The 288358-nt window shown below is 41.3% G+C and overlaps 1 protein-coding gene across 1 annotated transcript; it reads right to left on the reverse strand.

Moving 5' to 3' along the window:
- Positions 1–6071: 6071 nt before the first annotated feature.
- On the reverse strand, positions 6072–232206 carry LOC124612622 (transcription initiation factor TFIID subunit 1). Its single transcript, XM_047140920.1, has 28 exons — positions 231794–232206; positions 207908–208254; positions 198289–198507; positions 194105–194287; positions 154719–154838; positions 153696–153880; positions 145492–145884; positions 142418–142658; positions 127640–127774; positions 127274–127497; positions 120856–120976; positions 120614–120755; positions 94188–94318; positions 93890–94111; positions 85503–85628; positions 72005–72138; positions 58506–58674; positions 51411–51555; positions 50753–51324; positions 44556–44738; positions 44160–44411; positions 28722–28866; positions 22147–22440; positions 17117–17259; positions 16899–17033; positions 16655–16787; positions 10989–11144; positions 6072–8711 (listed from the first exon to the last, which is right to left on the reverse strand). The coding sequence occupies exons 1-28, from the start codon at positions 232092–232094 to the stop codon at positions 8368–8370; spliced, it is 5895 nt and encodes a 1964-aa protein (XP_046996876.1). The 5' UTR covers positions 232095–232206; the 3' UTR covers positions 6072–8367.
- Between the last annotated feature and the right edge of the window lie 56152 nt (positions 232207–288358).

The raw sequence follows: 288358 nt of genomic DNA on the forward strand, positions 1-288358 counted from the left end.
ATTGTGTCTTCCTTGAAATATATTTGTTCAACTTGAAGTTATAACTAATGGCAACGAGGTAGTGATTTTTCTTTTCCATCGTTGACCCACGTGTTTCCATGGCTACTTTAGAGCAACTATTGCGAGGTCTCATAGAACAGCAACACTTCTCACAAATGCGATTCGTGATTTTGGCACGGCATCAAATGCGGGGCATCTCTCGTCATCGTCTCTACCTACTTCTCCTCTTTACGACGAGACGGCGGAAGACTGGTCTGATTATGAAAAATGTCTTCGACAGCACATCTTGGCATTTCATGTCGCGGACGAACAAACATGTAAGTCTCTGTTCCTTTCATGGATTTCACCTCAAATGTATCGGTTGTTGTCGCAATTGGCTCCTTTGAAAGATCCTGCATCTTTGTCCTTTGCTGAAATGTGCTCACTTCTGTCTGTCTATTTTCAAAAGCAAACTCATGTGGTAGCCTCTCGTGTTGCCTTTTATCGTTGTCAAAAACAACCGAATCAATCCTATCGCGCTTGGGCTGCTGAACTTCACAGCCTCAGTAGAAAGTGTCAATTTGTTACTGAAGTTCACAAAGAATCCTATGCCGATTCCATGGTACGGGATGCTATTATCAGTTCGGCGCCCGACAAAGAAGTTACGCAACATGCCCTTCAGTTGGCAAATCCGACTCTGGATGAAATTCTATCCATCGCTCAGTCTTTTGAAATTTCTCGCACTGCTGGAGCACAAATAGAGGCATGGGGCGACGTCGGGGAAATACAACCTCTGTGCGATGTTGACGAAGTGAGTGGCGTGTCCCCGCCGGCCGACGTGGCTGCAGTACGCTCCCAAGCGCAGCCTCAGCCTAACTGTAAACAAACCTCTAAGAAACTGCAGCAAAACCCACGGCAACTTCATTCATGTCCGTGGTGTTTTACGAAACATTCACGAGAAGATTGTCCACAACTTTGGGCCGTGTGTCACAAATGCAAAAAAAAAAAGGGTCATATGTCATCCGTTTGCAAATCCAACCGCATACATGATGTTCATGAACATGACGCTGATTCTGATTCTGTGTTGTCTGTCAATTATACTTCTTCCCTTTCAGGGAAGTTATTCTTCACTGTCCAAATATTTGGTCAAGATGTTTGCATGCAGGCAGATACTGGTTCTGCTGCCACTATCATCAATTCTCAACATATCTTCAGTTGGGTTCTCCAATCCGGTCACCTGTCTCTAGGCAATTACAGACTTACAATAAACAGATTTCTCTCTTGGGACGATTTGATTCTGAGGTATCTTACGAATGTGTCATTTGCACTGTTCCCATTTTTGTGGTCGACCATAGTAACGTGGAGAATCTTTTGGTTTTGATGCCTTTCGCGTTTTTGGGTTCTCCATAGATGACTCTGTCAATATCGTCTCTGATGCTATTCCTTATGCTCAATTGGATTCCTTGTCTACGACATTTTCGTCCCTTTTTTCTCCTGGGTTAGGCTGTCCAAACGATTTTGAAGCTCATATCACGCTCAAACCCACTGCTCGGCCTAAGTTTTTTCGGACTCGGCCCATTCCTATGGCCCTTCATGATCAGGTCAAACGGGAGCTGGATCGTCTCACTGCTTCAGGGGTCTTGCTTCCTGTCACTTCCAGTGAGCGGTCCTCTCCTGTCGTTGTTGTTGCTAAGCCAAGTAGTGACATTCATCTCTGTGGCGATTTCAAAGCCACTGCAAATGCTCAATGCCTTATCAACACTTACTCTATCCCTCAAACTGAAGAATTGTTCACTAAACTTGCTGGAGGCCAGTATTTTTCTAAACTTGGCCAGTCAGAAGCTTATCATCAACTTCCTCTCGACGCTGTTTCCCGGGAGTTTCTGGTCCGTAACACGCCTTTCGGCATCTATCAATACCAATGATTGCCATTCGGGGTTGCCAGCGCCCCTGCTCTCTTTCAGCGATTCTTGTAACAATTATTGCTCACTGTCCCTGGGTGCATAATTTACCAGGACGACATTGTTGTCACTGGCTCCACCACTGACGAACATCTTCAAAATCTCCACACACTTTTTCATGTCTTACAGACTGCCGGTCTTAAGTGTAATCTTCAGAAATCAAAATTTTTTCACGCATCTATCATGTACTTGGGGTTTTAACTCTCTCGGGATGGTATTCGTCCGCTTCGGCAAACTGTCGCTGCGATCGATGCCCTTCCTCGCCCTACATCTGTTAAGGAATTGCAGGCCTTCTTGGGGAAAATAGCATACTATCACAAGTTTTTACCGTCTCCTGCTTCCGTGGCTCAGCCATTGCATCGCCTGTTGCATAAAAACGTGCCTTTTCACTGGTCCGCATCATGCGATGCGGCTTTCCAAAAATTGAAGACTACGCTGAAACAGACCCCGTGCCTGGTTACTTATCGACCTGGCCAACATCTTGTTCTTGCCACGGACGCCTCTCAATACGGGGTCGGTGCAGTTCTTACGCACCGTTTTTCTGACGGTTCTGAACAACCCATTGCTTATGCCTCCAAAACGCTCACGGATGCCCAACAAATGTATTGTCACATTGAATAAGAAGCTTGGGCCATTATTTATGCTCTTCATAAGTTCGGTGTTCTTCTCTATGGATCCAAATTTCATCTTGTTACGGATCACAAGCCACTTGTTTCCTTGTTTCATCCGTCAACGTCACTTTCCGGCAAGACTGCACACTGCCTCCAGCATTGGGCTCTTTAACTTGTCTCGTTTCAATTATGAAATTTCCGGCCGACGGCTCAACATGCGAATGCTGATGCACTGTCTTGCCTTCCCATGGGTCCTGATCTGGCATTCGATAGGGACGAACTTTTGTGTTTCCACCTGGATGTTGACGAGCAGTGGGTTGTGCATGGGTTCCCCATCACCAGGGACCAGCTGGCGGCTGCTACGGGTTCTGACCCTACCCTCTCCCGGTTTTTACGCTGTATTCAGAAGGGTTGTCCAGATCGTCCATCCGCTAAGACTTCTGATCCGTTGCGGAACTACTATGCTTTGCGTACCGCCTCACGGCTAGGGATGGTGTTATCCTCCTTTCCACCAAAAATGCTTCGCCGCATGTTGTGGTGCTTGCGTCTTTGCGTGCTTTGCTCTTGTGCCTCCTTCACCAAGGGCACTGGTGTGTGTCTCGCATAAAATCTCTGGCGCGCCATCATGTGTACTGGTCCGGCATCGACTCTGAAATCACACACATGGTCGCTGCCTGCGGCCCTTGTGCGTCACAGACCGCCGCCCCGAAGTCATCTTTGTCACTGTGGCCTTCACCTGAGAAGCCTTGGGAGCGTATTCATGCTGACTTCGCGGGACCTTTTTTAGGTGCTTATTGGCTTCTCATTACTGAGGCCTACTCTAACTTTCCTTTCATTGTCTGTTGCACGTCGCCTACCACCGCGGCAACCACCAATGCTCTAGCTCGCATTTTCTCTTTGGAAGGCCTTCCCTCTACTCTTGTTACTGATAATGGTCTGCAATTGCCTCTTCTGATTTTGTGGATTTTTGTGCCCGTCACGGCGTCATGCATGTCACGGCCCCTCTGTTCCATCCACAGTCAAACGGTGAGGCTGAACGACTCGTCCGCACATTTAAGGCTCAGATGAGGAAACTCCTGACTTCTTCTTCTGCTGATGATGTGCTTCTCCAATTTCTGACTTCTTACCGTTTCACCCCCATGGGCGACCACAGCCCGGCTGAGCTCTTACATGGCCGACAGCCCCGCAAGCTACTTCATCTTCTGCGGCCTTCCACCTCACAGCCGCGGGTGCCTTCACTTGGCCGGTTCACCGCCGACGACCTTGTGTGGGTATGGGGATATGGCAGGCGCCCAAAATGGAGTCCTGGCCGCATCTTACGGCACCGTGGCCAACGCCTGTATGAAATCCAGACGGATACGGGTGTTGCAGTGCGTCATTCGGACCAGCTTTGGCCTAGTGTGCCGGCAACGCCTGTTCCGGTTGCCGCTACACCACCTTCGGCTCTACCTGATGATCGGGATACTGGAATCTCTCATTACTCACAATGCAGTCCTCTCATCATCATATCGGTGCCAGCACAAGAACTGGTGCTATCAGGAGACGTGCCGATGCAGGAACCAGATGACCATCATCTGTCAGAGCAACTCTATTCGCCTCCTTCTCCTATGGACACATCGCCCATGTCTCCTGTTAAACAATCGGACTTGTCGCAACAGGCAGATTGGTGCATGGGGCCCCAGCAGATTCAACCCCCATGTCTCCTGTCATCTCGACCCGTTATCATCGGGGACTCTTCCGTCCGTACAGGAAGCCTCCTCCTCGAGACTTTACGGCCAGTCAAACAACACCTATGGACTTTAGCAATCTACAAGCCACCTCCATCAAGACCTGTGCAAAAAATTCAAAGGGGGAGGAAAAGTGTTGTGAGTCGCGGATCTTTCAAAGTGCCGCCGCGCAGTTACGCGCGTCCTCTACATGTGGCGCTGTCTGCCAGCCATGCAGCAGCAGAGCCACCTAAGCAGCCAGCCAGCCAGCGGCCACCTGACTTGGACTCAGTTATGATTTGACTGTTAAAGTGTACACACGTCTTACTCTGTTTACTTGATCTGTGACTTTCATGTACTGTGTCTTCCTTGAAATATATTTGTTCAACTTGTAGTTATAACAAAATGAAATACAAATTTTGTGATTTTTCAGTGACACTGTAATTCCAGCAGAGACAGCAAAAAACTTGGAGGTGCATTTGAACAGAATGGATAGTGTTTTGAAAAGAGGTTAGAAGATTAACATCAACAAAAATAAAACAAAGCTAATGGAATGTAGTCAAATTAAATCAGGCAATGCTGAGGGAATTAGTTATGCAAATAATATATTTAAAGTATTTGACAAGTTTTGCTGTTTCGGCAGTAAAATAACTGACAATCTACTGCAATCACGGGACAGCTTTCTATGACAGTACGACTACAAGCCAGCTGTCGGATAAGATGAATGGTCACCGGCAAACTGGGGCTAAGAGTAAAACTGTCGACCCACTTGCAGAAAGTGTAGCTGAACACAACATGCTCTTTTCTGATTTACACAAATGCAATTTATCCTTGCAACACACCCTTCACACCCCATCAATCTCCATTAACCCACTAACGCCACGCCTGCCAACCAGCAATTTCATCTTCCTATGTTCTGTCACCTCCTCTCAACCCATGCCTCCATGTGACCTTCATCATGCACCACACCCCACTGGCTCCAGTACATGTCCATCATGTGCCCGGTCCATGCACCTGCCATCCCTCCTCCTGCATTCTTGGCCAGCAAACCTACTACCTCTCTCTGAGCTGCTAGCTACCCACCCTCGAACACCTCTTCCTGCTTCTCTCCCCCCCCCCCCCCCCTTACCTACCCCACCCCAGTCCACCTACTAAAAGCAATCCTGTCCCTCTAGCACAAAAAAGATGTATTCCAATTATTTTTCTTTCTCTTTTGTGTGTGCCTGTTGATGACTCAATGATTTTGCTATTCAGTAAGTGGTCTCCTTTACTCCTAAATATTTATATTCCACCAGAACTATATTCATATATTATTAACCACTGTTTTAACAAATTAACCAATTCCTTATAAGCAAGGATTGTAAATTCCCTGACAAATAGCAATCCTTTTGTAGGACTGCTTCTATTCTTGCTGAAAACTATAACTTTGTAGATATTATTGTCATTCGGGATTTGTGAACTGTCAAGTATATATCCATGTATGTGAGCAAAGGCATCAACTGGAGTTGTATACAACATGTTCAGCAACTGTGTTGTCAGATCTGACGTTACCCACAGTTTGATGGTGCCTATTTGTGCAGATAAATAAATGGTTATTTCTCAAATCTTCACGTAATATCATGTGCAAATCAGCTAATAAATGTGTGAGTGGCTGCTCAATTTCATATTGCACTTGTTTCCGTTCTGGAATATTCATTATCATAATCTTTTATTATTACAGTTATTCATGGATTCTTAGTTTATTTTATACTAATTAACTTAATTTTGATTTATATTATAGAAATATTGTCCATCAAACACAGAACTCCCACAGATGGTATAACTTTTATTGGAAAGTATATACATTTTATTTTGTACAGAATTTACACTTAATTTAAAAAATGTACACATTTGCAGTATTTTATAATTTACAGCTGCATGAGGCCATACTGTGATACAGAGTAAAAATCTCACTTTATGCTTTAACAACATTACAAAAAGGATAGATTAATACTTACCTCATAGAGGAAGTGTTAGCAGGCATAACGAGAAAGACTGCAAGGTGTTATTCAACTATTGGACAAAGTTCTTGATCTGATGTAGACCAAATAAAACGTACATGTTCACACAAGCTCAACTCTCACCTGCATGAGCAATGTCATCTCCAAGTGTTACAGCCCAACCATGTCCTGAAAATTTCATGAATAATTTGCTTAGGCAAGCAACAGAAACTCTGATTGTACACTGTCTTGAAGGTCCTGTAAGACTTGTCAGTGTACATCCCTGGTCTGTAGGAACTGATACGTCAGTTTAAAGATTTATTGTATCTCACTATTCTCAGTTAATTATCCAGTTGCACGATGAAACAGAGGCAGGACTCCTGCAACTGGAAGCCACTCTTTTCTCCAATGAGCAACTGAAAAAATCAGATGAGGAGGCTGCAGGTTCTGGACAATCATTTATCAATAAGCCATGCAAGAATATGCCTCTAGAGACAGACAGAAACTCAGACCCTTCAAATGAAAATCATGAAGCAGAATCACAGAATGCCTCCAGGACAGAGAGAGTTAATGATGAAGATATAGCAGCCACACACTCCTGTGCCATTTGACACAAATGTGCTAAAGCCGATATTCTTCAAACGTAAATGCAGTGGCAGTGGCAGACGTGGAAAAATGCTCTCCTGCTCTTCAAACTGAACAAGAAACAGCAGCAGAAAGAAAGTCCTTTTAGTGATTTTGAAAACAGAATGTGTTTGTCTGGAACATTCAACTTCAGAGGCAGTGAAACATCTGTTCATTCAGCAGCAGAATAAAGTAGGTGATCTCACTGTTCATCATGACCAAGCGGGAGACACTCCTCTGAAGAAGACAGTTCTTGGTTCTATGAAGTCTTCACCAGTGGAAACCCATGGCAGGAATTTCATAATTTTATGAAACCAGTGACAAACTTCAATGGAGTTTAATGGGTCCATTTTCTGTCCTTGAAAGTAGTTCTTCACCCTTCGCACCAGGCACTAATGTGAACTGAATCCACATGTTAGAGCAGACAAGCTTGGAGTCTGAGTATAGCTCAATCCATGCTCACACATCACTTGCATACTGTGATGACCAGACTGATCTGCAACAAATTCTTAGTGTTGCCCTTTTTTAAAATTTGGGCTTAGTGTCTGGAAACAACAGTGGCCATATGTGTACATGCTGTGGTTCTGTGAATGTGTGAGAGTTTTATTTTGTTTATGTCCGAGAAGGACTTAGTTCAATAGCTGAATAACATCTAGCAGTATTTGTCACTGTGCCTGTATGCCACCCAACTCTATCCTTTTCGTACTGTTAGTCCATTCTGGATTTTACATTGTTCTACTTTCTGCTCTGCCCACACACACACACACACACACACACACACACACACACACACACAGAGAGAGAGAGAGAGAGAGAGAGAGAGAGAGAGAGAGAGAGAGAGTGTTCCATCCAATGACCATATATGCAATTTAATGAAGATAAATAAATCTCCAGTTTTAACAGCAAAATCCTTAAGTTATGCACTTCTAATACACTTAATGATAAGGTATACATATCAATTCTTGAGTAAAGGTAACAACTTACCATATACTTGATGTCAATGTTGTTTATGAGTCTGTCCAACTGATCACTGCATCAAGTATACAATGAGTGATTACCTCAACTCTCTTCACTATCTGTCTTCTTTCCATGACATTCCAGTATTGTATCAGATTTCTTACTGAGGATGATTTGAACTTTACAAAACACATACAGTGAAACCAAATTACAAAAAAATGATGATAAATACAGAAAACAAATTCTGTGTATATTACAAAAATAGGCACAAAACTAAGTCGTATAAAAAGACACCACTTAGTTTATGGTTCACACATTTGTACAACACATATTTCCTTGGTTTTGCTATTTGTACAACTGAAAAATGCAGTCATTCTTTGGAAATGACCATGCTAAAGCACACCAAAACATACAGATCTTAGAGGGTCACTGCATTTGTTTTTATGACATTCAATGTCGATAAAACTGCAACTTTTGTAGACAAATACAATTTGTCTACATTAAACAATACAAGCAACACTGGTATATAAAAGCCCAATACAAATCCATTTCAGAACCAAAGATCACCCCCATCATCATCATCATCTTCCTTTTTGTTTTGTTCTACCTGCTGCAGTTCAGAATCCATTTGCAGTGGCAGCTGTGGAGTGTCTTCATGCACTGATTCTGGCTCTTGCATTGACAAAGGTGCAGGAACATGTGCTGGTGTGGATACCAAATGTGATGCAGCACTCTGAGGTTCATCCTCATCTGACTCACTAACCTCTAAATCGTCATGTATTTTGTCACGCACTTGGCTTTGTGATTCTTGACGCTCTGAGTCTCTGTGTTGTGGAAGTCCTTGCAGGAGGAAGTCTGATGGATCATAATTTGGATCTACATCCATACTCTCTTCTGAAAATGATAAAAATTAAACTCTACAATTATATCTAGCAGTTATGTGAAACAAATTATATCTAAAACACTGATAATGACCACAATGAAACATCTAAATGGCATATTGATATACTTAATCTGCATTTCTGGTTTCATATAGCCCAGATGATTACCAAAGCATGTTTATTATATTCATAACAGAAAAGTGCATAAGGTTTCCAAGTTATAATGGGCACACAATTTTACCAGAGACGAATCACTTTATCTTTCGGTACAGGTGTAGAAGTCTGATCAATTGGAAGATGAGAACAAATCTGTGGAATGTTTATGAATATATATATGTACTGTAGCTACAGAAGTTCTCTCTCTTTAGTATTACAGAAATATATTTATGCATGAAGGTTATAAATAATGAACCTCTCCCTCAGGAGATTTTCCAAGACTGTAATAAAGCCCACATCAAAAAAAGTTTTGCATCACCCTGGCTCCCAGAACTCCTGAAAATAGATGTTGACTGTGGACACTGTATCACAGACACAGTCCCTTTGACTGTTCAGAGATGTCACTAAACCCACCCAAAGATGTAAACAACCATGCATGAGCAGCAGCTATTAGACGGAGGGGATCCAACAGCCGATCAGTTATAGTCATTCCACCAGGAAGGAGGTACATGGCTCGTGTTGTATGTAGTTCAACCATGCCTAGACGGTCAATACCATGGTTCAATCGTGTCCGCACTGTTACTTTGCGCCAGGGAGGGCTCTCAACAAGGGAAGTGTGCAGGCACCTCGGAGTGAACCAAAGCGATGTTGTTTGGACATGCAGGAGATACAGAGAGACAGAACTGTCGATGACATGCCTCACTCAGGCCGCCCAACGGTCACTACTGCAGTGGATGACCACTACCCACAGATTATGGCGTGGAGGAATGCTGCTAGCAATGCCACCATGTTGAATAATGCTTTTCATGCAGCCACAGGACATAGTGTTACAACTCAAACTGTGCGCAATAGGCTGCATGATGCACAACTTCACCCCCAACATCCATGGTGAAGTCCATCTTTGCAACCACGACACCATGCAGTGCGTTACAGATGGGCCCAACAACGTGCCGAATGGACAACTCAGGATTGGCACCACGTTCTCTTCACTGATGAGTGTTGCATATGCCTTCAACCAATCATCGGAGACATGTTTGGAGGTAACCCGGTCAGGCCGAATGCCTCAGACACACTGTCCAGCGAGTGAAGCACAGTGGAAGTTCGCTACTGTTTTGGGGTGGTGTTATCTGGGGCTGACATATGCTACTGGTGGTCATGGAGGGCACCATAATGGGTGTACAATACGTAAACGCCAGCCTCCAACCTATAGTGCAACCATATCGGCAGCATAATGGCGAGGCATTCGTCTTCACGGACGACAATTCGCACCCCCATCTTGCACATCTTGTGAATGACTTCCATCAGGATGATGACATCACTCAACTAGAGTGGCCAGCATGTTCTCCAGACATGAATCCTATCGACATGCCTGGGATAGATTGAAAATGGCTGTTTATGACGATGTGACCCACCAACCACTCTGAGGGATCTACTCCAAATCTCCATTGAGGAGTGGGACAATCTGGACCAACAGTGCCTTGATGAGCTTGTGGATAGTATGCCACGATGAATACAGGTATACATCAATGCAAGAGGACGCGCTACTGGGTATTAGAGGTACCGGTGTGTACAGCAATCTGGACCACCACCTCTGAAGGTCCCGCTGTATGGTAGTACAACAGGCAATATGTGGTTTTCATCAGCAATAAAAAGAGTAAAAAAGATGTTTATGTTGATCTCTATTCCAGTTTATTCCAGTTTTCTGTACAGGTTCTGGAACTTTCAGAACCGAGGTGATGCAAAACTTTTTTTGATGTGTGTATCTACTGCTCAGTATTTATTGACAAATCTTTTGTAAATTGTGTTTCTTTAATTCACTAGCTCCTCACACAAATGCTTATTTTACACCAGATTCTCAAGAATTAGCTTTCCCCTTATCAACAAGCTCTAACGGCATCTAATAATCTATCACTTATATTTAAAATGCGTACATAAACAATAAATGTCTAATGCAACTACCATTAATCAGAAAAACTTTGTGGCAATCAATGAGAAATATATAAATAAATAAATTACCAAACTACTACTTGTATACAGATTTCAAGTCTTGGTCTGGCTAAGCAAATCACATTACAATCAGGTAAAACATATAAAGTTTTAGTGTCCACCAGTAGAGATAATGGGAAAAACAGACCTTGTTCCTGTTGGATTTGCTGAACTGGAGGATAATAACCCATATTACCAAGCTGCACCATTGCCTCAGCTGCTTGTTGACTGTCATCATCTGGAACTGGTTCTCCCTCTGATAAAGGTATGTCGTCCAAGTCTTCTTCACTTGAAAACTGCAAATCTGAAACAATACACACAAAGATGCAGACTGTATAAATCATTGCAACCATAGAAAAAAACCAGTTAAGGTGCCAAAGCAGTAATCCAATCTTATGAGCTTAAAATCTATTCACTTTGGCATATTTTGTGACCCTTAAGACAATTTCTAACCACTTGGAAAACTTGGTGAGCATTACAGTGATCTTTGTTTTACAAAATAACAATTTTTGTTGACAAGCACCTGCAGTCATTTGGGCCTAGTGTAGGTCACTAATGATAGGCTATTAGCAACAACTCAATCACTGCCAATCAGAAACACTAAAATGAGACATTCACAGAGACAAAATTGCATCACATTTTCCAACAAAATAGGCAGACTGAAACTGAATAGGAAATGGACTAACACAACTTCTGCAGCTGGCTGATTGCTCACAGGAGATGGATGTATCAGTCACAAAAATTATCCCATCAACAAATGGACAGGTTTAAATGTCACAATACAGAGGAAAAACAAAATTAACTTGGGACAACCAACAGAGAGCCACTGTCATTTATGTATGAGAGGACTACTTCTCTTACGCAGTTGCATCCACTGCCCTTCCTGCTGCTTATCACAAGCACCTCCTAATGTCTCCCATGGTATCTGTACAACCTTTTCCACATATGCTGAGAGACTGGACTGGATTGTGACTTTAAAGGGACCAAACAGCTTGATCATCACTCCCTCTATTGTACAACAGTATCTAGAAATAGTAAGATATCAATCTTTTCCTATTACAATTGTCTCATGGTCATGATAAAAAAGGAAATTTTCTAAATATGTATTGAATAAAAGCTTTGTGAGAAGTGGTGTCATATTCTGCACTTATAATAAAAGCTCTATCTTGATTACAATTCTTTTTTATCCTTACACACTTTAGCATTAAACCATTTCCTAATGATCTAAATGAAAAAGATGTAGCATACATTGAGAAACACATTCGTTGAAGAATTGTGGTCACAATGGAAGTTCTATCATCAGGAAATTTTTTAAGTTAAAACACGTGTTGTTATTTACCCTCCCCCCCCCCTCCCCCCCCCCCCCTCAACACAAAAAATCAATTGCAGCTGCCCCTTCTCCCTATCTCCACTGTCAGCAGGATGGAGCATAGAGTAATAAGTAATAACAAAATTCGCCTTTTGTTTGATTAAATAGTCTAAGCCATGAGGTACTTAATCTTGGAGTGGAGGGGATTGCTTATAAGGATCATAAATTATGTTGTATATTGGATAAGGACAGCTGAAGGGTTTTGGAGCCATATTGAAGAGAAACGTGCCCCATTCAAGTTTGTTCTGTGGCCAGCATAAGAATATTAAAGCTGCTAAATTTTATCATAAAAACAAACACACAAATGGTATGATCTGACATAATGTTCACAATACTTTTCACCTAGCTTCAGCTAAAGTGATACACTCAATAAAAATGTGGATGACCATTGGGGGAAGAAAAAGATGTGCAGAGGAGGGAGGGGGCAGAGACAGCTTCAATCACATCATGTTGAGTCCTCTCAAAGTAGGATGAAGCCTTGGGTGGGTCTTGTGTGGTCAATGTGCAATTGAAATAGTACGGGCTGAGGTGTGAATGGGAATTTGGATTGAGCAAGTAGGCATGCTAGGGTAGCCATGCAGTTGCGCAAAGCCACTGTGTCAGGGTGGCACACTGGTTAGCACACTGCTTAGAGAATGAGAGACCCAGGTTCAAATCCTGGCCTTGGTACAAATTTTCTGTTGCTGCTTCAGTCTGCATACGTACATAGATATTTGAGACCTGGAAACATTTCTGAAACTATACATTTCCATTTGATGAAATCGTATGGTTGATTTTCAAGAAATGCAGAATACAGACAGCCTTGCAGCCTTGTAGCAGCATGGGGCAATTATTTTAACTCTAAATAGTCAAGAACTCCTTGTGAATGGTAATGGCTAGCCATTCCTTTATTGTGAATGACAATGAGGAACAAAGTCACACATTGCACTCTATAGCAAACACATATTTCTGTAGGGTTTGCTCTTAAACTTTACAGAGTTAATCCACAACAGAATTCCATTAAAATGTAAAAAGCAAATTCGCAAGAAGACCAAAGTTGTAGAAACTGATTTATTTTACCAAACTAAAAATTGACTTTCAGCAAGTTATACAGTGAACTGAAATGAAATATGCATAAAGTAATGATATGAATTTTTAAGATATTACAATCTAGAAGCTACATTACTTCACATTTAGTTTATTGTAGCAGTGTGGGACAACTGTTTTAACTCTAAATAGTCAAGGACTACTTTTCAAATACAATAAATTTAATCAGCCTATGGTGTTTTCTTTCTTCAATGCCAAAAACAATACACAGCCACACAATTCAAGGAAAGAAAGAAAGAAACCAAAAGATGGGATTTTGTTCACAGAACATCTACAAATGAGCTGCACATTGAGACTGAAAATATTTGCTTCAGTAGTGACTTTGTTTTATTATAGACATCACAGGTTTCAGGGAGACGAAAATTTAATAACCATGGGTGACTGGAATTCAACAGTAAGAAAAGGAAGAGAAGGAAACGTAGTAGGTGAATATGGATTAGGGCTAAGAAATGAAAGAGGAAGCCGCCTGGTAGAATTTTGCACAGAGCATAACTTAATCATAGCTAACACTTGGATCAAGAATCATGAAAGAAGGTTGTATACATGGAAGAACCCTGGAGATACTAGAAGGTTTCAGATCAATTATATAATGATAAGACAGAGATTTAGGAACCAGGTTTTAAATTGTAAGACATTTCCAGGGGCAGATGTGGACTCTGACCACAATCTATTGGTTATGAACTGTAGATTAAAACGAAAGAAACTGCAAAAGGGTGGAAATTTAAGGAGATGGGACCTGGATAAACTGAAAGAACCAGAGGTTGTACAGAATTTCAGGGAGAGCGTAAAGGAACAACTGACAGGAATGGGGGAAAGAAATACAGTAGAAGAAGAATGGGTAGCTCTGAGGGATGAAATAGTGAAGGCAGCAGAGGATCAAGTAGGTAAAAAGACGAGGGCTAGTAGAAATCCTTGGGTAACAGAAGAGATACTGAATTTAATTGATGAAAGGAGAAAATACAAAAATGCAGTAAATGAAGCAGGCAAAAAGGAATACAAACGTCTCAAAAATGAGATTGACAGGAAGTGAAAAATGGCTAAGCAGGGATGGCTAGAGGACAAATGTAAGGATGTAGAGGCTTATCTCACTAGGGGTAAAATAGGTACGGCCTACAGGAAAATTAAAGAGACCTTTGGAGAAAAGAGAACCACTTGCATGAATATCAAGAGCTCAGATGGAAACCCAGTTCTAAGAAAAGTAAGGAAAGCAGAAAGGTGGAAGGAGTATATAGAGGGTCTATACAGGGACGATGTTCTGGAGGACAATATTATGGAAATGGAAGCGGATGTAGATGAAGATGAAATGGGAGATATGATAATGCGAGAAGAGTTTGACAGAGCACTGAAAGACCTGAGTTGAAACAAAGCCCCAGGAATAGACAACATTCCATTAGAACTACTGACAGCCTTGGGAGAGCCAGTCCTGATGAAACTCTACCATCTGGTGAGCAAGATGTATGAGACAGGCGAAATTCCCTCAGACTTCAAGAAAAATATAATAATTCCAATCCCAAAGAAAGCAGGTGTTGACAGATGTGAAAGTTACCAAACTATCAGTTTAATAAGTCACAGCTGCAAAATACTAACGCGAATTCTTTACAGACGAATGGAAAAACTGGTAGAAGCCGACCTCGGGGAATATCAGTTTGGATTACAAAGAAATGTTGGAACACGTGAGGCAATACTGACCCTATGACTTATCTTAGAAGAAAGATTAAGGGAAGGCAAACCTATGTTTCTAGCATTTGTAGACTTAGAGAAAGCTTTTGACAATGTTGACTGGAATACTCTTTTTCAAATTCTGAAGGTGGCAGGGGTAAAATACAGAGAGCGAAAGGCTATTTACAATTTGTACAGGAAGCAGATGGCAGTTATAAGAGTCGAGGGACATGAAAGGGAAGCAGTGGTTGGGAAGGGAGTGAGACAGGGTTGTAGCCTCTCCCCGATGCTATTCAAGCTGTATGTTGAGCAAGCAGTAAAGGAAACGAAAGAAAAGTTCGGAGTAGGTATTAAAATCCATGGAGAAGAAATAAAAACTTTGAGTTTCGCCGATGACATTGTAATTCTGTCAGAGACAGCAAAGGACTTGGAAGAGCAGTTGAATGGAATGGACAGTGTCTTGAAAGGAGGGTATAAGATGAACATCAACAAAAGCAAAACAAGGATAACGGAATGTAGTCGAATTAAGTCGGGTGATGCTGCGGGAATTAGATTACGAAATGAGACACTTAAAGTAGTAAAGGAGTTTTGTTATTTGGGGAGCAAAATAACATGATGGTCGAAGTAGAGAGGATATAAAATGTAGACTGGCAATGGCAAGGAAAGCGTTTCTGAAGAAGAGAAATTTGTTAGCATCGAGTATTGATTTAAGTGTCAGGATGTCGTTTCGGAAAGTATTTGTATGGAGTGTAGCCATGTATTGAAGTGAAACATGGACGATAAATAGTTTAGACAAGAAGAGAATGGAAGCTTTCGAAACATGGTGCTAAAGAAGAATGCTGAAGATTAGATGGGTAGATCACATAACTAATGAGGAGGTATTGAATAGAATTGGGGAGAAGAGGAGTTTGTGGCACAACTTGACTAGAAGAAGGAATCGGTTGGTAGGACATGTTCTGAGGCATCAAGGGATCACCAATTTAGTACTGGAGGGCAGCGTGGAGGATAAAAATCATAGGAGGAGACCAAGAGAGATGAATACACTAAGCAGATTCAGAAGGATGTAGGCTGCAGTAGGTACTGGGAGATGAAGAGGCTTGCACAGGATAGAGTAGCATGGAGAGCTGCATCAAACCAGTCTCAGTACTGAAGACCACAACAACAACAACAAGTTTCAGGAAAATTATGTTCTCATATTCAGGTTTGCAAATTTACTAGTCAGCTGCGAAATGGTTGCGCACTGTGAATGCTATACTGCATTGTAGAACAGGCGGGCGTGCTGCTCTGTACCACACTGCCTCATCTGCCTGTTCTACAATGCAGTGTGGCATCCATGGCGTGCGACCATCTTGAGCTGGCTACTACATTTATACATCTGAATATGGGAACATAATTTTCCCAAAACCTGTCATATTTATAATAAAACAAACTCACAACTGAAGCAAAACCAAAAGAATCAATAATGCATTGCACATCATTTATTTCAGAGGTCTATCATTTCACATTGTTGTGACTTCCTGTACTGCATACCAGCAAGTTCTATTACATACATGGTCACTTAAACGTTGGAAAAAATGTGTTACAACATTATGCATATATAAAGAGGGGGAAAATCTTAAGTCAGTCGGCAGGAACTTGCTACATTTTAAAACCGCATTTGTACACATACATTCAAACTCCTGTATTTCATTAGGGCTTACCTTCTTCTAGGACATCTTTCTTTCTTGATCTTCCTGCTGCCCTTCCATCTGTCTCATCTCCTTCCACATCAACAAAGTCATAATCATCCATGTTTGATTTGCCAAAACCATGATCTGGAGAACTGTTCTGACTCTACGGAAAATGGAGTTTTATTTTTTACTACAGGATTTAGCAGTAATATAATGTATATTATATGACTTAGGTTAATAAAAATGTATAGAAATTAAATATCTGGTTACTAACTGCATGTTCAGGTTCAGTGATGGCATAATTTTCTTCTTCAGTTCCCAACCATGTTGGATCCATTTCTGCTTGCTCGAGAGCCCTTTCTTGTGCCAAACTTATGTTGCTTTCAAGTTGTGTTAAATGATCTCCATACTGTAAAAAGTAACTACAGTGACACATGTATTTTAAAATATACTCCAAGGTACTACCAAATTATTGCTAAGGAAAGTACTCACCTCATCCAAAGTGGCTCGGCATACTTTTACCAAAGTTTCTGCCTTCTGGCTGTAAGTTGAATCTTTACCATTGTAAATAATACAATTTTGCAAGATTCTTTCTATATCAGCCAAAAATTCATATCGATTATGATATTTATGGCCTGAAAAAGAGCAAGGTGTGACATACCATTATAATTATTTAGTTTTGTTCAAACACCAGTATTTAACTGGAAACTTACATTCTGTTTGTTTGTGAACTGCCTATACAGCAAAAGAAACAAAAGCTTTGTTGAAATTGGGGCAAACATGTAATAATAAGCTTACTGACTGACAAAGCTCACACACTCATCACCTCAGAACATGTAATCACAGCAAAGGTGTTTCATTTTACACCTTCAAAGCTGCAATTCACACCTTATCTTGTACATAGGCAAATCTACTAACAAGCCATAAAGCCCCCCAAGCATAGTGTGACATCCTTTAGCTTTCATTTTAAATATTTATTTCTCAAAAAAATTTGTATTATACAAGTGAAATACTTGTTGGTCCTTGCACCTTCCTTGTTAGACCCCAAACAACTGCAACAAATTATCTTTTTTCTTTTTTTAAATGTTTCAGTTTATTTTATTCTCTTTCTGTTTGAAATACATGGGTCACAAATCTACCAATGCATGTAACTATACAGGGTGTTACAAAAAGATACGGCCAAACTTTCAGGAAACATTCCTCACACACAAAGAAAGAAAATATGTTGTGTGGACATGTGTCCGGAAACGCTAACTTTCCATGGTAGAGCTCATTTTATTACTTCTCTTCAAATCACATTAATCATGGAATGAAAACACACAGCAACAGAATGTACCAGCGTGACTTCAAACACTTTGTTACAGGAAATGTTCAAAATGTCCTCCGTTAGTGAGGATACATGCATCCACCCTCCGTCGCATGGAATCCCTGATGCACTGATACAGCCCTGGAGAATGGCATATTATATCACAGCCGTCCACAACACGAGCACAAAGAGTCTCTACATTTGGTACCGGGGTTGCGTAGACAAGAGCTTTCAAATACCCCCATAAATGAAAGTAAAGAGGGTTGAGGCCAGGAGAGCGTGGAGGCCATGGAATTGGTCCGCCTCTACCAATCCATCGGTCACCGAATCTGTTGTTGAGAAGCGTAGGAACACTTCGACTGAAATGTGCAGGAACTCCATTGTGCATGAACCACATGTTGTGTCGTACTTGTAAAGGCACATGTTCTAGCAGCACAGGTAGAGTATCCCGTATGAAATCATGATAACGTGCTCCACTGAGCGTAGGTGGAAGAACATGGGGACCAATCAAGACATCACTAACAATGCCTGCCCAAATGTTCACAGAAAATCTGTGTTGATGACGTGATTGCACAATTGCGTGCGGATTCTCGTCAGCCCACACACGTTGATTGTGAAAATTTACAATTTGATCACATTGGAATGAAGCCTCATCCATAAAGAGAACATTTGCACAGAAATGAGGATTGACACATTGTTGGATGAACAATTCGCAGAAGTGTACCCGTGGAGGCCAATCAGCTCCTGATAGTGCCTGCACACGCTGTACATGGTACGGAAACAACTGGTTCTCCCGTAGCACTCTCCATACAGTGACGTGATCAACGTTACCTTGTACAGCAGCAACTTCTCTGACGCTGACATTAGGGATATCGTCAACTGCACAAAGAATTGCCTCATCCATTGCAGGTGTCCTCGTCGTTCTAGGCCTTCCCCAATCGCAAGTCATAGGCTGGAATGTTCCGTGCTCCCTAAGACACCGATCAATTGCTTCATCCGTCTTCCTGTCGGGACACCTTCGTTCTGGAAATCTGTCTCGAAACAAACGTACCGCACCACGGCTATTGCCCCGTGCTAATCCATACATCAAATGAGCATCTGCCAACTCCGCATTTGTAAACATTGCACTGACTGCAAAACCACATTCGTGATGAACACTAACCTGTTGATGCTACATACTGATGTGCTTGATGCTAGTACTGTAGAGCAATGAGTCGCATGTCAACACAAGCACCGAAGTCAACATTACCTTCCTTCAATTGCGCCAACTGGCGGTGAATCGAGGAAGTACAGTACATACTGACGAAACTAAAATGAGCTCTAACATGGAAATTAAGCGTTTCCAGACACATGTCCACATAACATCTTTTCTTTATTTGTGTGTGAGGAATGTTTCCTGAAAGTTTGGCCGTACCTTTTTGTAACACCCTGTATAAGTTCTGCAAATTGGAAAGTTCTCAACATAGTCTTATTCCCAGATGGTTTACTCTTCTTCAGTAATAGTTTCTTGTTGCTTCCTTCTGTGTGACTAACTATTTTTATCCCTTAAATACTTCAAGATTTTACCTCATTTCCAACACACACACACACACACACACACACACACACACACACACACACACACACACACTTGTATAGACGGCTTGGAAAAAATATGGAGCCACCAAAAATACAATAATTACCACACCTACTACAGTTTAGGAACCCAGTTAATATTCCACAGTCACCCCCCACCCCCCACCCCACGCGCGCGCACACACACACACACACACACACACACACACACACACACGCACACACACACACACACACACTGAAAGGTTGCAAAAAATATGGAGCCAGCAAAAACATGCTTACCATACCTAATATGGTTTACAAAACCTGTTAATACTCCAGATAGCTGCCAGACATCTTGGAATGGATAAATACAGCTCCTGTACGGTTCTTACCGTATACTGTAATGTGTACCATTATTCCAGCAAAATAGTGGCAAGTTCAGGTAATGACAATGGAGATGGATAGTGGTCACGCACCCTTCTTTCCAAAGTAGATCACAAAGGCTCAATACTAATATAAATGTGACTTTGCAGAGAGTAACCATGTGGCACACAAAATACTACGATATGGCTGCCTGGATCATCTCTGAACTCTGGTCATGTTTCACTCTTGGGAGATAAATTCAGACGAAAGTTGTTAACAATGTGAAACAAGACTCATCTGGCCAAATGACTTTCTTCTATTGCTAGATAGCAGGGGTTTTATGGCTTCACCACCACATTTTCCTGTTACAGGCGTTTGCACCACTGATGAATGGTTTTGCAATTCCAGTTCGCCCTGCAGTTCCCTGCTTCTGAAGCTACATTTGTGTTGTTTTGGTGCTGACATGGTACGAAAGTGTGACATTCAGTTCTGCAATGACCTATTCAGCTGTCATCCTCTTATTTTTCATCACAATCCTCTTCAATGAGCATTTGTCATAATCACTCAACATGCACCTTCACCTGCGATTTGACTTAGCAGATGATGTTTTTCCACTTTCCCTGTATGCAGTATAAATCTTCATTTCAGTTACTCTTAAACACTAAACATTTCATCTCCATTGATCACGGAATCACCGGCCATACGAGGATCAACGATGCGCCCATATTTGTAGTCATAATGCACTCACAACTACCACAGAGCACTGTTCTGACCATGACTGACACTTGCAACATATTGAGGATACTGAACAGTTGCAGTTTGTGGTCAAATACAACAGTGCAACCCGTAGGCTTGGCTAGCATTAGCAGTCATGTTCAAACATGCATTTCTTGTGGTGTTTCCATATTTTTGTGCAAACCCTTCCTTTATATTCCATCAAAAGAAGTATCCTGACCTGAAAGAGAATGACGTGTTGGTAGTGTAAGTAAACAACTTCATTATTTTTAACCTGTCATCTGTCTCCTCAATAAATGTATACTCCATCCGTTTCCTCTGAATTTTTCATCTCGTGTGCTTGATGAAAGTTTGTTTGGTTTCAAATGCTTACGTCCCTATTTCTACCTATGCACTGGAGCATCATAATTATACACTTTTGCTTTTTATTTTAATTTTATGATAGTTTCATACCAGAAATAATTTTTGTTAGATCTCTAACAAGAATTTTATGGATGATCACTATTATGTCATGAATATTGCAAATATGAACTGTAACATATCTACAATTATTTATTTCCCCCTTGTCTGTGCAGTTTCAAACTTCACATCAAACAGTGGAAAGCCTAGGTTCGAATATCAACATTATTATGAAAAGGGTAGGTTGCAAAAGATGACACACTGAATTGCAGGCAGACACAACAAAAAGACTGTTGCACATTGATCTTTTGGTGAAAGCCATCTTCAGAAAGGAAACACACATACACACAAGGAAGCACATCTCACGCACACATGACAGCTATCTCCTTTTCATAGTACTGTTGATATTCAAGCTTTATATGATGTACATGATGAAGTGAAGTGCAGGTAGACAAATTATTATGTATGTTTTTTATGTTATTCTGCACAAAAACTGTTTTATAATTAGAATTTTGAGAAATTGTGGAACCTTTTTTTAAATACTAAAAATTCTTTCTTCATTGCATTTACATATGTAAAGTGCTTATGCATGTCAAGTATAGTGTATTGGTACTGTTTTTTTTTTTTAAATTCACATTGAAGTATGCATTCTTACACGACACAGTGAAATGGTGACATACACGTTCGCTGTTACACAACTGCCTTGTATTTGAATAGCTTAGATCATACAACAAGATCTACACAAAACGTTCACTACTTTCATAAAATGTTTTTTGTAACTACATCTATTTAAAAATGTGTGACACCCCAGTTTCTGTCAAACTCCTTCTACAAAATCTCAAGGTGTCTTGTGCATGTAACAGAATACACTAATCATCAATCTGTATGGATAAATTTGTACTGCGTATGTTAACTTACTTGTGGTTTAAAAACATTACTCTGTAAATTCTTAAGTCAAAACAAAACTACATTTTGCGTATAAGATCTTCTGCACAATTATGTATTAAAAAAATATACATACATTCAGAAATATATAAATAGAAGTCTCACTCTGTTATAGGAAAAAGATGAAAGCTCCCCACAAAGGAGAGAGGGGGAGGGGGAGGGGGGAGGGAGGGAGAGGGCGAGGAGGAGTGTCAGTAAGAAAATCTGTGCAACTTACTTTGAACTTTTTTGGCAACTGTTTCTAGATCCATCGGATTCTTGATAACAGTATAGTAGTCCTTCACAAGTTTCTTATTCACAGGTTTGAGGAATGGCCATGATTCAGACATGGCCTTCAGTTTGTTGTTCACGACATTATCCAAGATGTATGACAGTGCAACCTGGTCATTATCATCCAGTAACGGATTAATAGCCTTCTCAAGCCTCATAAGCCTATCCTCTTTTTCAGCCAACCTGTCTACACACAGACCCAACATGCGGCGAGCTGCTACTGTCAGTGAACTTTTTGTACCTGTAAAAAAAGTACAACATTTCTGATATTACAGCAAAACAGTCTTCATTACGTTTAGGGATGATTCAAACACAAGCAAGTATTTTGTGATAAAATTCTTATTCATTAAATTTACATTGTTCTTAATTTTCTACATAATGGGTCATCTTAGTCAGGATGCCCATCGGAACAGTGTGACAAGTGGTTTACTGTTTGTCACGGCATGCAACCAACTTGCAACTTCAGATGGAAATCACATAGCATAATGGAGCAGCACCTATCAGACTGACGTGATGTAACTGAGTCTTATGGCATGCCACGCCACTGCCAGATGAATGTGGTGTGCTCTACTTCAATTTTTGCCATGTGTCACACTTGTCTAGTGACACTTTATGAACATTTCTGCTTTGGTTGTTTGCATGTCTCTCTACTCAGAAAAATGAGGAACATTGCTGAGTTCAGTATTCATTTTGAGAACAAAAAATCATGTTTATGATCACAGCAGTGCTGAATACTGCAATGAGAACTCCCAAGATAAAGCGTGGGAAAGGACTGAAAGTGAAAAATCGTAGACAGATACAATAATTGAAATTCATCTAATTTATTTATGCATAAGAATGAAGATACAGAATTAAACATAATTATGTATGATGGTTTTCTACAACCATGTTTCCAAATCTTTTACTGACTTGCGGGATCTAATGTAATTTGAATCCTTTCAGTATGAAGCTACATACATACGTAATCTGTTCTGAAAAGATAATGCTTCATTTGGGCTAAGAAAGAAACCACAGTGTGGATTACTCGACCCAATAGCATTGTTAGTGGGCCACTGTTGGTTTCCTGGCTTTTGATGTCAATTCTCAATGGTATGGCCTAGACTGTGTTGCATAATGAATGCGTACAAAGTTATGAACCAACAAATGGCTTGAACTATCACACTGGTTCATTTCACAATTTACTGAAGTATTAAAAAGCAGATCTTTGACACTAACAAACAAAAAGAATATTCTATAGAATTTCTTCCCTTGGATTATAGACAATTAAATATAAACCTTTCATTACTTGTCTAAAAGACTATGGTCTAACTGTGTGTTTTATGAGAGGGAAAGCTTCATCTACGGCAAAACAATAATGAAGTTTGCTCTCTTCTTCTGGCAAAGATTTAGGTTCTAAAAGCAGGAGCATACCTCCAAACAATGCTTTACGGAAACAACTTTCCCTTAATTCTCTGCCATCACTCTTGTGGACACATTCCCTGTCAGCTGATAAAAATTCAATTCGACTCATTAGTCACTTTGAGGTTGAATTCACATGAGCAAAATGTTTGTGGAGTGTTAGCTGCATGGTAATGCATTGAGAAAATTCTACATTTAAAGTTTTGACAAACTCTTACCTACCTCTTGTTGTTGACATGTTGCATTGTTCTTCTTCCGACACAATCTAGCATAGACAAATTCAATTGCAATCATGACGATACCCAATAACTCTTTTTTCTAATTTTTTATACTGATTAGACACATAAATTAAAATGTTGTCATGATACATGATTGAAGACAAACAAAGCCTTAGTTCTTTGAAACTGGCTGTTAAAAGAAAGTGCCGATTGGGAACTTTTTGACTGAAATGTTTGCTTTTGCAAAAACTTGAACACCTTTTTCTTCCAAAATCGCCTTTTCTTCATTGCTTTGTTGAAAAGCAGAAGCATTTTCCCGCCAGTGAACTGAATGTGTCTCTGACTTAAGCTGTTTCTGGACATAATCTGTCTTTGCCCACCCAATTCAATGATTACAAAATTGGCGGACCATTAATTTCCATGTATCGTGGGCATTCATAGCTGTGCAATCCATGCTTGACAATGCCACAGATAGTACTAGTAGAACCAAACATACGGTAACTCTATTTTAACATTGGGGAAGAATTTTGGTGCAGTCAAAATACATTGCAGATTTTGTTTTCTAATCGATATAACGCAGAGTGTAGGCACTATAGGCTATAGTGTCAGATGGCCGCAATTGTAAAAAAATTAGAATTTTGATTTTCAGAGGGGAGAGGAGCAGTCTACAACAGGGCTACCAAACAATTGCTTGCCGAGGTGAGTATTGTTTAATGACGTAGTTCAGGCTCAACCTCTAGTGATGTTTGACGCAACCACAGTTCAAAACATCTGCCACTATTTTGCCATGTTAAAAGTATTAACATTATACAATCGTTTGAATTTTAGGCATTTCTTTGTTACAACATGCCAGGTCTCATGGCTGAGTACTACACTGCATTACATGGCTTGCATCTTAAATAGACTATACAACCACCAAAAATGGCATGGCACCAGATCATTGAGCACACTGATATGTTGTCGTGTTTGTACACTTTTTATTTGCAAACAGATTCTTATGTACACTATCTTTCCAAAGCGGGCTTCGTCAGATGATGTACGATACCTGTAACTGGAAGTATGTTACATTTTTGACATTTATAAGCAGAAAATAAAGGTATTTCAAACTATCTCTGATCAAATACTGCATCTGGATACAATTCATTATGAAATAGTGTCTATTAAGTAATTTTGGATTTTTGTATTTTGAGACAGAATTCACATCAATTCCACATTTATCGCAAAATGCAAATTTTTCCGGTCCCTGGCACACATCTAGCTCTGATGCTGAATCTGTGATTGTCTATCTCTAGTTTTAAAATGAACATAACTGTAGTTTATGCTGTGACTGACTGACTTCATAAACCACATATGAAAGAGAAACATGAGCAACAACACTGTCTAATGTGTGGCCACAGCATCTGAATGTGGCAGCTTGTATCCCCATGCAGCCAAACACAAAATGTATCACTTATTTACTTGAGATTGGAAATAGGTATGGCTATCCTTCCAGCATTAAAATCAATTCTAATATACTAGCTACATTATTTATGCAGCAATGTATCACGTAAGCTGCACCAAACATATACCGTCCAGCAAGCATATTTTTCTTTGTAAACTTTCTAATGTGTGTGCAGTACTTTACTTACTTTCAAAGTATGTAATAACTATAAGCAATAATGAAAAGACAGCCAGTTCACAATCAAGCTGTGATGTGAGACAATACAGAGAGGAAGAATCAAACTGTTTTATTGAATAGTTTCCTCAAAATCGAATGAGAAAAACTGTGTATGTAATACATGCATAAACCCAAAACCATAGTTTTTAATTTTTTATGCAAGAATTAAAAGTTTAAATGAGAAATTAACAACAGAGATGAATGTAGCTTTGCTCTATTTACATAAAACATTAATTAAGTTGAAGAAAGCCATAACATGTTCATTGTCCGCAGATCTTGTGCCCTGTTACTTTTGTCAGCATCAAGTCACATGTATGCCATGTATCTGTCATTCCATGTGTCATATAATTTGGCACACCACGTCAGGGGGCGCTCTGCCTTATGTTTATATTTTTACCATTGGTCCATTACTTTTTAATGCCATTTATTTTAAGTTCAAGCCAATTAAGCATGAAGCATTGTACGACTCCACTGTCTGTGAAGTTCTGCAGCAAGAGATCACTTGTGTGACAACTGATCTAAATTGTAGGATGGATCTTTAAGAGCAGTCCAGTAGATGCATCCCAAAGTTTGATGACTTATTGTTCAGGAGTGTGGTCTTGTCACAGAGAAGTAAAACAGTTGTGAACAGCAAGCTGTCCCTTTTTGAGTTAAGTTCCTGAAGGAAAGTTACCAGGAGAATGCCTTTGCTATTCCAGAACTCTGAGGCCATGATCTCCTCAGCAGACAACTGTTTCTTGGTTTTGAAGATTGTCCTCTCAATGTTTCCTACCACTATACAATGGCTCCTTTGAATTAAAAGTGTAAGGACAGATTTAGTTTTATGATACACACACTATTTTTTCCAGAAATAAAAGCATCACTTTCTTCTTAATATTTTATAAGAAGTATGCAAGAAATTTCAACTTGTAGAGCTTTCCTCTCTTCATTCAATATTCTTAGAACTCTAGGAATAGAGTCTCACCTCCTTCCAAATGGTTGTGTGTATTCTTCCTTAGCTGATTTGAGGTTTAATAGAGATTATGCCACAGTCAGATGTCAACTTCCTACAGCAGAATCACTGACAATAGCTTTGATGTTTTGTGCTTTGGAGTTTGTGCAGGGACAGCAGGAGTGTGCATGTTTTCAACACTGTCTCAGCCCTTCTTTAACTCATTACAACACTGTTTCACCCCAGGCCATAAAAAATTTACATCCACATCTACACCTACACGACTGCTCTGCAATTCACACGTAAGTACTTTTCAGATGGTTTACAGAATCACTTTTAGACTGTTTCTCAATTGCTCCATTCTTGAATGGCACATGGGAAAAAAATCTAAGTATTTCTGTTCAAGATCTGATTTCTCTTATTTTATTGTGATGGACATTTGTTCCTATGTAGGTGGAAGTCAACAAAATATTTCACATTTGGTGTAGTAAGTTGGTGATTGAAATTTCACAAAAAGATCTCACTGCAATTAAAAAGCCTGATTTAATTACTGTCACCACAACTCTTGTTCCTTTCTGTGACACTCTTCACCCTATTTCATAATAATACAAAATGAACTGCCCTTCTTTGAACTTTGCTTATGATCTATATCAATCCTGTCTGATAAGGAGCCCATACCATACAGCAATACTCCGGAAGATGACGGATAAGTCACGTGTGAGCAAACTCATTAGTAGATATGTTGTATCTTCCAAGTGTTCTGCCAATAAAATGGAATCTTCCATTCACCATCTCCAACACTTCTTTATTCTGAAATGTGAGAATTAATAGTGACCCATTTGCAGCATCACCATTCTCCTGCACGAGAAACCTTGTGTGCAACTGCAGGGTACAAGCCTCTGGCTCACTGCAGCAGCTACTGGATGCAACATAGCAGTTTCTCACTTGTAAGTATGATTGAATGAATTCTGAATATTAATTATTTTCGGCCATAATGGCTATGTTTGTGAACCGTGACTGTGTGGGATAATTATTTATTTCTAATTTCTGATACCAGTCACTTTATTTAATATTTTATGTTTAATCTAACATAATACAATGTGTTTCGAACATGTTCTGTTCATCTTCAGGCGTTTATACATACATACATACATACATAGAAATGTTACTTAAAAAGAAACAGTCTTAAACTAGATTAATCTATAACTCTTTGTCCGTTGTTTGTTACTGTAGCAGCTGGTGTGGCATTGGGGAGGGGGGGCAGTGTATGGCTAGAAATTGAAATCAGTGATGTCTTCTGCTGGTTTTGTTTCTTGTGGTTGACTATGTATATGTATGATGTCACAGTCTGTATAGAATGCAGATAGATTTGCATCAGTTATGTGTTACGAAAATAGTGTGAAAGGCTTTTATATGATGGTTGATCACTTACGATTTCATCATCTTGCTACTTCACTTGCATCACTGGTGTAATGGCGGAGCTTTTGATTGACATTACACTACTGCATATCATGTTTTGTCACTGATTACCAATGGAATTCACTGCACAAATTGCTTCGATGTTATGCACACAACACAAGATGGCGGACTGTAGCATGTGAGTCTGTATCGATTATCAAGGTTTTGTATCAATATTCTTGGTACTGACTGATTTGTAGTCAATTATTTACACTGACATATCTAGAATCTACTGAGTTAGAAATGGCTTAAAACTGTTGAAGAACAGAAACAAACAATGGACAAAGAGTTCTAGAGTAATCTAGTTTAAGACTGTTTCTTTTTAAGTAACATTTCTCTGTATGTATGTATGTATAAACGCCTGAAGATGAACAGAACATGTTCGAAACACATTGTATTATGTTAGATTAAACAAGAAATATTAAAAAAAGTGACTGGTAGCAGAAATTAGAAATAAATAATTCTGAATATATTAATTCAATAAGTAATTTTCATACTGTGCTGGTTACATTTGAAGGAAGTTTAATACAATGAAATCATTGAGTCACAAACCAGTTAAGAAATTGGAGTATGTTAAGAGCAAATGCAAAGCAGAGACATAGAATTTCAAATTTACTTATAGTCGAGATGGAAGAGGATCCCTTACAGCTCACAGTAGTGTTGCCAACTTTCAGCTGTGAAGCACCAACGGCTGTAGGCAGAAACAATAGTCGTCTACAGAGCTGTGACAAAACTGAGACGTCGCCACAGAGATCTTTACAAAATTGTATTACGTTACTGGCTGCCATGCCCAGCCCACTACAACTGTCAGGGATCAACTTACACTGCCTCAATTACAAATATGTTTTCTGGATTATTACCATTGTAAAGTGTTGAATTTTCAACAATCTGATTAACATCAGCTAGAAACTCCTCTCTGCTCTGATACTTCTTCATTCTCAGATTTTCACGTATTGTCTGCAGATCCATTGGGCGATTCACAATTTTATAATAGTCCGGTACAACCTAGAAAACAGTACATGTTGAAGAAACACACCCTCTCTTTTTCTCTTAGTGACAGATCATAAATGTCTGGCATCAATACAAAATAAACAACAATGTTGTTATTATACATAAATCACTGACACAAAAGCATGCAGTGTATATGATTAATTAATCAAAACCACATAGTACCAACAAAACCACACTTACAAACAATTTAAAACAATATTAAATTTCTTATAACTTTCGTAGTATATTCGAAGGGAGCAGCTGCCAAAGCAAGAACAGCCACCAAGTTTACACACAGTGTTTAGTTTGGTCTTTTTCTTACATGTATTTGTGAAGAAGTGAACATTATCTGCATATTTATCTATACTAAGCAGTATTTATTAATTGTTTTTCTAAGTGTTTGCGTATTCTTTGAGCATCAGTGTTGCTTGTGCTGACCTTTTGTGATAGCCAGGAGCAGCACAGCAGAAGTGCTATTGTTGCGTGGGTTAGTATTATAGTTATTACTGTAAAACTGACACACTAAAAGGCAGATAGGGACTATGTCAGCTGTGTAGTTGAAAACTGTCGACAGACTACTGCCAAGCAATACAGTGGCATAACGAGGTACCTGTGGCAAAAGCTGTGGTCTCTCTGCCACATTTAGCACTGCTTGATATCCTTGATGTCACACTGCCTTCTGGTATGCTTGACTTGGCTAGTTTACACTCACCTAAAGATGAATTGTGAACACTGACACGGCCACAAATCTCTAGGCAGACAATGAAAGTGGGTACCGATTACATGGCTGCCCCTTACGCCTTAAAACACATGAGGTCTTACTCACTGCTGACAGTACAGCACTGGGAACTTCAAGATTGGGCAGATAATGGAACCCCTTAAGAAAACAGAAGACAGATATGCTTGCCAGCAGGTCTCATTCGAGGCATGGAGCAGACCCCGTCAGCTGCTACTAAGCATGTTGGTCGCAGCCAGATGTAAGCGTTGACTGATGTTGGCACAAATGACATCTGCTGTCTGGGTTCAGTGGCCATCTTTGAGTCCCGTAGGTGGCTGGCTGAACTGTGAAAGCAGCTAGTCTCGTCCGTGATGTGACTTACCAAATGAAAGTGCTGGCAGGTCGACAGACACACAAACAAACACAAACATACACACAAAATTCAAGCTTTCGCAGCAAACTGTTGCCTCATCAGGAAAGAGGGAAGGAGAGGGAAAGACGAAAGGATGTGGGTTTTAAGGGAGAGGGTAAGGAGTCATTCCAATCCCTGGAGCGGAAAGGCTTACCTTAGGGGGAAAAAAGGACGGGGAGGAGAGAATATAAATCCCACCAATTACAGAGAGTAACATTTGTCGTAGAAGACTGAAGAAGGAAAATGATAATGTAATGTTATTTAATAGCAGGACCATCCATGGAAAGGCTCCCTCACTTAAAAATGGTAATAATGCCCATATAATGCTAGGAACAGAAAGCTGGCTGAAACCAAAAGTTAGTGGCAATGAAATTTTAAATTCTGACTGGAATGTGTATCACAAAGACAGGTTGGTCACCAGCGGTGGAGGTAGGTTTTGTACTTAAAAATAATATGATAATATCTAATGACGTGAGTGAGGATTCAAAATGTGAAATAATTTAGTTTAATTAATTTAAGGTGGATCAAACATGGTAATCAGGTGCTTTTGTAGATCCCATGTCTCAGCAACTGTACTAGTAGTACATTTCCTACAAAACTTGAGGAAGGTTGCATACTGATGTTCTGGTTATGTTGTAGCAGGGGGAGTTTTCTACATACCAGGTATAGACTGAAAGTTTCAAGTGAGTATGACAAGTGGTAGGGCCAGGGATTATCGTGATGATGCTCTAAATGTCTAGTCAGAAAATTACCTTGAGCATTTAATCTGAGAACTGATTCATGAGGATCATATTCAATATTATTGACACAATAATACTGGGACAACATATGGCACTAATGTGCAAGGCCAAGAATGACACAATAATATTGCACAATACTTATGTTTTGGATACGTAAGTTAGAACACTGTCATCATAGTGAACATGTCAGTGCTCAATAATGTGTATCTGCATTGCAGATGAGTTGCTTGCTTTGCAAAACACAAGCAGAAATGATGAAGAACGGTCCAAGTATGTCCAAGGACCTTTCTGTAAACATTTCAATGGAATAGGTACTTTTTCATTGGCAGCACCAATTCATAAACCAAAACAACTAATTATGAATTAAGGAACCAAAATGTATGATTTATTGTGTACTGTCTGTTTCCCATGTAACAACTATCGGAAATGAAAAAACACAATTATTGTAATTGATAGCTTACACGATCTTACGTCTGTGCTGTGACAACTTTTGCAAGAAAAATAAACATGTTCGCTCACTGGACAGCTGCTCTGACTATTTGCCAATTCTGAGAACTGCTGCAAGTAAAATAAACATATCTGAGAACTGCTGCAAGTAAAATAAACATATCTGTTTACTGTCATGATATCATGATCTTCAGTTTCCTCTGCTACTGTGGATGACAAGGTATCTCATTAAATAAAAATATTTAATGTAAAAAAACTGTTAATGCCTACACTGCAATTTTCATTATACATTTAAAGCATCATGACTAGTTTTGGTTGCTTTCTACAATCATCTTCAGAACTGTAGACATGTAGAGGAAAAATACAATTAGAAAATTTTGTACAATAGAGTTGGATATAAATCAATGAGTATCACCTGAATAAAATAATAAGGAGAGCCAACACTACTAGTAAAAGTGAACATGTAACAACCCAGTATTATGTTACTGCTTTTAAGATGACCTTCCATTCAAATCACAAAACAAGAGTAGAATACACATGTCATGCATTCATATTATGGGTCAACATGACTACCGCTGTACGTAGTCAAGAACTTCAATGCAAGTGAGCCAGGCTGTACCTCCCAAAAAGATTTATGACCAAAAATCTCAAAAAGCTTACATGTAAATCCAAGTAACTTTAAAATTATAAAAGTAACAATGGAATGCAGTCAGGAACTCTGACCCATAGTTAAGTGGCATATGCCGTTTGTGAAAGGTGAGTCTTATGTAACTGTCAATAAGACAAAAATCTTAGAAAGTTTGTACTTAAGTCCAAATAATTTTAAAATTACAAAAATAACTAGGGAATGAAGTTAAAACTAAGCGGTTATATAGTTCAATGGCAACATGCCATATGTAAATGACAAAATCGGATGTAACTGCCAAATGATAAAAAAACCATCTAATTACAGTTTAGCACTAAAAATATGAACATACCATAATGTCACAAGATGCAGGTAATAAAGATGGAAAATGTCCATCAATATTTTTAAAATTCTGCTGTTTTCTTGAGTATCTTGTCCAAACTGTCAATACTGGTCTTAGGTGGTCAATAATATTGTGCAATAAATATTGAGTGTGTGAGGGACTTATTCCATATCAAGTTACGTAGTTTTGGAGATGACCTCCACTCAAATATGTCAGATTATGTTCAGATTGTGTACAGGTTTGCTAAATGACTAAAAATGATAAACAAAATTTTAGTTCACTGACAAAATGAGTAGCTAAATTTCAAAAATTTTTGACAGTGCCGTATTCTGGTGAATAATTGTGGTAAAGCTGCAAAAGTTGGAAAGATCATTGAATAGATCGCACTGTGCACATTTTGTAAGTTTTATTCACTCAATTCCTGTATTTTGCTCCAAACAACACTCAAAGTCATCAACAATTTTGTCATGACAAAATTTCTCTGATGTTTAAGTATAAGTACACTGGTTTGTCAGCATTTCTGCTTTATGAAGCTCTCCTCTTACTCTGAAATCTTCTGTTTGTAAGACCTTTCATTTTGTTTTTAACTTCTGACATCTCACATGAATAATCTTTACTATATTTAGATAGATACTCCACAAGTCACCAAAGTCACCATATGATGCATGGGTACCTTTCCTGTTCCACTCACAAATGGAGTGAAGGAAAAATAACATTCTATATGCCTCCATAGAAGCCCTAATTTCTCTCATGTTGTCTTTGCGGTCCTTATGTGAAATATGTGTCAGTGGCAGTAGAATCATTGTGCAGTCAGCCACAAATGCCAATTCTCTAAATTTTTTCAATAGCAGTTTGCAAAAATAGCACTGTCTTCCCTCCAGGGATTCCCATCTCATTTCATAAAGTGTCTCTATAATACTCGCTTGTTGATCGAACCTTCAGGTAACAAATCAAGCAGAAACCTCTGAACGGTTTTAGTGTCTACCTTTAATCCAACCTGGTGGGGATCCCAAACACACTAGCTGTACTCAATAATGGACTGCACTAGAATTCTGTATGCGGTCTCCTTCAAGATGAGCAACACTTTCCTTAAATTAGTTGATCATTTGCCTTTGCTAATACTGCTTTTCTGTGCTCATTCCATTTTATGTCGCTTTGCAATGGGTAATGGAACCGGTCAGTGGACCTCCTCTTGTGACACAATGCAGTATACAACCAAACAATGGGAAATCCAGGATGGAATGTGACAATATTATGAAAAGGATAGTTGCTACTCACCATATAAGAAAGATGCTGAGTCACAGATGGGCACAACAAAAAGACTGTCACAAATAAATCTGTCGGCTACCAAGGCCTTTGTCGAGAATGGAGCGCACACACACACACACACACACACACACACACACACACAACAGGCAACTGAAGCCACACTGCAGTGTGTGTGTGTGTGTGTGTGTGTGTGTGTGTGGTCCATTCTTGACAAAGGCCTTAGTAGCCAACAGCTTTATTTGTGACAGTCTTTTTGTTGTGCCCATCTGTGACTCAGCATCTTTCTTATATGGTGAGTAGCAACTATCCTTTTCATAATATTGTCACATGCCATCCTGGATTTCCCATTGTTTGATTGTATACTGCACTGAGTCACAAGCATTGTGTCACAACCGTCCATTTGAACTACGGATGATCACAGAAGAGAAGTGACAGACATCATTGTTGCTGACAGGAGCCACAACTTGAAGCTGAATGCACCCTCCCTGATAGCCGCAGGAACGGTCTCTTCCACAGATGAAGCCTCACAGCAGACATACTGTGTGCAAATTGGACTTCTTTTCAGCCATGGACATTATTTCGCTAAGAGGCCTCATAATGCAACATACACTATGTGATCAAAAGCATCCAGACACCCCCAAAAACATATGTTTTTCATATGAGGTGGATTGTGATGTCACCTACTGCCAGGTACTCCATACCAGCAACTTCAGTAGTCATTAGACATCATGAGAGAACAGAAAGGGGCGCACCACGGAGCTCACAGACTTCGAGTGTGGTCAGATGATTGGGTCTCACTTGTGTCATACATCTGTACGTGAGATTTCCACACTCCTAAACATCCCTAGGTCCACTGTTTCCCATGTGATAGTGAAGTGGAAATGCGAAGGGACAGTATAGCACAAAAGCGTACAGGCTGACCTCGTCTGTTGATTGACAGAGACCACCGACAGTTGAAGAGGGTCATAATATGTAATAGGCCGACATCTATCCGGACCATCACACAGTAATACTAAACTGCATCAGGTTCCATTTCAAGTACTGTGACAGTTAGCGGGAGGTGAGAAAACTGTATTTCATGGTCGAGCAGCTGCTCATAAGGCACACAACATGCTGGTAAATGCCAAACGATGCCTCGCTTGCTGCAAGGAGCATAAACATTGGAGGACTGAGCAGTGGAAAATCGTTGTGTGGAGTGATGAATTATGGTACACAATATGGTGATCTGATGGCAGTGTGTGGGTATGGCAAATGCCCGGTGAATGTCATCTGTCAGCGTGTGTAGTGCCAACAGTAAAATTCGGAGGCAGTGGTGTTATGGTTTGGCCATGTTTTTCATGGAGGGGGCTTGCACCCCTTGTTATTTTGCATGGCACATCACAGCACAGGCCTACATTGATGTTTTAAGCACCTTCTTGCTTTTCACTGTTAAAGAGCAATTCAGGGATGGCGACTGCATATTTCAACACAATCGGGCACCTGTTCATAATGCACGGCCTGTGACTGAGTGGTTATATGACAATAACATCCCTGTAATGGACTGGCCTGCACAGGGTCCACACCTGAATGCAATAGAACACCTTTGGGATGTTTTGGAATGCTGACTTCGTGCCAGGCCTGACATCCGAGATCGATACCTCTCCTCAGTGGAGCACTCTGTGAAGAATGGGCTGCCATTCCCCAAGAAACCTTCCAGCACCTGATTGAATGTATGCCTGCGAGAGTGGAATCTGTCATCAAGGCTAAGGGTGGGTCAACACCATATTGAATTCCAGCATTACTGATGGAGGGTGCCACGAACTTGTAAGCCATTTTCAGCCAGGTGTCCAGATACTTTTGATCACATTGTGTACATTAGAGATCCAGATAACTATCAAACCTTTTACCCTGTGTGGGTGCTCAGACTCTGCTGGAAGAGCAGCCACTTGTCCATTCACCATTCACAGGGTAAATGAGTGGGCCCAGAGGGCCAGTCCCCACACAGTCTCACTGCTTCAAACAAATGACGTTGATTCTCCCAAGCGATGAGCCAGTTTCTCTGCCACCACTCAGCCCTGGGCAGCAGCCCACAAAAGGCTAGCCTTGGCCAACACCCTCAGCTATTCGAAAACTGCGGCCAGCTCCTGCTGCATCCGTACACAGCATGCACATATCGTAAAATTCAAACAAAAATATCAGGGTGACGCTTGACACTAGTTCAATGCTCACTGTCAAAAACAAACAATCTGTTCTTCTGATAGTTCACGAGAGGAAGCTGACACCTGACTGAGCTGTTTAAAACAGTCGCTGGCTGTTCAAAACAAATGACAGCAGCATTACAAATGGTGTAAATCTACTCTATACAGTTAATAAAACATGGGACTATGCCTATTAACTATGCAATTATGCAAGGAATTTAAGAATTAAACTGTAAATGTGCACAAAAAAGCAAAATAAGTAACTTGCTTCAAATTAGAATATAATAAACAATCTGTTATCCTTTTGTTTTCCAAGCAAAATCTGGCTCCTTATTTCTGCCTTTATTTACCTCCTTTGTATATATTACCTACCAACTGATACAAGTGAAAAGGCTCTGTTATTATGGTAAAGGAAATTCCACAGTGAAAAGCAAAAATTGAGCATAATCAATCACTCATGTGCAGGTAAATGATGTTTGGGACTTCACAGACAGAAATATCCCACCAACTGATTCATAAACAAATATCGCATGCCATTTTTTACCACAACCAGAAAAAAACCATCACCACTGTGAATCAATTACTAACCAGTCCTGTCATTAGCTTGCAATATCATCCAGTTCTTGAATCATAAAACCTTTTGCCAAGGCTTCATTTACCTCTCACTGAATGCTGAAATGAAGGCTATTCCACTTACATTTACAACTACATCATAATCTACAAGTGGATTCATGGTGTGTTGCAGATGGTACTTTTGGTACCACTTATTGATCCCGCTACCATTTTCCACACATGAATAGGGCTTGGGAAGAATAAGTGTCAGTAAGCCTACGTACTGGCTCTAATTTCTTGAATTTTCTCATTGTAGTCATTGCTCGAAATGTATGTGGGAGGAAGTAATATGTTGTCTGAATTGGTCAAACAAGTACCTTATAAGCCACTTCCTTTGTGGATGAGTTACATTTCCTTAAGATTTTTCCTAAAAATCTCAGTCTGGTATCTGCTTATCTTACTGTTTGTTTTATATGGTCATTCCACTTAAGGCTGCTCTGCCGTTTCCACCAGTTTTTTTTTTTTTTTTACTGACAGTGTAGTTGCACAGTAGTGGCTTTCTTTTCCTTCATATGTGCAATATGTTATACTTATTTATGTTCAGGGTCAACTGCCAGACCCTGTACCATTTATCAATCCTCTGCAAGTCATTCTGCAAATAAATACTGTCTTCTGGTATTGCTACTCTGTAACAGACATCTGTGAACAGTCTTAAAGAGTGCCCAACACTTTCTACTAGATCATTTATATACATAGTAAACAATAACAATCTTATCACTCTACCTTCGGGTAATCCAGAAATTATCTTTAAATCTGTTGATAATTTTCCGTTAAGAGCAACATGCTATGTAATATCTGCAAGGAAATATTGAATATAGTTGCAAATAGGGTCTGATACTCGATAAACTCATTTTTTGGACTAAATGGCAATGCGGGATGTGTCAAATGCCTTTCTGGAGTAAAGGAACACCATTTTCATCAGTGCTTTGAATCTTATGGAGGAATAGAGCGAATTGAGGTTCACAAGATCTCTGCTCACGGAATTCACAGTGATTTTTATAGAGGAGATTTTCATTCTCCAAAAACGTCATAATTCTTGAGCATAGAACATGTTCCATAATTCTACAACAGACTGACATCAACGATATAGGTCTGTAATTGTGTGCATCTGTCCTATGGCCCTTCTTGAAAAGGGGAATGACCCGCACTTTTTTCCTATCGCTCCAGCGATCTACGTTAAACTGCTGTTACAAGAGCATCAAGTTCTTTCACATAATCTTTGTAGAATCGTATAGGTATCTTATCTGGTCCTGATGCCTTTTCACTACTAAGTGATTGTAGTTGCCTTTCTATTACGTGATCCGTTAACTCAATATCAGCCATTTCAATGTTCATACGATAATCGAAATGGACCAAATTCAGTATTTCAGCCTTCTCTCTGATATCTTCCATTCCGGTGGTAGTATCAACTCCTGAGTGAATAAATAAATGATGTCAAACCACTTGCTGATTTTAAATAAGACCAAAACCTCTTAGGACTTTTACTCAAGATCGGCTGATCAAATTTTACTTTCAATGTCACTGAACACTTCTCTCATTGCTCTCCTTACGCTCATCTTCACTTCATTCAGCTTTTGTTTGTCAACTAGGTTTTGACTTTTTTTGAATTTGAGATGAAGCTCTCTTTGTTTACAGAGCAGTTTTCTAACACAGCTATTAAACCACAGTGGGTCTTTCCCAATCCTTAAGACCTTGCTCAGAACATACTTGCCTTAGGCATACTGAAAATGCTGCTTTTGAATTTTTCCATTGGTGCTCCACATCTCACCTAGGCAGTCTATAAAAGCATCCGACTACCATCTCTGACCAACCTTTGGTGCTCAGTTTCACCCACACTGACTCACAGTTAGGATCCATGACCACCTTGCTAGATATTATCGAGTTCTTTACTGCAATAAATATACCACCACTGTTGGTGACTAACCTATCCTTATGATAAATATTCCAATCTGAACTCAGGATTTTGTTGTTATTCACTGCTCCTCCAAAGTGGCACTTCATCATGCAAGTTACAAATTATTGTATTTTACCCCGTGCCTCTTTGGCTCTCAGTTCTGTCCCCTGTGAGACCACCACATACAATCTCCTAAAACACATACACCACATACAATCTCCTAAAACATTAAAATCAAGGGCATTTCTTAACTGATCAATAGTAGGATCATGTGTAAAAGCAGCCACATCATTTCCCAACAGTGCTGTTCTATGTTGATATGAAAATTAATCAACTCTCTACTTATGCAAAGGGCTGTCAAACTGTGTAGCCAAAACAGTAACCAAAAATGAAACCATCACAACAAACACACACACGCGCAGCCCCCCCCCCCCCCCCCCCACACACACACACAAACCATTCGCTCATTCTTCTTATACCAGAATTAATAAACATCCTGCCACCTTATATAGCTGTGTCTGGCCATCCTGATTTAGGTTTTCCGTGATTTCCCTAAAATCAATTCAGGCAAATGTCGGGATGGTGCCTTTGAAAGGGCATGGCCCACATCCTTCCCCATCCCTCCCTAAACTGATGGGACTGATCACCTCGCTGTTTGGTCCTCTTCCCCCAAATCACCACCTTATATAATCTTAATCCTTCTTGTCCTACACACCTTACCAACTTACCTGCTGTCCCAGTACCTTGCATTTCACCCATCCATTTGCCCAGGTGGACTTAAAAAGTCAGTGCTGCCAGTTGCTCCCCCCCCCCACCCCCCACCCCCCACCCTCTCCCCCACCCCCCTTTCCCTCCCGCCCCTCCCAACTCAGGCACACATGACTGCCATCTCCAGCCACTGTATCTACAGTTTTTGAGAATCAGATCCAAACAAACCACAAACCACTCGTCACGCCCCCTGCCTCTCATTGGCAGGTGCTAGGCTAGCCACAAGAATTGGTGGCAGCACTGACTGCAAGCTGAGCGCAGTGGTAGGAAGGAGAGAAGTAGGAATGAGGGAGAAGGAAGTGGCGCACATACTCAGCTGCACCAAGCCAGCGATGATGCACGACACCTCAGCAAACGAACCATTTCATCTACTGAGAAAAAAATGAAATTTTCCTGGTGGTTTTTTTTCCAAATTTTCCTGATGTGTTAGAAATTTCCTGATTTCCAGAACCTGTGGTAACCCTGCATTCTCAAGTTGAAATGCCACACAATGTCTGTCCTGCCTAAATGACATAAACAATTATTTTAATATTTAATATCCATTCAGAGAATTGTCTAACAATTACTTCACCAAACACACACTTTTCAGATCTTACCAAGAGTGTAATGATAGCACTAGAAAACATGACATAAGGATGAAGTGCAACCATTAAACAGTGATTAATTATTAAAATAAATTTATAACAATCTTCAAAAAATTTACAGAAACAAATAATAAGCTAAGCAATTTGCTGTTAGCCAATAAACACAAGTTACCATGACTAAGAGAATACAAAAAAAAAGCTTGGTTTTTAGTTATTAGGGTATAACAATGAAGTTTCTGGTTGACGCAGCACATAGTTTTTCTCCTGGTGGAGGTGAAATAAACAAGAATACAACAGTTCAAACAAATTTTGGGCTTGCAGCAGATCGTCGTCCAATACCTCACACGATATTTCAACTGGGCACCTGCCAGTCATCTTCAGGTGAGCTGTCGCGGACTGGCAAAAATGTCCTCCGTTCTGCAATATATAGCATGCAGTAACTATTCTGCGCATGTGTCGAAAGCTTGATAGATGGACCACACTGCCCACTGGCAGCGCCTGTGCTGGTGGAATAGCGGAGCTCAGTCACCCTCTGCGTTGCTGTTTGTCGCGGCCATCAGCGCACTCTGTCGTCTTTGATTTCAGCAAATAGTGGAGATGATGGGAGTCCATGCACTGTCCAGCTGGTAGCCACTGTCACAGTTCAACAAATTTTCCGCCAGGCATATTTCTACGGATTCTTTAATAATGGAGTCCCAGAAAGATGTTGCTGTGGACAAAATCATTGTTTTCTCATACTCCACTGAATGTCCAGTGGAAATATAATGTTCAGCAATAGCAGACTTGCTTGGCTGCAAAAGGCAGGTGTAACATTGATGTTCAGTGCAGCGTTCTGTCACGGTGCGAGTGGTTTGACCTATGTAAGCCATACCACATTGGCATGGTATCTTGTAAATTCCAGCCTTTTGTAGTAACAGATTATCCTTTACTGATTCCACTAGGTCCACAATCTTCAATGGTGGGCAGAAAACCACTTTTTCCTGAAATTTTTGAAGGATTCTTGCTATTTTAAACGAAGTGTTGCCAACGAAAGGAAGAAAAGCTAAAGATTGTTCCGGCATGTTCTCCTCTTTATCCACTTCCTGCTTTTTAGTTTTAACTGTTAGTGCCCTGTTAATCTGCCGGATAGAATACCCATTTTCATTGAATACTATCTTTATATGGGTGAGTTCTTGAGGTAAGCTATCTAGATCTGAGACAGTATGAGCTCTATGAACAAGTGTTTTAAGCACACTCAGGGTTTGCGACAGGTGATGGCAACTCGATGCTTGCAGGAACAAATCAGTATGAGTGAGCTACCAATAAACTGGATGCCCTATAGAACCATTATTCTTCTTTTGAACTAGGACATCCAAGAAAGACAAACAACCATCTTTCTCTATTTCCACAGTGAACTGGATGTTGCTATGAATGGAGTTGAGGTGATGTAGAACCTCCATTAATTTGTCTTCTCCATGAGGCCACACTATGAAAGTATCATCCACATACTTCCAAAAAACTGTTGGTTTCAGGGAAGCTAATTCAAGTGCTCTCTCCTCAAAATCCTCCATAAAAAGGTTGGCCACCAAGGGAGACAGGGGGCTACCCATGGCGACACCATCAGTCTGTTCAAAATATTCTTGATTAAACATAAAATAAGTTGAGGAAAGAGCGTGCCTAAACAAAGCAGTTATATCAACAGGAAACATGTTACCAATCAGTGTCAAAGAATCTGCAAGAGGAGCTTTTGTAAAACATGAGACAAAATCAGCTGAGTTTCATATGTGATGAGAGCACTTGCCCATGAAAGGTCTCAGCAAAGAAGTGAAGAAGTTTTGCTAAATTATATGTAAGAACTCCAATGTTGCTCACAATTGGACGCAGACGAAGACCCTCTTTACGAACCCTTCGAAGCCCATACAGTCTTTGTGGTACACAACCATGTGGTCTTAACCTCTGGATGGTCTCTTGCGGTAAGGAGGAGGAAGTGCTGAAGTTTTCTGTTGCACACGTCCTGTAGGATCGTAATCAATCCTCCTATAGCTAGAGTCACTTAGTAGACCGCACATCTTATCTTTACCGTATTTACTCAAATCGAAGCCACACTCGAATCTAAGCTGCACCTGAAATGAGACTCAAAATCAAGGAAAAAAAATTTCCCAAATCTAAGCCGCACCTGAAATTCGAGACTCAAAATTCAAGGGGAATAAAAGTTTTAAACTCCACCTCCAAATCAAAACAAAGCTGGTCCATTGTAAGATGAGACACAATTTAGGTCAAATGGACTACAGTAGTTTGGTTCGAGTCATAAGCTTAACAGTTAAGCTTTACCAAGTAGCCATTGCTATGTGAAAGGTGCTCCATCCATATTTATATGGGTTCCCTTTCTTTTTCATGTGCTTCGTCTGGTTTGAATCGATTGCTTATTTTGCTTTGATCTGATAAGTGCCGTTCTCTTTGTTATAGGTGTTTACGTCACTCTAAACTGAAAATGCATTATTGTACTGTGTCATGCATTGTTTGTCGCATTCTGATAATGATTGTTTATGACCTCTCACCGCTCGTGGCATAGCTTGGTTTTGTGTGTGCTACTGCGGCTTAAAATAAAAAAAAAAATATGAGAGGAATTGTCTCATAAGCGAAACAATGGCAAGAGACTGCTATTTGTTGTTACTTACACTGCTGCTTTCTTTGATAATGATCAACAAGAACCAAATAATAGACTGCGTATGATAGATGATGTTCTGAACGAGAGTTTAGCGAAAATTTTTCTTAGTTTCAAAATCTTTGCAGACGTCTCTTTAGTACATTATATTCTGCACAGCAATTAGAGTCATCTTAGATTTAAAAATCTAGTCAGTTGCCATGTTTCATTTCTGACTGTATCACTATTCAGCATAAGAATAATACAAATATAAACATGACACGCTATGTATATTCTTCCATGTTTGCTGTTGTCTCACTCTAGTTTCGTAGTTTATTAGGCAGACAGGATTTAAATGAGATAGCAGGAAAAGTGAAAGAATACATGGCATAATGTTTACATTCTTCTACCTTTTCTTTTAATTTATTTACTGATGCAGAGGTTCTGGCGCCAGTATTTATCTCGATGAAGGTTTCTCAGGTATCCAGCCGTGTGGTAGCGTTGGTATCTCGCAACATTTCGGGTAGTGTCATACTACCCATCTTCTGGCGAAGAGTAGTATTTATCTTTGTGCGTGCAAAGCATGCCTGTGTAGTGCAACATATATTCGACGGCAGAAGTTAGTTGTGGCGGCACCTACCAAGATTTTTCAGAATTTCCGCTTACTTTGCACTCAATTCTAAGCTGCAGGCGATTTTTTGGATTGCAAAAGCCAGAAAAAAAAGTGTGGCTCAGATTTGTGTAATAACGGTATACACACCACCGCAGGGGGCGACTGAGTTCCACTATTACACCAGCAAGGGCGCTGCCGGCGGGCAGTGTGGTCCACCTATCAAGTTTTCGATGCATATGCAGAATAGTTACAGCGCGCTTTATATTGCAGAACAGAGGACGTCTTCGCCAGTCTGCGACGGCTCAGCTGAAGATGCAGGTGCCCTGTTGAAATAACGTGCGAGGTATTGAACGATGACCAGCTGCAAGCCGGAAATTTGTTTGAACAGTCAATTTGCCGCGAAAATTTTAAAATTCACACAAGAATACAACAATTTTATTTGGGCTGAATGAATTTTTTTTTTTCTCTGAAGCTTGGACCATAGCATGAAACTTATTCCAGACATAACTCCCCTCTAATGGAACCCAGTTGTAACTGTGTACAGTGTATCAATTAATTTTCATCTTACACCCTCAACAGTCCTTTGTTAAAGGCCTTCCGATACCGACAATCGGTCATTTCACCTTGTCAATGCTACTTCACAGAAGCATGATTGTGTACTCATCTTTTGTACTAACAATAAATTATGGCTAGCCTTACACTCCAGTCTGCTTCAGTAAAAGCAAACTCATTGATGGGTATGACGTGACCTCAGTGCCACAGTTTCCAGACTCGTCATACTTGTGGAACTACAGCGGGAATGAAGGAAGCCCATTAGCACTGATTGAACAGCAGCATCTTGATTTGCAAGGAATGCAACCCATAACATTAGGTTTTTACTGATCTGTTTCTGATCTCTACCCCTTCGCCCTCATTCCATACTCTTTAGAGCTTTGCAATTTCACCAGTATAGCTGTGCCCAACCCACAGGTTAAAATCTATACATCAACATCTTTTTTCTTCTTTACAATAAATTCAGAATATGAAACAATTTAAATCATTACCATTGACCATGAGGTGGGGATACTTACAGAGCATCATCAGTGAATGAATACTTTATGTAGCTCCATATATGACCCTTATTAGTTCAGTTGTGACTTTTGCACAGCAATAAGAATTATCATTCGAACTGATACCAAGACTCATCTCAGATACATACAATTAGAAAAAGATATTGCTTGTATGACAACTGCGGGTGTGAATGCCTGAAAGGCATATTCCACATCAGTATTTTGAGATGGCAATAGTCTACAAAAGAAAGGCTTCAGTACTTAACACAAGAGCTAGGTGGACTACTCCTTGTTTGACACACACTCACAAACATCAAAACACCTAGAGAAAGCAACAGTGAAATTAAGATAGATATTTTAAATTATCCTAGATATGTCACCTGTAAACACCATTTGTCAATTTGCATAATTATTCATAATTGTATTCTACCAACCTTTGCATTGACTGGAAACAGGAATGGCTGCACATCTGGCAGGTCCCTCATTTCATTCAATATGGTTTCCAAAATGGTAGAAAGTACTACAACCGGATCCGTGCGACGGCGATTGGCTGGCTTCTGCTGACGTTTCAGATAATCACAATGCATTTCATTCACTGCGCGTCTGCGTTTGCGAGAACTGACAGCATCTTTTGGAACTTTTAGTAGTAATGTTCTCCTCTTCATTTCTTCAGCATGCTGCAACACCTTATAATTTTTTAAAGTGAACAATGTTATTTACTAATCATATCTGACAGCAATTTCCATCTTCACCACACTAATTGTGGTATCGATACTACATAGTGAGAATTATATAACATTAATTACTCAGTGATAACTGATGTAACGTACCTTAAGTAACTTGCTAGATAGTTTCACCTTAGTTCCATCAACATTAACCAAGTCTTCATCATCTGCATTCAGTTGCTTTTCAATCTCTTCCTCCTGTTCCTCTGTCATTGCTACATTAACTGGAGGAGCCGGTGCTGATGGTTGGTACAGTGGGCACGCTTTATTTGTACGCATGTGACCGACCTGTCAAAAATATTTAATATTGTGTAGTCACTGCCGTAACACAGAAAGTACGGCGATATATACACTAAACTATTCTGAGTTAGTTCATTAGTAACATGTTCTGTAGATCATTTTTGTTGAAATAATACAGAAATAGTCTGTTTACTGGCTACCTATAGATGTTTTTTGGAGAGTATGGTTACATTCTGATCTTTTACATTGTAGCACACTGACTTAAATTTAGTAAGAATGGACCCATTAAGCTTTAATATTACTCATGTAACTAGTGACACACTAAAATTTAAAGGATTCTTTTTAAGCAAAACATCCTAATAGTCTTTAATGAAAATTCGTCAGTGAAATAGGAGTTGCATGAAAGAAATGATTTTAGGCTAGATTTAAAATTTACTTTGCTGCCTGTCACACATTCTGTGTTGCTGGGAAAGTGATTAAAGATTTTTGTGGCTGCATATCTGACCTGCTGACACCCCTAGATGAAAAAAATGATTTTTGTTATTTATTACTAGCACTGTAATTGGGGACATTACCATTCTTCTCAAGTTGTGGATTATTCATGATGAACTTCATTAGTGGATGCACACACTGTGAAGAGGTTTAAAACACCTAACTCCTTGAAGATATGTCAAACATTCTGTGGATGAGCACCACAAATTATTCTCACAGATCAATTTTGTTCAATCAATCCTTTCTAAGTGATGTGCTAACCCACAAAATCAAGCCATAACACATTAATGAGTAGAAATACGTGAAATACGTTAAGATGTTGGTTTATGAATGTTTGGGGCACTGCACAACAATCAAGTGTACCACATATTAACATGTAAATCATAAAACAGCAACAAAGTAAATACATTATAAAGAGTTCATCTTACATAGACTGAAGAATAAACGAAGCTACATTGGCTGGCACGAAAACGCAATGCCAATTGTAAACAAATGAAGCCAGAGATGTAGAAGTAACACAAACAAATTCACAGTTCAAGTAAATTGAGCCCATGAAGGTACTGGATCTTTGTTTTGGTTTTCTACACTTCACAGGCCCCTCTTTGCATCCTCAAGGGTGTGTGTTACCTCTCCTGTACCAAACATCGCAATCCAACATTTCAGGCATTCTCCTGATAAAGTTTGCAATTATCTCTTTAGGAAACATCTCACATTCTTTCAGGAAGGCCTCCTGTAGGTCTTGAATGGTTTTGAATAGTGCCAATGGGCCCATTTCCTCAGGTGGTCCCATACATGCTCAATACAATCCAAATCAGGGTTTTGAGCAGGATAAGCCACAGCACGAATCTCTGCTTCAGCCAAGAACCCGTGCGCAGTTCCCACAACATGTGAACATGCGTTATCATGAACTAGTGTAAAACAATTACCAATAAATGGAACAAAAGGCACAACATGCTCCAACAGGATTCCTTCCACATACTGATGTCCTGTAAGGCTTTCATGCACCACAAAGACCAAATCCATCCCTGCAGTTCTACCGAGTGAAGTGGCACCATGGTTAGCACACTGGACTTGCATTAGGGAGGACAATGGTTCAATCCTGCGTCCGGCCATCCTGATTTAGGTTTTCCATGATTTCACTAAATCGTTCCAGGCAAATGCCGGGATGGTTCCTTTAAAAGGGCACGGCCGACTTCCTTCCCTAATCCGATGAGACCGATGACCTCGCCGTTTGGTCTCTTCCCCCAAATAACCCAACAACTCCATCCTTGCAGTCACACTGATTTATGCCCACACAATCAGAAAACTGTCCTGAAAAGGCATCCAGGATGAGAACATGCAACAGGTGTGCATTGCCTCAGGCCTTCTCGAAACTCTCTCTCTACCGTCAGATCACTGCAGATGAGATTGCGACTCACTGGTGAATAACCCTTGTTCCTATTACTGCACTCTCCAGCCATGATATTCCCTTGGGAAATGCAGTCAAGCGGTGCAATGCTCTCTGGTGAGTTTTGGGCCTGTATCAGGTCTTCTGGATTGAAGAGTGGTTTCTTCCAGTCTTCTTTGGATGGTTCTCTCACTAACACTGATGCCTCAAACTTGGGGGAGTCAATTTTGTGTTCGACAATGATGGTGTGATGGTTGCGGAGAACTTGAAGATGTAAGAAGTGCTCATCTCTTGCCAATGTTGCTCTTCTTGGGCCTGATCCTGGTTTCCTTGTGCAGCCTCCAGTTTCCCTGTACCTTCTTACGGTTTCTGGAAATCGTGGAAGGTATAGTTCCCAATACTTCTATAACACGATGCATGCTGCAGTCATCTTTCACCAAGCAACCTAGCGATGTGTTTTTAAGGTTGCGTGAGAGAAACAATTAAGGCAAGTGCAATAAAAAATTGACACTTAATTGTTTACTCACAAAGCAACACCAACAACATATCCCATCTAAAAATATGGGATAAAGTGCTACACTTTGATTAATTACATAATTACACATTGTTTATTACATGCTGCATTTTTCGTGCCAGTCAGTGTATATGGTTCAAGTAGATGATGAAGCTGTTGCCCTCTTAGATAATTCTAAAGCACTGCATTATTTACACACTTGTAATCAACAATCCATTTACAGTAATTATTATAAAAGTTAATTATGTGGAACATAATCTTGGAATGAAAATAATTTTGCACCTCAAAGCGTGTTTCACGTAGAGCTGGATGGGCTTTGAGTTATTACACTCTCTAATAGTACTAGCAAAGGGAATGCCAAAGCTATCAAAAACAACTAGTCATATAAAAGATGAACACTCGAAGTTTAATGTATTATGAGAAAGAGGGTTGCTACCCACCATATAGGGGGGATGCTGCATCGCAGATAGGAATGACAAAAAGACTTTCAAAATTAAAGCTTTTGACCATTGGCCTTTATCAACAACAGACACACATATGCGCATACGTGCACCCACCCACCCACACACACACACACACACACACACACACACACACACTCTCTCTCTCTCTCTCTCTCTCTCTCTCTCTCTCTCTCTCTCTCTCTCATGCAAATGCAACTCACACGCACAACTGCAGTCTCAGGCAACTGAAACCAACTGCGAGCAGCAGCACCAGTGCTTGATGGGAGTGGCAAGTGGGTGGGGGTAAGGAGGAGGCCGAGGCGGGGAGGAGGTGGATAGTATGGTGGGGATGTGGACAGTGATGTGCTGCAGGTTATGGAGGGAAGAGGAGACATGGGGAGGGGAGGAGGAGAGAGGAGTGGAAAGGAGAGAAAAAAAAGACTGGGTGTGGTGATGGAATGATGCCTGCGTAATGCTAGAATGGGAACAGGGAAGAGGTTGGATGGGTGATGACAGTGGTTAATAAAGGCTAAGGCCAGAAGGGTTACAGGAATGTAGGACGTATGGCAGGGAAAATTCCCACCTGTGCAGTTCAGAAAAGCTGGTGTTGATGTGAAGGATCCATATGTCACAGGCTGTGAAACAGTCATTGAAGAGAAGGATATCATGTTTGGCAGCGTGTTCAGCAACATGGTGGTCCACTTGTTTCTTGGCCACAATATGTTCAGACAGCTTGTTGATTGTCATGCCTATGTAGAATGCAGCACAGTAGTTGCAGATTAGCTTGTAGACCACATGACTGGTTTCACAGGTAGCCCTGCCTTTGATGGGATAGGTGATGTTAGTGACCAGACTGGAGTAGGTGGTGGTGGAAGGATTTATGGGACAGGTCTTGCATCTAGATCCATTACAGGGGTATGAGCCATGAGGTAAGGGATTTGGAGCAGGGGTTGTATAAGGATGGGTGAGTATACTGTGCAGGTTCGGTGGACGGCGGAATACCACTGTTAGCTATAGTGCTGCACTAGTGTAATGGCTAGCATTCCTGCCTACTAAGCAAGGCGACCCAGGTTCAAGTCCCGGCCGTGGCACAAATTTTAATTCATTTCTTCAGCTTCCATCATTATCGTGTCATTCTGTTGGCAGAGCAGCAAATTCAGAAACTGCTGCAGGGCATAACACAGCTCCCTCAGGTTTCGTCTGTGACAGCCAAGTCCCGGAACACCGCTCTCATTTCTGCACCAAAGTTTCGGGTGCTTAGGGCCAGGAGGAGGATTGGGCCATGTACCGTCAACAATTGGAGTTGCACTTCATAGCCTATGGCAAACCAAATTTTCTGTGCAGTTCTCACTTTCTGGCAAGTGTAGGTGCATAAATCTTTCATTTGTGCTGTCAATTTTACCCGGACTCTCATTCAGAGGACATAGGCTACCACTTATTGGCGGAACAGTTAGTTTCACATTTTAGTTACAGTGACAGTCGTTTCCAGCCGCAGCAAAATGCTCACTTTGTTATGGGCTCCTGGACAACAGTCTTCTGCAAAGTGTTCGAATGAGCATGTTCATGCACAGTGTCCAAACGCGGTGTCTAGAAGTCTTGTGTGAAGCATGTTGAGCCACCTCCACCCAAGTTGTGTGCAATGTTGTTGTACCATGTGGCACTCAGTTTTATGTTCACAGAATTCCACAGCAGCAATCCTGTTGCTCTCGCCCCAGGTCTTGCCTGTGATGTCACTGGTGTCAGTTCAGCATATTATGACCGGCTTTGCTCTCAGCGTCACGTCCTTCGGTGGCAGCCCTGTTATGGCCAGCCCTACAGACATCATCACGAGTGTCGATGTCGGTCTTGTTGTTCATTTGTCCATCGCCAGCCCTGTGCCAGCAGCCCTCGGCTGCCGTATCGACACCACTGTCAGCCATCTCGTTTGTTCTGCCGTCACCAGCCTGTCCCAGCCAGCCTTCCTGTCGTTGCCACATCTGTCTGTGATGACATTGAACCGGTCGTCAGTCCTTCCGTCGGTGGCCTTGTCCTCACCAGCCATCAAGTTGTTACAAGGTCTGTCTGCAGCATCATCGGACTATCTGTCAGTCTTCGTGCTGCCGGAACTGTTATGGCCAGCCCTCCCGACGGTGCCAGCCCCATCAACACCAAATGCCAGCTGCCTTGTTAGTGTGTTCAACGCTGGTCCTGCCACAGCTGGTTTTCTTCCTGCTACCACCCCTGTAGTTAGTGTTGCTGCGTCTGCTCCAACTGATGTTGCCAGATCAGCCACCAGTCTCACAATTCGCTCTTGCACCATCGATCATATCACATGTTCTGCCAGGCCCTCGGTTTTTGGAAGTTTTACGCAAACTCCACCAATGCCTGGCCCTTCCCCACCACCAGATGTGACAGGCCCATCACTGTTCTCCTACATGGACACAGCATGTTTGTTTTGATTAGATCATTTTCTCATAATTAACAGTTCAATTCTGTATTTTTATGCAAATAGTACCGAGTTTCTTGAAGTTGTTACACAATGTTTATTTACTTTATTTATTCTTAGGCATCAGATGCCATGGGTTTTACACTCCATGATATGTACTCAGAGGTTTATGTCAATTCAAGGATTCTTGTTATGTTTATTGTTTTTGGTTCTGTTCAATGCTGTGGACTCGAATACCAGTTGTTAGTTTGTTATTCCATGGTGTTTTTGGAGGTTGTTGTTGGTGGTGAAACAATATCGAGGGAGACGGTTTGTCACTGGTGTCCAAGTGCGTAGTGAAACAATGTCTAGGGAGACAGTTCACCACTGGTAGCTGCTGTTGCTTGCCCATGTGACAGAGCTGGCCTAGTGCCTCCTCGTCAGGCTCCAGCACCTCTTCAGGCAGAATGTACATTAGATGCAGTGTATGAAAGTACCACGCATTGTGCCATACTCTAAATAAGTAACTAGATACAATGTATGAACATGAACCTGCAGACTGGAAAGATGAATTTGAGTATCACAGAATATGGAGAGGGTGAGATAATAGAGCATATTTCTGCATGACAGCAACACAGTTACATAGCTACAGGAAAGACTGTGATATAAACCTGCTCCACTCTGTATTCAATAAGAGAGCAGCAAATATCAATTTTCCTCTGATAGGTTTCCTGTATAATGTGCACCATTTTACTTTACTTCTAAACATTTTGTGAATGCCACATAAGATAATGAGCATGAATGTTGAGAGATTTTACTTACATTTCCACAGGCACCACACTTCAACTTCAGATCTGGCTTCAGTTTAGCTCTCTTCCTCTTAGGCGTAGAGTTGACATTGGGACTAGGGATCTGTGTGGGGATGGGTGGGGTGTGTGCTGTGGTGGGTATAACTGGCGGGGGCACCGAGGGTGGTCCAGAGGGGGTTCCCGCACTTGCTGTCGAGCTGCTGCCCGGCGTGTCGCCGCCTCCACCCATTCCACTGGCAGCGCTCGGACCGGGACTGCTCGTGCCATTCAGTGTCATTCCTAATGTACTTCCTCCTCCGCTGAGGTTACCAAGAGGAGTTGAACCATGACGGAATCCTAGAAGTCTTTCACGTTCCTGATTGCGTTTTATTCGCCTCAACTGTTCCTGGATGCGACGTTTTTCCCGTTTCATTTCTTCCTTTTGATGCTCGTCCAGAGTTGCAAACTGTCTGATGAATGCTTCATCTTTTGTTGTTCTTATCTTTAGATATGTGTCAATAACAGCTGGCTTTCGCACTATTTCTACCCGTGTGTATTCCTTCCCTTCAGCATTTCTGAATGTACGGTAGATTTTCAACACGCGACCTAAACAAAGAACATGTCTTTTAAAGTACAGCAGAAATGTACACAGCCTCTAGAAGCTGCCCTATGTTTACATATTGAATGTTTACCTGTCTGGGAACCATATCCACTAAGTGACTGATTGTCTTCATCATCTTTTTTCTTGTCTTTTCCTTTACGCTGTTCTGGATCTCCGTCACCCATAATCATCTTCCTCAGCTCTTGTCGCTCCTGTTCCTCTTTTTCCAAGGAAAGCTGAAAAGATGAAATGCCATTAATGTGTGCTGTAGAACATAAAAGACCACATAATCTGTTATTGTTTGACTAGTTGATGAATTTTTGTGGGAGGCGAGCACAAACTAAATAAAATCTTTAGTGAAAGTTTCCTCAAGGCCATCAAATGTAGAACCTGAGATGAGGACAATCCCCATCAATCCTATTTACTAACTGCTTGCTATGAAATTTGTGTAAGAAATATCAAAAGATTGGAGATCTTTTGGAAGACATCTCAGAGTTTCACTTGCACCCAGAGAGAGAATATTACAAAAATTGTAAGATGAGATCCTGAATTTAACAGTCCTCTAGCAGAAGCGATAGAACACATGTGGAGACCAGAAGGGGAACAAATGTGCAGAACACAGAATTATGTAAAAATTTACTGGTAAAAGATACAGCAGAAAATTGTTCGGTATTGTATACAGAGCGAAACAGAACTCCATCGACAAAATTGCAGATGCTGTCTACTGATATTTTGTGAGTATTTCGGTATAAGGGACCCGTGCTCCAGTGATTCATTACAGAATAATAGTGTAATTGTGATTTATTCAGTTTGTTATCACAATAACATTTTTTCTGCGAAAATACTATCACAACAGTGAAGAAGCTTGTACTATGCAATCATCAAAATGTAAAAATGTAAAACAGAGCACTGCAACAACCCTCAGTACAGTTCTTCGATGTGGTTGCCAATGCAGTCACTGCGGAAACAGCTCAGGACAGCATCATTGTGCAGCTCTTATGCAGCATCCAGTGAATCCATGCACAAGGTACATTCAGACAACTCTTCCACTAGTATACCTATTCATACAGTTTGGTATCACTGTTAACTTACAACTAACACTGCTGGGAAACAAACCACAGGCGGAAACGAGCAGTAATGAATGTAAGCTTGAAGGCAAAGAGTAAAGTGGGCATTAGTGTTAACAGCAAGTATGAGTTAATGGCACATGTTTGTTTCCAAACAAGACACAAAATGTGTACCATCAACATTTGCACTGTTGTGCAGACATTTTCAGTGCAATACAGACATAAAGTTAAGTGGGTGTAACAACCCAAATGAAATTCAATTACTCTGTATGAGCCACCCAGAGACCATTGATCCATTATATCAAAATACTTAGAAAATAGCCCTGAACAACTTCTGAAATTTTGTTGGTGGAGTTCTGGTTCACCCTGTGGACAACGTTGCTCAGAAAATTGCAAATTTCAATGATATTGACCTATATTCTACTTATCTCATACTCTGATATATGCAACTGGTGAAGTATACCTAACTGTTTTTAAAAACAGAAAAAAATATTGTAGTATTTTTTTAGCTGCATGCTCTTACGAGAATGATGCACCTAAAAGCAAAGGATAACTGAATTTTACCACGTTTTGCATGAAGTTGGGCAAGTGGCATGGAATCTGATATGCGAGCCAGTCTCCACTTCGCATATACACTGATCATTTAGATTAAAGGCTGATTAATATGTACTATTTGGTCCACGTATAGTGACACCTTAATAGGGGGCTTTCACTTATGGCTGTTGGTTTATGTATTTTAAACCATGATAGGATAATACAAAGTAGGTTAAGTTCTAAGTTCTTTCATATTCTAACAAAAATTAGTGCAAAATACAAAACTTTGCATTCATATGTCATGTGCTCCTCTGGCTCAAAAAACATACACAGTTCCCTACCACATTCTGCTTGCCAACATTATTACTGTCTTTTCTGACTACTTCAGTTCTCCTCTTTGCAAAGTGACTTTATGAGAATGGATGGTAGATTCGTGGCATGATGTACAGTAAGTATGTAAGAATCTTGTAAATAGTACCATATTTTCTGCTTATGGTAGCTTCAAGGGAGTGCCCTTGTCTATGCTTTTCCAGTGACTGTGATCTCAGACATAGTTCTTCAAAATCCATTATTGTACTCTCTGATTCGCTGTCAGTTTCACTGATTCTTCTTATTTCAAAAGCAACCTCTGCTTGCTGAGTATGACTTTCACTGTGTTCTTAATGTATCGTTTCTTGGGTACACTGTCTTTTCCATCATCTGATGTGGGTTGTGGGGGTAAGGAGGAGGCATGGGGTGGGTGGGGAGGATAGCTGGGTAGGGATGGAGGAAGGTATAGTGCTGCTTGTGAGAGCATGCAGGGACATGGTGGGGAAAGGGTAGACCTGCTGACTGCACTCAGGAGAGTTGGGGACAAGGGGAAAACAGAGTAGTTGGTGTATTGGTAAATAGAAGGTTGAGTAGTGCTGGTGTGGGAGCAGGCAAGGGCATAGTTAGGTGGAGGACAGGAACTACAAAGGTTTAGGCCAGTCGGCTTATGGGAACATAGAATATACTGCAGGGAGTTCCTACTTGCACAATTTGAAAAGCTGGTGTTAGTAGGAAGGATCCAGATTTCCAGGCTGTGAAGCAGTTATTGAAGTGAAGTAGATTTTGTTGAGCAGCATTTTCAGTAACAGGAGCACAGTAATTGCAAGTTAGTTAGTAGATCACATGACTGCTTTCACAGGTAACCCTGCCTTTGATGGGATAGGAGATACCTATGATCGGACTGGAGTAGGTGACAGTGGGAGGATGTGTGGGACAGTTCTTGCATCTAGGTCTTTTGCACGGATGTGAGTCATGAGGCAAGGGGTTGGAAGCAGGGGTGTAGAAGGGGTGGACAAGGATATTGCATAGGTTTGGTGGGCAGCAGACCCTGTCGCCTACTGCCCCCTCTATCCTGTTATCCCTCCCACTACCCACCCCAGGCCGCCTCCTTTCTTCCAGCACCCACTCCAGAGTGCTGGGCATGTCCGACACAGGTGCAGTTCGCAGTCTGGCCACAGTGGCCAGAGACAGTGGTCATGGGTGTGCAAATTGTACTTGTGTGAATGCGTATGTGTATTCTACTCTGGAAGAAGGCTTTTTGGCCGAAACCTAACATGTATAACAGTCTTTTCTTTGTGCCTGTCTGTGATTCAGTGTCTCCTCTATATGTTAAGTAGCAATCTATTCTTTTTAATAATATGGTTGCAGAGTAATGATGTAGATGCAAGGCCTATTGCACAGACGTAGTCTCATACTGTTCAACAAATGAAGCTCACTGGTACAATGAGGTTAACAGCCTCTTCTTCTTTTTCTTCTTCTTCTTCTTCGTAACCAACACACAAAAATGAAGTGCAGCCAAACCATTTATACTCAAGTAAAAATGTAATACTGGAAACTAGGACAACTTGAGCTCTGCGGTGATCTTGAGCCCAACAGGGAAAAGAGTTTCACTCCGTTATCAGAGCCAACAGCTAGTCATGAGAGTGGTAGGACTATGATTTTCCACTATGCAGAAACAGTGTTGCTGGTGTGGACAGATTTGTTGGTTCATATACTGGCCACCAGATGCTCTGTTCTGCCTTCGAAAGTGTACAGCCCATTGATTGTCCTGTGGGATTTGAGTTTCAGCAACTCTGGATCATTTCCTAACCTTCAAATATGATTTTTACATGCATTCACTTGTAATATAACATTGCATTTTGTAAAATGTAGTTTATGAAATGGTTCCTGCTGATAAAGAGTGTTTGTGTGACTGATCTACGTGAGCCTGAAAATAATATCAGTTCTTCTGACTCTAAGGCATCAAGGTTTAAAAGTAAGCAGAACTAAGCTTTCAGGAGTGAAAAAACAAGATTGAAAGAAAAAGACAGAAACCAATGTTGAATAAAACTAGCTCAGATGATGGCGGCGACACCTTTAGCCTGCACTTAGCTAAAAATAGTGACATCACCTTGCGCAGCGGTGATGAAGAATATATAGGACATGTCATTAAGTTCTGTAGAACCATTGTTTCTCACTGAAAACACAACAAAGATAAAAATGTGTAAAAATAAAAGCAAGCCACCTTGACTAAAAAGAAGACCATTTAGACCAGGGTCGACCATGGGGTGCAAATCTGCGTGCATGCACAATGTGCTGTATGTTGTGTGTGGTTCGAGGCATGACCTGTCTCTGAACTACTTGCTTTTTCTTGGCTTTGCCTGGTCCTTCCCAGAACTGCTCGGTGCAACGCGACATTTCATTTCTTCCAGCATTTGCTGTAGCATTTTTCTATTGTCACAACTTTCTTCAATTCAGCAGAATTGTGGTGTCTGTGCCGTATATCCTTTGCTATTTGTTCATTGTATAAATGAAATTCATAGGTCCAGTGACTGTTTGTGCAAAACGAGGGAGTCTAGCAATTTATCATCACCAGCTTTTAAAAAATAATGCAGGGATTAAGGGAGGGAAAACAATTCTCAAACTCTATTATACATTTGCATAATCAACAAGTACCACAAATTTGCTATGGAATGACATTACAACACCTTTCAGAAAGAAATTAAGTATTTACATGACCACAAGGGAATAAAAAATAAAAAGATTGAAAGAAGATCTGTATGGGATTCATTGTTTTGTACATCAAGAAGCACTTTGTGGTATATAAACACATAGAACACGTGATGAAAATTAGTGGTACAAATGCTAACTTTTCTGAAGTTGCACGCATTACTACACCATCAGTTGCAAGAATTTTTGATGAACTGAATGAAGAGTAATAGATGTTAATATTATTGTGAAGTACGTTTTTAAGCCACAGGGCATGCCTGCAAGGAACCGGTCAAACTGCAATGTAATTCCCATTTAAAAGACAAATTATTTTATTTTAGAACTGTCCACAAGATCTAAGTTGCTTTTTCTAAGGAAGAGTTTCCACATGTCTCCATAATGAGGTTGCAAATGTGATACAATATTTCAATCAACATACCTATGTGAGAGACTGTTTTGTTAGTGAAACTAATAAGTCACGGTTACGTAGCAACTTTAGTGACAAAAATCTACAAAATTGTCTGTGTCTGTCCATATGCTGACAGTCTGTACCAGATATAAATTTTTATTCTGGCTTCAGCATGAAAAATAATTAAATAATTATGAAAATGTGTTTTATTTGTGATCAGTGTTCTAGAGAAACAATATGAAACCAAGCCACATGCAAGCCATTCAAGTTCCTTGCGAGAGTACGCGGTGTCCTCCTCCTTGCTCCCCCATCCTCCTTCACCACTCCTTTCTCATCTTCACACTCAGACAGCGTGGCATGGTAGAGGAGTAAGTGCAACAGTGATCCGCACATATACGAGAGCTCTGCAAGCAAGCAGAAGTCCTGGCCAACGCTGATATAGACAAATCAAGTCTGGATGTAGGAAACTTTGTTTGTGTGAAACAGAATGACAAATTTACCCAAGAATGGTCCTTCAAACAAAAGAGGAAGTTTCTCTGATCGGACACACGGAGCCCACCAACAAAGCCATGAAATGGCCAACTTAAAAGGATATTCTGTTCTACAAATGGGAAGACATTGCTAGAAAAATAAAATCAACAAAACCTGAAGAGACGTCTTTTACAGTCATTTTGAAGCACAATATATAAATGCTTGCAATTATTCCCAGTTCTTGGAAACTTGTTCAATGTTGTTATGACAATATTCCTTGTTTCAAATAAAAGCATGTGCTAGCAATGCCTTGTAGATTTTTGCTCACACATTTCCCAAAAATACATGCATTATTCACTTTGTTGTTTTTACCCCGCTTAACACATTTTTTAAAGCTAACTACATTTGCATTTTTTTTATTTTGTAACTCTAAGATATTCTTCTGACACCAAATTTCAGTCCTCCTCATTCAACACAGTACAAATTGTTACTGAATCACTAGGAAAAAGGGCTAGGTTCAATTTACCCAACTGTAAGTGCAACATGGACCCAAAGTAAATTGACTTCAAAGCAAATTACTACTTGAAAAACATGTACTTAACAAGTTGTTTCCTTACAAATACTCTGTAGTTTTGAAAAACTTATCTGATGTGAAAAGAACTTATTATTTCTGCCAAACATTTTTTAAAAAACCAGGAAAAAATAAAATTTTGTACTGAAGTAGCTCTAGTTTACAGTATGTACGTTTGTGGACAAAGGTACCACCACCTCCAACACAGGAGTTCTAGACAACATAGGGACATCATGCACAAACATTGGGAGATCAAGTTCACATGGTAAGAACTGGAGTAACATTAACATGGTATATTAAAATAACCAAAATAATTTTGATTAGGATGCAAGAATTAACAAATACTCATAGAAATTTCTTGTTATGAAACTTATATCACATCATGAAACCAAAATGGTGGTCTAAATGACAGCAACATCATGCCATCAAGATAAGTCACAGGAAGTAAAGGAATTCTGAAACAAGAACCTATTATTCACATTAACAATTTCACAATTTCAGAATGAGATTTTCACTCTGCAGCAGAGTGTGCGCTGATATGAAACTTCCTGGCAGATTAAAACTGTGTGCCGGACCGAGACTCGAACTCGGGACCTTTGCCTTTCGCGAGCAAGTGCTCTACCGACTGAGCTACCCAAGCACAATTCACGCCCCAACCTCACAGCTTTGGAAGGTAGGAGACAAGGTACTGGCAGAATTAAAGCTGTGAGGACGCGGCGTGAGTTGTGCTTGGGTAGCTCAGTTGGTAGAGCACTTGCCCGCAAAAGGTAAAGGTCCCGAGTTCGAGTCTCAGTCCGGCACACAGTTTTAATCTGCCAGGAAGTTTCAATTTCACAATTGACTCTGAATGAGACAAGATGGAAAAAAGATACATAGACAATTGGAAAATATCACATCACAGTATATACCAAAGATGAATTAACAATTAGTTCAGTTAAGACATCTCTCTTGATACTTTTTTTTGGAAAGTGAAATCAATTAATTGAAAGGTAGGAGAAGACTGTAATGTTACAGAATCTACAAGTCACACAAGTTACGCTTCAGAAGCTTCCATATGTTTTTCTGACTGTCAAAATTTGCCTCACCTTCAGTTTGAAATACAAGTATTGCCACTATTACATTCCCTTATATACTTACTTGTGTACTTGTCTTTTTATTGGACAGCATGTTTTCAATATTTTTGCCCATTTCTTCAATATCTGAACTATCTTCATCAGAGCTTTCACCTTCATCTGTCGAAAGGACTTCATTTGATGATAATACTCTATTCTGCAACTCAAATATTCGCTGACACTCTTCCTTGTACCTGTGAAAATACATATACCAGGAACTTAATGTAGAGTCAATTAAGAGAAAAATAAATAGAACCAAAGTGTTAAGACATTTTTTCCACAATTCTCTTTCTCTTCTGGGTAAAATAGTCCCTCTTTCTGATCTGTGGACAGTGACTATTCAGGAGGATATTGTAATTTGGAAAAACAAAAGTGGCATTCTATGGCTCGAGCATGGAATATGAGATCACTTAATCGGATGGGTAAGCTAGAGAATTAAGAAGTTGGTAGGTTGAAGCTAGATACAGTGGGAATTAGTGAGGCGCAGTGGCAAGAATAGCAGGAATTCTGGTCAGATGAGTACAGGATTATATACATAAACTCAAATAGGTGTATTGCATAAGTAGGCCTAACAATGAGTGAGAAAATAAGAATGTGGATAAAGTACTATGAAAAGCATAGAGAACATAGAATGGCCACATGAAGCGAAGACCCATCACAGTGGTGGAACTGTATATGCCACCTAACTCCACAGATGATGAAGAGATTGTGAGACATATGATGAGGTACAAGAAGTCTTCAGATAGTTAAAGGAGTTGAAAATTTGTGATTGGAGACTGGAATTCGACAGTAGGAAAAGGAAGAGAAGGAAAAATAGCTAGAGAACATTGACATCTACATCTACAACTACGTGATTACTCTGCTATTCACAATAAAATGCCTGGCAGAGGGTTCAATGAACCACCTTCAAGCTGTCTCTCTACCATTCCACTCTCCAATAGCGCACGGGAAAAAAGAGCACTTAAATTTTTTTGTGCGAGCCCTGATTTGACTTATTTTATCGTGATGATCATTTTTCCCTAAGTAGATGGGTGCCAACAGAATGTTTTTGCAATCAGAGGAGAAAACTGGTGATTGAAATTTCATGAGAATATCTCACAGCAACAAAAAACGCCTTTGTTTTAATGATTGCCACTCCAATTCACGTATCATGTCTGTGGCGCTATCTCCAATATATACAAAACGAGGTGCCCTTTTTTGTACTTTTTTGATGTCAACAGTCAGTCTCACCTGATGCGGATCCCACACCACACAGCAATACTCCAGAATAGGGCGGACAAATGTGGTGTAAGCAGTCGCTTTGTAGAGCTGTTGCACCTTTTAAGTGTTCTGCCAATGAATCACAGTCTTTGGTTTGCTCTGCCCACAGCATTATCTATGTGATCGTTCCAATTTAGATTATTTGTAATTGTAATTCCTAAGTATTTAGTTGAATTTACAGCCTTCAGATTTGTGTGACTAATCACGTAATCAAAATTTAGCACTCGTGTGAATAACTTCACACTTTTCTTTATTCTGGGCCAATTGCCACTTTTCGCACCATACAGATATCTAAATCATTCTGCAATTTGTTTTGGTCATCTGATGACTTTACAAGATGCTAAATGAGAGCATCATCTGCAAACAATCTAAGAAGGCTACTAAGATTGTCTCCTATGTCGTTAATATAGATCAGAAACAATAGAGGGCTTACAACATTACCTTGGGGAACACTGGATATTACTCCTGTTTTACTCAATGGCTTTCTGTCTATTACTATGAACTGTGACCTTTTTGACAGGAAATCACAAATCCAGTCACACAACTGAGGCGATATTCCATAGGCATGCAGTTTGGTTAGAAGATGCTTGTGAGGAACGGCATCGAGAGCCTTCTGGAAATCTAAAAATATGGAATGAATTTGACATCCCCTGTCAATAGCACTCATTACTTCATGAGTAAAAAGAGCTAGTTGTGTTTCGCAAGAACGATATTTTCTGAAATCGTGCTGACTGTGTCAATAAATCGTTTTCTTCAGATACTTCATAACTGATGGAAGGACAAAAATAAAATGGAAATGAAGTATGCAAAAGAAAATAAAGCCTACTAAAACTAGCAGAAAATGCAAAGTGTTGAAGTAGGAATGGCTAGAGGAGAAGTGCGAGGCTGTAGTAGAAGGCGGCATGGTTAAGGGAAAGATAGATGATGCCTTCAGAAAAAGTAGAGATATCTGTGGAGAGCAGAGAAAATCCTGGATGAAATCAAAAAGTCAAATGGTAAGCCATTACTAAGTACAGAAGGGAAGGCTGAAATGTGGAACAAATATATAGAGAGCCTTTAAAACAGAAACAAATTTGAAGATAAATTTATGGAAAGAGAAAAGAAAGTAGATGAAAATGAGGTGAGAGATTTGATATTGCAAGAAGAATTTGAAAGAGCACTGAAAGACTGAAGTGGAAACAAGGCTCCTGGAGTAGGCAACATTCCTTCAGAATTACTGAGTTTGTTGGAAGGACACGCCATTACAAAACTATTCCATCTGGTATGCAAGATATGCATGACAAGTGAAATAAATTCAGAGTCCAAGAAGAATGTAATAACTCCAAGGAATTAAAGGTGTGGAAGTAACTGAACTATTAGTCTAATAAGACATGGTGGCAAAATATTAACACAAATTGTACTCAGGAGAATGGAAGGACTGGTAGATGGCGATCTCTTGAAGTATCAGTTTGTGTTCCTGCATTTGTCCAGGACCATACTAACCCAACAACTTATCTTAGAAGATTGAGTGAAGAAATAAAAACCTCTGTTTATCACGACACAAAACAATGGCAACTCCAGGTTCGAATATCAATAATATTAGAAAAAGGATAAATTGCTACTCACTGCAAACATGACACATTGAGTTACAGGCAGGCACAATGAAAAAACTGTGCATTCCAATCAAAATTGCCAAAAGATTTCTGACTCTACAGTTGGATGTTATAGACAGGCACAACAAAAAGACTGTTACAGAGGCGTCTACAGATAAGACAAGAAAACACACACACACACACACACACACACACACACACACACACACACACTAACAAAAGCAAGAGATGATGGTCCTGTGTGTGTGTGTGTGTGTGTGTGTGTGTGTGTGTGTGTGTGTGTGTTTTCTTGACTTATCTGTAGACGCCTCTGTAACAGTCTTTTTGTTGTGTCTGTTTATAACATCCATGTGTAGAGTCAGAGAAATCTTTTGGCAATTTTGACTGGAATGCACTCTTTGAAATTCTGAAGATAGCAGGCATACAATATAGGGAGTGAAAGGTTATCTAAAACTTGTACAGAAACCATTTTGCAGTTATAAAAGTCTGAGGACCTGAATACGTGGCTGTAGTTGATAAGGGAATGAGACAAAGTAGTACTATCTTGCCACAGTACGATGACCGTTCGCATGGTGGCTGCCAGGAATGACAGGTGGCTCATCCTGTCCAAGTATTGGACTGCCGAGAGGAGAGGAGCAGTGAGGAGAAGGCAAAGCTGACTCCTTCTCACAGTTCTGGTACCATTATCTGTCGTTTTATGGTTATACGAAAGCTGAGTTGACAGGTGCAGTTATATTGGCAGAACTCTTGAGACAAATGTACATTTTCCAGCTACTGCCAATTTTTCCCACTACTGGCAGCACCAGTAGAAAAGAGTTGTCTTATTGCGGACAAATAGTAGACTATTCCCATGTTAAGCGATATGGACATTGTTGTAACTGCGAACGGAACAGTCGCGGGGTTAAAGTGACGGAAAGCGTGGCGGGTTCCGCGGAGCAGCCCACAAACAACAACACAACAGGAGAGGATGGACACGACCAACCAAGGACAGAACGAACAACAACAAGATTGAAACAACAGAGTCACAAGGAAACCTAACAACCACGTCCACTCGTACACAGAACAAGAAAGTTAGTAAGCTGTCTAACACGAGGCGATGTGTCCAGAGACGTACGCAAGATTAGACACGCTGGCTGAGCGAGAGGCACGCGCTTAAATACTCTATCGGGGACGCCGTTATTGGCCACTGGAACCATGTGTTCCACTGTGGTGCCCTCACACTAAATGCAGGCTAGGAGGCGTGCGCCGGCACAGCTTACGGCACGATGGTTCAAAGACCTCTAAGGGTCTTTGACGTCCATGACATCTGGCAGGAGGGATTCAAATTCCGTGGCTCGTAGTACCAGATCCCTCCCCCCTGAAACTTGCGCGTAGGGGCGGAAACGCCCCGGACGGTGCCGAGGTGGGCGTAAGTGGTAAGAGGAGCCGAGCTCATCAACCGCTATTGGCTGGGAGGAATGGACGTCCGAGGTATCCATGACAGCCGATCCAGAATCCCGGGCGGGGGAGCGAGCCACCAATCCACCTGAGGGTGAAGAGGGCCGGCAGCAGGCCCGCAGGGAGACGGCAATCGGGGGCAGGGACGGTAACTCGAGGACCATGTCTGCACCCAAAGGAGGTAGGGGAACTGGCTGCGGCTCAAGCCTGCGGCAGCACGTGGGCGGAGCTGATTATGATGGCAGCACTCCAAACCTTTCGACGCCTGTGCTGATGTCACACGCCGCCCACAGGCCGCGACGACCGTGGTGGGTGTCCAACCCACATTGCACCCGTACTCGTGGGCCCACAAGGCCGTGCTAGGAGCATACTGCTGCAAGGGCTGGGAGTGGGGGCAGGAGGAGGGTGGCATCAGAAAATGGAGCAGGGTATGTGGCTGTCGCCCATGAAGGAGCTCTGCTGGACTGTGTCCATCAATTGGCGTAGTGCGATAGGTGCTCAAAAGCAGGATGACGGCTGACGTGGTTGGAGATGTGTCGACCGCCTTAGTCAATTGGTGTTTAAAAGTGCGAACAAGCCTCTCCGTCGCGCCATTGGACAAAGGATGGAAAGGGGGGCTACGGATATGTTTGATACCATTGGCCTGACAGAAGCCGTGGAAGGAGAACGCCGTGAATTGGGGACCATTATCAGAGACCAATGTGTGTGGCAGGCCCTCAATGGCGAGAACCTGGGCCAGGACTGTGAGCGTAGCCTCTGTAGTGGTGGATGCCATGCAGACAACATATGGGTCTTTTGAGTGGGCATCAACGATGAGTAACCACATGGACCCTAAAAACGGGCCAGTAAAATTGATATGGATGCGGTCCCAGGGATGGCGAGGCACAGGCCAGGGTGCAAACGACTGAGGGGGGGGGGGGGGGGGGGGGGCCTTGCCTGATGACGTGCACAGACAGCACCCGAAGCCGCAAGTCCGGAGGGATGACCACCCAATGGGCATCTGACTCCGTGGTCAACAGAAGTACATCCTCAATCAAGGAGAGCCAGTGGGACAGGTGGTGCCAGGGACTGAAATTGGACTGCATCCGACAAGTAACATAGGAGGGCCACCTGTGGACCATGTAGTGGAGAGCCCGCCGCAAGACAGGGTCGCAGCGGGTAACTGCAGCAATGTGAGCAGCCATGAGAGGCAGTCTGTCTAGTGCATCCCGGTGGGCGGAATCAATGTGAAAGCAGAGGACCTCCTGTTGGTCAAAGGCAGGATCAGGGCCGGCTGGGAGACGTGACAAAGTGTCCGCGTTAGCATGGTGGGCGGTGGGCTTATACCGGATGGTGTAAGTGTAATTACGTAAAAACAATGCCCAGCACTGGAGAAGTTGAGCTGTTCACTCTGGAAGGTGAGAGTTGGGTCCGAAAAGTGTAACCAAGGGTTTATGGTCCATCAGGAGGGAGAACTTCACCCTAAAGAGATAGGTGTGAAATTTTTGGACGGTGAACACGATCGCCAGGGCCTCCTTTTCAATCTGGGAGTAGTTCCGTTGTGCTGGGGTCAACATCTTACAGGCATAGGCGATGGGCTGTTCGGAGCCCTCGGCATCCTGGTGCGCAAGGACATGCTGTATGCTGACGCATCAGCTGCCACAACCAAGGGGCAGTCCGGAGAGAAAGGAGTAAGGCAAGGGGCGGACTTCAGCATCGTCTTTAAATGGAGAAAAGCCTGGTCACAGGCAGGAGTCCAAACAAAAGGTACCCCTTTGTGACACAAGTGATTGAGGGGTTGAGCAACAGAGGAAACCTGGGGCAAGAACTTTAAGTAATAAGTAACCTTGCCCAAAAACACCTGCAGTTCAGATAAGTCCTTGGGACAAGGAAGGGCCTCAATGGCCGCGACATTACAACCCGAAGGGCGAATGCCATCTTTGCTAAGCCAGTGGCCTAAGTATTCCACTTCCGGTTGAAAAAAACAACACTTGTCCAGCCGACAGCGTAAACCAGCAGATTGTAGAGCATGGAATAGGGTTCTGAGATTTTGCAAATGTTCCTGGTGGGAACACCCGGTGACCAAGATGTCATGCAGATAATTCACACAGGCGGGAATACGCTGTGCAAGCTGCTCCAGGAATCGCTGGAAAATGGCCGGCGCTGAAGAGAACCAAAGGGAAGGCGCTTGCACTTATACAATCCAAAAGACATGTTGATAACCATGATGTTCTGAAATTCGGCATCCAAAGGCAACTGGTGGTATGCTTCAGCCAGTTCGATATCTGAAAAATACTCTCCCCCGGAAAGCTTGGTGAGAAGGTCTTCCTGTCAGAGAATGGGGTAAGAGTCAACAAGGGACTGAGCATTGACTGTAACGCCGAAGTCCCCACACAGCCGAAGGGACTCATTAGGTTTCCGTATGACCACCAATGACATCGCCCAGGTGCTGTAAGTTACAGGCTCCAGAATGCCAGCGGCCTGCAGCCGATCAAGTTCCTGCTTGACTGCCGGCTGTAAGGCCACCGAAAGGGGCCAGGCCCAGAAAAAGCAAGGCTGTGCATCCGGCCGTAAGGTGAGGTGCACCTGAAAACCGGAAGCACATCCGAGATCCGTTGCAAAGAACGACGCAAAAGCGGGGCATAGATCGTCCAAGTCTTGAAAAGGAACAGCCATGGACACAACCTTAACTTCGTTGGAAATGGAAAAGCCAAACAGTTGAAACGCATCCAGGCCAAAAATATTCGAAGCCGATGGATGGTCGACGACAAAGAGGGCAAGGAGCCGGGAACATGCTTGTACGTCTCCTGGATGACAAACTGCTCACAAAGGGGAATGAAACCGTCTCCGTAGGCGACCTAACGGTAAGAGGGAGGTGAAAACTCAGGAGAGCCCAGCTGGGTATATGTCGCCATATTAATCAGGGAGGATGATGGCCCCAGTGTCGACCTGAAAACGGTCATCCTCAGTGAAAAGGCAGAGTGTGAGAAAAAGCTTCCGCACTGATAGGTCATCCTGTGGGACGACCGATTGCAGAGCATGGACTGTAACTTGAGGCCCAGGAGGGGCAGGACTGGAGCGAGGAGAGCGACTACAACAAACCGATCAGATGTGGTCCTCCTTGTTATAGAGGGTGGGGACAATCAGCCTGCGAATGTGCAGTAAAGCACTGTGGGCATGATGAAAGTGGGCGGAGGGACCGGCAACTGGAGGTGCCGATGCCACAGAGACATCTGACAACGAGGAGTCCCGACGGCGCTGGCCATGGTCGGCCGGGCCATGTCGACGCCACAAGGGCGGAACCCGCCGTGACGCTGCGATCGCCACCACCTGTGGTAGCACCACAAGACGCTCGTTAGCTGCCTGAGCAATTTCAAAGGAGTGGGCAATGCGGAGAATCTCTTCCAAGGAGGGGTTGTTGAGTTTCAACACCACAGTACGGACCTCACGATCGGGAGCCAGCTGAACCACCACATCCCGGATCAGGGAGTCTGCACGCAAAGCCTTACACTGCTGATTGGTGCACATAAAATCGCATTGATGGCTGAGACACTATAAGTCTGTGACCCAGGAACGATCCGATTGACCAGGCTGTTTATGGTACTGGTGAACTCCAGCTGAGAGGCGACCACATGGTAGCATTGGGAATAATAGTTTGTCAGCAAAAGGCATATCTCCTGGAAAGAGATAGGATCGGACAAGGGTGCCAACTTGCGGAGAAGAAATAACTTGTCTGGGGAGGCCCAAGACAAAAACAATGACTGCTGCAAGGAGTCGTTCGTGACTTGAAAGCGGTGAAATGTTGTTTCAGCTGATGTAAGTAGGTTTCCCAGTCCTCTTTAGTGTCATTAAAGGGTTGAAATGACGGCGGACACAGGAAAGCATCAGACACCTGAGGACTCGGAAGCTGTTGCGGTAATACGTCCCAGGCATCGACTTTGTCCATTAGCAATCGCAGCAACTGCTGTAAGATGTCTAACTGGAGCTGCTGCTGCTGCTGCATGAGCTGCTGCTGTTGCTCCAGCAGACAGACCAACTTCGCCTCCATACCAACAATGACCACTGTTTACCTCATCGCCAAAATGTTGTAACTGCAACCGGAATGGTCGCGGGGTTGCAGTGACGGAAAGTGCGGCAGGACCTGCGCAGCGGCCTGCGAATAACAACACAATGGGAGAGGACGGACACGACCAACCAAGGACAGAACGAACTACAACAAGATCGAAACAACGGAGTCACAAGAAAACCTAACAACCATGTCCACTTGTACACAGAACAAGAAAGTAATTAAGCTGTCTAACGCGAGGCAATGTGTCCAGAGACGTACGCAACATTAGACTCGCTGGCTGAGCGAGAGGCAGGCGCTTAAATACTCTATCAGGGGTGCTGCTGTTGGTCACTGCAACAATGTGTTCCACTGTGTCGCCCTCACACTAAATGCAGGCCAGGAGACGCACACCGCCACAGCTTACAGCGCGATGGTGCAGAGACCTATAGGGGTCTTTGACGTCCATGACATCTGGCGGGAATTCAAATTCTGCAGCACGGGGTATCAGAGACATATGCCACATAGTAAAGGAAACCTAAGCAAAACTTAGAAAAGGAATTGATTGTTCAGGGAGAATTAATAAAAACTTTTGAGGTTTGCCGGTGAAATTATAACTTTGTTGGAGACGGTAAAGCACATGGAAATAGAATGGACCTGAAAGATTAGTCAAACAGAATGGATAGTGCCTTGAAAAAGAGTTTATAAGATGAACATCACCAATGCCAAAATACAGGTAACGGAATGTAGTGAAATTAAATCAGGCAATTCTGAGGAATTAGATTAAGAAATGAGGCAGTTAAAGAATTGATGAGTTTTGCTATTTGGACAGCAGAATAAATGATTATAGTCAACATAGGGATGATGAAAAATGTAGACTGAAAATAGCTAGAGATGTCCGTCTGAAAGAAAAGACAAATAGTTTAGCACTTAATATAAAACTATGTGCCAGGAAAATTAATCCAAAAGTATTTGTCTGGAGTGAATCCTTGTACAGAAATGAAACACAGATAATGAACAAAACAGACAACAGGAGAACAAAAGGTTTTGAAATGTAGCCTTACAGAAGACTGCTGATGTTTAGATAGTTCGATTAGATAATTAATGAAGAGGTACTGAATCAAACTGAAGGAAAACTAACTTTGACTTAAAGAAGACATCGTTAATAGGACACATCATGAGGCATCAAGGAATAGTGCGTTTGGAAATGGAGAGCAACGTGGGAGGAGGGGTGAGAGGGGAGGGGGAGGACAGAAATTGTAGAGGGAGACCAAGGCCTGAATACAGTAAGCATGTTCATATGGATGTAGAATGCTGCAGTTATGCAGAAGTGAAGAGGTTTTTACAGGATAGTCTAGTATGGAGACCTGCGTCAAACCAGTCTGCTGACTGAAGATGACAATGACGACGCCAAAGACAACAACAGCAACAATAACAGTAATTTCCTATTAACCTGCGACACCAATTCACTAAAAGTGTACCTAACAAGGGAAACTCCCCATTACACCCCCCTCAGATTTACTGATAAAATGGCCCACTGGATAGCCCATCAAAACCTGAACACAGATCAAGCATGAAAACAGGAAGGAAGGGTACAGAACTGTGAAAAAAGAAGCAAAATAGAAACAGTGAATGGTCCAAGCTCAAGATGTGCAACATCAAATGAGTTGCAAGCACCAAAGTGTCATGGTTGTGTGGTCATGGTGTTGGACTGCAAAGAGATCTGTGTTCAAATCTCCCTCATGCCCCACACACACAAGTGCGCACACACAAAATTATGAACTTTCCATCCAGTCATTGACATGTTTGTTCTCCTTCTGTAGTTTTGCCAATTGTCATACTATATCCTGGCTATAATATATGAGTCATGTGGTAAGAATGTATTACTGGTGAGAGTAAATGTGACAAATGGTGCGAGCAGGTGAGGTACACATAGACCTCTCACATATATGGAAACAACAAATAAATGGATGTGAACTATGTTACAACAAAGGAATTCAAGAAGCAAACCTGTACATTCCTTACACTTCGCTATTGGAAACAGATATTACAACAAATTTGAATCCAGCAAACAGAAATGTCAATGACCAGATGGACAGTTCATAATTTTGTGGAGGAAAAAAAAAGAGGGGAGGGGTGGGGGGACCATGGGGGAGATCTGAACATGGATTGCTCCTTTGTCACAGTTCAGTATATGTTCTTTCTGTTCTCATGCTTCATCTGTTTTCAGTTTCTGATGGGCTATCCACAGGGCAATCTTACCACAGAATCTGAGGAGGGTGCAATGGGAACCTTCAGATATGGAGAAGTTCATTAAACAGAAAAATGGGGGAGAATATGGGGAGGATGAAAACAAACGTGAGAAAGAGAAACAGCCATCAGATTCTCTGTTGATGCCAATTGTTTACATGCACAGCCATAATTCTGAGACATTTGTTTCCACTAAAATATATATAGCAATGTAAGTTTTATTTGATTAATGGAAGGAGTGAAGTTACCCACTCACTATATATTGACTGCACACTTTTAATTGGCCCCTGAGTGAAGGATGCTGGGAGTGTAAGCTTGTGATCACAATGTAGCACACACTGGCTGCTGAGATAAGCACTGCCTCTTTTTCCCAGAACAGAGAGCTTACAGCTCTTAAACAAAATGAACACTAATCCATTAATGCACTGCAGAAGTGACACAAAAGTTGATTGAAGAGTAGCTAGGTGGACCAAGTATAGCCTCTTTGCTTATTTATGTAAATGATATTAAAATCACTATGCAAAACAATGCACATGGACGAACACTATATTCACAATGACTAGTCACTTTTATGGTGCACAATACTAAAGGGTGGCAACAATTGTGAACATTCCAGGGCTGCACAAAGTCAATCCATCAATCACAGAGGGGTCAAGGAAAAGTGTGTGATCACTAGTTAAGGCCTTGTGCTGTCAACAGACATATAAAGAAGATAGCAAATGTTGTACAGCTTTCGGTCAATATCCTCCTTCAGAGCTAAGAGACATTTATATTTCTAGTATCAAATCTTACTTGACATACAGGGTGCTCAAAAAAAGTATCAGAAATTCCTACAGGGAATTATATTGGTCAAAACTAAAATTATATATCCAGAAACCTATACCTGTTGGGATATAGAGCAATCTGTCCTCTCATTCCCATCTGTCTGTTACGTAGGAGTAGACGCTATAGACAGTGTTGCAAGTGGTTACCTCACATCATAAACGTCCCTCAGCCCCTCTTCACAGCGAATCACAAACTCAAACACCTGGCTCCATTTGGATTGTGTCACATGCACTGGTCAAATGTTCCTACAATGTCTGCACATAGCTAACAGGTTGGGCATACACCAATGCTTTTAAATGTCTCTGTAGCCATAAATCAAACAGTCTGGAAAATGCGAGTCCACGCTGTAGGACCTCCTCGACCAATCCATCACTCATCGATCATTGCATTGAAGTACAGTCCCATGATAAATAGAAAATGGGGGTTGTGTCTTGTTGTGCATAAACCACAGTCGTCATCTTTCTGCAAGTTCAACATCACCCAATGGCACCGGTAATTTATCACGCAGAAATCAGTGATACAAACAGCACCTGTTAATCTATTTGATAAAGTGTATGGCTCTAAGAGATTTCCACTGATGATTGCTGCCCGTAAATTGATACCAAAGCAATCCTGATGCCTCATCTCCATGGTTGCTCAAGGATTTGCATCTGCCCACATGTGCATACTATGGTAGTTTACTATGGCATCTCTTGTGAATCCAGCCTCATCTGTAAATAAAATGCAGGCTGTCAATATTAAAAATTACTTGTCACAAGTAAAATATCCGCCCCATACCTCAGAAGGTATTGGTGTCCGAACATAAAAGTACAGGAATTCCTGTAGGAATATCTGAAACCTATATTTAAAAAAACCTGTGTATGTGCTGCTGAATGAAATATTTTGCTAAGCTAAGGTACTATGTCACAAAATCTTACACAGAACTGATTTTTAAGGTAAAAGTTGTTCCATGGCACATACTGGTTTGCACAATTCTAATGAGCACTGAAGATCGGATCTGAATGTTCAAGCAAACTTCAAAAAGACACTGATAAAAAACTTGAAATTATTACTGAATACAAAATCAGAGAGGAAGGATTTAACAGATCAATTTTGCATGCAGGCCTGAAAATAAATTACTATTAGACTGAAATCTTTTATAGCCAGCAAATAAATAAATAAAAAACCACACAAATGAACAATTATATCAGAAAACCACGCTGTGAATTATTGGATTTAGGACAGTTTAAGATGACAGCTGGATGAACAGTAAGCACATGGAGGTAAGGAATGGTTCTGAAACAGAATGTTTACGAGGGATTTAGGGCAGCTGAAGATAACAGCTTTATGAAAAGAATGCACGAGGCGGTGAGGCGTCACCCCAAACAGAATGGTTACAATCAGAGCAGTTTTCCATTTCTGACTTATAACAGTGAGACACTGATTTTATCTGAGGTTATCATTGAAATACTGAAGGTGACAACATCTAGAGAAGCATGGTGGGTACTACTGGGAGAGTGAGGAAAACAAATAAATGGGTCTGGAAACAAACTTGAAATGAAGACATAATTATGACTAGAATTAAAACGAATAGCCAGGCAAAAACATTATCACTAGACTATGGAAGTGATCTGTTGAATTCTAACAGATAAGAAAAGACCAAAAAAACTATTTAACAGATTTTTTAAATTATATATCTCAGTTTCAGGCCATCAATAGTCTCGGATATTTTACTCAGCCATCATACGATTTGAATAGGTTACATAGTAACTGGCTGCTTATGTAACGTATTCATAGCATCTGATATCAATTTCGTAATGAGTCAAAACCAGCAATGACATCAATTGTGTGACCTGACACTGAAACATATAATTAAAAAAATACAAAATGATCACCGTGTTTACGTAAGGCAGTACGCCTGGGCTGTGTTACATAATGATAAGTTGGAGGCATTCTGGAACAATATGCATACAACTGAAAAATATAATGTCTCGAAAAGTCTGAAAGATGTTTTTGTCTTGCAGTATATATCAAATGTCCAACCATAATGTCAATGATGATGATAATGATGATTACATAGAAAATAATTAAAATTTTCTCATAGGATGGTTCTATATCCCTCTGGATATTTGCAAGGTTTGTACACTTATTATTCACCTCTCTTGATGTTCAGCAATAGAGAATCTATTTCCACGAGAAAACTTTGTCATTCCTTCTTCTCCTGCCTTTGCTTTTTCAGTTGAAAGTGTTCGGACAACATCAATAACTTCCCATCGAGACAGCTTCTTTATCTGCATAAAGAAACAAGCAAAGCATGTTAATCTATCATTCAATGCTTCCGAGAAAAAATTATTTATTGTTTATTAATATATATGCAGTTCACAGTTATAAAAAAAAATAATTCTAAAGAGCACATGGATTCTATACAGTGATCTGTATGCCACTCTACTAACAGCCATCACTCTTATGAAATAGAGATCTTTTAGTGAATGGTGTAGCTATTAGAATCAATCAATGGAAAATCTAGCATGGTATTTAACAATTTCATGAAAAAGATAGTTGCTACTCACCATATAGCAGAGATGCTCAGTCGCAGATAGGCACAAAAAAAAAAAAAGACTTTCATAAAATGAGCTTTCTGCCTACAAGACCTTTGTCAGATAAGGACAAACAAACAAACAAACAAACACACACACACACACACACACACACACACACACACACACACACACAACCACCTCCTCTCCCCTGCCCTCTCTCCACATCATCCATGCACACTCCCAGCACCACTTTATCAACCCTTACGCCCATCCTGTTATCCCTCCCCCACCCCGCCCCAGCCACCCCCTTACCCCCACCTGGTTGCCTCTGCTGTCATTTGCTGCTGCTCGTAGTCTGGCTTCAGCTGCACAAACGCCCCAGCCACCTCCTTACCCCCACATGGTTGCCTCTGCCATCACTCACTGCTGCTCGTAGTCTGGCTTCAGCTGCCAGAGACAGTGGTCACATGTGTGTGAGTTGTGTGTGTGTGGTCTGTTTTCGACAAAGGCCTTTGTGGCCAAAAGCTCATTTTGTGACCGTCTTTTAGCTGTTATAATAGAATGTTAATCAATGAGATTATTCAATTTTTAATGGGCAGTAATTAAGCTTCAAATATCTGAATCTAATGAACAAATTTTTGAAATACAATAAAGCTGATAGATGATCTTTTGTTTCATTGACAATAAAAAAACTTCACACCAAATAATGGTATGAGAACAGAACATAATTCACCATACGAAACAAATGGTAGCCAACCACCTCCCACCCCTCGTCCCTTCTCCCTACAACAAATAAAAGGAGAGATTTTGAAAGAATAACAAATGAGGTGGGACTGAGCATTTTCATTCTCACCATTCTTCTGTTAACTTTTGCAGCCTCAAGGCAAGGGTTGCAGAGAGGCAATGACAGGGGAGAGTGGTAATTCTCATACTCTCCTCTATATGACCCGTCCTTCAGTTTTGAGGTCTGCCCCTCCATCTTTTTCAGTTGCTCCCCACTCCAATACCCCTTTTTTCACTGTTCACTCTTATAAAATGTCCAAGTCATGCTATTCTCTTGCTCTTTACCAACCACATGTAATTAGCAAACACTGGAGGGTTACAACGTGAAGAAACTGAAAGTGCACAAGCTTCACATGATGATTTTCACTTACATAAAAAGCTAAAGAAACTACTGTGATGCTTACAAGAAAAAATGCCTCCTCAACTGTCACTAGAGATAAAATACTTCTTGGTGTTACAGAAAAGAAAGAGACATTCGATACATTATCTCAGGGCTCTCTTTTCAGATGATAGACCAAATGTTAAGATTTCTAGGAACAATAATATAATGGGACCTCCAATTATGAAAGAAGAAATCAAGAAAGTCGAACAAAAACTCAAAAACCAATGAAGCGGCTTCCGAAATTCCAGTGGAACTAATTAAACTTCTTGATGAAGAAGATATCTATGTCTTACACAAACTTTTTAACAATTTTTATGATACAGGTCATTAACCTGACAAATGGCGATTGTCAACTTCCATTTCCTTACCAAAAATGAAGAACGCGCAAAAATGTAAAGATCAAAGATTAATGAGTCTTATGAGCCATTCCTTTTAAATATTTCTAAAGTCATTCATCAAAGGTTAAATGCAAAATATGAAGACATTCATTGGGGAGAGAAAGTTTGGGCTTAGATACAAGAGAAGCAATAGTTGCACTCCAAGTTCAAGTACAAATATGCTATGATCAGGATAAAATTGTGAGACTATTTTATTGATAACAAAAAAGCTATTGATAGAGTATAACATCACAAATTTATGGAAATTCTCAAAAGAATGGATACAGATCAGAAATACATGCAGTGTATAAAGAATTTCTGTTGGAATCAGACACCACATAGTAAGTTTGATAATGAGGTCAACAGCTTGTTTAGTACCTGTAGGGAAGCCCAATGAGGATGTGTTATCTTACATCTGTTATTCAATTTGTACTCTGAGGGTATCTTTAAGGAAACACTTGGTGATACAGAAATAGCATAAAGGTTAATCATCAACAACATCTGCTATGCTGATGATACGCTATTGACTGCTAATAATTTAGATTATCTTCAATAACTTATCAACATAGCAGGAGATTACAGCAGTAATCTAGCTCTCAACATCAACACCAAAAAGATACATTTTATGATTGTCACACAATAACCTGAATTCTTTATTAACGATGGCTTCTTAATACAAAGAGTAGTCAAGTTTGCATAAGCATCATGCAGTTTTGCTTTGTGAAGACTGGAGATAAAATGTCACACAGAGATTGCCCATAATGATTTCATAAAATTCAAGCAAATTCTCACAAGTGCAGTTGTAGACCTAAACCTTAAGAGTTCGATTTGTAAGATGTTACATCTGATCTGTACTTCTGTTTTGTTTTGAAGGATGGGTGCTAAATATGCCACCAGCAAAGAAGATTGAGGGCTTTGTAATGCGGAATGTTTACAATGCTGGGACAGCAAGAATAACTACCACAGAAAAAATATTGTGATAAACAAATGGAGAGAAACCTTAACAACATTTAAAAGAAGAAAACTGCATATCTAGGGCATAACCAAAAGGAACACCTAATAAATACTTCAACAGCAGTTAACTGATTGAGGGTGAAAGAAGAATAGAGAGAATAAGAGTGTGGACAGGATTATCAAGTGCAGATCAACTACATACTGTGGTTTATAGAATAAAGGCACATTATCAATTCCATGAATAGATAATAATAATAAGAAGAAGAAGAAGAAGAAGAGGTAGTAGTAATAAGTTTCTTTTATCAGATGGTAAGAGTTCAACTTTTGTTTCATTTATCTTTGTGCTGTCTCTCTGCGTGGCCCCATGGAGTTTTTAGCAGGATTCACCTTTCAAATATTCTAAAATCTAAGCAGTTGCTCATCAGCACTGGTTAGTAACTGTTATGGGTTGGCAGGAGAGCCAACACCGGGATACAAGAGGAAGCCAAAAGGCACGCGTTTTAGCTCACGCAGGCTGGCGTGAGGTCTGGAACAGGTCAAGGAAATTCGAATTTAGAAAAAACGGACGTAGCTGGTGGAATACTTAACTTTAATCCATAAATGGTGAAAGTCGCTCTTGACGATACATTAATCACAAGATCAATAGCAGCTGATAATGGCACCTTGCTTGGTCGTAGCAAATGACGTAGCTGAAGGCTATGCTAACTATCGTCTCGGCAAATGAGAGCGTATTTTGTCAGTTAACCATCGCTAGCAAAGTCGGTTGTACAACTGGGGCGAGTGCTAGGAAGTCTCTCTAGACGTGCCGTGTGGCGGCGCTCGGTCTGCAATCACTGATAGTGGCGACACGCGGGTCCGACGTATACTAACGGACCACGGCCGATTTAAAGGCTACCACCTAGCAAGTGTGGTGTCTGGCAGTGACACCACAGTAACCATACCCTACATCCCCATGCAGCAACAGGCTTAAATGTAGCTTCATATATTGTCAGACACTAATTTCCCCAAAAATTATGATCTTTCATATATGGACTTCATTTCACTGAATTCAGATTCTGTCTTACTGATATGGGGACTTTGTATTCAAAATTATCTATGGTCCATAAAGCTCAAATTCACCATTAGACATTTGATCGACAGGAAGTGCAAAACGGCTATTTGGGAACAGCTAGAGGACAAATGTAAGGCTGTAGAAGCATATAACACTAGGGGTAAGATAGATGCCACCTACAGAAAAATTTAAGAGACCTCTGGAGGAAAGAATGAATATCAAGAGTTCAGATACTAAACCAGTCCTAAGGAAAGAAGTTGGTTGGTTGGTTGTTTGGGGAAGGAGACCAGACAGCGTGGTCATCGGTCTCATCGGATTAGGGAAGGGTGGGGAAGGAAGTCGGCCGTGCCCTTTCAGAGGAACCATCCCGGCATTTGCCTGGAGTGATTTTAGGGAAATCACGGAAAACCTAAATCAGGATGGCCGGACGCGGGATTGAACCGTCGTCCTCCCGAATGCGAGTCCAGTGTCTAACCACTGCGCCACCTCGCTCGGTAAGGAAAGAAGTGAAAGCTGAAATGTGGAAGGAGTATATAGAGGGTCTATATGAGGGTGATGTACTTGAGGGCAATACTATGGAAATGGAGAAGTATGTAGATGAAAATGAGATGAGATATATGATACTGCGTACAGAATTTAACAGAGAACTGAAAGGCCGAAGTAGAAAAAAGGCCCTAGGAGTAGGCAACATTCTGTTAGAACTACTGATAGCCTTGGGAGAGCCAGTGATGAGCAAACTCTTCCATCTGGTGAGCAAGATGCACGAGACAGGTGAAATACCCTCATACTTCATGAACAATAGAAAAATTCCAATTCCAAAGAAAGCAGATGCTGACAGGTATGAAAATTACTGAACTATCAATTTAATAAGTCACAATTGCAAAATAGTAACATGAATTCTTTACAGACGAATGGAAAAACTGGTAGAAGGGACCTCGAGGAAGATCAGTTTGGATTCTGTAGGAATGTAGGAACATGTGACGCAATACTGACCCTATGACTTATTTTAGAAGCTACGTTAAAGAAAGGTAAGCCTACATTTATAGCATTTGTAGACTTAGAGAAAGCATTTGACAATGTTGACTGGAATACTCTCATTCAAATTCTGAAAGGTGGCAAGGGTAAAATACAGGGAGCAAAAGGCTATTTACAATTTGTACAGAAACCAGAAGGCAGTTATAAGACTCGAGAGGCACGAAAGGGAAGCAGTGGTTGAGAAGGGAGTGAGACAGGGTTGTAGCCTATCCCTGATGTTATTCAATCTGTATATTGAACAAGCAGTAATGGAAACAAAAGAAAATTTGGAATAGGAATTAAAATCCAGGGAGAAGAAATAAAAACCTTGAGGTTTGCTGGTGGCATTGTATTTCTGTCAGAGACAGCAAAGGACATGGAAGGACAGTAGAATGGAATGGACAGTGTCTTGAAAGTAGGATTTAAGATAAACATCAACAAAAGCAAAACAAGGATAATGGAATGTAGTCGAATTAAATCAGGAGATGCTGAACGAATTAGATCAGAAAAGTAAAGGAGTTTCATTATTCGGGCAGCAAAATAACTGATGATGGTTGAAGTAGAAAGGATATCAAATGCAGTTGATGATGGCAAGGAAAGCGTTTCTGAAAAAGAGAAATTTGTTAATATCGAGTATAAATTTAAGTGTCAGGAAATCTTTTCTGAAAGTACTTGTATGGAATGTAGCCATGAATGAAAGTGAAACATGGACGATAAACAGTTTAGACAAAAAGAGAACAGAAGCTTTTGAAATGTGGTGCTACACAAGAATGCTGAAGATTAGATGGGTAGACCACATAACTAATGAGGAGGTACTGAATAGCATTGGGGAGACGAGGAATTTGTGGCACAACTTGACTGGAAGAAGGGATCGGTTGGTAGGACACATTCTGAGGCATCTAGGGATCACCAGTTTATTACTGGATGGAAGTGTGGGGGGGTAAAAATCATAGAGGGAGGACAAAAGATGAATACACTAAGCAGATTGAGAAGAATGTAGGTTGCTGTAGTTACCCAGATGAAGAAGCTTACAAAGGGTAGAGTAGCACGGAGAGCCGCATCAAACCAGTCTTTGGACTGAAGATAAAGATAACAACAACAACAACATGAATATAATACCAACTTCACCTTATGAAATTAAGAAAATTATACAATCTCTCAAAAATAAAAGCTCATCTGATTCTGGTGGTGTTTCCAATAGATTACTAAAGATTTGCTCCCATATAATAAGTCTGGTCGTACCTGAAGCAAGTAATGCATCACTAACTCACAGCATTTTTCCAGAGAGTCTGAAATATGCGGTTGTCAAATTCCTATTTGTAGAAAGGTTATAGGAGACATGTCAACAAATACTGTGATGTTTCACTGCTGATGCCATTTTGCAGAATTTTTGAGAAAGTGATGTATTCTAGAATATCATCTCATCTTAGTAACAATATTATCCTCAACAAACCTAAAATAGTGTCAGTTGATATTTTCTGTGATCTATCTAAGGCATTTGACTGTGTGAATCAGTGTATTCTGCTAGATAAATGGAAGTTTTATGGGATTAATGGTATGGCCAATCAATGGATAATGTCATATCTACCAAAGAAATGCAGAAAGTTGTACTTATTAATGCAACCAATATAGTTCAGGGCTGTAACTGTGATTGGGAAGAAATCACATATGGGATTCACCAAGGCTCAATTTTTGGCTCACTATTATTCCTCATATATGTAAATGATCTTCCTTCTAACACACAACAAGAAGAATGAGTTCTTTTTGCAGATGACACCAGTATTTTAATCAATTCAAGTATACATACAGAAACAGAAGAACTGGGGATCAAGGTTCTTAAAAGTACCGTTGACTGGTTTTCTGTGAATAGTTTCACCCTCAATTTGAAAAAATACAGAATATTCAGTTCTGCACATCAAGGGGTACTGCATCAGTGTAACACATGGTGGGGAAATAATAAATAGGGTGAAAACTTCAAAATATTTAGGTGTCCATACTGATGAGGATTTAAACTGGAAAAACATGTTTCGGAACTCCTAAAACATCTTAGATCAGCCACATTTGCACTTAAGATTCATTGTAAATCATGGGGAGAGACAAATCAGTAAGGTGACATACTTTCATTCAATAATGTCAATGAAATAATGTTAAAGGATAAATCACCTTTACAAAAGAAATTCTTCATTGCTCAAAAACGTGCTGTAATATATGTGCGCAAATACCATGCTGGCTTTTGTCTCGGGTTCTTCAGTCGACGTTTGTTTGCTGATTTTTCTGACATTTCGCCACCACAAGTGGCTGACATCGTCAAAACTTCATCTTCCACTGCTGGTGACGGACTGGAGTCAAGCTCTGAGCATACCAATGTCCAAAAGCTTTTCTGCAGTCATTACCGCTGTGGTTCTTCCCTTGCTGCCTGTAACAGTCATTCGCTGCAGGACAGGAATCCAGAATCCATTCACCTTGAGACTTTTCTCTTTCTTGTTGAAGCTATTGTCATGTTCATGTATTTCTATAGCTTCCCAGTCCATGTGTGACCGATACCTGCATAAACTACCATATCACCATCTGGACCAGAAAAGAGGCATGAGTAACATGCTCGTAATATGAGCAAGATGAATATATGAGCTGCAGCACATCAGATGCGAGGTGCAACACCTGGAAAGCGTTCTCAGGAGCAATTGGTAGTCAAACAGTTGCATAATAAGTGTCACAGAATCAAACACTTCGTAAAGTGACATTTCGGAAAAGGATATGTTGGGTACGGCCCATCTGCCATGAATTCCCAGAGAGATGAACAGAACCGGCCATGTATTGTGCAAATATGGCATGAAGACTATTTATAAACTGACAAAGAAGATCAAAGCATGTCTCAGGTCGGCAAAGGAGAAAGAGGACCCACTTGCAATGTCAGTACATGTGGAAAAGTTGGGGTGACTGGATGATCAATAAATATCAGGATCACTGAACATAAGCGGTGTAGCAGGTGAGGCAGGCTTAGAAATAGGCTGTGGCAGAGTACACACTATGTGACACTGACCACATAGTAAAATTTGAGAAGAGTCTCGCATCCGCTTATTCATGGAACCTATAGAAGTATGCAAACACCACAATAGCTTCACCAAGGAGGAGGAAAGCTTCAAGGTGAATTGATTCAGTATTCGGACCTGCAGTGAATGACCATTGCAGGGAGCAAGAGGAGAACTGCAGCGGTAACAACCATGGAAAAGCCCTTGGACATTGGTGTACCAGGTACATATAATCTGTAGCCACTGACTCGTCTCCAGTCCACAACCAGCAACGGATGGTGAAGCTTTGACAAAAGTGAATCATCAGAAAAATCATCAAACAAATGTTGGCCAAAGAACCTGAGACAGACACCAACAGGCAATTTGTCAAAAAGTGGCCTCGACAGCCTTAACAATTTTGTACAATGTGTGGAGCTCAACAACGATCATCTTGTAGACATTCTGACCACTGATTCATAGTATATTTACTCCTTCATGAAGTATGTTGTGAATAATCCACTACAATTCAAAAGGAACACTGATGTACATAATTACTACACCAAAATAAAAAATTACAATTCATTACTCCAAATTAAGGTTGCGTTTAGCACAAGAAAAGGGCCACAATGCTGCAACTAAAATTTTTGATCACTTACCCAGTGATATAAACTGTCTCACAGACAGCAAAGTAAAATTTGAAAAAAATGGAAAATGTTTCTCCTTGACAATTCCTGTTCTGTAGAAGAATTTCTATTATTGTAATGTGTAAAAGGTTTGCACAGGAATTACTAATTCACATCCATTATACTATAAAATAAAAACATCACATAAATATCAGCTTGTAGCCACATTTACAAATTAATTTGCAATGTGAATGTAAAATGACTAGTTCCACATCATTACGATTTGTTGTGCAAAATGATCCATCACACATGAAATTAACTTGTTCATCAACATTGTTATCTGCCCTTCTTGTGAGCTGCATGTATTTGCTTTCAGATTTATTAATTGTAAGTCACCTTTACTGTGCTACTTCATCTAGCTTAGTCATTGCTCTCTATAATGAAACTCTTCTTATGCTGCCAATAGCACCATCATCAGCATACACACACACACATCTCTGTTGACTTGACATCAGTATTATCAGATATCTGTAGATTACGACTGGCTACTTCTAATATCAGATTAAAAAGCATTATGGTTGAGGCAGAACCCACTGCTGGTGTTAAATGATGTGTTTACTGCACCTTTCATTCTTATAAATGCCACAAAGGTTGCTTTAATCAGTGTACCGTATTTGGCTGGTGTGCTCAATCACGATATATCATTCAACATTTGCCCTCTATTAAGACTCTCAAAAGATGTCTTGAAGTCCACAAAGAGACTGTGGAGGTCAATATTACATTCATATACATTTTCATATATCTACCTCTGCACAAATATGTGATCTATTTTGAGTGTAGAACTAAGTCTCATATAAAATTCCAGACATGATTTTTAAATGTTACAATCGACGGAATAATACTTCAGTAAAGGGATAGTATATGTTATCCCCTCCTTACATTTAGGCCAGATACCTCCCCATGCTTCTAGAACTAGGGCAGAAACCTCCAGTGACCCATGCTTCTCGAATTTTTTCCTTGCTCTCACATTAAACCCACACGAGAGTGTATTCTTTTGTGAAGTGTAACTCCTCCCTTCCGCATGAGCTCAGATGTAATACCATAGCTTGCGTAGCAGTGGATAACCTTTTTTTCTTCTTGAAGTGTGGGTTGAATCATCTGTAATTCTGCTGTATAATACGGCAGTAATACATCTTGGGGGATTTCCTGGAAGTATAACCACAGGCTGTCCATTATATTGTGCTTCATGGTTGCCAGATTTCATTTCATTTTCTTACAGTCTGTATTCTCAGGTTTCTTCTTTTCACCCTTACAGAATTTTCTACTTTCATTCCTTCTATGAGATAAATGTACAGTCAGTTTAGTTGGTTCTGTTTGTGCCTGTGATTTTTCACGTTCCTTGGAAAATAGGTGCTTACAGCCTTTTCCAGCCATAAACTCTGATGTTCTCAGAGCATTTTTGCATGTCTTTATATGGAAGCTGTCTTTATATTTACTGTCCCTACAATTTGAGCCTGTCCACCTCACTACGCTTCTGTGGTGAACCAACTTCACAGCATAATTAGCATAATTTATATCCCATTGCACTTGTTCCACTACAAATAAAACAAACACTGTTAATATTCTACATCCTTACTCTTCCTGTCTCTACATTTATTTCTCAAAATTGTCATCCTGGTGACAAACACATTTCTCCCAACAAGAGACCAGTTTCTTGACTCCATCACTGTAGAATGTTTGACTTTGTCCACAAACCCACAGCCTCAACTCTGCTTGCACCATTTCTTCACTATCAAAGTGAAGTTCCTGAAGGTGTTCTTTACATTTTGCAAACAGATGAAAATCGGATGGAGCCAAGTTGGGACTGTATAGAGGATGATCAATGACAGTGAACCCAAGGTGTTGAATTGCTGCAGATGTCACAGCACTCGAGTGTGTTCATTACATTACATGCCACCATATTATATGCTACAATTTGGAGCCCTCCAGTGGCAGATGGCAGAAAATATGTAGACATGAACAATAAATATGCAGAAAGTTAATAACATTTGTTTTATTTAAAACACTTTGAGAGTTTTCACATAGCAAATTTCGAGGCATTACTTTCCAGCACGTCCTCATAAATTCTAGATAAAAATATGAAGTTACCTGATAAATGCTATTATGCAGTGAACTCTTTCCAAATAAAGTACTTTATTAGTTATAATTTCAAACAGATTTATCTTCTGCCCTTAAATAACAATAATGTAAGCAGTTTTCAGTTACTGATACTATTCAATATTTGATGGAACCTATCTTCGAAAGTAAACATGTAAAGAATGTGTGAGAGAACTATGGTTGCCAGATGTATGATTTTAGCCAGAACAATATGGAATTTTCCCATTTTGTTCCAGGTATAGTGCATACTTTTAACCATACACTAAATGTTCTGATTTTGAACATGAGGCATAAAGACACATTTTTTATGTAAAGAGATAGACTTTTTATATAACCAGTAACTGTACCAATCATCGCATCATGGAATGGAATAAGTTATATTTTTTAATCATCCAGCATAAAATTTCACAATTCAGATTATGTTTTTCACACTAGGACGTGCATGTGTAGAAAGAAAGAGAGAGAGAGAGAGATAGCCTTAGTTTCAAGATATTTTAAAATTAGCTGAATCACTTTGTATTGTCGATTTCCTTATTGTAGATAATGTGTATTCAGAGATCACTATGCTTTCTGATTTGTTTTGTGGGAAAGGGAGTGAACATTTGAAACCAAAATTAGCTACTACGGCAATACTACAAAGCTGGACCTATATTATAGAACTGATTGGCACATCAAAAATGTGCAGTGTTAAATTTGTTTTGAGTGTATTTCCTTCCAATTCATCCATGGAGAGAGTTTTCTCCATTATGAACATTAAATGGAGGAATGAGTGAAACAGATGTTCAGCTGATCTAATAAAATATGAATTGTACATTTATTTCTATTATGATGAAAGTTGCAATTATTTTTATAAGAGTGCTGCCTAATGAAAAACAATTGAGAAGCCAAGCTCAACTGATACATATTCCTCTTGATTATGTTGAGAGCATTTTGAAGAAAATATGCAGTAAATACAATTTTTTAAAAAGTCAGTGTTGATTCATGTGAGTCCGTATTTCCACACTGAAATCTGGCAACCCTACTGAGAACAGACAATATATTTATGAACAAATGCAGCCATCTATCAGTATAACAACAATAATAATAATAATAATAATAATAATAATAATAATAACAAAATGACATTAAAATTAAGTTCATACATCCATTTATTCAAAAGATGCTACTTAGGCCAAAACTTTAAAATAATTTTGAAAAAGAAGAAGAAAAGGCCGCTTTTGTGAAATATAGGTCCTTTATTTTTCAAATCTTTGTTCATACACTCCTGGAAATGGAAAAAAGAACACACTGACACCGGTGTGTCAGACCCACCATACTTGCTCCGGACACTGCGAGAGGGCTGTACAAGCAATGATCACACGCACGGCACAGCGGACACACCAGGAACCGCGGTGTTGGCCGTCGAATGGCGCTAGCTGCGCAGCATTTGTGCACCGCCGCCGTCAGTGTCAGCCAGTTTGCCGTGGCATACAGAGCTCCATCGCAGTCTTTAACACTGGTAGCATGCCGCGACAGCGTGGACGTGAACCGTATGTGCAGTTGACGGACTTTGAGCGAGGGCGTATAGTGGGCATGCAGGAGGCCGGGTGGACGTACCGCCGAATTGCTCAACACGTGGGGCGTGAGGTTTCCACAGTACATCGATGTTGTCGCCAGTGATCGGCGGAAGGTGCACGTGCCCGTTGACCTGGGACCGGACCGCAGCGACGCACGGATGCACGCCAAGACCGTAGCATCCTACGCAGTGCCGTAGGGGACCGCACCGCCACTTCCCAGCAAATTAGGGACACTGTTGCTCCTGGGGTATCGGCGAGGACCATTCGCAACCGTCTCCATCAAGCTGGGCTACGGTCCCGCACACCGTTAGGCCGTCTTCCGCTCACGCCCCAACATCGTGCAGCCCGCCTCCAGTGGTGTCGTGACAGGCGTGAATGGAGGGACGAATGGAGACGTGTCGTCTTCAGCGATGAGAGTCGCTTCTGCCTTGGTGCCAATGATGGTGGTATGCGTGTTTGGCGCCGTGCAGGTGAGCGCCACAATCAGGACTGCATACGACCGAGGCACACAGGGCCAACACCCGGCATCATGGTGTGGGGAGCGATCTCCTACACTGGCCGTACACCACTGGTGATCGTCGAGGGGACACTGAATAGTGCATGGTACATCCAAACCGTCATCGAACCCATCGTTCTACCATTCCTAGACTGGCAAGGGAACTTGCTGTTCCAACAGGACAATGCACGTCCGCATGTATCCCGTGCCACCCAACGTGCTCTAGAAGGTGTAAGTCAACTACCCTGGCCAGCAAGATCTCCGGATCTGTCCCCCATTGAGCATGTTTGGGACTGGATGAAGCGTCGTCTCACGCGGTCTGCACGTCCAGCACAAACGCTGGTCCAACTGAGGCGCCAGGTGGAAATGGCATGGCAAGCCGTTCCACAGGACTACATCCAGCATCTCTACAATCGTCTCCATGGGAGAATAGCAGCCTGCATTGCTGCGAAAGGTGGATATACACTGTACTAGTGCTGACATTGTGCATGCTCTGTTGCCTGTGTCTATGTGCCTGTGGTTCTGTCAGTGTGATCATGTGATGTATCTGACCCCAGGAATGTGTCAATAAAGTTTCCCCTTCCTGGGACAATGAATTCACGGTGTTCTTATTTCAATTTCCAGGAGTGTATTTTGAAATATGCACTGTGAAATATTAAGGGATACGCAGAATTTTAACTGGTACATGAGGTAAAAATTACTGGAAAAATATACCTCTTCTTCTGGTACACCAAATTTTCGAAGAAGTGCTTTAGCATTGTTGAGAGAAAGTCTTCTTAGATCAGCATCAGTTCCAGTCACAGTACGTTTTGGCTGAGCTTCTTGTTCTTCTTTTGTTTGCTGAAACAGATGTATGCACATAGATCACTCCCATGTTGTATTTTTTCTATCCTTGTTGCAGAGAGCTAATCTCAGTAAAAGGGTAACAGTACGTAAATGATTCAGTAAGAACATACAACATTACTTCAGCATGATACTATCCTAATTGTAGAAACAAGTAAGGATACAGTTCGTCGTTCTCTGCCTACTACAGTTCAAAAATTCACATGATCCATGTCCTATATTAACATTTCCTTCTAGATAATGTGCCTGTGCAACTTGGACAATTTCATATTGTAATAAAATGTGGATACAACGTCCTCAGATTGTGCCATCCATTCACAGAATTGTTCTCACATCATCTAATGTCACTCTCTATTTCCCACCCAATTCTGCAAATATTTACTGAATCTTATGACATTTCCAAATGACTTTCCCTTCACCATGGTCCTGACTACACTACAAAATATGTCTGGCAATGACCATTATAAAATTTGTCACGCCATTAAACATACAAAGACAAGTACATATTGTATCATATCATCATTACTCCATTGTTTCCCTATTCTTCATATGTCACTACACATCTGGTTGGTTGGCTGGGTGGTTGTGTGGGGGTTTAGGGAACAAATTACAAGATCATTAGTCCCACATTTGTGGAGCAAGTTGATACATAATGGTGCCATTAACCAGAAGTAAAACCTGCCTAACTGTGTTAGCATAGTGCACGAAAAGCAACAGGGCACAAATGTCCAGGTAGCAAAGGCAAAATCAGGCTGCTGTGCTGAGCACAGACAGATTGGGGGCTCCCCTCTGGACTCACCTGCAGCATGAAGCACGTCCCAACCCCCCCCCCCCCCCCCCCCCAACCCCCAAACCTCAGTTGATGTGAGATATGTGCAAAACGATGACATAATAAACAACACCCTTCTAAACACACACAGGGAAGATCACCGAGATTAAAAGGGGGTGAAAACTAGAGTGTAGCAAACATCAGATAAAGATGTGAAACATAATAAAAGAAAGAGAAAAGCTAGAGAGGCAGGTACAATTGAGGGGCCTCCACTTCAGCTTACGTTGGGAGGCACCCCTCCAACAATGGCCTCAACTTCAATTTAAGTATAACCAAAACATTATGCTTGGAATAAAAGCCACCATCTCCAAGAAATTTTTTGTATCTTATCTTTGTGGTCCTTACACGAAACATACATTGGTGAAATCAGAGCCATTCTGCAGTCAGCTTCAAACACTGTGTCTCTAAACTTTCTCTGTAGTGTTCCATGAAGAGAAAGTCGCCGTCCTTCATGGGTGTCCCATTTGAGTTCCAGAAGCTTCTATGTAACACCTGTGTATTTTTCAAACCTGCCAGTAACAAATCTAGCAGCCTCTGAATTGTTTCTATATCCCCCTTCAATCTGACCTGGTTGTTGTTGTTGTTGTTGTTGTTGTTGTCTTCAGTCCCGAAACTGGTTTGATGCAGCTCTCCATGCTACTCTATCCTGTGCAAGCTTCTTCATCTCCCAGTACTTACTGCAACCTACATCCATCTGAATCTGCTTAGTGTATTCATCTCTTGGTCTCCCTCTACAATTTTTACCCTCCACGCTGCCCTCCAATGCTAAATTTGTGATCCCTTGATGCCTCAAAACATGTCCTACCAACCGGTCCCTTCTTCTTGTCAAGTTGTGCCACAAACTCCTCTTCTCCCCAATTCTATTCAATACCTCCTCATTAGTTATGTGATCTACCCATCTAATCTTCGGCATTCTTCTATAGCACCACATTTCAAAAGCTTATATTCTCTTCTTGTCCAAACTATTTATCCTCCATGTTTCACTTCCATACATGGCTACAGTCCATACAAATACTTTCAGAAACAACTTCCTGACACTTAAATCTATACTCGATGTTAACAAATTTCTCTTCTTCAGAAACGCTTTCCTTGCCATTGCCAGTCTACACTTTATATCCTCTCTACTTCGACCATCATCAGTTATTTTGCTCAGCCACTCACATATCTGAGAACCTATTCTGTACACTCATGCTTTTGTTATCAGTCTGCAGTGGGGCGGTCTCTGGAAATCGGGGAATATGGAACCAGCATGTTGCCCTTCATCCAAAGTTTGCAATATATTGAGGGAGAAAGGGAAAGCTGAGTTCTGTTTGAATGATGCTTTCTAAAATCATTCTGATTCATTGACATAAGCTTCTCTGTCCCAAGGAAATTTATTATATTCAAAATATGAATATGGTCCATAATTTTGTGGGCCCATTCTTCTATCTTTCTTATATACTGGAGTCACCTGCATACTATTAGTCTCTTGGGACTTTGCGCTGGGTGAGCGATGTGCCATAAATGAAAGCTAAGTAAGGGGTCAATGCCATAGAGCACTCCTTGTAAAACCATATTGGGATTCCAACTGGATATCACAACTTATTTGTTTTCGACTCTTTCAGCTGTTTCTCTCTGTCAGGGATGCTTTTTACTATGGTGTCCATACAGGAGTCTGTACGGTTATCAAAAGACAGTATGTTTCTATGATTCTCCTCTGTAAATAACTGCATAAATGCAAAATTTAAAACTTCAGCTTTTGTTTTGCTGTCTTCAACTGCCACACCAGACTGGTCAACGAGTGACTGGACAGATGCCTTAGACCTGCTTAGTGATTTTACATAGGACCAGGATTTTCTCGGTTTTTCAGCCAGATCTTTCAATAAGGTATGATGGTGGCAGTTGTCGCATGCTTCATGTGTAGATCTGTTCATAGATGCACAAATCTCTACTAAAGTTTGCCTGTCGTCTTTTGCGAGTACTCTTTAGTAAAAAGAGCAGAACAGCATTTGTTTTCTCAGCATTTCACGAATATTGTTGTTAAACCATGGTGTTTTTTTCCAATCCTTAATACACTTCTCCAGAGCATGATATAAAATTAGTTTAAACTTTGGTCATAATTCCTCTATGGCCATCATCCCAGAAGTAAACTAAGTCAATTTTCTGTCAGCGAAAGTAACTGAACAAAGGATCTGAAACTGAATTTGTTCCTCTACAAGTTGTAGCAAATAACACTGAAGCTATAAATAGGTTTTGTTGTAAGTAATATTCACATAATAAACTCTGCAGCAAAAGAAATGTCTGGAACTTTTGTTACAATCCAATTTAATAAAAGCACAAAGGTAACGAATGAGATCATAGATTCGGATACTAACATAGTTGTGAGTTTCATTTGTACCAACATAGCTTGTGTGTCTTGCACATGGATCATGAATTGGTGTAAGATGATATCTGTTATATCATGCAGAGAAATAAGAGAATTGGTGCTCTTAAGTGACAGTCATAAACTGTCACTTAGAATCAGTGTTACTTAAGAATTATCACCAATATATGTCAAAATCTACAGTGAGGGAAACACAGTTGTAGATTCCATGTTATTTGCAAGCTAAGATAATTGGTATGCACGTGACAGCATGCGTGCCTAACATCTTCCAAAACACCGCAACAGAAATGAGAGTTTCTGGTGCTCGTACCTCAGGCTCTATTGGTGATAAGACAGGTAGGGTCTTGTGTTTTGGACAGCCCTAGGGCTAGGGGCCAGTTCTATAACGAACAGAGGGATTGTTTCAGTGTCACTAGCCTACAGCACAGGGTCAAAGTATGAATATTACGCATTTCCTTCTGTTAAGGCAAATAGAGAAAATTGGTTGGTTTTATTTTTGCAAGTCATGTGGTCTACAGTGGGCTTCATGGAACTAATGGAGGCCCCATTACTACATGGGCAGTTCCTCAGGTACCCGCACAAAAAAAAGTGCAAAAATTCTCCTATCATCATCATCACCACCATCACCATTTAAGACTGATTATGCCTTTCAGCATTCAGTCTGGAGCATAGCCCCCTTATAAAATTCCTCCACAATCCCCTATTCAGTGCTAACATTGGTGCCTCTTCTGATGTTAAACCTATTACTTCAAAATCATTCTTAACCAAATCCAGGTACCTTCTCCTTGGTCTGCCCCGACTCCTCCTACCCTCTACTGCTGAACCCGTGAGACTCTTGGGTAACCTTGCTTCCCCCATGCGTGTAACATGATCCCGCCATCTACGCCTGTTCGCCCTGACTGCTACATCTATAGAGTTCATTCCCAGTTTTTCTTTGATTTCCTCATTGTGGACACCCTCCTGCCATTGTTCCCATCTACTAGTACCTGCAATCATCCTAGCTACTTTCATATCTGTAACCTCAACCTTGTTGATAAGGTAACCTGAATCCACCCAGCTTTCGCTCCCATACAACATAGTTGGTCGAAAGATTGAATGGTGCACAGATAACTTAGTCTTGGTACTGACTTCCTTCTTGCAGAAGAGAGTAGATCGTAGCTGAGCGCTCACTGCATTAGCTTTGCTACACCTTACTTCCAGTTCTTTCACTATGTTGCCATCCTGTGAGAATATGCATCCTAAGTACTTGAAACCGTCCACCTGTTCTAACTTTGTTCCTCCCATTTGGCACTCAATCCGTTTATATTTCTTTCCCACTGACATTACTTTCGTTTTGGAGATGCTAATCTTCACACCATAGTCCTTACATTTCTGATCTAGCTCTGAAATATTACTTTGCAAACTTTCAATCGAATCTGCCATCACAACTAAGTCATCCGCATATGCAAGACTGCTTATTTTGTGTTCGCATATCTTAATCTCACCCAGCCAGTCTATTGTTTTCAACATATGATCCATAAATAATATGAACAACAGTGGAGACATGTTGCAACCTTGTCTTACCCCTTAAACTACTCTGAACCATGAACTCAATTTACCGTCAACTCTAACTGCTGCCTGACTATCCATGTAAAGACCTTTAATTGCTTGCAAAAGTTTGCCTCCTATTCCACAATCTCATAGAACAGACAATAACTTCCTCCTAGGAACCCGGTCATATGCCTTTTCTAGATCTATAAAGCATAGATACAATTCCCTGTTCCACTCATAAGACTTCTCCATTATTTGCCGTAAGCTAAAGATCTGGTCCTGACAACCTCTAAGAGGCCTAAACCCACACTGATTTTCATCCAGTTGGTCCTCAACTAATACCCGCACTTTCCTTTCAACAATACCTGAGAGATTTTACCCACAACGCTCATTAAAGAGATACCTCTGCAGTTGTTACAATCTTTTCTGTTTCCATGTTTAAAGATTGGTTTGATTACTGCTTTTGTCCAGTCTGATGGAACCTGTCCCGACTCCCAGGCCATTTAAATTATCCTGTGTAACCATTTAAGACCTGACATTCCACTGTATTTGATGAGTTCCGACTTAATTTCATCCACCCCAGCTGCTTTATTGCACTGCAATCTATTGACCATTTTCTCCACTTCCTCAAATGTGATCCATCATCATTCTATCCCATTCTACCTCGAAATCTGAAACATTACTGATCGTGTTTTCACCTCCATCTGCCCAAGGCATCTACAGGATTCACCAGCAGTTTTCCTGACCTGTCCAAAATACTTGTCATTTCCTTCTTACCTCCCTTTCGAAGACTGCTAATTACACTCCAGAATGGTTTTCCAGCAGCTTGACCCATAGTCTCCAACCTGTTTCCAAAGTCTTCCCAAGATTTCTTCTTGGATGCTGCAATTATCTGTTTGGCTTTGTTTCTTTCTTCAACATAACTTTCTCTGTCTACCTGAGTTCTAGTATGTAGCCATTTTTGATACGCCTTCTTTTTCCTTTTACAGGCTGCCTTGACTGTGTCATTCCACCAAGCTGTTTGCTTCATCCTACCTTTACACACTACTGTTCCAATACATTCTTTAGCCACTTCTAGTACTGTGTCCCTGTACCTTGTCCATTCCTTTTCCAATGACTGTAATTGACTACATTCAACTAACTAACTGGTACCTTTCTGAGATCGCTGTTATGTACTTGTGCCTGATTTCCTTATCCTGAAGTTTCTCCACTCTTATCCTCCTACATACGGACCTAACCACCTGCACTTTCGGCCTCACAATCCCAATTTCACTGCAGATTAAATAATGATCAGTGTCATCAAAGAGTCCCCTGAATACACGTGTGAACCTCACAGCCTTCCTGAATTCTTGATCTGTTATTATATAGTCAATGACAGATCTGGTTCCCCTGCCTTCCCAAGTATACCGGTGAATGTTCTTATGTTTAAAAAAGGAGTTTGTGATTACTAAGCCCATACTGGCACAGAAATCCAAGAGTTGTTTCCCGTTCCTGTTGGCCTCCATATCCTCTCTAAATTTACCCCTAACCTTCTCGCACCCTTCTGTTCGATTTCCAATCCTTGTCCTTTATTCTAACAACTACATCACTGAGTGCCTCATACAAACTATCCATCTTATCTTGATCTGTCCCTTCACAATGCGAATATACTGACACAATCCTAATTTTCTTGCTAGACACTGTCAAATCTATCCATATCAGTCGTTCGTTTACATACCTTATTGCAACTACGCTAGGTTCCATTTCTTTCCTGATGTAAAGCCCTACACCCCATTGTGCTATTCCTGCTTTGACTCCTGACAGGTAGACCTTGTGTTCTCCCACTTCCTCTTCTTTCTCACTCCTTACCCGAATGTCACTAACAGCTAAAATGTCCAGCCCCATCTTACTTGCAGCCTCTGCCAGCACTACCTTCTTCCCAGAGTAGCCCCCATTGATATTAATAGCTCCCCATCTCATTACCATTTGTTTGCCAAGTCGTATCTTAGGAGTCCCTGGTTTGTCAGTTAGGGGTGGGACTCTGTCACCTCTGAAGGTCCGAGGCATTTTGCTCTGATTATTGCCAGCATGATATTTAATGTACCAGGGAAGCAGGCTGCTAGCCTTACTTGCCCCGAATCCCATTGGGTTTTACCCCTAACGGTTGAGGGACTAACGGGTGGATTTGGTAGTCTTTGCCGTATGAGCACAAAGGTGACCACGACTCAGAATACGTCCGAGATGCCCAGCCTTATTCCAAAGTAACTGGTATCTCGACTGTCGGGACCACTTACTTGGCCACTCATATGTTGCCTGTGGTTCATGAACTAGGACATGACTACAGGAACCCACACCATCAGAACACAAAAAATGTGAATATGTTTCTGTTTATTTAAAAGAATCTGACTGGAAAATGGTGTACCAGTGGCCCGGTTCTACCTTCCTCAGCACCCTTAAAAATTTTGGAATGTGAACATATTCGTACCTTTTTATGCTGAGAGAAAAGAAGGCAGTGGCAGTGGCAAAGAGAAGAAAAAGTAATAAATACTGGAAGATAGTAGACAGTGTTGTGGTGAGAGAAAGACAGGGACACAGTGGCAATGGAACATAACTGACAGTGACAGAACAGTGCTACGAAATGAATGAAGAAGACAGTGCTGTGGGGGTGGGGGCAATAAAGAGAAAGAGAAACTGGAAGTGGGTGTGAGCCAACGATAATGAGAGAGAGAGCAAGAGGGAGACAGTGACAGATAAAGGAGACTGTAGTACTATGACAGAACAAAGGAGATTGTGGCTGTGACACAGGAGACAGAGAGACAGAAGGAGATAAAGTTTGGTTGAATGATTGAGGAATGACAATTAGGAGTGGATGGATACAAGCAACTTACAGTGGTGGACTAGAGGGTGTGAGAGAGTTACAGTTAGGAGGGCTTGTGAGAGTTTGAAGTGAGTTGCATATTAAAAAAGTGCGAATATATCTGCATGCCAAAATTTTGGGTCAAATTTTTAAAGATGCTGAGGAAGGTAGAATGAGACATCTGGTACCTCGCTTTTCAGTCAGAGTCTTTGAAACAAAATGGATAATATTTGCATTTTTTCCACCCATTTTATTACAGCTATAATCAAATGAAGCATTGAGTATTTCACATTCGTTAAGAGAATAAAAGAATACCATAGGACATTATTAGAGTATTTTGTATGGAAACAGTGAGAAATGAAAAATAAGCTACTGATTTATACTGTTGAAAACAATGTATGTTATGCATCAAGCATGAAGAACCAGCAGTATCATAAGTTGGAAACACACTGGGAAAGAAAGCTTCTGAATTCGTAAATAATTAGGTTTAGTAATTTTCTATGAAGTCTGATTTTGTTCCCATATGAATGAATGCTGCAAGTTGCATCACTATTGCAAAAACTTGATGCCTCCTACCCATTTGTCTCAGTTTCTTCCGAAAACTTTCTATTTTTTCTTTTCCATATTTTAACATTATTCACTATTTAGCACTGACCACAGAACAGTGCTAGAAAGCACACAGCTATTCTGAAACTACTCACCGTTGGCTTATTTGGCACCCTGATGTAGGAGAAACCTTCGCCACATCCAGTAGGGTCTGCTGGCCCTGTCAGCTGTAGCAGGCATTTACCCTTTATTGCTTGTATGTATGCTCTCGTGGTGTTCCACGGAGCCACCTTAACTTCATCATCCATCTTCAGCTGCATTTCCTCATCATCATCCTCTTGGGTTGTAAATATTGATTTCTCTCCATAGCCTGCATCCTAACGAAATTCACACAATTAACAAAATGTCCATTTAAATGACAAATGTTGTGAAGCTGTTAAAACATTCACATGCCTTGAGCCTCTGTTCAGCAGCAATCATACTGAAGTATGCACAGCACTGCTCAGGGGAAACCATAGCACGTATTTCCTCTTCTGTAGGAAGTCTGAAGTCTGGCTTTATGACCCACCAGTTGGAGTCCATACCTGACAAAATTAATTAAGGTAAACATGATAATTAAGCAAACAGGATACTTTTAATATTTTTATTACTTAATTTGGTTTAGGTAACAAAATATGTTCAGGGAGAAGAAACAAAGAGATTGAGCTTTGCCAGTGATGCTATATAATGCTGTCTGAGACAGCATATGTCTTGGAAGAGCAGCTGAAAAGAAAGGATAGAGTCTTGAACGAGATTACAAGATAAACATCTACAAAAGTAAAAGAAGATATATTCTTCTTATATTATTGTCAGACCCTATGTTCCTTCTACACTCATCTGCCTAACCTATGGTACCTATCCCTATGACCATCCCCGCTGTAAGACTTGCCCTATGCCCTCTACAACCACCACCTATAACAGCCCTGTAACTGGAAAGCATATACTATCAAAGGGAGAGCCACCTTGTGCCCCAAACACCAGTTTCTCAGAACTCCGCAGGTGAGAACTAGCACTACAACATGTCCTTGGTTCTCACCACCCACCTGCCCTTAATTTACGTCAATTTCTTCCATCTCGCCATTTCTTCACTGTAACTACTCTTTGCTTCACTCCACTTTAGTTTTCTACAACATTCATTGCCTCTCCCGTCTACTTTTCACTGCCCTCCTCCCACCTCTGTTACGTACAATGCACTCAGCTTTTCACTCTTATTAACTCATGCATAATGTTTAAGCAGTAATCTCTGTCTATGTATTACCCTGCCTTCAGCCTTTAAGCTCTCAGGTTTTCAAATCTCATCCGAAGCTGTCTCCAATAATCAGTCTTTCCTTTTCATCCCGTATGGTAAGTCTCCCCTGACCCACAGTTCAGGGTGACTTTCCCGAAATCTATTCCTTTTCCTAGACCTCTCCAGTCCCTTTCCTTCACCCCTTTTCCTTCCCCTTAACCCTTCTGCCTGAAGAGGGAGCCACTGGCTCTGAAAGCTTGCCAATTACAACCATCTTTTATGTGTGTGTTCTGCCGCCACTTAGTGATAGATTTTTTATCTATCCAGTTAAATAAAGTAAAAGAAGAGTAACGATACAAGAGAAGGAAAGTTGCTACTCACTATATAGCGGAGATGCTGAGTCGCGATAGGTACAATAAATAGATTCACACAGTCATAGCTTTCGGCCGTTAAGGCCTTTGTCAGCAGTAGACACACACACACACACACACACACACACACACACACACTCACACGCAAGTGCAACTTGCACACACATCTGCAGTCTCAGAGAGCTGAAACTACACTGCGAGCAGCAGCACCAGCGCATGATGGGAGTGGCGACTAGGTGGGGGTAAGGAGGAGGCTGGGGTGGGGAGGGGGAGGGATAGTATGGTGGGAGTGGCGGACAGTGAAGTGTTGCAGTTTAGACGGAGGGTAGGAGAGAAGGTGTGGAGGGGGGAGGGGCTAAGTAGCGGAAAGGAGAGAAATAAAAATAAAATAAATTAAAAGACTGGGTGTGGCAGTGAAATGACGGCTGTGTAGTGCTGGAATGGGAACAGAGGGAGCTGGATGGGTGAGGACAGTGACTAACGAAGGTTGAGGCCAGGAGGGTTAAGGGAACGTAGGATGTATTGCTGGGAAAGTTCCCACCTGCGCAATTCAGAAAAGCTCTCTGTTGTGCTTGTGTGTGTGTGTGTGTGTGTGTGTGTGTGTGTGTGTGTGTGTGTGTGTGTCTACTGCTGACAAAGGCCTTAATGGCCGAAAGCTATGATTGTGTGAACCTTTTTATTGTGCCTATTGTGGCAGAGCATCTCCGCTATATGGTGAGTAGTAACTTTCCTTCTCTCGTATTGTAAAAGAAGAGTAATGAGATACAGACAAGTTAAATCAGGGGATATTGAGGGAATTAGATTAAATAATGAGACATTAAAAGTAGTAGATGCATTTTTCTATTTCGGAGACTGGCAACAGCAAGATATATTTCCTGAAAAAGAGGAATTTGCTAACATCAAATATACATTTTAGTTTTAGGAAGTCTTTCTGAAGGTATTTTGTCTGGAATGTGGTCTTGTATGGAAGAGAAATGTGGGTGTCTGGCAATTCAGACAAGAAGAAGAAGACAGAAGCTTTTGAAATGCAGAGTGACAGAAGAATGCTGAAGATTATATGGGTAGACATACATGAGTGGAGAAAAGGAAAGAGTGGTAAATATCAGGCTAACCAATAAAAACATCAGTTTGACAGCTGATTGCCTACCTTTTGCAGGCAACTCATTTTTTCTGATTGCTGTACACATTTGCAAAACAACTCAATGAGTTGAAGAGACTAACAGCAAAGATTGGACTCCAGATCTCTTTTGAGAAAACAGAATTTATAATGTACACCAAGTCAGCAAGAGCACTACAGGTAAAAGAAAGGGAAACCAAATGAATGGAGAAACTTAAATACCTAGAAGAGTGGATGGATTCCAACACCTCCAAGAAAGAGGTGTCTGCATCATGGAGTGATAAAATAAACACTGCGTATTAAATAACCAAAAATGTCTAAAAGATACCAATATCCATTCACACCCAGATACTCCATTACTGCACAGTAATATGCTTGGAGGGCATATCTGTCATTGAATGCCTTGCTATGAATAGAAATAGTCTGATCAAGAATCAGAAATAACAAAATGACATATCTTTAGAAAAATCCTACATGCCTTGGAGCAATTAAAGAAAATAGTTAATTCAGAAGATGGCACAATGGTGAACTCTACACCCATGTAGAAAAGATTACATACATTCATGGGAGGAGGATCATTTTCTATGGTCACATTGCTGATACAAGTTCTACAAGTTTGAGCAACTAAATCTTCTGGTACTTTCTCAGCAAGGATGACATCCAGAAACGCATTCCAAACAAGAAGAAACTCCAAGAGCATCTTGGTTTGAAGCAAAGATAAACTAAAAACTGTCAAAATGTGACTGATGTATGGACGAAACAGCATAGGAAATGTATGTCATAGAACTGGCGTCAAATTGAAGCCCATGCACGCAGAAAAAGAAAAGCACAGTTGAAACAGTCTCATCTATAGCAGGCAGGCTGAAATGACAACAAGAAGACAAGAATTATTGAGGGTTATAGCTATAATTTGGATGTTATTTCATTGGCACATACAGTATTTGAATTTTTAAAATTCAAAATTGCAAAGAAAGGAATAAATTACAGAGAAAATATTTAAAATTAGTACGAGCCATCACAGCTAATTATGTTACACTGTTTCGTTGAACAAACACCATCCCGTGACATTGCCAACAGTGTTCATAACAAAATCTCATAGAACTGTACTGATATTGCGAAGTGTAATCTTCTTACATAATGTTGAATGACACAGAAAATTAAATTTTTGAATGTTATTTCCAGATGGTTTTTGTGAGTACCATTTATAAAGAGTACATAGTCAAGATTTTCTTCTCTTATGCTGTAATGTTTCCTAACCTAAGCTAATTCATTTTTTTCTCCAGCAGTACTACAAGCCCAGCTAAGTACACTGCAGATTTATCAATCATCATGCTATTGCACCACTTCTAATTTGTCTGTTCCCAACGTATGACTGCTGGTGATCCCAATAGGAACCTCTGTATTCTGATATTGGTTCAAAAAAATGGCTCTGAGCACTATGGGACTTAACTTCTGAGGTCATCAGTCCCCTAGAACTTAGAACTACTTAAACCCAATTAACCTAAGGACATCACACACATCTGTGCCCAAGGCAGGATTCGAACCTGCAACCGTAGCAGTCATGCGGTTCCAGACTGTAGCGCCTAGAACCGCTCGGCCACCCCAGCCAGCTCTGATATTGGTCAAACTAGCATTAGATAAGCTAATTCTTTTGCGTCTTTGCAGCTACTTTTCAATATTCACATCACTACTATTTTTCTAACCTAGTCAGTCTAAGTTATGTTTCTCACTTTGTAATATCCAGGTACTATACAATTTGACAAAGTGAATATTTTCTTCCCTCTACCTAGTACTACCCCTTCATTAGATATCTTACCATCGTCAGCTACATGAATTTGCTTTTTCTTCCAATAGTTTTTATTATTTTTATTATATTGTCTATCAATCATCTCTACAGACGTCTGGGATTTACTAGGGTGACGCACACATCATAAACACAAATAATTTCTAGATAAATAGGAAAGTCATTAGCAAGCAGCCTCACACAGTAGTCGAACTGTCTGATTATTCTGTCTCCAAGCATTGCTACTATGATACTTCCCCAGAAGTCTAGTATAAACTGCAATTCTTACTCAAATCTTCAGCCCCATCGCAAGAGCTCTTCCCCAAATGCATCTGCCTCCTCCCCCCAACTACACGGAGCACACACACCTTCCAAATGGTTTCCAAAATCATTATATCTAACCATCCAGGACACGCAACTGTACAAAGTTACAAAGCTTCCACAAATATAATTTTGGTTCTTCTTGACTAACACCTCCAATCCATTGCTCACAACCTACCTTTCCATACCAAACACACAAATTCAACCATCCCCACCCTATTACCACGTGGACCCCTACTCACTGTTGATGCCACCTCCCTAACACCAACATCACCCATGATGATGGCCTCGGCATTTTCAAACACTACCAATCTCAATATCCTACTAACTTAAACTGCCCACGCCATTCCTTAGACACCTAAAAGAACTGCATCTTTGCCCATAACTTCTCATTTGCTGGATAAATATACAAACAAATCTGCAGCACAGTCATAGGCACCTACAAGGTATCCTCTTATGCCAACTTTGCTAGACACCCAAAATCCCAAACCCCTCATCTGGTATAGGTTCACTAATGATATCTTAATGAGCTGGACCCAGTGCAAGACATTCCATCCTCGTTTCTCCACAGCCTCAAAACCCACTCTCCCATCCACTTCACCTGGTCCCCAGCCCCGCATGCCACATTCCGAACAGTGACCATTTCTTTGATGGCTTCCAATTTTTCTGTTTACTAAAATTTATAATTTTCCTAGAATATCATGTTAGTCGATGAAATACTTCAATTAGAAAATTTGAGTTTCTAGGAAAATCTTGACGAGCTTTTTAAATCCCAATGCACAACGAAATTTCCAACCCATTATACAGAACCATCATTTGTACCCTCTTAAGGACACTGAACTAACTGATAATCAAAAATACTTTAACTACCTAATGTGTTTATGTATTCTATATTATTCCTATCTTTTATGTTAACATCTGAAAGTTAAATCAATAATGGAAAATCCTGAATGGAAAAGTACATGAAACAATGGAACAGCTCTTGCTTTTTTTTTTTCTAGTAAGGGTACTCACTTTCACACACACAACCACACAGACACCCAAACATACATTCTCACAGTAGTAACAAGACTAATTATTGAATATTGAAAGCATTTACTGGGTAAATACAGGTGGGGAATGGGTAAGGAACGATACAAGGAAAGGAAGGGTTACCAGGGTAGCATGAAGAAGGCCTTTTGCCAGATAACTCAGCAGTTGCACGCTATGAAGGGAGTTTAAAGGGTAGAGCATATAAGGGACAGAGAGAAAATGAAGGGGAGGGGAGGACAGGAGAAAGTAATGAAGAGAGACATAGGGAGGGTGCTGTAGCCACCAGAAAGATCGTGGGAGGCGCACATTGGCAAGGCGCGTCATGGACGGTAGTGGCTGCAAGTAGAGTCCCGTCCACCAGAGGGCACGCAAGAATTCGGACGCGACCTCTGCCGGCATAACAACAACAACAACTCCGGCAGCACAGGCCGGGCCAGTCAGTTCACATCGGGCAGGTCTAGCAGACAGTTCCCGGTCTACACTAGGTGAAGTGCGACGGAAACGTGAATCGTGTTATTACAGAGGGGATAGAATAAGGGGGAGGGGGAGGGGAGGGAAAGAGGGAGGAGGAGAGGGACCCCACGGAAGGAGAGGGAGCGGCATGAAGAGTAGGGAGAGAAGACAGTACACAATCAGGATGGGGGAGGAGTGGTGAACTGAAGAGAGAAGGGAAATGGTAAGTTAAGGTGAGGCAATCAGAAACAAATGAGTGGAGGTTTAGGCCAATGGGTTTGCAATGTGCTGGAATGACAATCCCCACATGCACAGTTCAGAGAAACTAGTGCCAGAAGGGATTATCAGAATGGCCTGTGTAGCAGAGCAGCTGTTGAAGTCATTAATATTGTGGTGCACAGTGTGTTTGGCAGCTGGATGGACAAATCTGCAGTTGCCACAGTTTGGTAGTGGCCATTCACGTGAATGGATGGTTGGTTACTTGTGTGCCACAAAGAATGCTGTACAGTAATTGCATGGCTGCTTTCATATGATACCCTGCCTTTAATTGGGCAGGCGATGGCTGTGATGGACTGTGACATGAGGTGGTGGGTGGATATATGGAACAGGTCTTGCAGCTGGGCCGACTTCAAGAGAATGACCCATGGGGTGCAGGATTGGACTAGGGACAATCAACGATCTTCTGTAGGTTTGGTGGGTGGCAGAACACTACTTTGAGTGATGTGGGTAGAATATCCATCATTTCAGGGTATGAAGAGAGGTAGTCACAGTCCTGATGAAGAATGTGGTTGAGCTTTTTAAATGCCAGGATCATCCTGGGTGATTAGAGGAGTGCTGACTGGTGGCTGATTAACGGGACTAGTGGTGTCAAGGTAGGTGATGGCATGGGAGGTCTGTTTATGGATGAGCTGCATTGGATATTATCTGTCAACAAAGGCTACGATATGGAAAGGTTATTGGTATATTTTGATGATGCCTGCATACCACTGTAGATACAGTGTCCACCATTGTTGGTGGTGCTGCTTGGAAGAGACTTTTTCACATGGCAATGATGGCAGCTGTCAAAGTGGAAGCACTGTTGGTGGTTCATGAGCCTGACATTAATGGTCATATCTGTGGAGCTATTTGAGAAAAGGAGTGTCAGAAGTCTCAGTACTTTAAACTTTAGACCAAAACCTAAATTCAGCCATGCTGGACTCGTAAAGGACCTTCTTTTCTTCACCCATTCTCTGCAGTAGAAACACGACTGCCATGCATTCCACTGACAACAGACAACCAACACCCCACAAAGAACTTTGTTTAAAACAGTTCCCACTTCCCTCCAACTGTGATTATCCTCCCCTTCCGTCCAGTCATCCTCTGGTTATCTTTAATGAATTCCTCACTTCTAACCTAGCCTCACATTCAATTCCTAGATCCCTCCCCAGTGGGGAACACACAGCTATACATGACCTGAAAATCCTGAACTTTCCTCACAAAGGCTCCTGCACAGTGGTCATGAAGTAGAGCGAGTATATGGATGTGGGCCTGTGCTACCTTTCCAACACCTCTGCATACAAACCTTATGACCATGATCCCATTCCACATGTCCAACAGGACCTTCTGCAGCTCCACAAGGGTCATCACACTGTGGCTGGATACAATGCCTCCACTGAATGAACCTCTGCCTTTGTTGACCAGCACCTCCAAACCATTGTCCGTAACCTCCCATTCTATATTCAAGACACTGCTTGCTTTCTTCACTGCCTTTCCATTGTTTCCGCTGTTATGATCAGACTTCTTGTTGGTCACTGTGCATACAATGTCTTTATACACAAAAATCCTCAATGCCATGGGACACTACCTTTCTCAACGTCGTCCTCATACCAACCCACCACCTATTTCCTAATCCTCCTAGTCAACCACATTCTGACCCACAATTATTTCACTTTCGAAGGCCAAATCTATAAACAGATCTGTGGTACTGTCAAGGGTACTCACATGGCACAGTCCTACAGCAATTTATTTATGGATTATTTGGAAGAATCCTTCCTATCCAGTCAAAACGTAAAACCCTTGGGTGGTTCAGATTCATTGATGACATTTCCATGATCTGGACTCATAGCAGGCACAACTTTGCTCCTTCCTCACAATCTTAATACCTACTCCCAAATCAACTTCACTTGGTCCTTCTCTCAACTCAACGAGCCACCTTCCCAAATGTTGATCTCCATATCTCAGGTGGCTCCAGAAACATTTATGTCCACATCAAATGCGTCAACCTCCAAGAGTACCTCCACTTGCACAGCTGTGACGCATTCCATGTGAAAAGGTCTCTTCCATACAGCATCACCAACCATGGATGCGCATCTACAGTGGTACGCAGGTGTCCTCAAAATTTACCAATAACCTTTCCATATCAGAACTTTTATTGACAGACAATATCCAATCCAGTTCATCCACAAACAGATCTCCCATGCCATCACCTCCCTTGACACCAGTAAACACATCTTTCACCAGGGCTTTCACTACCTCTTTCCATGCCCTGAGGTGAGGAATATCCTACCTACCATCCTACTCACACCACCCAAAGTGGTGCTCTGCCCTACTCCAATCCTGCTCCTAATCCTGCATCGCACAGGTCATTCCCCTGTAGTTGACCCAGCTGCAAGGCCTGTACCCTACATCCACTAATAATCTCCTACCACAGTTCCTCACAGGCATCTCCTACCCAATTAAAGGCAGGGTCCTGTGTGAAAGCAGCCATGTTATATATCAGCTATGCTGCAATTACTGTTCAGAATTCTGCTTGGGCATGACAAGCAACCAACTGTCCAGTCACATGAGTAGCCACTGCCAAACTGCGGCAAACCACAAATTTGTCCATCCAGTTGCCAAACATGCTGCACGCAACAACACTAATGACTTCAACAGCTGCTTCACTACACAGGCCATTTGGGTACCCCATTTTGGTACAAGTTTCTCTGAATCAGCAGGTGGTAATTTGCCTCTCCAGCATATTCTGTGCTCTTGCTACCCCCTGGCCTGAACCCCCACTAACTTGTTTCCTATTGCTTCACCTTACCTTTTCCCTTCTCTCTCTGTCCACACTAGTGCTCCCACATCCAGATCATGTACTGCTTTCTCCCATTACTCTTCCTTCCCTCTTCTGCCTATGTGGCAACCCCCCCCCCCCCTCCCCCCACCTCCATTTTTCCACACCTCTCTCCACCCCATTTTTACACCCCTCTCCCTTACTCTTTCCACTTTCTGTCTCCTTTTCATCACCCTCTCCTTTCCTTCCTCCACACCCCCACACCCTCTATCTGCTCCTTACATGCTCTACCCTGTAAAACCTCTTTCATCGTGTTGTGCAGCCACTGAGTCATTTGGTGAAAGACCTGCCTCACACTACCCTGCTACCCCCTCCTTCTACACAGGCAAGTGCTTTTGATAGTCAATATCCAATAATAAGTCTTACCACTACCGCCAGATTGTACACATGGGTGTCTGTGTGTATGTGTGAATTTTTGCATTCTTACTAGAAAAAGAGCAAGAGTTTGAAAGCTAGTATTAACAGTTCCCTATTATGTGTTTGTGCACACTTCACACCAGTCCTCTATAGGTAAGTGGTTGCCTTTACCTTATTTTATTTATTTAAAACAAAATATATTTATAGTTTAACATTTTGTACTATTTATCCTATGTGTGTTTTTATATAGTTGATGTGCACAATATTTAAAGTCAGTCTCTTTTTTCCTCTAGTTTCTCCTTCGTCAATCAATGATATGATAATGTTTAAAGAGAAAAATATTTTATTTATACAAACTGGAAGCCATCCACTTAAAAACAATATTGATTCCATTAACAGAAGTACAATTTACAATGTCGATACTTACGTAAAGTGTACATGGTGAATACACATGGACTGAAAAATAGTAAAATGCAAACTTCATTTGTCGTCTTCCTTTTATACCATCTCTTGTTCATAGAGCTCAAGCTGAGCAGACGTGTGTTACCGAGTATCGAGAATGGCGCAAGAAGTATAAACCACTGCAGAGATATTGCACAGCAACGCGGTACCATTATACGATAATGAGATGGTAGGAAGAAGCCTTGCCTCCAATCGTTTCAAGATGCCACCACTGTGCCTCTGAAATAGCATTGCCAGAGGCCAGGAGGGCAGTGCTGTTTGAGGTTGGATCCTACCTGCTTCCAGGAAGTTCATGTCAAAGTAATGTAATTGTGCTGCATATTCACTGTGACACAGCCCATGTCAAACATCGGGGAGTGAAGAGACTTCCACTTCCTGTGAATAATACCTACACGCCAGTGCTATCAGAACTGTGTCAACAAGCGTGTACAAAATTATGTTTCTTGGTGACTGTAGTGAAGTCATAGTACAGCCATTCTGAACTTGTATCAATTTGCCACTCATTAATCATGGCTCTTTAGTGTGTTCCAAACATCAAGCCAAATGTGCAGTTTGTTCTAATTAACTGTATTATTACTAATCACCTCAGCGTCCCAGAGGTCAGTGTGTGTGTGTGTGTGTGTGTGTGTGTGTGTAAAATCACACGAGGCTGATCAGTTTCTGTTTCTGAACAATGACACCCGTCAACCTGCTCACTGGCCTAATACAACAGAAAATGACTATGGGCTCGACATTGAATTTCATCATTTGCAGAACATTAAACTAAAGTCACACCTTTGAGAAACATATTCTACGATCATCTTATTGTTCAGACAGGAGTGCAAAGGTTCATCTGGCACTCAATGCGGGGCCCGTTTGTATGAAAATTTCCATTACTGTATATAATTACATCTTGTGTCTCTTTGTTTCATGTACAATATTCAGTGCTGGAGAAATAAACCATCTTAGCGTAAGGAAAAACACTAAAAGGATGTATTATATTGAGAAAATAAAATAGCAATATTCAACGAAGGAACGGTATTCTACGGTAAAAGGAGGAAGCAACACATCACACAAGAACTAAAGGTAAGGGATACACTTGTTTGCATTTCATGCTTCATAATTTTTCATTTTTCACCAACGCCTCATTGAGCAATTCACAGCGTGAATTAAATGATTAAAAGTTTTTCTGTGGAAAAAACTAAAATTTTTAAATTCCATTGTATTAAAGATCATGATTAAGCCTTTAGCCAGCACACGAGCCCGATGGACTCTAGATGCTTTTCTTCTGTTTTAAAATGTAATGTTCATCTTGTTTGGCTGAACACGGAATAATTTGCTGTGCACAGTTTTTGCATTTATTATCTGTAATATATGCCAAATCAGTTTTAAATAACTTTGATCATTGTGTGGTATGATGAATTGGAAAAACAGTACCAATTGAACACATGCATGACATGAATATTGAGTCTGATGTTGAAGGCAGCGGCAATGTTGATCAGCCAACAGAGGAACAAATCTTGTTATTCTGAATGAGAATTAAATTAAATATGCAGCCATGTCAGGAAGCTCCCGAAACTACTGACAGTGGGGATCCTTTTAAATATTTACTTATAAACATAGCAGCAATGACAAATACACATTATCAGGAATGAGCCACATAAATTTCTGCTCAGATAAACTCTACTCTTGCAGATCGCAATAAAGAGTTTGCTTATACAAATACATGATACCCTGACAGTGTGTGACAAGGGACTAGCCACGTAAATTTCTAATCAAATACATGATATCCTGCTGATAATGACAAACAATTTGCCATGCAAATAAATTTCATGCTCACCGAGTGGAATAAAGAATTAGGAAAGTGGATAAACCCTGGTTTATTTAGTATCACCACTGAAATTTCTGAGTTAAAGAAAACTTGTGAGGGTTTACCTAAAGTGATAAAGAACTTAGCCAGTGATGCACAGGAATTTCAGACACCTCAAGCTACAATAGAAAATACTTCACAGCAGCTGCCTCCAATGGTAGAAACAATAGTCCTTGAATCCAAAGAAGTGCTATGAGAGTACCTAAATGCACAAGGTCAGAGTGTTTGCAATGACTTTTCCAAATGGTTACAATGAAAGGTAAACAGGTTAACAAAAGATTAAATACATGGTGGGAAGATACTATACACTGAAATAGAGTTAAAACATCACGTATCTAGGATTACAAGTAAAACAATATGGAACGAGCTGGAAGACATAATGCGTGTGCTACATCAAAACATTCCTGAGTGGTGCAACAGCATGTCCGCTCAAGTTGCACCCCCAGGTCACAGCACAAAAGGCACCGCCATATGACGATGGACTCACTGCAGACCTACTGGGACAATCTTGTTGCATCTAAAGATCACTGCATATCTTAAAGACTAAAGTGCTGATTATCTGCAAGAAACTAATCACAATGTCAGCCAATAACCTGGAGTACTTCCTCTCAATCCTGGATCTGAACGTTCTGATCCATGAAGATTTTAAATGTGCTAACAGCACTGGCAGCATGCAACCTATAAGTGCTGCCGCACATGCCAACTATCACGGGTGTGGCAACGGACATTCTGGCAATCTAGAGACGCCCAAATAATGGGAATTCACTACAGCCTTGAAATTCTAACCCTGATAACAGACGGATGACCAATGTAGGACCTCAACTGAACTGGCCCCCAACTCACAATGCTAATTCTGGCAACTAGCAAGTCACCAATATGGAACCTCCATCAAACTCCACCTGAAAATCAAGTTGTTCACATTGTTGAGATGACAGGTGAACCTCCCACAACAATGAATGAAGCATCAAACTGAATACAACTTCAATGTACTCCCTGATGACAGTTGTGGAACAGATAAGGGATATCACTTCCACTGAGTAGCTCTGTATATTAAGATATAATGATGATATGGATACTAAACAAGAGCTCCATGATGACTCATTGTGTAGGGAACCTGCCAAAAGAACTTCTCCAGAGCATGGTTAATGGCACTGTGGATGGAATTCTGTCCGCCATTATACTTGACACAAGTGTTAGTATGAACGTTATTGCAGGTAATTTCCTTAAAAGGATTAACACCACTATGAAAGTGTGCACCGTACCAATGCAAAATTGTTTAGTCTCTGGTGTTACTGGTGCCAGAAGACAGAGGGTGGAAAAGCAAGTGCAGATTAATGTAGAATTTGACAACAGAGCCATTAGTTGTACATTTCTCATGGTGAAGGGGCTTTGTGTCAGTTACTTATTGGGAACACAATTCCTGTGCAGAAGGAGCACAAAAATCGGCTTTCCATGTAGCCCGTGACATTTGAAAGTTCACGGTAAAGAGGTTGGTTGGTTGGTTGGTTTGGGGAAGGAGACCAGACAGCGTGGTCATCGGTCTCATCCGATTAGGGAAGGATTGGGAAGGAAGTCGGCCGTGCCCTTTCAGAGGAACCATCCCGGCATTTGCCTGGAGTGATTTAGGGAAATCACGGAAAACCTAAATCACGATGGCCGGACGCGGGATTGAACCGTCGTCCTCCCGAATGCGAGTCCAGTGTCTAACCACTGCGCCACCCCGCTCGGTCCATAAAGAGGTTGTTTAAAATTTAGGTGCAACTAGTGCATGTCATGATAGATCCTGTTAGGGAGCTAAAGTAAAAATTATACGATCTTGGATGATGTGCATCCATGATCACTCTGAATATATAATACCATACCTATTTTGTTAAATGATGATAATGCAATGTACAATCCTGTCCACATATACAAGGAAGTTGAAGATCTGAATGTTTGTCACAGCAAAAGAGACTTGAGTTAGCAAACTTACTCGCATTTGTGTGGGACCCATACCAAATAGGACCTGCAGGGGATATTGAACATAAACAGAGAAGGGCAGTGTGAATACTCATAGATCTGTTTGATCTGCAAGAGTGTGTCACTAAGATGTTGATAGAACTGAACTGGCAGACTCTTGAACATAAACAGAAATTATCCTGAGAAAGTTTATTAACGGAGTTTCAAGAACAATCTTTAAATGAGGACTCTAGCAATATACCACAACTCCCTACATATCACTGCCATAGGGACAATGAGGATAAGATTACGTTAATTACAGCACACACAGAGAAATATAAACAATCATTTTTTCCGTGATCCAAATGCAAATGTAACAGGAAAAAACCCTGATAACCACTACGTAACAGACTGTCTCACAAGACTGATAGGGCATGCTTTCATCTGCGGAACTGGAAGAAATCCTATACACCTGAAGATGTGATCTGAAAACACAAAACCAGCTGGATTCCTGTAAAAGTTCATATACAGCTGAAAGCAGTTTATTTCAGAAACGTATCCAATAATCAGTACGGTGGGGCATACCCTCTGCCATACACTTCACAGTGGCTTGAATAGTATAGATGTATACGTAGATGTGTTATGCCAAAGTTTTCTTCAGTAAACTTGGCGTTATTAAGAAGTATCAATACGAAATGGAAATGGTTCCCCACAAAACATGTTCCTATGCAATATAGTCCTTTCCATGGAGTGGAAGAGGAGATGGAATCAGAGAGATCTACAGAAATAAATATGATAGAGGTTCTGTACATAGTACATTACGTCTTATTTGTAAATACTTGTCTTTTGTCCTATTATTTTCTTTGTATATATCATTATCTGTGTATATTTTGTACAAGTTTGCTGTTTGCTTTGACATTTAAAAAACTGAACATTGTTCACTGCAAGTTAACAAGCACTGGGTTTCCATAAGGTTCCTCTCTACTGTACATAATAGAGAGTATTAATAGAAGAGTAAAAACAATGCTAATGTAAATAGTTCACAATTGGCTAGACAGAATCCTGATTTACTTGGTACATTCAGAATTTGGACATCTGACCTAAGGATGGACAATTTATTTAACATGAACAGAGGGCTTGTAAGTATTTTGTTTACATGCTAAATGGGAAGAGAGATTTTTTCTAAGCTTCTGTGGAAACTAGTTTTCTTATATGAGCAATGCTAGTGGCAAACCCGAAAGTCAATTTTGTGTATTGCACTGATGTGACCAGTAGTGAATATGTCGAGATAAAAATCACTGCCTTAGTGACACACCATGAGGTCATGTATATGAACATATAATATTGGTTATATGCCTAATGTATATTGATTTGACTGTGGGACTACGATAAACAGAATCCTCCTTGTCAGTACAGTATGTAACACAGAAAGAATAAGGAAGCATTAGTTTTAAGCTTAGCAGAAACTTGAAAGAAATATTTGTAACACATTATTACAAAGGAAATACGTCTTGTAGTCTCTAAAGAAAGTTTTATGGTCTGTCGGACTACCAAAGAAAAAGACTGAAATAGTTCCTATGTGAAGTTATTAAAGTCGAACACATGTGGGTACGTAGTGTTCTTTCGGTTGAGTTTGATGGAAGCGGAATATCAACAATATAAGGACTGCTATTTAATGTTAAGATGACATATTAAGTTGTAGACAGACACAACAAAAAGACACATACACAGTACTTTCAGACAAAGCCTTCATCAGAACACACGCACACTCACACACACACACACACACACACACACACACACACACACACACACACACACAGAGAGAGAGAGAGAGAGAGAGAGAGAGAGAGAGAGAGAGAGAGAAGCAAGTACAACTCACACACACATGACCACCCCCTCCGGCAGGTCAGACCTGAGAGAGTGGTCATGTGTGCACGGGGTGTGCTTGTTTGTGTAGATGAATGTATGTATGTATGTTTTCTTTCCTGACAAAGGTTTTTTGTTATGCCTGTCAACAACTTAATGCATCATTTTTAAAGTAACAATCTCTCTTTTCCTTATATTTTCCAACCAGGAGTTTCCATTGTTTGAAAGTAGTATGTGAAACACTCATGCAAGCAAAGGTGCTATGTGATGCACACAAACAGACATTTGATAGATATCTGAAAGTGCACAGTGCCTGTGTACTCACCTCTGACGAACTGGCAGAGACATGAAACTGAGTGCTGAATCCAAGGACATTCTTTCATCTTCTGTGTATCCAGCAGTTGGCAATAAAACACTTGCACTCACACGGACACGTGCTACTGGCACTTGCCGCAGTTTGAGACTGAGCTTCTGGCACTTGCCGCAGTTTGAGACTGAGCTTTTGCTTAAACGGTGTGTATTAATAATGCCGCCGCACAAGACTACTCCCGCCAGGTATCTTGCACTCCAAGCTGTGTGTAAATGCATCATCTACAGATTACACGCAGTTGGACTACAGTGACATCTGTTGCTTGCCAACACTCAAAGACTCATGGAGTACTCGGCACTAATATGACTCACACTTTAATAAAATGACAAGGACAGATAAGTTCATAAATATGTGATGTGTTTATGCAGTAAACGTGCTTACTAAATTATGGCTAGTAAAAAGCAAGAGTGCCCAGTAGATCAGGATCATGTTGAAGTATGTATATGTGAATTAAAATTTCTTTGCCAAATAAATGTACCTAATCAATTTTATGACAGGGAAGCATAGCATGTTTAGCCTTAACATAGCTCTGATACTGCCCATTAAATTGTTTCATGCTTTCCTTGTTGAGATGACCAAAGAATGATACTCCATCTTATGGTATCACTTATGAATACCACCTCATGGGCGACTCAAAGTTGGCAACGGTAAAATTCAAGTTTCCGTCAGTTGCCGACAGCTGTCCTGTGGAATCGGGTGGACCCCACGGTGCAAACTCGCCATTCCACGCCTTCAGCAGGTCTGAACTTTGAACACCCTCTGCTGTCGCAATATAGGATGGCTGGTGGTAGCCACACAGCCCACTCACACTTGGGAGCCTCTTCGCTACTTAATGCTACACAGATGCCACCTAGTTGTAGGTCTGACACCATCGTACACATTTTAGTTCAGAGAAACTCATCCTTGTTGACACTGAGAGCTGGGCTCTATTTATTGCTGCATTATTTGTAATGAGTCTTTGTGCACTTGGAGAAATACAAATTAAGTATATCTTCTGTTTACTCTGATAATTTGCTTGTTAATAATTTCTGCTCCAGTCCAGCTTTCCTACAATGACAGTTGCCGCACTACTCTGCAGCCCACCTCTTCTTACAAAGTCGTACACAACACATTCAACCTGAGGAGCTCGTCATCTGTCCTTCGTGAGGATGGGGGTTCCTAACTTTGCACCCACATTTCAACTGTCAATGAAGACATCAGCCTAATGTTGCCTGGCAACCTCAGATGCCAACTTCAGTCACATGCTGCCACACGATACTGCAGCCTCCGTTCAAACCACAACTCTGTCAATTCATTATTCTACGTAAAACTTTTTCTCAACTGCAAGACTTTAAAACAAAAATTGTATAGTATACAAACAAAAAGAAATGTAGTGACTTTACCAATCGAGTTTGCAATAAAAGAACAATTTTGCGCACTTTATGTATAGAGAAATCATTTATGTAAATGATAGAATATACTGAAAAATCTGTAAACTAGATGAGAACTTTAGACATCATTGTATCTCTTAAACATGTTATTGAATGTCTAAATCTGAAAGAACGCAATAACCACACAAAATGAATGGTAATATCCCTTGCTCAGACACTTTTTTTTTTTTTCGTGGCTTGTTTTTCCATGAGTTGTGAGGAGGGAGAGGACTTAAAGTAAATGAGCCATGAAAACAGAACAGTTGTTAAGTTTTTGTCAAACATTGTACCAAGTGTACTGGTACAAATTGAGCATTAAGATACAAATGTGTCGATAGGGGACATTAGTTGTGAACGAGCCTTAATTTTTTTTTTTGTTTGGTTGGTATGACATCTGTCAAAGATATTTAGTATACATCAAGTCATGGAACAATCAACATCATATGTTTTCATCGTGTTAACAATGTCAAATTTTATACCAGAAAGTGATGATTTGCAGAAAGCATTAATTTTTTGTTTTCATTTGAAAAAAAAGTGCTGAAGAGTCACACCGAATGCTTGTCGAGGCATATGGTGATCATGCTCTATCAGAAGCAACACGCAAAAGATGGTTTCAACGGTTCAGAAATAATGATTTTGATGTAAGAAAAGAGGAACGCGGAAGACCACCAAAACAGTTCGATGACGCCGAATTGCAAGCAATATTGGATGAAGATGATACTTTGAGTCAGAAGCAAATGCCAGCAATGCTAAATGTTGCATAAAAAACAATTTATGACCGTTTGAAAGCTATGGGAAAGGTCCAAAAGTGTGGAAAATGGGTGCCACATGAATTGAATGAAAGACAGATGGAAAACCGAAAAACCATTTGTCAAATTTTGCTTCAAAGACATGAAAGAAAATCAATTTTGGATTGAATTGTTATTGGTGATGCAAATTGGATTTATTTTAAGAATCCTAAAAGGGAAAAATCATGGGTTAATCCAGAACAACCATCAACATCGACTGCAAAACCAGATCGATTTGGCAAGAAGACAATGCTCTGTGTTTGGTGGGATCAGAAAGGAGTAGTGTATCATGAGCTTCTAAAACCCGGTGAAACTGTGAATACTAATCGCTACAGACAACAAATGATGAATTTGAACTATGCATTGATCAAAAAAAGACCAGAATGGGCCAGAAGACATGGCAAAATAATTTTTTTACATGACAATGCACCTGCACTCAAAGCGAAACTGGTTCAGGATACAATCAAAACACTTGGCTGGGAGCTGCTACCACACCTGCTGCATTCACCAGACGTGGTCCCTTCCGACTACCATTTGTTTTCATCAATGGGACACGCATTGGCTGAGGAACACTTCGATTCCTACGAAGAAGTCGAAAATTGGGTGTCTGATTGGTTTGCTTCAAAAGATGAACATTTCTATTGGTGAGGTGTCCACAAATTGCCAGAAAGGTGGTCAAAATGTAGAGAAAGCAATGGTCAGTACTTTGAATAAAATGTTTTTACTTTTCAATTCAAAATCAGTGTTTCACTTTCACACAAAAAAAATGCTCATTTCATACCGGTACACCTGGTACAGTAAAACTGGTTTTGTTAGCGCTAACTTACTTCTCACCTGAGTGCTTTTTCTTTCTGTGTAATTGTTCACTAGAAATTAATCTCAATATGTTGTATTGAAAGACAACTACCCCCTATTGCAGTGGAACGCTTGCAGTGAATACTGTCAACACAATAGCTCCTAGTATTTAAGGAGGTGGTGAAATCTTGCCTATTATCTTTTTTTTTCTCTACTTTCTCCTCTGTTAATTATTGATATGACAATGTTTAGTAAAGCAAAATATTTTTATTTACTAGTAAAGGAAGCTATCCAGCAAAAGGAAATATTAATTCCTTTACAGAAGTGCTACCTAAAATGTTCATATTTTCAAAAAATGTAAGTCGTGAATGTAAAACCACTGAAAACTCTGGAAGTGTGAACTTCACTTGTCTTCCTCCTGTTATATCACCATCTGTTTTTAGGAGGTCAAACTGAGCAGCTGCAAGTTTGGTAATTGTCATATATTTGGTCAATAAATGTTATTTACATCTATCTACTGTATTATTTTCATCACTCATTCAGGCCATTACCTTGTCTCCTAATCATTTATTACATTGATGTCGTGATTTTTATGTTTCAGCAAAAAACAGGCAAGGTTGGTGGGGGTCATTCAGACATGAACAATCAAACACTGTTGGTGTTTTTTCATTAATTGCTTTCCTATTAAGGACCAGAATCCCCTGAGATATTTAAATCAATCGTTTTTAAGCATTATGGAATACTGTACAGCAAAAATCACTCGATCTGATCAGTTTCTGTTTCTGAACAATGATGCCCATCAAGCTATGCAATGGCCTGATATAACAGAAAATGGTTGAATAAATACAAGGATGGGCTCCACTAGGACTCTGAATAGCAAATATTGTGGAAACTTCAACATGATGTACTGCAACATGCAGTTTATGAACACAGTTACTGCACTCAATGTGGAATGCCCTCATGTACCCTGACTGTTATGTTATGGGACTAAATTTCATTGTTTACAGAACACTAAATGAAAGTCATACTTTTGAGAAAGATATTCTATAATCATCTCATTGATGAGATGGTAGTGCAGTGCCACAAGTGCCACATAATTATTGATTATTGCCAGTTGTATGTAAGTTTACTAACCTGTTAAATGAAACAATATCAGTACTAATCCATGGCTGATCATCGTTACAAGTGATAATGTTAATCTTTATACAAAAATATTCAGCCTGTGTATATTCCTGCAAAATACTAACGCGAATTCTTTACAGACGAATGGAAAAACTGATAGAAGCTGACCTCGGGGAAGATCAGTTTGGATTCCGTGGAAATGTTGGAACACGTGAGGCAATACTGACCCTACGACTTATCTTAGAAGAAAGATTAAGGAAAGGCAAACCTATGTTTCTAGCATTTGTAGACTTAGAGAAATCTTTTGAGAATGTTGATTGGAATACTCTCTATCAAATTCTGAAGGTGGCAGGGGTAAAATACAGAGAGCGAAAGGCTATTTACAATTTTTACAGAAAGCAGATGGCAGTTATAAGAGTCGAGGGGTATGAAAGGGAAGCAGAGGTTGGGAAGGGAGTGAGACAGGGTTGTAGCCTATCCCCGATGTTATTCCATATTTATATTGAGCAAGCAATAAAGGAAACAAAAGAAAAGTTCGGAGTAGGTATTAAAATCCATGGAGAAGAAATAAAAACTTTGAGGTTCGCCGATGACATTGTAATTCTGTCAGAGACAGCAAAGGACTTGAAAGAGCAGTTGAACGGAATGGACAGTGTCTTGAAAGGAGGGTATAAGATGAACATCAACAAAAGCAAAACGAGGATAATGGAATGTAGTTGAATTAAGTCGGGTGATGCTGAGGGAATTAGGTTAGCAAATGAGACACTTAAAGTAGTAAAGGAGTTTTGCTATTTGGGGAGCAAAATAACTGATGATGGTCGAAGTAGAGAGGATATAAAATGTAGACTGGCAATGTCAAGGAAAGCGTTTCTGAAGAAGAAAAATTTGTTAACATCGAGTATAGATTTAAATGTCAGGAAGTCATTTCTGAAGGTATTTGTATGGAGTGTAGCCATGTATGGAAGTTAAATGTGGACAATAAATAGTGTAGACAAAAAGAGAATAGAAGGTTTCGAAATGTGGTGCTACAAAAGGATGCTGAAGATTAGATGGGTAAATCATATAACTAATGAGGAAGTTTTGAATAGAATTGGGGAGAAGAGAAATTTGTGGCACAACTTGACTAGTAGAAGGGATCTGTTGGTAGGACATACTCTGAGACATCGAGGGATCACCAATTTAGTATTGGATGGCAGCATGGAGGGTAAAAATCGTAGAGGGAGACCAAGAGATGAATACACTATGCAGATTCAGAAGGCTGTAGGCTGCAGTAGGTACTGGGAGATGAAGAAGCTTGCAAAGGATAGAAAAGCACGGAGAGCTGCATCAAACCAGTCTCAGGACTGAAGACCACAACAGCAACATATTCGTGCTCACAACACACTAAAAGTGGAATGAGATTTTCACTCTGCAGCGAAGTGTGTGCTGATATGAAACTTCCTGGCAGATTAAAACTGTGTGCTGGACAGAGACTCGAACTCGGGACCTTTGCCTTTCGCGGCAGAAGTAAAGCTGTGAGGGCGGGGCATGAGTCGTGCTTGGGTAGCTCAGGTGGTAGAGCACTTGCCCGCGAAAGGCAAAGGTCCAGAGTTCGAGTCTCGGTCCGGCAAACAGTTTTAATCTGCCAAGCGGTTTCATATCAGTGCACACTCTGCTGCAGAATGAAAATCTCATTCTGGAAACATCCCCCAGCCTGTGGCTAAGCCACGTCTCCGCAATATCCTTTCTTTCAGGAGTGCTAGTTCTGCAAGGTTCGCAGGAGAGCTTCTATAAAGTTTGGAAGGTAGGAGACGAGGTACTGGCAGAAGTAAAGCTTTGAGGATGGGGCGTGAGTCGTGTTTGGGTAGCTCAGGTGGTAGAGCACTTGCCCGCAAAAGGCAAAGGTCCCGAGTTCGAGTCTCGGTCTGGCACACAGTTTTAATCTGCCAGGACGTTTCACTCTAAAAGTGGTTGGTCAATTCATGTGAAAATTTGACACAACACTGAATGCAAATACTGGAGTGATTTTATACACATTTTCTCTAAATATATACAATACATAAATAAATATTTCAAACAATGGAAAATCCAGGGTGGAATGTAACAATATTATGAAAACAAAGTTGCTACTCACCATATAGCAGTGATGCTAAGTCAGAGATAGGCAGAACAAAAAGACTGTCACAAAATAAGCTTTCGGCTGACAAGGCCTCTCTCAAAAATGGACAACAAACAAACTCATGGAAACACAACTCATATACACATGACCACGGTCTCTGACAGCTGAAGCCAGACTAAAGTAGGAGGATGGGGTGGGGTGGGGAGGGGGAGGGATAGCAGGATAGGAATGGGATATGGTAAAGTGCCACTGCTGGATAGCATGCGAGAACGAGGTGGAGAGACAGTAGGGAGCTTGGTGTAGTCGGAAGGTTAGACAGAGGGTGGGGGGACAGAAGGAGTGGGATAACGCAAAAGGAGAGAAGTAAAAAGACTGGGTGTGTTGGTGGAATAGAGGGCTGTGTAGTGCTGGAGTTGGAAGAGGCTAGATAGGTGAGGACAATGACTAATGAAGATTGAGGCCAGGAGGGTCATATATTGCAGGGAGAACTGCGCATGTGGGAACTTCCCCTGCAGTACATCCTACATTTCAGTAACCCTCGTGGCCTCAACCTTCATCAGTCATTGTCCTCACACATCTAACCCCTTCCCTGTTCCCATTCTAGCACTACACAGCCCTCTCTATTCCACCAATGCACACAGTCTTTTTCTTCTCTCATTTTCCCCTACCCTCCCCTCCTCTCTGCCCCCGCCCTCCTTCTAACCTTCAGACTGCACTTAGCAGCCCTATCCTCTTTCCACCTTGTTTCTGCACACTGTCTAGCAGCACTTTACCATGCCCCACCCCTATCCTGCTATCCCTTCCCCTCCCTGCCCCAGCCACCTCCTTACTCCCCCCTGGTTGTCCCTCCCATAATGCACTGCTGCTGCTGCTCGTAGGCTGGCTTCAGCTGTCAGAGACCGTGGTCATGTGTGTGTAAGTTGTGTTGCATGAGAGTGTCTGTTGTCCATTTTTGACAGAGGCCTTGTTAGCTGAAAGCTTATTTTGTGACAGTCTTTTTGTTGTGCCAATCTGCGACTTAGCATCTCAGCTATAGGGTGAGTAGCAACTTTGCTTTTCATAATACTGATAAATATATATGTAATACATAAAGGAGAAACACTGTTACTGAAAATCTCAAAGTTCTTTACTGATTTAATTCTAATTTTTTACAGCACACTCTAATGAATATTCAGACTGTCATAGGCTATTTTATAATATATATAATATATATGTGATACATAAAGGGGTAACATTGTAACCAAAAATCATGAAACATTCTTGACAGATTTGCTCAAAATTTTACATGACACTCTAATGATCATACAAATAGACGGTATGCTAGACACACACACACACACACACACACACACACACACACAGTTTTAGCTGCAATATTGGGGATTTAAACCATAAGACAAATTGTTTCTCCCATATATATTATTTCTCATTTTACATGTATACACAAAATGTGTTGTATTGTTTTCATCCTCACAGACAAATTTCACAGAAAAAAAATGAAAGTTGTATTTCTGGCTTATTGGTTTGTGATTACGATCCTACTACAGAATCCGAATTTACATTAACAGTAACCAAGACTTAAGATCAGAGAGGGGGAGGGGAGGAGAGAGGAGATGCAAAATGAGATGGGAGGAGGTGATCAAAAGATAGAGCGGGAAGTATGAGGAACTGATCTAAGAGACAGGAGGAAAGAGAGGGACAGAGACAGGGGGAGAAGCAGATTAGGACGTATGTCCAATTCCCATACATTTTAGAAATGTGCACTTCCTCTTTTCTTTCTTTCCCATTTAATCAGACCGAACCACAGAAATGCATGGCCAGGTACAGTTAGTAAACATTTATAAATGTGAAAATCTAACATCATGAGGTTGTATGTACTCAATTTAAATGTCAAAATCTTTATCAACAGGTCAATGGATGATGAAATCAGCCATATCATATACTAGCTCTGCTGTAACTTCCATGCACCATTTTAAGGAGGAATTACCACCAACCAGCAATAATCAAAATGAAAGGCCATCGCCACACTGTGACCGAGAACAGTGTTGAAAACACAATAGTGGAACACACTGCTGTGAACAACATGTTCAATTTCAATGGCTACTTCACAATCTGTGCCATCTGGATCCTCCCTCCAACACCAGCTCTTCTGAATTCTGTATGTGGGAACTGCCTTTGCAACGCATCCTTCAATTCCATAATCCTCATGGCCTGAATCTCCGCTATCCCATACTCATTAACATCCCTGCCCTTATGAACACCATTTCACTCACCCTCTGCACAGTCTACCTGTTTCTCTTTCACATTCCGAATGTCCATTTCACTGTGCACTACACACTAGTCCCTCTGCTTGTGCCACGAGATCCGTCATCCTGTGTACCCACTGCCTGTCCCCATGCCTCAACCCTACCTCCCCCTCCATAACTTTTTTGCACATGAACCATTCCACGTGCCGGCACAATATAGAAATGCAGGTGTATGTGTATTATGTTAGTTCTGAAAAAGAATTTATATGAAAGCTCATAGCCCATTCAGTCTTATGTTGCAAATGAGAACTCAACAGCTTAACTGAATAGTGAGATGTTCCCTTTATTCTTTCCATTATTTATGTTCCATCAAGGGCTTGACATTGGAATAAAAAAGTTCAAACCAAAGGATGGTTTGAACACCACAATCCTCTTATCGCAAATGTTCCTTCCCTGTAGAATTAGTTTACCCTTACCTTCCTTTGCCAGTTGCAACTCAACTCACATCGGCATTTTCATATTCCACCAACCTACTGCAATCTAATACACTCAATTCTGATTTTTCGTAAAGTTTCTTTTGGAAATATCCTGAACATCCTGCAGTTTAATAACAGTGAATTTGTTTTTCTCCATCACAGAAAGAGCACATACAAGCAAATGTCTCACTAAGCCAGAGGTATCTGAAGCATTAATTTGTCTGATTTCAAAGGCAACTTGCTCACTACTAAAACAAAGAGGATGACTTCCCTGTGAAAAAAGTAGCTGAAATCTGTTCTTCAACAGTCTATTTTAAAACCACATTCTTAAGGTTTCTCTAATTGTTTCCTTTCTGTCTTTCTCATTGTCCATATCTCAAATCCATACAGAACAGTGCTACAAACACAGCTTTTCAGTAATCTTCTTCTGGTCTCAAGGGTTATCGATTTGGGTGTTAGCAATTCTTCTTTCCACTAGAAAATCCTTTTCTCTTATGCAGGCCTTTCTATTTTGCATATACATATTAAATTTATTCTATTTTAGAGAGATAAAAATTGTTATATTGTCAAATCTCTTGTGTAAGTTTACATTTAACCACCCAAAATGACCCCCTGTTGGGTAATCAATCACATTAGTTATCTTTTTGTTCAAACAGATATAACAGCACTCAACTAGCACACATTACATTTTGTTAAGCACCTAATTCAACTGCTGGTCTTTTTTGGCTAACGTTGCTATGTCATCATTGAACTATTTCATGTTGATTTTCTCTCTCTGACAAATAACTCCTACACTGAGCTACCTATTTCCTTCTCACACCACCTCTTCAGTGCAAAAATTAAGAATCAATGATGACAATGAGAAACCCTTTCATAATTATTGCCTCTTTTTATCATTCCATCAGTGCTCAATTACTTAAGAGATACCGAAATTATCATGAGAGGAGAGGTGTTGTCTGTAATATGAAATGCTTTCACTTTTTTGAAGACAATGGGTAAAAAAATACAAATTATGTCGAAAACCTTAACAAAACACACCATAATGAGATATTAAACAGACATAAGCAATTCCGGATTTTTGTACTTACGGATGTTCACTGGAAAAACTGTCAAATAAAAATGATGTACAGTTACGCAAAAAATACCAGAAAATAAATCAGTATGGTAAACAAAAGCTAAATCTACACAAGAAATGCAAGAAAACAAATTAATATAAACTGCATTAATGGCACATGCCTGAACACATACAGGAGTAAAAAACAATGTTAAGAATTCCCACTCCCTACACACACACACACACACACACACACACACAGTGAGAGAGGGGGAGGGAGAGAGGGGGGGGGGGGGGGGGAGTGAGAGTGAGAGTGAGAATGTGTGTGTGTGTGTGTGTGTGTGTGTGTGTGTGTGTGTGTGTGTGTGTGTGTGAGTGAGAGAGAGAGAGAGAGAGAGAGAGAGAGAGAACCTAAATCAGGATGGCTGGAGACGGGATTGAACCGTCGTCCTCCCGAATGCGAGCCCAGTGTGCTAACCACTGCGCCACCTCGCTCGGTAGAGAGAGAGAGAGAGAGAGAGAGAGAGAGAGAGAGAGAGAGAGAGAGAGAGAGAGAGAATTATTTACAGGTACATATGCATATGCATTTCTTTAAGTAAAGTACAGACCTGTTCGTTTGAAATCAGCACAGAGTTTCAAGCGTTTCCTTATGCTGCTTTCTGAATGTGATGGAAAAGCCTTTTTTATGTCATCCATTTTAATCCTACGAGGAACATGTTCACTCTTCCAGAATAGTCTATAAATGAAAACCTGCACAGAACAGAAATAATTTGACGAAGTGATGCAATATTTTAGTAAAATCAAAAAGTTTTGATTTCAGCAGCAGTTTTTTAAGATTACTGACACTGACCTGTAAAAAGTCACGAACAAAATTGTTTGCTCTCTTTGAATTTGGTCCAGGTACTTCATAAAGTGGGCATTCTTGGCCAGCCACAAACACTGCATCAATTTCTCGTATATAATACTGTTGCCTGAAAATGAATAAGAGGGTGGGTGAACATTTTCAAGTTATCATAATCCTTTAATTTAATTACACAAAACAGTCCAAGTACATTTCATAGATAAGTGCACAATCAGAATTAACAGTGTGTACAATACATTTGCCTTGCTTAGACTAAACAAATGTATATTTCTTACAATGAAAGGATGGTCAAATACTTCAAAATCACTGCAGATTGTACAAACTGCAGAAATAGATGATTTAGGGAAACAATAAAAGCAGAGCTGCCATAAACTTAAAGGTTAGTTTTAACACCACAGTGCTTTACTAGGTATGGTTTTACTAGAAGTGGCATTGTGTTGCCTTCCTGCAACATTTGAACCAACTTACCCAGCCAATTATGGGAGGGAGGAGATATAGTTTAGTATGGCTTCTGAGCCACAGTGCTACTCAGCATTTTTCACATTACCAGTTCTTTGCTGGAGGTGGAAGTAATAATTATAAGTGACAGTTGGAAATCCTGGAACTGACAGGGAATTTAACGTGAGAAAAAAAAACCTTAAACTTGGTGCCCAAGTAGGAACCTAAATCTACTCCTTCCATAAACATGAGTACAATGTCTTAACCACTGCACTGTCTCTCTTGGTGGAGTCATTAATGCATTGCACTTATATTCGAGCAATGCATGGGAGGAATGGGTTGTAAGATGTAACACAGAAAACACATTGGTACAAATGTGAACGAGTAACAACAATTTCTTGACGATGAGCTCAGGCTTACACATTAGAAGCAGAAATCTGGCTGAATCACATGTGCACTGAGGAACTGTTTCAAGTGTCAAATCTGTTGCACAAAGATGTGCTGAATAAACTTTAGTGTGCAATGCTGAATACAGGACTGCTGTCTACAGAGCACTTCTCTCACCGTGTGGAGTATAGCATTTCATCAATGTTGGTGGGCTGCTTTTCCACCTTTCCTTTCCTTGAATGTCAAGTTTTTTAACTCACTTTACTTCCCGATATGGTCTCCTTTGAGGGATATACAATTGGTTCAGCTATTCTCCAGCTTTTTTATTCCACTAGAAAAACAGGTTCTGTAAAACTCTGCAAAATACTCATTGACTGCAACTACAGCTTCCCCATTTGATGAAAATTTCTCCCAGGAACGCAAAGTTTTAATAGGGTGGATGAGGAAACAATTCATGCACTTTCGTCACTGTTGTTGCTGATGTGTACGATGGGGCATTATGCTGGTGAACGAGCACCTATTTGTGTGCAAACCTTGGTTGTTTTTCAGCAAATGCAAGTTTCAAACAATCCAACAATGAAGCATAAGAGGGGTCCAGTTATAAGTCTGCCTTTTTCCAGAAATCTATGAGGAGTATTATTTGGGAATCCCGTGACCATCACCTTACCAGTTGACAAAGTGGTCTTTGTCTTGTTCGGTGCACTTTCACTAGCCTTGCCCATTGCTTTGAGATCTGTTTTGACTCTTGTGTGTAACAATGGACCTAGGATTCATCAAAAGTCACAAAACCGGGAAAACGGCTTGCGGACTGTACATCGCCAGACACTGTGTGAAATGTTGTGTCAGATGTGCTTTTGGTCTACTGCAAGCAATCGCTGCACCCACATCGCACACAGCTTCTTCAAATCAAATTCTCTGTGCAAGATATTCTGCATTCGTTCAGTTGAGATGCCTACTGTATCAGTAATTTCACCAATTTTTATTTGGCAGTCTTGCATTATCATCTCATGGATTTTGTCAATAGTTTCCTTTGTGGTGACCTTGAATGGACGTCCAGAGCGCACTTTGTCTTTGGTGCTTGTCTGACCACGTTTTAATTCATTAATCCAAGAGTAAATGGTCTTCAATGATGGTGCAGTGTCTGTGTGAACTTCATCCAATTCTGTTTTGATTAGCGTGGCTGTCCAACCCTTCAAATGAAAATGTTCAATAACAGCACGAAACTCGGTTTTCTCCATTTTCAATTGCAGTCGACACAATGTCAATAATGAACTGTATGCTACACATTTTTGAAATTCTTTATGTGATCCTTATCAACCATGAAGTTGCAACAAAAATGTTCCATTCTTCCATGGAAATTTACCAGACTTATGAAACCACCCTCATAAGAGTCATGAGATATTTTACCACTTCTATCTACCTACCTACAGGCAGGCACACACACACACACTTGCTTTTCTCACTTGGTGTTGTTGGACTCACACACACACACACACACACACACACACACACACACACTTGCTTTTCTCACTTGGTGTTGTTGGACTATACGTATTTCAGTGTGAGAGCTGCTACAGGAATAAGTACTACTGTCTTTGTAGAATATACAGGGTGTTACAAAAAGGTACGGCCAAATTTTCAGGAAACATTCCTCACACACAAATAAAGAAAAGATGTTATGTGGACACGTGTCCGGAAACACTTAATTTCCATGTTAGAGCTCATTTTAGTTTCCTCAGTATGTTCTTCCACCTACGCTCAATGGAGCACGTTATCATGATTTCATACGGGATACTCTACCTGTGCTGCTAGAACATGTGCCTTTACAAGTACGACACAACATGTGGTTCATGCACAATGGAGCTCCTGCACATTTCAGTCGAAGTGTTCGTACGCTTCTCAACAACAGATTCGGTGACCGATGGATTGGTAGAGGCGGACCAATTCCATGGCCTCCACGCTCTCCTGACCTCAGCCCTCTTGACTTTCATTTATAGGGGCATTTGAAAGCTCTTGTCTACGCAACCCCGGTACCAAATGTAGAGACTCTTCATACTCGTATTGTGGACGGCTGTGATACAATACGCCATTCTCCAGGGCTGCATCAGCGCATCAGGGATTCCATGCGACGGAGGGTGGATGCATGCATCCTCACTAACGGAGGACATTTTGAACATTTCCTATAACAAAGTGTTTGAAGTCACGCTGGTACGTTCTGTTGCTGTGTGTCTCCATTCCATGATTAATGTGATTTGAAGAGAAGTAATAAAATGAGCTCTAACATGGAAAGTAAGCATTTCCGGACACATGTCCACATAAAATATTTTCTTTCTTTGTGTGTGAGGAATGTTTCCTGAAAGTTTGGCCGTACCTTTTTGTAACACCCTGTAGTACCATAGCAATCAAAGTACATCACTCAGCTTTTAAAAAAGTAAAATAAATCTGCATTTAGTCAATACAGCCACATTAATGCCCATTCTGGTAAGCCCAGTTACAACAATAACTCCTGTTTGGACAACGTTTCTATCCATTTAATCCCGAAACTACCTTCAGCTTTATACCACCTCTGCTAACCACGAGAAATCACACAAGTGTAAGAAACTGGAGATGTTTGTTAAATAGAACTCATCCTTCTGCTCCCCACATTGTTATTTTGACATCATTCCCCACTGTATATACGAAATATGAGACAAACAATCTGAACAGTGTACTGTAACAAAGTACCACAGCCTCAAAACCATTATTGTGGTGTTTCTTCACTCTTTCCAGCACAGTACAGTAAAAAACAGCAGCTGTCTCTGGAATTTGTACTGATAGCCACACAGAAAGAAATAGAACAGCATCAACAGAGCTTGCAGATACAATTACCAATATCCACAATGACAGCACTTTCTTCAAGCAAAAAGTTCACATGATATATTATCACTGAAGTCTGTCCTCTGGGACTGAAGTTTAGCTGGCAGAACAGCTTGTAACATGAAGCACCACCTGGTCCACCTTTTCCATCGTCTTTTTACCGTTATATGTTTGGATTCCCTTGGGATAGGGTGCTCTTAATGGTGGCAACAATTTTGGCTGTGCTGTATGGACTTTTGGTTAAATTCATTGGTACAGTTATGCACTTTTGACTTTGGTGCAACACAGACTTTGTTAATCTTGGTAGTGGCTGACTATACTGTTACTTACTGTTTGGGGTAGTACGGTAATAGGCATATGTGGGTATTCTTTAAATACTAGTTATACTCTTGTTTTAAAAAAAAAAATACCTTGAAGTACTAGAGAAAGGATGTTCGTATTCACAAGACACGTCCATTAGTAAGTTCTGCAAAAATGATTAGAATTTCAGTCACCTTGGTTCAGCAGGTCTCCTGTTGCCAAGTAGGCACAGGGTCAACCATGGGCCCTGACAATTTGTTCCATGCGCAATGGCATCAACATGTAAAAGGCCCAAATGGCGTCCTGTGGTCTAGCCATCCATGCTGCAGTCACCTGCTTCCAAAGTTCATCTGAGTGGTTCACACAGGGATACAGCACTGCACCCATTGTTTCACCATGCCCCACGCATTTTCGATTGGCAACAAATCAGGTGGTCTGGATGGCCAGAGCAAAAGGCTGGAATCCTGTGACATCTTGGAGACACGTGTTTTGTAGCAACATGTGGTTGTGTATTGTCTTGCTGAAAAATGGCATCTGAGGTGCTGTGCAGGAAGGGTATGGTTACAGGTAGCAGGTTGTCATTCACATGTCACACTGGTGACAGTGCCCTGGACATGCTCCATCTGTGATTTGTGGTTGTTCCCAATAGCACCCCACATCATAAGGCAATGAGTTGGCACTTGTGTCTTGTGCAAATGCAGTCACCGCGTAGCCACTCGCCCTGTCCGCGGCAAACCTAAATGCGGCCATTATTTTCAAACAAACAGAACCTCAATTCATCCAAAAACACTATTTGATGCCATTCCTGTCCCCAGTGACATCGTTCCATACACCTTTGCCATCTAGCATGTTTCTGCACGTTTGACAAAGGTAGGTGGAGAAGTGGACAATACGCACCTAACCTACACTGTAACAAACGGCGACAGTCTGTCACCCCTAATAGTGTATGGTGTGTCACACTGTTCCACTGTTGCACCAGAGCTGAGGAAGATGTAGATCTGCCCAATGTCACTCAGATCAGAAGTCAATCTTCTCAGGCTGTGGTCTGGGTAGTGTGACCTGACCCATCTCATCATGTTTTATGACCTTCTGTAAACCATTCTGCACACATTCATTGCACTGCTAAACACTTTGTCCCACAATTACTCATAAAGGAAGATTGAAGTTTACATTGTGTCAATGATAAGTCATCAGAGATGGAGCATAGGCTTCAATGAGCAAGGATGAAAAAGGAAATCAGATAGAGCCACTCCGAAGGAATCATTCGAGTATTAGCTGTAATACATTTAGTGAAAATACAAAAAACATAAATTAGGATGGCTGGAAGGGGCTGGGATTCGATTTCTCCCACAAGCAAGTCAGAGTATTGACAGTACTTTCATGCATGGTGATTGAGGCACCTTGATGAGAATTTTAGGCAAAGTTCTTCAGCTATAGTTTCAGCTATGCTGCAGGACATGTTAGAGAATATGAAGGCATTAAATTACCCACCATAAACTGCTTCAAAATGAATATTACGGAAATTTTATTGTTAGCAATAGCAACACTGTTTATTCACATGAGTGCAAGCAGCACTAGTGGCATCACAATGTCGTTCAAAAACTGTGAGAGACCATCACATTGCAATGAAATGGGTATTGGACATTATTCATTGAATGAATTACTAATTTTTTTTCTAATTTGAATTTTTGTTGACATTTAGATTTCAAACACAGTCTGATAAAGAAAAAGTGTGTTAAAAATTACAAAGAAACAAAAAGCATTTTCTATTATCTTCGAAAAAATATACGAAAGAAATTTTAAATCATGACAACAAGATTATTAGTTTGTAATGATACTGTTCATTTAAGCTCTGCTCTTATCTCAATAATTTGGGGGAATGACGTGCTACTTTCGCCATGTCCTTAGTCACACACATAAGATTGTGACCACAGAAAATGTCAACTTATCCATCACACTAGAGTAACAGACAACAAAAAAATAAGATATTATATTACTGATAAAACACACAAACATAATCATTCTATCTCTGTAAACTTATAGTACACAAGGGTAGTTGTCATCCTGGTCAGCATTTATGTTTACATTTTCTTATAAGTTATGAAACATGGGTAAAGAAGACAGCAAGAGGTACAGACATAATGTTTCTTCTCTTATGAAACTGGCGTCTCTCTCTCTCTCTCTCTCTCTCTCTCTCTCTCTCTCTCTCTCTCTCTCTCTCTCTCTCTCCCCCCCCCCCCTCCTCTGCTGTGCGTGTGCGTGCGAGTGTGCATGTGTGTGTGTGTGTGTGTGTGTGTGTGTGTGTGTGTGTGTGTGTGTTCACCTATTTCAAGAGAAGAAGCGACTGCAAAATAGGATGGAGGGAAAGGGTAGACCAGTAAGGAAATCTTCTGCAATCATAAAACGTTGCATCACATGTTCATACCTGGTTCGTATCACTAAGAAATCAGTCTCAGGCACTTTATGTTCATAAATTGGAGCTCGATACATGTTGTTTTCAACAGCCTGCAAGGACTGTCCAGGTGGTAACTGTCCTAAAAATGGTGATGTGTGGGCATATGCAATTTCACCATACCGATATTCTTGGGGCCCTTGATCTTTCCCAGCCTTTCGCTTGTAGTAGTTCTTCACTTTTGAGCACATTCCCACCTATTTGTCAACAAATAAAATGAATTGTAAGCCTATTGTAAAGGGGAACAAACATACATCTTATTTCTACTGTAATTACAGTTGGGCCATTACACATACTAAAAAAAATTAATCAGTACTAACAGCAACAAATTAGACATACCTGATTGATGAGTGGAGGATGTTCTTCACAAAACTCTATAAGAACAAGATCACCATCACGACCAGTGAGATCCTCGGGAGTTCTCATGAAAAACACATCACCCCCACCAGAAGCAGCCCTTTCTTGTTCTCTTTGCTGAAATAAAGAAATATCACCATAAAATTACAGTTCACATTTCACGAAAGACACTAAAAAGTGTGTGTGTGGGGGGGGGGGAGGGGGGGGGGGGGGGAGAACGCACCTGCAGGGTGGTGGCATTCTGTGTTACTTCTAATTACCTCACTTCAGACAAATATGGCTGACAACTGCATCTTGCATAACTAAGCAATTCAGGTTTTGCCATTTCAAACATGAATGAAACATGAGTGAAAGCCTTAAGAATTTATGATGCGGTTTTTGGGAACCTTCTCTTCCCCATCCTACAGTTTTTCATTGGCTTTTTGGAATTTTAAAGAGAGAGAACTTCATTCAAAGATGAAGAAAGGCAGTAACGCAGGAAAACAGTCCCAGAAAGCCAATGACAGTCTTTCAAGGACATCAGAGTGACAATATACAAATATGGTCTGGAGAGCTCTGCCAGAATTGAAATAATTTCAGTGTAAAGAAAACAACTCGCCAAACAGTGGAAGCATCAAGTCCTTAACAAGTGTACACAAAAGAATGAAACTTTCCTAGCTTCTGGACAAATCCTTTTTCGAGACAGAATACACACAAGTTGGCAGGAAGACAGGGTAAGGAGGTGTGTCGTGTGGTTGATCTGGGGAGAAGAGCTTGAAGTGAGGCAGCAGTGGGCAAGACAGGAATACAAGATGAAGATGCAGCACATGCATGGGGACTGGGGACCTGGTGCATGTTGACAACGAAGTGTGGGAGTGTACTGAGATGAGGTGGCATAACAGAGGAAGGGGAGACTGTTCTTAAGAGGGTATGGGGGCAAGGAATCAGCAGAGGTGAAGTAGCAGTAAGGGCTCGAAAAAGTATTCATCCTTAAGCTAGAAAGTTTTGTTCTTTTATGTATGCTTGCCAAGGACTCAATTCTTCCACTATTCAGTAAGCTGTTTCCTTTCCTCCTAGATTATTTTCAAAGTGTCAACATAGACTGCTTTGCTGGCTTTGCACAAAACACTGCATGGTTACCTTCGAGTTGGGAACTTTCATCTTCATGGGTGGTACATCACTCTCTGACATAGGAGTAAAAGAGTGCTTGCATAAAGTTGGCTCAAAATTACTTCAGAACTGACAGTTCAGCAGGAGCACCTGGAAGACCAGAGCACAGGTGCCTTGCCCCATACAGTATGCAGATATAATTTTCCATTTCATTCAACTCGCCCAGACAAACATGGCATTAATGTGTTCCAGGACAGATGCATTACACTTTCACTTCAGTTTTGTTTACAGCAACAAATTATTAAGAAATTATACAGATAATTTACAAAAGTGCATTTTCTTATGATGTTACCAAATTTTCAACTTGTGGGAAACATTTTTGTTTTTAATTTAGGTGAACACATTATGCACACAAAATATTTAAAAAACATTACATTTTCATCTATTCCAAACCAGAACTCTCTCAGGGTTTCCTATCATGAGATAATTTCAGTCAAGTCTGACACACTATGGTCCAATTGCGCATCAATACTAAGTGGTCACCCACACCATTTTGTTATGACAGAAATATCTCTAGGTTTATAATGAACATGTTATTAAGTTTTGTTACCTGCATTCTTATTTCTAACATAACAAAAAATAAGATTTACACATGCCTATTGAGGTGAGAAAACATATCTTATATAGGCCAACTGGTATTGGGAGAAAGAATAAAAGTGCCACTAAAAATAATGTCCAAGTACTGCAGTAAAGTCAATGTAAACAGTAACATTTATTTTATGTGATGCAGACTGAACACCCGAGATGAACTAGGTTTGGAGATTGTTGCTGACAAAGCTTTCTTATTAAAATGTTAAAACTTAAGAAAATATTCTGTTATGTAGCCCAGCTACATACCACTACAGACTTTGCACTTCAAACACCCAAGTGTACCCTCTCGTCCATATGATTGGTGATGGAAATATCACTATTTAGTGAAGCAACTGTCTTCTCCACTGAATATTTCAAAACAGCTTGATACTGTCATGCTCTTTCTATGATGTTCTGTGATCGTTTGACACCTTTTTTTGGTCTTCTGTGTTGATGTTCCTAACAGTTTCTTTTGCAAGGGCTTCAACTGCAAAAATAGTAAATTCCACACAATGCAACTTTTAAATTGGGCCCCTATTAACTTTCCTGGGGTGAAATGGCAATGGTAAGATGGTAGCCTAATGACTGTATGTCCATATGTTTTTTGAGAACTCATCAATTTCGTACATGGGAAACTGTGGCGCTTGCCTACCTGTTAACTTGTCAATTTTGGCGAATTTCATTTCTTATTGGGCCACTGACTCTTTTCCACTCAGTCTTTGTACTTTTGATGTTTTATTTGTCTGTAGTGTTTCCTTTTCTTTGATTTTGTTTAGCTTGTACAGTTGCTGTTTTAGTTTTCTTGTGTTGTTTGGTAGCTGATGCATGTGGTTTGTATGAGAGAGATTACAAGCTCCACCTTTTTAAGATTATAATTTATATCAAGGTTACGGCACTGAAGTCAAGTTCCCCTTTCACTTTGCCATAGTAGGGGCCTTGTCAAAAACAACTGAATGGCAAGGAGCATTGTCTACGATCGTTGACAAGTTTCCCAAATTTAGGAATAATGATTCTACAAGCCCCTTTCTAAATGTAACATGCCTCATTTCTTCATAATAATCTTCTTTGATTTGAAAAGCAGAAGACAATTTTGGAGGAAACCTTGTGAGGTGCCTGCATAAAGAAGAACAAGTCTGCTCTCCTTGCCAGAAGCCACTGCTATTGATCCTTTAGTTGTGTTGTCTGCCCAGTCATGCTTCACAACATAACCATAACACACCCAAATTTTCACACTGCTGTGGAGCCACGGTCACATAAAACTTTTTGAAAGATATAACTGCCATTTGATTGTACAATAGGTTTTATTCCACACACTACATTTCAGCCTTAGCCCCCCCCCCCCCCCCACCCCCCCCCCCAACCCTATGCTCCACTTTTTTCCCCATTTTGTATCATTAGACACTTGGTCCTTTATAACAATCATTGACACTTTTATGTAAAGAGTTTTAAATTGCAATGATGTTTGTGACCATTTATTTTATATAACTGAACAATTTTTAAACATGATTGTAATCATAACAATGTATACCTACTTATTTTATAGTTGTCAATGTATCAAACATTTTACTATATTGCAAATTGTACTTCTCTATATCTTTAATTATGATGGTGTAAGTCACATTTTGACATGCACACTGGGAAGTTGTCTCTTCACGCAATATAATGCAAACACTGTCATCTTCTGCCCACTTCAAAGACAATGTAACCACCTTGTATAATAAAGAGTCACACTACCTGTTCCCATGACATACCATAGATCACTTGGTGCAAACTGGGATGCCTATATGGTGGTCTTTGACAATCGTTTCACTTATGTTTATATCAGTAGCTACTTAGACACCATGTAGCAATGTTGGAAACATCTGATATGGTCATCTATTTCACGCCACAACCACATCAAGTGAAGAAGTCATGCTATTTGCCAGTAAATTAGCCTGTTACAAAAATGTTCGCACATTTACTTTTGACAAAATTGGTTAATATAACCAAAGATACATATGTTGACAATGACTTGAGTTCTACTCAAGTCTAATGATTTTTTATATGTAAGTGATAGAACAAATAATACAGCCCATACATTAATTTAACTGCTTGCCTTGCTATTTTTCAGATACTTATGCTTTTATTGTGCTTAAATCTACTGCAGTTGTAACACTTGATAATGGCCTATGGATGAAATCTAGAGTATGAAGTACAGCTTACTGTAGAATCAAATGACATTTATACCTTTCAAAAAAACACCAAAGTTTATTCAAGTAACACCACTTCACTGATACTCATGCCACAGATTTGCTTTTAAAATCAGCATCATCCTGCAGTTATAGGCTCCCTCTCCATCAAAGGCTTGTTGCCACAGAACAGTCCATAGTGAAATCCTAGGTTGTGAAAAACTGTGAAAAATGGTGTGCACTTGCCTTGAAAAAGACCCGATTTCTCATGGGTGGCCAGTAACTTTTTGAGTCCAGAATGAGATTTTCACTCTGCAGCGGAGTGTGCGCTGATATGAAACTTCCTGGCAGATTAAAACTGTGTGCCAGACCGAGACTCAAACTCGAGACCTTTGCCTTTCACGGGCAAGTGCTCTACCAACTGAGCTACCCAAGCACGACTCACGTCCCGTTCTCACAGCTTTACTTCTGCCAGTACCTCAAATTCTACATCAAGGCTGAGCAAATACCATTTCGCAAGCACAGGCGCTTGCAGATGCCCACAAGGCCTGCCCGCAGCTCTCCCCGCCCTGCCAGCCAGCAGTACCCCCACCATCTACTCACCTAGCAATGCAGGTCACTGCACGGCGTGGAGTCCTCAGTCTATTTACTTCCAGTCATTTCTATTGTCTGTGTAGACATCGCATTGGGTGTCTGTGATAAAATAGAACTTGTGGGTGGAAAATGGCTGAAGAGGAGTTAAAATCATTGAAACAAAATTCCTTTGAACCCTTAAAAAACGAATCTCAGTGTTTCATTTGCTATGCAACATTGTCTTCACGGAAGAATACAATTTGAAGCGACATCATCAGCTGCTTCACAATAAGGATATAGTCGGTTTGAATAATGAAGAAAGAAAATCAAAACTTATTGAACTGAAGCAGAAAAAGGAGAAAGATGTACATGGAACTGAAGCAGAAAAAGGAGAAAGACGTACGTACACATGTATATAATTATGACATTGATTCTATTATTACTGTTATTAATAATATGCTATGTGCATTTTCTGTCACTTTCACCTTCACCTGTATGTATTTACAGGATGAAAACCTCATCATCCACAATGCTGCAGTGATGACAGTAAGCTATTGTGCAGCTCTTAAAATAGCGGAAACAGCACAGCCCTTCGGCGACAGAGAATTTGTGAAAGACTGTTTTGTTGCTGCCGCAACAATTTTGTATCCATCAAGTCTTCCTGTTTTTGAAATAATTCCTCTTTCATAGAGAACAGTTTGCAGGTGCATTGAAGAAACGGCACATGATGGGATAGTTCAATTGAGAAACAGGATCAAAGATTTGGTTTTCTTTTCATTAGTCTTGGACAAAAGCACTGATGTATGTGATGTTGCTCAACTAGCAGTCTTTTTGCGGGTAGTTGATGCTCAGTTTAATGTGATTGACGAACTCCTCAATTTAGTGCCAATGCATTACACAACAACGGCTGACGACATGTTTTCATGCGTAGAACATATAACAGAGAAATACGAGCTATGTTGGGTAATATTATAGCAGTGAAGTGTTGCAGTTTAGATGGAGGGCAGGAGAGAAGGTGCGCACCTTCTCTCCTGCCCTCCATCTAAACTGCAACACTTCACTGTCTGCCACTCCCACCATACTATCCCTCCCCCTCCCTGCCCCGGCCTCCTCCTTACCCCCACCCAGTCGCTACTCCCATCATGCACTGGTGCTGCTGCTTTCAGTGGGGTTTCAGCTCTCTGAGACTCCAGATGTGTATGCAAGTTGTGTTTGCAGTGTGTGTGTGCGTGTGTGTGTGTGTGTGTGTGTGTGTGTGTGTGTGTGTACTGCTGACAAAGGCCTTAATGGCCGAAAGCTATAATTGTGTGAATCTTTTTGTTGTGCCTATCGCGACTCAGCATCTTCGCTATATGGTGAGTAGCAACTTACCTTCTCTGGTATTGTTACATTCCATTCTGGATTTTCCATTGTTTAATACTGGGAAATGAGAAAGATCTGGTTGGAAAGAAGGCTGTACAGGGTCATTGAGTGTGTACAGGGACAATAGTAGTCATTATTGTTGTTTCACTAAATATGTCAGTAAATGTCTACCGAAGGTGGAGATGTTATTCAGTTCTCTGATATAATGTGAGAGGTTATTCCACAGTGGGGTTCCTGCAACTGAAAATAACTTCAAGAAAGTGGCTGAACGATGGAGTGACACTGAAAGAATTTTGTTCTGATGAGGAGAGGTGTTTCTGCCTTGTTGTTCACACACGAGCGTTAAGGCTGAGAACGGATGAAGGGGGCAGTGTACATTGATAAGAGATTCGAAAAGACAGAGAGTATGGAAATCTCTGTGTTCATCTGCACACAGCCAGGAGAGCTGTGCATATGATGGTGAAATATGATCAAAGAGTCAAACACCACAGATATATCAAATACAGGTATTCATAACTATTTCCAAGCACTGTGAGTTTACCTGAGAAAGACTTTGCAGGATAACATTGCTGTAAATCATTATTTGGAAGTATAGGTGTTCGTACATGTGTCTTTCCAGGTCCAGAGGTAAGAGCTTTTTATTTTTGTACGGCATGGAGAGATTCTGATGCCTTCTTGTGCATCGCAGTTATGCGCTCAGCCCAATTTAGATTTTCATCTATTATTACTCATAGACTCTTTTCTGAGGGAGAGAAGTTGATATCTGTCCCATTTAGGATTAAAGATGGTAGCATTCCCATTTCAGGCTAATGAACCTAGAATTTTATATCTGGCAATAATGCCGAAGCAAGATAGTTTCCAACATAATGAGTAAAATGTTATGCTACAACTGTTGTCAAGATGGCAACTGTATATTCTCATACCTACACCCATACCCTGTATGCCACTGTGAATTGCATGGCAGAGGGTACTTCCCACTATACTTTCTATTAAGGCTTCTTCCCATTCCATTTGCACATGGTACATGGAAAGAATGATTATTTATATGCCTCTGTACACCACGTACTTTGTTTAATCCTGTCTTTGTGTCCCTATGCGCAATACAAAGGGACTGCAGTGTGTTTGTAAATTTGTCATTCAACGCTGGTTCTTAACCTTTATTCATTAATGAGACTTTGCTCATAACCTAATGGTTACTGTAACCATTTCATTTGTTAGTTGTCGTATACAAAGGTAAGAGTGAGGCAGCACCACTAGTACCCCTACAGTCCCGATAACATTTTATCTCTCAGGACGAGTAGTGCTTCAAAATCTCAAATATTTCTTGATATTTGTCAGTCCACTCATATTTTTCCTTAGGATGCAACCTACTGCAACAAACTACATTTACACCGTATGTACTGATCTTGCAGTAAAGACAGATTTTCTCTAGCACCTGAGTTAGATGATAAGGCTATGTATGTGCTGATGTACACGTTATACAGGTGACCGAATGTGACACTAATGCATCAAGCACTGGTCTCAATAAGTCTTCTGGAGAGTTCATTGTACTGATTTGAGTCTTTATTCTTCAATGATGTAATAACTGATTCATTTTCCTCTTTGTTTGTTTCCTGTGTCTGCATATGGCATTAAATACTTTCGTAACTAAGGTGAATGAGAAAGTGCTTCATTATCCACAGAAGAAATGTATCATACACCATTTGCCCCTGACAAAACTTTTACAACTTACCACACATTTTCAATTTTTTCGAGCATTATAAGTGGCGTGCACATAAGAAGGCAGTCACATGACGCATTCCGCGCAGAGAGAGATGGATAGTACTATGCAACATTATGAGTGTGTCCTATGTCTTTGACTCTTGCCTCACATTCCAGCCACTGTCTATGCTGGCAACGGGGCACGCTGGGGTAAGCATTAAATCAGACCACTATTTCTACTTCTAACTCTCCCTAGTGAAATTTATATGCTTGAAAAACTACCTCTGTTACTTCTTAACATTATATTTGTCATGTTTGCCTTATGCCACCCATAATTAACACTACAGTGGTGAAGTAACCTCATCACACACCTAAACTAATGTTAAAGTAATGCTTATTGTCCTACACACAATTGTAGCTTTTGGCCATTAAGGCCTTTGTCAGCAGTAGACGCACATACACACACGCACGCGCACACACACACACACACACACACACACACACACAGTGAATGCTACAGGCTGAAGTGGCAGAATGAGCTACTGGTTGGAGTATCATGTGGTACACTACTACTTGACACTGTGTATCAACCACCATCTGCCATCTTATGCACATACTACTGTAATATGCTACGTTAGGCTGGCTGATGAAATTTTTTAACACTTTCCAGTGCTATCTGTAATGAAATTCTGTAACTAGTCTATCACCGTCCATTCTTTCATACAGCTCCTATTCCCACCTAAACGATGTTCTAATGCCATCAGTTAACTCAAATTGGTCGCTTTTTGGCACTGCAATTACAATAGCTATTTTCAGTTAAAAAATTGCAATCAACAAACTGATAAACTTTTATATTATATTTGTCATTCATGTACCATATACAGTGCGTAAACAGTGGTGTAATAGCCTAGCCAATGAAGACCACACAAGGTCAAATAATGGAAATAATTCATGTAGTTGCAAACTTTTGTACAATGGTAGGAGGGAGTGCCATGAACAACACACTAAAAATCCTGAACAATAGAGTGTCAGTGTGGGAGTGGAGGTGCATTCAAAAGTCATTTTTGTACATTTTTCCTGAAAAAAATCTAGTGATAATGTAACCCAGCGCAAAATTAAACTACACTGAATTCCTAATAAAGATCCTATTCACTCTTTTCTCTAGGACCATTACTTTGCACGTAGAGAGCAAGAGAATACTGAAATTTCATGCAACACGCTTGAGCTGCAGCTTAGATGATTTTTGAAGATCAATTTGTGGTACTTTCTTGTCTTTATGGAACACAAGTGTCCTCTGCCAAACTGTTTGGCTCAACTTCCTCCACACTATCGTTGTATGTTGTAAATACACTCCTGGAAATGGAAAAAAGAACACATTGACACCGGTGTGTCAGACCCACCATACTTGCTCCGGACACTGCGAGAGGGCTGTACAAGCAATGATCACACGCACGGCACAGCGGACACACCAGGAACCGCGGTGTTGGCCGTCGAATGGCGCTAGCTGCGCAGCATTTGTGCACCGCCGCCGTCAGTGTCAGCCAGTTTGCCGTGGCATACGGAGCTCCATCGCAGTCTTTAACACTGGTAGCATGCCGCGACAGCGTGGACGTGAACCGTATGTGCAGTTGACGGACTTTGAGCGAGGGCGTATAGTGGGCATGCGGGAGGCCGGGTGGACGTACCGCCGAATTGCTCAACACGTGGGGCGTGAGGTCTCCACAGTACATCGATGTTGTCGCCAGTGGTCGGCGGAAGGTGCACGTGCCCGTCGACCTGGGACCGGACCGCAGCGACGCACGGATGCACGCCAAGACCGTAGGATCCTACGCAGTGCCGTAGGGGACCGCACCGCCACTTCCCAGCAAATTAGGGACACTGTTGCTCCTGGGGTATCGGCGAGGACCATTCGAAACCGTCTCCATGAAGCTGGGCTACGGTCCCGCACACCGTTAGGCCGTCTTCCGCTCACGCCCCAACATCGTGCAGCCCGCCTCCAGTGGTGTCGCGACAGGCGTGAATGGAGGGACGAATGGAGACGTGTCGTCTTCAGCGATGAGAGTCGCTTCTGCCTTGGTGCCAATGATGATCGTATGCGTGTTTGGCGCCGTGCAGGTGAGCGCCACAATCAGGACTGCATACGACCGAGGCACACAGGGCCAACACCCGGCATCATGGTGTGGGAAGCGATCTCCTACACTGGCCGTACACCACTGGTGATCGTAGAGGGGACACTGAATAGTGCACGGTACATCCAAACCGTCATCGAACCCATCGTTCTACCATTCCTAGACCGGCAAGGGAACTTGCTGTTCCAACAGGACAATGCACGTCCGCATGTATCCCGTGCCACCCAACGTGCTCTAGAAGGTGTAAGTCAACTACCCTGGCCAGCAAGATCTCCGGATCTGTCCCCCATTGAGCATGTTTGGGACTGGATGAAGCGTCGTCTCACGCGGTCTGCACGTCCAGCACGAACGCTGGTCCAACTGAGGCGCCAGGTGGAAATGGCATGGCAAGCCGTTCCATAGGACTACATCCAGCATCTCTACGATCGTCTCCATGGGAGAATAGGAGCCTGCATTGCTGCGAAAGGTGGATATACACTGTACTAGTGCCGACATTGTGCATGCTCTGTTGCCTGTGTCTATGTGCCTGTGGTTCTGTCAGTGTGATCATGTGATGTATCTGACCCCAGGAATGTGTCAATAAAGTTTCCCCTTCCTGGGACAATGAATACACGGTGTTCTTATTTCAATTTCCAGGAGTGTAATTATCATTTATACCCTGTATGTGGACTTTTTGTACAGTGTGTCCTGGGGATCACAAGCAGATACATACATCTACCTTGGAATATTTCACAGGATTAACTTATATTGGGGTTTTAATGGCATAGCCCATAGTCCAACTTTTATGGCTTTGGTACCATGTTTTCTTGTTACAGGAATTTGTATCACTGATGAGCGGTTTTGGAATTCTAGTTTGCCAGCACAGCCCTCTTCAATGCCTGCCGGCATTTCTTCCATCCTGTAACCCAGTGCTGTTTTCCTTTGTTATTATTTTCTAATGCATTACTATATTCATGTCCGTCCTCCTTTCTCTTCCTTCCTGTGTTTCTCTTGTCGCTTTACAAACCATTGTGCATGCTCTACTTACGAGCACACAACACATGTTTCAGCCACGCACACCACACGGCTACATGGCCATGCTGATTGTTGGTGCAGCATCTCATGTCCCACATTACTTCCACCGATATAATTAATCCTGTACCTTCAAATCAATCACTCTTCCAGTATCACTCTCGAGTATTTTCGTGTGTTATTTCCCGTACCTTTCCTGTGCCACATGAACTTGTATCTCATCCTACCAACCCCTCCCCACCCCGAATCATCCTCCTCTCTCTTCCAGGTTGCACTAATTAACTTCACCTAATCTAGTAACATCTGCTGTCCCCCTTCTTCATACACATCCGCCTGAGGACTTGCAACCCAAGTTACAACCATTTTATACATTCTTCTTTTGTTCTCATTGTGTCTTCAGCCCAATTTCATTTGGTTTTCACCTTTCACTATCAGCCTATTCCCTCAAATTTCATCTTATTTCCCCTTACTTCATCCATTTCATCCTTTTCATGATTTTTTTAAATGTATTTTTGCAAATTTTTTCAGATGTAATTCTACACCATTGACATATTTTTATGCATTTCCATCTACCACCACGGTTCCTAGTTTCTTCTATCTGTGTCAATACAGAAAAGTTTCCTTATCCCTAGCCAGAATGCAGTCCCACATACTTTCCTGCATTGTTGCTTGGCTCATGGTATCCTCCCAAATGGCCTTACCATCAAATTACCCATCACTGGCTGCTACCCTTCCTTCCACAATGACTTCCATCTGTTCGGATTCTGTCAATTCTTAACCCTCGCCAATATAGTCCTGCAAAACCCATATTAATCTGGACCAAATGTCTTTGCAACATTTTCTCTCCAGCTGCAAAATTCTCCTGCTATGCAATTCCAAATTCCTGGATCCCATAACACACATAACACATACTGAAACTCTTGTCCTCCAGGAACTAGACAATCATGCACAATGTCACCTCAAAAAACTCTCCAACCTGTTCACTTCCTGCTCATACCTTGGACTACCACTATCCACCACCTCTACAACAGCCTCCAAACTGCCCCACCGTAGCTGACAAACCCTGTCTTGCAGACCTACTACATTTACCCCACCCTCAAAAACTCCCTCCCACCACCATTCAGAATCCACAACCTTAACAGACCTGAAACACAGTCATGAAGCTTTCCTCCAAAAGCCTTAGCCCCGCAGAAGTATCAGTCTTTTCCAAAAGCCTTACTTTTTGCCCCACTCCCAAATTCAATCATGCAGGACTTGGTGAAGACCTCTTCTTCTCACGGTCCCTACAGTGGAAACACTTTTTTGACCCCAACCCTACCAATCACACTCAACCGTAACCCAATGTTGAACCTCGCCTTACTCAGTTCGCTCCTCCAGCAAACCATGATCCACCTACCTCCACTGCCCCCAAATCACGCCAATTAACTTTCCACAATTTTTAACCTTGAACCTTGTCTCACCATCATTCCCCAAATCCCTCAACATGCAAACTAACCTTACATCCACAGAAAGAACCACAATCCACCACTTAAAATCTGATCTTGACCTTATAATCCTACCTGTTGATAACAGCTCCACCACTGCTGTATCAAACTACAATGATTTTCTGGCTGAAGGACTTCACGAGCTGTCAGATTCATCCACCCATAAACCCTGCCACAGTGACCCCATCCCCGAAATCCAGCAGGATCACCTGTCTTTCCTCAAATCCTTAGGTCCATCCTAGAACCTCTTCCCAAAGTTCATCTCTCTCCTCACCCCTACCACTCCCTGCACTCCTACCCCCAACATGCTTCGTAAAAAACCTAATCACCCATGATGCCCCATTGTGGCCAGTTACTGTGCCCCATTAAGAGAATCTCTGCTCTCACAGACCAACACCTTCAGCCTATTACCAGTAACCTATCCTCCTATATGAAAGATACCAACCATTTCCTCCACCGACTCTCCACAGTTCCTGTTCCTTTACCACATGGTGTCCCACTCATTACTATTGATGCCAACTCCCTTTACACTAACATCCCTAATGCCCATGGCCTTACCACTATTGAACACTACACTTCCCAACATTTGACAGATTCCAAACCAACAACCTCCTTCCCAGTCACCATGAGCAACTACATCCTCACCCACAATTACTTCTCCTTTGAAGGCATACCTACAAACAAATCTGGTGTACAGCTGTGGGCACCCGCATGGCACCATCCTATGCCAACCTATTCATGGGCTATCTAAAAGAATCCTTCCTAAACCCCTCACCTGGTTCAGATTTATTGATGACATCTTCGTGATCTGGATCGAGGGTAAAGGCACCCTTTCCACATTCCTCCAGAACCTCAACACCTTCTCCCCCATTCACTTCACCTGGTCCTACTCAATCTAACAAGCCATCTTCCTTAATGTTGACCTCCACGTTAAAGATTTCTACATCAGTGCCTCTGTCCATATCAAACCTACGAATCACTAGCAATACCTCCACTTCGAAAGCTTCTGCCCATTCCATACCAAGAAGTCCCTTCTATACAGCCTAACCACCCATGCCCAACATATCTCCCATGCCTTACCTTTCCAGTCACCCACCAACTCCCGAAGTCCTGCCGTCCAGCCACTGAGGAGGACTCCCCTCGTGACTCAGTACCACCCAGGCTCCCCTTGTGAGCTACCTTTCGTCATGTCCTAAAATGAGAAATGCCCTACCCATTATCCTCTCCCCCCCCCCCCCTCCCACCCCGCACTGGTATTCCGCCATCCAATATCCTCATCCATCCCCACACAACCCCTGCTTCCAAACCCTTCCCTCATGGCTCATATCCCTGTAATAGACCTAGATCCAAGACCCGTCCCCTTCTTCCCACCACCATCTACTCCAGTCTGGTCGCAAACATCATCTACCCCATCAAAGGCTTTGATCTACAAGCTAAGCTGCAACCACAGTGCTGCATTCTACGTGGGCTTTACAACCAATTAGCTGTCTGTCCACACGAATGACCACAGACAAACTATAGCCAAGAAACAACTGGACCACCCCATTGCTTAGCATGCCGCCCAACACAACATTCCTCATTTCAGTGACTGCTTTAGAATCTGCGCCATCAGGATCCTTACCAACAACACCAGCTTTCCTGAATTGCACAGGTGGGGACTCTCTCTATGATACATTCTACATTCCTGTAAGCCTCCTGGCCTCAACCTTCATTAGTTATTGTCCTTACCCATCTAGCCTCTTCCCTGTATTCATTCTAGCAATACACATCCCTCTATTCCACCAACACACCCTTTGTCTTTTTAATTATCTCCTTTTCCGCTACTCCCCTCCTCCCTCTCACACTCTCCCTCTAACCTCCTGACTGCACCTAGCTGCACTACCCTCTCCCCATCTTGTTTACTGTCCCCTGCCCCTACACTGCTATTCCTCCCCCTTCTCCTCTCAGTCTCCTACCCACCCCCATCACCTGGTTGCCCCTCCTACCATGCTGCTACACGCAGTCTGGCTTCAGCTGCCAGAGACTTTGGTCATGTGTGGGAGTTGCACTTGCATGAGTGTGTGCGTGTATGTTGTCTAATTTCAACAAATGCCTTGCTGGCCAAAAGTTCACTTTCCAACATTCTTTGTTGTGCCCATCTCCGACTCAGCATCTCGGCTATGTGGCAAGTAGCAACTATTCTTTCATAATATTGTAATACAATGAATTATTCTTCGCATGCTATGCCTATCAACATAGCAGAAATAAATCTTAATAAAATGTATAATAAAATTTACTAACTATCACAAGTGATGTAAGGATCTGCAGAGTACAGATTCAAGATTCAAAATGTATGACATCTCTAGACAGTGTGCAATGATAGCACTTGTCAAGTTACACACAAGGTACTATTTGCAAAATTGTCTAGTGGATAGGACTAAAATGTTCCACTTGATTTGATGTCGTAAGTTTCATCAATTTCTGTGCTATGTTGTTAGTTTGTCCTGGAATAATGTTCCTAGAAAGGAGTTAGTTACATTACATTAGGTACATTAAAATAAACCAACATTCTAAGCATATAATTCAGACCTCTAAACATCTAGTATGCAATGTGCATTAGTCAAAACCTCTTACTTTAGCCTTTTTCCGAATATGTTTTAATAGAGGAAGAACATGGTGTGGGCCAGGGTGAGCCAGTGCACCATGAGAAAATCGTTTGAGAGGTGGTCTGTGAAAGTTCCGGAGACGCATTGGACCCATGTGTGTTTGCACGAATGGAACACGCAGCTCCACAACTGGTGTTGAATGCTGAATCAAGTTTCCACCACTGACTTTAAGACGCAGAGATGATTCTGAAGACCGAGGCATATAGTATCTGAAAAAAAAAGGCAACTCCATAAACAGGAACACTAATATGTTTTTGGTTACATTATACGTCTAAACTTAAAGCTAGTAAAAAAGCATGTGGTGGGTAGTTTCATAATGCATGTGCAATATATGGAATTTGTTTCTCAGTACTGTAAGAAATGCTATCAGTTACTCCTATCAAACTCAAAATCCTAGAAACAAGTGTGCAAAAGCATTTTTTCCAGAATCTGATGTCATATTTGTCTGGAAGTAATCACTCAAAAATATACCACAGGTAATTACAGCCTAATGTCTTTACTTTTGGACAAAATAATAGAAATACAATCATAAACATTATATTTTAAGTTTTGTCATGTGGAACGCAGCATCTATATTTTATAAACTTAACAATGAGAAAACATTTTTTTTTTAAAAAAAAGTGTTGAAATAGCAATAATACAAAAAAACTTAATGAAGATCATTTTATTTATGGTTACCATAAGAAATCAAGCTCTAACAGACAAACATTTACAGAATGGAGAGGATGATTTGTAACTTGCTTACACCTATCTTAGCCTTCTCCTGTCCTCCTCACACATCTTCTAATCACACTACAATAGCAAGAATAGGTGCAGATTAGCTACTGTCATATCTATCCCCCAAATAGGTGAGTGAATGATTCACAACAAACAGATTAAATCTTTCATAACAAAATTTTCATGGCACCAGACAGTGAATATAATGCAGTGATTGTTCAACAATTACAAAGTTCAATTTGAAAAAGGATATGGTAGATTCATTGAACCAAGTTAGACACAGTTCATGTCACATTCACAATATAAAGCCTTACATGCTTTTGAAATAAAGAGTGCAGAAATATCAAATTTACTGACTCAGTATCCATGAAAATTACAACACAAATTACTCTACAATTCATGCTGCACATACCACTGTGTCATTCAACATTAGTATGTAGGAACAGGCTGTTAGTAGAATGCTCTCCCATCTGTTTGAAACCGGACTTTACTATCACGGTGATGCTTCTGTCAGTCCTGATGGTCAATTAAAATTGGTTGTTGATCAAAAACACATTGATGTTATGTGCAACATGACTTAAGAGAGTCATCATGTGACTTATCATGAGATAAAGGTCTTCTTGGGCACACCAACGACTGCAGCACATTAGATTTTTGCACGAATACTTAGCTGCGAAAAACATTCATACTTGACGAATTCACACAGCATGACTGTGACTCAAAACAGGCTTGTGTCAACTGGTGTGTCTAAATCACACAAAAATCTGACCAAACTAAATTGAAAACCAGGATACAACACAGTAACAGGAGAAGAAACTTAGGCAAACATTGCTGACAACTAAAATAGCAAGCCTCAGAGGGTAGCATGCAACAAAACAACAAACAGCATGAAGTGTACTACATTTTTGGGTAAAAAAAAATGGGTTATCATTTCAGCCCAATTACACAAAATGTGTAAGTAATGTCATCTACATACTGTATATAAAGAATGATTACACTGCGTGTTTTTCATTCACAAATTAATCACATTTGAATGCTATCTGTATGTGAGCTAGGGAGCTCGGAACTATTTTTTTTTAAAAGGGGATTCAGTTCACGGTGAATGGTATACAACAATCAATTTGCCTGACATCATCAGGAAAATCAGGAATAAGAATTGAAAACACTGCACCACTCTTTATCACGACAACGTCACCTGACGCAAAGCACATATCTGATTATTTACAATGGAGGAAAAGACAGACTGCTACTTACCGTAAAGAAGACATGTCAAGGTGCAGACAGGCACAATTAAAAGACACTCACACACAGGTTTCATCCACAGCCAACAGCCTCCATGAGTAAAACCAAACAAACAAACACACACACACACACACACACACACACACACACACACACACAAAAAGCAAGCCCCATCGTGCACACAAATCCACCAACTCCAGCATCTCGGGCATTCTGGCCCAAGATGCTGGAGTTGGTGGTTTTTTTTGTGTGTGTGTGTGTGTGTGTGTGTGTGTGTGTGTGTGTGTGTGTGTGTGCGCGCACGTGAATGGTGCGGGTGTGCCTCTCTTTTACTGATGAAGGTTGTGGCTGAAAGCACTATGTGAGTGTCTTATAACTGAGCCCGTCTGCAACTTGACGTATCTTCTTCATGATAAGTTAGCAATCTGTCTTTTCCTACATTGTTGATATTCCTACCCGGAGTTTCCATTGTTCGGTATCTAATTATCTGACAGAGAAAAACATCAAATTAATGTCTCACTGCATGTGTTCACCTGATTTTATCACCTAATGAATTCTATTTGTTCCCGTCTGTCAACCAAAAAATGCATGGCCACCTCAAGAAGCTGTGTTGAATTCTCTCAAAACCATGCTCCTGAGGTATCAACATCAAAGTAGAAAAAATGAATTGGACTCTTACTTTCTCTCACCTTGGAGATGGAGCAAAAGCTCAGATTGTATAAACATGGCGAAGTGAAATGGCCATGTGCATGTTAAAGAAACCACAGAAACCCTAAATCTGAATTTCAGTTCTCCCAAATGTCAGATCAGGGTCTTAATCATTGTGCTACCTCACTTGGTGAAAACAATGAAATATACATAACAGTACTCAGAATGGGGGCACTATGACTTCTTGATTAATATAATGAAATATTCAGGAAGAAGTAGAGGATTTCAATGCCTTCTGTGTAGTTTTAATTATGGGGAGACAGCACTGAATATTTGCTTAAATCTAAAACATTGTTACCAATTTTAACAACATTTGATATTGCTTTTCTTATGTGGTTTCAAACACAAGTATAAAATCTATTTCCTGCTACATACCTGTCATTGGAAACATTAAAAGGATCCCTGTCTGGTGACTTTGGTGGTGGAGGTGGTGCATCTTCTTCCATGACGTTGATTACACCGGCCTTCCCAAGAAGGATCTTTGATTTCTTTACGTGAGGATGAGGAATTTTTACTTTTGCTGGAGTCACTGAATCAAGTCTCTGTTTTGCTGGATCTATGTCATCAGGTATTCCCAATATGATGTTTTCATCATTTGGATCAAGTGTCAGAATCTTTGGCTTAGGTATGTGAGACATATTTTCAGAATCCCAAATAACTTCATCTTCCCAAGCTCCATACACAAGCTCCTCATTTTCGACTGGAAAAATGGAATACCAAGTATCATCTGTATTATCGTCACCTCTCTGCTGATGTTTACTCACCAACCTGAAAAATGAGTAAAATCATAAACATAGAAACAAGTAAAACAAAATGGGCACTTTTTTGGAGAATAAATGTAGTACAGAAGCCAGTCTACAGGACATACCTAACAAATTTTAAAGGCATTGTGCCACAGTTCCAGAACATACATTACATTTTTTACTAATTCCTATTTTGTACATCCAGAATTGTGGCTATAATACTGTCAAAGGCCACCTTCATTAAAACAAATGAACTTTATTCTAACAAAAAAAAACTCCCTTTGAATACACTGTACTGCTATTTTCCACAATATTTTTTATCACAAAACTGTGTCTGGCGCATACTACTCTCTTCACATTTTGTTCAGCTCAACATAACATTCCTAGCGGAGGCTCAGAAAGTTTATTCACAGAAAATAGTCAGTGTATGAGTGGCATGGGACCAGTAACATTACATTACACCAAAATCTTGTTCACAGTGTACATATATTTGATATTGGTATAGTGTATGAGGTACTAGTATTCTTTTTATGCATTATTTTTTAACTGTGAGTTTATCCTTTACCTTTTTTCCTGATCATGATTTGAAAGTCACACACTAACTACAATTTTAGTTTACAAATGAAACAATCCCATAACAACACTAAAATATATATCTGAGTGTGTCTTACATACATGCAGTGTAGATAATGGATGGACGGACTGACTGACTGACTGACTGACTGACTGACGCCACTGAATGGAATGGGCTTGAATGGGCCATGAAAACACACTGCACAAGCACCAAGGAACATGACAATGGTACACATTTGCACATGATTTCTTGAAAGGGGAAAGAAGGATCAGATATCAGTACACCAATACCAATACCCATAAGTGACTTCCTAGAATACATATGTTTGGATACAGAAGAGTTAGGGTGGAAGAGTGGAAGATAGACATCACAAAATGAAAAAAGGTCAAAATGAGATTGAAAACAAGAAAGCTCAACTGCAAGATGGGGGAAAACTAGGAGGCAGCAATAAATAAACAGAATCAGATGACCAAGAATTTAAAATAAAGCAGAAAGACAGGCTTACAGAAACGACAGGAATCTGAGGGGAAACAACACTAAAGCTTAAAGAACAAAGAACCAGTTGTAAGAAAGGATACCATGGCTATGAGAATAAAATTTCAAGTTATTAAAAGAAAATCAGGAAGGGCAAGCTAAAATCAGTGACATCATGTAGGGTGATAAAAAAAGAAGGCATGTCACATTGAAAATACGGTCACCAAAATAAAAAGGAAGTTGATTGAGTAAGACATACATGGAAAGGTAGAAACTGCAGTAGACAAAATCTGTAAGACTAGCATGTATGGATGGAAACCGTATACACACACACACACACACACACACACACACACACACACACACACACTGTAAATATTCAGGGATACAACAGGAATGATCATTTGAAGCAAATAAGTCTAGTAAATATGGGCTGTAAAACATGTACATTAGGAGCTATGAGCAATTGTTCATCTTGCTGCTGTGAAACACATCTCTTCTACTGAACAAGGGCTCATAGCTCTTAAAGTATACATTTTGGAGCCCAAGTTTACTAGACAATTTCTTCTTGTTTTGGTCCATACTACCTCCAGTTAAATATGGAAAGCAATGAGCTTGCAGTAGGAGATATCTGTTTCACAATATTGAAGGTCAAGAGGTGCTCATAATTCTTAAGAAATGCATTTAAAGTCCATGGTTGCTAGATTTTTTGATTTGGATTACTGTTTCAGTCACATCCCTCAATACTGACTATGCCTCCTGGGACACCCTGTACATATATTCTTTAAATAATGGTGTCAAATTTGAGAATCTTGTTGAATCATGTTCATTAACAAGTGGAACAAAAGGTCTGCCACATAAATAATGTAGTATATTTAAGGGACATAACAACCTACAGACTGAAACCACAAAGACCTATAAAATTTAATAAATGTCATCTAGAAGAAATCTTATACTCACTAGGTGTCTTATGCACTTTTTAAGAACACTCTAGTATAGATAAGGGCAGACAACAAATGGATTTCTGTTTAATTATTTGAATGGCAAGTTAGAAGATTGGAAGATTTTTCCACAGAAAAACATAAAAACTAACCTAAATTTGAAATTACATTCCTAGTGGAGTACTTGTCATTGTACAGACAGAGTGAAATCCAAAAGATGTGGCCAAGTGGCACCATCTATAGAAGAGATATACTGGGGTGCTAATGAAAGTTCCAGAAAAAGAATGGCAGGAAAACCAATATTTGCACCAGCATCTAAAGGGAGATATGTTAATGGTAATTCTAATAAGAGTCTCTGAGTCACTGGAAACTGAACACAAAATCATGAAGCAGATGGATTAACTAGACTGAGACAGAGTCCCATCAAAACTAAAATACAATATGGAGGAGGGCAACGACGTCATTTAGACACAGAGTGTAAGCTCAGACTGAGAAAGAAAGTGATTTCCCTAAACCATGAATACATAAATGTAGATGGCCAAATGGGGACATGAAATACCATCCTCCCACATACATGTCCACTGTGCCAATCATTGCAGGCACCTCACTCATTTACAATACTGAAACAGAGTAATTATCATCATCTGTTGTTCACAAAAGAGACAGTAGTTGTGTGTGTGTGTGTGTGTGTGTGTGTGTGTGTGTGTGTGTGTGTTTTGTCTAATTGGGAAGAAGGCCTTCTGGCAGAAGCTTACATATTTGATAGTCTTTTTGTTGAGCCTATCTGCGACTCAACATCTCTGCTACATTGTAGTAGCAATCCATCCTTTTCGCAATATTGTCATACAGCTGAGATTAGTATTGGATGTATGATAGCAAACCAGATATTCCAATCAGAGAGGCAGGTTGTAAAAAGATGAACTGTAACAGGAATTTAAAGGATGCAACATGGGTACCAACATCTTCAGGTAAATGAGGAATCTAAAAATAGCATTCGTCTAAGTTGGCCAATGTTATCTTAAAAGATGTTACTATCTGGCCTAAAATTTTTATATTACCTTTTAAATATACCCTTGAATGGTTGCTAAGTATAGATAAATTGAATAAAATCACGATACATATGATAGCTACAAAGGGAATGAACGTTCTCAGATAATGGAATGGATATTAGAACATTGTGAAAAAGTCAACACAAGAAAAGTCAAATTTTGGTAAAAAGATACCAGATTTTTTGGGACATATCATAATGTTTAGAGGCATCATCAAACTGAATATAAAATAATGATTTTCCAACATGAGGAGCAGCTACAACAGTTCTTGGGATTATGTGGCTTATACTAACTCATTGTAAGCACACAAATTCAATTTGCATGTTGTCTTAAGGAAGAACAACATTCGGAAGCAGACAAAAAGCTGAAATTTGGACTCCAACAGGTCAAACGCAGCATAAAATATGCTGAGATGTTGTCATATACAGACTTGTGAAAGGATTTTTACCTAGGCTGTTACAGTTCAGAATATGGCCTGATGTTTCAGTTACATTAGCTGCATAAAAATGGACAGGAAACACAAGTAAAAAAAAATCACATTTAGCAAACAGAACAGTATCAAAGTAGGTAAGAAAGTACTCAGCTACTGAAAAGAAAATTCTGGCCATGCTTCTGGAGGCCAGGAAGACAAGTGCTGTAACTGACCAATGTGCTTTGTTGTTTCTGATTAATAACAAACTGTCACAGCAGGCTGGCATGACTGCTGTAAGTGCTGTAGTGTTTTATTTTGAAGTAGTGAACATCCCCAAGGAACAAAATGTCCTCCACAACAAGCCATCACACATGCCTGGGAGTCTAGGCAGTGAGGGAATATTGTAACCCAGTGGAAAGGGGTATAATACTATTGTGCTGAGAGGAATCAAACATGAAACTTATTAAAGAAAAAGGTACAGAATGCTACGAGAAAAAGGAATGGGGATGACTGTTTTCAAATAGTTTTTTAATTATTTATCAGGTTATGCACGACCATGTAAGTCAATGCTACTCGGTTACGGAATGAGCCAGTCCATAGTTTAATGAATGCTATTTAGAAAATTTATAAATAAAAGAATTACTGAAACATGAAAGAAACTGAGAGGATATACAAATAAATAACACATTACAGAGGAAAGTTCTCAACTACTGCATGGGATTCCTGTACAGAACAGAAGCAGTGGGTCCCAAGGAAACCTTTCAACTTAGTTTCGACAATCTGGTATTTAGTATTCAGTTTTTTCAGTTTTTCTGGAAGCCTTCTGAAAAGGAAACCTTTCTGTTGAATGCTAAAGGAGATATTATGCAAGTGCAAATTGTTTTTCTGACTAGTTCTCATGTTGTAGTATAATGGAGTACATGTACATTGATGGCAGAGTTATAATCCAGAGACACCTGAACAGCAGCCAACACAAAGCCTGCCAACTGACATTGCACATCTGCCAGGCCATCCTTTTCTGGATGCAGAATACTCTTGCTGAGTGCACGGATTTCTCCTGGAATGTGATACCACAAGAGATAACAAAAGTGAAAGCAGGCAAAGTAAGCCTCCTTTCCTTCTTCTTTTGTTCCGGAAATAATTGAGCGATATTTCTTGCTACTATTGCCACCTTAAAATTGAATTTCTTTAGCTTCTGGAGAATAAGTGGCAATAGTCTCCTGACAATGGCATATGGTCTGATGCCATTTTTGTGTGTTTGTTTAGCCTATAAATTGGTGAGTTTGAATTATTCAAGAACGTGTTTTGTTTCAGAATCATTACTTTCCTAAATTGCTGTATCAGTATGAGACGTGAAAAACTTCTAGAGTAAGTCCGCTACAGTACCTCCTAATTTACTCAACATGGCCTGTCATGCAAAAACATGAAGCTACAGGCCTGAGGGGGCTTAGCAGTACAGAATATTTTACAGGAAAACGTTCTACAAATCTTCAATATTTTGTTATTAGCATAAATAGATCTGCCATGAAACAGAGCAAAAATATGAAGACCAGATTATCACAGTAAACAGTCAAAATCAAGCACAGAATAAACCACATCCAACTACACACAACTGAACAGCGTGAGGACTGAAAATGCTGAGATTCAAATAACTGCTCTAGAGCACTTGATAAAACATTCATAAAAATTCCGCTATATGTTAACAATGTACCACACTAAGAATAAACGGCAGTCGTTTCCTGTTAGGCTCGTAATGGAAGAGAATATTTTATGTTCTTTGTGTCATCTGCAAAGAGAACAATTTTTGTTTCATGTGTCATGTTTATTGGCTGATCATTGATATACACCAAGAAAAGCAACAGACCCAGAACAGGACCCTGTGCTACCCCATTTTACATTCATACCTCTTCCCTGTTTGTTGACACTGGAGAACAACCTTTTGCTTCCTACTTTTCAGACATGAAGTAAATCATTGTTGAGCTTCTTCCCTAATTCCATACAAACCATAAAGAGGCACAGAAGCTATAGATCAAGGTCAGTGCAAGAATTTCATTCTTCTCCTCCTAGGTAGTAATTTATCAACACTCATAACATCAACTGACATAACCAAATTGCAAATCCGTAAACAAATAAGAAAGAAATTTCAAAATATTACTACATATAATACACCTATAAGGGGAAAAAGTGGGTTTTGCCACTAGTAATACTGTGGGGTATGTAACTGAAAAGGTTATCACTTTTGCTAATGATGTATGAGGTAATTGAGCCACTTCCCAACACACTACTGCCATAGATTGTACCTTAAAACACACAGTTTTGAGAGTTCTTTCAAATATACCTTAAATCACACAGTTGTGAGGGTTCTTTTATGTTTACCTGGAAAATAGCAAAAATTTATAGTCTATATGGGGAAATATACACAAAACTTTGAAATACGGTGAAAACTACCGGATTACAACACCTCGGATATTTGTTTTCCACATGCAGCCAATAACTGTATAGCAGGGTGACATCACACTGTTGCAGTGACTTCTACCATACAGAATGATAAACAGCAAGCTTACTTGGCGGCTTGTTCCAAAGTGCAGCTGATGTGATCAGCTTATAGCAAATGGAGTGACCGTGGCTTCCACTTAAGTATAATTTATACAGTTATACCTCGTACACCCTTCACTACCAAGCATTAATTTTACTTACAGTAGCTCTGCTCGGAGCCTGTCAACAGAATCCAAAACATATGCCTCTACTGACGGCAGCCAACATAGGCTACTTCATTTGCTATGGGCGACACCACAGTTAACAGGACATGTTCATCAAACAGTTGTGTAATGGCTTGATGGTCTTTGTTGCAGTTGTCAATGCTGATTAATTCCTTGTGAAGGCAGGCAGAGTGTTATAAATGTAACGGATTGCTGGGATAAGAAGAACTGATATCGCAGCACACTCAACTTTATTTCATATTCATTTGTATAAATAAGTATCGCACGTGAGGGAAATTTTCTGTGTATATACACGCTTTCACAACACTTCCTGTGTTTACGCTGCAGCAAGTGACAACTTTGAAGAGCAAACGGCACACATTTACAATACGACAATACTGCAGAACGCTCCATTTTGACAACTCAGCACAATGAACAATGAAAAGTTTACAAGCAGCACACTAGAGGTCACTGCGCTCACATCATCAGAGTACACTGCAGTACCTCAGTCTACAGAAGCAAAACACACACACACACACACACACACACACACACACACACACACATTAGATTTCAGACACCTTTCACTGTACTTCACAGTTTTTGATTCAATTCCCCATGCTCATCAATTTTTGCTTTTTTCTGGGTGAGCACATAGGAAAGATCTCAAATACATGTGTTTTGATGTATAACTTGTGGCCATAGCATGTTGGAAAACAACTCATGATAAGGGGAAACATTGGCGCCTCATAAACGCCCATAAAGAACTAAGTGGAAGGACTGAACCTTGCTTGAGGGGGGGGGGGGGGGGGGGGGCTGATTTACGTTAATGCAAAGTGCCGACTCGAATGGACTTTTCATCATGATAGTATTTGCTGCCAAGGTTTCCTCTCATGCCCACTACCAACCACACACTGTTACTAACTGCCCCTCACTCCACACATTTGCTCGGTCCATCACCTCTCCCCGTGTGAGCCATCCTGGAACCGCATCACGAGCACCAAAAGGGTACGATCTCTGGAGGAGACCTGATAGGACAAAAGCCGGCATGGCTCAGCTCGATTACGTCATACCTCTATACCAATTTCAACTTTTGATGAGTTTTTAATTGCTGTTACACATCTGCAATTTTTTAAGAACTGGTGAAATTCATTACCACAAATTATCATACAAAACTTTGTACTGCACATTTAATATCCTTCACTTGTACAGATTTTATATGATGTATTGGAGAGGATTACAATTTTTAATCAGATATGCCAATTACATTTGTTTTTTCTCTTATTTTGGAGTTTTAATGTTTTACTCAATTCAGCATTTTCCTCAATTTTGCATTTTTTATGTCTGGACCACACAAAAATGTAAAACACGGCTTTCACTGTACACTGTACTATAAAAGTGACCTTTAGCACATGCCTGACAATGGTTTGCAGAATTTAGGTCTAGTTGTAGAGCGAATATGATATATGTGCACACACAAAAGACTGCATGCCTACACACACACACACACACACACACACACACACACACACACACCACAACACTAATTTTAAAACCTGAACAAATTTTGAGCATGCTTAGTAAAGTTATTTCCTTTCTATATTAATCAAAATTATCTATTTTACAACTTGAAACTTTGCAATGTATTAAATGGAGTAGGGAACAACACATTTTCAAAAGGACATACATGTTCTTGTTCTGCTTGTTGACGGAGCTGGACAGACCAGGCATCTGGCCAGCACCCAGCCTGACAGAGCCTCCAACTATGTGGGGCACTCCCTTGCCTGGCTGGCTGAAAGCCTGGGCAGTCCTGTTGCCACTACTAGGAACCCACCCAGCAGCATTTGTCTTGCTGTTGAGCTTCTGCATCACCTAAAATATAGTGCAATATACCAGTTTACTAGAGCATACTATTTACTTAATAGCAGGCAGATTCAATACTATGTGCCATGATGGCAACCTACTGCCTGAAAAAGACCTTTGCTTCTAATAATAGGTGTAACAATATTGAGTATACACAGATAGCAACTAGATGTTGCAGCAAGAGCATAGAAACAGAAAGATTTCCTTCTTACCACACAATGGCACCAATTTTGCAACAACCCCAGCCTTTGATTATGAAAGGTATCGATCACACTTCTTCACAACCTGCAAAAATTAGAAACCTTTTGCATAGCTCTGAAAGCTAACCAGGGATCACTTTTCTCATGAATATGGAAAATCACATACTGGTCAGATGCAGCACTGTCTCTCCCAACATTGCACTTTGAGCACCTGTGCGTGCACACGCCCCCCCCCCCCCCTCCTCCCTTCCCCATGCACACACACACACACACACACACACACTCTCTCCACAAGACTCTGGCAGGGAGGTAAAACTGCAAGTGCGCACCACAATTTGATTTGAGAACTGTATTACAACTCTGGAAAGGCTTTGGTTATCTGTGAAACTAGGGGTTTATGGGAGAGCAAAATAAGGAAGGCAATTGAAATATGAATGATGTTGAACACTGTACAGCGACATAAATAATTTGCCTTCAATGTAGTTTGGAAACCTCCACTGGAAGCAACTCTCCTCTAGAAGAGGAAGAGTTGAGAATGTAGAAATCTGTGAGAGAAAGTTAAATAGCAATCTACCTTCTCAATAGTTAGGATGCAAGAAGCAAATAAATTCAACGCACAATAATTTGTATCCATGCTTTGCTATTACCTTATGTTTGATTTCATCTCCATTCCATACAACTTCATCTTCCCAGTGCAGCTGAGATACCATTAAAAATGCATCATCTGGATAGTCCTCAGTCAATTGTTCCACCTCCTCTTCACCTGCCTGAGGACAAGCAATTTCAGTGTCAAAATAGCTCACTTTCCATATGTAATCAAGAAAAACATCAGCATTTCAGTTGCACAGGCTGTCTACTGGTCATGAAAAAGTATGAAAATGAGCAAATGGTAATGAAAGTAAAGAAAAAGTAATGAAACTGAGTGAGTGGTCATGACTTTTGTCTTGCAGGTCAGTCAGGTGCAGTTCTAGAAGAGAGTAGCAAGATAGCACTAGCCCAAAAATGTTGTATCCAGCAGTCCACTTAATAAACTATAATATATATTATAAAGATTCACCATAGTTCTGAAAAAGTATTTGTTATCTGTAGGGGACTTGTATGTTCATCTGTGCAAGCCTTGTTAGCACAGCCTCAGCTCCAGAGATTTGGGACATTGAGGGGCAGCTCCAGAGGGAGAAATCTGGAGGTGTGGCTTCATTGACACAGATCTAGATGAGGTGTATATACAAAGTGGAAATGACATGTAAACTGTAGCACTGCCCAAGACCGTGCTGCAATCTAATGTATTGCAGAAGGATTACGTTAGAACAGTTGTTTCTTTAATTCTATCAATTCCCTCCGCTATTTAAATTTCTTTAACCTATGTCTTTTTTTGGAAAGGTGTTTCTTTAGAGGTTTTCAATCATTAATATAAAACTATTCTAATTATAATCTCATTTTAAAAATATAAAAGAAGAAACTTAAATACTGAATCTATCACAGTGAAATTTATCATCTGATACAGATTTTGTAATTTTGTAATTGTTATATTGTCTTAAGGAAAATTGTACGCTTTCACCAGAGTACTATTTGCATTTTGATTGGGTGTAATGACAAATATATTTGAAAACAGCCATACCCCACCGTAGTGAGAGCTGAATTTTTTTTCAGCATCTGATGAACAGTATACTACAATTATTATACAGTTACATATTTCATGCTAAAATATAGTTCAAGTGATATAAGAATTATTACATTCAGCTTTCATTTCAATGGTTTTCAGGTTCGTTACAAAAAATGTTTTTGTCATTGTACCAAACATATTTTTGAGAGGTCATGAATTCAACTTAACGGGTAATGAAAAACAATGGATTTTATCCTCTGAAAATCAGTAGAAACCCCGTTGCATTTCATGAATACTAAGAATGAGAAGAAATGTAAATCATTAATCCTTGTGTTGTTTACACAGAGGTACACAGGTAGCTTGTAGTATGAATACATGGGGTGGGGTGGGGTGGGGTGGGGGGGGGTGGGGGGGGGGGTGGAGGGGGAGGAATGTGCTGGGGAAGATAGTGGGCATTCTAGAGAGAGCTTCTCCTAGGAATGCAGAATTTGTAGTAGAAATAAGTTGATAGAGGAGCAGGAGCATAAGATCTGTGACCTTTAGGTGCAGTTACAATGCGTATAGGAGGAACCAGATAGGTTGAGGAGGCTGAAGGTTGGTGGGGAATGGGAACTGGCAGTTGGCAAGAAGGCAGCTAGGGGGAGGAGGTATTTAGACAGTTATACTTCGCGTATATGCAATAGATTTGACCACCTGTCAGAGTTGAGTGGAGGGGAGCCTCTTGTAGCTGTAGATGTAAGTAACATGCAGCAGTCCTCAGCAGTTAGGAAGCCTAGGTCAGTTGCAAAGTCTAACAGAAAGAAGGTGGTTCAGCTGCTAGGTAGTTTGCATGGTAGAGGTGTGGGCCAGCAGTTGCAGGAAGTGTTGGGTTCAAATGGCTCTGAGCACTATGGGACTTAATTGCTACGGTCATCAGTCCCCTAGAACTTCGAACTACTTAAACCTAACTAACCTAAGGACAGCACACAACACCCAGCCATCACGAGGCAGAGAAAATCCCTGACCCCGCCGGGAATCGAACCCGGGAACCCGGGCGTGGGAAGCGAGAACGCTACCGCACGACCACGAGATGCGGGCGGAAGTGTTGGGGAGTGAGTACCAGGTCACCAACATTGTGAAGCCTAGTGCAGTGTGGGCTCAGGAGACTGACAGCATAGGGGAGTTATGTAGGAATTTTACGAAGGAGGATCAGATAGTGATAGTTGGTGGAGCAGGGAACAGTCCTGATAGGGACGCGAAATACGATGTAGGTGGTGACCTCGTAAAGACAGCTACTCAAACTGAATGCACTAATGTGCATTTCATGCAACTGTTTCAGCATCATGATCGGCTTCATCTTAATGTGGCTGTTAGGCGCGTTAACATGAGGCTGGAGGGGGCGCTGATGGCAGAGGGCATGGGTCACATTTCAGTGGTGCCAGTTGGGTCTATCAGTAAAACGGGTTTCACTAGGCATGGCCTACACCTCAATAGGTATGGGAAGGAGAGGCTGGCAAAGCTTATAGGTGACAGTGTAGTGGGTGGTGGTGGGATCACTCATCAAAAAATCCCTGTAGTAGTTCGTGTTAGAGCTGCACCTTTTTTTTAGATTGAAGACGGCTGATAGGTATACCTGCTTAAAGGAAGTCCCTCTAACTAAGGGCTCACCTTCCAAGGATGTAATGCTTCCAAGAAGAGAAGGAATTAGCATATTTCATCAAAATATAAGAGGTATTAGAGATAAAGTTAGTGAATTGGTTATAGATGTTGACTCTGAAATTATCAGTATATCAGAGCATCACTTAAATAATTTGACAATTCAGAGGATTTCGTTACCAGGATACAGATTAGCTGGCTGTTTCTCAGTGAGTTTCTTGTGGGGTGGGGATGAGGCTATGTACGTAAAAAACAGTATTCCATTTGATTCCATAGACGTATCATGACACTGCACTGAACAGATATTTGAATATTGTTCCGGGGCAGTTGAATTTAGTAAAACTAAACTTCTAATTGTTGTTGTTTATAGGTCCCCTAACTCTGACTTCATAGCATTTCTGCTCAAGCTAGAGAGGATTCTTGATTCACTTTGTAGGAAGTACCAGAAATTAGTTATATATGGTGACTTCAAAATAAATTTTGTATATAATGGTGCAAGAAAAAGGATGTTGGTAGATCCCCTAAATCCATATGATCTGATGCAGACTATGTTTTTTCCAACTAGGGTGCAGGGGAACAGTAGCACAGCCATAGACAATATTTTTATTCATTCTTCATTACTAGATGGGCATTCAGTTAGTAAAAGGGTGAATGGCCTTTCAGACCATGATGCACAGATTTTAATATTAAAAGGCTTTTGTACTCAAATGTCACACATAATTATAAACTATGTAGGAAAGTTAATCCAACAGCAATAGAGAGTTTTTTAAACCTTGTGAAGGCTGGATGTTTATAGTGCCGATAACATAGATGATAAATATAATGCTTTCCTTAACACATTTCTCATACTCTTTGAGAGTTGCTTTCCATTAGAACATTCTAAACGGGGTACTAGCAGTAATAGGCAGCCTGGGTGGCTGACTAGTGGATATGGATATCATGTAGAACAAAGTGGGAATTATATCAAAATGTTGGAAGTAGTCACAATCAAGCTACAGTAGCCTATTACAAACAGTACTGTAAGGTGCTTAAAACTGTTTTTAGGAAGGCAAAGAGTATGTGGTATGCAAATAGAATAGCTATTTCACAGGATAAAATTAAAACCATACGGTAAGTTGGGAAGGAAGTGTCTCGTCAGCAGCACAAGGTCGGCATTATAAAGTCTGTTCGTAGTAAAAATATTTCTGTTACTGATAAATCAGATATATGTACAGTATTTAACAATCATTTTCTGAGCATTGCTGGTGAGTTAAACAAAAATTTCGTGTCTACAGGGAATCATATAACTTTCTTGGCAAATGCCTTTCCAAGATTGATGTCTGAAATACTCCTCTGCGATCCAGACAAGGGGGCAGATTGAGTCAATAATTAAATAACTGAAGACTAAGGACTCTCGTAGATATGATGGAGTTCCTAGCAGAATATTAAAGTACTGTACTGCACATGTTAGCCCTGTATTTAGCCATATTTGTAATTTTTCCTTCAGGAATGGTCAGTTTCCTGAATGATTAAAGTACTCAGTAGTAAAGCTGCTTTATAAAAAAGGGTGAAAAGGATAAGGTAGACAATTTTAGACTTATTTCTATGCCATCAGTGTTTGCTGAAATTATTGAAAAGGCTGTGTATGTAACGATAATTGATAATTTTATATCACACAGTTTGCTATCAAATGTACAGTTCGGCTTTAGAAGTCGTTTAACAACAGAAAATGCTATATTCTCTTTCTCTGTGAGGTACTGGATGGGTTAATAAAAGGTTTTGAATGCTAGGCATACTTTTTGATTTAACTACGGCATCTGATTGTGTTGATCACAAAATATTGATCCAGAAGTTGGACCATTATGGAATATGGGGTGTAGCTCACAATTGGTTAACCTCTTACTTTAGCAACAGACAGCAAGAGGTCAAGTGGGGTACTGTCAAGTGGGGCGTGCCCCAGGGATCAGTGTTGGGGCCACTCCTGTTTCTTATTTATATAAACGATATGCCCTCTAGTATTATGGGTTGTTTGCTTTATGACACTAGCTTGATAGTAAAGGATGTTGTGTGCAACATTGGCCCAGTTTCAAACAGAGCAGTTCATGACCTAAGTTCACGGCTTGTAGAAAATAAACTAACACAAAATCACAGTAAGACTCATTTTTTACAGTTTCTAACACACAATTCAACAAAATCTGATGTTTTAATTTCAGGGGATGGGCATATGATTAGTGAAAATGAACAGTTCAAATTTTTATGTGTTCAATATAATAGAGGGAAACATTCCATGTGGGAAAATATATCTAAAAACTAGGATGATGTAACTTATCAAACGAAGGTGTTGGTATGTTGATAGACACACGTGTTTGTTTGTGTGTCTATCAACATACCAATGCTTTCATTTGGTAAGTTACATCATCTTTGTTTTCCATGTGTTCAAATAGATAGTAAATTATCATGGAAACCCTGCATTCAGGATCTTGTTCAAAGACTTAATCCTGCCATTTTTACTATTTGAATGGTATCCGCAGTGAGTGATCGTTCAACACAAAAATTATTTTCACTTGCTTATGTCGTATGGTATTATATTTTGGGGTAACTCTTCTCATTCTAAAAGGATATTTTTGGCTCAGAAACGGGTGGTTCAGGCAATAAGTGGTGTAAGTTCACGAACCTGTTTGCATGTCTGGGTATTTTGACATTGGCCTCTCAATACAAATATTCCTTACTGTCATTTCTTGTTAACAATATTAGTTTATTCCCAAGAATAAGCAGCTTTCACTCAGTTAATAACTGGCAGAAATCAAACCTGCATTTGGATCGGACTTCCTTAACTCTTGTGCAGAAAGGTGTGCAGTATGTTGCTGCATCCATTTTCAATAAGCTACCGCTCAAATTCAAAAATCTAGCAGTAATACATGCACTTTCAAACCAAAACTGAAGAGTTTTCTTATGGGTCACTCCTATTTTGTTGAGGAGTTCCTTGAAAAATTAAACTTATTCTTGTTGTATTGTTGATTGCGTTTACTTAAACTTATGGACTGACTTTTTCGGGTTCATAAACATTTTATTTTTATCTGTTTTTTATGTTGTAGTTTCATATACTGACATGTTCCATGACCTTGGAGATTTGCTCCTCAATTTGGTCATACGGAACTTGATGTGTAAATAAATAAATCTCACAGCTCCTATTTACATTGTTAAATTCTGTGGCGTTGAAACTGTAATATAATGTCATAGTAAGGTATTCAATCTCATAGATGTTCTTTACATTACCACTGATGTCGAACATCTATCTGTCAATGGTGCAACCCACAGTCCAAAATATTTCTAATTCTTCTTCCTTTCCAATAATTTTGAATGTGATAAACCAAAAGCCAATTTGAAACATTCAATACTAAAGTTCTAATTAATTAAAATAACCAAGAACTTCCAATCTCCTTTTGGATTTGTTTTTCTTTTTTTAAAAAAATAGCTCAACTTTTTGACAAAGAGCACTGAATCACAAGGAAGAGGGGTTCAAATGAGATTATGTGATTCAAATCTCTTTGGTGAAAAATGTTTCCTGTTTGTATTTGACAAAAAACTTTAGATATGATTAGATATTCTCATTCCACAAATACAAAATTGGATATCCCCACAGATTTGAAGCATGGCTGACAAAGCAAATACTAATAATGCATCTTACACAAGAATTTGTATGCTTAGATTTAATACACATTCAACAAATGCTATGAGGTCTTCAAAAATGTGACACAGGTTAAATAGTTTCAACACATTTTTCTCTTCAAATTTATACAGTAATTATCATAAGTATAATGATGAGCCAAAACATTATTATCACCAGCTTAATAGCTTGTCTGTCTGTCTTTGGAACAAAATACGTCACTGATTCTGCATGAAATACTATAGGGCCTAATAGCAATCCAGATGGGTTCCATACAATATACATCACACAAATTTGGTCACCAAGATATCAACATGAATTCACTATAATGCTCCTCAAACCACTGTAGCACTGTTCTGGCTCCGAGACACAGACAATGATACTGCTGAAAGATGAAGCACTGTTGGGGAAGACATCAAACATGAAAGGCTACAGGTGGTTCACAGCTGTCAGCACGTCTTTATTACTACCACAAGTCCCATGCAAGGGCAGCACAACGTCTCCCATAGCTGCTCCCACCAGCCTGTGTCCATGGCGCACTGCACTTTTTGAGCCACAATTCATCTCAGTGACACCGTTTGTGGAGACAACCAGTGACCTTGTGTAGCAAAAATGTGATTCACCTGAAGAGCTGATATGTTTCCAATGATTGACAGTCCAACCTCGATTGTTCGTGCCAACTAAAATTATAATTGATGATGTTGTTGGGGGCAACATGTGAACATGTAGGAAGGTCTGTTGTGGAGCTCCATGTTCACGAAGGTATGATGCACAGTGTGCTCGGAAACACTTGTGTATGCACCAGTACTGTGATCTCTTGGCAGAGGTGCCACAGATCACCATCTATCCTACTTTACAGAGTGCACAAGCCTCCAAATCCCACCGTCTGTGAAGTCGTGGACGTCCAATCATTTACCATCTTGTGGTAGTTTCACTATCCCTCTACCTCTTTCTGTAGATCTTCACAATAGTAGCACATGAACATTCAACACACTTCATTTTCAAGATACTTGTTCACGGACTCTGCATAATAATAGTCTGCCATTTGTCAAAGTTAGTTATCTCAATGGATTATCCCATTTTCAGCATATATCTTTGCTAGGGTAATCCCCTGTCCATGTCAGCTCTGCTTACATACTTTTGTTACCACATCATGTGCCCACAGCACCATCACGTAGCATCCAACATTGCAGGCAGTGGGCAGTGGTCATCATGTTTTGGCTTATCAGTGTGTATAAAGACATACATACAAAAAAGTATAAAATAATTCCTAGGTAACTGTACCTAATAATTTTATTATAGCACAGTTTCAACTGCACAGCATTTCCATTAATACAACTCATTATTTCACACCCGTCATTATGACCCATTATTCTTCCCCATTGTGAGATTATTTTTTAGGGTTTCAATGCACTTTTCACTTTTGTTTGTTTATTATTTTTTTGTAGTAACCCACACATTACTGCAGCTCAGCCACTATTACCACAGCACTGGTTGATATGTGCACCATGCAGCTGATCCGGGCTCCCCTACCAGATGCTGCCGACCTTGGTCCAGCATCTCTATTGCCTGCCATCAATAGCAAGAGGTCCCTGACAGCCAAATGCTTCTTATATAAGCTTTTACTGGTTATGGTCAGCAGTCTTGTATAATATGTTCTCTAAACTAAATGGTTGCACTGTCATGGCATGACTGAATAAAGAGTTGGTTTCTTCCCACAGTACTTTTTATTGTGTTCAGAGCTAGGACCCAAGTAGCAATGAATAGAACTTCCGTGTGCTTAACTTCAGTGACTATTGTTTTCAAGTAATTTATACATGGATGCACAATCGCTTTTCCAGCAGCGGCAACTTACTGGGGCTACCTTGGAAAACTTGAGGCAAAGCTGACAGTTCAGGCTCCACCACACTCCCATTTCTGCTGTACAATGACTCTGCTGAAGACTGGGAAGCTTATGAAATATGGCTCCACTAGCAGTTCATTGCATTTAGGGTGAGAGACAAAGAAACTAGTAAGGCTTAGTTTTCAATCACGCATTTTTCCTTGTGTGTACCATTTGTGTCAATCAGCCCTTTGCAGGAACTGGCCTTCCTCTCTCTTGATGATGTGTGTAGTTTCTTGTCTTCTTATCACCGCAAGCATACCCATGTCATTGCTGCTCATGTAGAATATTACCAGTGCTGCAAGTGGCCACATTAGTATTATTGTGCTTGGGCAGTGAAGCTGCAGAGTTTGAGCCATGAGTGGGATTTTATTACTAAAACTTCCAAACAATCCTATGCAGACGTCATGGTTAGAGATGCGATCGTCCACCTAGCACCCAGTATGCAAGTTCTTCAGAGAGACCTTCAATTTGAAGATCTCTCCTTAGACGAAACTTTAAACATTACTCAGTGCTTTGAAATCTCCTGTGCTGTGAGCCACCAAATCAAAGCGTAGAGTAATATCACCATCATTGATAGAAAACACATTTGTGCACAGCAACAAGTTTGCCGACCTACGAGGAAGTTGATGCCATTCAAATGAGGAATCGTACCCGCAATGGACAACCCTATCAGCAACAACAACAACAACACTGTGCAGCACTTCTGCCATCCACAGCCGGCCGAAGTGGCCGTGTGGTTAAAGGCGCTGCAGTCTGGAACCGCAAGACCGCTACGGTCGCAGGTTCGAATCCTGCCTCGGGCATGGATGTTTGTGATGTCCTTAGGTTAGTTAGGTTTAACTAGTTCTAAGTTCTAGGGGACTAATGACCTCAGAAGTTGAGTCCCATAGTGCTCAGAGCCATTTGAACCATTTTGCTATCCCCTCTTGTGGGCATCATATCACAAATCTCACTAGAAAGGCCACACTGTATCAGTTTGTTGTTCTCAGCTTTCCTTCCAATGAATGGACATAGACATTCATTCTATTTCCTCACTGTCTACAAGTCGGAATAAGCTCTTTGTTGAAGTGTCTGTGGTGAACAAAGTGTCATCACTATGAGTTGACAATGGAGCTGCTGTTTCGTTCCTCAGTTCTCAAATGTACACATGGCAGGGCACCCCGCCATTGGCTCCTGTCAAATGCCATCTGGTAAGCTACAATACATAACATTTTTCTGTTCTTGCTCAATTTACAGGTACACAGCTAACAAATCTGTAGCCCGCCCTATCACTTATTTGTTAACAATCCTCATACTGAAAATTTGTTTAGGTTAGACAATTTTGTTGCTTTTGAATTTTCTATTACTGTGCATCTTGTATCAGATCACGTTCCTTATCACGATGTAGATTCATTGTGATATGGATTTTCAGATTTGTTTTCTGAGGGATTAGGGTGTGCAAATAACTTCACAACACATATCATGCTTAAACCTTCACCTGGGCCATGTTTTTTTTTTTTTTCTTTTTTCTTTTTTTTCTGGATGTGATCCATATCTCTGTACTCATGTGAACAAGTCATGTCCAAATTGGATCAGTTGACATCACTAGGCATCATTTGACTGATCTTAACAAGTAAGTGGGCAATGCCATTAGTGATTGCAAAAAGACAGTTGGGTCAGCCTTGAGTTTGTGGAGACTTAAAAGTTACCATTAATGCACAATCTGTTATGACACATACCCTCTGCATCAAAATATTGACATTTGATGTTTATGCTGCCTAGTGCCCCTGCTGCCTTCCAATGCCTTTTGGAAGAATTTACGGCAGATGTTCTTTGCTGCATCAACTATCTTAACAATACTGTAATAAGAGGCACTATGATGGTACAATCCTTATGTAACCTCTGTTGTCTCTTTACTGTTTTGAAAACTGCAGGTCCCAAGTGTAATATTACAAGTCACAATATTTTCATCCCTCTATTGTGTGTCTTAGTCATGAAATTTCCTGGCAGGGTGTTTGACCCCTGGAATAGCATGTCACCACTATTACGGCTTTCCTTGTCTGATCAGTTTGCAGGAAGTCCAGGTATTGCTAGCTAAAATAGCATACTATCACAGGTTTCTTCTGGGTGCAGCAACACTGACTCACCCTCTGCACAAGCTGCTTCCTAAAAATACCCCTTTAAAGCGGTCACCAGCCTGTGAGCACGCACTTGTGCAACTTAAAAACATATTATGCTCTGTGCCTTGCCTTCCGGCCTTCCAACCAGGAAAACATTTAGTCTTAGCTACGGATGCCTCCCAGTAGTGGGTGGGAATGGTTTTGACCCACTGTCATGCGGAAGACTATGAGCAACCTATTACTTTTGTGTCCAAAACATTCAACACAGCTCAACAGCACTATTCTCAGGTCAAAAAGAAGCCCTTGAGATTGTTTATGCCTTTAAAAAATTTTATGTCTTCTCGTGCAGCACAAAATTCCACTTAGTCACAGATCTTATACCCTTTGTTTCCTTGTTTCATCCTTCAACTGCTTTAGCTGACAAAGCCACTCACTGCCATCATCATTGAGCCTTATTTTTGTCGAGATACAATTACCAGTTCCATTTCTGCCCTACATCATAGCACTCAAATGTGGACACACTGTCTCGGCTGCCCATGGGGACCAATCCATTGTTTGGTCAGGATGAAACGTTGTGTTTTCGACTTGAAACACAAGCGTAACAGACTATTGATGGTTTCCTCATTAACACCTCCAAGGTTGCATCCACAGCAGCATACTAAAATAAGTTGTACATATGATCCAACACATGTGGCCTGAGCGTCCACTGGGTTGGGCATCTCACCAAGTGTGGAACTTCTATACTTTCCATCATGTCCTTCCCCGTTAGATGGTGTCACTCTCTTGCCCATAGGGGGTACTCCCCATGATCTGATTTCAGCAACAATGCATAGGGAGATTCTCAACCTTTTACATCAAGGTCATAGGGGAGTCTCCTGCACTAAACAACTGGCATCTTGGCACATGTTCTGATCTGGTACTGATATCATTGTGGACTTCTTGTCGCAATTATTTAAAACTAACAGGCTGCACTGCACACTGCTTTTTTTCCCCTTGGCTAGTGCCCACACTACCTTGGGAATGAATTCATACTGACTTTGCTGTACCTTTTTAGACACTTCTTGATTATTGGTTGTTGATGCTTTCTCCAAGGTTCCTTATGTTTTTCATTGTCTGTCTATCACAGCAGACACTACTGTCAAGGCGCTATCAAAAACTTTTTCTGTCAAAGGCCTAACCTGCACTGTGATTTTGGGCATTGGTCTCAATTTTTGGCACCTCATGAAAACTTTCAAAACAAAAATATGTTGCAGAATTTCTGGTGGAGAAGGCCCTTACATTCTTTCATTATTTTTACAGAATGACTTCAATTGGGGGCAAGAATTAGGGCAAAGTCATAATGAGTCGGCAGCTGCAGACGCTGCTCCATCTTTTGCTGCTTGTCAGGTGTTCTGCAGAGACACAATTGTCATCACAGTTTGTATTACGAACTCTAGTCTGGGCCTCTGGGTTTGGATGACATGCGTGTTGGATTCCATGCATTATCCATAGCCAGTACTGGCACAATATGTCCACGGTGCATGCCTACAAACACTTTGTGGTGTACCACTACAATCAGCTGCACCCTCGGGTGGACACAGATGCCTCCTTACAGACCACCGAGCTGGTGTCTTTTCCATCATCATCCTAGTTTGCTGTGGACAGCGTTCTACCAGGGCTCTGTCCACCCAATGTCCCGAAGTGCTCCCTGGCTGCTCTCACAGTGGACCAGCCCCACACAGACAATGCTGCTCGGCCTCTCAACACCCCTGCAGTGCCATTTCTTACAGGAGAGAAGTCATTAGAGTACCTACAGACGCCTCCTACATTGATGCAGGCACTCCCTAGACTGATGACGGTGCCTGCCGCCCACCTACTGGGACTGCGTACATTACCTCCACACACCATTGCTCCCCAGCTCAAGGCATCTAGAGAAGATTCTGATGTCAACATGACCCATGCCTATGATGTGTGAGAGTCATCTGCCTGCTCTCCTGTAGGGGGTGGAAGGTGCACATCTCCAACCTCATGTCACTTCTGCACCTATTCAACGGTCTGCGTGGAACAGAAACTGTTCGTGCACATGACAACCACTTCAGGTCATATGGATGTGCCAACCATCACCGCACTGCAGAGGAGCTGGTATCTCTCCCCAAGGGAGGAGGAGTGTAGTAGCCCGCACATTACTGCACCTCCATGACCACTACCATGGTGCTACATGCACATTTGAGTAGCGTGTCGTTTGGTTGCTCTGCCCCCCCCCCTCCCCTCCCCCCTCCACCAGAGGCCACCAACCTTGGCCCAGCACCTCTATCACCTGATGCTGATAGCAAGCTGACCCTGGTAGGCAAATGCTTCTAACATAGCCACATATCGGCTCCAGACAGCACTCTTGTGGATATTCTCTAAACTGTATTGTGCTTGTGCTGTCCTATCATGACTTAATACACAGTTTGTTTCTTACAGCTGTGTGCTGTATTGAGTTAGGATGTAGACCATTTTTATTCTACCTTTCTCCCACTTTATCTTTGACTCCTTAATGTCCCTTGGATCTCTTAATAGGCCACTGCCTTCATAGTTCACTTACCAACTGCCTGTAGGTCATTACTAGTATTCTGGAATATTAACTTCAGCTGCTAGAACCCATTATAATTCAAATCCCATATCTACACCCACATTTAACTTCAATGCTACAGCAACTATTTTAAACTTCAATTGTTCCTTACTGACTTCCTGTTGCCAGGTTTTGTAATGCATACTGCAAGTACACAGTAACTGTGTGCATGAATTTGCAAAAATAAACAACTAATTATAATTCATACACTGGAAAATCCGGGATGGAATAACTACAATTATGAAAAGCATAGATTGCTATTCACCATGTAGAGGAGATGCTGACCTGCAGACAGGCACACCAAAAAGACAGATACACACACACATTTAGATTTTTGGCCAAAAGGCCCTCTTCTAAAGTAGGAAAACACACACACAGCTGCCACAGACTGTGTGTGTGTGTGTGTGTGTGTGTGTGTGTGTGTGTGTGTGTGTGTGTGTGTGTTTTCTATTTTTGACAAAGGCTTGTTGGCTGAAAGCTTATTGTGTGACAGTCTTTTTGTTGTGCCTATCTACGACTCAGCTTCTCCACTATGTGATGAGTTTACATTTCACAAATACATGATTATAAAAAAATCTGCTATGGAACACTAATTTTTTGCATAAGTTTTAACAATGAGGCTTAAACAAAAGGATATCCCTAAGGTGGCTCTTTAGTCATTCAACTGCTCTGAGCAATTGAGATTGACATTTGAGTATTATTCCCTATCCAGACAAGAACTTTTATTGGTTCAACAAATTTATATTGAGTCTCATAATTGGTAACAAAATATGGCTATACCAATCTGAAATACAGACAAAGTCGCAGTCATGCACCTGTGCTCATCCCTAATGAAGTCGATTCAAAACACTGACGTGAGTTTTATGCACGAGTTAAAACAAAGTACATACTTTCTTAATTACCAGTGGATATATACTTGAGAAATGACACACAGAAAACCAAGATTGATATCTTGGCACACCATACAAAGATTTTTGAAAGGACTCAGAGGAACAATAAAGTTGGGCAACCACGGGACCATATTTCTTCTCAATATGACTGCTCAATTATGTAATTTTGTTGATTTTAACTGTGCATATAACAAAAGAATATGCACTAAATGTAGTTTTCACAGTGCAAATTATGTAGCGAATATTGTATCATCAAGGCTGATTGTACTAATATAACATCAAAGTTTTTTGTGGTGGCATCCTTTACAAAATCCATCAGACTGGAGTTAAACTGTAAGGAACATTATCATTATCTTATTCGTCAGAAGATGGCTGGGTGCTGGGAGTGAAGTTTAAGACTTTTAAGGTTGTCATTGGTTGGATGATGTTACTTTGAATTCTATTGGCAGTGTGACGCAAGTACAAATGCATGAAATTGGTACTGTGGCAATATGCTGTTGTGGATTGGCAGGAGAGCCAACACCCTATTAGAGGAAGCCGAAAGGCACGCGTTTTAGCTCACGCAAGCTGGCGTGAGGTCTGGAACAGGAAAGGAAAATTAGACTTTAGAAAAACGGACGAAGCTGGTGGAATACTTAACTTTAATCCATTAATGGTGAACGTCGGTCTGACGGTGAGCATATTTTGTCAGTGAACCATCGCTAGCAAAGTCGGCTGTACAACTGGGGCGAGTACTAGGAAGTCTCTCTAGACCTGCCGTGTGGCGGCGCTCAGTCTGCAATCACTGATAGTGGCGACACGCGGGTCCGACGTATACTAACGGACTGCGGCCGATTTAAAGGCTACCACCTAGAAAGTGTGGTGTCTGGCGGTGACACCACATATGCCTCCCCCTCTCACTGTGCAGCGATTAAGGGGTGGAAGGTGAATGGAACCAACCCTACCATCACCTATCCCCTGACCTTTCTCTATTACTTTGACAATGCTCTGTCTCAAGTGCTTGTATCAAGGCACCACCCAGATCATAAAATTTGTCTGTGTTGAAACTGTTACTGCACATGCATATTTCTGCCGCTTCTCTTATTACTGAATCTCAGTAAGTTGATGTGTGGGAGAGAATCTTCATTTTCTCCAAGTTGGTCTTGTGCCCCTCCTTAATGCTCTGTTCCACTATCACTGACTTTTCAAGATTTCTATACTTCCAATTCTTCAGACTTCCCTGGCAATCTATTGATATCTCAGGGTGTCAGGTCAGGTATTCTGCTGGATATCAGCATCATTCTTGCACAATACTTCAACAATGTGACTCATTATCTTTATCAGGTGCTACTTGAGACTGCTCTGTTGGACCTGTTCAGGCATATACTGACGTAAATGTATTTTCTCTATTGGATCAATATTATGAGCAGACAGAAGGTGTTGCCATGGGCAGCCTGTGTCTCCAGTGGTTGCCAATACGTTCATGGAGAAACTGAATAGAAGGCATCAGACATGGCTGGATACAAACCCACATGCTTCTTCGCATACATGGACAATACCTTTGTGATCTGGCCTCATGATAGGGATGAGGTCAAACGAGTTTCTGGAATACCTGAATGCATGCCACCCAAATATTGCATTCACCATGGAATTGGAAAAGAACAGCCAGTTCCCATACCTGGATGTACTTATCAAAAGGAGATGGCTCGTCTGGCCACAGTATGTATAGCAAACCTACACACACTGCTTTATACCTGCAAGCCACCAGCTGTCACAACCCAATACAAAAGAATCGGATTCTGAAGGCATAGGTCCACAGGACACACACTTTATCAGATCCAGATAGTTTGGCAACAGAAACAGATTCAGAACACCCTTCAACCAGCCACTCTGTCACATGATCTAGAAGAAGATCAAGATGAGGCAAAGACTGTGGCATATCTGTCATATGCAGGATCTATTTCACCAACATCAGCAAGATTCTCACGAAGCACAATACCAAGCATGAGTTCTGTCCACCTAGCAAAATAAGATGATTACTGGGAAATGTAAAGATGACTTGGGACTACAAAAACCAGGGATTTATAATACACATTACCAGTGTGGCATTTTGTACACTGGCCAAGCAACAAGGACAGTGTACATCAGATGTAAAGAATATGAGAAACACACCCGACTAAGACAGGCAGCTACATCAACCATTGTTAAGCACAGTGTAGAACTCAATCACTCTGTGAACCATGATGAAATGAGGGTTCTGGAAGAGACCGCCCAGATACAGGGACAGTGTTATAATAGATTATATAGAGACAAATGTGACAGAAAATCTCATGAATCAGAACACTGGGTACCAATTCAGTAACACTGGATCCTGCACTGGATTTGCTGTAAATGCAACAGGATCAGCAGCAGAACACCACAAAAGAAGAACTGAGGGTATGAACACGGGAAATGAACCCCAGATAGAGAACCAGGTGCACAGTATAATAGATGGAATGTCACAGGGCACTTCTAATGGGAGTGGACAGTAAAGGGGACACTTACAACAGCATCAGACCAAAAATGGAATGGCAGTGTGCAGACGGGTGCATGGGACACAAAACAAAACACTGATGCACCAAACCAAAGAGGGAATGCCTAAGAATGTTTCTAATGGGAGTGGACCACAGAGAGAACATCTGGAACTGCAGTAGACCAAAAATAGAATGCCAGTCCACTCTGAGCCAATGAGCAAATGCCTAAGGATACTACTAACAGAGAAGTGGACTGCAGACAGAATGTCTGGGACTGACAATGGAAGTGGGAGAGAGCAGGTGCAAATACTGGACATGTTCCACTCGACAAGCAGTCTCAGGTAGCACTTAATGAAGATAATGAGTCATGTTATGAAAATATCATGCAAGAATAGTGCTGATATCCCTCAAAATTGTCCTCCCTGGCACGTGGCCACTGCAAGGGTTTTTTTTTTTTTTTTTTTGTGGAGTTTTAGGGCACTCACCTACTGAGGTCATTAGCACCCAGTCACAAATGTAAGTGCACATATAATCTGATAAAACTCAAAGGGGGGAGGGGGGGGGGGGGGGGCAGAACACCAGAAAGTTCTTACAAAGTTGAAGATAAAATAATTAAAAGAGTTAGATGTCTTTGGAAAAGTCCATCAAGGTAATAAAACAAAGAACACGAGCAGCTGCTTGAGCGTCATCAGCTAAAATTTCCTGTAAAGCAGATGGCAGAGACAGGACAACACGAGATTGATTAAAACGGGGACACGACAATAAAACATGGCATACTGTCAATGCATGACCACAAGGGCACTGCGGGGCGGGGTCACCGGATAGCAGGTAGCGGTGGCTAAACCGGCAATGCCCAATCCGCAACATGGCCAAAAAGACCTCCTCTCGCCAAGATGGTCGGGAGGAGGTTGTCCAAGCTGTTGGGAATGGTTTTATGGCCCGGAGCTTATTTTCTTGAAGTGACGACCAAGTATCCCACCATAATGACACAAGCCTCTTACAAACAACCCCACTAATGTCAGACGATGGGACACAAAGGGAGGCTGGCCGAGGCAGGAGGACTGCGGCCTTGGCCGCAGCATCAGCAGCCTCGGCCGCAGCATCAGCAGCCTCATTCCCAGGCACTCCTAAATTGCCTGGAACCCACATAAAGCTAACAGGAGAGACATCATCAGCAAAAGAATGGAGGGATTGCTGGATCTGTTGCACCAAGGGATGGACCGGATATGGAGCTCCAAGGCTCTGTAGAGCACTGAGTGAATCAGAGCAGAGTACATACAGAGAATGGCGGTGATGGCGGACTTACTGAACGGCCTGATTGAGAGCAAAAAGCTCGGCCATAAAGCTGGAACACTGGTCGAGGAGCCGGTATTTAAAGGTGACGTCCCCGACGACAAAGGCACAGCCGACACCATCGTCAGTTTTGGAGCCATCAGTGTAAATAAAGGTGTTACTGGCGAGCCGCGCACGAAGTTCGTCAAACCGTGAGCAATACACTGCATCCGAAGCACCCTCCTTCGGGAGCAAGCTGAGATCAAGATGAATGTGAACCGAAGCCTGGAGCCTAGGTGGTGTCGGGCTCTCACCCTCTCTGAAGGTGGTAGGGAGGGCAAAATCCAACTGTCGAAGCAGGCAACGAAAGCGGACTCCACGGTGCAGCAGGGTAGACACATACAACCCATAGTGACAGTCGAGAGAATCGTCGAAGGAGGACTGATAAGACGGGTGGTCAGGCATTGACAACAGCCGGCAGACATACCGACAAAGCAGAACGTCGGGCCGGTAGGTCAATGGTAATTCGGCAGCTTCAGCATAAAGACTCTCGACGGGACTAGTATAGAATTCTCCGGTCGCAAGACGTAACCCCTGATGATGGATGGAGTTGAGATGGCGTAAAAGGGATAGCCGAGCAGACGACTAGATGAGGCTCCCATAACCCAGCTTTGATTGGACTATGGACCGATATAAGCGAAGCAAGACAGTGAGATCCACTCCCCAAGATGAACCACTAAGAACACGGAGGACATTAAGGGAACGTGTACAACGGGCAGCAAAATAAAAGACATGCGGAGACCAACAAAGTTTCCTGTCCAGTGTGAGCCCTAAAAACTCCGTTGTCTCCACGAATGGGAGAACAACGGGACTGAGATGTAAGGATGGTGGAAGGAATGCTTTATATCGCCAAAAGTTGATGCAAACCGTCTTCTCTTCAGAGAACCGGAAGCCATTAGCCACACTCCATGACTATAGGCTGTCAAGACAACGCTGAAGGCAGCGCTCCAGGAGGCATGTTCTCTGGGCACTGCAGTAGATCGCGAAGTCATCGACGAAAAGAGAGCCTGAAACGTTAGGTGGAATGCAATCCATAATTGGATTGATCGCTATGGCAAAAAGGGCTACGCTTAAAACGGAGCCCTAAGGCTCTTCCTGGAGGAAGACATGGGACAATATGGAACCCACACAATCTGTTAAAAATGAATCAATAAAAAGGGGCAGGCGACCATGTAGGCCCCACCTATGCATAGTGCGGAGGATACCTCCTCTCCATGCGGCTTTTCGCGGATGATGCTGTAGTATACAGAGAAGTTGCAGCATTAGAAAACTGTAGCGAAATGCAGGAAGATCTGCAGCGGATAGGCACTTGGTGCAGGGAGTGGCAACTGACCCTTAACATAGACAAATGTAATGTATTGCGAATACATGGAAAGAAGGATCCTGTATTGTATGATTATATGATAGCGGAACAAACACTGGTAGCAGTTACTTCTGTAAAATATCTGGGAGTATGCGTGCGAAACAATTTGAAGTGGAATGATCATATAAAATTAATTGTTGGTAAGGCGGGTGCCAGGCTGAGATTCATTGGGAGAGTCCTTAGAAAATGTAGTCCATCAACAAAGGAGGTGGCTTACAAAACACTCGTTCGACCTATACTTGAGTATTGCTCATCAGTGTCGGATCCGTACCAGGTCGGGTTGACGGAGGAGATAGAGAAGATCCAAAGAAGAGCGGCGCGTTTCATCACAGGGTTATTTGGTAACCGTGATAGCGTTATGGAGATGTTTAGTAAACTCAAGTGGCAGACTCTGCAAGAGAGGCGCTCTGCATCGCGGTGTAGCTTGCTCGCCAGGTTTCGAGAGGGTGCGTTTCTGGATGAGGTATCGAATATATTGCTTCCCCCTACTTATACCTCCCAAGGAGATCACGAATGTAAAATTAGAGAGATTCGAGCGCGTACGGAGTGTTTCAGACAGCCGTTCTTCCCGCGAACCATACGCGACTAGAACAGAAAAGGGAGGTACTGACCATGCCACGTAAAGTGTCCTCCGCCACACACCGTTGGGTGGCTTGCGGAGTATAAATGTAGATGTAGATGTAGATGTCCAACAGGTATTGTAAGCCTTCTCCAAATCGAAGAACACAGCTACCTTTTGGCGCTTTCGCAAAAAGTTGTTCATGATGAACGTCAACAAGGTCAGAAGGTGGTCAACAGAGGAGCGGCGTCGACGAAAGCCGCATTGAACACTGGTAAGTAGCCGTCGAGATTCAAGAATCCAAACCAACCTAGCGTTAACCATGCGCTCCATCACCTTACAGACACAGCTTGTAAGAGAAATGGGGCGGTAACTAGAACAGGGTGTATACGTGGACAAGGAAAAAAAATTCCCGGATTTCTCCTGGATTTCCCGGTTAAAAATACACTTTCTCCCGGGTTAAAATACACTTTTTCCATGTTAAGTGACAGTATACTTTTCCTCGGTACTGTAAAACTTATCAATTTATAGAGATTACAACGCGCTATTGTAAGCCAGTCGTAGTTCATGTCACATAATCTCATCAGCCAATACAGCGGATATTCAAAGGACACGCCATGTCATCAGCCAATACCATTACCACTGTTAAGTAGCGCGTACACACAAACAGGAAAAGTTAATGGTTTAAATTAACATACATAGTGTTGCTACAAAAAAAGCAAAGCATTCACATACAATATTGGCATCAACGATTAGTAAGCTGCAAGACAAGCTTAACTTTCACGTGTAACGTTGATCTTCTTTGCGTGTGTTACACTTTATGATACATCACACAAATGTGCCAGTAAAATTTTTAATAACGACATAAATGTATGATATTTTGGGCTCGAAATTTTTCTAAATGGTCATCCTCAAAGAGTTGATTTTTAAATGAGAGTCAAACGCTCTGTGATTAAAGAAATTCATCGCACATAGTTCACCTTGGGTAAAAGGAAATTTACTTTGAAAGTAACGCTTTCAAGTCAATCATTCCCAATATTGTCCAGCGACTTGTTAGGAAGAGGTTCGTTTCAGCAGTTGCCAGAGAGCACCAATTACAGGCGTCACACCGCTTGCGCAGCTACGATGACGCAAGAAGCCTGTATGCTCGTACGTGTAAAACATTAAAAGATCTTACGTTATGTCATAAAAGAAACAAGACATCAGAGGATATTCCAAGAGCATTGGAATTTCGTGAACCATAATAACGTGCATAATTCGGTTTAAAGTGCACATTCGTACAAAAAAGATTCGGTTGTAAATTTTCTTGGAATACCAGTACTGTATTATTTCATTTTTGGTTCTTTATTATGGCATAATGCCATACTTGCAAGCACACGAAAACATGCTCTTTTGAAATGCAGAGAACAGTTGAAACTAGTCAATAGTGTGGAATTAAGCATTTCGTTACAAATAAATTGACTGCCTCAGCGGAAAAGATTAATAAAAACCACTTTTCTTTAGCAAACAGGCAAAAATAACTTCATTGTTCTGCAAGGCGATTAATGCTTGACTGAAATTGCCACCCGGGGCAGATACCCAGATTCGCTCCTAGTGAATATGGCAGCTTGCGCGTGACAGTAAAATTTTTCCAAATAGCATCTTGCTGCTACTGCTTATATAGCTAACAGACACACTTTAGTAGCCAGAAACGGGAGAAGGTACTACACACACGTGGCGCAACTGCGCATGCGCATGGGCCCGCACGCAACTGCTCACACGAATCTAATGTAAACAGTTGCGACGTCACGCTCATCGGAGGCAATTTGTTGTTATGAAGCATTGCATAGTCTTCCCAAAGCCTCTGACACATTTTGCTGCTGGCAGATGCTTGTATCAGCAGTGTTTTGTTGTTGTACATGGCACATTTCCTCTGCAACTTAAGTTTTATTTTAGTTTTTTTTCTCTTGTTCATGTTATGTTTTATTGCTGCAGTATTATTCTGCAGTAGCGGGATGCAGTAATATCCTTTGTTTGAATATTATTTCTTATCAGTGAAAATGACAAATTTAACTGAAAACTAAAACAAAAAAATCCCGGAATTCTAAAAAATTCCCGGGTTTTTCCCGGTTTTCTCCCGGATGAAAAAATTCCCGGGTTTTTCCCGGATCTCCCAGTTGTCCCGGGTCGTATACACCCTGTAGAAGGAAGGTGCCTATCCTTCCCAGGTTTGGGTATGGGAACGACAACGGCCTCACGCCAACGCATGCGGACCTGACCTTTGGTCCATATGCGGTTGTAGGTACAAAGAAGAAAGCATTTGCCTGCCAGAGAAAGGTGTGTCAGCATCTGAACATAAATGGCATCTGACCGCAGAGCAGAGGACCGGGACAGTGCAAGTGCACGTTCGAGTTCCCACATGGTAAGGGGGGCATTATAATCTTCCAGATTCAGCGAGTGGAAGGTAGGTCGCCGAGCCTCTTCTGCCTCTTTTCTGGGAAGGAAGGCAGGGTGGTAATGGGCGGAGCTGGAAACATCCGCGAAAAAGCAGCCGAAGGTGCTGGAGACATCCACAGGGTCCACAAGTACCTCATTACCTGAAGTCAGGCCAGGTATCAACGATGCTCGACAGCCGGCGCAGGCCACCCCAGATGACGGAAGAGGGAGTAAAACTGTTAAAGGAGCTTGTGAAAGAGGCCCAACAAGCTTTTTTGCTGTCTTTGATGACTCGATGACATTGCGCTCAGGGTTGTTAGTAAACAATACAATTCGCCAGTGTAGGATGGCGGCAAAAGGTGCGTAAAGCACATCGTCGAGCACGGATAGCATCTCTGCAAGCCTCATTCAACCAGGGGACTGAAACGCGAAGTGAAGAAGAGCAGAAGAGGTAGTACGAGGAATGGAACGTTCGGCAGCATTGATGATAACAGCCGTGAGGTATTCGACCTGACTGTCACAGCTGAGAAAATCTTGGTCTGGAAAGGTCGCCAGGGAGGAGTAAAGTCCCCAGTCAGCTTTCGGTATGTTCCAGCTCGAGGGACGTGGGGATGGGGTGTGGTGCAGGAGACGAACGACACAGGGGAAGTGGTCGCTCGAATAGGTGTCAGAAAGGACATACCACTCGAACCGACGGGCAAGAGTGGTAGAACAGATTGAGAGGTCCAACTGGGAGGAGGTATGAGTAGAGTCCAAGAGGAAAGTCGTGGTGCCAGTATTGAGGCAGACAAGATTGAGATGGTTGAAAACGTCCACCAAGAGGGAGCCTCTCTGACAGGATGCAGGAGAACCCCAAAGGGGATGATGGGCATTAAAGTCGCCAAACAATAAAAACGGGGGGAGGAAGCTGAGAAATCAGGTGCATCATGTCAGCCCGACTAACTGTGGATGACGATGGAGTGTAGACAGTACAAACAGAAAAAGTAAAGGCAGAAAGAGTAATAGGGACAGCTATTGCTTGGAGTGGGGTGGTCAATGGAATGGGATGGTAATAGACATCGTCCTAAACGAGCAACATGGCCCCACCATGAGCTGGGATACCGTCCACAGGGGTTAGGTCAGATCGCTCGTAAGTATGGTGGGTAAAAGCAATACGGTCAGTTGGGCGTAACTTTGTTTAGTGGAGACCTGGAGACCAATGACAAGCGGACAGTGCAGGCAGAAGAGCTGTTGTAATTCCTCCCAATTAGATCGAATACCTCTTATGTTCCAATGTAACAGAGCCATCGCGAATCAGAGACAGGGGGAACCAAACGTGTGAAGAGCTGGTCACCTCGACGGCCGCGGGGGGCCAGGTTTCTATGGAACATCGCTACAACCGTCGGGAGGCCGATTCTGTTCCATCGAGTCGTTGCCAGCTGCGGCCACAATCCTGGGTTGCGCAGGAGGGGCAGCATCATCCGCCGACGACAGGCCAGCTGAGCGCCTGGCAGCAGAGTGGCCCAGCGAAACTGAGGACGGCTGGGAGCAGCGACTGTCGGATGGAGCATCAGACAAAATGTGCCGGGGTGAAGAGGGGGATAAAGACTTCTTCTTTGAGGCCTCCTTGGAAGACCAATGAGTCACAGGGATGGTGGGCTGTGGGGGCTGGACCCAAAGAAAGTCCCCATGCTCAGGGTCCTTTTTTGAATGCCAGACCTCGGAAGCCGGGGTCCGTAACATTTCCCCGATGGACGCCTGAGAAGAGGACCACTTCTCAGGCAGCGGAGGAGGAGGAGGAAGGGTGGCCCCTGGGGCAGAGGGGGCAGGGGCCGCAAGGGAGGAGGATTTGGAAGGGAGGGATTTGGGAGGCGGAGCCATAGACCTCGGATGGGGTGAGGAGGTAGAGGGGGGACAGTATAGGGGTGAGGATACTGCGGAAGGAGTGGACGTGACCGAAGCAAACGACACTGTCAACATCACGGGATGGAGGCGGTCACATTTCTTCCTGGCCTCAGAATAAGACAGATGGTCCAAGGTTTTCAATTCTTGTATCTTCTTCTCCTTCTGATATGCGGGGCAGTCGAAAGATCTAGGCGAGTGGAGGCCAGGACAATTGACGCATCAAGGTGGTGGGGTGCATATATGTCCCTCACGAAGAGGACGTCTGCAATCGCCACAAAGGGGCTCAGCTTCACACCGTGACGACACGTGCCCGAAGTGCAAACATCGAAAGCATCGCATAGGAGGCGGGACATAAGGTCGCACGTTGCACCGGTAGCATATCACCTTTGCCTTCTCTGGGAGAACATCCCCCTCGAAGGCGAGGATAAAGGCCCCAGTGTCGACCCGACAATCTTTGGGGCCGCGCTGGACTCGCCGGATGAAATGCACGCCACAGCGCTCCAGGTTGGCCCTGAGCTCCTCATCAGATTGCAGCAGGAGGTCCCGATGGAAAATAATCCCCTGCGTCCTATTGAGCACCAGATGTGGGACAATGGACACTACGATGTCCAATAGTCGGTCACATGCCTGGAGCGCCGCTGACTGTGTAGCGGAGGTGGTTTTTATGAGAATGGACCCCGAAAGCATTTTACTAAGAGCCTCGATTTCTCCGAAGATATCCTCGATATGCTGTACAAAGAACATGTGCTTGGAGGTGGCAAACATCCCCCCAGTGGTCCGAGAACAGACTAAATAGCGGGGGAAGTATTTTGCCCCAAGCCGGCGGACCTGTCCTTCCTCCCAGGGAGTGGCCAAGGGGGGAAAGGCAGAAGTACCAGAACCAGAGACAGAGACAGAACCTTTCCTCTTAGAAGATGCAGCCACAGAGCGACCTGATGCACGTTGACGTTTCATCTGCGAAACGTCCGCTCCGATACCACCCACTCCGATCAGGGGCTCTCCCCATGGTCGCCACCCAGCCTCAGCAAGGGTCACCTGGCATGATGACCGTTGCCGGGAGTCCTGATGCCCCAGGTAGACGGGCATCTATTCCTTGGCTGATGTCGGGAGGGTGCAGCTCAGGAATCAGCAGTACAATCCCTGTGTTGTCAGGGGGCTACAACCTAGAGGGTACATGACGACCCCACCACAACGGGCTGGCTACCGTGCTGGATTTCGGGTGCCATGGAAAGTCCATCATGATCGTGGGTGCAGATAGGGACACACTATGGGCATAACTTGTGCAACCCACCAGGTGTTTCGGCCCAAATTGATGAACAGTGGGTGCAGTTACGACGCCATTACGATGATGAGTGCCAAGGTCTTAGTGCACTGAGGACCGGTGATACACCACGTAAGGTGTCCTTCCCCAAAAGGCTCGTACTTCTGTAGAATTTTGAAAAATGGAGGTCAAACCCCAATGGGGACCATCACATTGAAGGCCGAAATGGTTGAAACTCCTTTTAGTCGCCTCTTACGACAGGCAGGAATACCTCGGGCCTATTCTTACCCTGTACCCGCTGTAGTAGCCACCAGAAAGATCGCGGGAGGTGCACATTGGCATGGCGCGTCACGGACGGCAGTTGCCGCAAGTAGAGTCCCGTCCACCAGAGGGCACGCGAGAATTCGGACGCGACCTCTGCCGGCATGACAACAACAACAACAACAACTCCGGCAGCACGGGCCGTGCCCAGTCAGTTAACTTCGGGCATGCCTAGGACACAGTCCCGGTCTACGCTAAGTGCAGTGCGACGTAAATGTGAACAGTGTTACTACACAATTGGTGACGAGTAGGGTCGTTCTTTCGCGTGTTGCGTCGTTGTTCCGGTTTCGCAGCTTCTCCACGGCATGGAGGGTTTGGTGAGAGTTTTGGTTGCGCAGCAGACGGAACTCATGGCCACCATGAAACAAGTGCTTCCGGCGTTGCTCTCCACGCCGTCTGCTCCGGCGCCGTTCCCTCCTCCCTTTCCCCCGTATGACGAGACGGCGGAGGATTGGGACGCATATGAACGTCGTCTTCGGCAGCATTTCCAGTCATTTCATGTTTCCGATGCGGAGGTATGTCGTGCTCTCTTCTTGTCTTGGATATCTCCCTCGCTGTATCAAGTTTTGCGGCAGCTAGCGCCGTTGCAGGAACCCTCGTTCTTGTCTTTTGACGCATTGTGTTCATTGCTGTCTTCATATTATCGTCGCCGCACACATGTTGTGGCAGCTAGGGTCGAGTTCTATCAATGCAAGAAACAGCCCCATCAGTCTTACCGGGCGTGGGCCGCTACCCTGCACGGTCTTAGTCGCAAGTGTCATTTTGTCACGGAGCAGTCGCGAGAGTCGTATGCCCACGTTATGGTACGCGATGTCATTGTTCGTTCGGCCCCTGATAGGGAGGTCCGGCAACGGGCCCTGCAGTTAGAAAACCCTTCCCTCGAGGAAGTCCTGTCCATTGCTCAATCGTATGAAGTCTCTCACGCAGCAGGTCAACAGCTGGAAGCGTGGTGCGACGTCGCAGAGGTTCAGGGCGGCGCGGCCGCGTCCACTGTGTCAGGGGTGGACGACGTGCGAGCGGTACAACCCGGCCGTTACGGCCGCTCCCGCACGGCGCGTAAACAGAATTCCGGCCGCCGGCCCCTGTTGCCGTCCTGTGCGTCGTGCTATATACATCATGATCGGTCAGAGTGCCCCCAGCGTTGGGCCGTTTGTCGCAAATGTAATAGAAAAGGTCACATTGCTAAAGTTTGCCGCTCAGCCTCAAAAGAATCGAAGGAAGCAGGTACAGAGGACATGGACGTTGACATTCAGGAAGTTTCATCGGGCCAGGCTCCCGACGCATCGGCACGCAAACTCTTTATCAAGGTGTCGGTTCGGTCGCGCCGGTTACAACTGCAAGTCGATACGGGCGCGGCAGTTTCTTTGTTGAATGCACAAACTTATTCCGACCTTGGATCGCCCCCGTTGGCGCCCGTTTACCGGCGTCTATGCGGTTATGGTAAACAGTTCATTCCCCTACTGGGTCAATTCACTACCGACGTGACTTACAAATCAGTAACTCGGCCTATTACTTTTATTGTCGTCAGTGATGCGAGCTCAGCTAACCTTTTTGGCCTGGATGCCTTTCAAGCTTTCGGTTTTTCTATCGCTGACACCATGCAGTTGGTCTCCGAAGACGTTCCCTATCAATCATTGGAATCTTTGATCTCCGACTTTCCAGATATTTTTGAGGAGGGCCTGGGGCGTGTTTCAGATTTTGAAGCTCACTTAACGTTGAAGGCGTCGGCTCGCCCGCGTTTTCTACGCGCGAGGCAGATCCCCTTAGCTCTCCGCCCTCGGGTAAAGGAAGAGCTAGACCAGCTGACAGCCCTAGGGGTCGTTCTTCCCATTTCTTCCAGTGAGTGGGCTTCACGCGCCGTTATTGTAAGGAAGCCCTTGGGAAAATTACGTCTTTGTGGCGATTTCAAGGCCACCATTAATTCCCAATTGGTGGTGGACACCTATCCTTTGCCTCGTGCTGATGAATTGTTCTCCTCCGTGGCGGGAGGCCAATATTTTTCGAAAATCGATCTGTCAGAGGCTTATCATCAGATACCACTTGATGAGGACTCCAAACGGTTGGCAGTCGTCAACACCCCGTTTGGCCTTCACCAATACCAGCGGTTGGCCTTTGGAATATCCAGTGCCCCGGCGATATTCCAGTGTTATCTTGAGCATGTCATGTCGACAATTCCTCATTGTATTAATTACCTGGATGAGATAATTGTCACAGGCCGTAGCACGAAGGAACACTTGCACAACCTTCGCACCCTCTTTCTCAAATTCAGGTCTGTGGGCTTGCGTTGCAACCTGCATAAGTCAACCTTCTTTCAACCATCCATTGAGTATGTGGGCTACACCATCTCTCGGCACGGTATCCAGCCACTAAGAAGTTGGGTCCAAGGTATCGTCAACCTTCCTCGGCCCGCTTCGCTGAAAGAGTTACAAGCTTTTTTAGGCAAGATAGCCTATTACCACCGGTTCATTCCCAGGGCTTCCACTATAGCCCACCCCCTGTACTGCCTTCTGCACAAGGGTGTTCCTTTTGATTGGTCACCTGCATGCGAGCGAGCGTTCACCTCGTTGAAGGGCCTCCTCACGTCAGCCCCTTGTTTGGCTACTTTTGATCCCCGTAAGCAGTTGGTCCTGGCTACAGATGCTTCGCAGTATGGGGTGGGGGCGGTCCTGGCCCATCGCAACGCAGATGGTTCCGAGCAACCACTGGCGTTTGCGTCTAAAACGCTTAGTCCCGCGCAGGCCCATTACTCCCAGGTGGAAAAAGAGGCTTTGGCCATTGTCTACGCTGTTACCAAGTTTCACCCTTTCTCGTATGGCACGAAGTTTCAGTTAATCACTGACCATAAGCCGTTAATATCTTTATTTGGCCCCCCCTCTCAGATTCCGGATAGGGCGGCCCACAGACTACAGCGCTGGGCCTTGTTCCTCTCTCAGTACCATTATGACATTCATTTTCGCCCTACAGGACAGCATGCCAACGCCAACGCTCTTTCCCGTCTTCCGGTGGGCCCGGATCCTACGTTCGATCGAGAGGAGATTATGTGTTTTCATTTGGATGTGGCGTCCCGCCAAGCGGGTGATGGCTTCCCGATCACTAGTTCTCGAGTCGCCAGGGAAACGGCAGCTGACCCAGTTCTCCGGCAAGTAGTTCGCCTCATTCAGCAGGGGTGGTCATCCCGCCCTCCGGGCCGGGCCTCGGACCCTCTTCGTAATTATTTTCTTCTACGGGACCACCTCTCGGTCTTGGAAGGCGTTCTCCTTCTGGCTACCGATGATACAGCTCCTCATGTGGTTGTTCCTGCAAGTTTACGACGGTAGGTCCTCACGTTATTACATGCGGGGCACTGGGGTGTTTCCCGTACTAAAACCTTGGCTCGCAGACATGTGTACTGGCCCGGTATTGACAGAGAAATTGAGCACTTGGTGGCCACCTGTTCCCAGTGTGCGAGCCAACAAGCATCTCCCAGGACGGCGTTCTCTTCATGGCCGCCGGCAACCCAAGCATGGGAACGTGTTCACATCGATTTTGCGGGCCTGTTTCTCAACGGTTTTTGGCTCATTGTCATTGATGCTTATTCCCGATTCCCAAATGTGGTTCGCTGCTCCTCAACCACTTCAGAAGTTGCAATCCAGGCACCAGCAAAAATCTTTTCTGTGGAAGGTCTGCCAATCACCCTGGTCTCAGACAATGGACCGCAGTTTATTTCGCAGACCTTCCAGGATTTTTGTAGGCGCTTCGGTATTCGGCACGTTTGCTCTCCCCCCTTCCATCCACAATCGAATGGGGAAGCCGAGCGCATGGCGCGCACATTTAAGACGCAGATGAAAAAGTATGTGCACGAATTTCCTGCGGAGGAAGCATTGACGTTTTTCTTGATGGCATACCGGACCAATGGGAGAACGCAGCCCCGCAGAGCTCCTCCATGGGCGTCAACCTCGGACTCTGCTGCACCTCCTCTGGCCTGGTCCTCGCCAGTCTTCACAAAACGGAGCACCTGGCTTTCCACTGGGTATGTCGGTCTGGGCCCGTGGGTTTGGCCGCAATCCACGTTGGATACCAGCGGTGGTCCTGCGACTCTATACCTTGCAGGCGGGGAACCGGGTGGTACGTCGTCAGCAAAATCAGCTACGTCCACGTTCGGGCACCCACCCTCCGCTCTCTCGGACACCGGCTTCCCCATTGCCGGCACCTGTGTTGGTTTCGCAGAGGACGTTGCCTCCTCTCCCCGCTGTGCTTCTGCCGCACTGCAATGGTTCTCAGCCTTTGCAGCCTCCAGTAGCTCCAGCACCGGCATCGGCATCGTTCGAGATGCCCCAGCGAGAGCCGGCCCCCCTAGCAGGCCCGGTTTCTCAGGAGGTTGGTTCACCTGTGGTCGTCCCTTCCCCTTCGTCCCCGCCACTGGGTCCTGCCCCTCCCGGGGTGGAACAGGATCCGGAGTTTGACAGCTTGTCACCCATTCTGTCCCAGGCTCCGGTTGTGGGACGACGGGGGCCTCTTCGTGTGGGTGACTTCCAGCCGTATTCGAAGGTTCCGGCTCGAGGGTTGGCAGATCCCCTCGACTCCGGCCATCCTATGGATGTGGAGGTCATCGCTCCTGCCCGACACTCCACCTTCCGACGCAGTGGATCACAGTGGCTTCACCCCCCAAAGGAGGAGGAGTGTAGTAGCCACCAGAAAGATCGCGGGAGGCGCACATTGGCACGGCGCGTCACGGACGGTAGTTGCCGCAAGTAGAGACCCGTCCACCAGAGGGCACGCGAGAATTCGGACGCGACCTCTGCCGGCATGACAACAACAACAACAACAACTCCGGCAGCACGGGCCGTGCCCAGTCAGTTAACTTCGGGCATGCCTAGGGGACAGTCCCGGTCTACGCTAAGTGCAGTGCGACGTAAATGTGAACAGTGTTACTACACCCGCAGGAGGGCTTCAAGGGCGAATCATGTGTGAAGCAAGCATAGTTACCACAATCAAGTCAGGTCACTGCAGTATATGTTGCCATCATTTCAAGCCATGCACTGTTTGCTGCATATGATTTTGCTGTTATTTTGGACTTTTGGACTGGCCTGTTTGGCTGTTATCACTAGTTCATGATTCTGTCTTCCTTCCTGTTCCTTCAAAGTAAGAGATTTGAACTTAGTGGCATCTCTGCTGTACTGCAGTATGTTGACCATTAAAAAAAATGTTCCATTTTTGTGGAGATACTAAAATGTTGGATATATAAATAGAAGAAGATCACTCAGATTATAGAGCACATATGGGTGATTTTCATATTAGGCAAAACATTGAGACACCGGAAACTGAGAAATCAATTATTAAAAGCAACAAGATATCAAGTATGTAGAAAGTTGAAATTAAATTTTTTGTTATTAACTACCAAAACATCCACTGTCAAGTCATACAACTGAACACACTGTAACAAAACTGTCATCCACCATAAGACTCGTAACTGAAAGTCAGCTGAAACCCAAAGAACAAATTTTTGATAACATGTTGCCGGTTGCAAATTCACATGGACAAGAATAATCAGCATTTGAGGGCATAGATTTGTGAAGTAATATTGAATGCATTAACAGAAAACTGCCTCAAGCAACTAATTTGATAGCTCAAACATGAGAGAAATAATTTATGCTTCCTGGCTTCGAACTATCTCAACCTCCTAAAGATGACTATCAAAGAGACTTGGATTAGTGACCATGATTTCACCATCACAGCAATGATGGCTGCCAAAGGAGAGAATTTCTGACAAGAGATTACTTATATTTACCAGAACTGATAGACAATCAATAAGGCTCTACTTAACAATACAAATGAAAATATTTTGTTAAGAGTAGCAGTTAAAGCTCAGACATACCACAAGTTAAATTCTACAAAAGTATGTATCAAATAATGAATAAAACAACGGTTTAAAAATCTATTTGGGGGATGTCATGAAACAATGATTAATACAATGTTTCTACTTAAGATGTATACAGAGGAAGTTAATGGCAAATTAGGCATCCATACGATATACTACAAATCAAGCCTATAACACCATTCACAGTCAGATCCTGCCACAGGATCTATCCGAAAATCCCACAGAGTTCTGGCAATTTAGCTGCAACATGTACAGATGTACTATCTAACATGACTTGAGAATTTGTGTAAGAATGGGACTCGAACATGGATTTCTTGTTTATCGCAAGCACTCACCCTACCCCTTAGGCTATCCAAGCACATTTCACAGACTCAAACGTCCATATGTCACACACCTAACTATTTCTTCTCATAGATTATTAATTCAGTTACCCACATTCGCAAACTGTACAACTAGTTTTGAGCAGAGACCATTTTCAATAGAAATATTTGTTGAAAGCAGGTGTTTTACATGCGTGCATGGCTGCAGCAGAGCTCATAAACAACACAGCTAATTTCATGGGTGGCCTAGTCTCTGATGGGGTATGATACGACTGAGAGAGGACTGGAATAGGAAGTGCTGGGTGGGTTGGGCAGGTCTTGCACCTGGATCTCCCGGAATAGGAAGTGCTGAGTGGGTGAGTTGGATAGGTCTTGCACCTGGGTCTTCCACAGGGATATGATCCATGTGTCAAGGGATTGGGAGTGGCACAGGGATGAACTAGGATGTTGTGCAGGATGGGTGGGTGACAGGATCCCACATTAGGGGGGGTGGGAAGGATCTTTGGTAGTTCCCTCATTTCAGGGTATGTGACAGATAATCAAAGCCCTCACAAAGGATGTGGTTCAATTGTTCCAGTCTGGGGTGGTGTTGGGTGACGAAGGAGTCACTTTTTTGTACCAAGCAAGGTGGTGCAGTGGTTAGCACACTTGACTCGCATTCGTGAGGATGATGGTTCAACTCCACGTCCGGTCATCCTGATTTAGGTTTTCTATGATTTCCCTAAATTGCTTCAGGCAAATGCCAGGATGACTCCTTTGAAATGGCATGGTCAACATCCTTTCCCTCCCTTCCCTTATGGAATGGGACCGATGACCTCGCTGTTTGGTCCCCTCCTCCAAATCAGCCAACTAGTTCTTTTGTAGCTGGCTCTAGGGTGTAGTGGGAGGATTGGGGGTGTGAGGGGGAAATGGCATGGGAAATCTGTTGGTGGACAGGGTCCAGGGGATAGTGCCTGTCTGTGAAGACCTAGGTAAGATTTTCAGTATACTGAGAAAGGGAGTTCTTGTCACTGATGATAAACCATCTCCGTGTGGCCTGGTTATATGGGAGGGATTTGTTGGTATAGAAGGGACGGCAGCTGTCAAAAGGCAGGAGGGTGGTGGGTTTCATGTGGTTGGAGCCATCACGGAGGAGTAGATCAATGTCTAGGAAGGTCGCACTCTGCTTTGAGGAGAACCTGGAGAACCAGGTGAAGCAGACACGAGAGAAGGTGTTGAGGTTGTAAAGGAATGAGTCCAGATCATAAACATATCATCTATGAAACTGAACCAGACCACAGGTTTGGGGTTTCGGGGAATTAGGAAGGGTTCCTCTAAATGGCCCATAAAAAGGTTGGCACAGAAGGGTGCCATTTGGGTACCCATGGCTGTGCTGCAGATTTGTTTATATACCTTCCATTCAAAGGATAATGTATGACTACTAACAAGCTGAATACCAGGATGGACAGCCACCACCAAATTGTGGCCAAGAGCAAAGCAGACCACTCTGTGGCACAACATGCAGCTGGACAAAACACGCTTAATTTCAATGTCTACAGCACAGCCCATCTGGATCCTCCATTCCACCAACAGATTTTCTGAATGACACAGATGGGAGTTATCCTTATAACACATTCTCAGGTACTGAAATTATCCCAGTTCAACTTAACAGTAACCTACTGCTCCCACAACACTTCACTCAACAGTTTCCACTCCTGGATCCTATCACCTCCTCCCTTTTCATATTCCCCACCCTCACTGTGTACTGCCCATCCTTTCCCCTTTCCTGTTCCTCTCATTTTCCAGTCCACATTTTTCCTCCCACATCCCACCTGACGCTGCAGTCTGGCAGTCTAATTAGGCCACCATCTAATCCCTGCATGACCCGCCAGGTAGCGCTAATTTCTCCCCCCACCAAACCCTGCTATCCCTCCCCCTTTTTCGTCCCACTCCAGATTGTTATTCATGTGACAGTTGCATTCTGGTCGGAACTGCTGGTGATAGTGGTGAAGTGTTCATGAGGTGTGCTTGCTTGGGTGAATGTGTGTGTGTTTTCTTTGCTGAAGAAGGTTTACTCCTAAAATTTATCAAAGTTGTGTAACACAATCAACAAAAACAATTTTATTGAAACATTTTCATTTCCAGGAGGCTTTTCTTCCTACACATCTTTCTACAGCTCATACAGCATTGCTTGTAGAATGTCATTATGTGGTAATGCTAACTTAATCTTTTCAGATTCGTGTTCCTAGATATTCATGGTCATCACTGATATTTCTATTACTTCCAACTAAGCCTCCACACAGGAGATAGCCCAAAAGTAAATGAGTGGAAAGGAGGTGCTTAAGCAGTTCACTGCCTAGCAGGCAAGAAAGAGAATGCCTTGCATAAGTGGCATCAACAAGCTCAACTACAGGATGCTCTTCCAGTCCCTAATAAGCAAAACTGCACAGTATTTCAAAACTGACCTATGCATTTGTAGCTCAGTGAGATCAGCCTCATCAGCTCCTTCGAAGGTACCAACTGGTGCACTAACCATGCCAAGTGTGCCGTCATCACATCCCAGGACATGCAGCACATTTGCCACACATGGTGTCGTTTAAAGACCGAGGTGCCAATACCAGTCTGGTACATCACAACACAACCAGAAATGATGATGATGTTTGGTTCATGGGGCGCTCAACTGCGCAGTCATCAGCACCCGTACAAAGTACCAATTTTTACATGGTCCAATTTTTTTTTTTACACAGTCTAAGCCAGCCTCTGTCATGAATGATGACGATAATGAAATGATGAGGACAATACAAACACCCAGTCCCCTGACAGAGAAAATCCCCAACCCGGCCGGGAATCGAACCCGGGACCCCGTGATCCAGAGGTAGCAACGCAAGCCACTAGACCACGAGCTTCAGATGAAACCACAAATGAGGACAGTTGCTGTTATCCACATGGACAAATGAGCAACACTGGGTAGCCATACCTACAAGTGTTTCAGTATGCCACCGCTTTCGCTCTCTTACTTTCGACTTCACAGAGTATCTCTTAGCCCAGACAATGATCATACACGAATACAACAACACTGTTTTTCTACTAGGCCAAAGGTGTGAACACTGGATATAAGTGTTATTGCCAATTATGCTTTCAGAGAAGAGACTTGTATCTTGTCAGTATCAAATGATACATTAATGGTGAGATACCCATGACATTCCTTTGAAATCTGATTAAAAAAAGTTAAATAATTCATCTTGTCTACATTATAATAAAATGCTCTAATATTTTGTGTGTTATAGTATTCACTTGATGCCCTCCAGGAGTAAAGTAAAGAACTCACCACTGTACCAACGTGTGTATTTTCATTTGGTACATCACGAAATTCTCTCTCACATGGCTCATTCACTGCCAATCGTACAATCTTTAATCACTTATGCATACGTCAGTCACTGGAATCAGTGACAACTGTTAATTATCTAGGAGTGAATTGAAGTGAAAGGGCTACACAACACAAGATGCCAGGCTGATATTCCATGAAAGGATATTGTTGTTGTTGTTGTTGTTATGATCTTCAGTCCTGAGACTGGTTTGATGCAGCTCTCCATGCTACTCTATCCTGTGCAAGCTTCTTCATCTCCCAGTATCTACTGCAACCTACATCCTTCTGAATCTGCTTAGTGTATTCATCTCTTGGTATCCCTCTATGATTTTTACCCTCCACGCTGCCCTCCAATGCTAAATTTGTGATCCCTTGATGCCTCAACACATGTCCTACCAACTGATTCCTTCTTCTAGTCAAGTTGTGCCACAAACTTCTCTTTTCCCCAATCCTATTCAATACTTCCTCATTAGTTATGTGATCTACCCATCTAATCTTCAGCATTCTTCTGTAGCGCCACATTTCAAAAGCTTCTATTCTCTTCTTGTCCAAACTATTTATCGTCCATGTTTCACTTCCATACATGGCTACACTCCATACAAATACTTTTAGAAATGACTTCCTGATACTTAAATCTATAATCGATGTTAACAAATTTCTCTTCTTCAAAAACGCTTTCCTTGCCATTGCCAGTCTACATTTTATATCCTCTCTACTTCGACCATCATCAGTTATTTTGCTCCCCATATAGCAAAATTCCTTTACTACTTTAAGTGTCTCACTTCCTAATCTAATTCCCTCAGCATCACCCGACTTAATTCGACTACATTCCATTATCCTCATTTTGCTTTTGTTGATGTTCATTTTATACCCTCCTTTCAAGACACTGTCCATTCCATTCAACTACTCTTCCAAGTCCTTTGCTGTCTCTGACAGAATTATAATGTCATCGGCGAACCTCAAAGTTTTTACTTCTCCTCCATGGATTTTAATACCTATTCCGAATTTTTCTTTTGTTTCCGTCACTGCTTGCTCAATATACATATCGAATAACATCAGGGAAAGACTACAACCCTGTCTCACTCCCTTCCCAACCACTGCTTCCCTTTCATACCCCTCGACTCTTATAACTGCCATCTGCTTTCTGTAAAAATTGTAAATAGCCTTTCACTCTCTGTATTTTACCCCTGCCACATTCAGAATTTGAAAGAGCGTATTCCAGTCAACACTGTCAAAAGCTTTCTCTAGGTCTACAAATGCTAGAAACATAGGTTTGCCTTTCCTTAATCTAGCTTCTAAGATAAGTCGTAGGGTCAGTATTGCCTCACGTGTCCCAACATTTCTACGGAATCCAAACTGATCTTCCTCGAGGTCGGCTTCTACTAGTTTTTCCATTCGTCTGTAAAGAATCCGCGTTAGTATTTTGCAGCCGTGACTTATTAAACTGATAGTTTGGTAATTTTCACATTTGTCAACAGCTGCTTTCTTTGGGATTGGAATAATTATATTCTTCTTGAAGTCTGAGGGTATTTCGCCTGTTTCATACATCTTGCTCACCAGATGGTAGAGTTTTGTCAGGACTGGCTCTCCCAAGGCTGTCAGTAGTTCTAATGGAATGTTGTCTACTCCTGGGGCCTTGTTTCGATTCAGGTCTTTCAGTGCTCTGTCAAACTCTTCACGCAGTATTATATCTCCCATTTCATCTTCATCTACATCCTCTTCCATTTCCATAATATTGTACTCAAGTACATCGCCCTTGTATAGACCCTCTATATACTCCTTCCACCTTTCTGCTTTCCCCTCTTTGCTTAGAACTGGGTTTCCATCTATGCTTCTGATATTCATACAAGTGGTTCTCTTTTCTCTGAATGTCTCTTTAATTTTTCTGTAGGCTGTATCGATCTTACCCCTAGTGAGATAAGCCTATACATCCTTACATTTGTCCTCTAGCCATGCCTGCTTAGCCATTTTGCACTACCTGTCGATCTCATTTTTGAGACGTTTGTATTCCTTTTTGCCTGCTTCATTTACTGCATTTTTATATTTTCTCCTTTCATCAATTAAATTCAGTATTTCTTCTGTCACCCAAGGATTTCTACTATCCCTCGTCTTTTTACCTACTTGATCCTCTGCTGCCTTCACTACTTCATCCCTCAAAGCTACCCATTCTTCTTCTACTGTATTTCTTTCCCCCATTCCTGTCAATTGTTCCCTTATGCTCTCCCTGAAACACTGTACAACTTCTGGTTTAGTCAGTTTATACAGGTCCCATCTCCTTAAATTCCCACCTTCTTGCAGTTTCTTCAGTTTTAATCTACAGGTCATAACCAATAGATTGTGGTCAGAATCCACATCTGCCCCTGGAAATGTCTTAAAATTTAAAACCTGGTTCCTAAATCTCTGTCTTACCATTATATAATCTATCTCAAACCTGTCAGTGTCTCCAGGCTTCTGCCATGCATACAACCTTCTTTCATGATTCTTGAACCAAGTGTTAGCTATGATTAAGTTATGCTCTGCGCAAAATTCTACCAGGCGGCTTCCTCTTTCATTTCTTACCCCCAATACATATTCACCTACTACGTTTCCTTCTCTCCCTTTTCCTACTGCCGAATTCCAGTCACCCATGACTATTAAATTTTCGTCTCGCTTCGCAATCTGAATAATTTCTTTTATTTAATCATACATTTCATCAATTTCTTCATCATCTGCAGAGCTAGTTGACATATAAACTTGTACTACTGTAGTAGGTGTGGGCTTCGTATCTATCTTGGCCACAATAATGCGTTCACTATGCTGTTTATAGTAGCTAAACCACATTCCTATTTTCCTATTCATTATTAAACCTACTCCTGCATTACCCCTATTTGATTTTGTGTTTATAACCCTGTAGTCACCTGACCAGAAGTCTTGTTCCTCCTTCCACCGAACTTCACTAATACCCACTATATCTAACTTTAACCTATCCATTTCCCTTTTTAAATTTTCTAACCTACCTGCCCGATTAAGGGATCTGACATTCCACGCTCCGATCCGTAGAGCACCAGTTTTCTTTCTCGTGATAAAAATGACCTCCTGAGTAGTGCTTGCCCGGAGGTGCGAATGGGGGACTATTTTACCTCTGGAATATTTTACCCGAGAGGACACCATCATCATTAAACCTTACAGTAAAGCTGCGTACCCTCGGGAAATATTATGGAAACTTCCATTTGTTTTCAGCCGTTCGCAGTACGAGCACAGCAAGGCCATTTTGGTTAGTGTTACAAGGCCAGATCAGTCAATCATCCAGACCGTTGCCCCGGCAACTACTGAAAAGGCTGCTGCCCCTCTTCAGGAACCACATGTTTGTCTGGCCTTTCAACAGACACACCTCCATTGTGGTTGCACCTACGGTACGGCTATCTGTATTGCTGATATTATAGATATATAATTCAGCCCACAGGATGTAACTCATTTAACAGATCCTTGAGTGTCTTGAATCTGTGACTGGTGTGATTAATTGAGGCAATAGCAAGGATCTGAAGACAAGATATGTGTCTCATCATAACTGTGGATTTAGTCAACACAAAAGTATAATGGATATTCTCACTGAACTGAAGTAATAGCTGGTACAACACAGGCAGTGTGCATCAAAATCAGGCTTCATTTTAAAATTCTGATATGGCGTGTTCTAAAAAGAACCAAGTGACATATTACTTTCTTCTGCTTGTATCTGACAAGTGACCACACCAATAAAGCAGAAAAATTTGAGTGTGTACAGATATGAATGCAGTTGTTGATTTGGAACAAGAGGGATAACATTCTTGACATTATAAACCATTTACATTTAGTCAGACTTCTTGACAATGATTGTAACTTATCAATAGGTACTTATTAACTACGTCATTTTATTAGTTATTTGTTTAGAGACTTTTACAGGAAATTTCAGCGTGTAAATCTGTCCACTAGGCGCTTAAAGTATGAGTAAAATTATACATCCTTGTTGTGCATGGTCATGCATGATGACACACTTATCAGTACCAGCATGTATTCTAAGGGTCTAGCCCTGCTGAGTATAGTGAATTCTATTCAATCTCCTCTTCACATTTGCAATGAGCATATGATAGCATGGGAAACATCCTGGAGAGTGTGTGCATCTAACCAGCCTGGTCATGGCACAAGCTAAAATATTAAGCCAAGATGTTTCTAACACAAATAAAATTAATAAAATAAAATAGTATGCAGCAAAGATAAAGAGTGACATGACCAGTTACAAACTTATAGTTAATTATTTCATTTAGGATTTTGTTGTTCTTCAAACTGAATTACATCGAAAGTTGGTCAACAACAAAACTCAATATGCAAACTAAAAGTGCTAAAACATGCAGAGAGCTTTAAAGTTGGAAATAATTAATGTTAGGTTGGACAACAACAAGCATATTGAAAAGAAATATAACATTCTTCCCTTGTAGTTTCAAAATGAATCAGGAAGATGTATAAAAATTTCTAAAACTTTGCCAATTTTTATATAACTACCTAAAATAGAAAACTACCTTTTCATTAACTTTGAAGCCATAGTTAAAACCTTCTCCAGTTTCTGGAACTTCCAGCATGTCGTACCAGACTTGAGCAGGTCCAAATCTCCAGTCTGCAACTCTGGGCCCCATGTTGTTGTTATCACCATCATCTTGTTTCACCCCCTGTGATTTGTCTTCTGCAGGGCATAACAGTTTTTCCTGTTGAAGATAAAGATGCATTCCTAATTTGTTTATATTCATATATATATCTAAAAACAAAGATGATGTGACTTACCGAACGAAAGCACTGGCAGGTCGAAAGACACACAAACAAACACAAATACACACACAAAATTCAAGCTTTCGCAACAAACTGTTGCCTCATCAGGAAAGAGGGAAGGAGAGGGGAAGACGAAAGGAAGTGGGTTTTAAGGGAGAGGGTAAGGAGTCATTCCAATCCCGGGAGCGGAAAGACTTACCTTAGGGGGAAAAAAGGACAGGTATACACTCGCACACATGCACATATCCATCCACACATACAGACACAAGCAGACTTGTGTCTGTATGTGTGGATGGATATGTGCATGTGTGCGAGTGTATACCTGTCCTTTTTTCCCCCTAAGGTAAGTCTTTCCGCTCCCGGGATTGGAATGACTCCTTACCCTCTCCCTTAAAACCCACTTCCTTTCGTCTTCCCCTCTCCTTCCCTCTTTCCTGATGAGGCAACAGTTTGTTGCGAAAGCTTGAATTTTGTGTGTATGTTTGTGTTTGTTTGTGTGTCTATCGACCTGCCAGCGCTTTTGTTCGGTAAGTCACCTCATCTTTGTTTTTTATATATAATTTTTCCCACGTGGAATGTTTCCTTCCATTATATATATATATATATATATATATATATATATATATATATAATTTTTTTTTTTTTATAGACACACAAACAAACACACACACAAAATTAGCTTTCGCAACCAACGGTTGCTTCATCAGGAAAGAGGGAAGGAGAGGGAAAGACGAAAGGATGTGGGTTTTAAGGGAGAGGGTAAGGAGTCATTCCAATCCCAAGAGCGGAAAGACTTACCTTAGGGGTGAACAATCCATTGCCCTCACCCACCTAATCCTTCACCTACACATTAACTCAGCCAATGAACACACCCGTCAACTCCTATCCTTCATAAAAGTCCTCAATCTTTCCTCTCCCACATCCACACCGGCTGTTCAGAGCATCCTCCTACAGGCCAACCGCAAATTAGAACAGCATGCCACCCTCCACCTCAAAAAACTATCCAATCTCCTGGTTTCCCACCTCCGGAAAGGCAACTCACTCACCCTTCACAACCTTTCCAGCAAACCTCAACCTCCTCTCATTGCACACAGACCAAGTCTCTCCCATCTACTCAATCTCCCACTTCCAGCTCCACTCCCCTCAAAACCTCAAAATTCCAATCAACACAATCTGGAACCACAACACCCTAATTCAGTAGTTAACCTTTCTTCCAAACCTCTCTCCCAATCCGAAACCTCTGTCCTATCCAAAGGCCTCACCTTCAGCCCCACTCCCAGATTCAACCAAACAGCCCTCATCAAAGATTTACTGTCCTACACTCGTAGTCTCTGCTGGAAATATCACTTTGCCATGAAGAAAAATGATCCTAATCCTATTCCTAATGATCCAACTCCCCAAGACACTATCCAAATTGAACCCTGCCTGGAACAGTTCCGTCCTCCGTCACAGCGGGACCCACCTCCTCTTCCTCAAAATCACCCTCTCCAAACCTTCCAGGAATTTCTGACTTCCAGCCTTGCCTCTCAATCCTCCTTAAAAAACCTTAATCCTACTCCCAACATCACCACTGCTGAAGCCCAGGCTATCCGTGATCTGAAGGCTGACCGATCCATCGTCATTCTTCCGGCGGACAAGAGTCCCACGACCGTGGTACTTGATCGTCGGAAGTATATGGCTGAGAGACTGCGTCAGCTTTCAGACAACACTACATACAAAGTTTGCCAAGGTAATCCCATTCCTGATGTCCAGGCGGAGCTTCAAGGAATCCTCAGAACCTTAGGCCCCCTACAAAACCTTTCACCTGACTCCATCAGCCTCCTGACCCCACCGACAACCCGCACCCCTACCTTCTACCTTCTTCCTAAAATTCACAAACCCAATCATCCCGGCCGCCCCATTGTAGCTAGTTACCAAGCCCCTACAGAACGTATCTCTGCCTACGTAGATCAACACCTTCAACCCATTACATGCAGTCTCCCATCCTTCATCAAAGACACCAACCACTTTCTCGAACGCCTGGAATCCTTACCCAATCTGTTACCCCTGGAAACCATCCTTGTAACCATTGATGCCACTTCCTTATACACAAATATCCCGCATGTCCAGGGCCTCGCTGCGATGGAGCACTTCCTTTCACGCCGATCACCTGCCACCCTACCTAAAATCTCTTTCCTCATTACCTTAGCCAGCTTCATCCTGACCCACAACTTCTTCACTTTCGAAGGCCAGACATACCAACAATTAAAGGGAACAACCATGGGTACCAGGATGGCCCCCTCGTACGCCAACCTATTTATGGGTCGCTTAGAGAAAGCCTTCTTGGTCACCCAGGCCTGCCAACCCAAAGTTTGGTACAGATTTATTGATGACATCTTCATGATCTGGACTCACAGTGAAGAAGAACTCCAGAATTTCCTCTCCAACCTCAACTCCTTTGGTTCCATCAGATTCACCTGGTCCTACTCCAAATCCCATGCCACTTTCCTTGACGTTGACCTCCATCTGTCCAATGGCCAGCTTCACACGTCCGTCCACATCAAACCCACCAACAATCAACAGTACCTCCATTATGACAGCTGCCACCCATTCCACATCAAACGGTCCCTTCCCTACAGCCTAGGTCTTCGTGGCAAACGAATCTGCTCCAGTCCGGAATCCCTGAACCATTACACCAACAACCTGAAAACAGCTTTCGCACCCCGCAACTACCCTCCCGACCTGGTACAGAAGCAAATAACCAGAGCCACTTCCTCATCCCCTCAAACCCAGAATCTCCCACAGAAGAACCACAAAAGTGCCCCACTTGTGACAGGCTACTTTCCGGGACTGGATCAGACTCTGAATGTGGCTCTCCAGCAGGGATACGACTTCCTCAAATCCTGCCCTGAAATGAGATCCATCCTTCATGAAATCCTCCCCACTCCACCAAGAGTGTCTTTCCGCCGTCCACCTAACCTTCGTAACCTCTTAGTTCATCCCTATGAAATCCCCAAACCACCTTCCCTACCCTCTGGCTCCTACCCTTGTAACTGCGCCCGGTGTAAAACCTGTCCCATGCAACCTCCCACCACCACCTACTCCAGTCCTGTAACCCGGAAGGTGTACACGATCAAAGGCAGAGCCACGTGTGAAAGCACCCACATGATTTACCAGCTGACCTGCCTACACTGTGATGCATTCTATGTGGGAATGACCAGCAACAAACTGTCCATTTGCATGAATGGACACACGCAGACAGCGTTTGTTGGTAATGAGGATCACCCTGTGGCTAAACATGCCTTGGTGCACGGCCAGCACATCTTGGCACAGTGTTACACCGTCCAGGTTATCTGGATACTTCCCACTAACACCAACCGGTCAGAACTCCGGAGATGGGAACTTGCCCTTCAGTATATCCTCTCTTCTCGTTATCCGCCAGGGCTCAACCTCCGCTAATTTCAAGTTGCCGCTGCTCATACCTCACCTGTCTTTCAACAACATCTTTGCCTCTTTACTTCCACCTCGACTGACATCTCTGCCCAAACTCTTTGCCTTTACAAATGTCTGCTTGTGTCTGTGTATGTGCGGATGGATATGTGTGTGTGTGTGCGCGCGAGTGTATACCTGTCCTTTTTTCCCCCCTAAGGTAAGTCTTTCCGCTCCCGGGATTGGAATGACTCCTTACCCTCTCCCTTAAAACCCACATCCTTTTGTCTTTCCCTCTCCTTCCCTGTTCCAGGATTTTGTGTGTATGTATGTGTTTGTTTGTGTTTCTATCGACCTGCCAGCGCTTTCGTATGGTAAGTCACATCATCTTTGTTTTTAAATATATTTTTCCCACGTGGAATGTTTCCCTATATATATATAAAGCTTCTGTTTGTTCTTGTTATTCTTCTTCTTCTTCTTTATTTTTTTAATTCCATATGGCTAGATAGGAATTACAGAATTTTGTTCTCACCTCATCATCAGACTCACACATCTCCGGAGGTGGAGGTGGACCATAATTAAATGTCCATCCCCTTTTCCTTTCATGTATATTATCCTGATCTGATCCTGAATCAGAATTATCTTGTTGCAACTGCTGTTTCCTACGTTTGCGCCGCTTCCGAACACCACGCCAAATCTGAGGCAGGCTGCTTGGCTTTCCTGGTCCAAAGAGGCGAGAAAATCGTAGAACCTGGCAAAAGAGTTAATTTCAGTTTTTAATTAAGACTCAGTTTTTACTATTTGGGGTTGTTAGTACAATATCTTCTCATAATATAGTTAACACTATCACAATTAAACAAAGTTTGAACGTATTCACACACTACACAATCCCACATGTTGCTCATGGTGTCAACGAATCTTTAACAATCTGCGTATTTTCAAAAATTTCCAATAATAAACAACAGAACATCAATAAGTATTTCAGTAAAATCAATTTAACATTATATGTATATCTGGTTAATCTACTAAAATTCTACTGGTTGACTTAATGCAATACATACTTCAAAAGTCAGCAATTACCTTGTAGTCTATAGAGCTGAACAAATGAAATTCTAAGGGAGATAAGGGGGAGAGAAGAAGAAAACAGAAGTAAAAATTGTTAAAACTGAGATTAACTGAGGCGTATGTGGAGTGAGAAAATAGCTAAGATTTCAGAACACTAAAAATTAATTGCTGGAAATTGACAGAGAACAAATGAGACAGACTTGAGAGAAATTGTGCTTTTTGTTCTAATGCCATGCTATACACATACTTGAAGACAATATTACGAAAAAAGGACACAGAAACAATGAAGATGCAATGAGAGATATGATACTGTGAGAAGAATTTGAAACAGCACTGAAAGCACTAAGTCAAGAAAATAAATGCACCCAGAGTAGACAATATTCCCTCAGAATCATTGAGAGCCTTTGGAATACATATCACAACAGAACTATTCTAAATGGAATGCAATACGCTCAGGTTTCAAGAAGAATGTGATAATTCCAATTCAACATAAGGCAGGTGCCGAGAGGTGTAAATATAACCAAGCCACCTTTCAGTAATTTATGGTTACAAAATATTGACAGAAATTAAGAAAAAAACTGGTACAAGATCAATTTTTGTTCCAGAAAAATGCAGGAATGCTCCAATAATACTGACGCTAGTAATTATCTTAAAAGATAGGATTTAAAAAAGGCAAACCCACATTTACATAATTCATGGATTTACAGAAAGCATTTGACAACGTTGATTGGAATAAACATTTTGAAATCCTGAAGGTCACAGGGATAAAATACAGAAAGTGAAAGACTATCTACAACTTGTACAGAAACCAAACTACAATTGCACCAGTCACAGGACATGCAAGGCATGCAGTAGTTGAGAAGGGAGTGAGACCAGGTTGAAGCCTACCCCTAATGTTATTCAAGTGGTACATTGAGTAAGCACTCAAGAAAACTAAGAAGAAATCTGAAAAGAGAAAAAATAAAAACTTCTCCTGATGAGACTGTGATTCTGTCACAAATGGCAAAGGACTAGGAAGAGAAGGTAAACAGAATGGATAGTGCCTGGAAAAGAGGTTATAAGATCAAAATCAATGTAAGTAAAACAAGAGTAATGAGGTGTAGTTGAATCATATCAGGTGGCACTGAGAGAAGTACATTACAAAAGAGACACTAAAAGCAGTTGATAAATTTTGCTGTTTGAGCAGTAAAATAGTTGATGATGGCTGAAGTAGAGATGATATAAAAAGAAGACAACAACAGCAAAAAAAGCCTTGATGAAAAAGAGTAATTTGTTAAGATCAAATACAACTTCAAACGTTTGGAAGTCTTTTGTGGAGGTTATTTTCTGTAATGAGAAGGTACTGAATTGAACTGGGAAGAAAATAAAATATACAAATTGATTAAAAATGATATCAGCTGATACGAAATATCTTGATGCATCAAGAAATAATCACTTGGTAATGGAGGGAAGCATAGGTGGTGAAAATTGTACAGGAAGACCTCGGCATGAATAACGTAAGCAAAGCAGGTTCAAATGGATGAAGGCTGTAATACTTATGCAAAAAAAAAGCTAGACAAATGTGCAGCTGACTCCTGTATACAAGAAAAGTAAAAGAATTGACCCACAAAATTAGGACCAAAATCCTTAATATCGGTTTACTGCAGAATTCTTGAACATATTCTCAGTTCAAATGGTTCAAATGGCTCTGAGCACTATGGGACTCAACTGCTGAGGTCATTAGTCCCCTAGAACTTAGAACTAGTTAAACCTAACTAACCTAAGGACATCACAAACATCCATGCCCGAGGCAGGATTCGAACCTGCGACTGTAGCGGTCTTGCGGTTCCAGACTGCAGCGCCTTTAACCGCACGGCCACTTCGGCCGGCTCAGTTCAAATATAACAAATTTTCTTGAGAAGGAAAAGCTTCTGTCCAAAAATCAGCACAGATTTAGAAAGCATCACTCATGTAAAACTCAGCTTGCCCTCTTCTCATATGACGTTATGCAAACCATGGGTGAAAGGCAACAGGTAGATTCCATATTCCTATTCCATTTCCACAAAGTGCTTGACATGGTGCCCCACAGCAGACTGATAACAAAGGCATGAGTATACAGAATAGGTTCATAGATATGTGAGTGCCTCCAAGACTTCTTAAGTAATAGAACCCTGTATGTTGTCCTCAAAGACTAGATTTGTTAATGCGTCATTTACCTTGTAAATCTAGGCATCTCTTTTGCCTGGACCATCTGCATTGTTTGCTTTGCTTTCTTTTAGGGTGCAAAAACCAGTGTCATATGCGTCCATGTCAGAACTGGAGAACACGAAGACAAAGAGAGGAGTTAAAAATGACTACACATTAATCCCAATCGACGGAAGGGAAGGCAGCTAAAAACAGGGACATAGAGAAAGATCTATACAATATGCCATAGAGAACGGGAGGTCCTGAGATAAAATTAAATGTCCTTTACCATATTGCTACAATGGATAAAAAGTAAAATGCGGTCGATAACTCAGACAGCAAACACAAACGAGAATGTGCCGGAAATGGCAGACCGTCAAAGGTTGAGCGCAATGAGCACAAAGTGGTGGGAGACCACCACTTCGCAAATGGTGATGGCTAAAACAACAGCGCCCTATTTACAACCTTGCTAAAATGATCTCGTCACGGCAAGACGAGGGAGAGGCCTAATAACAAGGAGCTTCTTCCCATGAAGGGAGGACCAATGGTAAGGCCAACGTGACACCAACTCCCAACAGACAGCAACACAGAGATCATCAGAGGTAATGTAAGAACTAGCAGACTGAGGTAGGAGGACTGCAATCTGGCAGCAGCCTTATTTCCTGTCAGACCGAAGTGACCAGGAACACACATTAACATCACAGTAGCTCCATCAATAGTGAGCAAGTGACAGCTTTCCTGGACCCATTGCACTAAGGAATGGGCAGTGTACAGCACATAGTGGCTTTGGAGGGCACAGAGAGTCAGAGCAGATGATGCAATTGAAAAGCCAGTGGAACCAAATGTACTGTGTGGCCTGATACAGGGCAAAGAGCTCTACTGTAAATACTGAGCAGTGTTCTGGAAGCTGATACGAGAAACGTCTGTACCAATGACAAAGGCACACCAAACATCATGATCAGTCCGGGAGCCCTCAGTGTACACAAAGGTACTAACATGAAGTTCCGTGCGAAGGTCGTGAAACTGAAAGCGAAAGAGCAAGGCTGGAGTAGTGTTGGTAGGAAGCAACCGAAGGCCTAGGTGAACACAGGTCGCCGCATGAAGTTAAGGTGGTGAAGGGGTCGCATATATCAGGAAAGTGGCAGGTAGCATGAAGCTAAGCTGCCGGAATAAGAACCGAAAGCAAACTCCAGGAGGTAACGGAGAAGAGGAAGGCACCCCATACTGGCGATCAAAGGAGTCATTGAAAGAGGAGGCATAGGATGGGTGGCCATGCATGGCAGACAAATGGCATGCCTATCTGCTGAGGAGAAAGTCACAGCTGTAAGACAGTGGTAGTTCGGCAGATGATGCATACAGACTCTCAACCTGCCTGGTGTAAAAGGTGTCAGTGGCCAAACAAATGCCACAATGGTGGATAGTGCTGAGACAGCATAAGAGGGAAGGACGTGCAGACGAATAAACAAATCACCCATAGTCGAGTTTCGAACGGACAATGGACCAGTACAAACAGAGGAGGGTGGTTTGATCTGCTCCTCAGGATGTACCACTGAGGACACATAGGATATTGAGGGACCCCATACAGTGGGCTGCCACTTAAGACACATAGGAGGACCAACAAAGTTTCCTATCGAGCTTGAGCCCCAGGAATTTCATAGTTTCAACGAATGGAAGACCAACAAGCCCAAGGTGTAAAGACGATGGAAGAAACCAATTATGCCACCAGAAATTCACAAAAACGGTTTTGTTAGTGGAAAAACGAAAGCCATGGTCAACTGGTAAAGATGATCAAGACATCGCTGAAGGTGCCGCTCAATGACACAAGTCCATGGAGGACTACAATAAATGGCAAAATTGTCAACTAAAAGGGGTCCCGGTGGGAAAAAGGCGATTATATGGTTAGTGATGATGGCGAAGAGGATGACTTTCAGGACGGAACCCTGAGGCACACCTTTTTCCAACAAGGCAGAACCCACATGTACCTTGAAAACTCGGTCTTTTAAAGGGGCATGTGGCCACAAAAGACCCACGTGTAGAGAGTATGGAAGATAACACTCCCCCAGCAGGTGTTGTAGGTTTCCTCCAAATCGAAAAACATGGTCAGTCTGGGATTTCAGCAGAAAACAATTCATGACATGGGTGGACAAAGTGACGAGGTGGTCAACTGCAGAATGGCACGCTCGAAATCCATGCTTTACAGTGGTTAGTAAATCGTGACAATCGAGCGACCACACCAGCCAGGCATTAATCATACATTCCATCACCATGCAAACATAGTTGGTGAGAGAAATGGGGCGGTAGCTAGAAGGAAGGTGACTGTCCTTACAGGGCTTAGGTAAGGGAATTACAGTGGCTTCAGACAGCGTCTGGGAAACCTGCCCTGATGCGGTTGTACGTATGAAGCAGAAAGTGCTTATCCACAAAAGAAATATGTTGAAACATCTGAATGAGAATATTGTTTGGCCCTGGAGCAGAGGATTGGGATGAAGTTTGTTTGTTTTGTTTTAGGGCACGAAAACAATGGGGATCATACGTGCCCAAGTCAAAACTATAGAACAAGAAGACAGAGAGGAGTTGAAAAATGACTATACATCAATCCCAATTGACATAAGAAAAGACAGTTACAAGACAGGGACGTGGAGAAAGGGATAGAAAAGACACCATACAGAAACTGAGGTCCAAAACTAAAAATTAAATGGCCTTCTCCATATTGCTTTGACGGATAAAAAATAAAACGCGGTCAACAGCCTGCACATCCATTTGCTAAAACGACTGATGACTCAGATGGCAAACACAAATGGGAACGTAAACGGTTAAAAAATGCGCATTCCATCAGGAAATGGCGGACAGTTAAAACTTGGGTGCAATGTGTACAAAGTGGTGCTGGGAGTGCCACTTATCAAATCACAATGGCTAAAAAGGCAGTGCCCAATAGGTAATCTAATTAAAGTAATCTCTTCCCGGTGGGAGGGCCGAGAAGAGGTCGTCCAAGCCGCTGGAAACGGCTTAATAATCCAGAGCTTATTCCCACAACGGGAGGACTACTGGTGACGCCAAAGGGACACCACCTCCCGACAGATGGCATGGCAGCACAGAGATCATTGGAGGGAACACAGGAACTTGTGGGCTGAGGTACAAGGACTGCATCCTTGGCAGCAGCCTCGTTCCCTGGAAGACAGACATGACCTGAAACCCACGTAAACATCACAGTGGCTCCACCAAGAGTGAGCAAGTTTTCCTGGACCTTTTGCACTAATGTATGGAAGGTGTACAGCACACACACACTTTGGAGGGTGCCAAGAGAGTCTGAGCGAGGATACAATTGAAAAGGCTGTGTTGCCGGATGTACTACATGGCGTGACACAGAGTGAAGAAATTGGCTGTAAATTCTGAGCAGTGTGCCAGAAGCTAATATTGAGAGATGTGGGTGCCAGAGACGAAGGCACACCCAGCAGTACGGTCAGTCTGAGAGCCATTAGTGTACACAAAGGTACCATCACAAAGTTCAATGCGAAGGTCGTGAAACTGAAGGCAATAGAGCGAGTCTGGAGTAGTGCCCTTCGGAAGCGAATAAAGGCCAAGGTTAACACAGGCCCCTTCATGAAGCCAATATGGTGAAGGGTTTACACCCACCAGGAAAGTTGCAGGTAGAGTGAAGTTAAGCCACTGGAGTAAGTGCCGAAAGCAAACTCCAGGTGGTAACATAGAAGAGGGACGCACCCCATACTGGCAATCAAACGAATCATCGAAGGAAGAGGCATAGGATGGGTGGCAACGCATAACAGACAAACGGCAAGCATAGTTGCTGAGGAGAAAGTCACGGCTGTAGGACAGTGGTAGTTCAGCAGCTTCAGCATAAAGACTCTCGACCGGGCTAATGCAAAAGGCGGCAGTGGCCAAACAGATGCCATGATGGTGGAGAGTGTTGAGACGGCGTAAGAAGGACAGACATACAGATGCATAAACAAAGCACCCTTAGTCTAGTTTCAAATGGACAAGGAACCAGTACAAAAGATGAGGGTGGTTCAATCTGCACCTCAGGAAGAACGATTGAGGACATTGAGGGACCATGTACAGTGGGCTGCCAGGTAAGATACATGGGAGGACCAAGAGAGTTTCCTATCAAGCATGAGCCCCAGGAATTTCAATGTTTCAATGAACGGAAGAGCAATAGGTCCACGATGTAAAGATGGCGAGAGAAACCAATTGCGCTGCCAGAAAGTCATACAGACATTTTTGTCAGTGGAAAAACGAAAGTCATTGTTAATGCTTCACAAGTAAAGATGATCAGGACATTGCTGAAGACGCTGCTCAGTGACGCAAGTCCGTGGAGAATTGCAATAGATGGCAAAATCATCAACAAAAAGGGAGCCAGAGATGCCTGGCAGTAGACAGGTCACGAAAGGCTTAATGGCGATAGCAAAGAGGATGACGCTCAGGACAGAACCCTGAGGCACACTGGTTTCCTGGACAAAGGTGTCCGGCAAGGCAGAACATATACACACCTTGAAAATTTGATCTTTCAAAAATTCCTGAAGGTAACAGGGCAGGCGGCCATGGAATCCCAAGTGTAAAGAGCATGGAGGATACCAGTTCCCCAGCAAGTGTCGTAGGCCTTTCTCAAATCAAAAAACACAGCCACAGCCTGGGATTTCTGCAGAAAACCACTCATGATATGGGTGGACAAAGTAACAAGATGGTCAACTGTAGAATGGCACACCCGAAATCTACACTGTGCAGTCATAAATTGGAAGACTCAGGCCACCATACCAGCCGGGCACGAATCATATGTTCCATCATCTTGCAAACACAGCTGGTAAGAGAAATGGGGTGGTAACTAGAAGGAAAGTGATTGCCCTTACCGGGCTTAGGTGCAGGTATGACAGTGGTGCCACGCCAGCATCTGGGAAACGTGCCCTATGCCCAGATGCGGTTGTACGTATGAAGCAGAAAGTGCTTGCCCACAAAATAAATGTGCTGCAACATCTGAATGAGAACATCATCTGGCCCTGGGGCAGAGTATTGGGATGAAGTGAGAGTGTGACGTAGCTCCCTCATAGTAAAGGCGGTATTGTAGTACTCATGATTCTGAGAAAAGAAGGGTGTTTCCCAAGCCTCCTCCACTTGTTTCTAATTGAGGAAGGCAGGGTGATAGTGGGAGGAGCTTGAAATGTTTGTAAAATGGCAGCTCTAGGTGTTGGAGATGGCAATAGGATCCACTATGACATCGGCTGCTACTGTCAGGCAGGAAACTGGGGAATGGATCTCAGTCTCAGAGAGCCATTGGAGGTTGTCCCACACAAGGGAGGAGGGAGTGGAACTGTTAAAAGAACAGTAAATGAAATCCAGCTAGCTTTTTTGCTATCCCGAAGAATGCGAAGACATTGTGCATGCAACTGTTTATAATGAATGCTGTCTCCATCGTAGGAAGACTGTTAAAAATGCAGAGAGCACACCTCCATGTGCGAATTGCATCATGGCATGTATGAGTCCATCAATGGACCAGGACATGGCGTGGTAAAGAGAAAGTGCGAGGAATGCAATGTTCTGCAGAAGTAAGGATAACATTTGTAGGAGTCAGCAGTCGGATGGCACATGGGAAATGGTCGCTTGATTACATGTCAGAGAGAACGGACCACTCGAGACAATGGGTGAGCTGGGCAGTGCAGAAGGATAGGTCCAAATGGGAATATGTGTGCATGGAGGCTAAAATGAACGAGGGTGCTCCAGTGTTAAGGCAGAGGAGGTTAAGTTGACTGAGAAGGTCAGGCAAGAGGTCACCGCTCGGACAGGTTCTGGGAGAGTCCCAAAGGGAATGGTGCACATTAAAGTCACTGAGCAGCTGAAAGGGGTGAGGTAGCTTCCCAATAAGCTGGAGGAAGTCTGTCCTGGTGACATTGAATGATGGAGGTATGTAAATGGTACAAAGGGAAAAGGTCAAGTGAGGAAGGAAAAGAAGAACTGCAACACCTTGGAGATGGGTTGACTATTAACATTATCCCGTGTCAGCAGCATGACTCCCCCATGGGATGGAATGCCGTCATAATGGATAATGGACTGGGAAGAAATGCAAGAGCTCAAAGCGGTTGTGAGAACACAATTTTGTTTCCTGGAGGTAGAGAATAAATGGACGCTGCAGTTATAAGAGCAGCTGTAAATCCTCTTTGTTTGATCGAAGGACACGAATGCCACAAACATTCCATTGAAAGAGAGTGATAATGAGGAATGGGGAGGAGAGAAAAATGATGGGGTGTCACCTCAGAAGCTGTCAAGTGCCAGCTTTCAAAGACTCACTGCTACAGTGCACAGAGGCTGGAGGATCTTGCTTCATGAGATCTTCAGAGGCATCGACGTTCTCCCTCCATCAATCTGCCGAGTCCAGGGCAGAAAAATGGTTGGCTTTGCACACCAGTGATGCGGTGGTCGGCCGGGTGAGGGTGTTACGTGGCGACATTGTCAAAGAGGATCTCTGAGTCAGCGAAAGAAAAGACCATTTGCCTATGTTTGACTTCCTGGAGCCTTCCCAATTAGTGGAGGAAGTCTCAGATGTTTGTTGGCTGGAGGAACATAGGAAGCCTTCATGGGAATAGTCCTTCTGTCCTTTTTGGTCTACCAATTGTGTAGCATGTGATTTCGTCCCTTGAGGTGAGAATTTGATGGGCTTGTTGCACAACTGGATGAGGAGATGGTGATACTATTATGACACTGGATGAAATAACAACTGCAGTGCTGAATTTGAGGTCACATGTTTGCATGACCATGTCCTTTATGGGGGGAGATATAGCAAGAACAGTACTGCAGTGTCAGTTATTGTGAAAATGGGTAACTTTTGCTAAAACAAAATTTTTCATTACATTTTAAATCCTGGATTTAGCGGCATAAAATCTCATAGTAAAGTGTTTCCAAAAGTATACAAAGCTCACCTTATCCACGCGGAAATCTGGGAATAGTTCAGTGACATCAACATCTGCATACTTTGATGGCAGCATGGCAGCTAATGGAGTTTCAAGTTTGCGTTTTCTTGCTTCAGCTTCTGCTGCAGCTCTCTCCGCAGCAGTTGCATCCTTGCCTAAAACCGGCATTGCTGGTGGAGGCATCAACTGAGTATCTGACTTAAGTCCTGTCCCTTCATCATCAGCATCATAGTCAGTACTGTCATCTACCTTCCCTGCCTGCTGCTGTAGAACCGAGTTTGCCTCCGCAAGCTCTTCTTCCGCAAGTTCCGTAATATCAGAATAATCAACTGCAGATGGTGATTTGACTGCATAATCTGAAATAGAGTAGTAGTTCTTTAAACAGGGAAGGAAAAAAGTGACTGAAATTAAGAACTGAAAGTTTTACACGTACAAAGGGATCTATGAATTATGATTGTGTTGTACATAATGTGACAATAATATTTCACCTGAAAAATCTATTTAAGTTTCAGAAAAAAAACTATGCAACTACTAATTTAGATAAAGAAAACTGGACCAGTTACTTATTTTTTAATGCTTAACACAACACATTTCAAGAACTGTTTCTAATTTTCAAGTGCATTTGTGTATTTGCTTACATCAATATATTTAGTGATAATGATGTAAGCTGAATAAATGAATTAAAATTTGTGACTTAGTCAGGAATTGCACCTGGGTATCCTTGCTTACTAGGCAGAAATGCTGACCGTTACACCACCATAGCACTATGGTTAACATTGCTGCATGGCTAACCAAATCCAATGCTCTCCCCAGCATAAACTTAAATTCATATCTTCAGCTTATTATTCCCCTAAATTACCCGAGGTACATGATTTCTCCATTATGTCCAATGCTGCAGTGCTATTCCAATGCCAGAGGGCCCTGCCAATAGTGACGATTTAGGTGGAAAATAAGTTGAAGATATGAACTGAAGTTTGAGTTGGGGAGGGCATTGGACTTGAGTAGTCTGGTCAGCAATGTTAGCCATAGTGCTATGGTGGTGTAATGGTCAGCATTTCTGCCTGGTAAGCAAGGAAACCCAGGTTCAAGTCTGGGCTGTGGCACAAATTTTAATTCATTCATTCAGCTTACATCATTATCGTAGATAAAGCCAAGACTTAAATGTCTCAAGGAAAACTTAATTATAAGATATTTGGTGCTGTTTGCATTTGTGATTTTTTGCCTCTCTTGCATCTTTTTGAAGTTTGGGCAAAATGAATCTTTGATGTTTTTTAATACTAATGTTAGCATTTGTCTGATTTTTCAATTGCAGTCTAACCTCAAAAAGGTGCAAGGGAGGCACCAAACATATTCATGTAAACAAATGTACTTGAAAATGAGGATAAATTCTCAAAATGCACTGTGCTAAGCAACAAAAAATAAGTAACTGGTGTAGTTTTCACTATCTAAATCATGAATGACACAGTTGCAGACTTTCTTAAAACATCAAATATGATGAACAAAATTATGCAACTACTGTTACCAATACAGTTCTTAAAATTTCATTTTAAGTAAATAAAAAGGAATATCTGGCCTGATAGATACGTGGAAACATTCTATCCAAATGAGACTTAACTATTTCTTGTTGCTTCAGGATACTTTTGTGAATGTTACCATATACTTCTCAATCACACAAAGAGACCATTAAGTGATAAGATGGTGCAAGGAAATGAATAATGTTTAATTTGATGGACAGCCCATGTAAGAAATTCCAAGGTGAAAAACAAAGCATCTGAACATCATGAATAAAAAGTAGAGTGATTCATGAAATGTGCCACCATATCAATATCTTCATCAATATACAAAATACTGAGATGATCCAACAGTCTTTGGTGCTACACCCAGAATTTTGATGTTTGTCATCGACTTGGCATTGCCATAACACAGCATGTGTCTTGTCAACAAATAACAGACAGACTCAGTTACACACAGTTTTAGTTTTAATGTAGCTTTCTAACAGCTGGACCTGTCAGTATGGGTCAGGGAGCATGAGCACCTGACAGTGTCATACATTGTTCTAGTCTGCTGATCAATTGTCAGTGTCTGATTAGGTGCAAATGAAATGTGATCTTGTTTTGAGAACCCAATTGCAGGGCTCAGAAGCTAAGTGATAAAAGCTACTTTTTCTTAACTTTGACATAAAAAGGCTATGAATTTGAAAGTGATACATTAAAGTCATTCAGTAACAGTAAAAGCTTACAGTATTGTATTAAGGTACATTTTTCCTTATGAAAAAAGGGTGAGCTAGAACATTTTTCAAGCTATACAAAGGCCTTATGTCATTTTCATTATTTTGCCATAAGGATCCTGTAGTGGAAAAGTAATATTTGTTCAAAGTTGGTTGTTCCAATAAAAGATTATTAGACGATAAATTCTAGAAGTCTGCTTTATTTTTATGATCTGATTTTTCAGACAATCACATTTTTAGGCCACTCTTAAAATTTTTACCATGAAAATTAAACAATGGAATATCTAGTATGGAATGTAACAATATTATGAAAAGGATAGTTGCTACTCAACATATAGCAGAGATGCCGAGTCACAAATAGCCACAACAAAAAGACAGTCAGATTGTGAGCTTTCAGCCTGAAAAGCCTTTCATGTGTGTGTGTGTGTGTGTGTGTGTGTGTGTGTTGTGTGTGTGTGAGTGTAAGAGTGTGTGTCTGTTGTCTATTTTTGACAAAAGCCTTGTTGGCCAAAAGCTAACTTTCTGATAGTCTTTTTGTTGTGCCTTTCTGTGACGCAGCATCTCCGCTATATGATGAGCAGCAACTATCCTTTTCATAATATTGTTACTACGAAAACTGTCATCTTATGTGCGGCTCAGTCTTTGTCACTGTCCATTATATCACAGAATCAGAATCTTCTGATTCTGTTGTCTTATGCATGGCTCAGTCTTGGTCACTATCCTTTTTTTCACTGTTTTCAACTGTTTCAACTGGTGCTTCAATATTTCTCTCAGAAAGACCTTGTTTCTGTCACAAGCAGTTCTTGCTCTGCTTCGCCTTCATTCTCTGTGAAATGCTGATGAATTTCTTGCTGATTCATTATCATGCTTTACATCATCCATGAACAAATGGTGTCTGGGCGGTATACGGCAGCCTGCCAGTCTTGCATTTAGCAAATAGTCAGTATTGATTGAATCATTGTACAAATGATCCAGCTCAACACCGCTGGAGAAAATAATTGTTTCAATACATGACCTTCGTAAAAATACAAATCTTTGACAAAAGTCATTTTGAAGCACATGATGAAATGCCATGTAATAGCATTTCCTTCACAATCAGACTGAATAGAAGCTATTGTCACAGCACTTATTATGCATATACCTGTGTAGTCAGCCTGGCTTTTTTTGACACAGCCCTTTTTTTTTATATTTTCACCGCTTGTAGCCAAAGACCAGGCACATTCACATGGTTCTTGTTTCATTAGCATTTTTCATTTAAGCCAAAATCTGCTCACATTAACTGAAAGTTTGCTCAGGCTACAGGACATTATTGTGAACTGACTCGATACATGCTAATATAATAATACAGAATCAAAAATTGACAATGCTTACGTTCAGATTCTGTCTAAAGTCAAAATAAGTAGTGACTTATGAATTTTTAACAAACAAAAGTGAATTTCTTGCAATTCCCTACAAGCTAAACATTTGTGGAAAACATCCTACAAACCATATTCAGTCTGCCCAGTGTACCAGACCAATGGTTTTTAATCCTCTGTGCATATTCAATCTGTTCCTGGTTGACCTCTCTACCTCGAAACTGAGCATGCTGCACTTTACTCTATAACATGTAAGTGAGTGTTATGTAAAATCTAACTGCTGCACATATTCACTGCAGTAATGTGATTAATGTAAGTAAATCTTGTAAACTGCTTTTTGTTTGATGATGCATGGCAACAATAGCCTAACAATTATCTCAGGCACTTCAGTGTATACACATCAATGTGTTTGTGAGAAATTTTTTACTACCTCTTATTTGAAAATATTTCTTAAATTTTTGAGTTTTTATCACATCCATGAGAGCAATTTCATTTAGGATCTGTGGGAGGAATATAGGAATATATTTTCCTTCCTTTTTTGTAAATGTGTACTGTATTTTCTCTCTTTGTCTTCTTTGACTTTGGCCCAGGAGGGTGGCCATTATGTTCTACATCCTTGAAGATTTCCTGACAACAGGTTTATGTAACTAATTGTAAATCTAATGTTATGATGAAAATACTGATGTTCTTAATATGAGACATATGTGGGAAATGACCTCATACACTCTTCAACAACTCTGAGTATGCTTTCAGGTATTTTGTTTTTGTTGCGACAGTGCCACAACATTTAACAGTGCCGCCACAACAGTACGCGCAAACGGCGATAGAGGCGCTCCGCAACTCGGAGGAGCGCGGGAGCACCACCTAGCTACGAACGGCACTGGCCGCATGTCACGGCACGGCAGTAGAATAAGAGATACTGAGTTGTTATCATGTAACCAGCTATTGTTTCTAAGTGAGTGTGTTTGAATATCCACACAATTATTGGTGATTAAAGGTTATAACACTTTTTGGCGACGAGGATGGGATATTTTCACTGCATTGTGGATTTGTGTGTTCGTGATGGGGCAGACATGGAACAGCTTATGCAAGCGCTCATTGAACAACAAACACAGCTGACGGCTGCTATTCAGGCGTTGTCGACGTCGCTTACTATCGTCTGTCTTCCTCTTCTCCGCCTCCATTCCCTCCTTACGACAAGGCCGCTGAAGACTGGGAGGATTATGAGAAGCGTTTGTGGCAACACTTCTTGGCTTTCGGCGTTGTCGACGCTTCTACGTGTAAGTCGTTATTTCTATCTTGGATTTCCCCACGGATCTATCAGCTGCTATCTCAGTTAGCCCCTCTGCGGGAACCTGCCTCTCTGTCCTTCCAAGAAATGTGTGACTTATTGTCTAACTATTACCGAAAAAACACACACGTCGTTGCCACCCGCGTGGCGTTCTACCAGTGTTGTAAACAGCCCCATCAATCTTACCGGGCTTGGGCGGCGGAACTACACAGTCTGAGTAGGAAATGTCAGTTTGTCACGGACACTCATCATGAGTCTTATGCTGATTCAATGGTTAGGGATGCTATTCTACAGCTTGCTCCTGATAAAGAAGTTCAGCAACGTGCCCTACAACTGCCAAACCCGTCGTTGTCGGAAATTCTAAGCATCGCTCAATCCTTTGAAGTGTCTCACGCTGCTGGCGTGCTAATAGACGCGTGGTGTGATGCAGGCGTTATACAGTCAACTTTCGACACGGACAATTTACCTGTTTCACAGGAGAACGAAGATGTGGCGGCGGTTCACTCGCGTAAATAACGTCGCGTTGGGCCGCAACGCTCGCAGCGAAAACAGCAACCACAGAAGCAGGTTCGTTCCGCACTTCCTTCTTGCCCACGTTGTTTCGCACAGCATGACAGGGCCGCGTGTCCAAAATGTTGGGCCACGTGTAATTCATGTACGAAAAAAGGCCACATTGCTTCTGTGTGTCACTCCCCTAAAGTTCTTGTCGACGAGGACGAGGCATCGGACATGGATGTTAACTGTGTGCTTTCTCAAATAAATAAGTTGTTTGTTACTGTTCGTGTTCTGGATAAAGACATTCGCATGCAAGTGGGCACTGACTCTGCAGTAACTCTCATTAATTCTCGCACGTATTTGGAGTTGGGCTCCCCTCCCTTGTCTCCAGTTACGCGAAATCTGAGAACTTATAATAAACATAAAATTCCTATCATTGACCAGTTTGATGCTTCCACTGCCTAAAAGTCTATTGTTAGGCCCCACACGTTTTATGTGGTGGATCATGCGGGCACTGAAAACCTGTTCGGTTATGATGCTTTCCAGTTGTTCGGGTTCTCCAATGATGATGATGTGCACCTCATATCTGAGGATATTTCGTACCAACAGCTGGATGGATTGTGTTCTGAATTTTCGTCCGTGTTCTCTGCTGGTCTGGGTCATGCCAAGGATTTTGAAGCCCACATTACTCATAAACCTACAGCTCGCCCTAAGTTTTTCCGGGCACACCCTATTCCGGTGGCATTACGTGCACCTATCAAGGCTGAGATAGACAGGTTAACTGCTTCAGGGATTCTCCCTCCTGTTACCTCCAGCGAATGGGCATCGCCAATCGTGGTGGTTTCTAAACCAAACGGGAGTCTGCGATTGTGTGGTGATTTTAAAGCCACTGTCAACGCTCAGAGCCTCATTGACACTTATCCTCTTCCTTGTCCTGAGGAGTTATTTACCAAACTTGCTGGGGGCCACTTCTTTTCCAAACTTGACTTATCGGAGGCGTACCACCAGTTGCCGTTGGATGCTTCTTCCAAGGAATTTCTCGTCATCAACACTCCGTGTGGGCTGTATCAGTACCAGCGGTTACCATTTGGCGTCGCTAGCACGCCGGCCATTTTTCAGCAGTTTTTGGAACAGCTCACGGCTTCCGTTCCCGGCTGCATAAACTATCTGGATGACATTGTTGCCACGGGGGCCTCCACTGAGGAGCACCTTCGCAATTTGCGTTCACTGTTTCGGGTTTTGCATTTGGCTGGGTTGAGGTCCAATCTGGGCAAGTCACAGTTCTTCCAACCCTCCATTGTGTATCTTGGTTTCCACTTGTCCCGTGAGGGTATACGTCCTCTACGTCAGCACATTGCGGCCATTAACGTTCTAACCCGGCAGTCTACGGTCAAAGAACTTCACGCGTTTCTAGGCAAGATTGCTTATTATCACAAATTCATTCCATCTGCGGCAGCGGTAGCTCATCCTCTGCATCAGCTGTTACGCAAAAACGTCCCTTTCTGTTGGTCCGACGAGTGTGAGCAGGCTTTTGTCCGCCTGAAGGCTCATTTGCAGTCGGCGCCTTGTCTAGCCACATTCCGTCTGGGTCAGCACTTGGTTCTGGCGACTGACGCGTCCCAGTATGGCCTAGGGGCTGTTCTCACCCATCAGTATGAGGATGGGTCGGAACGACCCATCGCCTATGCTTCCAAGACCCTCAACGATGTGCAACGGGGTTACTCTCAAATCGAAAAGGAGGCGCTCGCTATCATTTATGCTCTAAAAAAAGTTCAGCGTTTTTTGTATGGTTCTAAGTTTCACCTCATCACCGACCACAAGCCGCTGGTCTCTCTATTCAGCCCATCGGCGTCGCTTCCGGATAAGGCAGCTCACCGCCTGCAACATTGGGCCTTATACTTGTCTCGTTTTCACTATGAGATTCACTATCGCCACACGGCCCAGCACGCCAACGCTGATGCATTGTCGCGATTGTCGATGGGCCCCGACCCAGTTTTCGATCGTGATGAACTACTCTGTTTCCGCATTGATGAGGAAGAACGTCGTGCGGTCGAGGGTTTTCCACTTAAAGGTTCGCAGGTCGCATCGGCTACTGCGCGGGACCCGGTCCTGCGTCGGGTGATCGGTTTTGTTCAACGGGGTTGGCCGGACAGGACCAAGGGCCAGGCATTGGATCCCCTTCGCAACTACCATGCCTTGCGCCTTTGTCTGTTTGTTCGTGATGGTGTTGTTCTTCTGGGCACGGATGGCGCATCTCCACGGGTATTGGTGCCAGCCTCTCTTCACAAAGATGTTCTCAAACTGTTGCATGAAGGTCATTGGTGTATTTCTCGGACTAAGTCCCTGGCCCGCAGGCACGTTTTTTGGCCCGGTATTGATTCGGACATCGCCCACATGGTTGCTGCGTGTGGTCAGTGTGCTTAACAACTGGCTGCACCTCGTACAATGCCCTCTCCGTGGCCTGATCCGGCGCAGCCATGGGAACGGATGCACGCTGACTTTGCCGGCCCCTTCCTCGGTACTTATTGGCTACTGTTGATTGACGCCTTCTCGAAGTTTCCGTTTGTTGTTCGATGTCCGTCGCCCACCACTGCGGCGACGACGCTGGCTTTGTCCAAAATCTTTGTGCTAGAAGGTCTTCCATCCACGTTCGTCACGGACAATGGCCCTCAGTTCTCTTCGCAGGCCTTCCGTGATTTTTGTACTGGACAAGGGATTCATCATGTTACAGCACCGCCCTTCCATCCGCAATCGAATGGGGAGGTCGAGCGCCTTGTCCGCACTTTCAAAAGCCAGATGAAAAAATTCCTTAGTGATTTTTCCACAGATTACGCTCTGCTGCAATTTCTGAGTTCTTATCGCTTCACACCTCTGGGTGATCACAGCCCTGCTGAACTCTTGCATGGCCGCCAACCACGCTCTCTACTGCACCTGCTTCACCCTGTCAGGCCTTGTGCTGTGTCCCCTAGTGCGGGAAAATACTCCGTGGGCGCCGACGTGTGGGCACGAGGGTATGGACCTCGCCCTAAATGGATTCCAGGGGTGGTCAAGGCTCTTTGCGGCCGCCGGCTTTGTGAAATACGTACGGACGGCGGCATGGTTGTTCACCATTATGACCAGATGCGCCCACAAGTGGTGGCCGCGCCGATGCCACCGCCCCTTCCTTCGCCTCCACCAGCCCGAGAAGCCAGCCCTGTCGCTGCTGCCGATCTGCCGTACGTGTTGATGCAGCCGACGTCGCTACCCCTTCCGAGTACGCCGGAACCGGCCCCAGTCGCGACGCCGCCTTCTCCGGGACCCATCTCGCTGGAGCACACCCCCAGGTCCACGACACCTATGGATGTTGCTCCGGGTTTTCACCCATCATCTTGTCCAGGAGGCATGTTCCACGCACGAGCTTCTGTCCTGGACATTTTCGACCATACTCTCGTGTCCCTCCGCAGGATCTTCTCGGGGCCTCACAAGAGGCCATGGATGTCTCTGCACTGTCCATGTCTCCAAGGGAGTGAGTGTTTTTTTTTTTTTTCAAGGGAGGAAAAGTGTTGCGACAGCGCCACGACATTTAGCAGTGCCGCCACGACATTACCCGTAAACGGCGATAGAGGCGCTCCGCAACTCGGCTGAGCGCAGGAGCGCCACCTAGCTACGAACGGCGCCGGCCGCATGTCACAGCACGGCAGTCGAATAAGAGATACTGAGTTGTTATCATCTAACCAGCTATTGTTTCTAAGTGAGTGTGTTTGAATATCCACGCAATTATTGGTGATTAAAGGTTATAACACTTTTGACATCGCATGTTTCCTAAGATAGTTTGTACGTGATGATGTGGTTTCATCAATGCACACACCATGGCACCTGCCGCCAAGTGGCTGCAGGTCACACGTCATACAGCCTACAGCTTGCCATTCTCTGCTCATCCGCTGCACTGCCTTGCTGGACAGCACAGGTGCAGCCCATGCACATGGCTGCCTCCACAGTAATGTAGCAACACCCACCTGGCGAACCCACATCAAACAGCTGCATGACAGCACTGCACCAATCACACTGTGCCATGCCGGCGGAAAATTCACTGACAGAATGCATATTGCTAAACTGACAGGGTTTCATAAGAGTGTGCAGCACCTGACTCAGCAGTCTCATCTCGGACTTCACAGCAGCTGACACCTCGACCATTCAGTTTGGCCTAATCTGGCCTTATCTACCACACCTGGTAATGGACAATTCCAGGATTTCTTCTACTCGGCACTCAAGCCCTCGGATCCATCCACAGACTTTGCTGCACAACGTCCCGCTGATAGTGCTAGCTCAGTTATTAAAATGGTTTATTACTCTGTTCTTCTGCCTTCACTTGTAGGGGAATAAACCTCATTGATTATTCATGCCTTCTCTTATCTGCTGCTCCATCAGTCATGGATACACACATATTCAACTGTACTGCTTTAGCAGGAACTCTTTGCAGTTCTAATGTCAATGTTTCATTATTTTTGCTGTGTTTTCTTGCTGCTGTAATTCCTTTTCTGTGTTTTAATTGTTTCAGTTGAACAAAATCTGCTTGAAAAAACTATCTGGAAATTCCAAGACACACAGTCATTACAATTACATCAGCAGATGTGGTTGCAACACTTTGTATGTCTTGTTTTCTTTTCCTCTCTTTTCAAGTTCACTGTAAGGTTATCCAGCATTTTCAGTTTCTTCACAACTTAACATTTATATCTACTACGGTTCAAAACAAGTTTTCTTCCTCTGGTTTTTGTCAGAAACTGAAGCAACCTCAGTCGAAATACAAGTGTCCTCAGACAAGGAAATGCGATGAGCACTTCATCATTGGAGAGAGCTAGAGTTCAAGAAATGTAGTTTATCGTCACTAGGATCAGTGTCAATATGTGTTGGACTGTAGTATCTGTATTGGTAATATCTGCTATAGTGCCACAGAGTAACAGCAAGTGATCAGAATATAATACATAATATACAGTCTCATTTGCACATTACAATTTACTGACAACCTGTGTCAGACGCCAGTTTCAAATCAGTTTCAGATCAAGTTTCAAATAGCGATGAAGCTATCACTATCACACAGAGATGTAACAAAATCTCTTTGATAAGTGTCTTGTAACATCGTTAAGAATCTTAGAACACTATTTGCTACCTGAGCTTCCTAAGAGAACAAGAAAGGAATTCTTACACGACCCACAATTAGTAACACTCATGCACCTACATACCAGCTGGCAAAATGCGAGTACCTGTAACACAGTCTCAGTGGATACATGAGGAAATGCAAACACTACATTTACAGCTCTACTCAATTTGTACACTGTGACTGCAGGATATGGATATTATGGTTGCTTTGATGTGGTCTTCTCCTTTACAAGAGTCCAACTTCCCGAATCCCTGAAACTAACCGCAGAAAAGCTTGACTATTGTTTCACTTAACTTTTTAGGAACATTCTCATGTCAACTTATTCAATTTTGATGGAAAATATTATGAGAAGTCTGATGGCCTAGCAATGGGAAGAGTTTGTTATCACTTATTGTGGTGAACCTATACACGGAACACTTTGAAGCAACTGTATTTGAATTTTCAAAGTTCAAACACACATTTTTTCTATCAATATGTGGACAATTCCTCTGTGGCATGGCCACATGGAATGGAAAGAACCGAAGGGTTTATGGAGCATTTAAACTCTGTCCAGCCTCATATAAAATTTGTTTTGGAACTGTAAAAACATGCTCAGCTACGTTTTCTTGAAGTGTTAGTTAACAGGAGAAGGCTAGATCCTTGGATCACAGTGTATATAAAAAGCCCATGCACATTGACCTTTATCGCCATGCCTGAAGCTATTACCATCTCACAAAAAACATGGTGCTAAATACTCTATTCCATACAGTTCAATGCAGCAGACAATGAGAGCCTTGCTGGAGAGTTCTGAAGGAAAGGGTACTCAGATTCACAAACTGAGTGAGCATTGCAGTCAAAAGCATGAACACCTCCGGAAGAGGCTGGAGTGAGAAAGAAAAAAAGAAAGAAGCCAAGAATTGCTCATCTATCTTACGCTGGTGGAATCTCTGGAAAGACTGGTAGACTCCTATGAAAACATCATACCCAGTTTAGTTCTGCTCCAGTAAAAAGAGAAGAAGTCATGTTTGTAATTTTAGAGATGAAAGCCAGGTGTGTATTGTGCTCCACGCAAATGTGGGGCAGACTACTCGAACAGCCGATGGGGGGGTGCAAGGAACATAACAACATACTTGACTAAAACAACCAAGAAAATCAGCTATCAACCAAGCACTCCCTGGAATACAATCATGATACGGAATACGACAAGGCCAGTATTCGTGTGCAAATGTCAAGTCTTTGGAACAGTGCAATTAAGGAGCCTATCGGAAAAAAGATTTTGGGAAAACAAATAAAAAGCGATGGCAGCTTCAATTCAAATAGGGCTTGGGGTCCAGCAGTCAATGCATGAAGATTTAGCCAGTCATCTCAATCACTACAGCTAGAAAATGCTGATAGATTGTACATTTTACAGAATAACACTGTGTACTCTGAAAACAAATGGGCATCAAAGGGTTACTGGGTACCAGGAGTTGAACTCAGCTGTACACCACCATCAATACTTCACACACTGGTTGGAGTGCAGGTACTGGGTACACATAACAACACACTAAGGACAGTCCCACTTGTTCATAGAGCACCATACTAATTTTTAATCTTGACTAGTCTTGCAGTACTGTTTTACGTAAGTGTTATATTTCTGGTGTTCAACAGGGACACTTGGAAGACACACTACTCCAGAAGATGCCCCCATGGCACATACTTATACACTAACAGCATGTCATATGTGCTACACCCCATGCAACCTATTTCCCATAAAGTACAAAGGACAGACTTGCTGCAACCTTAATAAGGTATTGCATATGCTGGAAAAGTAAAATAAAGATGTCCTCAACCCAAGTTTGGTTTAAACACCACTGTGCTTCGCTACTCATGATCCTCCTGTAGGAGACGGTATGCCCTTACCTTCCTCTGAACTTGGAACTGACTTACCCAGCTAGTTATATGGGAACCTATAGTTTACACTTAAACCACAGTGCAACTTGTAATTTTTCACATTCACAAATCACTGCCAGGTGAGAAAGAGGCAAAATCCTAGTGCTGATTGGGAATCAAAACCCTTATTCTGGAATTTATAGTTTGGCAGTTACCCACAAAGCCAAATTGTTTATACTGCTTTGTTAATTGTGCTATTTATGTGATGTGTGTGTTAAATAAAAGTTTGCTTACACAGCCATAAATATTTTGGAAGTGAGCTACATACTCCAAATGTGCAATACAAAGTGGCAGCAATGAACTAGGCATTTCTTTAAAAAAAAAAAAAAAAGAAGAAAAAAAGAAAAAAAAATACACACACAGTGATGAATGGGATGGCAAGAAGAATGGTACCTGTCATTGCCAGAATAGTTTCTTAAACAAAAGCAGCCACCAGCATAAGTAACAACAGCTTCACAGTTTGTCTCTAGTTCCAAACCCAGACATCGGATTTTCTGAGAAATCCAAGGAAGTTTGGAACTTGTATATTCATATAAATCAGCAGTTCTTCAATACTTTCTGAATAATTCATCATTTTTCTTGTTTCGATCCAACTCAAATATTTTTTAATTTTTACATAAACTTGATTCCCTGGAGGATAGGATGTATGACTATCTCACACACACAAGTACTTAACACCACTTATACGCTTACTGTCATAGTGAAAACAAAATTGTGGACCCTCATTTATTGGGGGTTTCTCAAGTATGTTTACCTCAGAAAACATACAACCAAAGGGCTGCTTTCTGCTCAGATGACCTAACTGCAACAAGAGCGATGCAGAAAACAAATAGTTCAGATGGTGTAGTATCTTCCTAGTTAACATAATCCAATCGAATTTGTAGCCTCAACATCTTTTCTACTCAAAATCCAATCCCCACACATCATCATTTCAACAAGACAATTTTGTGGTTCATATACGATTAACATGTCTGTACCAGCAAGAAACTTGCAGGAGCAACAGTAATAAATGTTGACATTTAGTCATTATTTGTCAAAGGAGAATAAAGACTACATATCAAATAAACATGAGTTTTATATCCACCAACTTACGTCCATGTTCTGAAACATCACACCATCATGCCATGTTAAGTACCAGGAAAATAAGTTTCAACTAGGTACTGCGGTAGCCACCATATTACGTAACAAGCAGACATATTATAAAATAGGGGCTTTGTCATTTTTCTCAGCAACAGATGAATTAGCTTCTTTTAGGAATTAAAAAAGAAAAAAAAAACAGTCAAACAAATTCTGAATTAATAGTGACATAAGAATGTTTCAGTGAAATACTGTAACTACTCTAGCAGTCATATTGCCTACTGCTACACATATCCTTGGCTTTAATTCCTCCACAACTTCTGAGTAGTGACAGCAAGTGACTGGGCAACACCAGCTGTACAGTAAAAGAAAGCTGTTGTTCTTTACACATATAACATGATTTAACAAGCACAATTAATACACTATCAGCTTAGATTTTGACCACATTCCACAACAAAACAAACTTTTCTCCAAGTTTTCAGACAGCATACTTTTTTTTTCCTAGAGCTATGCAGATGATATCCTTTTTGTACATCTTTCTTTACACCTTGGTATTTCCCTAACATCTTCTACAGAATACCTTGCAAGCTCAATTTGTTCACTCCAGTTAAGATCCAAAAGTCTATATTTGAATATGAGGTCAAGGGAAGTGTTCAATTCCAATTTTGATTTTTGATTTTTTTTAGGATTAAGTGTGGTGGTGGCGAAATTTTTGAGATTTATCGTGTGGTATCGGTTGTTTCTGTTGACCTATATAGCTCAAGGGAAGTGATCAATTCCAGTGGATTTTGTGTGTGGTGGTATTTGGGAAGGTTGTGAGGTCTTGTTATTTTAGTGTTTTTTGTCGTTTGGTGTAGTGGCGTGTGTTTATATTTAGTTTGTCACCACCCAAAAACCCCCAATTTCTCTTGCTTGTCCCGTTAGTTTGATTAGGTTTTTTGTGGAAGGTGTGTGTGTGTGTGTATGTGTGTATGTGTGTGTGTGTGTGTGTGTGTGTGTGTGTGTTGGTTTTTCGATGTATTTTCGTGTTTGTTGTCATGTTTACGTAATGACGTAATAGGTGCCATATTGGAGTCGTAGTGGATGGTCGTTTTCGCCATATTTGTGACGTCATTGGTCAAAGCAGGCGGGTGGAATCGGACGCTTTCGTATTTCCTTACAAAGAATGATGTTGTCATGCAAGCTGACTTTGCCAAGAACTTTTCTGTAACGTCACAAGATGAAATTCAGGCTGCACATTGGAGCCATAAACAAGTAACATTATTTACGTGCTGTGTATGGGTTAGTCTAAAGACTGTTTCTTCTTATGCAATTGCAAGCGATCATCTTTCACATGACAAATTTGCAGTTGGGTGCTTTCTTGAAAAAATTATATCACATCTAAAACAGCAGAATTGAAATTTACAAAAAGTTCATATGTTTTCGGACAACTGCACTGCACAGTTTAAAAATAAATTTACATTGGCACCAAATCCTGTTTGGGAGTTGAAATTGAGTGGAACTTCTTTGCCGCTTCACATGGCAAAGGGGCTGTCGGAGGGATAGGGGGAACAATGAAGAGAACTATTTGGAGAGGAATCAGAAGTCAGACAGTGGTGGTGAATAATGCAAAGGAATTTTCAGATTATGCGAGTGGTAAACTGAATGAAGTTCGTGTTCTCTTCGTTTCAAGCAGCAATGTAGATAAGACAAAGGAATGGCAGTCAAGGCTTTCGGAAGATGTCATTCCTATTCCTAAAGTGCATTCTAACAATTATTTTAGAAACTATGATAGTCGCCATATTTTAGCTGAGGAAACATCTGGCAGTGAAATGACAAGATATGAAATCTTTCGGGAGATCCCTAAATCCAAGAAACAGCTGACATTTTCTGATGTTTATTCAGATTCTGAAGAGTCTAATGTTCAAGATAACCAAGCAACATCAGAAAATGAAGTACAGGCAACCATAAATCCAACTACAGAAATTAAAGCTGGAACCTTTTTGATCATCAAGCTACAGAGTGAGAGGGGAAATGGACAGAATTTTGTTGCTGTTTGCCAATCAGTATGTCTGGCTAATGAAATCAAGGTTATGTTTTTAAAACCATATGAGAAAGAAAACAAACTCTTTTGTGCTAGTGAAAATGACATTTCAATTGTTTATTTACAAAAGAAAGTTGTTAATATTTTGAATCCTCATGTGATTCAAATGAAAGGAAATCAAGTTTTTTATTACTTTCGTGAAACTATTTAAGTATGTATTTTTGTGTATATTTCTTTAGTTAGCCAGTTGAGTATTCATTCCTTTACTTATTTGAACATGACAATGCTTCATTCTCCATATTGTGTATTATTTTGAGCTAAGAGAGTGTTTCAGTTGAAGATAAGCTGCCTGTTCGTCTCTATTAAAGAACTGCATTTTTTTTATTAATTCAACACCAACAACACTTTCATTAAACAATGTGATTTTTTTGTACTGCAAAAAATGTAATGAAACCATTATCACCCTTTAATTCTCTGAAATAATGAGAGAAATTTGAACATGTCACACCCGTGACAGCAGAAATTATGTTATTACTTTGAAAATAAGGTAAGTTTCTTTCTGATATTTCCATGGCTAAAGCAGTAAGTTTTCAGTAGGCCTATTATACTTCAGAATCTACCCTAGCTGGTAACTTTACTCTTCATTACGTTGTAATTAAGTGTTCTACTAGTAGTAGTAAGTAGTAGTAGTAGAAGTAAGTTATAGTCATCTGTAGATCACTTTTACAAGGATACTGGGCATGTCTTGCAACACCCCAGTTCTTGGTAGTGGCACCTTTTGTTTTGAGTATTGTAGGCAAAACAGGTATGTAAAGAACAAAGCCATCAAGGGACCATTCACTCAACCAGTGTATTTCATAGTTTCCATCATGGAGGGGAAGGTATAGGGATGTTTCAAGACATATGAGGCATGTGACACCATACATGGGCCTGTATCTGACGGTTGGTATATGAAAAGACGATTTTTTGAAACACGTGTGTTGCTTGAAGTGAAGCTCTCTTGTGGTAAATTTCAATGACTGGAAAGTTGTAAGTGTGTTGTTATTTGTAGCCTATACATCCACTGTGTGTGCAGGTTATGTGATGGATCTATCAGTGAAGCTGTTGTTGACATAGGAGACATGTGACATGACAAGCACTAAGGCTTTTCTTCAGAAGTATGATAGATTTGCAGAATATGTTGCATAATAGAAATGTGGAAAGCCTGTGAAAATGGTTGAAGTGGCTCCTTACCACACCAGTAATAATTTTATTTGGTGCTGTCAGAAGGGCAACTTGTTGTGGTCAGTTTTGAAAAGGGGGTTGTTTTTGGTAGGGAGAAATATGTACGGGTGGTTTAGGGGAGGTATTTCATTTGCCTGCATTCATTTTTTGTTTTGTTTGGTTTGTATATTGACTGGCATTTTATTTTTCTAGTTCTTTTTCTTGCTAGCTAATGTTTTTGTGTGATGGTGTTTTTTTATATTTATTTTCTTAAGATGTATATCCCCCCCCCCCCCCAAGAACCATGGACCTTGGGGAGGCTTGCGTGCCTCAGCGATACAGGTAGCTGTACCATAGGTGCAACCACAACGGAGGGGTATCTGTTGAGAGGCCAGACAAACGTGTGATTCCTGAAGAGGGGTAGCAGCCTTTTCAGTAGTTGCCGGGGCAACAGTCTGGATGATTGACTGATCTGGCCTCGTAACACTAACCAAAACGGCCTTGCTGTGCTGGTACTGCGAACAGCTGAAAGCAAGGGGAAACTACAGCCGAGGGCATGCAGCTGTATGGTTAAATGATGATGGCGTCCTCTTGGGTAAGATATTCCATAGGTCAAATAGTCCCCCATTTGCATCTCTGGGCAGGGATTACTCAGGAGGACATTGTTATCAGGAGAAAGAAAACCGGCATTCTACAGATTGGAGTGTGGAATGTCAGATCCCTTAATCAGACAGGTAGGTTAGAAAATTTAAAAAGGGAAATGGATAGGTTAAAGTTAGACATAGTGGGAATTAGAGAAGTTTGGTGGCAGGAGGAACAAGACTTCTAGTCAGGTGAATACAGGGTTATAAATACAAAATCAAATAGGGGTAATGCAGGAGTAGGTTTAATAATCAATAGGAAAATAGGAATGCAGGTAAGCTACTACAAACAGTGTAGTGAATGCATTATTGTGACCAAGATAGATACGAAGCCCATGCCTACCACAGTAGTAAAAGTTTATATGCCAACTAGCTCCGCAGATGAAGAAGAAATTGATGAAATGTGTGATGAGATAAAAGAAATTACTCAGATAGTGAAGGGAGACGAAAAATTAATAGTCATGGGTGACTGGAATTCGATAGTAGGAAAAGGAAGAGAAAGAAACGTAGTAGGTGAATATGGAATTGGGTTAAGGAATGAAAGAGGAAGCCGCCTGGTAGAATTTTGCACAGAGCATAACTTAATCATAGCTAACACTCGGTTCAAGAATCATAAACGAAGGTTGTATACGTGGAAGAAGCCTGGGGATACTGGAAAGTCTCAGATAGAATATACAATGGTAAGACAGAAATTCAAGAACCAGGTTTTAAATTGTAAGACATTTCCAGGGGCAGATGCGGACTCTGACCACAAGCTATTGGTTATGAACTGTAGATTGAAACTGAACAAACTGCAAGAAGGTGGGAATTTGAGGAGATGGGACCTGGATAAACTGAAAGACCCAGAGGTTGTAGAGGGCTTCAGGGAGAGCATTAGGGAACAACTGACAGGAATGGGGGAAAAATATACAGTAGAAGTAGAAATGGGTAGCTTTGAGAGATGAAACAGTGAAGATAGCAGAGGATCAAGTAGGTAAAAAGACGAAGGCTAATAGAAATCCTTGGGTAATAGAAGAGATATTGAATTTAATTGATGAAAAAAGAAAATATAAAAATGCAGTACATAAAGCAGGCAAAAAGGAATACAAACATCTCACAAATGAGAGTGACAGGAGGTGCAAAATGGCTAAGCAGGGATGACTAGAAGACAAATGTAAAGATGTAGAGGGACATATCACTAGGGGTAAGATAGATACTGCCTACAGGAAAATTAAAGAGACCTTTGGAGAAAAGAGAACCACTTGCATGAATATCAAGAGCTCAGATTGAAACCCAGTTCTAAGCAAAGAAGGGAAAGCAGAAAGATGGAAGGAGTATATAGAGGGTCTATACAAGGGCGATGTTCTTGAGGACAATATTATAGAAATGGAAGAGAATGTAGATGAAGATGAAATAGGAAGAGTTTGACAGGGCACTGAAAGACCTAAGTCGAAACAAGGCCCCGGGAGTAGACAACATTCCATTAGAACTACTGATGGCCTTGGGAGAGCAAAGCCTAACAAAACTCTATCACCTAGTGAGTAAGATGTATGAGATATGCGAAATACCCTCAGACTTCAAGAAGAATATAATAATTCCAATCCCAAAGAAAGCAGGTGTTGACAGATGTGAAAATTACCGAACTATCAGTTTAATAAGCCACAGCTGCAAAACACTAATGCGAATTCTTTACAGACGAATGGAAAAACAGGTAGAAGCCGATATGGGGGAAGATCAGTTTGGATTCCTTAGAAATGTTGGAACACGTGAGGCAATACTGACCCTACGACTTAACTTAGAAGATAGATTAAGGAAAGGCAACCTACGTCACTGGCATTTGTAGACATAGAGAAAGTTTTTGACAATGTTGGCTGGAATACTCTCTTTCAAATTCTGAAGGTGGCAGGGGTAAAATACACGGAGCGAAAGGCTATTTACAATTTGTACAGAAACCAGATGGCAGTTATAAGAGTCGAGGGGCATGAAAGGGAAGGAGTGGTTGGGAAGGGAGTGAGACAGGGTTGTAGCCTATCCCCGATGTTATTCAATCTGTATACTGAATAAGCAGTAAAGGAAACAAAAGAAATATTCGAAGTAGGAATTAAAATCCATGGAGAAGAAATAAAAACTTTGAGTTTCCCCGATGACATTGTAATTTGTTAACATCGAGTATAGATTTAAGTGTCAGGAAGTAGTTTCTGAAAGTATTTGTATGGAGTGTAGCCATGTATGGAAGGGAAACATGGATGATAAATAGTTTAGACAAGAAGAGAATAGCTTTTGAAATGTGCTGCTACAGAAGAATGCTGAAGATTAGATGGTTAGATCACATAACTAATGAGGGGGTATTGAATAGAATTGGAGAGAAGAGAAATTTGTGGCACAATTTGACTATAAGAAGGGATCGGTTGGTAGGACATATTCTGAGGCATCAAGGTATCACCAATTTAGTATTGGAGGGCAGTGTGGAGGGTAAAAATCGTAAAGGGAGACCAAGAGATGAATACACTAAACAGATTCAGAAGGATGTAGGTTGCAGTAGGTACTGGGAGATGAAGAGCTTGCACAGGATAGAGTAGCATGGAGAGCTGCATGAAACCAGTCTCTGGACTGAAGACAACAAGACGTATATCCTGTATTTGGATTCTGTTGTCATTGTATTGATATGTGTTTGGAGGATGTTATGGCTTTCATTTTGAGGAAATACGGAAGCGTGCGATCCCGCCAGTCTGTTTTGACCCATGACGTCACAAATATGGCGGAAATGACCACAAACCATGACTCCAATATGGCGCATATAAAGTCGGTATGTACACATTATGAGGACGAAACTACATCTAAAAACAAACACACACACTTTCCACAAAAAGCCTAATGACATTAACGGGACAAGCGCGGGAAATGGGGTGTTTTTAGGTGGGGGAAAACTAAATATAAACAAATTTATACACCCACCCCCATACAAAACCACACAAAACGACGAAAAAAACCGACATCACAAAACTCCAAAATACCACTAAACACAATATCATCTGGAATCGGACACTTCCCTTGACCTATATAGCTCAACAGCAGCTCCTGATCCCATAAATTAGGATCAAACACTTCCCTTGGCCTATATAGCTCAAAAACATCTCCCGATACTAATACCAACATACACAGCCACACATTGGGATCGAACACTTCCCTTGACCTGCGCACTGTTAATTTTATCCATCGTATCCATTCCTGAACAAAAACAACAACCGCTTAATTTTACTAAAATTACCACACGATGTACAGCGAACAACACTAAATTAACCTTCACACAAAATCGTTAACTCACTGAAACGAATTCCACTACAAACACAGCCAACACTCAAACAATTCTGAATAATGAGCAAAAGCAACCTGAGCCCATTACACCACACAAACGAAAACCCTGAACATACCACCAGAGAGCACAACAAACCACAACACGACAACATCTACAAACAAGCCACACTCACAAACCAAACTCCGCCCCGTCATGATGTCACACACGACAACACCCTTATATCACGGGTCAAAGCCGATGCGTGGGATCGGACGCTTCTGTCAACTCCATTTTGACTATGTAGGTAAATTAGGGTTCATGGCACCTGATGTAGGTCTACTCTCATATCAGTATGTTACTTGATTTCTATATGAATGAATATTCTTGTTCCGTGGTTGGTGGACACTGCAGCTAGACCAATTTAGCGATACACGTTAACCGAATTTATCAGTACAAGCTTTTGTGTGTGTGTTTGGAAGATTCATGTAATGTGAGTTTAATGAACTTTTGGTTTAATTTTTTGATTTGTACCTAGCAAAACCCCCTAATGTGCTCTGTTCCAATACAACTGATTTTTAGATTACTTTTAATATATTTCTTATAAAGAAATTGTTGTTTGAATACTTTAATATTTCTGTTCTGCTTATAATGAGCATTACTGCTTGTCATGAAGTGAACAGGAATATTTAGTTCCTGAACCTAGACAATTAGGTAATTTTCAGGCGTGGATAATAAAGTTGGCTATGCTTTGAATTTTCTTTAAAAAATTGTGGAAACTCTCATTTTTCAGCTTTATCCCATTTCTAGTGCAAACTTCTTGAAAACCTTAGCACCAAAATATTGAACTGCACTCTGTTCTCCACACAAAGAGGTAAAGTCTACATTGAAATTAATTTTCTGTGTAGTATCACATTTGTGTAGGCCTACATCACAATTCCTGTGAAACTGACTTTATCATCAGTAATAATGACCACTAGTGAGTAAGAGTACTGGACAGTGGGGTCAATGGAAGCATTCGATTCCATCCGCCTGCTCTGGCCCGTGATGTAACGGTGGTGTGGTGTGTGACATCACTACAACATGGTGTTTTTGAGTTAGTTGTGTTTTTAGATGTCATGTTGTAGCTGATGTTGGATATGGGCATGCTGAGTTTAACATGTGGTATTGGCTTCATTTCAGTTTTGGTTGTCATCGCACAAACTTGGTTTTGAGTTTAGGTAGTTGGCATGGTAACGTGGATTGTGGAACTGTTTTTATTGAATTACTAAGGTGATTACTTTAATTTTTTAATTCTTCTGAATAGTTTGGTATATGTTGAGAGAAAAGAAGTCTAATTTTTTTGGTGCTTTTTAGCTATATATGGATATAGCAGTGAAGCTCACGAATAGGTGATTTAGGAGATTTTTTTTGTTTTTAGTGTGTGTGTGTGTGTGTGTGTGTGTGTGTGTGTGTGTGTGTGTGTGTGTGCGTGTGTGTAGGGGGGGGGGGGGGGGCGGCACATGTGCTTGTGTGGAGGCCAATCTAGGCGATATTGCCAGAGGCTTTTGTCGATAAGCAATTTTTTGTTTGGTTTCATTCTATAGTAACTGTGATGTTTTGTCTATTGTGTAAGTATGGCAGGCCGGCTGTGTTATAGTTCATGGGTTGAATATGAGGTATTTGGGTTTTTGAATTGGTGGGGTTTTGGTTCTACTTTTCAGAGTTGTAGCTGTTGATTTTTTGGTGTCATTAGTGTGTTTGACCTATGTAGGTCAAGGAAACTGTCCAATTCCACATTTCAGAGATGTAGGTGTTGGTTTTTTGCTGTCATCAACTGCGGTTGAGGTGTATAGGTCAAGAGAAATGTGCAACTCCACTTATTTGAGTTGCAGGTGATGGCTTTTTGGTATCGATAGTTGCGGTTGGGCTATATATGTCATGGGAAATGTCCGATTCCTGTGGTGTTATAGGTCCAATTACACCTTTCAGAGATGTAGGTGTTGGTTTTTTGGTATCGATTGCTTTGGTTCAGCTGTACAGCTCAGTGGAAATGTGCGATTCCACTTTTCGGGGTTGTGTTGGTCTTTTGGCATCAACAGTTACGGATGAGCTATATACGTCAAGGGAAATGTCCGATTCCTGCAGTTTTGTTGGTGTAGTGGACTGTCATAATTTAAATTTTTTTATATTACTTGTTTTAGGATGGTGGGGTGATCTTTTATTGTATATTTAGTGTGTCCCTGACCTAAACCACTAATTTTGCGCGGTTGTCCCATTAGTTTCATTTTATTTTTGGGAGTGTGATGTTATTGTGTCATTTTTATTTATGTTCGTGTTTGTTGGCGTGTGTATATAGGGACGTCATTGTCACCACATTGTGCACACTGGAACTATCCGTTTCTGTCAAAGCAGACTGGTAGAATCGGACGCTTCTGTAATGCCGGAAAGTGTGAAAGAATTTCACTACCTTTGGAGAGGCCACAACAACATATCTGGTTACCTATATTACAAAATATTCTTACAGTTTACTTTGATGAATATGTGTCCCTACTTCATTTACTTTTTCTACACAACCGATATTTCACAAACTAATATCACTTGAAACATAGTGCACTGTACAAGTATTTTTCTCATGCAGATTTCCAAATTAACGAAGGTACTACTACAGCCAACTGAAACAAGACTCGAGATCAGTGGTGCTGCCTATACACGATGGCCCACAATAAGACACTATCTGATGACAAAGATCTTTCCTGTGATGAAGTTCAGGTATGTATTTGTAGCCCATCTGCTTGAAGTCAAAACCAAACTCACTGCTTCATAAGCAAGTCTGAGCCTGCAGTTTTTTGACAGAAGATTAGAAGCTTTAGTAAGCCTGTATAAAAGGAATCTAAGGCGTAAAAAAAGGGAATTAACTACTGTTTTTACGAAAGAAATACCGGTATCTCACAGAACAAAGAAGAGACTCAGTGAAAAATTAGTCCTAATTGTGGTTGTGGTGGGTTGGAAAACCATTAAGAACTGTACAAACACAAAGATGTTCTACGAAACTGCAGTTACGATCAAGTGGCTTACTGACTATTCTGAGAGTTGTACAGCACAATTTTTGCTAAACAACCGAAGGCTATACTAAAAGCACAAAAAAATAATGAAAGTGGGTTGTCAACATTAAGTCTCCTAGTAGCACTGAGTAAAGACACCGAATCTAGAAACAAATGCACAGTAAACACAAACAAGTACTACACCTAACGCATAGACATCGCGTTAGTAAACACAACTTACTTTCGTCGTTTGTTGACTGTGTGTCGTTGAGAGAACGTTGGGATTCTGCAGAGCAGTGTTCTTGGCTCCTTAACTCACTCTCATTATCCGAATCACTGTCGCTCTTTCCCACTTCTTGATCTATGCCAATCAATTCCCTCACGAAAGAGCTGAAACCCAATCTTGATAGCGATGCCAAATGCCGTTTTGATTCATTGTCGAGAACGTCATTTTCGAGCTGTCCAGATTCGTCGATATTCCCAAATAAAAATCCAGTAAGATGCATTTCTGGATCTGACTTGTCGTCATCGCTGTCACCCATTGTCACTTGGTTGATTACACGAGCTTCTTTTCAAATAAACGATTATTTTGTAGGTATAGGTTTACAGTTTTCAGAAGAATCGTCATTAAAACAATCGTCTACCTCCTGTACACAAATCTTCCTTACGACACAAACACAGGCTCACAAGCCACAGATGCACTCAGTGCACCGACAATTATTTACAATCCACACAATACCAGCGTTGTTATTGGAAACATGGCAATGACAGTGATCTCTGGTGGCGTTCTGCTGCTTCGGGATCGCAGCTCTTGCGCATTCTGGTGGCAGACTGCGAAAGCGTATGCCACTATGCCTCATTAGACGTTTACACTGGGACAACAGCCTGCAACATCAGGGCACGCTACATAAATGTTGCGCCCGTCTTCTAGGGAGCGTCCTACAAAAGGCAACATTTGGGGCGTATGTTACCTGCGCAGGTAATTTACACCAAAACAGCAGAATTTTTGCCACACGGAGTTTTCTTGAAGGAGAAAGAGTAATCATGTTATTGCAGCGGCGGCTTATTTCGTCATTGCACGTGCATCTAGCAACAGAAACGAAAGGAAACGATCGTGGAAGAGGAGAATATATAAGGAAGTTCCACGGACTAATAAACGGAGATCTAGCAGCATATGACGGTGACCTATTTAGCGACTGTACGAGACTGTCCAATGAAGAGTTTAATTACTGCAGTTAACTGCATCTCTTATTCTAAAGAAAGCTATCAATTTTGAAGACAGTCACCCTGTTTACATGAGGCTCCCAAAACTTGATTTCGTAAAACGATTTCCCATTACCGCTTCTGGGTGGTCATGTAAACACTTCAAAATCGATTCTGGAAATCCTGGTGGCCGGTTTCTCAATTCCACGATCGATTTTCGCTCCCCAAGTAAACTCAACCGGTTTCGAAACGTGCATGGGCTGACAGATTTCGGCTAATATGGAGTGGGCTTTTCGATGCTGAAGGATAAGAGAAATATTAGACTGAAGTTGTTTATACCTCGTCTAAGTGAAGATAAATATCGATCCTGCTGACCAAATTATAAACTGTATCAGCTGTTTTTGGCGCCATATTTAACTGGGCTAGCAAATCCGCTTCGGAAGTCAGACAGTAACATGTAAACATGAAAGAGAAAGACGGCTTCCGAAATTCGATTTTCGTCTTTCGGAATATATGTCGCATGTAAACACACCGCGTATTTCACCAAGAATTCGGTTGGCTATTGCATTATGTTTTCCACCCACAGGAAACTCGTACGAGTACAAAGTATCATATTTGCTATCACCTTCATAGTACGAAAAGTATGTGAACCTATTTCATTGGTGCTGAAGAATTATATAAAGGTAAGCAAGCAATTTGCAATGGTAGCTTTTTATATCGTTTGTTAATACCATATGTAGAAAATTTCTAAGCTAAAATAAAATAATCCTTACATAACATCCATTTACGTCTGCAAAAATTGTTCTTTAAATTCCAAATATTGTTGGACCTCTTCTGTGATTGCTGGTATTTCGATGAACTCATTTGTCTCGTCCACATAAACCATTTCACAGGTAGTGGTACCTTCTGAAGGAAGGTTTAATTGAACGATTGATCCGTTGCTGGTAGATTGTTTTTCACATTGCACCAACACTGCTTTGAACACCACATTTGTGAGAATGTGCTTGGCATAAATTTGAGCTGTTGAGGAGAGTTTCCTTAGATAGTTTCGAATATGTTCGCCATACATACTCCACATGTCTTTAGCGGCAGCACTTTTCAATATATTATAGGTTTCTTCAGCTCGAGAGTCACTCTTGATTTGGTCAGCTATCTTTTTGTTATTGTTGTTTTTAATGTTTTCTCCCGCAATGTACTTGGATGAAAAACCATGACGGTGTGAATTATTTGCTTGTAATCTTCATTAGAGTGGATGAATGATAGCAGTACATTGATTTCTGTTAAAATCTATTGTTACTAGTACATGTTACTAACTTACAAAGACATTTGAGTAACTACTGTTGAAGTTTTATCATTTACGAGGAAGAATGCCTTAGTCACAAAGGCCACAAAGGGTACTCAGTTGCAAGAAGCAACACCATTCCCAGCAGAAATATATAGGCTGTACCCATTCCGTGAATAGACGTAATGAAGTTGAGTAGCAATACTAATTCAGCCAAAAGCTGCTAACGTGGAGTTCGCCACTAAAAGGGAGAAAGTACGAAAAACAGATGTGAACTAAAATAAAACAGACTAGAAACAATAGAATTATAATGCACTTAAATCGAGCATGTCACACACCGATTCACAGGTAGGAACAAATGTACACAGAATACAAAGCGACAAACCCAACTCCTATTTTATATGAAACAAAAACAAAATGCATTTATGTAGTTCACCTAATATTACAGATGTTACAGATGCATGGAAAAATAAAGCATAATATGAACAACATATTTACAATGCAATTCAAAGAATACAATACACACAAGAAAACGTAGTCATGAGCACAATGTAATGAAACCAGCTTTTGTGTCCTATCATGTCAGATCAGTTTTACTTTTGGGCATATGCTAAGGCGCAATTATTGACACTTCTTAACGGCCACACAGTCGAAATTGCGATGTTGAGTTTTACAAACAAATAATTTTACAGTCAAAAGGTTATTTGATATTGCACACATGAAGTGTAATATTACATGGCTGTAGAAACGTGGGCTCAGAATGAGCATGGTAGTTTGTAAATATTGTATGTAGTGAGTTAAGAACTCAGAACCAGTTTCTTCAAATATGGGTGTTGTACAGTAACAACCTGAGGCTATTTATTAGTTTTGCCTGTATATACCACTTGTAAAAGAGGTGTTTATTTTTTCTTCAAAATGAGGAACTTTCAAACGGTTTCACACATGTAACTAATGTGGTGCCACATCTTTTGGCTTTCTGAAGTGGCAACATGAGCTACCGTTCACACAGGACGCCACAAAGTCTCCATGTAGTCTGTTTGTAAACTTAAGAGCGAGAAACGCTTTGGTGGGGGAAGTGGCCCTTTCTGGAAGAACCCTGCAACTGGTATATAGGGGCGCCCGAAATAGTTGCCCGTCTAGAGGTGTGGATCGGCGTGCAGTGATATACGTCATTTCTGTTCATGGGATCTTAGTTGTCAGTCAGTCACTTTGTATACTTACTGATATACTTTGGTATCTGGAAGGGATGGATAATCGCCCTGCATTGCAAAAACATTGCAAGAGAAGGTATTTCCGGAGTAATGAGCGTTCTATCGTCTCTAAAGTTATTACAGCGTGTGTTAAAGAGGCGACACAGAACGAACTGTTGGTTAATGTTACCAGTCCCAGTGAATGGGCTGCAATTTATGAAAATGTCAGCCTCGCCGCAGTAGGATGCATAAGGTAGGAATGAGAAACTAAACCACGTGGTTTATTGGAATCACCACCGAGGAAAACTAGTAATTTTGGGAGGAAACCCATCGTTAGAGACAGTTTCACAAAATCAGTCATTCAACAAACGTTGGAGGACATTTACATAAACCAAAAAATAGTTCTGTCGTTACGGAAATTACTTACTGCTATGAAACAAAAAATCCATTTTCCTTGGAAGAAAGATGTTTTACCCAAGACACTGGTGTGACGTGATATTTATCTGGAAAAGACGTGTAACTAAACGGAAGATTCTGGTAGAGAGAACAGTTATAATTGACTGGTGATATAAGTACCTGATCCAAGTGAGGAAATTAAGGGAACTAGTTAGAAAATTCCTTTATATTGACGAAATTTGGATGGACAATAACATTACTTATAGAAAATGTTGGCACGGTCCTAGTGCTGATGGCAGTATAGACAGTCTTAGCAGAAGCAATAGGATGATAGTGGTCAATATTAGGTCAAAAGATGGGTTTTTACCCAACACACAGTTAATTTATAAAGCAGGAGACTACAGTGGTAAAATGAACTGTGAACATTTTTCAAATTGTATATTGACTAAAGTGACTTCGAATCCGCCACCAACTGTGTTATTGTTATGGACAATGCTTCATATCACAACAAGGAGCATAACAAAGCTCCAACCATGTCCTTGAATAAAAGGAAAATGACTGAATGGTAATTAAAAAGTAAGGTGGAATTATTTGATTTATTTAAACAACATAAGCCAGAAGACAAAGTATTTGAAATTAACAAAATACTTGAAGCTGTTGGACACACTGACTCACCATGTTGAAACTTCCGTCATACAACTGTGACTTAAATCCAATTGAAATGGCATGGGCAAAGCTCAAAAATTTCGTCAGAGAAAGAAATATTCTTGGGGATATTTGCATGGCGAAGTTACCACAATCGGTGAAAGAAAGTATGATACGTAGCAATTTTCTGATATACAAACACTTATCCCAATTGTTACAGGTTTCGAAACGATAACACAAGATGGCTGGAGCCAGTGATCTCTATACTAACTGGATGGCGACTTCGGCTGTCACAGCGTGCCGTCGTCTGTTAGCGCCGCCATATTGCAGTTAGGCAAGAAACTTTATGCGATATTTTAGTTAGAAAGGCGGCACTCGTTTTCGTTCGGAAGTATCTACATTCTTGACGATAATAAAACTAACTAGATTAACATTAAAGCAACGAACTACCAATTTCGTTTTACGCTCATGAACACGAAAGACTACTGTAATATCGTAAATATAAAGTACCTAAAAAAGAAACAGTATTTTTACCAGGCATAAGGAACAGTTTTATTCACATATGTAATGCACTTATCAGTGGCGACATCATCTTTGGCATCGGCAAAAAACGTAATGGGGTTTATTTAAACGAGAATTTGGATATCTACAACAATATGCTAATTATTGTCAGGCACCATATGAAACAACCAAAATTACGTGTGACACTGAAACGAAAATTGTTCTCTTTTTTACTGAACTAATTCACATGTACCAACGTGGAAATTGCGATAAAATCAGTTAGTTTAAAGTGCATATTTAACTGAGAACTAACGTATATAAACAGTTCAGTCAATCTGGGTAACTTTGCACCACTTTTCTCCGTCTTTTTGAAAGTATTGCACACACAATCTACATCACAACAGACACCAAAATTTCACCCACATTGCTAAGGTGTGGTTGGCAATGATGAAGTATGTACTAGAGACGCTCTCTTGGAGTAAAATTTCAATTTTAATACTGGTACAAAATTACTCAGTCATTCTGGGTAACTTTAATCTTAAAAAACACAGTATTTTCCTCATATCTAATGTTCTGAATAAATTTACATCCCAACAAAAGGAAATCAGTTATTAATAAGAAGTGAAAACAGTGTTACTTTTGAATGCAATACGGAAACAGCAGTGATCAATGTCTTATAAATATTTACTATTAAAAACAGTCTTGATCACAGTCGTGATCAAGACCGTTTTTAATAGTAAATGTTTAGAAAACAGTGTTAATTCAGTTTCCAGATTTACTTTGAAATATCAAGATATTTGTATCAACCTGACTTTGTTCAACTTAAATCACTGTCAGAAGCTCACTTCACAATCAAAGCAATTAAAGAAAAATCACAAGCCTAAGAGCTTTTAGGGAGGTGGGAAGACATTTGAATGTGTTGTGTACATAGTTCCGCGTAGTCAGCGCGTACACAACTTTCCCACTAGAGCGCGCCCCGCTAAGCACAACAGTGCAGGCGACGCACTCGACCGTCTTCGCACTATGAGATGGCACTGTCTTAGACATGGACAAAATTCTGCTTCCGCCGATCCGTGTATTAATATGTCACGCAGCCAATGAGATTGCTGCTAACATAGAACCTTTTCTCCTTGCGGATCACACTTGCGCAGTGATACCTGAACGCTCGAGGTATTATAACGAGTGTACAGACCTCCGATTAGTCAGTCTGCATTAGTCTGTACCAGTCTATAGTCAAGTTTCAGTCTGCCCCTAATAAGATTATCATATTCCTGTACACAGCCATGAAGATAAATGTATAGACACTTTTGTCAAGTATCAGAGATATGTGAGAATAAGATTAACATACCAAGACCAAAGGAACTTCAGATGTCAATTGCAAATAGCATGCAGAACCGAGTTAAGTTATTTTTATGCTTGTTATTATTTTAATAAATGTATGTGAAAATTAATCAAGTTCTGTTTAAAGTTGGTCACCGCCAATCCGCTACTCTAAGCATGCAAGTGGCATTTGTATCGTCTGACCTAACGGCAGAAGATAAACACGCCATGATAAGACCATGAGACATATTGCTGACACTCGCCTACTTCGTTAGAGCGACAAGTCATATAATTTGATGGTGTGTGTACTGAAGGTCTTACAGTACGCACACCACAGAATGAAACACAGAAGTAATAAAAACGCTACATTTGGTACAAAATAATACAAACAGGTGGAACACCAGCCATTTGAAACAAGAATAGCAGTTGGTACAAAGATACTATGATTAGTTAAAATTTACCCTGATTGTAATGTTCCAAGGATTACCTTCAAACGTCTATGTACTTTATTATCATTTGTAAAATGATGAATACTGTAAACATTAAGCATGAGCAAGGGTATTAAAATGAGAACACAAAAACACATTGAAACACGAAATTTATTTTTGTCATTTCCATACATTTTTAACCACTGCTGCAATGTTACAAGCACAACACTACACGTTACTGGTTAAAATAATCTTACTGAGGTTTTGTCTTACACTAGTTGTATTGTGACCTATTTTCGCAAGTGAAAACCTTTTCCTATATGTTTTCAGCCGCACCTGAATGTACCTTGATGCAATCTTACATACAAGCTGTGTCTCATGCAAATCTTCAATTCTGCATTTATTATGGAAGTCATGGTCAAGTTTAGGGAATGAATAGTTCACAAAGAACACACATGACAATCTTACTAATTAAATGCTTTTGCCTCATGTCACCATTGACAACAAACATTTGAAACAATTTTCCTGAGTGCTCCACCACAGAGTATACAGCATTACTTGTTTCAGTAAGCTTGCCTCGGCTTATAAATTTTGTGAATGAGCTCTTTTCTGGAGTACTAAGAAGTGCATAAGTTGCATCATTACAAACAACGGGTGGCCTAAGAATGTAGAGGTAACTTTACATGTAACTTGTTTTGAAATTGTGAGGGCAACATACCCTGCAATATAGTACAAAATGTTCTGCTTGTATGTGGAAAACAGATTACCCTCTTCAATAAGTGAGCACAATTTTTCTACTTCGTCTACAAACGTACAAGAATCATCTACGAGAGGACACTTTTGTGATCGGAAATCATACAGTCCTACAGGTACCACTGAACACATGTTGAAATTTGTACAGTTTCCCCCAACAGTGCTAACATTAGTGCCTAAAAGCAACTTGCGCATAGCACAGTTCAACTGATATGATTTTGGGTTGTTATTCCAACCCCCTCTAGATCTCACACATGAAAAGAAGAATTCAATATGATCTTGGGAAAACTTATATGTCAATAAATATTGTAGAGGAGAATTTTCCCTAGTCATTATTTCCAGTGCAATGGCTTTAATCGAATGCAAGTTCAAAATTATGCCAAAAACAAAAGTATTTCTTGGGTGCCGCATGAGAGAAACACTATTTACTTTTAAACTTCTTATAAAAGATTGTGTCTCATGAAAAATATTAAGCCAATATGCCTGATTACTGAGTTTCAGGCTGGCTTTATATCCTGAAGCTGGAGTTAAAGACATCAAAAATTCTGTCTATAAATCTCAAAAACTCCACTGTTGCCTCACTACCACGGAATCTGGGATTGCCAGCTCTTCTCAAAAAATCTATAGTATCTGCAACACTAGAACTGAGTGTTTGAACTGCTAAACTGACATTCATCTTTTTATTAACATAGTTAATATGCTGTCCTGGCAACTTGTTAGCAAATGTCATGCCTTCCTCAATTTGCAACTCACTTAGTTCTTTTAAGTGCTGCCATTTAATATGGCCATTTGTAGACTCTATAGCACCTACTTCTGCTAATGCATTTCGAGCACGTTTCACTAAATGACACATATGCAAAACACAGTAAACATTGTGGTTTGAAACTGGGTGAAGGAACTGAGAAGAAAAAACGTTTTGATGAAAATTAATAGTGCATTGCAATGAACGATGAGTACTTATATTTGTGCTTGTGCCATCACAAGTGACTGCCCAAATTCTGATGCCTGAATTGCTTAGCCTCTCCAGAGGAGAGTTTATTAACTTCGCCTGCACACTACTATCAAAGCCATTCACTACAAAATACGCTACAGGACACTTAAATTTACCTTTTATGGACACAAGCATAAAAACTAATTCCTCTGAAGCTTCTTTCACTTCTTTTGATTGTTCAACTTCTCCTCCAAAATCTACAAAACCTGTATACCTCTTAGTTTCCTGGTCCCACACTAGCTGTTTTCTAATTGCCATACTGTCTATTACGAGGCTAGCATCTTTAAATGCAGTCCTCCCTTGATGGGTAAATTCAAAGTACCTGAACACATCACTTAAAAAGCCAGGATCACAATTCACAGTCCCTGCCCAACGAGAAATCAGTGATTTGTGAGGCAGAGGGATTAATGTCTGTAAATATTCATATGACTTAGGAGAGTAAAAATACACTGTCATTGCAAACATTTTAATGTCTGTTTTGTACCTGTTTCCCTTGGATGACACATTATTATTCAACAAATTGCACACTAATTCCACCTGAGTCCCTGTTTGTTGATTCAGGTATTCATTCAGCTTCTCTGTTAGATGACCCTTCTTTTTCAGAGCACTTATGATGTCTTTCATTGAATAGTTTTTCTTCTCTCTTCTCCTAATTTTTTCCTGCAGTTTCTTGATTTTTCTTCTCAGTGTCTCCACAACATCTAGAAAAAAACTGCATGTGTCAGTGGCCTTCTCAATCATTTCTATTTGTGTTTGAGGTCCACATTCCTTTGATGTTTCACAACTCTGAGAAAACTGAAACAAGAATAGAATACAAGTAGTACAGGCATGAAACAAAGTTTGGCAAGTACATATGAGAAAACATGTTTGTTTGAAAACTGAAACAATGTTTATGTGAAGTGACTAACCTGTTCAATATAATCATGAGTTTCTGCATTAGGCTGTTCAGTTGTTATACTAATCTGTCGCCTTGGTTGCTTTTCCTTGGGCATTAAATGCGTCGGAAACGCAAACTGTGATGGTACTGCATCAGGCTTGAGATGCCTTCTCGAAGTAATCTTCTCGAAATAATCTTCTTCCAAGAAGTGATCTCCACACAAAAAACTATCCCTTGTAGGCGTGAAACCTTTGCGTTTAGTGGCAATGACCCACTGTTTCAGCAAATCGCCTTTTTGCAGAGAAAATCTGTCCAAAACAGAAGACACATTGTATCATGCAAGGCAATGACCAAGATATTTACGAGATTGTTGTCATTTCTTGACATTCAACTATTACCTGTGGAAAGTTAAATTAGTTTCCTTGTTCCACTGGTTCGTATAGTTGTATGCAGAGCACGAAATAACCATTTTACACTTACAACATACACTTCATTAACACCAGGAGAAACCTTTTGGGTAACTAAAAAATGGCGGACGATATAAACAAACACTCCTGAGATGGCACGGATAAGCGCTATGCTCAAAGACAGAAGATATACATCCAGTTAGTATGGAGATCACTGGCTGGAGCACATACTGCCTCCATGTACAGCAACTTCAAAGAGAGTATTGGGTTAATGATGGGTATATTGAAGACATACTAGACGGTATAGTTATTAATTTAGAAAGTGACAACGGCGACGTGTAATGGCAGTTACATTGTTGATGATGACCTCTAAAATACGGTGTACATAAACAGAAAATGAATATTTTAAAAAAAATATTTTATGCATGCTTTCAAGCCTGACTATGTTCATTCACTATAAAGTTTCTTTTGGTAGAAATGTACTACATGGTGGTAAAAGTGTTAAGCAGTTTTCCAAGATAAATACAGTCAAATGTGGTCCAAAGCAATAATTACCTTCGTCATTAGTTGTACAATTATCAGTAATAATTTAAGAACATCGTGGTAAAATTAATTAATTTTTGTTGACAGAATGTGATTCAATCATGTAAAACTCTTGATGCTCATGGAACAGCAGCATTTGAATGATTCTCTGTCAATGTTACTATTCACCTGATTTCAAGATGTATTGCTTAAAACATGTACCCAATAGTTATCCTAAACGCTGTTGAAATTTCCTTCATAACATGTACACCTATTCTGAACTTCTATGTAAAAAGCTTGACATATGAGATGCATCACGCATTAATTTTTATTTTTTGGAAAGAACTTTATTTGTTAATCTGCAGCAGTGTTATCCCCTTGAAAATATTCCCCATAACAAACTATACACTTGCGAATGCTTTTTCCAATTCCTGAAACACTTTAGGAACTGTTTCTTCAGGGTAGTTTATAGGTGTCTTAACAATGCATTTTTAATTTCATCATGCTTGTACAACAACTGTCCTTTAAGGCCTGCATTGAACTGTTTGTTACACTTGTGTGCCCTTGTTTACTCATAGCAAACTCACCAAAAGCAATATTTAACATTTCTAAAAATTTGATACACTTTATTCCATTTTTAAACAAAAATTTATTATGGATTCTTTAATCTGTTTATATACAAAACAAATAATCGTTGATACAACCAAAACACATGTAACCTTTTTGATAGCTGACAACAGAGTAAATACCCAATATGCATAACATTGTGCAGATACTTTTCAAACATGTTTATGAAGACCGTCAAAAAAAAAGTAGTGGAAATCGGACTAATACAAAAAACGCGAAATTATAAGTTTCTCCTTACTTTTCAAACACTCTTCGTGTTGTAAGAATTGTTGCGTTTTAATTCAGTCCTCAAAGAAAACTTCTAGCTTTTTGTAGAAACACAAAGTAACAATAAGCCTTAAATTGTCCGGATTCGTTGCCCTGTACAGGGTTCGTTTTACGAACAGCAGTAGAGGACTACACATTAAAATGAACAGGCGTTCTGTTCTACAATGAAGAGCCAAAGATACTGGTACAGGCATGTGTATTCAAATACAGAGACGTGTAAACAGGGGAATGCGGCGCTGCAGCTGGCAACGCCTATACAGGGTGGTCCCGAATTCATGGTACAAACTTTAATGGTAGGTACAGGACATTGTAACAAGGATTTATTGTATAGGAATGTATAGTCGCAGGTGACGCGGTGAGGCGTAAACAGGGGAAAGAGAAATGGAGTGATCGGTTGGTGTCACTGCCGGTAGAGGGCAGTAGATGAACATGATGTATCGCAGTAGGGACAAGCGCCATTCACAATTGTGCTGCCGTAGACGATGGGTGACTTTACGTATGCAGAAAAAGCAGACATACATTACATGTACGGCCGTGCAAATGGTAACGCCAGAGCTGCGTTACGAATGTATCGCGCGGAGTATCCTAATCGACGAATGCCGGATCATAGAATTTTTCAACGGTTACATCGTCAACTTTGTGAAACAGGTACGTTCGACGTCAACAGACATGACGCTGGTCGATTAAGAGCTGTACGCACTCCAAGACTGGAAGAACGCATCTTGAACATAGTGGCTGATAGACCCGAGTCAAGCACAAGAACTGTTGCGCGTGACGTACATGTGAGTCATCAGACTGTATGCAGAGTGTTAAATGAAAATCGCTTACACCCCTTCCATTTTCAAAAAGTACAAGCATTGAATCCGGCAGATTATCCTCTTCGCGTGAACTTCTGCCAGTGGTTGTTGCAGCAATGTGCGTTGCAGCCGGATTTCGTAGGTCATGTGCTATTTACAGATGAAGCGACATTTTCACGCGAGGGTGTCTTTAATGCGCACAATTCCCATGTGTGGGCAACAGATAATCCACATGCAACGCGTCCACATGCGTATCAACAACGTTTCGGTATTAATGTGTGGGCTGGTATTGTGAACGACTTTTTGATTGGGCCATACTTACTACCCACGCGACTCTGTGGCGAAAGCTATCTTATTTTTCTGCAAGAAGTGTTACCAGAACTGCTGCAAGATGTTCCGCTCGCCATTCGTAACCGCATGTGGTTTCAGCACGATGGAGCGCCAGCACACTTCAGCACTGCTGTACGGAATTACCTGAATGCCACGTTTGGTGCTAGATGGATTGGGCGTGGTGGACCAGTCCCTTGGCCACCCCGATCTCCTGATTTCTCTTGCCTCGATTACTTTTTATGGGGACATCTTAAGAGTCTTGTTTATGAGACTCCAGTTGACTCAGATGAGGATCTCGTTGCTCGCATATCTGTAGCTGCTGCAGGTGTGCGTGAAATACCAGGCATCTTTGAACGTGTACGCCAATCGCTGCACCGACGCTGTCAAGCATGTATCGCTCATGGTGGACGCAATGTTGAACACTTACTGTAAACATGACACTTGTCAACAACGATTTCAATAAAATCTTTCGTTTTCCTTTCGGCCGTTATTTCCCCTGTTTACGCCTCACCGCGTCACCTGGGACTATACATTCCTATACAATATATCCTTGTTACAATGTCCTGCACCTACCATTAAAGTTTGTACCATGAATTCGGGACCACCCTGTATAAGACAACAAGTGCCTGGCGCAGTTGTTAGATCGGCTCCTGCTGCTACAGTCGCGGGTTATCAATATTTAAGTGAGTTTGAACGTGGTAGTACAGTCGGCGCACGAGCGATGAGACACACCATCTACAAGGTAGCGATGAAGTGAGGATTTTCCCATATGACCATTCCACGATTGTACCGTGAATATCAGGAATCTGGTAAAAAAGCGAATCTCCAACATACCTGCGGCCAGAAAAAGATCCTCCAAAGATGGAACTAACAACGTCTGAAGTGCATCGCCCAATGTAACAGAAGTGCAACCCTTCCACAAATTGCTGCAGATTTCAATGATGGGTCATCAACAAGTATCAGCTTGCGAACTACTCAACGAAACATAATTGATATGGGCTTTTGGAGCCGATGGCCCACTTATGTACCATTGATGACTGCATGACGCAAAGCTTTATGCCTTACCTGGGCCCGTCAACACCGACATTGGACTGTTGATGACTGGAAACATGTTACCTGGTTGGACGAGTCTCGTTTCAAATTGTATCAAGCGGATGGACGTGTATGGGTATGGAGACAACCTCATGAATCCATGGAACCCTCATGTCAGCAGAGGACTGTTCAAGCTGGTGGCGACTCTGTAATGGTGTGGGGCGTGTGCAGTTGGAGTAATATTGGACCCCTGAGATGTCTAGATACGACTCTGACAGGTGACATGTACCTAAGTATCCTGTCTGATCACCTGCATCCATTCATGTCCATTGTGCATTCTGGCGCAAGAATCTTGTTTGTTGTGCAAAACACTCCCCTCAAGTGAAACAATTGATCACTTATATTCAAAGAAAGTTATGCATACTTTATAATTCATGATACATAACTAATTATTTTTTACTAGGAAGCTGTCTATATCATTTGTTTCTGCCGACATCTCAACATCTGGCGAAAATGCGACAAATTGTAGTATGTGTAGCCACTGCTTTATTATGGTGATGACATTCAGTGTATGACGCAACTCATTCCCATGCTTTCAGCGTTTCTCTTATTGTGCAAGAATATTGTTGCTTTGCTGTTACTGCCTCCTCCTCCTCCTCTGAAGAATTCCTCTCCGCATCTTCCTGCTGTGGAACACACTGCAACTCCATAAGCTCCTTGGTAGTCATTTCTTGGCTGTGATCTTCCACAAAATTATCAATATCATCGTTATCCACTTTTAGTGCCATGCTCTTGGCCAATGACACAGTCTTGTTGACTGCCGGCTCTACAGATACTGGCTCAAATGCCTCAGTCACATTTGACAACACACTCTTGCCAAAGCTTCTTCCAAGCAGAAGTGAGAGTTCTCTTGGTAACCTCTTCTCATACCCTTTCGATCATCTTGATGTAGGCAGTGATGCTGAACTAATGTTTCCAAAATTCTCTGAGAGTGAGACTGATAGCTTCAGTCAACTCAAACCAACGCTTGAAGAGTGCCTTAGTGTAGAGCTTCTTAAAGTTAGAAATAATCTGCTGGTCTATAGGATGGAGTAACTGAGTGGTGTTAGGAGGCAGAAATTGGCCCAATGAACTGAAATTCTTCAAGGAGGTGGTCTTGTAGGCCTCAAGAATGGGTAGGAGCGTTGTCCATAACAAACAAGACATGCAGTCACAGAGTCATCTCAAGCAAATGTTTTTTCACTTAAGGAGCAAACTCTTCATTGATCCCTTTATTAAAACTTCCTGCCTGAATTTCCATGGTCCATATATAAAACTTCTTCTCCTTCCTGACCTTTCATTGCCTACTGCGGGCAACATCTTCCGAGGTGAGTCAGCGACTGGCTGCTAGGAGCTGGTGGTCCCGCTTGTATAGAGCGCTTAGATGGCGCCACCACTCATCACGTGCTTTCGACTTTAAAACGATCTCTGGCTAGTCCCATCTCTCTCGATTACAGGTAATCGATTGTCACTTCATTGGTACAAAGTTGACCGCCATATCTTGTCTAGTTTTAATCCTTCTTCTTTTCTATTAAAATTATTTCCGTGCTTGTAGATCTCTATAGCTTCTCTAAACTTTCAGGTACGAGGGTTATTCCAAAAGTAAGGTCCGATCGGTCGCGAAATGGAAACGACTATGAAAATCCGATAAAGCTTTGCACAGATGTGTTGGGTAGTGTCTCTAGTATAACCCCAGTCAGCATCACGTCGCTCTTCTCATTTCTGAGCTCGCAGTGAGTGCGTAAAGATGTCTAGAAAATAGTGTCTGCCGCCAAGTACGAGGGCCTGGTGAGAAATTTCGCCTGAAGCTATGCAGCCAACATTACATAACTGTCGTGCTGTTTCGTCTTCACGACAATTCTCAGCCGCATTCTGCAGGGGCAATGAAGATGCTCCTGCATCGTTTTCAAATGGAGATGTTAGATTACCCACAATACAGTCCGCAATTGTCTCCCCCTGAGTTTCATCTCTGGTCACATGAACCGCTGTCTTTGAAGACAACATTTTGACACAGACAACGAGGTGTAGGCCAGCGTGGAGAATTGGCGGAAAGCACTGGCGGCTGCCTTCTATGATGAGGCTATTGAAAAGTTGGTACAACGCTATGACAAAAGTCTAAGTCAGAACGGCGACTACGTAGAGAAGTAGCTGAAAGGTGTAGCTAATTGTTACAAGTAAAACATTTCTGATGTTCACTGTGGTTTCAATTTGGCAATCAATCGGACCTTACTTTTGGAATAACCCTCGTATATCAGTAGGAAACATATCAGCTATGTAAGAAAGAGCTTTGTCAACAGGGACCATGGTGAACAGGGATACTACATCGAAACTGGCAAGGGTGTCACTTGGACTAATTGTGATCTGCCTCAGTTTTTCGATAAAATGCATGTAATTTTTAATATGAGTGTTAGTTTTACCTATATACGGTTGCAACAAAGAAGCAAGATATCTAACCAGCTCTTGAATAGGAGCCCCAATGATATTTACTATTGGTCTCAATGGGACATTGGGCTTGTGTATCTTAGGTAACCCATACAGTCTAGGAGGGTAGCTTCAGTTTTGCAAAGGTATTTTTTATCTTCTGTAGGAATGGAAGAGCTTTTTATTAATCGCTGGGTAGCACTTAACACTTTCGTTGTAGGGTCCTTTTTTAGTTTTTTATAGGTGGTAAGATCCAAGAGGTCACTGATCTTTCTGTGATAATCCTCACTCTTCAGCACGACAGTAGCATTACCCTTATCAGCAGTAAGTATAATAATATTCCTGTCCACATTAATCTCCCATAACGCCTTCCTTTCTCCTAGGGATGAATTACTGCTGGGTGGCTTGGCTTTACGTAATATCCTGAGTGTTTCCATCCTGATTTCATTGGCAGAATGCGGCGATAACAGACGAATCCCTGCTTCTATACTGGCAACAATATCTTCCATGGGAACCTGTGATGGAGTGATAGCAAAATTTCCTCCTTTCGAGAGAACAGAGACTTCTTCCTTGGATAGTTCTTTCATGGACAAGTTGATAACTGTATAGGAATTGTCTGTAATCAATGTTTCCGGTTTTTGTAAATGCTCAAACTTCTTCTTCTGCCTATTAGAAGACACTTCTGAGCTAAGTTCCATAGATCTAAATGTTAATCTATCCACCTTATCCCAATCACCCAACCGCATAGTATTGCTAATACATAAATGAAGATTTAACAGTTGACTACTAGTTACCGCAAGTCCTCGACGTGTTTGATGGATCCGCTCCCGCAGCATCGCCAATTCCATGCGTAAATAAATACGGTTTCCTTGCGCTGTATGGAACATTCTTCTCGCCTTCAAAAACTTCGGAACTGTCCAGGGTCACGACAACGTAGCAAAAAAGTGAGTGAACAAAGCTGTTGAGCTTTCTTCTTACGTAGGCTCTCCAGTCGTCGTACCATAATCGACATATCCTCCCCGTAGAGGTGTCTAATCATAACATGTTAGCTTTCACAGGCGGTGTCTTCATTAATTAAAACTTCCGGGCTGAATTGCCGTGAATTTAGTGCGACGAAGGTGACAGCTAGGACCTCACATTATTATACCCGCATGTATAGAGAAGCTATAGAGATCTACAAGCATGGAAATAATTTTAATAGAAAAGGAGGAGGATTAAAACTAGACAAGTGACAATCGATTACCTGTAATCGAGAGAGATGGCACTAGCCAGAGATAGTTTTAAAGTCGAAAGCACGTGATGAGTGCTGGCGCCATCTAAGCGCTCTATACAAGCGGGACCACCAGCTCCTAGCAGCCAGTCGCCGACTCACCTCAGAAGATGTTGTCCGCAGTAGGCAATGAAACGCCAGGAAGGAGAAGAAGTTTTATGTATGGACCACTGCAATTCAGCCCGGAAGTTTTAATTAATGAAGACGCCGGCCGTGAAAGCTTACATGCTATGACTTCACTGAGCCAATCACAAAAAAGATTACGTGTCACCCAAGCCTTGTTGTTGAACCTCGACGTCACATTTAAGCTGCTCTTCTGGACTTTACTCTTCTTGAAGGCTCATGGAGTTTATGAGTGGTAAACTAGCAGCGGTTTAATTTTCAGATCGGCACAGAATAACAGTGTGAGATGGTCTTCCATTGGCTTGTGACTGGGCAATGCATTCTCCTCTGTTGATATCAAGTTACACTTTGGCATCTTCTTCTAGAACAGACTCTTCTCATCACAATCAAAAATCTGTTGCAGCTGATGAACCTTAGAATCTACAAGCATCTTGAAGTTGCTGATGATGTTCTCTGCAGCCTTCTACATCTACATCTGTATAGATATTTCGCAAGTCACTGTGCAGTGCGTGGCGGAGGGTACACCATACCACTACAAGTCTCTTCCTTTCCAGTTCCACTCGCAAATAGAGTGAGGGAAAAATGACTCTCTATATGTCTCCATAAGAACACTAATTTCTCGTATCTCATCTTCATGGTCCTTACGCCCAATGTATGTTGGCGGCAGTAGAATCGTTTGGCAGTCAGTTTCAGATGCCACGTGTAGTTCTAACCTACTGGTAAAAAATCTAGCCGCCCTGTTCCGAATCACTTCAATGTCTTCCTTCAATCCGAGCTGTTACGGATCCCAAACACTCGACCAATACTCAAGAATAGATCGCACCAACGTCCCTCATGCAGTCTCCTTTACAGGTGAACCACTCTTTCCTAAAATATTCCCAAATAAGCGAAGTCAATCGTTAGCCTTCCCTAACACAGTTCCAAAATCCTTTTTCCACCTCATATCGGTTTGCAACGCTACACCCACATATTTAAAATACTTGACTGTGTCAAGTTGGACACTAGCAATACTGTATCCGAACATTACAAGTTTGATATTCCTATTCATCTACATTAACCTACACTTTTCCACATTTAGGGCTAGCTGTCATTCATCACACAAACTGGAAATTTTGTCTAAGTCGTCTTGTACCTCCCTACTGACACCCACTTCGACATCTTACTGTACACCACTGCATCATAGCAGATTGCTGCCCACCCTGTTCACCAAATCATTTGTATATATAGAGGACAACGGCGGTCCTGTCACATTTCCCTGGCGCACTCCTTATGGTATCATTGTCTATGAACACTTTCATCGAGGACAACGTACTGGGTTCTATTATTTAAGAAGTCATCACGCTACTCACATATCTGTGAACTTATTCGATACCATATGCATGTACCTTCGTTAACAGCCTGCAATGGGGTACCATGTCAAATGCTTTCCAGAAATCTAGAAATACGCAATCTTCCTGGTGCCCTTTGTCCATAGTTCGCAGCATATCATGTGAGAAGCTGAGATTCATACGGGTGATGTTTTTAAGCCTCAAGAAAGTTTATGATATTCGAACTGAGAATATGTTCAATGCTTCTGCAGCAAACAAAAGTTAGGATATTGGTCTGTAATCTCGCAGGTCTGTTCTTTTACCAATTTTATATACTGGAGTCACCTGCGCCTTCTTCCTTTCGCTTGGGACTTTTTGTTGGGCGAGAAGTTCACAATAAAAGCGAGCTACGTAATGGGCCAATGCCATAGAGTACTCTTTGGAAAATCGAACTGGGATTGCATCTGAACCTGGTGATTTATTTACTTTCAAATCTTTCAGTTGTTTCTCTACTCCAGGGATGATTATCACTATGTCATCCATACGGGAGTCAGTCCGATGGTCAAAGAATGGTCTGATTCTCCTTTGTGAACGATTTCTTGAACGTGAAATTTAAAACTTCGGGTTTTGTTTTCCCATCTTCTGCTGCCACACCAGAGGGATCAACAAGGGACTGAATGGAAGCCTTACATCCGATAACGATTGAACATAGGACCAGAATTTCCTTTAGTTCTATGCCAGGTGTTTTGTTAAGGTGATAGTGGTAGTTGTTGTATGCTTTGCAGATAGGTCTTTTCAGAGACGCTCGAATCTCTAATACCTTCACTTGCTTCCTCAATATCCTGTCCGCAGCTCGTGGTCTAGTGGCTAGCTTTGCTGCCTCTGGTTCATGGGGTCCCGGGTTTGGTTCCCGCCCAGGTTGGGGATTTTTCTCTGCCCAGGGACTGGGTGTTTGTGTTGTCCTCATCATTTCAGCATCATCATCATCATCATCATCATCATTCGTGACAGTGGCTAGATCAGACTGTGTAAAAATTGGACTGTGTGAAAATTGGGACTTTGTATGGGCGCTGATGATTGCGCAGTTGAGTGCCCCACTAACCAGTCATCACCATCATCATCACTCCTCAGTATCCTCGGAATTTCGTTATTAAATCACGGTGGATCGTTTCTTCCTTTATCCACTTACCAGGCACACAACTCTCCAGACCACTATTTACAATCTGCTTAAACTTTGCCATAATTCCTCTACATCCATCTTACTGGAACTAAGTGAGGCCAGTGCATTGCCTAAGTGAGATGCTAGTAACTGCTTATCTGCTCTGTCTTGCAGAAACACTTTCCTAGTCTTCTTGACTGATTTATTAACTTCCGTAGTCATTATTGCTATAATGACATCATGATCGTTAATCCCCGTTTATTTACTGTCATTGTCGATAAGTTCCGGCCTGTTTGTAGCTACAAGGTCTAAGATATTTGCATTGCGATGGGATGTCGAGGTAGCTGTTCAAGATAGTTTTCAGAAAACGTGTTCAAAAGTATTTTGCGTGACTGGTCTATACCCCCATAATGAATCGATAGACATTGCAGTTATAATCGGCGTCTTGTAGTAGCCTCCAACTATTATTGCATGATCTGGGTATTTACACACTGTTTACCCCAGACTCTAGACTCTAGAACTGCCATCAGCATAATCAAATGACCGGTAAAAACATTCAACAATTAACTTGGTTTCACCTACACCTGTTATACGTGACCAGATGACTTCACTGTCACACTCGACCTCGACCTCATTAGAGACAATATTTTTGTCCACTGCAATGAAGACTCCCCCTCCTATGGCCTCTAATCTGCTTTCCAATAAATGTTCCAAATTCACTTAATATCTGAGAGCTTTGCACTTCAGGTTTTAGCTATCTCTCGGTCCCACGAATAATTTGAGCGTGAGAACTTTCCTGGAGGGCAGTAAATTAAGAAACTTTATTACAAATACTTCGACAGTTTATTGATTAAATTATTGCAGTCGAAGAGTCTGTATTCTGAACGCCGTTTGACTTCTCTTGCTTCATATAAACTGGCGAGTGTTCATGAGAACACCTCAAGCAACCCTACTGCCTAGCCAAAAAAGAAAAAAAAAGAACCAGGTGCAGTCAACAAGTACTCTGCTATCTGAATAGATGCTTCCTTTGTGTAGTGCACCGTTGGTCTATCAAGGGGAGTCCTACAAATCCCCACACAATAACGCAGGTCTAGAAATCTGCAGCCAAAGCCGTCACAGAGTCAATGAAGCCTTTGGTTGAGACCCTCTGCTCGGATTCAAACCAAAGGACTCTGAGCAACTCTGGGAATGATACTATAGATTGCAAGCTCTGGTTGCACTCTACACGTGAGGCCAGCAGCCTTCACCACCTCCGGCAGCCGCCTGTAGGAACTGAGGGTCGCCTCAGAACCCATGAGAAGTGTCGTTGGTGCCGACGTGAGTCACAATATGCAGACAACTGCACCCTGCATGCTCGATAGCTGCAGGCAAGGCCACCTCCACATCTCGGATGAGGCCTCCAGCAGACATACCGAACACATATTGGCTATCTTTCCAGCCCTGAATGCTATCTGCCTATGGGCTCCATAGCGCGCCTAACATTGGAGCTCCCAGTAACTAGTAAACCCCTGGCCCCATGTGCCTGCTCAGACCCTGCTGAAGTAGCAACCACCTGCTCACTCACAGGGTGAATGGGCGAGACCAGACGGCCAGTCTCCAAATTGGCTCCCCACCTTGAGCGACACAACGTGTTACCACCCACCACTGGCACTGCTCTGACGGCAGATCCACTCTGTCATGCACTAGAAGGTGCCTTGGAAGCAGAGCCCATGGTGAAACAAGCGAGAACTGAGATGTCTCATGCAACACACCAAGTTAATGGTTTCGCCTTGCAATTGCTTTTCATTTATCCATATAAGGAGCAACCTTCTAACATCGTCCAGAACACTAAACCGTTGTTTAGAAACTTTTATCACTCCCGTTGAAACATCTATCTCCTTAATCTTGTCCTTGTTCTTGAAGATAGTGCAAATAGATGATGTATACGAATTGTATGTGCATGTTGTATCGGTAGTGCTCACACCACGGTCGCGTTTTTCGGTGATTTTACGTTTCATTTCGAAGGTCACTTTCTTTCTCTTCTTGTGACTTTATCTTCTTGGACATTTCTACGAAGGTTATTAAAATTTGCACACAAAAAACACTGTGACAACGCAAGTTTGGAGAAATGTGTAATCACAATCTGCACTAAGATGGTAGCAGAAGGAGCACTAAGCTCAGACTGCAGTACATACTAAAGACATTGTTCATTGTATTGTATTGTATTTATCCAGGCAATCACAGTATTGTACAGTTGTATATATGATACTGGACAGGTCAAGACAGCATTTTTACAAATTGATTTTTACGTTATTTTATAGTGAGGAAATTATCTATCTTAAACAAAACAGTTAATACAAATGATAGAACTGTACGGTTGTACATAAGCCACTGCAAACAATTAAAGGTGTTCATATCGTTGAACATTTCCCCAGCTGTGCCTGAATGGCTGGTGATGTTACACTAAATCGTTATTATCCATTGATTGACTGATTGATTTATTGATCCATTTTCATCTACAGCTGCACAATGTGCAAGATTATATTTGGATTTTTATGTTAATGTTAACAGTTTTACATATAATATACCTTTGTACACAATAACACACATTGATATATCAGTTAAAGATGAATACTTAGATAAATGTTGTTACGCCATATACAGAGAGATAAAATTCAAATGTTCTTCTGAATTAGACTACATTGGGTTAACATAGAAAAATTTAGTTTTGTAGGTACTCATTTACTGTGTAAAAGCAGTGATCAACCAAGTATGACTTCAATTTAGGTTTGAAGTGACCAATGTTTTGTATGTGTTTAATGGTATCTGGTAAGGCATTGTATCGTTTGACACTAGGATGGATAAGGCCGTTATGAAATAACTTTGTGTTGGCACTTTGAACATGTACATCCTATTTTTGTCTTGTATCATAGCTGTGTATTGTGTGATTTTGAGTTAGGAGTGGTCTTTTTGTAAGCAAGTTTTGCTTTAAATACATTATATTTTCAAGCATATATATGCAAGGAGGTGGCAGGATCATCCTTTTTTGAAACAATGGTCTACATGATTTGCGATTATCTACCCCTTCCATTATTCTTATAATTTTTTTTTTAAATTTTGAATGTTTTGATGACATCTCCAGAATTTCCTTAGAACATAATCCCATACCGGAGGTGAGAGTGTACAACTGCATAATGTACACACTGAAGGGTGTTGTAGCTGGTAAATTTTTTAACGTATGTAACACAAAACAAGAAGTACTTAATTTTTCGTTCATTTGCTCAATATGTGCTTTCCATTTCAAGTTGTCTTGTAGATGAAGTCCAAGAAATTTGGTACAGGCTGTTTTGGCAATTGTATGTCCATATAGCTCTATATTGGGTGATATCAGATTTTTTGTTTGTGCTGTGTGTATATCCATTGCTACAGTTTTTTCAGTGTTTAGTATTAAGTCATTGTCATCAAAGTAATATGTTAGCCTGTCAGTGGCTTCTTTTATGTTTTTTACAACAGTTTCTTCTGAGTTTCCTGTAATTAGAACACTTGTATCATCAGCAAATTGAAATATTTTACTGCTGTCATTGCTTATGTTTAGGTCATTTACATAGAGTAAGAACAGAACAGGACCCATTACTGATCCTTGTGGCACTCCATATTTAACAGTCAGTAGCTTGGAATTATATTTCCTAATGACATTTTCCCTTTCTTGATCTATTTCCACATATTGTTCCCTCTTCTTAAGATAAGAGCTGAAACCAGTTGTTAGCTGTTCCCCTAATGCCAAAATTTTGTAGCTTGTGTAGCAATTTGTCATGATTTATGGTGTCAAATGCCTTTGACAAATCTAGAAATATGCCCATAGTAAGTTTTTTGTTGTCTAATGCTATCAGTGCCTCTAATAGAAAGGAGTGAACTGCCCTATTCGATTGAGTGGTTTGCTCTAAATCCATGTTGAGATTCTGACAGAATGCCATTATCCTCTAAGAAGTCTGTTAGCCTCTTATTGAAAAGCCTTTGTAATATTTTTGAGAAAACAGACAGAACTGCCAGTGGTCTGTAGTTGGAAATATCAGCTTTGTTTCCTTTCTTGTATAATGGCTTTACTTTTGATATTTTCAAACATGAAGGAAAAGTTCCTGTAGTAAAAGATAGGTTAGATAGGTGGGTCAAGGGTTCCGTAATCAAGTCTCCTAAATTCTTTATAATGAAATCAGGTATATCATCTACACCTGCAGAGTGTTTCATTTTGAGATTTTTTATTGTAACCTGTACTCCTTTTATATTTGTTGGGCACAGAAACATTGATCTGCTTGAGACTTTTTTCCCTGTTTCTGTATGCTGTTTTTTATTAGGGGCTTGTTGTAGTAGTTTCTCTGTTACATTTATAAAATAGTTATTTAACATATTAGCTACTTCCTGTGGGTTATTAATGTTTTTCAAGTCAGCCTTTAATACTATATTATTATAATACTATATTATATTATTTTTGTAAGATTTGGTTTCTTTTTTTACAACTTGCCAGATTGCTTTGGTTCTGTTTGAAGCATCTTCAGCCAGCTGGTGTGGCCGTGCGGTTCTAGGCGCTTCTGTCTGGAACCGCGTGACCGCTATGGTCGCAGGTTCGAATCCTGCCTCGGGCATGGACGTGTGTGATGTTCTTAGGTTAGTTAGGTTTAAGTAGTTCTAAGTTCTAGGGGACTGATGACCACAGATGTTAAGTCCCATAGTGCTCAGAGCCATTTGAACCATTTGAAGCATCTTCTATGTATTTTTCATTGTCTCGTTTCTTTGCCTCCTTTATTATTTTATTTAAGATACATTTATATTTTTTAAAGTAACTATCAAACTCCTGAGTTGTGTTGTAGCTTCTTGCAATATTGTGAAGGTACCGTTTTCTAGCACAAGATTTCCTTATACCACTATTAATCCACTTGTTGCTTTTAGTGGTTTGGGTGGTTTTGGCTTTCAATTGAAAAGCAAGATCAAAATAATATTTAAAAATATTCATGAATGTCTGAAACTTATCAGAAATATTTTCTGTACTATACACTAGCTCCCATGATTCTTGTTGGAGATAATTCTGGAATGTTTGTATGCAACATCGCTCATTAAGCAAGTCATTTTTGTTACAATCTGTTTTGCTCGTTTTGCGAATTGAGCTTTATGTGCAGTGCTCGTTAAGTGGTTAATACAACACTAAATCATGGATAAAGACACGAAAAATTGCTTATTTAATACTTTATAATGTAATATTAATCAATGTTTTATATGTACAACGTGTAAATTATACCGAGCACTATATGATATCATTGGCACTGCACAAGCAGCACTTGATAATAACACAGCTAGTTATGAACAGCTAACTTATGTACTAACTCACTGCATCAGCTGTATACACAATGAAACATGGCAACATGTAACTTGGATTGTGAGATAATTTACTAAAATTCTGAAAATTCATGTACTCATGAACACTGTAAAAACTTTCACTTATCAACATTGCTAAGCTCATTTTTAAAAATGCAAAGGGTTGGTATCCTTTTAATTCTTAAGGGAAAAGCACTAAAGAGAGCTTTGGGATGATTTTTTGCACTACTGAGCTTTCTTATATGCTCTATATGAAAATCTTATCCACAGCTCGTGGTCGGTGCGGTAGCGTTCTCGCTTCCGACGCCCGGATTCCCGGGTTCAATTCCCAGATGGGTCAGGGATTTTTTCTGCCTCGTGATGACTGGGTGTTGTGTGATGTCCTTAGGTTAGTTAGGCTTAAGTAGTTCTAAGTTCTAGGGGACTGATGAACATAGATGTTAAGTCCCATAGTGCTCAGAGCCATTTTTGAAAATCTTTCCTATGTCTATTTAGCTAGTCATCGAACTCACTGTTTAAAGAAAAAAACTGCGGTGAGATTTCAAAAAGCAGATATTTTCATAGATATGAATAGATGGAATGGTCAAAATTTTAAATTCCTTGAAAATTTCCCTAGTCTGTCCCTAGGAGCAGCACCTTTTGTTGTTCTTATTGCTTTACCTCAGAATAAGACACCACATAACAATCGACTATAAATAATGCTATGGCTCTGTACGTAATACTTAGATACACAGCATGGCACCAGGCTGCCAGTGCACTACATTTCGAATATTATGTTAATGGTATGTGTGTGGGCAGGCCACTAGAGGCCCACATGGTTGGCCACATGATTATGGAACGGAGTCCACCGCAGCACGCCATCTGGCAGGAACCTTCTTTTTGTAAATGCTGTGCAGCAAGCACTCGCTATCATATTGTGTCCTTACTTACTGTCAGCAGCTGCTTGGACTGCTTCTATATTTGTGTCTTATGTTCTCAACTGTTGATCACATGTATGCTGAAGAAAAATAAACTTTGGTTCATTGCGGCCATACTGTTGTTTGTAACTTATATTATGACACAATTGGCGATTGGTGTGGTGTTCACTACATTGTGCTCAATCTATTGGTTGTTCCTGTGGTTCTTCTGGCCATGGAGATCATGCTCATATCTCTCCTTGAGCACCGTAAGGCCCTCACATTTCCTATCACAAACTTGTTGGCTGCATTGGCTAGACAGGCTCCCACGCCATTGGTGTGCCCGTTCCTCATTTCCCTTTACGATGATACGTCGAAAGACAGGGAGGCTTTTGAGAAACAGATTCGACAACACTTTCTCACCTTTGGTCTGACGAAAACGTGAGATCTTTCCTTGGATTTCCCCTCAGATCTACCAGTTGTTGTGCCAGATAGCCCCCTCCAGGAACACTTTCGTTCAACAAAATGTTTAGGCTGTTGCAAAATTATCACCATAAATGCATGCACATCATTATAGCATGTATAGAATTCTATAGTTTTAAACAGCCCCAAAAGTTCTACCAGTCTCGGACAGCCAAACTCCATGACCTCAGTTGGAAATGTCACTTCGTGATTCCTGTGTTGATTCTATGCTTCGTTGGTTGGTTTAACGATTAAAGGCACAAAACAGTGATGACATCAGTCCATTCTGCCTGGAACAGGCAAGTCAACAAAACTGCACACCAAGGAAGGGCCTAGTGCATGAAACCCAAGAAAAGAAAATCACCAAGGTCAACAAAGCCTTGAGAAAGGAACAAGGAAGAAGAAAAGGATGGAAAGGAAGAAAGGCAGGTGAGGTTTCACGTCCAGGGAGCAGCTGGAGGCTCCCAAAGGCAGAAAGTGCGATAGGAGACATACCTCCACCAACAATATCGAGAAAAGACAAACGATGTGGACAGGTTAAGAGAAGCACAGGAGAACAGATGAAGAATACCAAGTCAAACAGAAAATCTGCTACTCATTTGGGACTGAGGAGGCGACAGAGCGTCCTGCCATCCCCTCAATGGGCCAAGAATGTTGAGGCGCCCTCACTTAGAGAGGGTAATGAAAATCCCCTTCAGGAACAAACTGTAGAATCAAGTCAGCCGCTGAGGCATCATCCACTAACACTAGGGGTAGAGAGTAAGGGAGATTATGAGTCTGCACGGGGTGGCTAGGGCAGGACAGTCCAGCAAAATGTGGGCCACTGTCAAATGGCACCACAATGAGAGTGGGGCGGATCCTCGTGACGGAGGAAATGACCATGAGTCAGCCAAGTATTTCCAATGCTGAGTCACCAAAGGATATGGAGACTTTGCGAGATGCTTGCATGGAGGACCCCCACCAATTCATGGCCTCCTTTATCGCCCATAGTTTGTACAGCAAAAGTCAGAATATGTGGTTCTGTATTCAAAATCCTTAGAACTTGATAGCATAACACTTTAGGAAGTTCCATTTCCTCCATAGTGATCTTCAGAGGCGGCTCCCTGGTAGCCAATTTGGTCAGCCTGTCAGTGAGTTCATTCCCTGCAATCCCAACATAACCCGGGGTCCAGACAAAGATCACTGAGTGTCCACATTGTTCAAGGACAAAAAGGAAATCCTGTATAGTCAGGACCAAGGGTAACACTGGTCAAGAGCTTCTAAACTATTCAAACAGTTGCTGCCGATGAGAAAGACTAACCAGTGCAGGAATGGATATGCTCATGTGCACAAGAGATGACAACCACCCCACAGTGAAAACACTGCAGCCATTTGGCAAGGAGTGAAGTTCATTGAATTCTGCATGAATGTAAGCAAAGCTATTTGTCCGGCAACTACTGAGCTATCAATATGGGCTACTTCTGAACACTGAAATGCGTCGAGAACGGAGAAGAATAGGCAGCAGAAGGCTTCAGGACGAGATGAGTCTTTTGGGCCTTGTGATAGGACAAGACAGAGCTGTGGATGGGGGATGCACCAAGAAGGTGTACTTTAGTGGGCCTGGAGAAGATATAGAGGGGACACCACGAGTTCAGAAAAAAGGGGCAGGATGTGTATGGTGATTATAACCCCAGACCTGAGTCGCCATTGAGAGAGGCAGATCTTCATATCTGGAAAGAAAAGATGGTAGTTTTGGTGCTCCAGGGAGCAGTGGGGGTGTAACATGTAGCAATCAGCTGTTGTTGATGCAGAAATCACAACAGTGGAACTCCTGCCTCCGCTAGGAGGCTGATCATGGGACTAGTTCAAAAGGCACCAGTAGCCAATTGTACTACACAATGGTGTATCAGGTCAAGCATGTGTAATGTCAAAGGTGATGCAAGCCATTTATGTAAGACTCCTGTAATCCAGATGGGACTGGACCAAGGCTTTGTAGAGTTGTATCAGAGTAGAGCCATCTGAGCCCCAGTAGGTGTTTCTGAGGCATCGAAGAGCATAGATATGTGACCAACACGTCTGCTTTAGTTGACAAAAATGGGGAAGTCAGGTCAATCAGGGATCAAAGACCAGTCCAAAAAATGATGCGAGTCCACCACATTGAGGGACTGGTCATCAAGGTACAGATCCAGATGGAGAGGGATTGTATGGCAATGACAGAAATGCATAACGCAGGACTTAGCAGCCAAAAACTGGAAGCTCTGAGTGAGAGCCCTGGGCTCTACTTAGTGTACTGCTCCCTGCAGCTTACATTCTGCAACACCCATTGCAGATGAACAAAAATAAATGTAAAAATCATTAGCATAAATAAAGGAGAACACCGTAGGCTCTGCAGCTGCCTCCAGAGCATTGATATACAATAAAAAGAGAGGAACACTCAAAACAGAACCCTGAGGGACCCCTTTCTCCTGCAGATGGGTGGTGCTATGGGAGGCACCAGCCTGTACCTGAAAAATGCAACATCAAAGAAAGTTCAGGATAAAAATCGGGAGTGGACCACAGAGACCCCCCTCATATAAGGTGACAAGCATGTGGTGACACCATGTGGTATAAGCTTCATACAGATCAAAGAAGACTGTGGCAAACTTTTGAGAGTGGGATTGATTGACTGATTGATTGAGGGGGTATGGGATTAAACAGTGAGGTCATTGGTCTCACAGTTCCAAAGTTACACATGGAAGAGAGAGAGCCTGCTAAAAGTGGAGAGAAATCAAACTACAAAATGAGGGAGCTAAAACACATACAAGAGAAGGTACAAAAGGGTAGACCAAATCTAAAAATTTGGAAAAACAGAGGTATAAAAGAGCGGTCTTTGCAAGGGGGAGTGGTCATAGGACCCAGATCGAGAAAACATGAAGACAGTCTCCAACCAGAATCACCCTGCTTCTGTTCCAGGAGTAAAGCAAAACCTTACATCTGAAAATTAAAATCACTTTCATGGAGGAAACTGAGGACCAGTTCAACCATCCATGAATTGTCTGCTGATATTAAATTTAAGGAATCTTGAAGATCATACTTAGGACAAAGGGCCAAAAGAAGGAGACAATCCAGCAATATATGGGATACCATGACTGGCTCCACAACCACACTGTGAGGGAGGGTTTGTTACACAAGAGCAAACAATGAGGCTGGTATGACTAATATGTAGATGACATAAGACAGTGGATACCATCCAAGAGGAGTGGAAGGAAGAGTGCCAAACAAGCAGTAAATTCCTTGATTGTGTGGAGTTTATTACTGTGAACAGTAGCACACCAAATGTCATTCCATTTTTGTTCAAAGAGAGATTTGATGTAGAGCCACATTTCTGCAGATGGAATCGTAAAAGGGATTTGGGGGGGGGGGGGGGTAAGTATCTGCTATCTAGCCAAACTGTCAGCCAGTTCATTCCCTGGGATGCCCACATGACTTGGGACACAGAGGAAGACAACTGAGCAGACAGTACGCCAAGGGCAGAGAGGTCACGGATAGCAGAGACCAAGGAGTGATGAGAGTAGAATCGGTTGATAGCCTGCAGGCTGCTCATTGAGTTGGTACAAATTAAAAAGTTGTGGATGGAGGGCTGAGAAACAAAATGGAGGGCTGCATGAATGGCTAGGAGCTCTGCTGTGAACACTCTGAATGATCCTGGTAATAAATGGTGTTCTAACCTAGTAGGAGATGTGAAAGCATATCCTGCCCTATGTGTTGTCTTAGAACCATCAGTGTAGAAGATGATAGCAACCTGGAACTCTGCAATGACGGCACATACAAGGTACCGGAAAACCATAGGGGTGACAGAGACCTTAGGACCACGGAATAGGTTGGTCCTGATCCATAGTCTGGGCACCAGTCAAAGGTGGGGAGGAGGGGTGTGTGGGAAGAAATACACAGGGTGCATTCCAGTGAGTGGAGATGGAGATCCCAACAGAGAAAAGTGAGTTGCATTGGAACTGGCAATCCCACCTGTGGGCAGCAATCAGGAGGGACACATCCCACGTTTGCAAAGAGGACAAGGTACATGGGATGGACAGGGAATTGGCGAATGGTAATTGAGTAAGAAACCAGGAGTTGGCTGTGTCATATTTGTAGAGGGGGAATCCCCATTCCTGCGAGGATACTGTCAATGGGACTAGTGCGAAAGGCACCCACAGCCAGACATACCCCACAATGGTGAACAGGGTCAATTACTTGCAGAGTGGAAGGAGCCGCTGAGCCATAAACCTGACTACCATTATCTACTCTGGACAAGAGCATGATAAAGATGGAGAAAAGTGGCACGTTCTGCACCCCAAGATGTGTCGGCCAGGAGGCAGAGAGCGTTAAGCTTCCATATGCATGTAGTCTTTAGGTGGTGAATATGGGGCAGTTACATCCGCTTTTCATAAAAAATAAGGCAGAAGAAATGGGACTGTGCTACAACATTGAAGAGCTGGTTGCCTAAAAGTTCAGGATCGGTGTGTACTGTGGGTCGATGACAAAAATGCATAACACACATTTTGGGGGGAGAAAACTGGAAGCCATGGGAGATGGCCCACACAGAGGCCCATGAGATGGCGCCTTGGAGCCGGCACTCAGCAAATGCCAGCAAATGTAAGCTGCAGCAGATGCAAAAATCGTTGATGTACAGCACCGGGGTAACCACTGGCCCAACAGAGGTTACAAGCCCGTTGGTGGCTATGAGGAAGAGTGTGACACTTAACACAGAACCCTGTGGGATACTGTTTCACTGAATCCAAGGGGTGCTGAGTTAAGTACCAACTCAAATCTGGAAGTGCCGGTGAGATAAAAACTCATAGATAAAAATCGGATGGGGCCACAGAAGCCCCAGTCATGGAGGGTGACTAAAATGTCATGGAGTCAACCCATGTTGTATGCCTTATGTAGGTCAAAAAGGCGGCAACAAGGTGCTAGCAGTTAGTAAAAGCCTGTTGGATTGCTGTTTTCAGTCTGAGTAAATGGTCAGTTTGAGATCATCCTGCCCCAAAGCCACACCGATACAGAGACAAAAGACTTCAAGATTCGAGTACCCAACATAATCTGAAACTAATCATCTTCCCAGGCAGTTTACAAAGTGCATCCGTCAGGCTAATCGCGTGACAACTGTCAAGAGACATTGGGTTCTTCCCGGGCTTAAGGATGGGCATAACTACACTGTCTTGCCACTGCAACAGGAAAGCACCTGTGAGCCAAATATAGTTGAAAATCCTGGGGAGATGTTGCCTCTGGATTATGTCCAAGTGTTGGATCATCTGGTTGTGGATGAAATCCAGGCCTGGGGCCATGTCATGTAAAGAGATAAGAGCCTGCAAGAATCCCCCATCAGTGATGGTTTCATTATACTGTTCAGCATGGTGCAGGTTGAAAAAAAGAGGGGCTCTGTTCAACTCAGCATTTCTGTCAGAAAAAGATAGCAGGATAGAAAGAGGACACTGATGCTGTCACAAAGTGTGTTGTGACGTGTTCTTCAAGGACCAATGGATCAGTGAACAGAGCACCTTAGAGGTTAAGACCCTGGACAGTTGACTGTCACTGGCAGCCCAGAAAGCTATGGAGCTTGGACCAAACCTGCAATGAAGAGGCATACATCCCCAGGGAGGAAACACACTGCTCCCAGCATTCCTTCTTACTCTGCTCAATAAGGTAACGAGCCTTAGCATGGAGACACTTAAACCTGAGGAGGTTGCTCTGTGAAGTGTGTAGTTTAAATAGCTGCAGTGCCCATCAGCAATCCTGGACAGCGACTGCTACATACTTGGTACCAGTCGACAATGAGGGGGACCTGTCGACACAGGAACAGCAGTGCCAGCAGCATGAAGAATAGTGGCAGAGTTGCCTTGCATGACTGCATCAATGCAAGTCAAGAGGGAGGTGTCAAAATGTACAGAAGATGTATATAAAGGAATGCCCAACAAGGGAGCCTGTCTGCTGCAGCCTCAGGGTGCCCTGTCACAAAGGCCATCATGGGATGACCAATATAGGAAAGCCAAGAAAGCAGGGGAGGAGATCGTGATATCGATAGCGGACAAGCTGCCATGAACAGCACTGAAGTGAGTAGGGGAACCGTCATTGAGGAGACAAAAATCGAAGTCTGTAATAAGTTGGTCAATTAGGAGACCCCTATCCATTGAAGTGGCACTTCCCCACAGTGGATGGTGGGCACTGAAATCCCCGAGGAGGAGAAAAAGGGACAAGAGTTGTTATATTAAGGTGGAGAGTTCAATGTAAGGAAGTGGTCAACCTGGAGGGAGGTAGACATTGCACACGGTGATTGCCGGAGTCGTTTGCACTCTAACCACCATTGCTTACAGGCTGGTACAAAGGCGGATACAGCCACTAATGACATCGGAGCGAACCAAAGTTCAGACACCGCCAGATGCTACCCCAGGGCCGGCATGGTTTCAACAGAAGGCCTGATAACCATGAGACGTTGGAGAGTGGTCATCATGGAAGTGCGTTTCTTGAAGAGCAGGACGGGACACAGAATAGGAGGAAACAAGGTGTTGTATTTTCGGTAGGTGATGATAGTATCTGTTGCAATTCCAATGGATGATTGTGTGGCGACAGTTCAGATTAGACGTACAAACCTGAGAAGTGGTCATGTCATTCAGTAAATGACCATCACCCGCAAGAATGGGGTGACATCCATAAATAAGATGTCAGACTCAGTTTGCAAGAGGGGAGGTGGCAACTCCTAGGGCACTGAGGGTCCTTGTCTTGGGACTCATTTCTTCTTCTTCTTCACTTTTGGAGGTGGAGGTGGGCAGGGCACAGAGGGAGTACAGGTGTTTGCAAGATCTGGAACTGAAATAGAATGGGCGACCATGGGGCACACAGATGGTGCTTCTCATGGCAGGTAGTAGGCTTCTGGCCTGAGAGATGCTGGTGAGAGGGATTCAGGTGGGGAGCCCCATCACTGGCAGATGCCAAAAGGGGGCACTTCTTCGGCCAGGGAGGGGGAGCGGCTCACAGAGGGGAGGTCATGGGAACTGCAGGGGAGGGGGAGAGGAGACGGCAATGGGGCTCGGGTAAGAAAAAGGTAGGAAGGGGAAAGAATATAACAGAGGCAAAAGTTGAGAAAGTGACACTGGATGGAGTGTCTCATATTTTTGGGGAGCCTCAGCATAAGACAGGCGATCCAGGGACATGTACTCTTGGATCTTCCTGTCTCTCTTGCAAGCCGGGCTGGGCAATCTGGCAAGCAAGGGGAGTGGCAGTCATGACAATTGACACACACAGGTGACAGAACACAGTGGTTTTCCTCATGAAGTGCGTGTCCACAGTCACCACACAAAGGGTCTGGCATACAGTGGAAAGACATATGCCCAAAACACAAGCACCAAAAGCACTGCATAGGTGGAGGGATGTACAGCTTCATATCACATCTGTAGCACATAACCTTGACCTTCTCTGGGAGGGTATCCCCTTCGAAAGCCAGGATGAAGGCGCCAGTATCGGTGTGGTTGTCTTTGCGACCCTTCTGCACACGTCAAACAAATTGAACGCCACGCTACTCCAGATTAGCCCGGAGTTCCTCATCAGTTTGCAGGGTGAGGTCCCTATGAAAAATGACTCCCTGGACCATATTTGGAGATTGGTGAGGGGTGATAGACACTGGGACATTGCCAAGACGATCACAAGCATGAAGAGCTGCATATTGGATGGTAGAAGAAGCTTTGATCAACAATGAGCCCAACTGCATCTTACTAAGAGACTCCACCAAATTTGTCTTCAATAATCTCCGCAAAAAACAATGGTTTTGTGATGGTGAATGTGTCCCCATCTGTCCTAGTACAGATGAGGTAGCGGGGACAGTGTTTCATCCCAAGACTGCGAGCCTAGCTGTCCTCCCATGGTCTAGCAAGGGAAGGAATGGTTGTCGGGTTAGCATTCAATGATCCTTCACCATTTGAAGAGATGGCTGTTAGAGAACGGCCAGATTTTTACAACTTGATATGCTTCATGATCCAAGCTTCTACCCTGATGCCTCACACTCAGATCAGGGGCTCCCCTCATGAGTGCCACCCAGCCACAACAAGGGCCAACAGGCACGGCAGCCATTGCCAGTAGTTCCAATGCTCCAGGAAGACAAGCAACCATTCCTTGTCATAAATGGGGAGGGAACAGCTCAGGAATCAGTAGTGTAATCCCTGTGTAGTCACTGGACTCAGCCAGATGGGTACAAAACAGCTCCACCATACGAACTGGCGACATATGCTGGTGACCTAGCAGGGACGGGGGGGCTACAGTGGGGAAGGAAAAGGGGAAGGAAGGTGGGAGAGAAATTCATGCCTTAGACTCTGGGGAGGGAGTTCTTTCCAAAATGGCTCATACTAAAAACAGAAAATTTAGAAGTTGAGGTCAAACCTCAAGTGGGGACCTGAATGTCAAGAAGAATTAAAGAGAATAGGCAGAAGGAACAAAATTACAAGCAGTACAGGGAACCAGGCAGACAGCCAGGTCGATATAAACAGAACATCAAGAGAGGGGAAGGAGATGGCAAAGAGGAAGGAGTGAGGATAGGGAGGAAGGGGCAGGGTGAAGGAAATGCAGCCAGGGAAGGAAGAATGGGCTGTAATAGCTCGGGACCCTATGTGCACCATGCACCAACTCAAGAAAAAACTGTGAGCCCCTGGGGAGGGGTTTCACTCTGGGGAAAGCCGTACAGATAACAGATGCTTGTTCTATGCAGTCAGATAGCGTAATAATACTAGTCAGGGCCAACCGTTTACGAAACAGCGTAATCGGACTTACAGCTACTAAAAATATTCTCATTTTAAATAATTAAGCCCCCATGCACGTCGTGAACAACAACAAAGAATGAAATGAAATTTTCGTTAACACAATTAATTAATTAAGTCCCCAGCAACTATAAAACCTACAAAACCAAGGCACAAGTACAACTGTTCTGTGTGTGGAAGTATGACTCAACGTACACATCTGGCACGGTTCTTCTTCAATAAGACAAGAAATTTCAAATACCATTTATACTGAAGTGATAAAATAATAGAAATACTATAATTGCTCAAGAAAACCAGGATTACACTCTAATACAAGAACACAAGCCAGATGCTTTGTTGACTGAACCTGTAATGACGCATTATTTAGGACACTGAAATAATGAGAAAAAAAGAAAAGTAATTTGTTACCTTAATTTATATTGATGAAAAGCACTCTAATCATTACAATCTCTCCACACCGACTCGTTACTATCACATCTCAACCAGAACTCTCCAATATCACATCTCAGCAAGCACTGCCTACAAACACTCTCTGCTACGAGTTCTTAACAAGTACTGACTGCTACGAGTTCTTAACAGCCACTGACTACCACGAGTCCTCAACAGGCACTGACTACTACGAGCTCTCCCCTAGCACTGACTCCTACGAGTCCTCGACAGGCACTCCGTGGAGGCGGCTGAATAATACTCTTTGGCGCAATCTCTGGCGCAGTGGCTCAGTGTAGCCACCTTTCATAACTTATAACTGAATTCATGTACCTACCTTGATTTTTTCCCTATCACAACACCTCTCAGGTTCCTCTCCATTTGAACTTTGATTACCGAGTGTCCTAGTTTGTGGAAAAAATGAAAGTCTCAAAGCCAAATAGTTAATTAAATAATGTTGTTTGATCTTTGGTAAGAAGGGACTATTCAGATTTACTGTGGATTTAGTGAAATTGTAAATGTAGTTTTGTGAAAGCCTCCCAGTGACGGAAACAGTCCAATTTAAAGTTTTGTGGAGTTTCAAAGTCACCTATTTAATCATTTACTTGAATATAGAAGATTGTGGTAATAAGGATTAAAAGTTCTTAAAACTGAGGCTTATAAAGTTTTGCTTGGTTAATGATCAATCATTTTAAAAAGTGAGTCAGTTTCTTGCAAATTTGTCAACATTGTGTCTCACTGCAGTAAAAGTGGAAAACTGCAATAGTGGAAAGTTATATACTCATGGTTGCTAAGTACTTGTTTCTTTTGGGTAATGAAAGTGCATATTAATAGTGTAATAGGATCCACATCTTATCCTTTATGCTCATGATAAATAACCATTAAATAGAAAGACCCCTATTTACGAAAGCAATAATTTCTTTATTCAAAAGACAGTGAGAAGTAACCTGTTAGTGAATTCCAATTAACTTTTATTCTAAATAAAATAGTATTTAGCTAAGTGAGACTTAACCTGTGATCAGTTCATAACTTTGCAGTGAACTACATTTACGATTTTATGTCAGCTAGGAAAATGTGTGAAAAGTAATAGTGCATAATGTTATCTGTTATATTTATGCAAATAGTCTGTTCTGCTCTGTCAGCTTCCAATCTTAACCGTGAACATATGCAGGTGTCAGAGTTCATTGCACTCGTACGTGGCAATATATAGGTTGTGTTTGTCAATTGAAGTTACTCATACCTATTTTCTTAAACAAGAATGTTAATCATTCTCTTGCCTAATTAGGCTGGCGACCGTTTTCGTGAACATATGCAGGTGTCAGAGTTCATTGCACTCGTATGTGGCAAAATATAGGTTGTGTTTGTCCATTGAAGTTACTCATACCTATTTTCTTAAACAAGAATGTTAATCATTCTCTTGCCTAATTAGGCTGACGACCGTTTTCTTTATTATTTAAACAGTGTAGATAGGCAAAAATATTGTCTGTTACTGTTGGAATATTAACGTAATTCTGACCTTTATTTCCGATAAGCCACCTCCGTTAAGTATAACACGTTCAACATAACAAAATTCCTCTCAGAGGGTAACACTGCTCTGTTGCGTTATACCATAATTGCTTTAACTAGATAGTTTTATTTCACGACCTGCCTCCAACTTTAAGGTTATGGTACAGCAGTAGCGGACCGTAGTGTCATAAGACTTCAAGTGTACATAGATGCAGCCATGACTTTGCTGAACGCACACACTTATGTGGGTTTGGGTTCGCCAGTATTGTCTCCAATTACTCAACATTTGGTGGGTTGCAGCAAGCAATGTATTCCAATTTTGGGGCAATTTACGTCTCCCACTATGTATAAGGCTTTGGTTCATTCATTGACTTTTTTGGAAGCAGTGATGCTGACACTGCAAATATGTTTGGTCTTGATGTTTTCAATGCTTTTGGTTTCTCCATTTTGGATATGATGCACCTCATTTCCAATCAGGTTCCTTACCAGCAGTTAGATTCTCTGTATTCTGATGCCTTGTCTCCTTTCTTGCATAAGTTTGGTTGTGCTACTAATTTTGTGGCTCACATTGCTCTGAAACCTACGGCATTGCTGAATCTTTTCCATGCTCGCCCTATTCCATTGGCTTTGCATGATCAAATGAAATCAAACTGGCTGATGTTATTGGGGGGTCATACAGCCTATTGCATCAAGTGAGTGTCTTTCAAGGTTCAAGGTTCAAATGAAGAAGTCATGTTGCGGTCTGCTTCACAGATGATGCCTTGACATGCTTCTTAGGTTCCTACAGGTTTATGGTGGTGGGGGATTGGAGTCCAGTTCAATCCTGTTTCCACTGTATTGGACTGGAGGATTCAGCTGATGAGCAAAATGCATTCCAGCCATGGCCCACAGCTGTTGAGGCCACTGCATGCATGTGGTGCACACTAGTGTTGGTCTGGTAGTGCACCACCGCACTCAGCTGCCTCCTCACATGACAGTGAGAACCACGGATCTCCGACTTCCGCCTCCACCTCCTCCCTCAATGCCTGTCCCATCCTTGTGGGACATCCCTGCTGAAGGGAAGGACTCATCTTCCTTGTGAATGCCACTGCCTCTTGCCTCTTCTCTGGGGTCCAGCGCCTGCTGCCAGGCCTTTCTGTGATGCTCTGCTGCCACCAGCAATTCTACTGCTGGCTGGGCTGGTGCCTTCAGGTGCTTCCACACTGGCATCCCTTGTTGCCTTGAATGAGTGGCCAGTGCCTTCACTGCTAGCACATTTCCACCACATTGAGGAAGTTGCACTCACATTGGTGGAGTGCCCTTTTCCCAAGGGAGGAGTGGTGCTATAACCCTGTACATAATACTTGGATAAGTGTCGTGTCACCAGGCTGCTGGCACACTACACTTCAAATAATCCGTGAATGGCATATGTGTGGGCCAGCCACCAGAGGCTGCCTGCAGTGGGCCATCTGACTTTTGCACCCAGCACAGCATCCACCACACCATCTACTGGAGTCTTCCTCTTTAAAAGCACTGTGCAGCAGGCGCTTGCTCTCATATTGTGTTCTTACTTATTTTCAGCAACTGATTGTATCAGTCCCTAGATTGTTTCTACATTTGTGTTTACATTCTCAACTGTTGTTCACTGTAGAAGAATAAATTTTGGTTTATTGCGGCCATTCTGTTCTTTCCGTCTTACATTATGACATCCAACTGCAAAATAAGCACACATTAGTGTTTGTTCACTGCAGAATTTTTAAAGTATTCTTTTTATGTAGGAGCACTTACTTCACTTTTTATTGAGCAGTTCTATTATGTTTATCCCCCTTCAGATGCTTATCTAACCAAATTCCTAAAAAAAGTTTGTGTTGAAGTATGTAACTTCACACTTACATTGGGCTTTATACTATTTTATATGTGGCTGAAATGTATGCATAATGTTTTCTTCTCATTTACAAATAAAAAGCTATATCTAAACCATTTACCTGCTTCTTCTGTTGTTATTTTGACTTTTTGTGTGAGTCAGTCTTATTCTGAGCATTAATAAAGAGACTTGTATCATCAGCAAAGAGGACAGCATTAGCTTCATTTATGAAAATCAAGAATACAGCGGTCTCAGCACCGAAACTTGGGGAACTCCACAACTAATTTTCTTGTATCAAGAAAAGTATGAGTTTCGTTCATGAACTATTTCTACTTTCTGGTATCTATCAGATAAATATGATTTAAACCACTTGTGAGTAGTACCAAGGACTCTGTAACAGCATAATTTTTCGACCAGTAGAGCATAATCAGTAACATCGAATGCCTTGGATAAGTCTAAAAATACCTCACAGTTTACTTCATTATGATTTATGGAATTTACAACAAGTTTTAGGAAATTGTATGTAGCCGTTTCAGATGATCTATTATTTCTAAAACCATTTTGTTCTTCGACAAATATTCCACTTTTGTTCAGAACAGCAGATTGTCTTTCATAAATTACTCTTTCAGTAATTTTTGAGAAACAAGATAACATTAATAAAGATCTGTAGATTTTACATCATAAAGATCACCATTCTTATATAGTTGTTTTACCATACTATTGATAGCTTAAGCTCTCTTGGGAAAGTACTGGTGATGATAAAAGCATTAACTATATCTACAAGCAAAAATTCAATTTATTTGCTGTGTTTCAGCAAATGTTTCAGCAGATGTTTCAGTAATCATGTATGGTCTAGCATTGTCATGCTGAATGGTGCTCCATGTGTGGACAATTAGAAACTCGATTACAGCACACTGTTACCAACATAGGTATTTTAGACACTGCTGTGTTACAGGCTATAATTTGAAGCCCTCTAGTTCCAATTTACATCAGCAAAGTGAGGAAGTTGACTGAGCGATATGCATATAAGATTTTCTACGACACTTGTATGGTGAAGGTTGAATGTATTGGCTATACATAAAGGACCATTTGTAGTTTTGGCCTCACTTTTAATAACAATGTAATTGTTTCTTACTTCACTTCTGCCTAAGTTTGTATTTATCACTTAGCAAACTGATTCCAGTTTTTGTTAACCTTGTTTCTACTGATGTGTGAATTATTGTTTAAGATTTTTGCTGCAGTAACGACTTTCCTGTACAATTTCCTGTAATTGACATACTGTTTCAGAGATGTATTTACTATTGCTGATTTACTTAACTTTTTAAGTTGCTCTCCAGATTGTCTAATTCCCTATGTTGTAATTCTGTTTTTTACTTTCATTTTCTTAAGAGAAAATGCATTTTACAGTTATGTTTATAACAAGTTAAAAATGACTGTCATATTTCTTCAAATCCCAGCTTAAATTTTTAAAAAGGATTAATATCATAATGTTGTCCTCATTACTACATCTCCTGTCACTGTCTTTCTCACTTACTCTATAGCCTGTGCCAATTACATTATTTATATTAAGTTTTATTGGTTTTTAAACTTAGAATACAGTGCAAATCACCTCTAAAATTAACCTAGTTTTAGCAGGTCAATAAATATTTGATAAATTAAGTTTTCAGAGCTCTTTCCATGTCTACTGCATTCACAGAAAGTTGATACTAAATTATGTGGGCATTACAAATTGGTCGGTTTTGATATGTTATGCTAGTTGATTTTAAAGTAACTATTTTGAAATCTCCAAGTACAATAACACTTTCTGTAAAATGTCTTAATTTATTGAAGTCTTTCAATGCTTTCCAAAAATGGTATAAAGTTACCTGATGGTGAACAAGATTTGCATACAATAATTATTTTGAGTTTCATATTATATTTATTTTACGATTAGTATTTTTAAGTATGGAGTAGTATATATTTCCTTCTGGTGGTTGAAAGGAACCTTAAAGGGCATTGGCTGACTTGAGTGAACATTTGAATAGTGTGTATGTGTCCATATAAGCTGAGTAGATTTTAGATTGATGTAAGGACATTTTTTAAAAAACTCAAAGTGTAATACTCCTAGGTTTACTCATAAACTGTTGAATTTCAAGATCTTGTTTCAACATTATATGTTCATTACATCAGTAGTGTTGAAGAGTGGAAGTAAAAGACTCGAAGGACACATGTCTCATAGAGACAATGTTATGAAAGTAAACAGTGATATGAGAACCTCAGGATTAAGTTGTCCGAAAATGTTGTCTGCAAATAGTTAGATGCCTAAGCAATATGACATTGAACAATAGATCAATAGTCCTACTGAGTCAATGAACAATTTATAACGTCATCAACTGACCTAATAATTTACAAGCCTGCAGCCTATTTATCACCAATCGCAGTGGGGAATGAAATAATTGTGTGGCATTGTTGGCCAGGAGGCCCCAACCAGGGAAGTTCAGTCGCTGGGTCGCATTTCAGGTGACGCGACATTGGGCGATTTGCACATGGGTCATTATGAGGCAACACAACACCTAGTCCACCAGTGGAGAAAATCTCCAACCCGGCCGCTACTCGAACCCGTCCCATTGCATGGTAGGCAAATGCGTTACCACTCAGCTAATCAGGTGGACATTGCAGTGGGAAACTGTGTGATCTGCTTGCGCAGGTAACCTGATCCGCAAATCTTAATTAATCATCATTCATTTATTCACCAAGATCCATAGACCGCATCAAGAAAGAGAGCCTCCCTAGGTTTCTGGAAAGCATTTGACACAGTGTCCCCTGTATGCTGTTTATGAAGGTCATAGCACATGGAACAAGTTCCCAGATATGTGAGTAGTTCAAATACTTTTTAAATTATAAAACCCATTGGGCTGTCCAGAACAGTGAATGTTCATCAGAGACAAGTATGACGTCAGGAGGGCCCCTCAGGGCAGCATGATAGGACTGGGCTTCAGGTTGCTAAGGGTTTATTTATCGATTACCAGTTTTTATTTTTAGTTCACTGTTGCTATTTGAATTTACAAATTGTACTTTTGTCATGAGGAGACAATGAGTGGAGCTGTGGACTCTAGAAAATGGAGTGCTGTGTTGAGATATCAGAACATTTCCAACATATTCTTTCACTTGAGTTAAGTAGATAGGTGACAGCAGTGGAGGTAGCCAAAAACATTTGTGTCATATATGGGGATAATGCCATTGGACAGAGCATGGCTAAAATGGTTTTCTCATTTTAAGGAGGATCGTTTTGCCATTAGTGACTCTCCACATTAAGGAAGACATTCAGGATTTCATGAAGATCATTTAAATGCATTAATCCACTTAACATCAGTGTACTTGAGAACTGGGAAATGTGATGAACTGTGGTTACTTCACCATTGATTGGCCCTATGAGCGTCTCTGCTTGCTCATTATCAATTGGCTCCTGAATAACATCAACCATTTCCATCCTGTATCATTTCTGATGACAAGAAATCATGTCTTCGTGCTAATATAAGGAAAAGAAAGGAATGGTTGAGCCCAAACTCAAGCAGTAACTCTCTGTACAAAGAGCTGTGCATATCCACATTAGATCATGTTATGCACTTGGTGGAAAAGTAATGGTGTGGTGTTCTATGAATTGATTCCTCTAGGGGTAACTATCACTATTGCCATTTATTTTCAACGACTGAGATGTCTTGTAGATACAGTGAAAGAACAATGATCAGGAACACTGCATGGAGTGATGTTACTCCACAATAATGTTCATCCCCATTCTGCTGGACTGACCAAAACACTATACAAGAGCTGGGTTGGAAAGTCATCCCTCATCCATCTTATTCACATGATCTTACACCTGCAGATTTTCACCTTTTCTGCTCTCTATCGAACAACCTTCAAGGACCTTCCTTTCCAGATGAAAATATGCTCTGAACATGGTTCGACAAGTTCTTCACCTCAAAACCATGTGATTTCTACAGTCACAGAATCAATAAGTTACCTCAGCATTGGCAGACTGTTGTAAATTGTGAAACGGAATACATTACTGATGATTGAAGTCTCTGTTTTGTGTATCTGTTGTGTTTATTAAACTTACGCAAAAATATTACAAACTTATGCACCATCCCAATCCCTTATAATCAGATAGTATAACTCCATTCTGAACCCTGGAAAAGAAGGTAGGCGACTCTATGTTTTCCTCGCTGGCAGACCCCTTTTCATACATAAAGATGCTTGTAGGTAATTCTGCATCTTCCATTGAGGTGTCCAGCAGAGTCACAAGGGTTTGCATCTCCATTTACAGTGGTCTATCACTCCTTTCTTAATGCTGTTTTTGTGGTGCCGTTGAGCACATTGTCCATGATCTGAAATCATTTCCTCTCTTGCCCCTTCTTCCTCCACATAGTCTTCTATATTTATAAATACTGCCTTCTTTCTTAATATGTGATCTATCCAGATCGTTCTCCTACTTTTTATTACACTCAGCAATTGTCTCTGCTCTCCCACTTTTCTCAGTACTTCTCTGTTGTCACTTTTCTCATCCAACTTATTTTTTTTCAATCTTCATCAAGTACACATCTTGAAGACCTCTAGTCTTTATCCATCTTCCTCACTGTATGGCTCGATGCCAGACAGGAGGACACTAAATACAAAACTCTATCAAGTCTTTAAGTTAAGTCTTTGCCATACTGCTGCAGAAAACCCTGTCTCCTTACAAAATACCTCTTTGAGCATTGGTATACTGCACTTCATGTCAGTTTCTATTCTGATCACTAGGCGTTTAAGACTGTACTTTTTAATGTCCTCCTTTGTTACACACAATTGGATGACTGTTAATAGTAATAAATGTTCATGGAGTAAAAATATTGGCAAAGTCTAGTGGTAGTTTTAAAGAGAAAATACTCATCTTGTTTCTTGAGGATCTCCCTTAAATTCGTTGCTTAAATTTCTTCTGTCTGGAATCCAGATTTTCTTGTAGGTCTGGAAAACCTATAGGTTGACATGTTTTTTGAAATAACATAGACGACAAACTGATTCATATGTAATTTTCATTTTTAATAGCCCTAGATGCTTTGCTGCCATCAATTACAATGTTCACTCAGAGAAATACATTTCATTTGTACGCAACTCCAGAAAAACTTTACATCTCTCCTTCCTTCCAAACTGCACGCAGATGACATTGGTCGAAAGAAGTAAAGAAATAGTCATACTAAGACTGAAATATACAACATTAAATTAAAAATAGTTTACAGAAAATGAAATTCACTCAACAGTACAATAGAACAGTTATGATAACATATATTCACATAAACAAATATTTCAAAGATCGAAAAAAGTATAAGATTGTAAATTTGATAATACACATGGTCCAAATGGCTTATTGCACATTACACATCCCCCGAGAGTTTTGCTCCTATTCCACTGTGAGGGAAAGTATCGCAGGCTTGCACAATGTTTACAAATTTGAAAAGTAGAATATGCAGAAACACGAGTGTTTACAAGATATCATTGTAGGTTTCTGTGGCCTGAATAGTTGAAGTTTGGTAATAGGAGGCATCCGGTGAGCACCAAATTGGAGGGTGGCGTCCAATGGTTCTTCATACTGCTAATGGTCTTGATGACCACTCCCAGTTAACATTGTTCCAAAGTACATCATACTAAGATCGAAACATATAACATTAAATTGAAAATAGTTTACAGAAAATGAAATTCTCTCAACAGTACAATAGAACAGTTATGATAACATATACTCACATAAACAAAAATTTATTCTTTGGGTAGTACAGCAATTTATGAAATTTATTTTTTAATCACAGGGATATGTGTTAGCATGACATATACTACTATACAGTCGGTGTTCAAATAAGATCGAAAAAAGGATAAGATCATAAATTTGTGAATATACATAGTCCAAATGGCTTATTACATGTTACAACTTCTTCTAACATTTTTACATTCAGCAGAATCTTTCATTTTTATTTCATCCTAGCAGCATCACTATTTTCTTTGTGTTTGTTTTTATTTCATAGCTCTTTCCTTTGCCTTCAGTCATCTTCACTATTTCCTCTTTCTCTTTCTCATCTGTTCCTAGGACCAAGCCATCTGCAAACCTCAAACATTGTAGTCTCCTTTCTCCAGTTTCTTTTTAATCCCCTGATACAGGGGCGGTTTTAGAAGTCGGTCAAGGGGGGGGGGGGGGGGATTGGATGAGTGGAATATCACCAAACAAAAGGAGCGTTGGGGTCCTCTGCCGACAAATTGGTAAAATTTGGTGTTGCTTAAAGTAGTTTTTGTTAACAGTTTTGGAGTTCAACGTAAAAGAAACTTATTTTCACATGGGAGATCTTATAAATTACGTAAACCATGAAAAAGGACAACTTACAACCAATAAGTTTTCATTAATTTTCTGGATACAGAAGGTGACATGAATGTAAAAACTTGAACTTGACATGAATATAAAAAAAATCTGTAACAAAATTCACTGTATATTTCCGTCTTCTGCCCAATTTGTCATGCTCATTCGCCTCTGTTTCTTTTTACTGAATATGTCAATGCGATTTTCGTCCATATCTCTTTCTTTATGGATATTTGCAAGAGCCAACCCATTTTGTCTCACCTGCCCCATTGTGTTAAGCAAAGTAGAGAAGCTTCGTTCAGGAGTGCTTGTGTTGACAGGAATAGTCCCAAATATTTGCAGTAAAACACATACATTTGGGAAAAACTGCTTGTCACAGTTCTTTAATGCTTCAGTTACTGTTTCAGGTCTTTTAGTTTCATCAACCCACTTTTTCTTCCATAGTTTCAGTTCTCCTTTCATTAAAAGCGAAGAACTCTCCAAAAACTGTTCATATTTCTCGGATGCCTGGATCACTTCATCCTCACTGTATTTTAAACAGTATGCGGGAATAAGTCCTTCAAGTGGTAATATGGTGAGTAAATCTTTGAGAAATATTGTTTCCTGCTCGGTAATAAAAAGATCCACGACAGGTAAAAATACTGTTCGCCTGAAGTATTCCTCGGCGTTTGAAGCAGGAACGTTGTCCCTTTTGGTTTGTGTTGAAATAGTTCTTGGCATTGCTATTACACTTCCAATATCTTCTGCCAGTTTAACAACATCTTCAAAAATACTTTCGAATTCTATTTGCGAATCTGTCCTTATATTGTTGAACACCTCAAGCACATCATTGGCACGATTTAAGGCAGTTGTTAAATCCATTTTAGGACTTTGGAGCTGTTCGCTTAGTCTTAGAGTTAAAGAGAAACAATCTGCTGCAGTTGCTAATGCTACTACGAAGTCTCCTCTTCGGACAGCAGAACTAAATATACAAGCTTTACTAGCCGTTTCTGCGTTGGTTTCACTACTACTTGAAAGTTCGTCAAGCAAGGTCACGACCGGGACAAATAGCTCCTTGAAAGTAATAAGGGTATCGTGTCTTTCCACCCATCTTGTTGGACACATTGCCTTCAACTGTTTTCTTTGACACTGTGAACGGTAGTCATGATATAACTTCCTCTATGGAACTTTTTCTGTTTTCAGAGGCAGACAAGAATGCTGAAACTGATCCTACAATTCCCATCATATTTCTAACTATTGGAGTATCACAAGACTTAGAAATGCACAAGTTCAAATAGTGGCTAAAACAGTGGGTATAAATAGCCAACGGTTGTTTACTTAAAATAAAAGCTTGAACACCTTTAAATCTTCCAGCCATGTTTGAGCCACCATCATAGCCCTGTCCACAAAGATATTGATAGCTCAGCCCTAGTGTCTTGAGTTCTTCATCGATGGCTTCTGCAATCGAAGTGCCAGTAGTTGACTTAAGCTCAATAAAACCCAGAAAGTCTCCTTTGGTAACAAAGGTCTCTATGTCAATGTACTTAACACAAAATGTCATCTGTTACTTAGTGGTGACATCAGTTCTTTCATCACATACAATGCTAAAAAATTTAGCCTTTTTCACATCCCTCTATACTGAGGAGCGAATAGCGTCACCAATTCAATGTATGACTTCGTTTTGGACTGTGTTACTTATAATAGAATTGTTTCAGCCACATGTACTGAAATGATGTTTTAAATCTTCATCTCCAGCATCCATACGAAAAGCCAAAAGATTCTGAAACACTCGATGTTTTCCCTCTAGAAGATCATCAGTTTTTTGTTCTTTTAGCTGAGGAATTAAACCATGATGACGATGTCCTCGTAGAGGTAGGTTATTTCTAGCACACAGGACTATAGTCTTTATAATAAGCCTCAAGTGTTTCTGGTTTTCTTTAATAACTGAAGATTTCTTGGTATCGAGGACAACAGCAATTGGTGACATGGTGTACTCTATAGCCTTCTCCATATAAAATTTGTGATATTTTGTGTTTTCATGATGACGAAGATCTTCTGTAGCCTTCTTGTAAAACAATACAACAATAAAGTGTTATTTTTCAGTATAAAATAATTAAATAATGCTGGTTTCTGCAGAACATATTTTACCTCCTTATAGACGAATGGCGTCTTTAAAAATTGACTTCACTTTTTATGTTTTCAAGCAGTCGCATTCTTATCATTAGTTATCGATTAAAAATAATAGCGCTAATCCTACATAATTAAACTAATACCTACTAGTAAAAAATCTTGGTAACATGAAGGAAGTGTTATTTAAAATTAAGAAGATATGACTCTTACCAATTGTTTTGTGTTTTCGAAAATGTAGTCTCTAGATGCACATGGCTGTGACGGTTCCAGCTCTATAGCGCAAGCTTCAGATTCCTTACGAGAGTTTTTGGCCCTACGCTCAGGTTTGCCAAAATAATCCATTAGCTTGCGATTAATTGCAGCAACTTCTTAAAACGCTCACTCCAATCTCTAATACACTATTATTTCGGAAAAAAATTGACACTTCACGGCACATGATTCGGTCACACTACTCACTTACACACTTCAGTAAGATCAATAATCGTACTCGGAAAACAAGTGTTTGCTGACAGCACGTGGAAGAGTTGGAAGGACAACTGACTGTTTTTAACAATCGATTGGTCAGTCGATTGTTTTTTCAATTTCTTCACTCGGTTGCAGCTGTTATATGAATTTTACACTCAGTTCCCGGGTTTGAGTTAGTTTATTTACTTTCTCTTTCGGACTTTTCGGTTATCATATCAATTTTTGGTTGGTTTTTAAAATTTAATACCAGAGGCTGCCTTTTAAATTTATGTATATATAAATGAACCATCACCTTTTAACACGTTTCTGAAATATCTTTGATCAGAGTTGTAAAGATCGTTTTGGAATGCCCTGTATTTTCCTGACTTCGTTATTGAGATAATGAGAATCTGCCAACAATCGGCAATAGTATACACCGCGACGTTGCCCCGCTCGCCAGATAACTAAATAATTTAAATATCATTTGCCTTCTACTCATTGAGCTGTATTAAAACAGTCTTAATTTACGTTCATATTCCTTACTACAAACACGTACTATTTTTCAGCATGAACGCGTCTATAATGAGCTTTCACAAATTCCTGTAACTCTCGTGTGTAGTTCATATATACTGGTCGGTAGGTGGCGCGCACCCGCTGGCGGTGCCAACACCACAACGCGTCTACAGAATGTATGTGCCCGGGAAAATAATACGAGTTGACCTAGATGTCCGCCGATTTTGAAGTTTTTGTCTGGGGTTAGCAGTTTAAGTGTTGGCAGGCATACCTGGCATATTTAGCTTTCACGATTATTGTAAGTGGTACATTAATGTACATCCAGTGTATATTAATAAATAATAAGACGCCCATGTTAAGTTAAATGATATTTATTGTTTTAGATAGTAGGCTGTTTGCCACTCTTATTCTTTTGTTAAAATGTGTTTGAAATACATTGCAACCCATATTGCTACATAATTATATAAAAAAAGATTGAGTCTGTTGAAGTAATATATTCACTGATTTCTGGTCATTTTATCCAGTATAAAATGGCACTCCATTAACGGGGGGGGGGGGGGGGGTGGCTATAGCGCCCCCCCACCCCTCCCCCTCTTGCCACCTGTCCTGCCCTGATATCTAGTTGGCAGTGCTAAGTCATATTATCTACGTACAGACTGAAAAGAGCAGGAGTCAGATGACAGCGATGTCTTACTCCGTTTCCAAATTCAGTCCACTTGGTACTTCCTTCTCTCCATTTTTGATTTAAATATTTTAAAAAAAATCACAACTAGCAGGCAGTTTTAATCAGACTCTAATCTACATTCCTTTTCCTGTTAGAAATACTGGACCGTATTTCCCGATAGCTTTTAAATAAACATTAGTTCGACAATACCGCTCATAGTTTTTTCTTTTCCCCATTGATTGATATGTGTTCTATAACTGCAACTGGACAATAGCTGCCGAGAAAGGTTTTTAAACACTTCTGCTTCACATCCTTTACATTTGATACACTACCTGTGAAAGCTGCATACACCTCTACATTTGTCATCCTTACTAGAATACCTAACAGCATACTCTGATGGGTTAACATCAATACTACTAAATCCAAAATGTCTAGATCAGTACTCCACAATATTTATGCAGTCAGTGGTGGAAATATTTAGTTCAGCTGGAAGTTCTAACAGTGTGTTTGCAGAAGGTAGAATACCAAAAATCCTGGAGTACTGGAAGTTCCTAGGGCTGTGATGACACTCGCTGTCACTGCCATTGGTGAGTGCGCAAAGGTCTCTTCTTTGTAAGACCCGACACTGGTAGGTAAGGGAGACTCAGCAGTCTGTATTATTTATTACCAACTTTAATGGTCTTGAGCACAATATAATGTAATATGACTAGATGATAGCCAGTGTTGGTTAATTAGCAACCATCTTCATATCTAAAGCGGAAAGATTGCCTTCAGTTAATGAGGAAACCTCCTAACAATATTTAAAAAACACATTTTTATAGGAGTATTAAAACATTAAATGTAGTAAAAGAAACCTATCCCGATTACACTGTAATCACTAACAGTACATAAATACAATGATAACCACCACAACTTTGTTAATAATAATAATAACTTGTCAACATCTAAAGTTTGGTCAGAGCATGAGAGTTGATGTACAAAACCTGTAGGAGACTCTCCATGTGACCAGCCTAAAGAAATAGAATTTTGCAGAACTTTAGGAAGTGTTATCCTTTTCAGTATTAAAAAGAGATCATCGATTTATCTCCGAAAGCATGCTGCTTTTAAGGTTGCTGCCCTCAATCCTCTTTCACCTATTTTACAAACACACTAGGATCCTTAAGACACTCGTCCAAAAAGTGTATACAATATCTGATGTGGAAAGCTTGCCACAGGAAACTGAACAGCTTAAAGACATCTGTATTTAAATGGAATGTCTTCTCTAAAAACCATATCCGTCATGTCTCGGAGTTTAGACTATTACCAGATGTATAGCAAGAATAATCTCATCAGTTGTTTTCCTAGCATGTGCTGGAAACATTTCAGCTAAAACAGAGAAATTTTAATTTCACTTTAACAAGACTGTGTTTCATCCACCCCCCACAAGTAATGTCTTTTTGGATTCTGTTAAAGATGACCAGGGGCCAAGGGAACTCAGTGTTTATAAAATTCCATGCCACTATGGTAAAGTAGATATTGGGCAAACTATCTGTACTGTTGAGGACGTGTGTGGAAAAATCCAGCAGAGCATTGCTTATCTGAGTGAAATGCAATGAAGTATATAGTGAGGCACAGCGACTACTGCTGCTTCTCATTACTGGGATTCTGTTCTGTAAGAATCCATTGAAACTGGAACAGCTGAAAATTTTATTGAGGGGGATGAAAGCTATCCTCTGAACAAGATGTGGAACCATTGACTGACCTGCATTATGACATGGCATCCCATATTGACACAAGAATTTGACAACTAGTTATATCAGCAATACCCCGATTTTGTTTGCCTTCATCATTGGCGGCACTGCTATTATCTTTTGTGGACAGGACAGTACTTGTAACACTTGGCACATGCACTGAGTACTATATGCTGGTCTGTATAGGGTGCCAGCTCCAGTGTAGCATCAGTCTGATGAGACTCAGCAGTGGCAACATCTCACTGAAGATGACAGTCAGGTGAACTGCACAAATATTGTGTCAGCTTGACTTTAAGATCCAAATGGAAACCTGAGAAGAGGATCTATGTAGAAGAGAATTCCATACACAAAAATCAACAGCCTAATTAAACAGGTACTGAATTAATATACATCACTCTGCAATAAACCCAGTTTACCACAACAGAAGTATGTGTATAGAAATATGAAATGATGCACTTCAATAATAATAATAATAATAATAATAATAATAATAATAATAACTTAATATTCTGTAACTACAGTACTAATGATCCACAGTGAGAATCAGCCAACTCATCCAAATATGTGGTCGGCAAGGATGCCTATGCAATAGTTTGTAGGTGAGGCCTAGGCCTCGGGGTATTGAGTATTTTTAATATTTTGGAAGACGAATGCCAACCTGTAAGTAGCCATAAAAAAGTTCCTGTTCTGACACTGTTAAAAACCTGTGTAATACAGACTTTTATATCGTTTTATTGAAGAAACACACCTCACTATAAAGTATTTTTTCCTTTCCATGACAGAAAAGGGGGGTGGGGGAGGAGAGGGGCGGAATGGCCTCCCCTTGCCCCTTGGCATGGGCACCCTTTTCTGGATGTAAAAATTTGTAGGGATATTAAATGGAATGATCACATAGCCTCAGTCATAGCTAATGAATGTGGCAGATTGGTTCATTGGTAGGATACTGGGAAAATGCAGTCAGTCTGCAAAGGAGACTGCTTCCAAATCACTTGTGCACATTATTTAAGAGTACTGCTCAAGTCGGTGGGACCTATACCAAACAGGACTAAGAAGGGATACTGAAAATATGCAAAGGAGGGTGGCATGAAAGATCACAGATTGGTTTTACTCACAGGAGAGCATCACAGACATGTTGAAAATCCTGAACTGGCAGACTGTTCAAAATGGACAGAGTAAAAAACGAAGAGGTACTGAGAAGAGTGGGAGAGAAAAGACAGTTACTAGATGTAATAAAGAGAAGAAAAAGAAACTGGATTGGGCATATATAAAGAAAGAATGACGGACTGATAAAAGCAGTTTTAGAAGGTTATGTAGAAGGGAAAAGGAAGTGAGGAAGGAAGAGATTCCAGATACTGGATGACTTGATGGACGGTAGAACATACACCAGCCTTTAGAAGGAAGCAGTTGATCGCAGAAAATGGAGAGGCAAAGGACCTGCTAACATAGCAGATAACTGATGATGATGATGAAGCTTAGGACCCGTTTGGTCCCATAAGGCCTTACCAAAAAAAAAAAAAAAAAAAAAAAAAAAAAAAAATACTATTCTTTCCGTAAATTAATATGCCACGATAACATCTTATGGTAGTAATGTGAATTTCAACTTAAAACTATTTCCATGTACAAAGTAGCAATCATGGGGCGTTAAATTTTACGTTAGTTTACACATAAACCTCATGGACACATGTCATAAGCAGAGCCACTGAATGTTTTACTCTTATGTCAATTTTACGTTGGTAGTTTTATATTTACTGTGTAGGCACCATTCTAAGGCTTGTTATCTGCAAGCAACAAAAACTTCTATTTTTCTGTCATTGCTACATTTCAGACTGAAAATTGGTATGTTATGTTATGTTAGTTAGCGTGTCACTTTCTGTTGCTGTAGTCTTGCGTCCCATGTTTTTGAGATGTTAAAACACCAATTTGTTTTGCTATTGTCGTCAGTAACTGATACACACTCATTTCATATATTTTATCAGGAAATCACGAAGTTTTTTGCGGCCAGTCGGATAGTTCAGTTTATGTAATAACCACAGTCTAAAATAAATAATAATGAGAGAGCCTATATCCGTGTATATAGGCCCTCCAATGCAACTGTGCTATGTTCATTTGATTGAAGAGTGGCTCGTTATTTCAGTTTTGGTGTGTGTGTGTGTGTGTGTGTGTGTGTGTGTGTGTGTTTGTGTGTGTGTGAGAGAGAGAGAGAGAGAGAGAGAGAGAGAGAGAGAGAGAGAGATATGGAGGAGGGGGTAGACTTTACATAGTTGGTAACCATATGTAGCTTGGAGTAGTGGGGGTGTGAGATGGGAGGGCAGTTTATGTGATACATGTTAGTGTGTCTTTCTGTTCCAATCATGTATATAGCAGGGCAAGAATTTTATTTGGTTTTGTATTCATCCTGGGATCATCTGATGCTATAAGATTTGTAATCACAAAACTATGAAAATAGACAGCTAAAGCATACAGACACAGAGAGTGTTTGTATGAGGATAGAATAGGTTATTGACCATGGCCTTGGTGAAGCAACCATCTTGATATTTGACTGAAATGATGTAGGAATGCCTAAATCAGAATTTCCAGATAGAGCAAATTCCATCCCTGCAAGTGAGGTCAGTGTTTTCACATCTGTTCTGTCAGATTCAACTGTTTCTTATTGTACAATGATCTTCTGTTCATACAAATTCTAATATTAACCAAATAGTTTGCACTGCTTAAATTCCACTAGCAAGCAATAATTAGTCCAAGCTTGTCCTCATATCCCTACAAGTGTGATACATAAGCAGGTTAAGGATATCTCTAGATACTTACTCTCAATACTGATTCTTAAAATGCTGTAAGTAGGCCTTCTTAAGGCTGGTGTATGTTCTACTGTCCATCAAGTCATCCAGTATCTGGAATCTCTTCCTTCCTCGCTTCCTTTTCCCTTCTACATAACCTTCTAAAACTGCTTTTATCAGTCCATCATTCTTTCTTTATATATGCCCAATCCAGTTTCTTTTTCTTCTCTTTATTACATCTAGTAACTGTCTTTTCTCTCCCACTCTTCTCAGTACCTCTTCGTTTTTTACTCTGTCCATTTTGAACAGTCTGCCAGTTCAGGATTTTCAACATGTCTGTGATGCTCTCCTGTGAGTAAAACCAATCTGTGATCTTTCATGCCACCCTCCTTTGCCTATTTTCAGTATCCCTTCTTAGTCCTGTTTGGTATAGGTCCCACCGACTTGAGCAGTACTCTTAAATAATGTGCACAAGTGATTTGGAAGCAGTCTCCTTTGCAGACTGACTACATTTTTCCAGTATCCTACCAATGAACCAATCTGCCACATTCATTAGCTATGACTGAGGCTATGTGATCATTCCATTTAAGACCCCTACAAATTTTTACATCCAGGAAAGGGTGTCCATACCGAGGGGCAAGGGGAGGCCATTCCGTCCCTCTCCTCCCCATCCCCCCCTTATCTGTCATGGAAAGGAAAAAATATTGTATAGTGAGGTGTTTTTCTTCAATAAAATGATTTAGAAGTCTGTATTACACAGGTTTTTAACAGTGTCAGAACAGGAACTTTTTTATGGCTACTTACAGGTTGGCATTCGTCTTCCAAAATATTAAAAATACTCAATACCCCGAGGCCTAGGCCTCACCTACAAACTATTGCATAGGCATCCATGCTGACCACATATTTGGATGAGTTGGCTGATTCTCACTGTGAATCATTAGTACTGTAGTTACAGAATATTAAGTTATTATTATTATTATTATTATTATTATTGAAGTGCATCATTTCATATTTCTATACACATACTTCTGTTGTGGTAAACTGGGTTTATTGCAGAGTGATGTATATTAATTCAGTACCTGTTTAATTAGGCTGTTGATTTTTGTGTATGGAATTCTCTTCTACATAGATCCTCTTCTCAGGTTTCCATTTGGATCTTAAAGTCAAGCTGACACAATATTTGTGCAGTTCACCTGACTGTCATCTTCAGTGAGATGTTGCCATTGCTGAGTCTCATCAGACTGATGCTACACTGGAGCTGGCACCCTAAACAGACCAGCATATAGTACTCAGTGCATGTGCCAAGTACTGTCCTGTCCACAAAAGATAATAGCAGTGCCGCCAATGATGAAGGCAAACAAAATCGAGGTATTGCTGATGTAACTAGTTGTCAAATTCTTTTGTCAATATAGGATGCCATGTCATAATGCAGGTCAGTCAATGGTTCCACAACTTGTTCAGAGGATAGCTCTCGTCCCCCTCAATAAGATTTTCAGCTGTTCCAGTTTCAATGGATTCTTACAGAACAGAATCCCAGTAATGAGAAGCAGCAGTAGTCGCTGTGCCTCACTATATACTTCATTGCATTTCACTCAGATAAGCAATGCTCTGCTGGATTTTTCCACACACGTCCTCAACAGTACAGATAGTTTGCCCAATATCTACTTTACCATAGTGGCATGGAATTTTATAAACACTGAGTTCCCTTGGCCCCTGGTCATCTTTAACAGAATCCAAAAAGACATTACTTGTGGGCGGTGGATGAAACATAGTCTTGTTAAAGTGAAATTAAAATTTATCTGTATTAGCTGAAATGTTTCCAGCACATGCTAGGAAAACAACTGATGAGATTATTCTTGCTATACTTCTGGTAATAGTCTAAACTCTGAGACATGACGGACATGGTTTTTAGAGGAGACATTCCATTTAAATACAGATGACTTTAGCTTACACACTACTTAATCTAATTTAAACTAACTTACGCTAACCGAGGGAGGACTCGAACCTCCAACAGGGGGAGCCACGTGGACAGTAACAAGGTGCTCTAGACCTCGGGGCTAAAATATTTATTTATTTATTTATTTAGCCATCTGTGGACATTTTAAAATGAATGGGTGTTGTCAGTTGCATACATTCATGTATTTATACAGTTTGTTGTTACGTGTAGTTAAGCATTGTGACATATAAGTTATTTACAATCATTTGTGCTACTTATCAAAATATCGTGAAACAAAAGCTATTTACAATCATTTTGTACTAAGGAATGCACTTATAGTGTAAAAGCAGTGTTCCTGCAAAAGCAATTTAAGATTTTTCCTAAAGTGGTACATGTTATATGCTGCTTTTATTTTCTGTGGCAGTTTATTATACAGTTTTACACCTTCATACAAGAAGCTATTTATTCTTCCTGTCTAGGTGAAGACAGTGACTTGTTCTTGTCCTAGAGTTATGAAAACTGCTATTTGTGCTATAATTTTCTGTATTTTTCTTGATGTACACTATGGTTTGGAATATAAATTCTCAAGGAACAGTTAGCATTTCTAACATTTTGAAAAGTTCTCTGCAGTGGGCCCGCGTACTGCTTTTTGCTGTAATTCTTACTACTCTCTTTTGCATTTTAAATACTGTTTGTAAATTCTGAGCACTGTTTCCCCAGAAAATAATACCATAACTGATTACTGAATGAACATAACTAAAGTATACAGTTCTCAAACATTCACTACTGCATGCGGATACAAGCACTCTAAGTGCATAACATGTTGTGGATATCTTTTTCGAGAGTTTCATAGCATGTTCATTCCACTTCACTTGTGTGTCAATGTGTAACCCTAAGAATTTTGTTGTATGTACATCATCTATGGAGATGTTACCTAGTTTTAAATTTAAGGGACTCTGTTTTCTGTTCATTCTAAAGCATATTGTATTTGTTTTCTTTACGTTGAGAGTTACTTTGTTTTCCTGAGACCATTTGTGAACATCCCTCAGCACTTCAGTAGAATTTTCCAACATTTGTGCTGGTGTGTTACTGGTGATTACTATGTTGCTATCGTCCGCAAACAATATCTTCTCTCCATGGCTGATATGTTGTGGGAAAT

This window comes from Schistocerca americana, chromosome 4, assembly GCF_021461395.2.
Source record: "Schistocerca americana isolate TAMUIC-IGC-003095 chromosome 4, iqSchAmer2.1, whole genome shotgun sequence".
Taxonomy (NCBI): Eukaryota; Metazoa; Arthropoda; class Insecta; order Orthoptera; family Acrididae; genus Schistocerca; species Schistocerca americana.

Bases quoted from the DNA above. Each gene is read 5' to 3' on its own strand.
- LOC124612622 (XM_047140920.1), bottom strand. From the start codon at position 232,094: ATGGGTGACAGCGATGACGACAAGTCAGATCCAGAAATGCATCTTACT. The intron at 127,498-127,639 runs GTATGTCTAATT...GTTGACAAATAG, and splicing joins ATCCTCCACTCATCAATCAG to GTGGGAATGTGCTCAAAAGT. The intron at 44,739-50,752 runs GTAAGTAAAATC...TATTTTTGACAG, and splicing joins AGTGTGGTGCCTGTGGAAAT to GTCGGTCACATGCGTACAAA.